The sequence below is a fragment of the Ptychodera flava genome, chromosome 16 (genome assembly GCF_041260155.1).
Source record: "Ptychodera flava strain L36383 chromosome 16, AS_Pfla_20210202, whole genome shotgun sequence".
Classification (NCBI taxonomy): Eukaryota; Metazoa; Hemichordata; class Enteropneusta; family Ptychoderidae; genus Ptychodera; species Ptychodera flava.
In genome coordinates, this window is record NC_091943.1 from 4,912,501 (window position 1) to 5,124,736 (window position 212,236).

At 37.2% G+C, this 212,236-nt stretch overlaps 13 protein-coding genes and 3 non-coding genes across 24 annotated transcripts in view; 5 read left to right on the top strand and 11 right to left on the bottom strand.

Moving 5' to 3' along the window:
• The window catches only part of LOC139152588 (L-proline trans-4-hydroxylase-like), a 10,280-nt gene extending 7,368 nt beyond the window's left edge, over positions 1–2,912 (top strand). For 3 of the 4 annotated variants that reach the window (XM_070725823.1, XM_070725821.1, XM_070725824.1), the window contains exon 7: positions 1–29. This exon is cut by the window's left edge and continues 428 nt beyond it. The gene's annotated coding sequence lies outside the window, so the exon portion shown is untranslated. Of the gene's footprint in view, positions 30–1,829 lie in introns of those variants that run through there. The other variant, XM_070725822.1, reaches the window with a different exon arrangement.
• Positions 2,913–4,294: 1,382 nt separating this feature from the next.
• Positions 4,295–8,714, bottom strand: LOC139152587 (uncharacterized). The gene is made up of 2 exons (XM_070725819.1): positions 8,512–8,714; positions 4,295–5,444 (listed from the first exon to the last, which is right to left on the bottom strand). Exons 1-2 carry the CDS (start codon positions 8,611–8,613, stop codon positions 4,593–4,595), a joined length of 954 nt encoding a protein of 317 aa, XP_070581920.1. The 5' UTR covers positions 8,614–8,714; the 3' UTR covers positions 4,295–4,592.
• An 18,286-nt stretch (positions 8,715–27,000) lies between these two features.
• LOC139114908 (uncharacterized) lies at positions 27,001–27,759 on the bottom strand. The gene has a single exon (XM_070676835.1). It carries the CDS (start codon positions 27,757–27,759, stop codon positions 27,001–27,003), a length of 759 nt encoding a protein of 252 aa, XP_070532936.1.
• Positions 27,760–30,428: 2,669 nt separating this feature from the next.
• Positions 30,429–32,351, bottom strand: LOC139114909 (uncharacterized). Its single transcript, XM_070676836.1, has one exon. It carries the CDS (start codon positions 32,349–32,351, stop codon positions 30,429–30,431), a length of 1,923 nt encoding a protein of 640 aa, XP_070532937.1.
• A 1,811-nt stretch (positions 32,352–34,162) lies between these two features.
• On the bottom strand, positions 34,163–84,224 carry LOC139152590 (centrosome-associated protein 350-like). 5 transcript variants are annotated; one of them, XM_070725830.1, is made up of 41 exons: positions 84,093–84,224; positions 79,201–79,309; positions 75,015–75,058; positions 72,615–72,779; positions 72,236–72,311; positions 68,723–69,244; positions 68,117–68,182; positions 67,402–67,674; positions 66,829–66,975; positions 66,170–66,289; positions 65,118–65,297; positions 64,368–64,490; positions 63,659–63,960; positions 62,882–62,988; positions 61,896–62,065; positions 61,288–61,443; positions 60,536–60,667; positions 59,244–59,428; positions 58,953–59,057; positions 58,305–58,524; positions 57,819–57,958; positions 56,769–56,968; positions 55,873–56,191; positions 54,960–55,160; positions 54,359–54,610; positions 53,630–53,793; positions 52,588–52,716; positions 51,465–51,790; positions 50,886–51,037; positions 50,622–50,654; positions 49,512–49,705; positions 48,854–48,941; positions 46,918–47,097; positions 46,294–46,390; positions 45,136–45,226; positions 44,406–44,659; positions 43,439–43,565; positions 42,533–42,777; positions 41,654–41,814; positions 40,830–41,163; positions 34,163–40,158 (listed from the first exon to the last, which is right to left on the bottom strand). In XM_070725830.1, the coding sequence occupies exons 2-41, from the start codon at positions 79,280–79,282 to the stop codon at positions 36,941–36,943; spliced, it is 10,080 nt and encodes a 3,359-aa protein (XP_070581931.1). In that variant the 5' UTR covers positions 79,283–79,309; positions 84,093–84,224; the 3' UTR covers positions 34,163–36,940. The 5 variants fall into 5 exon arrangements, with proteins under 5 accessions (XP_070581931.1, XP_070581927.1, XP_070581926.1 ...); XM_070725826.1 differs by having other exon boundaries at positions 57,819–57,955; positions 61,896–62,179; XM_070725825.1 differs by having other exon boundaries at positions 61,896–62,179.
• A 52-nt stretch (positions 84,225–84,276) lies between these two features.
• LOC139152591 (torsin-1A-like) lies at positions 84,277–95,209 on the top strand. Of its 2 annotated transcripts, none has more exons than XM_070725831.1 (5): positions 84,277–84,748; positions 86,137–86,402; positions 86,676–86,851; positions 87,178–87,302; positions 93,475–95,209. In XM_070725831.1, exons 1-5 carry the CDS (start codon positions 84,532–84,534, stop codon positions 93,741–93,743), a joined length of 1,053 nt encoding a protein of 350 aa, XP_070581932.1. In that variant the 5' UTR covers positions 84,277–84,531; the 3' UTR covers positions 93,744–95,209. The 2 variants fall into 2 exon arrangements, with proteins under 2 accessions (XP_070581932.1, XP_070581933.1); XM_070725832.1 differs by having other exon boundaries at positions 84,297–84,459.
• Positions 95,210–96,856: 1,647 nt separating this feature from the next.
• LOC139152592 (inosine triphosphate pyrophosphatase-like) lies at positions 96,857–103,664 on the bottom strand. Its single transcript, XM_070725833.1, has 8 exons — positions 103,498–103,664; positions 103,054–103,105; positions 101,807–101,871; positions 100,446–100,519; positions 99,602–99,633; positions 98,874–98,989; positions 97,729–97,805; positions 96,857–97,363 (listed from the first exon to the last, which is right to left on the bottom strand). Exons 1-8 carry the CDS (start codon positions 103,600–103,602, stop codon positions 97,270–97,272), a joined length of 615 nt encoding a protein of 204 aa, XP_070581934.1. The 5' UTR covers positions 103,603–103,664; the 3' UTR covers positions 96,857–97,269.
• A 9,435-nt stretch (positions 103,665–113,099) lies between these two features.
• On the bottom strand, positions 113,100–155,754 carry LOC139152599 (serine/threonine kinase-like domain-containing protein STKLD1). Its single transcript, XM_070725838.1, has 23 exons — positions 155,649–155,754; positions 155,507–155,537; positions 155,296–155,351; positions 154,090–154,134; positions 138,802–138,876; positions 138,434–138,538; positions 137,776–137,846; positions 137,418–137,530; positions 134,947–135,059; positions 134,411–134,491; positions 133,444–133,517; positions 132,705–132,802; positions 124,509–124,547; positions 124,160–124,240; positions 120,223–120,339; positions 119,715–119,776; positions 119,297–119,363; positions 118,640–118,768; positions 117,631–117,759; positions 116,920–116,993; positions 116,366–116,552; positions 115,755–115,834; positions 113,100–114,986 (listed from the first exon to the last, which is right to left on the bottom strand). Exons 1-23 carry the CDS (start codon positions 155,661–155,663, stop codon positions 114,876–114,878), a joined length of 1,953 nt encoding a protein of 650 aa, XP_070581939.1. The 5' UTR covers positions 155,664–155,754; the 3' UTR covers positions 113,100–114,875.
• A 1,517-nt stretch (positions 155,755–157,271) lies between these two features.
• Positions 157,272–164,861, bottom strand: LOC139152601 (prefoldin subunit 6-like). Its single transcript, XM_070725840.1, has 4 exons — positions 164,710–164,861; positions 161,773–161,843; positions 160,044–160,168; positions 157,272–159,686 (listed from the first exon to the last, which is right to left on the bottom strand). Exons 1-4 carry the CDS (start codon positions 164,792–164,794, stop codon positions 159,578–159,580), a joined length of 390 nt encoding a protein of 129 aa, XP_070581941.1. The 5' UTR covers positions 164,795–164,861; the 3' UTR covers positions 157,272–159,577.
• Positions 164,819–175,655, top strand: LOC139152600 (surfeit locus protein 1-like). The gene is made up of 8 exons (XM_070725839.1): positions 164,819–165,043; positions 166,475–166,716; positions 168,716–168,910; positions 169,882–169,954; positions 170,291–170,338; positions 170,789–170,903; positions 173,517–173,598; positions 174,098–175,655. Exons 1-8 carry the CDS (start codon positions 164,984–164,986, stop codon positions 174,177–174,179), a joined length of 897 nt encoding a protein of 298 aa, XP_070581940.1. The 5' UTR covers positions 164,819–164,983; the 3' UTR covers positions 174,180–175,655.
• A 1,927-nt stretch (positions 175,656–177,582) lies between these two features.
• Positions 177,583–186,672, bottom strand: LOC139152594 (large ribosomal subunit protein eL8-like). The gene is made up of 6 exons (XM_070725835.1): positions 186,543–186,672; positions 186,070–186,193; positions 181,622–181,771; positions 179,616–179,836; positions 178,401–178,601; positions 177,583–177,785 (listed from the first exon to the last, which is right to left on the bottom strand). The coding sequence occupies exons 1-6, from the start codon at positions 186,645–186,647 to the stop codon at positions 177,681–177,683; spliced, it is 906 nt and encodes a 301-aa protein (XP_070581936.1). The 5' UTR covers positions 186,648–186,672; the 3' UTR covers positions 177,583–177,680.
• LOC139115050 (small nucleolar RNA SNORD36) lies at positions 177,874–177,951 on the bottom strand. The gene has a single exon (XR_011548030.1). It is a non-coding gene; the product is annotated as a small nucleolar RNA SNORD36 (small nucleolar RNA).
• LOC139115049 (small nucleolar RNA SNORD36) lies at positions 178,684–178,763 on the bottom strand. The gene has a single exon (XR_011548029.1). It is a non-coding gene; the product is annotated as a small nucleolar RNA SNORD36 (small nucleolar RNA).
• On the bottom strand, positions 180,323–180,397 carry LOC139115052 (small nucleolar RNA SNORD24). The gene has a single exon (XR_011548032.1). It is a non-coding gene; the product is annotated as a small nucleolar RNA SNORD24 (small nucleolar RNA).
• LOC139152595 (mediator of RNA polymerase II transcription subunit 22-like) lies at positions 186,602–192,472 on the top strand. Its single transcript, XM_070725836.1, has 4 exons — positions 186,602–186,718; positions 189,744–189,878; positions 190,350–190,430; positions 190,973–192,472. The coding sequence occupies exons 2-4, from the start codon at positions 189,753–189,755 to the stop codon at positions 191,189–191,191; spliced, it is 426 nt and encodes a 141-aa protein (XP_070581937.1). The 5' UTR covers positions 186,602–186,718; positions 189,744–189,752; the 3' UTR covers positions 191,192–192,472.
• Positions 192,473–193,573: 1,101 nt separating this feature from the next.
• On the top strand, positions 193,574–202,510 carry LOC139152593 (uncharacterized). Its single transcript, XM_070725834.1, has 5 exons — positions 193,574–194,294; positions 195,513–195,625; positions 198,749–198,924; positions 200,125–200,245; positions 201,215–202,510. The coding sequence occupies exons 1-5, from the start codon at positions 193,820–193,822 to the stop codon at positions 201,623–201,625; spliced, it is 1,296 nt and encodes a 431-aa protein (XP_070581935.1). The 5' UTR covers positions 193,574–193,819; the 3' UTR covers positions 201,626–202,510.
• The last annotated feature ends 9,726 nt before the right edge of the window (positions 202,511–212,236 follow it).

A 212,236-nucleotide genomic window follows, 5' to 3' on the forward strand; every position in this document is an offset into this window, starting at 1 on the left:
GAGACAGGGATAAATCACTTATCAATGCATAGATTTCTTCATTGTTTCTCTTCCATAAATAGACCAGGTACAAATGTTGTGAGAATGTAATATCAAACACAATATGTACCAAACTTGATAACACAGAGAACGGACATCCGCAACCGGTACTTAAACCAACAATTGACCGTAAACAGATAAGCTTTTAAGGGTCAATGGCAGAAAGTCAACATTTGAAAGTCTTTAAGAATGGTTCAATCGAAGACACGTGAGCAAGGCTTGAAAAAGTGATACTTTTTAAAGGCAGTGACAGCCTTGACACTCACTAGTCAGTGAATTAACTCTTTATAATATAACACGATTGGAACTAAATTGGGATAATTGGATTAGCACAATTTCTCAAGAAGTTTAGAAATTTGCCTAATACCAGATTTAAATTTTTATTCAAAATTTATGATGCTGTTGAAATGTTATGAGTAAGAATCAGTGCATGATAGTATCTAATGCAATATTGTTCAAAACATATGAACATTATTCATATTTGAATGAAAATATGAGAGTTTGTCTGTAGTTTCTTCATTACTGAAATACTAGTAGTCAAATAAGATTTGAGATAAGATAGAGATCTACATCGTCTCCATATTTGGTGGTTTAGTAGTTCACTAGCCGGGTCAGTCGTCATTAGGCGCTTTAAAAAAATTCTTTGTTTGCTGTCCGCGTGCTGGTAGGTTTTCAGAGAAAATTAAGAAAACAAACACAATTTTAACACTATTACAAATAAAAATATTCTTTCTCCAAAGGAATCCAAATAAAAATTGAGCATATTTTAATACACTTGTGTATTTGTTTGTGTTTGTTTTTTTCCCTGGCTGGCTGGTACGTTTTCAAAAATCAAATGACGGCAAACAAAGAATTTTCTTTAAATGGCTTAATTTGGTTTGAAAAGGAAGTAAAGTTCATACAAAAGTTGTTCGCGTTCGAGATAATCGGTAAAATTTACGCAACCATATCACTAAACAGTAATTTCGTCACGACTTCGGACAGCATGCCTTGCGGCAAAGTGTAGCTCATTTCCAGGATTCTCTCGACTGCGCGACTGTACTGAAAAAGTTGATGACAGCGCAGAAATCGCGAACGAAACACAGCAAGCAAAGACGTCCACATCGATATACGAGGGTGCACCAAGCGCATAGTGTAGGGAACTGTGTGTATCAATGATAGAATTTGGGAAAATTCCCGCTTTAGCATTGTGTAGGCACGCGTATCGCAATGCAACACAATCGTTTGATCGGATTTTAATAAACCCCCGAAGTCGGACCGAATCGTGTCCAAGGGAAAAATGAGTTGGGGAAACTTGCGGGTGACAAATCAACAGGAGATGGAGAGCCGGCAGCTAGCTTAGCACATAACAACTTGACATATATCATGATATCGATGTTAGTACGGGTGCTGCATGCGACATAGACGACGCAACTGGTATGGTGACGATCGTAATGATGTCGGGGAAGAGCTTCCTAGGAAGACAAAAATAACATCAAAAGTGTCTGCCCAAAAAATGTCAAGTCTGCCCCCTTATTTCTGCCCCCTAATTTGGATGAAGGGGCAGAAAGTGCCCCTTTCAATGAACATGCAGAGAAAACATTGCATTTCAGTGACCGTTATTTGATTGTCTACACCCGGTGTAACATCTAGCTATGAGACACCTACCCTAAGATTTTTCAAGATTTGAATAATTTCTTACATTTGTGTTACCACTAACTGGTGTTATTTCATGCATTCCTTCTGTACTTGGTTTTACAATCTCAATTCACATGAAAATTGTGACATTAGCACTGCGTCTATGCTTTCAGATTGGACAAACAATAAAAGCAGAAAATCGTTTTCGTGCAGACGAATCGAAAGATGGAAACCAATGATATATCAGATGTTTGAACTTGAAAGTTCACGTTATTAGGATAACCGTATCTTTGAAAGCCGGTGACGTTAGGGTTGACGAGAAATTCGACCAATGTTGACGAACGTTTATACTAGGTTTCGGGTGTCACGCTGATGGCGCTGTTCCGAAATTTACCGCCATGATAAGAGCCCGGCGCGGCGGGAAGGCTTAATAGATGCCAGCTTGGACGAAATTAGTCGAGGGGAAGACCGGTGCAATAGGGTGATAGTCGGTGTCTTATATACGATAATCATGCAGAGAGGAGGGCCATGCAATTTCATGCATGAGTAAGGAGAGTTTGTACGACGGCGGAAGAGATGTAATGATCGAAATAACTTGACTGAAACCCCGGGACTGATAAGTTTATATATTCGAATTCAAAAACGCAAAGCAAATTTAGGTGTGAGTACTATAACGCTCGCAAGAATGTACATACAGGACACTTAAAATTTACAATCAACTGTAATTTAGATCAAATGCATCAGTGTTTCCTGCTTTCCTGTGAATTTATGGTACATCTTTTACACTTCAAGTGTTTAAATATTCCAAGAAAAATCTCCTGTTGTACCATCTATTTTGCATAAGAGGGCGTCCTTTACTGACATTCCTTCTTTTCCCTGTTTATTTTTCACAAAGTATCTGAATTTATGTCTTATTTTAGTTTCTTACTATTTAAGTGAATTGCAAACATTGTTTTGCATTTTCTGCTTTCTGTCGCTCGACTATCTTCATAGTTCCAGTGTTTGTTCAATCAAACATTCGAATGGAAGTCAAATATCAAGAATTAATTGTGCTGCGAACTCATTGACCAAATTTTCACTGTTGCAATTGATGTCCATTATAATTGTGATCTGCACTTTTTTAATTATCTGCCTAAGTTTTTAGGGCAGTACCGGCACATATGCTGGATTTCCTATTTGTTTCACAGTCTATAGATCTTGATCTTTGATCATGTTGTCTTGCAATAAATACAGCGCATTTTGCAAAGATTCAGTTATACACGTTGTTTGTCACTTTGACAGCCTCTTTCAATGGAATTACCTTACAATCGCAATGTTTTCTGAACTTATAGGCTGCATTGCACAGAATTACCTGATAAGGCAAACCAAGTGCAGTCCAAACAGAATACCCAAGTATACTCATTGAAAGACGAATCCGCCGTCGGATATAGACAGTACAGGATCGGAAAGGTCGCTCTGAAGGGACGTTGGTATTTTTTCCGAGTAATCTGGAAAGAGTCAGGATTTTTAGCTCACAATTGGTATACCAATGTGAGGTTATCGTATAAGCTGAATCAGTTCATTTGCATCTGATTTGCATGTCTGTATATGTCTGTATATTTGTGGGTATGTGCGGATGTATGTCCGTCACACACAAAGGCTCCCATACCGCCAAAGCTACCATCTCAGTATTTGGTGTACAGGTAGATGCAGGGGTTGAGATGTGAATTTGTTCAAATGAACACATCAGTGTCAAAAATGTGCAAATGAGGTAAGAAAAAGTGAAATCCTGCAAATGTGCAGGAGGCATGCCAGTGAGAAACAGGCCAACTCCACTGATCTTGACTCATTTCCTGTCATTGTTTATGAACTGTTACATATTAACAAACCAGCTGAAACCATAGACAGTAGATGGGGGAAGACCGTCTATACTAAACTAAGAGGGGTGTGTTTCTGCTATGCATGTTGCTAAAGTTGACCTCCAGTACCTAAAGTTAGACCTCAATTACTTTTGTCATTCTTGTTTTTCTGGTTTATATAGTTCTTGTTGTTTTTCTGGTTGTACTGTGCAGAAATCATTTTCATAACATCAACGTAGAATTTTCCTCCACTGAACAGATAGAAACAATATTCATTGTTGATCATTGGTAACCCATACTGGTATATACCAATTCTGATCAAATTTGAGCGACACCGTATAATTGCGGTATTTTTTCAAGAATCCAGTCTTTGACCAGCGCCAGTTTTGTTACTGTTGTCTACCTCTGCAGTCATCGAAAATACTAGACTCGAGAACTTGATGCGGTGGTGTTGCTGACTAACTATTCAATCTCTCTCTCTCTCTCTCTCTCTCTCTCTCTCTCTCTCTCTCTCTCTCTCTCTCTCTCTCTCTCTCTCTCTCTCTCTCTCTCTCTCTCTCTCTCTCTCCTATTCTGGTTTTAAAATGGATATCTTATTCTGTTGTGTTTCGTGTTATCTTTTGAAGTTATCTTTCTGAGGTTTAACGATTTATTAGCAATAAAGTAGAGAGGTAGATGGACACATGGGAGAGCGACGGTGCAAGGGAAAATGTTGTGTCAGAAGGAGAGAGAACGGGTTAGAGTTTTTGATTCATGCGTCATCAATTCAAGTTTTCGATAAAAAGGCAAAACTATCGGTAGACAATATTTCTTATTACATTTATTGCTAAAAAGAAGTAATTTTAAGTACAGATCGAAACAGTTGTGATGTGATGCTAATGCATAGATTCTCAACAAAATATTTTGTACAATTTGTGTTTATTTGCACTTATCACGTTGAGGTGCCAAGCTTAATATCTCAATGAACGACGTATTCGAAGTTTTATTGTTAAATTGAGTTGAGGAGTAGAAAGCTATTTTGGTGTGTATTCGGAGTCTGCGCAAGTACATTATACCGTGAACAGAAAGGTTTGAATCAATCTTATTTGCATAGATTATTTAGACTGATCCTGCGAAGTGCTCATACCCAAAATATGGATCAATGAGATCATTGACGCCATAGTCGTTGTAGATTTCTTCCAAGACGTTATCGGGGAGGGCACTGAAGAAGTGGATGAAGAAGAAATCAAAGTAGATTTCGCCGACCATTTCGAAGAGGTCGCATTCGGTCTCGGGTTCGGGGTAGCTCTCCCACGCTGCAGGGTCCAGACTGTTGACTTTGTCGAATGCGGAGGTCCAATCAACGGTACCATCGTCGTCACGTGGCAGATACCAGTAACATTCTGTTTCTTCCAAATCATCCCAGAAGATGGACCACACGAATTGGTAGAAGCTCCATTCGGTCGTGAAGAACTCGGTACACTTGTTTTCGTCCCACCATTCAATGAAAGCCAAGATGTATGGCTCTACGTCATCCTCGTGCAGAGTGGTCCAGTCGATGGACTCCCAGTTGACGTCGTTTTCCATGATGTCGGCCATAGCGTGCAGACCAACGGTACAAGGTGCCATTTCAAATGCTCCTATGACTGACAGGAGGAAATCACCGACCATGAACACTTCATAGTAGGACTTTTTGGTGGTGTCTTTCTTGCCGTGCAATGCCAGGCTCAGACCACGTTTCTTACCGCCATTCAGCACGCCGCTCAAGACGTCGGTGGCTGCTGTCAAAGTTTCGGCCTCCTTAACACCATCTCGCTTGTCTTTTGTACTTGTCTCGAGCTCCTCTGATTTCTTGGTCATAAGTTCTTTACGTTTCTGCGTCAGAATAGACTTACGTCTCTTCATGCTTTCGCTCTCAACTTCTTCAGCGTGTTTCTTTTGCGCTGCCTTGGCGCGTAGAGCAGCCACTAACTGAAATTGTAAAAAAATGAGAGAAAGAATGAATGTGATAATCATATACCTTACATCAAACACTTTACATCATATGTACCTTAATTAAAAGGTTGCATTTAATTGTTTGCACAGACAAGGTTACAACAATTTTGACAAGCGGCCGATCTAGCTCGCTGTGATATTTTAAAGCGGCGGTCCCAGGATAACAAATTTTCGGATTAGTATCAAACACAGGTGAATTTCAGTGGTACATTTGCTTTATCGCTGTGTATGCACAAATTTACTCCAACCGTTTATCAACTTTATACTTGAACGAAATCGGACACTTCATACCAAACATTCGGTTTGACTATCGGAAATCAAGCGCGGTCCTAGAAAGCGGTCTCGATAAAGCTTATTTATATAGCCGATTTTGCATTCGACTTAGTTATTCAGACCGAAAGTCTGTATCTGATTTAAAAGTAACTATAGCGGTTCAGTGCCGACAGGAACAATACGAAAAAGCAAAACGCAATAACTTTTCGATTCTCTGCCGCACTGTAGAAGTCCAAAATTGTTGATGATGGAGGGACAGTGTTTTGGTTAGGATGCTCATAATTCTCACGTGATCGCGGGACCGGATCGAAGTGAAATAATATACCAAAATTAGTAACGTGGCATAAAGCAACACTAAACTGTTACTTTCGTACAAAGATCTACTGTTTCACTGCATCGTGAAGTCATAGCATGGACGTAACAGCTACTGTTATAGTCGACTGCGCAGAAAGGAGTGAAGTGTAGTTTGAATCTCTTTACAGAACCAACACGGATTAAAGTCAAGTGAACAAAATCTTGAGATTCACTCTAAAGTTTACACAACCATTTGCTTGGCAATAATTTTCCATGTACAGGTGATAACTTTTCAAACAAATTACGAAAAGTAGGTGTAACGAGGTCAGACTTCAAAAGCAAGCGCTCTTATCGAGCGTTAATGCAGATACGATGACGACAACTTTGGTTTTTGTTTGCCGAGACTAAAAAAGCTAGATTTTCTGGAGCTCCGTGTTGCTTTGTTAGAGGCATTGTGAATAATGACCATTTTGCTCTTTTCCATAACCCACCCGCCCGTTAAGATAATGAAAATAGTAAGTGTGGCTGGTTTGTCAATTATAAGCAAATACTGATGAACACGGGGCATATTTGAATTTGTGAAGCAACTTTCTCAACATGCTGTTGATTTTTTAATGAAAAGTCCAGCCTGTGATCATCGGCATACATCGGTGCCAGCTGTGATTGGTGGCGCACTTTACCTGGTGAGCACTAACATTTCAACTGTCAAGACAGACGTTTTGTTTGACAAAAACTGGCAAAAAATGCCAAAAAATAGCGCGTATGCGAGAGTTGGTCATAATTTTTCAACAAACTGACTCAGGTTGTCTGTACAACCCTGCATAACAAAGCAATCTGACAAGTAGGTTCTAAGAAGACGATTTTGAGGATTTTTCGGAGCCAAATTGCGCGATACATTTTTTCAGATCTTCTCTCGATTTGTACAAAACTGATATATAGTATCCTAACGTAGCTTTATATCCAATTTCAGGGCAATCTGGTGAGCGGTTTCAGAGCAGAACGTTATTTTCCAACAAAAAACTGGAAACATTGCCCCAAAAATAAAAATAAGCAAAGTCCAGCATAATTTGGACAAACCTTACTGAGGTCAATCGAAGGAACCCCAATACCAAGTTTCGAAGCAATCGTACAAAAGGCTTCAGAAAAAAAGGCTTTTTTACCAAAAACAGGTAAAATTGCCTCAAAATTACAAATATGCAAATTTTACTACAATTTGCACAAACCTAACTAAGGTCACACCTAGCAACCTGCATGCCACATTGTAAATCAAGCGAACAAGATGTTTTAGAGTAGAAACTTGGAATTTGAAAAAGCTGACGGGCACCGACGACGACGAGAGACGACGGACGATGGCGGACAATCACTTATCTGATAAGCTCCGTGTTGCAGACAGCGGGGTTTAAAAAACGGCTCATTTGCATTTGAAATGACACAACTTTTTGAATCTTGCCACGACGAAGACGTTCAAGTTAAATGTAGATCCCGTGATAATTTGATGCCCCAAATATGCCTCTGTGTAACTGTTCCTTGCAATGGATCGTTACAAGGCCTAGGCGAGAATGAATAGCGTGATTTTTCTTGGCAAAGAATCTGTAAAAAAGTGTGTGCAAGATTCCCTAACATGGAAACAGTTGAGAAAGGTGTGTGGCCGACACACAAATATCACGTGAAAGAAAACCTGACGGGCAAACATGTACATATGAATAAGACTGGTTACGTCACTCGAGGGCAACTTGAAGAGGTGGACCAATTAGGTGGCGCTAATGCTTGCATGTAAAAACAGTAAAAAGTGGGAACGAAGTGACCACGCCCTTGTAAGTTACAACGCTAAGTGAACTGTCTGCACAGTTCCTGGGACAGGAAAAGTCTCAATGTCGAAAATCGGATTGCGAAATGAAAACTTTCAATGTAGAGAAATGACGAGCTTGTCTCTCGAACTTTGCTAAAACACGCAATTTAGGTGTTTGTCTTCAATATCTACTGCTTCACGCGACGTACAAGGAAATAATGACATCTTCACTGATTTCTAGCTCGAAACTCCATCAGCCCATGTTGATATTGAGAGAAAAGGAAAAAAGATATCGCTCATGGAACAAAAACTTTCAAGTTAACAACCAAACCGACCACTTTCTTACAGAGATTCAATAGTTGAACACCTTCACTTTTCGGAAATGTTGTCTACAAAGTTACAAAGAAAATGAGTCAGCGATTTTCACATTCATAGAGTCGCAGAGTGGCAGTGTTTGAGGCCCTCCACGTGAAATATCTATTCGTGTGCCGTGCGCAATTAGACTTCTTGCAGTTTACATCGTTCTCAAAAGTTTCACATGTCAATCCTGAACACACATAGGAGAAATAACCGGCAAAAACCGCAATGTAGCAACGTTCACTCTTATGTCAACAAGGTGAAGACACTTTGCAGAAGCACCGCAAAGCCTTGAAAATGCCACATAAAAAGTAAGAAAGTGAACTGTACCTTTCCGGCCAAGGCATCTTTTTCGATGGCCTTTGCCTCTGAAATGGCCAAAACAGCGCACAGGGCGACGAGGAGAAGACACACTAGACTTAGGCGAGACATGATTGCTTTCCGATCAGTGACCAAGGCAACAAATCAAAGCCAGCACTGTTGAAGGTGCTTATTTATACACTTTGTCGAGAAACTGTTGTGTAACAACCACCATTTAAAAGGGAGGAGGGTGTGAAAGGAAGGAGGAGGAGATACCATACGGAAAGTTGGGGGTGTTCCAGGGTTTATGTTTCTGGTGTCAATTTTAAATTTTGCAGAAATCCCACATAACTAGAGTATTCTGCTTTGCTAAATGGTATTTGAATTTCATCAAACCGTTGTTTGCGAAAACTTTTAACGTCTTGAATGCTTTCTCAGCTTCAGAAACACATCTCTGTGATCACGCTTCCCTTGGATCAAAGTGGTTCAGTTAATTAAATTGGTTTCAAAGTGTTTGTGAAAAGTAAAAAAACTTGAAGTACACTGTGAAAGAAGACCGCTGACACAAAGCGATGACGCAAGCAAAGTTTATGCGTGCATATCTCAGCGTATTTACATGCCAAATAGTAACCATGGCAACAAAACATTTGGTTCTCTGATTCAAAGGAATGCATAGAAAATAATCTTGAGATTTTAAAAAGCAGCTTTATCACCAACATGACAGGGATGTCACGTTTAGCTACCAGTCTTCACCTGGTCACCATGACTTACATGCATACGAAATGTCCCGTGCGAACTAGTCATGACTGACAGGATCAAAATACTGTTTCTCTTGTTTTGAACCGTTCAGTATAAATACTTGATTAGCCGGATGAGTTCGATCCTGCTTAGAATTACATAAATCAGATTTGAGTGTATCTATTTCCTTCTGAAAACAAAAGTTCTGCGTCATTACCGGTTGCAAAGTTTCAGTGACATATACATTCTTGTACGTAAATTGTACTTCTCTAGGAGGTATAAACGAAATTTCACTTAATTTTGGTTTATTGTAAGTTGATTCAGTTATCTGATATCGATCAGAACCGCGCAGCGAGTCTATAGCGTTGTCATTCACTTATGTTACCATACTCTGACTTAAATAATTGTTTCGACTGAACCATTCATATGAGCCTCTTGATTTGAAGGGTGTAGGACCACCAACAACTTGCAAATAACAATGTAACTAACAAATTCTCATACACAGTCCTTGGAGATTTGACGAAACATTGCAAACTTGTGTTGTTGTTTTAGATATGACTACATTGAAAAAATTATAAGAGACGTGACCACGATACTCTGTCTAAGACAATTTCCATGAAACTCCGGGATAAAACTCTACACCTTTTCCGAGCGTTTGAATAGAAAGTGGCTATTTCCTTTGTCTCTTTGGAGACAGTCTTTAAAACGTGGCTAGGACAACAACCACACAAAGACATGTTATTCAATCACTGCAAACTATGCATCTGTCAATAGCCCAAGCATTCAACGTCTGAATACATGCATGTACACGTGAATGACTCGACATAACCAAGACACCAGTATCGACCATGTCCAAGAAAACCAGCGACGAAAGGAGCTTTTTTAGGTAGAACGCGCCTCGGGGACAGATATTCGGACTCTCAAATTTCTACAATTCTTTTCTGATCGACGACCTGTAGGGACTCATTTTAAAGCTCTTGGAGAAAGAAAAACTTTCACCGTCTTAGTTTTTCGAAAATCCGAAAATGATTTTTCCCCATGGAGTTAACACACTGGGGGGGGGGGGGGGGCCATTTTGAATTTCAGATATCGCAAACCGTTGGGTAATTTGTTTCGCTAGTTCCAAACTTTACACGGTGACCCCCGATTTTTATTGATGATTTGGTAAGAGAATGGTTGAAAGTTTCATTTAGGAAACTCTGAGTAAAAGTTTAAGTCTTTCACTTTCGAGGCGCATACCACCTTAATTTACAAGATAATGAAAGGAGCTATCTGTTGAATCCACAAGTAAGCTCAACCATGGAGGTTACCTCCATGTCTCAATAAAGATAACATAAATCCCCTTAATAAAAGATGACATAAATCCCCTTGCAATGATAAAGATTCTAGCTTGAAAACCATAAGTATTTACAACTTTGTGTCGTAAAGACAGGGAGGAAACACATTATACCCTGGAGTTCCCGGACTTCAGAACAGATCCAAAGAGCAAAGTTCATTTTTAAAGAGAAAGCACATTTCTCCGGTAACTGCGTCGAGACAACAAGACAAATGTCACTGATAAAAGCAGCAAGAAAACTGACATATCAATGACTTTCGGGTCAATAGCAAATGAGAGTAAAGGGAGAAGAACTTCATTTTTCATTTTTTCTTTACAAGCAAAGTGGTAAAATTTCAAAGAAGTGTTGTCAGCTGAGAGATTGAGCATTCGAGCCCAATACAGCTGAAAGAGATGACTTGGCTTTACAGTAGAGGAGTATGGAACGACCGAGGAAATTATGGAATGTTAGCCTTACTACTCTTTTCATTGGTAAACTAGACACAAATGGTGAACACGATATCGCTAATGAACACAGCAATCTATGTAATAGCCATTGACTTCTTTCACAATTACTGGTTCTAATTTACAGTATTTAGAGCAACAGTTACACTCAGACACGATGATGACTGTAATAAACGGAAGATTGTAAACTAGCAGGCCACGTACCAGCCCCTCCCAATATTCCTCTTTTTTTTTCTCGCCTTAAGATCAATATTTGAACAATAACTGGTTCTCAGGTGTACCGTTTTACAACATAATTGGCGCAAACATCGATGAGTCGTCCAGTTCAGTTTGCTCTGGCCGGACCGTTACGCAACACACAGCAAATACACCTGCCCCAGGTTATTTTTACCGCAAATGACGAATTTAACCATAGACTGGAGAAAACCACAGTTGAGAAAACGGGTCCTGTTTCTCTAGAGTCTATGGTCGATGATTTCACATAGCGGTATAGTTAGCGTCAAATAAATTAATAGTTTGTGTCATATACTACAATTTTTCCAAACGGTCAGATTATTAGGGGATTGTACTTATATTTACATAAAAGTAAAGAGGGCTCATTCGCAATGTCAGCATCCTAAAATATGTACAGTGTGTTAACTAATCAAGAACGTTCATGTCACACTTGCGATAAAGTGTTACGTCACAACAACTGCCATAAGTGCCAAACAGCTCTGTCATCGAAGATGGTATGTGGAGTGACCGTGCTAGTACATCCCTTGCGTCCACACAGGGTCTATTGTGTTGGACATACAATCATCATAAATCACCCTGAGAAACATAAGATGACTAAAAGAATCGCGTCATGATAAAGGAAGGATTTAGTCAACAGTTCAGTAAATAGACACATACCAATAACATAGCATAAGTACACACAAAATATGCAGATCCTTATCATGATTTTGATGGAATCTGCATCACATTACTCGCCCTATTTATTATGCGTCATCATGTACTGATATTTTCTCAAAATTGCCGGGCGAAAAAGCTGAAAATCTCTCGTATTCAGGTAGTCGGTATTTGTTTTAGAAAGAAACTTGGCGAAGATGCGCTCTTCATAAGTGCCTTTTTCTTCCCGAAACGACAGCGCGCTTTCCGTACTCCTATCATACACATAATTGATAAATATGTTTGATCTTTCCTCTGAACACGGTTTGTGTACGGAGTATTCATAGCATATTACAAAAATCCAGGCGTCGCTATCCCTAAGTGAAGACGTGGAGATATCTCGACGAGGGAGATATAGGATAATGAATAAGTGCGGCATCCTGATAATTGTTTAATTCAGTTGGTCAAATTCAATAATTTTCACCATAATCAATTCGTATGAAATTATTTAAAATTTATTTCGGCTCTAAGGAATGTCAAGTTTAATAAAAGTTACATCAGCACGAACAAAGGGAATTGAACATGCTTGACATTACATATTTATAACGTCCATAATTTTACGCTATAGGCAGAAGACAGCTGATACTACAGTATGTATTGACAGCATGTACTATACTATACTCTATATACCACTAAACTATATGCTTAATCAGCTCGTCAACACTGATGCAGTATGTTGTCGTTGGGCCAGGAAGTCCCGGGCTCGGCTGAAAGCTCCTAAAAGAACCACATCTAAGATCAATCTGATTGAAAATGTGCGTTGTAAAATGTCTTACAGATCCAGAATACATAATTTGGTTGTACTATTGTTTGCAGTATTCGATGCTCGATGGACCATGATTGTGCAGACTAATTAATGTACTATCAAAAGTTAGAACCTGTGCAATACTATAATAGTATGGTCTTCATGGAGCTTCACAGAGTCTGTACGATGCGAAGCAATGGGACTGGGTTTCTCCTTCTGGTTTCCGAAAAGAAACTTTTAAAGGCGCCCTTCTCAATCCCAGGTTCTCGCATTAGCGAATGTGTCAACAGCCCATTAACAGTTTGTCATTCTTTTGTTTTCCATTGAATATTTTATCAAGTAAATAATATTTATATTAGATAAATCTGATAATTGAGGTGGGCTTTAAAGCTTCTACAGACGTTGAGTCAATAAAAGTACTTAAGTTCTTGGCTAGACTTGCTTTAAAGTCTGTGATTTGTGAATGTTTGAGTGGGGTTAATGCGATTTGAGTGGGGTTAATGCGATGATTTGTGGTCTGTTTCCTATGAAATTTGTGAGTTGGGTGAAAAGCGATGAGTGGAGTGTACGCGATGCGGGGGGCAGTGACCGGTGAATTTGGCAGAAACTAACTCACTACTGCGCAGACTCAATTTACCGTTGGATTATTACTTGACCGCACGAGACACATTATGTATGACAAGTTCGTTATCATGTGCATCAAACATTCCAACGGAGATAAAAAATATCATTAGTGATGATACTATCACATCAAGAATCAAGAATGATCAACAATATCAAAACCGCAATACCTGTCGCGCAGGGGCGCATTCAACCTGAAATGTATGAATGATAATTAAGATCACGTGGACACATGGCAACTATTCTTAAACTACAGGTGTAATGGGTGCAAACTACTACAGGTGCTGGGGGGGAGTCGTCCTTTTTGAGTTTTTATCGTGAATTTTGTTTGCATTCGTGTTCTTGCTTGAATTTTCATATCTACACTTTGAGTACACTAACGATTAAAAATACTGACGAGCCAAACACCTGATAATTAGACGTATTTCGGAAGTCAACCAAAAGTATTTTCCTAGGAGATTAGAGTAAAATGCAGAAAATTACGATCTTCTGTAATGGATCAAAAATGGGATTTATTCTTATGACGAGTTATTCGCAACCCTGTATTATGTTAAAAAATCTGAAGTGATCGCCATTTTAGTGATGTCTGCCAGTAGACCTCGTATTTCTTTCACCATGTTATCCGCCCTATTGTATTCAGTGCCTAATTGAAAATGCTTCGCAACAAGTGTATGTATGGTTGAAATCACGACTGCTTGGATCGTTCAGAGTAAAGTAACCTAAAAAAAAAAGGGGGGGGGGGGCTTTTTTCTGTGCATACCACAGTGGACAGCCTGCAGTCGAAACCACGTCGTGTAATATTTCCCTCGACCTCATTTAACAATGACTCGCAACTTTGATGATTTGTTTCATCACGGTGCCACCCGAGGAGGGTCCGTAGTTTCATCCATGATAGCAAATGTTTGCTACATCCGTGGTAGCACCGTCCCTCCGGAGGGACAGTGGTGGTAGTAAATTCTAAAAACGCACTTATAACCCTCTTCGACTGTTCTTGATGTTAATTTCTTGTCTGCTGTTCACATTAGAATGAACACGGCGAGGAAAAGATTTGCAAGACTCTGATTGAGACCACCTGTATAATGTACTCTAACAAAGCATTCCAGTTTTATCTCTGTGAAACCGATACTCCTTCAATGCATTTCATGTCAAGGTCCTAAACATCCTTTTCTCCAACGTTATCCCATAACAAAGCATTTCTCACCTATGGATCGAATCGTAGACTGGAATTACATTAGACAGTCTCTTTGTTCACGAGCAAGTCCCAGTAATTACCCTAATTCCGATTTATGACTCTCTCTCTCTCATGATGCAACATCAACGATGGTCTTAATGAGAAGAGGCCGTCAAAAAACAAAAGGGCATTAACCCCACCATGAGTGCGAGGGAGATTTATACATGGATACTGCAGACACATACATTTCAATGCAAAATGTTCGAATGCAATTATCAAAAGTTATGGCTGCGTTTCGTGACCATTTACATATTATTAACGTGTATTATTACGGTGATAAACGGTAAAGGTGGTTAAAAACAACGCTCATATAAGTCTTGACTGCAGCATAATGCCTGTACCATGGTACAGCTTATACCGAATTTGGACAACGGCCAACGCTGACAATAGCATGACTGCTAATGAAATGCGTGGGAGGGTGGCGAGAAGACATTTTAGTTATTGACCTTGCTTTGCAATCAACGCAGTATTCACGGTATGGTGAGTCATCCGAGACATCTTGACATTTGGTTACTCCAATCAATGGTGACTTCACTCCCTCCCACCCCTCCCCCTAAAAAAACAAACTCAACGTCGATTGTGTTTTTCAAGACATCAATAGACATCAATAGTACATCCGACGCTGAGTATCACTGAAGAAAAGGTAGACATAAAAGAAGTCTATTCAAGATAGTTTCGAGGATTCTGCGGTGGGCAAATACATACTGTTTTCGTTGCAAGCCTATGGTGGAATTCGACGTTTCTTATATCAAATCTGAAAACTATAAAAACAAAACAAAACAAATCAAGTTAACAAAAGTGAACATATTTTGGGTGAATTAAGATCGAGCTCGACAAATCTTAAATCTAAACAAGATAGATTCAGACTGATCATGTGTTGTTTGGTTCATCACGAAGATATTCACGTTCAATTTTTCCGGCGGGGATCCAAATCTTCGCTACCTTAAGGTAGTACTAGCCTTGGAAGTGAAACATTTAAACTTTTGCTCAACTTTCCTTAATGAAACTGTCAAACATTATCTTACCAGATAAGGAATAAAAATCAAGGGTCACGGTGCAAAGTTTGGTTCTAGAGAGACAAATTACCCACGATTTAATGATATTTGAAAATCAAAATGGCCGCCATTCCTACGTTAACTCTATGGAGAAAATAAACTTTTCTATTTTTATTTCTATAACTATCACGGTAAAAAATGTTCTTATACCAGAGCTTTAGAATGAGTCCCCACAAGTGGTGGACCAGAAAAGAACGGTGAAAATTTGAGAGTCTAAATATCCTCTCGAGGCACATTGTACCTTAAATAGCGTTAGTCCTGTGCCAGTGGGTCGAACTGAATTACTTTGAAATAATTGTGGGTAAAAAGTTAACTTCACGCCACAACAAGAGTTAGAGATAGTGATCTGATAAATACTTCTAACGCAAATGCATTTTTTTTATCATGGCAAAAAAGTTTTTGTTTGCGAGACCAGCTAATCTCCTTCATCTCATCATCTCTTTACGCATTTGTGGTATGAAATTTCTGTATAACCTTTACTTTGATTTCTGTAATCTTATGGTTTTTACCTATAGAAATCCACCATGTTGAAAATATGGTCGACCGCCTTAGACTTTTATGGCTCACTTATGTGATAAAATCGTATTTCAGGTACCGAGAATTCAGTTCACAACTTGAGAGGCGAGTTTTATATTGTTATCCGAATGGTTTTAATGTTACAAGTCTGTGTTCCCTTGTTTTATGTGATCGGTGAGTCATCTGAAGTGAAAAAAAGCGGATGGGACGTAATTTATATACTACTCCAACTCTCACGGCATCGTTGTGAAAAGAATCTCAATACCGTAAACAGTACAACACAACATATTAAGAATTTGGATTCCTCATAACATTCACAAATGTAAAATGTGACCTTCCTAAAAAGCAGGTTTGTAAAATGTGACTGCATATTCCTTCGGCCCTCTCCGCTAATAATGAATAAAGTCCCCCTGACGACATCTCTTCATCTATTTTGGATTTGTTAATTTTTTTGCTGAGTCACCAAAAATAATACGGGTGCATTGTGCAGCTAACCAAAGTAAACGTAATATGAAACGTTATTGTACATACACTTATTTTTAAATTGAACTTTATCGTAGTCTGCATCTCGAAAGTGAAAGTCTTGAACTGTTGCTTAAACGTTTCTAAATGAAACTTTCAATAATTATCTTGCCAGATCAAGAATGAAAATCAGGGGTGCCGTGCATATTTGGAATTAGAGAAATAAATTACCTAACATTTACATATTTGCAATTCAAAATAGCCTACATCGCGTGGTTCATATAGGCCTAATGCACAATTCGGGGCACATGAATATTCCACATTGATAAAGAATTATTAGCATAAAATGTCAATACCGAAACAATGCTTATTAATGTAATTAACGTAAATTAATAATAATCTGCTGCGTATCTTGCGCCTAACTCAATGGAGGAAAAATAAAATGTTCGATTTTCGAAAAACCTAAGACTGTAAAAAGTTTTCTTGCTCAAAGAGCTGTAAAATGAGCCCCTACAAGTGGTAGCTCAGAAAAGAATGGTAAAAAAGTGAGAGTTCGAATATCTGTCCCTCTATAGGCGCATTCCATCGCATCTCAGCAAAATTGAATGAGTGAAACCTAAAACAGATGAGCGAGTGTTCTAACAGAGACTCTGCAATAGTCTAGGGGTAGGGAAGGCTGCCGTTTCGACAAGGAAAACAAACAGATATTGAGAACTTGGGAATGCATTCATGGAATGCGTGAAACCGTCGTACGAACAAGCTGCAATACACCACTAAATGATAACAGCTACGTTGAAATCATGCTAACTAGTTAGACTGGGAGTCAACCACTTCACATGGTGTTGGCGTTTTCACTCCGCAGACTCTGATCCTCGAGGAGATTACACGTGGTGATCAGTGCATGCATTTCAATTGTCATGTGACTGTCAGGCTCCAGGGACAAGTAAAGTCTGTTTTGTGACGTCATCTTGCTCATTGCCTCGTTCTCGCTGATAGGCTTATGGAATTTCTAAAGGGATAACCTCCACTATGGCTGGAATACTTTGGGACAATAAATGACGTCAATACAGATAACACATCAAGGAACATAATACCAGTAATGTATCAAGTTTCCAAATGACTGATCCTATTTTAGATTTCTTGTAAGGTGTTTTATATTGTTACGCTATTTACAGTGACGGCACCAATTATTTTGACGATGAGATACAGCTGGATATTGATACACTACCGAATTAGGTTTGTCAGTTTGCTCACAAATTTACCCTTTTAGTGGTCAACTTTTACAACTTTGCGCCAACATCAGACAGACTAAAACAGCAGGTGATGCAGCAAGATGTCTGTAAACTAATTTACTATGTAGTATGTTTATATCTTTACAGCAGCTATCAGTTTCAATGGTGACACACACAGAGACTGGTTGCCAAGTTTTACAAGCAGTTCAAATTCACGAAGAGGTGGTAAAAGAACGACGTTACTGCAAATTTAGACTCGGAGGACAGTGTTCTTTGTAGTTGAATATCAATAAAATTCATGACTTCAAAAAAAATCTAAAACTAACAACACAAATCGATCTGAAAGAATCAGAACGTTCGAGTAGCGATAGCAATGTCTGGAAGTCAGGGCTTTGAGTCAGCAACTTTCTAGTCTAATAAAACTCAGACAACGACATGTTCTGGTATTGCCAGCCATGGTGGGGCTTTGTATACATACGCTGACAAGTAATTAGCAGCTATCAGTTTCACTGCCGTAATGATCTGTACATTTGTACAAACAGACGTTGAACCAGACAAAAAACACAACATGGATGGCTTCCAGACGACACCAGCTGAAGTGAGAGAGAAGATTGTTCAGTTGTATTTAAACGGTCTGTCATTTTCAGAAATTGGTAAACGTTGTGGTGGTGTTTCAAAGCAAACGGCCAACTACAAAGAACACTGTCCTCTGAGTCTAAATTTGCAGTAACGTCGTTCTTTTACCACCTCTCCGTGAATTTGATAGTCTCTGTGTGTGTCACCATTGAAACTGATAGCTGCTGTAAAGATATAAACATACTACATAGTAAATTAGTTTACAGACATCTTGCTGCGTCACCTGCTGTTTTAGTCTGTCTGATGTTGGCGCAAAGTTGTAAAAGTTGACCACTAAAAGGGTAAATTTGTGAGCAAACTGACAAACCTAATTCGGTAGTGTATCAATATCCAGCTGTATCTCATCGTCAAAATAATTGGTGCCGTCACTGTAAAATACCAGTATCACATTCAATCTATAAGAAACTTCCAAATCATGTGTGATTTTATATTTACCATGGGAACGGTTCTCCATGGTCACCATCTTCGTTTTATGCGTCATTCCATCCGTTACAAAAATTTGATCGAATGAACAATTTGCTAACTGTAGCGAAGCACACACAAATAGCATTAATACTCGAACCTGAAGTCAAGGAGTAAGGGTAAAATGGCTGTCAATGGAATGTTGTCCAATTCTTCCACATCTGTACACACCAGAGCTATTTCATTTTGCATATCAGAGACCGTCCACCGAGGACTGTGTACACATGCCTTATGTAAACTCGTGCAGGAGACCCTTAGACAGATCCCGCTTTAAATGCTATTAACATAGAGGGTTTCAACCAATCTCAAATTGCATAACCGTACATTAAAACATAGGGGATCGCACAAAAATCCGTCCCCATGAATAGGGATAGGGGTAGGGGTGTCTAAGCACAAGGTTTTATTGCTTTATCATCTGATGAGTTTGAGTGCCTAATTTGCCAAAGACAAAGACACCAAAGCTGCAAAGAAAGGTTGGTGGTATAAATCTTTATTGGCAATATATATCATAGTCAAACGTATAAAAATAAATTCAACCATAGTAAGAAGAACCTTGTCCTGAGACCAAGACATCTCTACCCACATCCCTACCCCTGGGACGGACTTTTGTGCAATTCCCTATGGTTAAAATGGATCGCAGAAGAAAGATAATGACTTGTGTACGGTATGTCCCTCAACACTTGTTAAACCATTGTCCACACACGACATTGGTCCCAACTATAGTAATTGCTTTGTGGTCTTGTGAAAGCGTTCGACTTGAATATTGACTCTTGACTTGTCCACTATTCCTCCTATCCATCTACTCGATGTCCGTATCGAATCCAATTCAGTCGCCTTCAGCCGCATCAACCTTGTGATCAAAGCTGGCATTGTAGAATGACTACACAATTTTTAGTAAAATGATAAGTATACTGGAGAACCTATGATCAAAGTTCAATAACTGCACTTGTCAGGAGTATGTCGCACAGCAATGAACTTCATTGGTCTTAGCATATTCCAAATATTAATGGACTTGACATAGAAAATAAAAATATTAGGACAAGTGGGGAAGACGTATTTACTTTTCCCAGCGGATCTGTGTGACGTCATTGTTGATATATTTTCTCTATGTTTAAAACTTTGACGCATTGATCCCAGGTGTGCTGTAGGAGCTACTCTTTGCATTTCTAGAATTGTCCCCATAGCAATACATGTAGTTACATAATAGTATTGAGGACTCTGGGGAGTCCATTATATGGCGTGGACAAGTCCAGCCTGAGGTGTTTCTTACATTCTAGGCAGGCATGTCGCGTATTCATCGTTTGTAGAGGCTGGAATAAAGCTTTGAAAACATAAGCCACGGCTAATTGGTCTTAGCAAGGTCCCTCTGTGTACTAGAGGGACCGTTGCCTGAGACTGGTCTCTGCCTCAACAGGACAGAGGTAATCCATTCATTCCACTGGATATTGGACGCCAACAAAAGTCCTTGCTTTTCAGATGTATTTTCCCTAATATGCTTTACATTTTTAATATGTACGTACACCAACGGAGGTAGCAAATAGAAGGATCTGTGCACAACGAGAGGTTGCACTTTAAGTTTGCTTGTTTAAGTTTGAACTGAGGTACTAAACAAAGTCATCCTATCATTTGCATTTTTAGACCACCACAGCTCTATAGAAATACGTTGCTGGATTCAAACATAGACAGTGGAGCGAAAGAGCAATCGGGTATTTGCATAGACCACTGCAGTGTGTTGACTTTGTATCGGCATGACAATCAACAGTACCCTGGATTCACGGCGTTGCTCTCAAGGGATGTGAAATCCAAGAAAATCATACTACATTTGTGAATAATGTCATTAAATGCGTCATCGTATTTAATCAGAGTTACGCTTCTTTTCCAGTCTACAATCCTGGGAAAATCACTGAACTGCATTCATGGAATGGATCACACTTCACACACACACACACACACCCCCACTACCCCCCTAACACACACACAGAAACAGACGAGCCCTGGACACATGCACATTGTGCACGTAACGTAACTGATATTGAGAAATGGAGAATGAGGTTGCATGAAGCAGGAAAAAAAACAAACAAAATCATTTTTTATATGTATTTAATATTTTATTGGGTTACTTGAGGTTTACAGAAAGGTTGTTTTTGCAATTGTTACAGGAATATATTTGACATATCTTCTGGTTTTCATGTAGTAATACAGGTTAAATACAGGTCTTGTACTTGTAAATAAAAGGAATATCAAGTTGACACACGCACAAGGGAAAAGAAGAAAGAAAAACACCAATGATCTTAAAAACTGTCTCCATTTCTTAAGATGAAAATTCAACTTATTCTTTTTGTTAGCAATATGAAATTCCAAATTTTGAATATTTTGCAGATACTTTTTGAAAGCGCCCAAACTGGTTTTGTTTTTGATATTTTGATCTATAAATGTAACATTTAGCTGCAAGGATTACAAAGTTTAAAAATAAAGATCATCTTCCATATCCAAGAATAATCTCCGACAGACCTCTTTTGGCAGGGATGCCTACAAACGCCCCCACACGGCAGAGTACTCGACTCTACTTCCTTCAGGGGACAGCATTTTCTCAAGCGATCTCCCCACCTGAATGTACACATCCCTAATAAACCTGTTTTTATCACATATCTTTCACATCTTAATCTAAAGTTTAACAAGCAAATTGCTGCATGTAGGAGAAATCAAACTCGGGTACTATTTTCCTTTGCCGACTATCTTCGTGACTAACCAAGTCAATGAAGGTACCCTTTACTTGGTGTTTAGGTATAGAGTACCGTAGTGTTCAAACAATGAAGGTACCGTGTACGTGGTTTATAATGAAGGTACATAGTACAGTAGTGTTTAACCGATGGACGTACCCTATACGTGTATTTTGGGTAGAGAGTACCGTAGTATTTCAAACAATGGAGGTACCATGTACGTGGTTTTTAGCATAAGGGTCGTACAAATGTCCGTCCACAGGGGTAGGGGCAAGGGTAGGGGTGCCTTGGTCTCAGCGTAGGCAGAGTAGGCGGCGCCAACGGCAGTAAAGTGGAGGTATCCAAGAGGTGACCGGAATGTTGCTCACGCTTATGATTTAGCGATGTGTCCGTCGAATTCGGCCGAAAATCACACGAAACGAGCGTTTTTTAAGCAAATTAAGTACCAGGTATGAATTTTGAGAATGATAGGGAACGATCGACGGTTACATGATAGATGAACTTGCTACTTTTCACAGTAAAATCGAACGTCGAAGATGACATGGTGGCATAATCCCTATAGGAAATAGCCATTTGGTTTCCTGACTTTGTTTTTCTCAGGCATATGTACACACGTCTATGCAAAGGTCCTCAGGCTCCGATGATGATGATGTTGTTGTTTTTATTATCGTTGTTGTTGTTGTTGATAGTATTTGCAGAAAGAACAAAGTATGCGCTGCGAAATTCAATACAGCCTAACTATACATGTGCGTTGCAGCCTAACTAAACTATGCGTTGCGAATTCAATACAGCCTAACTATACATGTGCGTTGCAAATTCAATACAGCCTAACTATACATGTGCGTTGTTGCCTAACTATACATGTGCGTTGCAAATTCAATACAGCCTAACAGTGCGGACGCAGATATGCGATTTTTCCGTTGTCACTAAGCATGCTTATGCCAAATTCCTCGTTGCCAAGGGGTCCTGGCGTGCGCTTCAGAACAACATCAGACTGACTGGGTGACGGTTCAGGTAGGTGGAGCTCTCCAAATTTTCGTTTAATTTCGCCAGTAAGTTTGAGATCGAATATTTTAGGTAATCTTATTTTAAGAATACTGGTGTCCGAACAAAATTGACCGTTCATGCAGTAATCCTCCTCTAAATAATGTAAATATGCCCAAAGTAAAATTGACATTGCTGACGATAGTGGATTGTATCGTTAGGAGAAAGTTCTCAGTATTATGTCCTGCTTTCTAATGTTAACATTTCCGTCTCACGGCCTTATCTTGAATAATTTTGGTAATTTCCGTAACAGTTTATGTATAGGAATATATTTTGTGAATATCGCTTCTGGAGGAGGTCATTTGACGGTACGATAGCGTATGAAATGTAGACACCTGAAAACCGGAAGTACATTAACTTTCCAGGCGATATAATTGATGATAACTTCATTCACAATATTCATATTTAGTATCATAGTCGTTTAATCCAGTTATTTGTTAGGGAAGCATTAAGTTGACAATCTGCTGTCGCTTACTTAATGTATTATCATGCAGAATAGCTATAAGCGTCGCGGTATTTCAAAAACAATACCATGCAAGTTACCCTCGAGCCACAGTCACTTGCTGTTCGATATACGGCGATGGCCGCTTTGGTATGCATTAGAAACATAGGAAGTAGGAAAATGGAATAGCCGCTATACGCACGTACAGCCGAGTTCGGAGACGGATTTTCCTGACAACAAGCTATAGTTTACTTAATAAACCAACGTCGATGGCTTCCAATACGTCTCTGAATCCATACCTGTTATAGTCTATCGTCAATAACGCCCTTCTTGCAGTTTTGGGTACGATTTCCGATTCTTCTCTCGATTTTTCTCTGACTGTCTACAATGTGACGTAGTATTAAACAAAAAAACAAAAACAAAGTCCCCTTCCTATGACCCGCGTCTTTAGCCATAGCAGTGACTTTTTTTTATCTTCACCAGTGTACACATTAGAGAAAATGATAGTCTAGAGGGCGATGCTGTATACTAATTAGGCTTCAGTTCATATCAAGCATAGGGAGTCCATTGAAGTTCACGTCGGATGTGCATTAAGTTTGTGAGATGAGATCCTATCAGAAACAAATGAGAACATTTAGGTCGGACGATTCCATAGAACAGCTTATATGGAAGGATGTTTTGTGAAAATCCTGTTTTATATAACAATATCTGCTACCGTGATATCTGTTAATATATCATGCATGTTTATCCATTGAAGTGATAATTTTCAAAGAGTGTCATTCTTTACAAAATTTACGCACTAAATTGTCCTAACAATTGACTGAGGACTTGATAAATAATCATTGACAAATACTTTTAAAACATATGTATAATTAATGATAAATTTGCTGGTTTTTAATATGCATGTATATTAATAAGTGCCACTGTGGTGTGAACTTATTCTTTCAGATCAACACTATGGACTGACGGCCAGTGAACGTTATGCGTGACAAGACTGATACATTTAAATTTCTTTTTGACATGTCATTACAACAATGATTTATTGCCATTAAAGACATTAATCATTATTACAATCTAGATTTGCTGCAATTTTATGAATTTTGGTTCAACGAAGTACAAAGATCCACAAAGATTTTAAGATTTATTAGTAATAAAGCTCTACAAGTTACATTTGCTAGAACCGAATTATTTAAGCAGTCTTTTTGAGTAATTACCTGTACAACAATTTGCCTTCAGCAATAAGAAGTTGTACAAGTGTTAGAGGTTTTAAGCAGGCTTGTTACAAATTTTATCGACAAAGCTTTTTCGACACTTTTACATGAAACCTGTCTGTGTTGTAATGTTGTTGTTATCCTGTACTTTGTCTTCTGTGTATAAGTTTTCTTTGTGTTTGACCCTTGTGAAAAGAGGCGTATACCTATCATGGCTATAGAGTTAAAATAAAGTTTATATTGTTGTTGTATTGTTATAAGATACTTATTGCATCAAATTGTAAAAGATTTATAAAAATACGTATTTTAGTTTCGGTAAATCGCATAACCTCATCATTGATTAAACCTGTACTTTTAGAACAATAATGAAGCTATGATTCTTATAATTTTTCCCTTTCTGGCTCAATATGCAAGTGTGCATTTCAGAAAAATCAGTGACAATCAGTAATAGTTCATTTTTGTGTATGGTAAATTTACATTGACCACTTCAGAGATACAAGGCTTCAGTGAATTGCCTCATTTTTTACGCTTAATTTTCCGCACTTTTATAGGGGAGATACTTTCTCCAGCGCAAAAGTTCAGGATGGGATTCTTTGAGAAACGCGTCAATGAGTATCGTCGCCAGAGGGCAACCTTCACGCATGCGCTTTAGCTGTTGTTTGCGGGATTTGCAAGGACTACCTGTACCAGTCAGTGCTATTTTAAGTTAACATTTCCGTCTCACGGCCTTATCGCCAAAGCTTTTTGTACACTTTTACATGAAGCCTGTCTGTGTTGTAATGTTGTTGTTATCCTGTACTCTTCTGTGTATAAGTTTTCTTTGTGTTTGACCCTTGTGAAAAGAGGCGTATAGGGCCTACCTATCATGGCTATAGAGTTAAAATAAAGTTTATAGGGCATATTGTTGTTGTATTGTTGTAAGATACTTATAGCATCAAATTGTAAAAGATTTATAAAAAATACGTATTTTAATTTAGGTAAATCGCATAACCACATCATTAATTAAACCCGTACTTTTAGAACAATAATTGTTAAAATAATTGAACTCAGGTGTAGCCTGGAAGCTGTGATACTTGTATTTTTTTTCCCTTTCTGGCTCAATATGCAAGTGTGCATTTCAGAAAAATCAGTGGCAATCAGTAATAGTTCATTTATGCTTTTTTAGTAAATTCATATTGGCCACTTTAGAGATACAAGGCTTCAGTAAATCGCCTCATTTTTTATGCTTAATTTTCTGCACTTTTACAGGGGAGATACTTACTGTAGCGCAAAAGTTTCAGGATGAGAAACGGTAAACGGTAGCCGACTGGTTTTGTGTGAGGCCTAGCAGCTAGGCGATGTTGCTGTGAGTGTGTGGGGGTTCGTATCCCGTTTGGGTTATAGTAAAAATTATATTTGAGACGCGCTACAATGAGTATCGTCGCTAGAGGGCAACCTTCACGCATGCGCTTTAGCTGTTATTTTAGGGATTTGCAAGGACTACCTGTAACCCGCCAGTGCTATTTTAAGTTAACATTTCCGTCTCACGGCCTTATCGCCAAAACTGAGGGCATAGCGTTTCAGTTGGATGTCTGTGTAAAAGGACAGTGACAAAATCAAACTTGGAGAAGAAACATGTAATGAGCATGACCGGAAAATTCAGGAGTGAATGAGTTGTATTTTCTGTCAAAACGCACGAGACAACATTTTGACTTCGCGATTTTCAGCGATATAAACTAATAAGACACTAAATAATGTACGATTTGGTAAATCTAACTATTTATCTTTCAATTCGCCTAGTTATAATTAACATAAGTTGAATTCTCGATGAACTACAGGCGATATTTCTTTACAATGTGTAGCGCTAGATTTAGTGATTTTTTTTGAAATTTTCGCGTTCCATACCACCCACGAAGGAAAATCGATTTTGCGCGTCTCGGGTATCTGCGTCCGCACTGTAACATTAATGTTAGGCTGTATTGAATTTGCAACGCACATGTATAGTTAGGCAACAACGCACATGTATAGTTAGGCTGTATTGAATTTGCAACGCATAGTTTAGTTAGGCTGCAACGCACATGTATAGTTAGGCTGTATTGAATTTCGCAGCGCATACTTTGTTCTTTTCTGCAAATACTATCAACAACAACAACAACAATAATAAAAACAACAACATCATCATCATCGGAGCCTGAGGACCCTTTGCAAATACGCGGCACGGCCATGGAGCTACCAATGGCTCGACGGAGGAAGAAAAGAAATCGTTACAAAACCAGTGCTAACATAAGACAAAGACACCAAAGTGTGGTTGATTAGGTTCTTGAGATGGATAGAGAGGGAAGACATAAACCTGGTTGAACTTGAACGTGAGCTTTATTGACTGGTTTCAGTGCAAGTACAACGAGGCGCTGCAAGACAACGCACGTCTGCACGCCATGAACACTAGAAAGTTCTAAAATCTAATACTCTTAGTCACGTGACCGGAGGTGAAAACTAACGTAATGATTGACAGATAGTTTGATACTTTTACTGTGCACAGAGTTCGTTCCCGACATTTACTCCGGCCCGCGAAGTATCAGTTTACTTAACTCAACAAATATGAAATTCAATGAACTATTGAAACATGAAAAGTTGCAAGCATAACTATTTCTTTGCACGAGAACTGTCCGTCAAAGTTCTGATAAAGTTAACACATGAAACTCAATACGACGTTAATTGTCATTGTTCATCCGTGGCAATTACTCTATTCCACTCCTTGATTCGTCTCATAGCCTCCTTTGTTGCTCGTCTGGATGAGCGTCGGATGTGATTAGTTGTAGCGCAATCATCTGTTGATGGGCTGGTTCCGTTGACATCGCCAGTGTTTATTTCAAGGGGATGTAATTTGGTGATAGGTCGGTTGCTAGGTCCATTTGCCGTTTTAATTTCAGCTGAGCGAACTAACCCGTCGTTGCCAGCGTTCAGTTTCTGTACAATGGCTAGTTTCCATTGCGCACGTTTCTTCTGACTGTCGTGTATGAGTACGACGTCTCCGACTTTAATTTCATTCGTAGTGGAGCCCCTCACGCAATTAAAGTCTCTTTCCTTCAGTGCAGTCAAGTATTCGTTGCTCCAACGAGCGTGAAATTGCTCTAAAAGTCTTGAAAGACGATGAGATCTCTTCTCCAAGACGGTTTGCGACATGTAGTTTGGATCGCGTAGTTCGTCGACGTTGATGTCGTCGTACGGTAAAGTGGTAATTGTTCGGCCGACGATGAGTTGCGACGGAGTTAGAGGTAGGGGTTCGTTGCAGTCGCCGTACACGTAAGTCAGTGGCCGATCGTTAATTACTGCTTCGATCTCTGTGAGTAGTGTTCTCAGCTCATCTTCGTATATGAAAGCTCGTCGCAGTACTTTCTTCAGGCATAATTTGTAATGCCAATCAACCGTTCCCAGAACCCCCCCGAACCAGGGGATCGCTTCGGTATGAAGTCCCATTGGACGAGGTGGTTCGCGAGAAATCCCCTTACAGATGGAGAGTTCATGATTTCGTGAATTTCCTTCGCTGCTGCATGATATGTTGATGCGTTGTCACTCAACATGCGATGTGGTAATGAGCGTCGGGCAGCGAAGCGACGAAATGCTCGTAGAAATGCACCAGTACTCATGTTTTCCACTAATTCTAAGTGTACACCACGTGTCGTAGCGCAGGTGAATAAACAAACATAGCGTTTGGTTTCCTTGCTGATTTCCGATTTAACGTAGAGTTCCCCTGTAAAATCGACACCTGTTACGGTAAATGCTGGGTGATCGGTAACTCTCATCTTGGGTAGTGGTGGCCTTATAGGTGCCTGATATGATTGTCCGATTACGAATTTGCAAGTGACACAATGACGTGTGACTGATTTCACAACAATGCGAATACTTGGTATCCAATAGTATTGGGTAGTGTTGTGACTGTTCCTTGTAAGCCGATGTGCTTGGAACGACGATGATGATACAACACGATGAGGCGCGTGAAGTGATGGTACTTCGGTATCAATGCTGGAAATTTTGCTGTTTCCGTCAGCGGCGAGTTGTGAAGACGACCTCCACAGCGGACAATGTGATCTTCGTCTAGAAAGAGTTTCAACTGTTTGACGAGTTGTCCGTGTTTTCTCTCGTTTGATTTGAGCAGTCTGAGTTCATCTGCGTAGCACTCTGATTGGACGCCGATGATCCAAAGTTTCTCTGCGGCTTTGATCTCTCTAGCGGTATTTCACCGGTTACCCGATTGTTAGGATTCCGCAGATTTCCGACAAAACGTAGAACTAATGCTGTTATCCTACGCAGTCGAGTTAGAGAACTGTAACAATTAACATCAATAATCTTGGTAATTCCCGTGTGCATTTTGTCTGCGTTCGCGTGGTTTGTAGGGTTTGCCTTTACTACCATAGCGGTTTCCTGTTCGTTCGCGTCTGTGTCTGTGATTAGCCTTGATACTGGCCAGTCACCGGTTTTCAACCAGTACGGTCCGTTCCACCATAGCTGTGATTCCTTTAGTTGCTTTGAGTTAATACCCCGGGTGAGGACGTCGGCTGGGTTGTCCCGCGTTGGGCAGTATTTGAAAGTAGCATTCGGTATTGTTGTGCGAATTTCGTTCACTCGGTTTCTGATGAAGCGTGGTAGTGTTTTGTCACTTCTAAGCCAGTGTAGCACGATTTGACTGTCTAGCCATAGAACAGATTTAGTTATGTTGATTCTGCTAGCCAGTGCAGTGTGTACAAACTTGGTCAGTCTTGCTCCGATTACAGCTGCCATCAATTCCAGTTTGGGCAGAGTAATTTCTTTGATCGGAGCAACCCTGTTTTCGCCATTACGAGTGATGATTTCGAATCATGGACCAGATATGTAGCGCAACCATATCCTTTCATACTGGCATCTGCGAAACAGTGGAGTTCGTAGTCGTTATTGTCCGAACTGCAATCTGGAAAATATCGTCTAGCCAACACAGTGTCAGTCACATGATCAAGGTCGTTTCTAATTTCTCGCCAATTAGTAACGATTTCTTGTGGGAGAGACTCATCCCAGTCTAGATTTGATTTCCAGATTTCTTGGATAAGCATCTTCGCTCTGATGTGGACAGGTGATACGTATCCTAGTGGGTCGTACAATGAAGCGACGCGTTTGACGACCTCGCGTTTTGTGTGTAGCTCTGAAGTATCACAGTCACTCTGATCTGTAAGCTTTGTATCCTTGTCCTTATAGCCAATTTCGTCAGTAACGTATTCCATTTCATGCCGACAAGGTTTGTGGTCATTTCTGGATGGAACGTTCCTTTGCGTTCAGCGATTGTCCGTAGTGTCGCATCGTTCGTTGATATCGCACGTAAGTTGAAACCGCCTTGTTCCATTATATCGTTCACTTCGATGAGATAACTAGTCGCATCACCGTTGATACTGCTCAAAACATTATCGACGTAAATATCTTCCTTGATTGCGTTTGCAGTGTCCGAATCGAATGTGTCCAAATGAGTTCTGATGACAGCATTCAGAATGAACGGTGAACAGGTAGCACCAAATAAGACTGACTTGAACTGATACGTAATGAGATCGCTTTCTGGGTCTGCGGGATCAGACAGCCATAAAAACTTTGTATACTGTCTGTCAGCGGCATCAAGTCCCATGTGCAGAAATGCCTTTCTATGTCGCTACTTATGGCCGTTCTGTTCAATCGAAAACGAAGCAAGATGCTGACGAGATCATTTAGCATATGTGGTCCCGCCTCCATACACTGATTCAAGCTCGGTGATTGGCGGTCAGCCTGACAACTACAATCGTAGACTACGCGTATGGGTGTTGTCAGGGAATCCTTCTTTACAGCGTGATGCGGAATGTAATGTCCGACAGTGACGTCGTCGATCGGTACCCGTTCTATGAAGCCTCGCTTCTCTTGTTCGTTGATGATCCGATTGTAAGTGTCCCGAATGTCCGGTTCTAAGCGGCGAATCATATTACGAGTGCGTTTGGCGGCAATCTCGTAATTGGTTGGGAGAGGAGCATGGTCCTGTTTCCATGGCAACTTCGCAGAGTATCGATCACCTTCTCTGGTGATACAACTGTCCCGATAAGTTTCGAATGTCAGTTCATTTTTGACGCTTTGTGGATCGTCCGTAATACCGAGTGTTTCTAATGTCCAGAAACGTTGCAACGATTGTTGTTCATCCGATGAATCCAAAAGTAGAAATGTAGAATCTGATTGCGACCATGCACGCGTCCGGGTACTGGACCTGAGAGCAGATAGCCTAACTTTGATGATACCGCTGTGGGTGGACCTCGTATTATCTTGTCGCCAACAAAATCCCAGTAGAAATCTGCCCCGATGAGTATGTCTACGACGAATGATGGGCAGTCCGAAAGCGGGTGAGCGAGTTTCAGTCCGCGTAAATGAGTTAACTCGCCGAGTTTCCTTGACAGCTGATTCTGTAGCGGTGCAGCGATCTTTGGTACGACCAAAGCTTTCATTGGAATGGTTTCTCCGTTTTCCGCGATGACGCTTAGTTTAGTAACTTTGAAAGTTCTCGACCGAGGTGATTTGTCGCCGAATACAGCTAAATTTATTGTCTCTTTAGAAGTTGTAACTGCGCCGATTTTGTCCGCGAGATCTTGGGTGACAAATGAGCGTGTTGCCCCTTCATCAAACAAAATTGTCGCTGTAGTCTGTTCGTGTGGTTTTGATGGATGCCGTACGTCTGCGATAGCTGTTTTCAACATCACTGAACCAAACTGATAGTCAGTGCCAGTTCCTGCAAATTGTACACGATCAGTTGATTTCGTTTCAACGGGTGTGTGGCATATCGACGTATGATGCTTCTTACCACACTTTCTACAGCGCGACTTGGATTTGCAAACTTTGACTACATGGTTGCCGAGGTAATTAAAGCATAGTCTCTTCTGTGTAACAATTTGCTTGCGTTTATCAATGTCTGTTATGACGTCACAGTTGTTGGGAAAATGACTTCCATTGCAGAGCGCACATTTCGGTTTTTCGCGGGTTTTTTTCCCTTGAGCATGAAAAGCTGCAGTTGATGCAATGTCACGAGATTTGTAGGTTTCTGAACCCATGAATAAATCAGACTGTGAGCCGTCTTCCAATGCTTCGACTTCCTTGAGTATAGCGTTTCGTAAGTCCGACAAATTCCACTCATCCTCGTGGTCGCGCGAAATTTGTGTACGTGTTTCGCCCGGTAGTTTCCGCATGATGATCGGAACAAGCAAGTCCCCGTATGAATCTTCGCTCTTACCAAGAGCCTTGAGACCGCGCACGTGCGTCTCCAATGTATCGTAGAAATTTCGCATGCTGGAAATTTCTCTACTCGGTGCCTGTAAGTCCCAAAGAGCTGACATGTGTGCGTAGATAATCTTATGATTTTGCCCATACCGTTTAATCAGAATATCAAGTGCGTTTTCGTAGTTTGCGTCTGTCATTGAGAGTCCTTCGATCGACTTCAACGCTTCTTCGCGTAGCTGTGCTTTGAGATACTGGAACTTTTGTACTCCAGTCAAGTTTGGATCGTTGCCGACTGCTGACTTGAACGAATCGTGAAATGTTATCCATTTGAGTACGTCACCTTCGAAAGTAGGTAGTTGTAGCTTTGGTAGCTGAGTTGTTTTTCCTCGCTGGGTCACTGGGGTAGCGGACGAAGACTCAGAAGTAGATAACCGTTTCAGAGTATTTTCCCTTTTCAAAATTTGCACGCGAGTATCGTGCAGGTAGTCGTCTGCCTCTATGATGAGATTTGTGAGTTCGTCTTGTCTTGCCGATGTAAGTATGTTTTCATCCAATCGCTGCAGGTAGTCAACCTTCATGTGTAGACTGTTGATAATTCCTTGTAAATCCAACAGTTTGTCTTTTTTCGTTTCCTCCGAGATGCTAGATTCGACGTCACGAATCGCAGAGTCTGCCATCCCAAGTAGTTTCACAGTTTGTCTTCTGTGAGCGTCCCTGAACGTTTGTGACGATGCTCGTGAGGTGGGCCCTGGGTCTCCTGATGCGGCTGCAGTTTTGCCCTCGTTCTGTAACTTGGGTGCTTCTTCCCGTCCAGTCGCCATGTCTATCCTATCCTAATCCAATTCAATCGTGGTCTCGGCACCAAAGTTTATGTGGTTGATTAGGTTCGTGAGATGGATAGAGAGGGAAGACATAAACCTGGTTGAACTTGAACGTGAGCTTTATTGACTGGTTTCAGTGCAAGTACAACGAGGCGCTGCAAGACAACGCACGTCTGCACGCCATGAACACTAGAAAGTTCTAAAGCCTAATAACTCTTAGTCACGTGACCGGAGGTGAATACTAACGTAATGATTGACAGATAGTTTGATACTTTTACTGTGCTCAGAGTTCGTTCCCGACACAAAGCTGAAAATTGGTGGTATAAATTTTATTGGCAACATACATCGTAGTCAAACGTATCAAAATAAAATAGGCCTAAACCATAGCAAAATGAACCTTGTTCTGAGACCAAGACACCCTTACCCCAACCCCTACCCGTGGGGACGGACTTTTGTGCAAACCCCTATGTTTTTAGGTATAGAGTAAGCCTTACCGTTGTATTTAAACAGTCCAGGTACCCTATACCTGTTTGTCAAGTAGAAAGTACCGTAGTGTTTAATCAACGGAGGTTCCCTATAGGCCTACATAGTTTTCTCGAGTCCAAAAAATTGACATCGGTGACACCCGATTTTTCTTGATGATTTTTGACAGAGCACGGTTGAAATATTCCTTGGGGAAAGTTTGAGCAAAAAGTTTACATGTCTTTCATTAAGGAGAATACTACCTTATACCTCTGGAGGCTTTTTATACAATTATTGACCTGCTGGGGGGCTATAAGTTGTGAAAAGGTCAATTACATGCTTGATTTACAGCCTGATCTTCAACTTAAAAGCGATTCTCTTGATTTGAATTTGAAGAGAAAAACAGGAAAATTCGGCCAATTTAGGCATCTTTGGCCGCTACGGCAGTCCTTTTTTTTTGTCTGGGTGCCCAAAACGCCCCCACACGGCCGAAAACATGACTATGCTTCCCTCAGGGTACAGTATACACATATTGACTGGCCATGAGGGCAACAGCATACGTCTGTACCGCGAGGGACTGTGAGTCTCCCGAAAAAACAGTCTGTTTTTTGGGGTGACTCACAGGCCCGAGGGGTTAAAGACGTATGCTGTTGCCCTCATGGCCAGTCAATATGTGTTTTATAACACACCTCATCCGTAGCCATGCATAAGAACGTACTATACACAAAACTTGTCGCATGTAAACTTATGATGTAATATGTGGAGTGGTTCGGCAAGAAAGTTTTAGTTATGAAAATACTATCCTTCAAACCAGTCTGTCCTGAAAATACTGTCCCTTGCCATATTTTTGTGGAAATAATTTTCCTCATCCTATTCTGCACCTTTAACACCACTCTCCATCCAAAACAGTGTAACTTATAAAATTTTCACTTTTACTTGTGCCTTCTATAACTAAGGAATAGTCATAACTGAATAAAAGATATTACTTAATGGTTATATTTGAAAGAATATGTGAGAAAATTAGATGATATTTTGGAGTTCAATTTAAAGAGTTGAAGCTCATTTGTCTTTGACCAGCATAGCTCTATGTCTATGAGTATACAAATGTCAGAAAAGAACAAATGAAATAGGAGTAAACTTTAGCTGACTGTAGAGTTAGAGATAGGCTGTTGTGTAGATTGTGGGGTGAACACGTTGGCCAGCCAGTAATTACTGCCAATAAAAGCCAAATGACTGCGGGCTGCTCTTCCATGATTCAATTGTGGCAGAGTTTGACATCATGATTGTAAAAATAAGTGAAAAGGCTACATGCGGATGTCAAACTCTCAATAAAACTGACCGAATCATAATTTTATGTTTTTACATAAATCATGGCTATGCATATTTATTGTCTGATTTACAAATTTACAAATTAAAACTTACACTGAAGACAAAACTAGCAGCACCAAATTATTACATGTTAGAAAAATGTGCAAGCTGGTTTGATAAAAAAAATCTTTGAAAATACATGTACTGTATTAAAATTCATCTCTCATTTACATCTTTTACACACAATCATCATTATCATTGCTCATTACATACAATATTTATATTCTCATATCTTCAATACCATGACCAAAAACCATATACAACAGCTTTTCCCCCTAGTTTTTGATAATTATCTTTTTTTGCAAATATTAGACTTTAATTAGTACCACCACTCCTGGAGTCGGATCAAGTTTTTCTTTGGATGTAAGTTCTGTCGTGTACAGCAAGTGCGTTGTGATAAATTTATCATCCAGGAATATTGTAATCAATGCTTACTTTGTACATACATGAATCTAAACTGGACTGACATACCATTAAATAATAAAAATGCTGGAATTATTCTATCATTTTACGCCGTGAATCAAAAACGCTTGAGAGAAGCATCCAGTATTACATTCACAATTATTCCATGTGAAAGTCGTTTCTACAGCAATGTGCAGCACCTCAGAACCTTGCATTTCATTGGCTGAATATCATTGTTATTTATTCTATCCTTTCCAAACAGCCAATCAGCTACATGACAGCCCTAATTTCAGACTCCTTAAGTTGTCATGAATAATTATTACCTGCCAATCAGCTACAACCTTCTGAACTGCTGCACATTTAATAACATTTCATCTCTGTGTGGGTTTTTTGCATATTAGGAGAAAATGCTTATTTTGACAAATATATATATACTCTGATCATGTTTCTTACATAAAGAAAACAGAGATTTGTGAATACAGTATTTATCTTCATGAGGAAATCAGAAGTTATACAGAGTTAATTCATGGTGATCAAGATAAAAGTAGTTTAATACAAGGACACACAGCCTATTTCATTGTTACAAAATCAAAACAAAATGTGTCGACAGCAAAATAAATGAAAAGTATGTCTTGAAAGTGGCTGTAAAAACTTAAAGCATATTGTCTGCTACAGTACTCAAAACTAATTGAAGTTCTGATTTGGTTGATAACACTGAAGTTGAGCTGATGATGGCATCATATTTTATCATTATTCAAAACTAACTCACTGTGTTTAAAAAGAAAACTGCACAATAGAGTAAAACTGACCTCAATGCGTTGTCTTTGCAAGATACGCATTCATTCTTTCCGTTCAAAATATAACAAATCAATCAGATTATAAAACATGAATCAACCATCTCTTGATAATAATAAATAGATCATATGTTCTCCATAATTTTTTTACTTAAAAAAGAAAATATGATTTAGAACAGATAAAAGTAAACAAGAACATTAAAAGATATACACACTTCTTCTGTAGAGCTTTACCAGTTTATAATCACATGCACCATCTCAAGCAACGATTCACAACAGTCCTTGTTTGGATTGAACCACAATCACCATGTTTTGAATGAAACCTTTGGGATTTGATGCAACGCGCACTTTGAACAGCCAGGGTTCAAACGAAAACCAAATACAGACATGAACATAGAGCCATGCATTACAAACTGATTAGCATTTTAGTGTTTACAGTCGAGATATCACTTCCTATATCACTTAAATGACAGAGAATCAAGTTGGTTAAAAACTATCTTGAAATTATATTAAATAAAAATCCAAAATAATTTTAAAACTTACAAGTGTAAAAAGTTGTTACTTTTTCCTTCTGAGAATGATTTCATCTTTCATGTGTGAATTATATACAAGGTTGTGCACAATCTAAATTCAATAATACTGCACATGAATCATGGAACGGTGCTAAAGTGAGAGTGGATGGGGAGTTTACATAAAAATAAAAATAATCCACTTTAAATTTACAGGGTAACCTGAATGAGTAATATTGACACTTCAACATAAAAGATGCATTAACAGAGGAACATGGAAACAAAGAGAAGGTGCATTCTTTTGTGAAACTAAAATGGTGCATATTTTAAATGGTGCATATTTCATGATAATCTCATTTCGTTCATCCATGTTAAGTTTAAAGAAAGATTCATCATCATGCTTTGGGATTCACTTTGTGATTAATATGTGACGTATATTTCAGCTTTGTTGTGCGGTACTGTGAGACACTACACTGGACGACCTGCTTGCCTGAAAACCAACCCCTCTGATATATTCTGAAATCTGGTGACAGTCAATTAATTACAACGCCAATCAATGTTCCATAACCAGAAAACTCAAAACTCTCACGACAAAAAAATACGTATCCCATCACTGAAATCATGTACAATTTGATAAAATTTCATCTACATTTCTACCATTTGGATGAATTTACCTGTAACTCATATGACATAGTGTTCATAAAAGTTATAATTGCGACTTGTGATATTTACAATGGTTACATGACCAGAGTTGTATTATACAAATCCATTTTACAATCCAAGCATCCCTGACCCCGACCCTTGACCTCACCATTGACCTGACCCGTTGACCTCATCTTAAATATCAAGGTATCTATCAATGCAAGGTAGTGATTCTCCTATCTAAACAGATACATTTTTCAAGCGCCACATTGCTTTTCTGACTGATGCCCAAGTCGAGTATATATCCTTCTGTTTTCAGCTACAGCGATACTTTGCAAACCAAATATACAAACAGTTAGTACAAGCAAGTCTGGAGGAGAGACTACAGACATTTGGTGCGGCTGACTTTCAATTATATTGCTGTGATTTCTACATCATCTCCTTCAAGTCTTGCTTTCCGTCTATCTGTGATAGTACTTAGAACCATGACTGTCTCTGTCAAAAGCGACTCAAAAATTGAATCTGAGAGTTGCATTTTTACAGCGAGTTCATCGTCATCATAGTTTACCCACTCCGGCTCTTCTTCCCGGAGTTCTTCAGTCAAAATCTCATCTACATGGTCTTTTTTCTTTTTGTTAATCCACTTGAGAGGAATCAAATCTGACTGTGGTTTCTTTTGCAGGCCAAGCAGGTAGAGGACTTGTTCCCGGACAACCGATTCAAGCTCTACAAAAGTCTCCGGTGGTCGTGGCTTGTGGTAATACTTTCTGGCTACGCGTTTTGGTTTCATCCAAGACGGCCTGTGATGGTTATAATCTTCACAGTATATATCCCTAAAGACTTCACCGGTTAGTTCAAACACCATTTCTTTGTATGCTTTCCTGCTGACGCTTTCAATATCAGCACCCTTTGTGTCTGATCCGAGGAAACTGTCCGGCGTACTCAAGTTTGTGATCGGTTCCCCGCATTCCTGTTTGTTGTGGAAAACTCTCAGGGCTTCCATGCACAGATCTACTGCTTCTTTTTGGTTATGTGGTACTGCATAGAATACTTCTTCAGTGAGTCTTTGCAATTCGACATGTCGTATGTCCGGTGGTGATCGTTCCCTAGCATCAAGCCTGTCTTGGGTGCTGCCTATCTGTATCTCATTATCAAATGACTGCCTCTGAGGCACTTTGACAATGGAGTTACTTCTTGGCATGGATCCAAAGTCATCGTCAAACCATTCTCCATCTCCAAGAACATCTGCAAAATCATCGTCCAGAGTTTTCCACAGAGAGTCACCAGATTCTCCTGGCACTGGTGAACGCGGACGAGCTACTGGTTCTGGGAAAGCAGCGTCATCGGCATTATTTTCAACCTTGATCCTCTCGGCAAACACCTCATCACTGAGCGGCTCATCATCATCTTCTTTCCTGTTCATATCAACCGGGCTTGGCGTGTACGGTGTATCTATTCTAGGCAGAGGGGACAGAGTCTGTGGTGGAGTTTCAACATTTGCATCTTTCTCAGGAGATGGCGTACCCGACACAAGTGATGGTGGTTCTATCTCTGTGATTGGTGTTATTGCACCATCATCTTCAAATGACATTTCAGCCAGTTTTTGGTCCCTATTTCTCTTGATTGCCTGCATCTGTCCCACTGCCTCAGTAAGCAGTGCTTTTGTTATATCGTCTGCAACTTTATTTGAAGGTTTATAGTCATCTTTCAGGGTAACCTGTTCACCATGCTTATCTTGTTCTATGAGAAGCATGTCAAGGAACTGAGTTTGTTCCTGTTTCGTCTCTCCCTCTTTCTCTCCTCCGACACTAGTTTTCTTGTCTGCCACACTAGCTACATGGTTCAGTGTATCCTTGACAACACTGACCGTCAGCTGATCAGTGATGGAGTCCACAACGTCTTCAAGAGTCTGTCTGTGAGGTTCATCTTCATGAGGTAGGGACGTGTCGTCTTGGCTGTGCTCTGTGTCATCCACTGATGTTTGCGGTGACTTGCAGAAAGCTTCCACGGCTGCTGCTGAAGTACTGATGATTCTCTCTAACTCACTGTCATCTATAGTGGAATCCGCATCGGATGTTTCCTTCTTTGCGTCCACACCAGACTTGATGGTGTGCTGTTTTGACACCGACGACTCACTCGACTCATACCGGTGAAGTTCTTCCTCTTCAAATATACCGTGTTCTTGGGAGAGCTTTTCCGGACTTCCAGCTTTCATTTCCGGACTACCAGCTTTCATTTCCTCCTCGATGCTCTCGATCTCAGATTCCGTTTCTTCGTATCTGTAGTCATCGGGCATGTGGCTTAGTTTATGAGGAGGAGCAAAAATACCATACCCTGGCTCACATGTGAAATATTCCTGTCCGTTTATTGATCCATCATTAGTACCTTTGGGCACATCGAGTTCAACTCCTCCCCAAAAGCCAGTAGCAAAAGATGTCTTCCCTTTGAATCTGAGAGTTCCAGGTTGTTTGTCGCCAACGAGTACTCTGTCCCCGATATTGAAATCGACCAGTTCATCTTGAGGAGTTGGTGAAGCAATCGGAGTCCTGTCTTGGTCAACAGGTGTCACACTCCCACTATCCTTGCCAGCATCTTCTACCTCCTCCTTCTCAGTATCAAAAAATTCCAACAAATCTTTCTCTTTTTCTTTTTTCTCCGACACATCCTTCTCTGGCACATATTCCTCTTGACTGATGGATGCTTTCAAGTCAATGACAAGTCCTTCTGATTTCTCACTGGACGTTGGCACACTCATGTCACTGAGGTGTTCGCTGATTTCATCTTCTGTTTCTGACTTTGGACTTGACGTGCTGGTGAAGTCTTCACTATAACTGTAGGATTTAGACTGTGTCCTTGACCTGACTGACGACACTGATTTTTCACTCTCTGACACGTCAAACTTTTCCGGAGACAGGGACATTTGCTCTTGATCCTGAGATTTATCAGGGCTGACTGACTTATCTAACTCTGCTGCCGGTGATGCAGGAGGCGATCTGCTGGGCTCTCTAATCTTGCCGCTTTCTGTAACCATTGGCACTTTTTGCTTCAGATCATCTGCAGGTTTTATAACGGATTCCTGACCTTGCTTGGTCAGTGAGATCCGCGGTGACACTGTCTCTGATGGTGTTGATTTGGCACTCACGGCAGACAATATGTCCTCAGCAATCTCTGATTCTCCAACCTGGCTCGGCAACTCTTCTTGTATTTCACTCTCAGACTTTGGAAGCTGGCTGATCTCGCTGACAGACTTCATGGTTTCAAGGCTTGGTTTGCTTCCAGGCTTGGGAGGCTCTGATGGTTTGCCGACGGGTTTCAATGGTTCATTCTCAGAAGAGACATCAGATCTCTCCTGAATATCTGGAAGCCTTGGAGTAAGGAAATCAGATATTCCTGATCTGGCACTTCGGGCTGACAGAGGAATATCTTCTGGTATCTCTGATGCATCAGTGACATCTGAAAGACGTGACGTCGGTCTGGAGTCTGGAGACTGTGATCTGGGTGGTGGTGGTCTAGGTGAAATTACTTCAGGACCTTTGTCACCGAGACGAATACTGATACTGTCTGATAAGCTGTCTTCCTTGTAACTCCTCTCTTTCCTCTGTGCAGCAAGTCTTCGTCTTGGACTCATTTCTAGTAACAAAACAATAAAAGAAATAAATTTCATTTCAATAAGCTGGCAATTTTGTGGTCAATAAGGAAACAGAATAACTCTGTCAATGGTATCAGACAGTATTGTGCTAAGTAACTCTGGACAAAAAAAAATTGAAATTACTGTAGTTTCCGCCTCAAAATGAAAGACTTAAACTTTTGCTCTTAACTTTTCTCAAAAGTACCACTCTCTTTCAAAATAAAGGGTAAAATCGAGATCACGATGCAAATTTTGGTACTAGAGAAACAAATTATCTGATAATTACCCACATTTGAAATTAAAAATGGCTGCCACCCCTCAAGGGGGAATAAAATTCTAGATTTTCACAAAACTAAGTTTTAAACTTTATGTACTCCATAAGCTTCAAATTCAGCCCGATCAAAGTGGTACGGTAAAACAACATTTTAAAGTTTTAGAGTATAAATATCTGTCCCTGAGGGGCATTCTACCATGATAATAAAACACCCAGATGCACTGAGCTAAGATATTCAAATTTCAGTATGGGTCCATTGTAATAGAAACAACAGAGGACACATGACGCAATCAAAGAGACAATAGAAATTGTGATGATGGCATTGGAACCCAACGGTGCTTGGGTCAAAAAGATATGTCGGAATTCTTTTTTGTTGAATAACATGATACAGGCACTGACCTTCAGGTGGTTGCGGTGTAGGTGCTGGTGTGGTGGCTGGTGTAGTAGTGGCACTCCATGATGTATAGCTGTCCGTGGCTTCTTTCACAGATTGTTCATCATCAGTACTTGATCTTTTACTAATATCAGCATCAACACCTTTCTTCTCCGGAGTGATAGACGTCCTGGAGTCCCTGGTAGTGTCAGGACTGGATTGTTTTGGAGATGTCTGTTCCCTGATTCTCTTGGACTCCGCTGCTTTTGGTTTTTTAATCTGAGGTTTAACAGTGATTTTATCCTGGTCTCTTTCCTTTATCAGCTCTGCCTTTGTCTTCTCAATGTATTTTTCATACGACTGGAAAATCAGAAAAGAAGTATTTGTGATTAGAGAAGGGGAACAATGTACAAGTATTAATAAAATCCCATTAAAGTAAACGCATTAAGGATATAGTATGCTGCATGGTTAGCTATGATAAGATACCATTTGATGCTTTTCAAACAATTCACTGTAATGAGTCAGATCTGAGTTCTAAAAAACAAACTTAGTATATTGCTTTGAGAGTGGTCTTCATCATTTCAGGTTCATCTAGATCCTCAAGAGTTCCAACACCTGGTGATAATTTCTCTTTAACCTGGTGCTAGCAGAATATTCCATGCAAGACTGCACTACAAAGGCAGAAAGAAGCGCCTATACTTTTCAGAGCAGACTCAGTTCATATCATGTTCAATGCCACATCTAATATCATGTTCAATGCCACATCTACAATGTGTGCAATATTATCATGCTATGGCATACATGTTCATAATGCATATATGCTAAAGGGAGGAATTTAGGTTAATCTTACCTCTAACTGCTTCTTTAGACTAGCTTCCTGTGCTCGTAGTTTTTCTCTGTGTCTCTTCTTCTGTTGTTTGCGTAATCTTTCAACTTCATTCTTGCGTTTGCGCAGAGCATCCTTGAGGGCTGCAATTCTACCTTCCACATCACTCAGGTCAGATGTTGTCTCTGTGAGATACACACAAAATATCATTCCTGAAAATGCTCCTTTCATAACTGGCCTTTCCCAGCTTTCTTTTATAATGTATGAATGAAAAACTTTTTGAATCAGAAGGAAAGGCTGTACATTTACATGCACATGACACAATTGTAAATGTCTGTATTCTGCATTTTATGAAATGTTCCCCAATAGTATAGTAATCATTCATTAATCAAACATAGGGACATTGTGACTACAGTTCCCATATAGAAACCATACTTTCCACACTGACTGGTATACAGTGACTACAGTTCCCATATGGCAACCATAGTTTCTGCATAATGATTGAGCTGAAGTTCCAATATGTCAACCATAGTGCACACATAGTAACCACACTTCAAGTATATGGTAACCTTTCTTTCCACATGGTGAATTCAGTTCCCTGTACAGTTACCATACTGTTGCACTATCATTGCTGGCAGTAGTACACCGGTGTCCACATTCGACATTAACAAGTAAAATTTTTCTGATACAGAAAGTTCACACCTGTAATATTTTTCATTGGAAAGCATCACTGCTGTAAGTGGCATAATTTTCACTCATTACATCGGCAAATATCACACAATATATCCTCAGAGACTCAACCAAACCAAAGTTTTAACCCTTTCACTACCATGGTTTAGCCCAAACCCATTGTTATTAATGGCCTGTTTACAGGGAATTGGGGGTGAACAGGTTTAGACTCACCAGACTGAGTCATAGAGAATGATTCTTCAGATCCACTCTCCTCGTCTCTTCTCGTTCTCGGTGACAGTGGATATCTGATGGACAAACTATTCAAGCTTCTTGGAGTCTTTGCCCGCGGAGATGGAGACAGTCCACGGCTTGTCACTGGTGCTGTGGTCTCAATGGACTCAAACTTTTCATTGGCATAATCCTCAGTGACTGTGGTGTCATCGCTGGAAAAGCCGTTACCGGTTGGAGCTTGAAAACTGTGAAGTATAAGCAAATGTCAAGGTTGTTGTACTCTAAAATTTTTTCAGCAGTTTTCACATTTACTTATAAGCTGCAATGTGCTAAGCCTGGGGGACAGATATTTGGACTTTAAAATTTCTACAATACTATTTTCATTTGGTATACCACTTGTGGGAGCTCGTTTTGAAAATTCGGGAGTAACTAAAGTTTTCAATGGCTTATTTCTGTGAAAATTGACAATCATAAATTTTCCCACACAGCTACATGTAACAAATGAATGGTAGTAAATACTGGATAATTTGTTTCTCTAGAACAAGATTTTGCTCAGCAACCTCTGCTCTGATTTTTATTCTTGGTTTTGAAAGGGTATGATTTAAAGTTTATGTACAGAAAATTTGAGGGACAGTTTAAGTCTTTGAATTCAGAGGAATGTACTACCGCAATTGACAAAAGCTTATCTGACACATTTTCCTTGTAAGATCTTGAAACAAGTTAAAACTCTTTATGCCACAAACCCTGGCTCTCACATTAGTTTTTGTTGATGTTGACTATTCACATAGTGTTAGTCATTTGTCTTCCAAAAGTTAACTCAAATGGTAAATATTAGATTACTAACGATTAATTTGTTCTGAGATGAAATTGATGTACATCCTGTCTCTTCAAGCAGTACACACTGACCTGTTTTTATCTGTCTGTGATTCTGATGGTATGTCTTCAGCAATGCTGCTCATCTGGCTGATTTCTTCTGTTATTGAACTGTCGTCTTTCTCTGACACTTTGCTGTCTTTTACTGCTGCTTTCTCGTCTGAAAAAAACATCAGAAATGATCAACATAAAGTATTTTCATTTCCAGTAGTGTGGTATTTCAGTGCAGTCTTTATCAGCCATGAAATAGATGTTTTGTACATAGGTGTTTAAAAGAATTAACACTAATTTGTGTACTTCAAGCCTTTCACAGGGAATTGCTAATGTTAGATATCTTAAAATTTTGGTAAATATAACCTGTGCAACTATAGTAGTTCAGTTCAGTAAGGTGTGACCTTGCATGACCCAACTTGACACAGTCTTACTACGTTTGCCAGAATGACACTGTCAAAATTTCTGGGAAGTGAATGATCTACGTAAAAACCTTCTGAAAATTAGATTCAATGTTGTACACCACTTTCAATATTTTGAAATAGAAAATTACAGTCAAAGCTGGCAAAATATTGTTGCAGAACATGAGAAGGGCAACTTGAGTCTAAAAGAGAGAAAATTACAGTAAATTAGTGGCCACATTCTGCAACTGTAATAATGCTATTACAATGTGTAGATTTGAAGCTGTCAAATTTGGGAAGCAATTCAAAGTCTTTTAAAACCCCTTGAGTGCTGTAATTTGTTCCTGCAAAAATTTTAGTGCAATATTTTACCAATTCTTATGAATTTTTCTGTAAAGTTGTTAATAATTTTGGACCAAATGGTTATCACATTTCATTGGCTACAGATTTTATCAACATTTTGGCAAAAATCTGAGAAAATTTTATAGGGGTTTATTTTGTAAAGGCAACAGAAATTGATATTGGCTCTCAAAGGATTAACAAGAAGAGTTTCATCTGACCATACAACAGATTTTCACAGTTCCTATTTTGAACACGCTGTTATTTACCTTTGTCTTTCTTGGTCTTCTCATCTTGTTCTTTCTTAGTTTTACTGTCACTTGGTTTACCTTCCTTGGCTGCCTTGGCTTTTTCTTCCAACAGTCTCAGAGCTTCTTTTTCCATGCTTTGTACTCGTAACTCCTCTTCATCTAACTTCTTTTTCCATTTCAGCAATTCTTCTTCGTCAATTTTCTTCCATTTCAACAGCTCCTCTGCCTTGGCTTTCCGTTTCAACAACTTCTGTTCTCTCCTGGTCAAAAACCTGTTCACAAATTGGTTTGAAAATTCATTGGGCACTTCAAAGAATCAATGCAAAATGAAAGCTCTGGACAAAAATTTTTAATTTTTTTTTCTACACTCAGTCACATTAACAGACACATCCCAGCTGGACAACAACAATCAAAACTCAGTCATTTCACTTGCCACTTCACTGTTGATGTGAGTTCAAAGTTCCATTGCTTTGGAGTCAATGATGGGCGGCAATTTGATGACTGACTTGGTTCTATATTGCTAAAAAATCTTCTGCGTAACTAATTGGAAAAATTAAATAGCTAGTTCATGCAAGTTCAGATGGCTAACATGTGGCTGTATCTTCGTAGCTTGAAACAGTCAATTTTATTGCTCCAGAATATGGTGGCACACCACAATATGCCATGATGTACAACATCATAAAGATTGGCAATAGTACGCAATGTTCCAATCTGTAGGGCAGACAGATTGATACCAAAGATGACTTACTTTTCATTGGACTGTTTTTTCATCTTCTTCAATTTCTGCATGACCTTGGCCTGCTTCTCTGAAGCTGACAACTGATTATCCGATACAGCACCTGGCACAGAACAAACATCAGTCAAACGCAAATTGTAATATCACTATTAAAATACATAAAGGCAGAGATCTTTGGTATGGTTTCTATTTAAACTTAAGAACAAAGTTATCAATATCTATAATTATCATTATATTTCAGTGGTATTCAGAGTGGGCCAGATGATATTACTTAGTTAGAAAGACAGGATTTCTGGAATGTTTGGGGCCATCAAAGAATTCTTTCATCTCTTGTTGTGGTACCCATTTATTTATACTTTGTACGATTGTTAAACAAAAAATGCTTGTGTCTGAGCAGCATGTCATGTTAACATGGCCATAGAGGGCGCTTTGTTAATTTGCCACTTTTTAGACTATATGGCACCAGCCCACTAATTCACTTCAGGGTTCGTTACCCACGAAGATAGTTCGGAAGAAAAATAGTGCAGACCTTGACGTTTTGATATCTGCATGGATGCTTGTTTAGTTTGAACTTTCACGTCAAGAATTTTTGTAAAGATATTTTTCTGCTTGAATCAAAATGCAGACTGTTGTGAATAATGGCTGAAGCATTTGGTGGTAATATGAGGAGCTCTAGGGCTAATAGAAATCATAACAATAAGCCTGAATTTTGTCAAAAACACCACTGAGGGCGCTATTTTCGTCGCTATCTCAAAATTTCCGTAGACTTGCCCACACGAAAAATTAATCAGTAGTCAAGCTGGCATTGACCTAACACCTGTTAAGAGGATTCGTGCCGCTGAATGTTTTAAAATAGGAAAATCGAGCTCAACGCTAATGTGGTGGCCTATGGGAAATTAATTAGTGGTCTTGTGCCATATAGTATACGGCACTTAAGTCGGGCAGACATGTTTATTTTTGATATTGATATAAGCAGCTCCGAGTCTGGTCAAACATGCTCCTGCTGGCATGTATATTTCTGACTTTATGACTTGGCCCATTAAATTCTCAATGTATAAAATCAAGGTACATATAGTACACCCTAATTATCTGGTTCAATGTGATCTTTGGAAAGGTAAATTGTTTACTTGACTGAGCTATTGTGGATGATTATCAATGTTTCATTTTTACCTTTCATCTTGGGTGACTCTTCTTTATCAGTTTTGACAGGACTCGGTGACGACACATCGGATAATCCATCTGGTACATCTGATACAGAGTCATCCAGCTGAAGGCAAAAGATGTCACAAATTTAACTGCAAAGAATATATTCTCCGTTTTCTAGTCTAGGTAGTAACAGGCAGGAAATGACATGAACTGCTGCTGAAGTATGCGTCATATTTTTTCATTTATGTATTATTATTATCATTCTCACTATTACTAAATGTTATTTACAGTCGATAACTTGCTTAGCCAATAAGGCTGACCTTCAGCAGTGTCAAAATGTGCATGGACATAGAAATATATCATGCACACCCTGAGATACATAAAATATGCACCGTAGATAATGAGTCGATGTCACTACATTTATAAATCTAGTGCTCAATGATACACTTTGAATTAATTAATACTTTTTCACTGAGCTGTAAGCTTTAAAAACAAAAGTTCATTATGCGTGGACACTGATGGACTGCTGGCTTAGATTCAGCTTTAAGTACTAAATTTGGAAGGTCATCCCAAGTGCAATCATGGACTTACACAAAAGCTAGATTTTAACATTTCTGGTGGATTTTTCAATAAAAGATGCTGTCTTACCCCAATACTGATATCATCATCACTTTTCAATCCATCGGCAGCTGTCTTGGTTCCTTTAACTCTTCCCCAGTATGCCTGTGCACTTTTCCTAATCCTGCTGATTTCTTGTTGTTGGTACAGGAGTAGTTTCCTTTCCTGACTGGCTGCCTTGTTAGCTGCTTTAAGTCTGTCAATCTCAGCCTTCAAATAGAAAATGTACACTGAGCATAAGAACACACAGAGGTAACATTTTGTACATAGAATTATATTCTGGGATTTAATTTCACTATTTTTACAGATAGATTAAATCTAAAGTCAAATGAATGTTAGTTAACGATGTATTCCATTGTTTCACGACCAAAAATCAGTGAATTCAAATCTAAGTGAAAATGCTTCATATATCACATTAATGAAATTAAATCCCCCTGAAAATGAATGATTTTACAGTATCAGATAAAGAAATAAACGTAAGTTTTAAAGTTCCCCTTTGAAAGAATCTCTCTTTCTTGTTCATTAGTGATTGGGGATTTTTCAATTTGAACAAGTCATCGTTGATGACACAGTCCCCACTTGTAAATGGGTGCTTTGATTACAGGTCCTCAGAGAGGATAGAATCCTCTACATTAGGTCTGTGATAAAAATACTTTTGAATAAATTCGCTTGATACATGTCTGAGTTGTAGTTCAGGACATGAAAAAATCGTAATAAAATGGCCACATGGTGGCCATAATGGATCGAATCACAAAACAAATCAATGTGCATATGTATGACATACGGTAGGTCAATGTCCTTGTACCAACTTTGATTAAAATTGGTTGAAATATGCCTGAGTTATGGCTTTGTACATGAAAAAATCATAACAAAACGGCCGCACAGCAGCCATATTCGATCGTATCACAAAACAAATTAACATGCATATGTATGACATTGGTCAATCTCCTTGTACCAACTTTGAATAAATTTGCTTGATACATGTCTGAGTTATGGTTCTGGACATGAAAAAACGTAATAAACTGGCCACACGGCGGCCATATTGGATCGTATCACAAAACAAGTCAATGTGCATGTGTATGACATAGGTTGATGTCCTTGTACCAACTTTGAATAAAATTGGTTGAGATATGCCTGAGTTATGGCTCTGTACATAAAAATCGTAACAAAATGGCCGCACGGCGGCCATATTGGATCGTATCACAAAAAAAATTGATGTGCATAGCTATGACATTGGTCAATGTCCTTGTACCAACTTTGAATAAAATCTGTAAAAACATGCCTGAGTTATGGCTCTGTACATAAAAAAATCGTAATAAAATGGCCGCCTGGCGGCCATATTGGATCGTATCACAAAACAAATTGATGTGCATATGTATGACATAGGTCAATGTCCTTGTACCAAGTTTGAATATAATCGGTTGAGATATGCCTGAGTTATGGCTCTGTACATGAAAAAATCGTAACAAAATGCCGCACGGCGGCCATATTGGATCGTATCACAAAAAGAATTGACGTGCATATTTATGACATTGGTCAATGTCCTTGTACCAACTTTGAATAAAACCAGTTGAAACATGCCTGAATTATGGCTCTGTACATGAAAAAATCGTAATAAAATGGCCGCCTGGCAGCCATATTGGATCGTATCACAAAACAAATCGACGTGCATCTGTATGACATATGAAGTAATCCTTGTACCAAGTTTGAATGAAATCGCTTCGGGCATCTCTGAGATATCTGCGTGAACGGACGGACGCACGCATGCACGGACGCACGCACGCACGGACACGACCAAACCTATAAGTTTAGTTTATTTTTAGTCCCCCCGGACGGTGTCCGTGGGGACTAAAAATGAGTTAATTTCACCAACTGTACAGAATTCACATGTAAACGGTTTCACATTCAAATCACAGAATTCAACTTATCAGCTGAGTCTCATTTCATTTCATAGATCAACTGTTACCTGTTCCTGTTTGAGTTTCATTAGTAATCCTCTCTGTTTCTTCCTGAGTGGGGGCATTGCTTCATCTGTTCCTTTATCTTTAAGTCTCCTACAAAAACACCAATCATTGTTGTTGCATCAGTGACAAAGCAAAGCACTGAGTTTTGACAAATATATCCTCCATACATCAAGTACACATAAATCTGTTTCATCAAGGTTAAAAAATGTGTTGGTGAAGTGTCAAGTCTCCTTGTTTGGTATTTTCAAAAATTCACATCTGTCCAAATCCCTACAGCTGACATAACAACTACCATACGGTATATATGTACCTTGCACTACTTATGCCCCTCATGATTACCATTGCGAAAGCCTGAATCACTATTAGTCTTTACCAAATTCAATAATATAGCCAGTGATAGGCTACGCTCATTTTATGCGTCTGTAGCCAGTTGAACGACGGGTAAGTAACTTAGCATCAATGTACACTCGAGGGATTTCTATACATAATTCAGATGCTAGAGTGGGTAATAATATTACACGATGTCTTGTTTTATGCCAATCATCGCATTCAAATTCACAGTGTTAGTAGTTCCTACAAAGCTTCTGTCTTGGTTTTACATGCTCTTTGAATTTTACCTCAAATACTATCAATCATAATGATCTCTATAATAAAACTTACTTCTTTTGATGTTCAATCCATGCCATCTCTGCTTTGGTTTTTTCTTTCAATGCCTTTTCTCGAAGCCTCAAGAGAGCAGCTTGGTGTTGAGCTCGGAGTTCCTCCTCTCTCATGTACTGTTTGACCATCTCAGCTGTGAATTTGTTGAATGATTCCTCAGCACTGAATGGTGAACTCAGATCTTCATTGGCCCACTGAAATTTTAGACGGTAAATTGTTAGAACTTCACAATCATGGCAAACCTGTATCTGGACCCTTCCCATTATATTCTCTTTGTAACGTTCTAACTACGCCTATGAAACTACTATATAAAGCTTATTCCACATTGTGGTGATGGAGAGTCGCCTCAGAAAGTACTGTATAAACTTTGGTAACACAGTGTTCAGACAATGTCATTTTGCCTGGATCAAAACTGGCTTTACAGCCAAGCACCTCAAGTTCCAACACAGAATTCGGTGGTGGCCCTGCTCCTTCACCAGACACAACAGACTGTACATTTTTGCACAACCTCATTTCCTATGAATATTCATGACCATGAAATGCACCTATTTGACCATTTGAACAGTATGGGATAAACACTGGAATCAAGGCAATAGAGCAACAAGGCATCTACTGGATGGACAATGCTGTATGGTTTGCACTGCATCTATGGGTGCAATGTGGGTACTTGTACATAATGTATTATGTGATGCAGTTATGTGGCATGACCAAACTCTGCCAGACTTTCTCATTTCACTCATCAACCCATCTACCACATAATGGGGCACAACCTATCAGAACTACTGAAGTTGTCTTCTTGCACCCCATGAAATACTGTAAATAAACGCAAACAGAAAATTCACCATCGAAAAAGTACAGATGAAATGCCTTTGGGTACAAACATGGAGATGACAACACCACATCATTATAAACTATATTCATCTCTACTTCACACAGATGACTGATGAATCAACAAGACAGAATTTTTTCTTTGTGTTTCCTTGGATACTACTGTGCCATGAAAAGGCTTTCATGATGTCAGCAATCACAATCTCAATATTTCCTGACTGAACTTGTTTGCTGAATCAGATGTAATAAACAATGGTGATGAAATAACAACTCTAGGCTTACCTTGCCAGAGTCATGAGTCAGTGGCATTTCATCCTGGGTATGCAGAGAAAACAATATTTTACTAGTTAATGACAATATCTAAACAATCAAGACAGTGTTGAACGGTTATGAGTTAAAATTGAATTCAGAGTCATTCATGTGAGTTTCATGTTTGTACATGTTTTTCACAAACTGAGAAACCAGTCAGGCAGTAGAATTCTCCTTCTCCAAACTCTTACAATGAGGACTGAAGTAATAGGCAATAACAAAGCAATGTCAACTTACGGATGAAGATGCATGATCTGACTGACTTCCATGTCTTCCCTTGGAAGTATGTAATCGATGACTTTCCGATGGAAGTAACATCCGGAATGATTTCTCATCAATCTCATCTTCTGTATGCGAATCAAACTGCATGGAATAGTCTTCTCCACTTCCTGTAGATTTATGCCATGGAGAAATCAATATTGATCAGAAGTGTCAAAAGGTTGTGACTAACAGAGTAAGAATTGGTACATTTTGTTTGTCAGGGAATGTGACCATCTCATAAGTTGTGGCAAATATGTGACAGCACAAATAAAATCACTCTCTGTTCATTCAGTTCATTACAATAGGATTACATGGAAAAACTAATTTATACTGTAATAGTAATATTTTAAATGACTTCTACAGTTTAGGTTTGAAAAGTAAAGAAGTATTTTCTTTACGTCAAATACCAACATTTGCAGTTTCCACTGCTACCATTTCAATTGAGTTCACCCCAAAATATCTGATTTCACCCAGTTACATCTATTAATCCATGATGAAAAACTAATGGATGCCGTCAAAGAGTTTCCCATCAATTTAAAATCACATGACAAATACCTTTGGTAATTTCTTCAGCAATGCTATCACTTTTAGAAGAGTCCTTGGCAACACTGATAGATGGATCAGTCTGGATTGATGAATCACCATTATTTTCTGAGTTTTCTCTGTCTACAGACACACCACTGATTGTCTTGATGGAACCATTACTAACACTCCTAGCTGTGTCCGCAGCCGTCTGCACTGATGATATTGTGCTAATGTCTTTATCACGTTGAGCCTGTGATGCATCCTCTGCTGTCTTCACACTTTCAGAAATGCTGATGTTTTTGTCTTTGGGTGGTGATCTATCTGAACGGTATTTGTCACTGTAACTTGGAGGTGAGCTGAAACACCAATATGTAGTACACAATCATTTACTGCAATGATATTTGCGACCTTTGATCTCTGGATATTAAAATTAGGGATACCGGTAATTTACAAAGCGGTAAAAATATATTCCAAATTAAAATTTCAAAACTGCTGAACAAATACTTATCAATATAGTTACAAGCTGAATCAACTGATGTTTTACTGCTTATTGTAAGATCTTGCAATCAACTGCCAACCATGTTAAATGACTTCATTTCTATATCATGGTGGAGTATCTGTATAGTTTAATGACATTTTTTTACTATTCTAGAGTCCTCCATACTGTAGGTGATGTGTTTGTCTTGTGTTGTGACACAATGCCTTGCAAAGACTACAGCTTTGCACAATCTTTTAGACTTGCACAGTGCAGGAAATGGTTTATTTTTAAGGTAGAATGCACCCCAGTGACAGATTAGGAAACGCTGTAATTTTCACAATACTTTTCTGGTCTACTGCCAGTATGGACTCATTTTAATGCCAGTGGAGTATGTGAGGTTTTTGCCTTCTTGTTTCCATGAAAGTGGAAAATTCAAGCTTTCCCAACAGACTTAATGCAGAGTAGAGTGGCCATTTTGAATTTCAAATATCATTAAATTTTAAGGAATTTGTATCTCTTATCCTTAATTTTCCAAGGTGAACCCTAATTTTCATTCTCAATTGAGAGAAAGAATGCTTTAAAGTTTCCTTGTTGAAAGCTTGAGAAAAAAATTAAAACCTATTTTGAGGCTCATACATTACATAATGAGAAGGCAAGGGAACACAGGATACTTACCTTTGTGAAGCATCCTTGGATTTGGATGAGTAATCAGTGAAGTCCGATGAATATTTGGATGTAGAGGGCGCTCTGCTATCTGTCCTGCTAGGACTACTACTTGTAGAATAGTCACTCAGTTGCTTGGCTCTGTCAATTAGAAAAATACTAGTAAACAAGAACTGATACATGAAATGAGATAAGTGTATAATGACAGGCCAACAGTGACTTTGTTCACTCTGCACAAAATCTACTTGAGGGAGTTAATGTTTTCTCCTGCAGTAATCTGAAAATTGAATCTTAGAACATACAGATAATGTGATTATGTCTTAAAGTTTGTAATAATACAACAAATCAACTGCCCTGATTTAAATGGTAGGTTTTGTTATGAAATATAGCACTGTAGGAACAACAATGCAATCTGGCAGCAAATCATTTTGATTTAATATTGTCCTTTTAGCACTTATCAGTATTGCTGTAGCTTGTGGTTTGGGCCCTTGGTTTATGGTTTGCACCTTACAAAATACAATTTTATCTTTCTTGAATGACTAGTCTTCAAAAGCATGTCTCCAAAATTGTGCTCAAAATATCACAGAAATATTTATTTTTTGCAGATTACTGTACAGTAAAGTAGAATGAGCCTCAGAGAAAGATATTCCGACTCTCAAACGTTTACAATGTTATTTTGGTCTACCACTTGTCGTGGTTCATTGTAAAGTTTATAGAGAAAATAAAGTTTTCATTGGCTTAGTTTTGTGAGAGCTGGTTATTTTATTTTCCCTAATAGAGATAATAAAGGGATGGCCGCAATTTTGAATTTAAAATATCAGGAAATATTAGGTAATCTCTTTCTCTAGTACCAAAATTTGCACAGTGACCCTCGATTTTCATTCTTCATTTTTTAAGAAAATGGTTGAAAGTTTGCTTGAGGAAAGTTTGAGCAAAATAAGTCTTTTGTTTTCCAGGCCTTAACTATCTTAATTATAGAAGTCTTCAAAATGGAGGCATAATCTATCACCCTTGTACTACGTAGTGTAAGTGAAACAGAAAATGTATTTCTTACTTTTTAGCTCTTATTTCTTTCCACTGTTCAATCTGTTGCTGACGTTGTCTTTCTAGAGCTGCAGTTACTGCGGCAGCTGCTGCGGCTGATGCTGTTTCTGCAGCTACTTTGGTTGGATCAAACTTCTGCATGGCTGCAACATGTTCCATAGAAGTGTGTCTTGCCTGTACAAACAGAATGTACAGTTAGACTAGGAGAAACACCAGGAGTGGCAGTAATAGCATGTTGTAGTTTTGGTCATAAACCAGTATGTATAGTAGTAGGATAGAGCATATAGGTGTAGGAATAGTAATTGTAGTACTAGTAGTTGCTATTGACATCGTTGTGGTTGAGGTGGTGGTAACAGATGTGTAGGAAATTGTTGTAGATCGATTAAACCAAAATCGTTATTTCACAAAAACCTGAAATTTCTTTTTTCAAAGGATATTGATTACAGATCACTGTCAGCCTTGGTAGGAAAATACCAACCTTGAATAAATAACCCAAATGTAAAGCTACACAACTCACATACAGTAAGTACAACAATACTATAAAATTGAGTTCTTTTTATATTCATTTTACCAACAGCAACTTTGTTGAAGTATGGTTGTGACACTTCATCATGAATTACATGTTTTTCAGTTTCGCAAAATTTTGGATTGTGGTTTGGACTGTGATCTGCTGGTGATCGGTTGCCATCATGAGAAGTAAAAGTCTATTATACAACACTGCTGCCCATACAGTACTGACCTCAGCGAGTTGTCTAGCAGCTTCTGCCGTTGCCATAGCTGCTTCAGCTTGTGACTGCATCAGTTTCTGTGCTGCATCATTCACGGAATCTGGTACATCTTTCCTCACACTAGCCATGGACTTCTCAGCTTGGGACGCAGCCTCTGCTGCTCTCTTACGAGCCTCTTCAAGTTGTCTGCTAGCCTCGTCAGCTTCTTGTTTGGCTTTCAATGACAGAAGTTGTAACTCTCTCTCATGGCTCTGTTGTCTGGCCTGTGTCAAAGTTCAAGGGTAAAAGGTTATAGAATGCCTAGGTTTTGTTTCAAAACCCTTTCAGTTGTGAAGAAATACCATGTTCTTATATTTCATCAAGAAGGCTAAAACAGAAGTGATAAATGTTCGTCTCTACCTTGCCACAAAATATAATGTTCATAAAAGGAAAAGCAGGCAGCCTACCTGTATGTGACAAATTTATGTAAAAGATGTATGTGACAAATTCTGCACCTAGATGTGTGATACGGTGACATACCCTTTCATAAAATTATAACAAATGAATAGATTTGTGCTGAGCTACACAACACTGCACTGAAGACATTTGATATGCAAAGTGTTTATCTCTTACCTTAAGGATCTGAGCCAGTGATACACTTTCTTGTTGAGCTAAAGACACCGCCCTGGCTCTCTCAACCTCTGTCAGCTGTCTCATCGATTCTTCCATTGATTCTAACAGGTTCAATTCTGCAGCCATTTTCAGTTCCAAAGCACTTGGTGCTAACCTAGGGGGCACATCAGAAACTGGCCTCCCTAGCCCATAGGGCACAGGCTGGAATGTCAAAGTAATACAGAGATGGTAAGGATCTGTTGTTACATCTATTATGCGAAGAAATCATATTTTTTAACGCAAAGTTTATTTAGAGTAACTGGAGAATAGTTTAAGTCTCTAGATCACATAGTACAGACTGATTACAAATGGTATGCATTCATTTGCCTTGCATCACACACTATATGAAGATCTGCTAACAGCATGACACTTTGCCAATTTTATAGCTATACATTGCAGTCTTTCTACACAACTCCTATTTGAAGATAAACCACATTAATAGCCTCACCCTATCTTTGAGACTTGGTATCACACTAATTTTTGCAAATTCAGATATCGTAAATAATTTAATAGATTAAACCCGGAATTAGAATGTGCAAACAAAAGAATGTGCACAAACGTGCATAGAAATACATGTATTTCTATATGTGTTTGTATACATGGGTTTGTTTGCACCACAATCACATGGTCTCTTGGGTGATCTGCGTCCTTTTATTCTGCAGTAGAAACATTGACAAAGACATGTTCAAAGTTTCCTTATTTAAAGAGCAGCCTTTGCCATGAAATGTAAGGTCTATTATTTTGTGGATACTATATAGATATACAAACCCTGTGAAATGTACAGTCTATTATTTTGTGGATACTGTACAGATATACAAACCCTGTGAAATTTACGGACTACTATTTTGAGAATACTGTACTGTGATATACTAACCCTGTGTACTCTTGTATCGTATTCTCCATCATCCTCATTGATGATTTCTTCCACAGGTTGGAATCCATTCACATAGTCTTTGGTTATGGGTGATTTTCTCAGAGTACTGCTAACTGGTGATTTCCGGTCAGATACCGGAGACCGTCGATCGGAAGATTCCCGGTTTGGTGGCGACCTCCTTTCACTGAGAGGCACCGGTGATTTCGTTCCGCTCACTGCCGGCGATTTGCTGCGTAATGATTTACTGTGACTGGATACCGTCCTTGGACTTGGTGTTCGTGTTCGTTTATTGGATGCTAACTGGTTTTCCTCTTCAGAACTGATAGAGTCAACGAAATATGACGGTGATTTTCAATTGTCAGATAGTTAATTTTGAAGGTTAGTTGATTAAAAGTTGCAGTGACTGTTGACAACATCATGTATCATCATATTTTGCTTTAAATAGACTATGTGGATGAAAAATCATGATTTACAGACAGGGCACATCAAAGCAATTTCCCAACATAATCTCACATACAAAATACTTGAATTTTCATGTGATTTTCACAATGACAGAGATTTTTACAAATGCCATACACATGAATCAGAGCTACTGAAAGTTTACTGAGGAAACAACACATATTTTACTGTGGAACATGAGAAGATGAATGAGCATTTAAAGGCGCCCTTCTCGATTCCAGGTTCTCGCATTAGCGAATGTGTCAATAGCCCATTAACAGTTTGTCATTCTTTTGTTTTCCATTGAATATTTCATCAAGTAAATAATATTTATATTAGATAAATCTGATAATTGAGTGGGGGCTTTAAGCATACAGCAAAGAAACTAATGGGTGGCTAGCTTTTAGAATCAGTTGATTGGGGAAGAGTTAGGTCAAAGACAAAACAACAACACACACCTTGAAAAGCTTTGTGAATATGACACCTCTTCCAGTGTATCTTCTCTTCGAGGACTTTTCTTCTCTGTTGACCTCCTGACACTTGTCTGACCTTTGTCCTTTGACCCTTTCTCACCGCTGAGACTTGCAGATTTCTTTGACTGATTGGATACACTGCCAGTAAAATCATCACTGTACGATGCAGCTTTGCTCAGAGACCGCTGGTAAGAACATGATAATTTTGAGTTAATATTATATTCTCAAATATTTATATTTATTATATTTGTCGATGTCAGACTTGACATTTTTGTTAAATTTGCTCTTCTTCTGAAAATACTTAACAATGATTTGTAACACAGTTTCAAATACAAACAAATTAAAACATTTGTTAAAGACCATTACTAAATATATATTTGTATATATTTCATAGCTTTATCATGACTCTGCAATTCCAAAATTAAGTCTCTGGTACACATGTAAAACACAGAATTTGACGATATGACTTTAGAGCACTGACTTCATAAAATTTCACAATATGTAGAACTTTCTTTTACATGTAAATGTCCTACTACAGTTGTAAGTTCACACATATTGAATGAGCAACACCTCTCCATCTATCTTACTTTTTCCTTTCACATGCAGCTTGTACATTGGTTGATGTCTCAAACACTGACAGTGACGACAGGGCATTTCAGACAATGACTAGCAGTCACTTGTAAAATAACATGTATTGTATCTGCTGTTCAATGCAAAGCTAAACAGGCACTTCAAAATTTACATTACCCTCCTATGAATAACATGTTGTTGCTGTTCTCGGTGAATTCTGGACGTAGCATACCTCAGAACATAATGCAATTTGTCAACCAGGTGCAGGTTTTGAGACAATCAGCAGAGTCCTCAATACTTACAACAGTTCTTTTGACTTAAATACAATTTACGTGAACATTCACTGATACGGTATTGGGCTGAAGAATATAAGGTGAAGAAGTTTCTACACAAGCTCACAGAGTTGAGAAACTTTGCATTTTACATGGTATGCAGATTAGTTGAGTTCACATGTCAGATACCAACCTGTGATGCTAGATGTGATCTTGGGACAGGACTAGTGACACCTTGATGACTTTGAGAGATACTGCCACCTGTGAAATCATCCTCATAGATGTATGCTTGACTCAGTGACTTGTCAGCTGGTGACGTACCAAGACTATCTGCTGAAATAAACAGGTACAGACACTTCAGTTGTTGGTGTAAATCTAAACCAGCCCTTTTCCTACTTTGATATATACAACTTGGCTATCTGAACACTTTGCTTATTTTTGGAAATCAATGAGTGATACTGGGTAAACCTTGTTACGAATTTCAAGACATGCACACTTCTTCAGTCAGATATCATTTACTGTGGCTGTTGAAACTCTTACAGCCAAGAATAAGTCACCAGAGATTACAAAATGAACTCCCCATGTACCACACTGGGTGGTTTGGTATGATGCTAGCTAGGTGTCAGGAACGCTATCAAAATGTCTGTTGCAAATTTCAGACAATTCAATCTTCGTTTACCTGCAAATCTCCTAGATGGATCTTTTGAGGCCTCTCCGTATCTCTTTGTGTAGATATCAATAACACTGTAACCATCAGCTTTAGGTTGGCCATAGGATGAACGTAAATAGTCTCTTCTATTCACAGAAGTTGGAAGCAGATCACGGTAGAGATCAGCATCAAGTAGTTTCTGATCTCTGTCAATGCCTTGGTGGTCCATTGGCGTGAAGAGTTCCTTGAACTGAAAACAAAGGAACAAACATTGTTGTCCCAGGATTATAATGGTTTCTGATTCTTGAAGTTGTACCTTGCAGATGGAGAACTTCACAAAGTCATGGAAATACACTTCCGTGCAGCAACCACAAGGTATACCTTCACCATAGAAATGGGGATGATGTCATCAAATCAGGTTTCAGTATGAATCAATGGATGCACTTTTGAACATACTTTCACATTCAGTTCATTACATACATTACTTTCACATGCAGTTAATACGCAGCATCATTTATGGTTTCCATAATTACAGAAATATATGTGGTGACAACAGGAGTTATGCTACACAAAATTACGTTTAACTTTTCATTGTAACTGAGTGCCTATAGTGTGTGAAGAACAGATATAATTCTAATCTGACAGTCACACAGACCGTGGTTAACAACGAATTCTCACCTGTGGTTTAAGATCAATGTCAAGGCTATGTTCTGTCAATGTTCTTTCACTGATGGAGTCATTATCTGAATGATACGGTGATTTGTCAAGTCCCATCGACAGTGACTGAAGTAAACAAGAACATGCATATTACCGCACTTCTAGCATGATACGAGCAAGAAATCACAGCCCAGTTTGATCAGACAAGTTGCCAATTTTCTAATATTAACAAAAGCGATCGTGCAAATGGTTACTTGTTTATATGAAATTAGCTGATTGGTAAATTCATTTCACGACAAGCACGTTCTTTACCTTGATAGGTCTATCTGCGTCTACGCCATGCATTCTGTCTCCCAGAGTAAAACCAGACGGTAGTTTCCACATTAATCCTTGTCTCACGTGATGGCCGCGGTAGGCTGCCTGGATCTTGGTGGCTGCTTCATCTTGCTTCTCCTGATCAGACGCAAGTCTAGCCTGAGATGATAAGTTTCCAACTCCTGTCAATGAAGCAAAGAATAAGACACTTGAACCCTGGTACATCCATGCTTACTGGAATGACTACTGCATGGAATGAGATGCATAAATAGCTTTACGAATCCACTATGTAAGTTACTGTTTAAGTTAGAATGCCTCGGGGACAGATGTTTGGACTCTCACATTTTTACAATTCTTTTCTGATCTATTACAATCATTTATCACATAGGGGCTCATGTTAAAGCTCTTGGAGTAAGAAAAATTTTGCCATCTTAGTTTTCCAAAATCAAAAATTTTATTTTTTTCCATATAGTTAGCACACAGATTGCTGTCCTTTTAAATCTTAACCATAGCTAAATGTTTGCTGATTTGTTTATCCAGTACCACACTTTGCACGGTGACCCGATTATTATTCTTGATTTGGTAGAGTATGGTTGAAAGTTTCATTCAGGAAAGTTAGAGTAAAACTTTAAGTCTTTCACTGTTGGTGCGCATACTACTTTGAGAACTATTACAATAGAAAATTCATATTAAAACACCACTGATTCAAAAGATATAACCTGTCAAGTTTATTGGGCGTAACTTGCCTTTCAAAGTACCATATGACAAATAAGTATGAGCATACTCATACAAAGTACTTAAAGGGACATAAGCAGTAACTTGTGGCAAGTTTTTCAGTATTCTGCGTCTGTATATCAACTAGCGTGTCTGACCCTAATCCGTTTGTCATGCTGAAATTTCGAGTATTCTTATTGTCAACACAGCCTGTATGTGTGTAGTGATCATTGTTTATTGTTTACAAATGAATTCTAGTCTGGACTTGAATACAATTTTCAACTATAACAATGTATATTATACTCATATAGTTTGTGTTGATATGCTAAATATTTGGCATTAAATTACAGTTTAGGGATTCAATACAGAAAGCGTAGGGAAACCACAAAACAAAAGTTCTGAAAAAATAGCCAAAAGATACAGCTTATGCAGCTTTAAGTGCTCATACATTTATTAACTCAAGAATGCTAACTATTAAGCCATAAGCAATTTCTTTTTCTGAGAAGCATGGCTAGCCTCTGAGACATTATCTTAGATCTAAAGAGATGTTAACATTACGATGGCACAAATCTAACCTGGCAAATCACTGATGAAGACAAGATGGTCTGATGGCTTCCCAGTAATCCTTTCATATCTTGGAATATCCAAGGGAGCATCAGCTTTAGAGTCAGCACCTCCACCTGATGCATACGCCCAGTGATCTGTTCCTGAAAGAGTATTTACAGGCCGGAAAAGTAAGTATCAACAATGGCAAGAGGTTTCATGATATGTAAAACATTCCATGGAGGTAAAAAGTGTGTGGTCAGCTTGACAACTCTGGGTTAGAGCTTTTAAATAGGTGAAAAGAGAATAATGCAAATATTCCACTCAGTAGTACTTCAGGTATTTTAGTACATGACAGTATGGTATCTCTAAAAGAGGTTTTGCTTTACGAGGGCTGAACTGAAACTTATTACATGCTTTCACAAGGATATGATTAAGATTAGAATTGATACATCTGTACATCGGTGGAGCTCATGGTTGTATCATATCAAACTTGATTTTTTTACAGTATTATTGCTAGGTATCAATAATTTCATTATAATTCACTTTCTAATTTAAAATGTATTAAATTTATTTATTTATTCATCTTATATTTATTTATTCATTAATTTATCTATTCATCTGTTCACTCTCATTTGGACATTTGTAACTAAATAAACATAACAACATTATGACACATTCCCTACAAAGCAAAACAGCACAAGTGGTAGCAATATTGGTGAAAACAACGAAATCTACACAGCTTGTACTTAACAATGCAAACTTTCTGTGCACAAATTCTTACCATCAAGCTTGGAATTACTGGCAGTAGCTTCAAGATCACCAGCTAATCTCCTTGCTTCAGCTTCTATCCTGCCTTGTAATGCTGACGCCATATCTTTGATGGCTGCCAAGCGTTCTGCTTTACTTCTTCCGCTAACGTTCCAGGAACCACTTAGACCTGTAAAAATTTCACCATTTACACTTGTCACTTGGACAAATACAATTGATATATCTACAAGAATAGTATGAATCTGTTAGATGTACGTTTTGACACCTTGAAGACAGCTAGATGTCAACATTATGATCAAAGTATCACATTTAGTGTACATTTCAGTGTGATATAAGGCTTATGGATACCATGATAGATTATTAAAACATCACTGCTTGGATTTTCAAAATGGCACCTTTGATAAACTTAGCGAGGATAAATGTTTGTATTAATATCAACAATAATAACACTTAGGTGAGTAAAGACAGTACAGAACAATAACATTTTTGATACCATTACTTTTTCAAAATGCATTTCTTTAAAGAACATCGCCGTTACTGTACCAGTGCACTGAAAATTTGAAGTCAGTATGGTAAAGCAATGAACTAACTTTTGTATCTCGCGTCGGTCAAACTACCAACCTTTATATCTCAAGTCGGTCAAGCTACTAGAGTATGGTTTTCTGAGTAGCTCTCTCTGATCCAGTTCACCTCTGTCCAATCCAATGGTCAAATTATCTGTGCTGGAAGTCTTAGGAGCAAGTTTTGATCTGCCTTGCAAGTCGCCAGGGTGAAGTAGTGGACTTCCAGTCCTGTCAATTTCCATGGTAACGCCTTGATCATCATGTTTATCAGTGGCTTTGGGGGTGCTTTGATCTGTGTGTGTCGGTTTGTGGTGTCCCGTCTCCCCTGTGATCACCCTTGGACTGGATGAAGAACCGTGACAGAGGAAAGGAACCATACCAAGAAAGAGACAGTGAAATACAGAGAATAATGAAATGATGTGGGAAAGTACATACCGGAACAGGGAAGCAGAAGTAATGTTGTCATGACAACTGAAGTTTTTGAACGAATGAAAAGCAATATTTCTTTCTTTGAAAACTTGTTCATGCAAGCAAATTTCAAAAACTCGAGAATGAGATCACAGATAAATCACACTTTATGAATGTTACTCAACATATGCACCAACAGATGATTGTCAATACAGATGTAAACATTACACGATTGCACACGCATGCACCTTGAACACCTGCATGTCAAACACTAAAGATATATTTGAATAGTCAGTGCAGGTAGAGAACACCAATGCTGAATGGGGGATTACAAATAGTGGATTTAGAAGGACAGACCATGTTTACATTTTGGTACAACTCTAAATTTATAAACATGCTAGTAAGTGTAGACAAATGTACTTCTGTAGAGCAATACACTGCAAATTTATACAGTACTACACTGCAGACTTACATAACAATATGCTACAAATTGTCATCACTCTTACTACAAAATTCTAAATCTCTGGAGTATACTAACAAAGTCTCAACTTTCATCAGACTCTGACACAGTGTCAGATGCTGCCGATGGATTCACTGTGGATTGTATACACAGTCAATGCAGTGGAGGTTATTTACCTTTGTGATCTTGGTGTTGATGGCAGGATGCTGTCATCACTGTAGGTTGAACTGCTGGATGCACTCCATACTCCTTTGTTTTCCTTGTCAGAACCACTCAGCTCAACCTAAAAATTTTAACACATAGTTGTGAAGGACATGAAAATCAAATATGGAGACACTATACATATTATGGATGTCACATGCACAGACAATTTAGAATTATGCACTGTGTGATAACCCCATTGTAGAGGTACACTACAGTGTAACGCTTTTACTCTTACAAAGCACTTAAATTCTACTCTGAACAGCCTGGCTCTTTACAGTGCAATACAGCATAACTTTCAAACTCTGGGAGTCTTTGTTAATGAATTGATCACTGCAACACATTGTTCACTCTCTAGTCAAGTAAGAAATGTACTTGTATGGTAGATAGACAAATTAATTCATAAAACATTGACACTAGCAAGTTATTTTAAATGTTTAAAATTTGAAGCATTGAAGGATCTTGCTGGATGGACAATTCTTGTAAAAATTAACGTTATATTGACTGTATTATACCAAAGGTTGACAAACCTAGAGGTCACCTTTTAAAGAACTATAAAACATTTGGTCAAGACCAGTGGGTTCACCATTTCAGTCTAGTTCATATTACTGAAAGTGTACAGAAATGCACAATACATGAATGAATGCCAAAGTACATTGAAAATCTAACAGTCAAATTTTCATTACATGTATCAGTCACACAATAACATGACGGTGAGACATTATAAAGTAATAATTGGAAGGAATACTCACTCGTCTTCTGTCGGAAGGAAATGGATGTCGCTTTGGCAAGTCTTGAGGATGCTGTGGTCCTTTGCTAAAAGTTTCATCCATTCTCTTTCTTTGAACAGCTTTCTTTTTCTCACTCTGTTTCACGCTCTGTTTTTGCTTCCTGTAAAGTTCATCCAGCTGGGTTTTTTTCTTGTCCTCTGCCAGTTGTTGCTGCCTCTTTGAGTCTTGTAGTTTCTTTTTACGATCTGCTTGCTGTTTGGCCATGTATTTCCTGACTTCATCGCTGTCGTAGGTCCTGACTTTCTGCGTTGGATATTGCGGTTCTACAAGCCAAAGTGATGAGTTATTAATAAAACGTCATGACTTGTGAAATAATTTGATAATGATATGTGGTAAGTAATATTTAACAATAAAATAATGACATTGTGGATAACATGATATAAATGTAAATGATGAAATACATCAGTACTAAACGTACACTGGTATGTTGGAGAGGATACAATAATATGTTTCTTATATTTTGTTGGTAGCAGAAATGCAAAACCTCAAGATATATTGTGAATTAAGAGTTTCTCAAAGACATACATGAAACCAGACAGATATCTTAGAAACTACATGTAGATACAAATATAATCAAGTTCAATACACAAAGTATTAATACTCCTGAGTAAAAGTTAGATCACAGAATAGGATTGTATGAGACAAACCATTTAATATGATCCACACATACCTGTTATCAGTTTGCTTTTTTTCTTTGTAGTAACACTTGTTTTTTTCTTACTTGATTTGGATTTGGAAGGCTTGGCTGATGTTTTGTCTGCTTTCTCATCCTCTTCAGCCGAGTTTTCACTTTCTATGAGATCAAAATTCAAGAAAAAGCATATAAACCATTTCGTGCAATGTAAAGCCAGAACAACATAGCTGTAACACACCATGACATCTTATGATATCTTTGGCTTTCAATGATAATTAGGCAGGACAAGGGAATTTTAGGCGTAGACCGGTAAATGAAAGATGTCAGCACAGCAGTGTGGTAGACTGCTGACATTCCTGGAACCGAACTAAGCATGAAAGAAATTTAGCACGCCTACTTGGTTTTAGTTTGCTCTAGTCAGCTACAGAATATACTCTTGCCTTCATAAATACTTCTAATTCATATTTCTGATACGTTTTGTAAAACAAAAGTTATGGAAACTCTCTCTATTTGGTGAAATATCTCTATTACTAAGTAATACAATTCACCTGAAGTCATAATTTGCATAATCCTGGTGAATTTACTAATCATCAGGGTTTCATAAAAAGTACTCAACTTGTATAGAATTGATTAATTTGCACAAGCTACTGGTACAGAAATACTATCTTTTTATTTCATTATTAGATCATGATCACACTGCTTTGAGAGAGATGAATACAGTGCATCCTTTGATGTCATGTGACAGTCACATGATTCCTTAATGAAATAAATTAGGCAGATATTTACCTGACTGCAGATTATCCAGAACGTACTTCGCATCTTCTGACAGCCCTGCGGTTTTAGTCACTTTGTCAGATTCAATGGTATGTTGCGATATTTCATCATCTGATGCCTCCTGTTTGTCTTCTGCTCTCTGTGGTATTTCATTCAACTTTCTGATGATTTCATTGTCTTCATCATCGATATCTGAATACATCAATATCACATCAATGAAGAACATGCATTGTGCAGTTTTCAAAATGTTTCTCATGCAGCTGTTCGCTTGTCAATGTTAAAACCTAAACAATTTCAGACATTTGTCTTGTCAGTCAATCCAGATTTGACAAGATAGCTTTATTGTTCTTGCATCATTTCAAACTCATCATTATTTCCTGGCTTTTCAATCTTTCTTGTGGATGTCCTATTTTTAATTTAAATGAATGCCTTGATGTTTGCTCAGTGAGATTTATCTATGTGTTCATTTTCTTTGCAGATTAAAAAGTCACAATGATTATTCAAGCCACTTACGGTAGAATGCCTCAGGGCCAGATATTCAGACTCGATAACTTTTACAGCACTTCTTTGGTCTACCACTTGAGGGGGCTCATAATAGAGCTCTTGCAGAAAGAAATACTTTCATCTTGTAATATTGAAAATCTAATTTTTTCCCATGGAGCTAACACAGGGATGGCACTATTTTGAATTTCAAATATCATTAAATGTCGGGTAATTTGTTCCTCTACTACCAAACTTTGCATGGTAATCCCTGCTCATTATTCTTAATTTGGTAAGGTTGAAAGTTTAATTGAGGAAAATGAGCAAAAGTTTAAGTCTTTCACCTCCAAGGCACAAACTACCTCAGTAATAGAACAATTCCTACAGCTGGATGTGGGTCTGGGCAATTCCTGTCAGAGATAAGGTTTATCTAAGTTCGATCTTATCAATCTAATACAACTGCCCTTATCAAACAACCTTGCCTTCAAGATATCATAGACATTATCATTTCTGAACAAACATCCCAATACCCACCCCATTGTAGTAATGTTATGTAAGATCTTTGGTATCACTACTTCACATACCCATCATAGCTTCCTGTTTTGCTGTAGCAGGTGATGGCTTGGTCTGTCTTTTAGGACCTGGTCCCAGAATTTGCATTGCCACTTTCTGTCCCTCTCTCCAAGACCTTGCTGTGATGATACCTAGTCACATACACAAGTCACAAAATCAGAGATAATGAAACATTATCAATTCTGTACACAACATCAAATAATGTAGAGATCGGTGACTTTCATCAACTTCTTCTATTGTTACATTCAGTTATGATTCATATCACCCTGTCAAAGCAAATGGCAAATTTCATTGACTTTTTCCGATTCGACTTTCTAGTAATATTACCAGTATACACATCTTCATTACATTTACAAATTTTCATCGCAACATGAACCAGAATTGATAACCTACCATATACTATATAAAATGTGAGACAAGCAAGCTATGAGGGTTATGTCATGCATAGTAACGATGGAAAGTGTCTCCTCTTTACGTTATTGGGAACAACATTTCAAGTCTGCAAAGTCTTCATGAAAAGATTTCGCATTCATATTGACATTAAGTCTTACTATACTGACATCTTTTCCTTAGGGCTGCCCTGGCAAGATAAGTTTGGCAACACTTTACACATGCTCATGCTCAAGTTTACTCCAATGTCAATATATATGTACATCTCAGCACAACTCACCTTGTCTGTCAGTCCTGTGTGGTTTCTTATCTTTGGCTGAACTCATCCGTTGGACTTTCCTTGTCAGTTTCTTCTTCTCTTCAGTCGACGGACCGGCCACCAATCTGCCGCCTTGCTGAGCAGTCTTGTGTGGCTTCAGTGCACGCTCTGCAATACACAGCAATAATTTGATTACATTGTAAACTATAAGCCATAGAAAGTTTTGCTCAATTTAAAGACAGACACAATGCAGTGCTGTTACGAAACTATCTCATCAACTAGGCTACTGTAATAACATATCAAAATTAGTGAATGAAATGTATTTTTTTTCACAGAAAAAAGAAAGTTTGGTGAATTTATGATGCTTCACAAAAACATGTGTTTGTACATTGAGTTCCAATGCGTTTGCTAGAGACTAACAAAATCAGATTTTGACATTTTACTTATTTGCTAGGCTACTCCAGTAGACATCTTAACTTGGTACTGCACTGCCACAAGAAATGAGACTGTACCACAAGCACATTGAGCAAAAACCTCAGTGAAATCACAACACAACAAGAAAGAATCACAACACATCAAAAAAATCCAACTCACCTTCTGTTTTCCTAGCATCCTGTGAAGTACTCCTTGTTCTTATTTTTCTTTTCATTTCTCCCTCTTTCCCTCCTCTGCCGCCAGGAGTTACGATCTTTGTCTTCACCGGATTGAATCCTTTGTATGACGGAGCTGGCGGTGCTGACGCGACTTTGCGAACTTTGGGTTGTTTACTTGTCAATACTGATGTAGCCGGTGACTGGTGCAAATCAGCTGATGGTATGTACGTGACTGGATCATCATCCAAGTGTCGAGTTCTGCTCGGTGTTTCATCTAGGATAATAGTACAAAAAGTGATTTCTGTTGATGTTTTGAAAGAAACTTCATTTGTTATATAAAGACTAGTTAAGTATTCTACATTTACGATATGGTGCCCCTGTATCCATTTGGGAGAACTGTCACATGCCACTAGACATGTAAATTATATTCTCAATACAGACATCAGGAGAGGCGATGATTTTCTCTATTAATACTCTATGGAAAACAAAGTGATAGCATCTTTTATGTACAAACCTGTTGGTACCAGAATTAAGCTTTAACAAAAATTTTTCTACAGAAAATGAAGTTACTGTACAAACTAGTAACAATTTCAAATGAACTTCAAAAGAATGAACGGACATGGGAGTGGGAAGAGATGAATTTTGCTAGACAAAATACAAATGAAGTATCAGTTTTGAAGTGATAGATCAGTAAACAATCAGAAAGCACAGCCTACCTTTATGGCCATTGGTAACCAGCTTACGCTGTCTGTCTATTTGTTGCCTTACCCTGTCCAATCCATCTGAAGGAAACAAGATAATACACAGGATGAGTCAAATGTTATGATACAACAAATATTAAATGAAGTCATCCAAGATGTCTGTGTTATGGTTCGATACATAAATATAAATCTGAAATTCTGAAAAAAAGACAATATGTATGCTACAGGCATTTTTTTTTACTTTCTATAAGAATGTATAACAATGACCTTGATTGAAAGCTGACTTTCACTCTTCAGTGAGAAGCAAATTTTCAAAACAATCTGTTTGCCCAGGTAGCATTTACCCCTTCAATAAGAGCATTTAAACTGACAAAAATTTCTGTTTGATCAAGTCTACATGCTGGCGTTGGAAGTCTTCTGACAAATTTTCACAATGAGTGACAAAACTTTGACGTTGACTGAGCTCTCTTTCATGTTAAGGTACAGTAATGGGGCAAAAGTAACAGATAATTCAAAAGAACAACTGCATAGCAAAAAAATTTGTATGAACGTAGAGAGAGATTTAAAATAAAAATAAAAGTGATAGTGATTAGTTCTATAAGGATTGAATGAAGATTTTACCTGCATCAAATCTTGTAGCTTTAACATCACTGAAAGATGGATGAATCGTAGTAGTCAAATTCTTATCAACGCCTGCATCATGTCCATACAATCTAGAGTATGCTGATGTATAGTCACTTTGAGATGTTTTCTTGGGGTAATTCTCACTTGCATACTGTGTTGGAAAGTCATTGAGTACACGTATTTCAGTGCCATCATCAATGGCTGATGTACTGCGGATATCATACTGTGGCGATGAGAAATAATCTGCATTCTGTTCATTCCTGTCTCTATCGTCTTTCACGTCTGGTGATTGGTATCTTGCTTTGTCAGCATCAATGGCGTCGTATCCGAGGTATCTCCCAGTTCCATACCAATCCAGACCATCTCTGTTCACGTACGTCTTGCTGCCAATGTCTCTCCCGGATCTGTACTCACTAATGCCATGGGTATCCTGGGTTGATATGGGACTCCGTGATCTGTAGCCACTTGTCAATCTGCTGTCCTTTGATGCAAAGTCATGGCCTGGGTCAACAGCTGAATCTAGTCAAGTATAAATCATAATTTAAATCAGAGTGCGCCTCAGGGACAAATATTCGGACTCTCAGTTTTTTTAAAATACTTTTCTAGTCTACCGCTTTTGGGGGGGGTTCATTTTAAAGCTCTTGGTGTAAGAAAAATTTTTACTATCTTAGTTTTTCGAAAATTGAAAATTTTAATTTTTTCCATAGAGTTAACACAGGGATGGCAGCAATTTTGAATTTCAAATATTGGTAAATGTTGGGTAATTTGTTTCTCTAGTTCCAAACGTTGAAAGGTGAGCCCTGATTTTTATTCTTGGTTTTAGTAAGAGAATGGTTGAAAGTTTCATTTAGGAAAGTTTGAGCAAAAGTGTACGTCTTTCACTTTCAAGGCGCATACTACCTTAATGCATGACGGTAGATATATCTGATGACAGATTAACATAATATCCCTCAGTTCTTTCCTATCATGACAAATACAAGATTTTGCCAAAGCATTTCATTGGTTCTGATCATGGAAGTTCATTTCATTTTCCACTTTTTCTGCAAGTTTTCATTCTTAAAATCTGTGCTGAACACACGAGTAAAATATTTTGTGGAACAAAATATTTGTACTGATACTGCAATGTTCTGGAAAAAAATGAAATTGTCCCGCACTTTCAATTCAGAAGAAAATGTCAAAATGGGGAGAAAAAACATACATGACACTTTTATTACAAAAATACCGTCAATGACGCTGTACCTTCTCTAATGTGTGGCCAGGTCAGGTAAATGGTTGTTGGCATGGAGTTGTTGGTAAATAGTTGATGATGTAGGGGCATGAGGTGGGATATGGACCCAAAGAACCCAAAAGATGATTAAATACATCAATCAAAAAAATTCTAAGCTACAGTATAAACTGCCTAAAGATAGTGCAATGTGGGAAAAAGTTAAATAATTCAGAAATAAGAATTCACAGTCCAAAATAGTAATGACGCACTTCCTTGCTGGCCTGAGTGCATGTGAAATACACAACCTGGCATCTGTAAATTAAATGTATACCAAGTGATCATTTTAAGTCACTTTTAACTGTTTTTAATGGATTTTCCAAAGAGTCCTGTGAAAATGATGAAAAATGCTTATCTGGTCTTGTGTTTGTATGACCTCATGGCTGATAATTGTCATAGTATTGAAAAAAAATTGAAAGTGAAGAAATTACTGTTTTTAATAGGCATATTTTCCTTGAAATACATGACCGTGTAAAGAATATATGCTAAAAGTGTTTAAGAGTAAATTTCTTTTTAAAAAATAATTTAATCTGTGACCAAAGGATTTTTATTCTTTGAGTTTACAAATTCAAACATTGCAATTTGTTCAATCATCTTGTGCAGTGCAAAATTTATAAAATGACTGAAAAACAAAAAAAAATTGGCAGAATTACAGTCTTTGTGATGTAAAATCATGGGTTGACATCACGATAACTGTTAATCTGTTTGAAGTACTAATATACTATAATTAAAAAAGAAAAGTTCATGCAGAAACGGTAAAATATATTGTCAGCAATGTAGTGTTAATTTTGACTTTACATCAAAATATGCCTTTGCTGGATACCAAATATATAGGGCGAAATATTAAAATCAGCCATGTTCAGCAAAATCCACACAACAGCGTTGATCCTTTTCTAATTTGATTTGATTTGCTCATGTTATCCTTGTATGACAGTCAGTACAATATGGAACTTGAACACAACACAGTGAATAAGTATGCTGTAAATGAAATGGTGTGGCTGCATCCACATGCAGCAATAGGAGTGCCTTTGTCTCTCACCCCTCATTTCCAACCTGTCCCATCCCTGAAAAAATAGTTTGGTCTTATATTTATAATGTTAATAATTTCTGTATTTGTTAAAATGTGCATGCGCATCTCAAAAACTTTTGATCATAAACATTTTCATTGTTTTTTATAGCTGACCAGTCAGTTAACCTGTTTATATTGAATATTTGCGCATTTCCCCGCAGTATTTGACATTTTCTGAATACCTTCTTATTCAGTTTGTCATTTTCTAAAAGTTTAAATGCTCCATTGTGTGGTCAAGCTTTCCACAAGCATCAAATGTGGTACTTCATATAGGAGGGTCTGCCCCTAGAGGGCGGGCATCATGAATAGTGTTTGTTGGTTAATTCCTCCACGTAAACTTCTGATTGTACTGTAAACATTGAACATGGCCGACGTCCGATTTTCCTGTCTAAAACTTTCACTCATTTTCGTTCATATGACTCTGAAACTCCAGGAAACGATTGGGAAGAAAGGGTTATCTTGAAATATTGAGGTACTCGCCGATATTTTGCAAAATTAAATGAGAAAAAATGCAAGGAAAATGCCGACAGGCTTACACAATGACAGTTTTCAGACTCGGAGGCATATGATCATCTCTGCAAATTATGCAACAGGCCAAGATCACGTGAGGCCATGAGGGGATATCCACGCAACTCAGTACCAAACACTAGCGCTCACAGAGTGAGCAAACACAAAGTGAGTACCCGTAACGTCAGCTCAGTAGTCTGTAATAGATTGTAGTCAACTAAGAAACCTTGGAGAAAGGCTTAACACTGTGGCTATGCCGCTAAGTCCCTTTTGATTTTTGTCATAGCTCAAAATCGTTCTCCCACACCTCAACCTGAGCCATGAACACCCCCACCAGTTTATGATATGACCCATCACAATGGCATGACGTCAACGGATCTTGACAGACGGAAGTCTTGACAGACGGAAGTTCTTGACAGCAGCATATTGGTTTTCAACTCTAATACCTTCTCTGTCTATAAATAGACACGAGAAGGTAATAAAAATTTCTAATATCTGATATCTCTTTCCTCCAATATCAGGAGATATCTGCACACTAACTTTATGTTGCCAAATCAGTGTTTTCCATCATAATGATACACTGCAGTGTCATGGCATTAGAGGGCAATGAGGCCATCTTTGTGATTTACTTTACAATCTCTTCAATAACCTTCCAACATATACCACTCACCTTTGATGGTAACTTTCTTTTTCCCTGCTGAGAGATCTCGGTCTCGTGGAACCTTGGATCTGCTATCTGATCCACTCTGTGAAGATCAAAGCAGTTGTCAAGTTATCATCACTGAGAATTAACAACCTTCAAAGCCAATATTACATTACATTAAATCTCTGAAAGGTGACTGCCAAAATGCTCATTTCACAGCTGTACATTTGTGAATGTATTACAAAATTATCATCCATTTAAATAGTGAATAGGTACTAAACCACACACGGATCTGAGATGAATTACAGTCCTCCAACAACATCTATGCGTCTAATATTAAATAAAGAGGAGCACTACATTGACAATGTTTTATTAATGGACAAGAATATGTTTAACCGATGCATACCTTGAAGGTTCCAATGCCGATATCAAAGCCTGGCACACGGTCCACATGGACAGTTTTATCATCACTGGGATACTTTTTAGATTGTGTGAAGTCTTGATTTACAGGTGAGTATGAATCCAATCTCTGTTTATCTACATCCTCCAGCCTTCTCTCTGCTCTTCTTAGCTGTTGTGAATATAATATGGTTATCATACCACCCTAATCTGTGAGTGTGAAACGCTATAAACACCCAAATATATCTTTCAACATCCATCCATGGTTTGAAGAAGACATATTTGTAAAGTTTTGAAAGGGAACTTTTGCAAAGCCGGCATTCTCACATTTGTTCATTATGGTCAGAAAGCGAGAGAGAATTATTACTTTCATTTTCAAGACAAAGAGTTTTACAACTACATTTTTTGTAGATCCCAGAGGAATACTGGTGTCCTCCTGATATTTTTCATTCACATACACGTTACTTGAGGTTGAAATATCTGGAAAAAATCCATATACATGTATGCTACACTTCACCAATTCTTATTTGGAAGCCCTACAAAAGTTTATTGGAAAGCACTAATTTCACAGGATGCACAGTTGCCAACAAAAAAACATAGGGCCAAAGTCCCTGAAGCTACTATAGACATGGATACAAAATTAAGTATTTCCTGACTGTATGAAATTATCTCACTTAGGTCATCCTAGGGACTTGTAAACCAAATATTAAAGTTGTCTGACCAGCGGTTTTGAAAGAACAAGCAACTCAACAGTTGACAGAGCTCTGCTGTGTTATGTAGAGAATAACCTTTTGTGATACATGTATTGATGAAGAAGGTGGATATCTTTGATTAACATTGTAAGTGAGTTCTGTTGAATAAGTTGAGACTGTACATACTCAGAGAAAGCACACTAAAGAGACAAATGTTTGAAACTTAAGAAGTTCAAGGTCATCAAAAGCATTATAAGGAATCATGTAACTTTCATTGCACTGTTTACACAGATTGCATAATTGCTATAAATAGCACATGAGGAATCTTACAGACCAGCTTTACCATAAAAACCCTATCACTTTGACCACTCTTTTAATTGACCACTCTATTTTTTTCCTCAAAAAGTAATTTTATTTTATCCTTACCAAGTCAACCATAAATGGAAATTAGAACTTTCTCTATCTCTATTGACTATTTTGAGCAACTTCTTTTAAATAACATACAGGGCACAATAAATGACGGTTCAGAATATGTCAAAGTTGGGAATCAGGAAAGTTGCCTTTACATGTTTTAATCCTCCAAGATGGTAAGCATTTCACTATGAACTGTCAAAAAAAGTTGAACTTTCTGATAATTCTACACTAAAATTATTTTGGCTTTGATGATTTCCTAATTAATTCAATTATTTAAAATCATATTAATTATTTTTTTCTGGGTGAATTGATAGGGTTTATACAGTACAAGAAATACATACAATGTAAGTCAAATTTTGACCAGAAATGACAAAAAAATCCTTAAAAATACACATTTGCATATTTCATCACAATTTGAACAAATCTAAGTTGGGTTACCCCGAGGGACCTGTACACCAAATAACAAAGCTGTCTGACCAGCGGTTATGAAGAAGAAGATTTTTTACCAAAAACACCTTTTTTGGCATTAATTTGCCTATTTTCAACAATATCAAAAAATAAAAAAAAAAAGTTTCTCAAAATCATATTTTTAATCTACACAACAAATATCAAATCAGTAAGTACTGCGGTTCTCAAGATATTTGAGTGGACAGACGCCTCACAAACGGACATACATACATACATACATACATACATACATACATACATACATACATACATACATACATACAGACTGACGACGGACGCCGGACGGATACCCATCCCAATAGCTTCTATAGACTATAGTCTATAGTAGCTAAAAATGACTGCAAAAAGCAGAGATAGAATAATTACAATGACGTAACACAAGGAGATTAGAAATATTATCTGGGCATTGTATTTCTGACATGCATATACACACTTTGTGACACAGAAAAGAGAAATACTGAACTGTCTTTCAGTGTGAAAAATGTGGCATACAAATCCTCTTTCTGTCAGATAGCTGCAGTTCACAAGTGACTTACTGAATGTGGCCGACAGTGAGACCGGTGTTGACTACACTTATGTTTCAAACATTTCCTGTGAGTTTCATTTGTTTATCATATATTCAATGCCAGTACAGTACTCTGAAAATGGACGATTGCTTTCACGATATTGACATTACAATTAATATTGTTGCTTGTTTTGAACTGAATTTGTGATATTTTTGGATGAAGCGCCTTGTGCAGAAAACAGGTGCATAAGAAGATTTCTTTTAGCTTTAAGAGGATTGCGATATTTAAAGACTTCATTACAACAGCCAGATAAGAGGATAATCTTACCACTGACTTAACTTCTCCCATCTGATCCCACATTGACGTAAGATCTGAAGAAAACAAACAAAGAAAGAGAGAATGGAATATTTGCAATACCTAGTACAAAGTGTAATACACAGAAACTGTAAGACACATTCCTGGCATATCTGAGAGTTAGAGACATTTCTCTGCACTGATAGCTGCCATTGTCCAGTTCCTTATCCTCTGTGGTTGCATAACTCCCATGATGGGACACACATTTATTTGTTAATTTGGATCACTGAGGTTGTGCACTGTAAACACATAAACCCAATCTAGAACACAATCGTTTTTCTGATGGGAACACTAAGACATTTAAAGCGACAGTCCTCAATTCCTGTCTCTGGCATTAATGTTTGTTGACACTGATTATTTACATGATGTCAGTCTTTTATTCTCCTTTGAAAGTTGTTGCAACTTAATCACTTTGCTCAGAGATTTTCTAAAGCTGATAAAAAAACCTGCCCAACTAGAAATAGCAGTAACTTTTGACAAAAATTTTTGTGCTGGACTTTCTTATTTTTGTCCCTAGAATATAATGAAATGAGAGGTATTAATCTAACCAATACACAATTGTTTTATTGATTAGGTTATTCTTAATACTTCATATTTCAACAATAATATTGTACATTTTATGTCACACAATATTCAATGTTCTTGTTGACAAATAAATATATGTATTAAAGGAATAAAATTATGCATGCAACAATGATATGACTCGTCAAGTACATGTACCTACTGGCTGAGTTACAAAATTCTACACTAGGTAATTTGATTTTATAAACAGAACATAAATAATGAAATATATATCAAGAGTTACCGCTACTGGAGCTATAACAACTTCTTTACAAATGGATGCATGGTTGTGAGCATCCTTCATCTTGTTTGTCAAGTCCAGTATCCATCTATCAATGCATTGCACATTGCAAGTTCTACGGACCAAAAACCCCTGGTTGTAAGACTGAGAAACAGACTGACACTACATGTAGATTATGTTTTGTCAGATTTTAGCTTTGCTTTGCTTTTTTTTTACACAGGCTACACTCTCACTAATATAACCACACTCATAAATGCTGCCCAAAGATTCATCAGTCGGAACAAGAAATGCATCAGTAAAGGCTGACTGTTTGCTGAACTTCTTGCAGTAATTTTTCAATGTACTGTGCACTATCATTCATGCAATTATACCCTGAGGGTATCAATCTGTGTGCCTTGCACTCTAACTACCGTGCAACTCTTTTTCTAGATAGATATGCCATTTCCGTTGTTCCTAAGAATATCACCAAACACTTGACACTATAAAATGGTCACCATGGTAAAGTATAAAGGTCACCATAACAATGTGACACTGTGACGTAAGACTGTTCCCTGATTGATACAGTTGTATATAAACATAGACATATTGTATTGGCACAGTTGTATAGATTACAGTACGTGCGTGTTTTAGTACATTATGTGGGGTACTGAAACATCAGAGAGATCCTAGACTACAAAGGTTTAGTACAGGCCGGCCGCAAGAAATTCTTTCCTATCATTACCCACTCTAACTTTCAAACAAATGATGATGGACTGGAGGACAAGGTACAGTAGCACACGTGTGGTTTCACATGCAAATTCATAAATACATGCTAAGAGTTAGGATTGTTTTGCACCCATCAGAACAGATTACTATGACTTTAAACCACTGAAAATGTTTCTATTAAAATTTTCATGAAACAGAAACTGAAGGTCAAAGGTCACCATTCTTCCTGCCTGGCCTTTTGAAAGCTGGTTTTCTATAAAGACTTCTGATATCACATAAATCACTGTCTAAGAAGTTTGGCATTTTTGAAAGTCAGTTATTCTTGCTAGCTTGACTAGAACACTACAGTATGGTATATCCAACATTTGATTCACTTGTCTCCGACGTTAACCCTTATCCTGCCAAGTTCATCTCTCACTATCGGGTCAAGTTGGATAAAACCAGTGAGGTATAATATATCTGATATAATATTGCATTTTAACCCTTTTCCTGCCAAGTCCATATTTTACCACCAGGTCAAGATGGTTACAATTAATGAAACACAACATATTCAATATGATGTATTTTAACATAATACTGTACATTTGAAGGCTGTTGAAAACATAATACTGTAAAGTTGATTTTTTTTTGGACAAAAGATGCTATAACATACCAAGCCAAGTGGGTGAAAATACGTCATGTTTTGGCTCAATACCGCTTTTTACTGACTTGGCTGATGGGGATGTGACACAGTTATTACTGTCTGGCAGGAAAAGGGTTAACAAAGACTTGAACGCTCAAAATCTCCTGAAAAACATGGATACTGCAAACATGATTTTAACAGCCCTGGCTCACTATGATATACATGCAGAGTAGGTGAAAATTCTTGTAGGTTTTGGTTTAATGCCACTTTTTATGGACTTGGCTAATGACAAGTGATTGGCCTGGCAGGAAAGAGGTTAACGCAACCAGAGACCCAACTAAATCTTTTTCTACAGTCTATGGTATAAGAGAACATAACAAAGTCAGCAAACTCTAAGTACAATAGTAGAGTTGATGACTCTGACTGAATATGAATTGTTTCATTTTTGGTTGAAAAATACCATCATGCCATTTGTTATCAGGTTTAAGACATATAAATTATCAGAGAAAAATCTGGAAGGAAAGTTTGCTCATGCTACATGATGTACAAATAATCATATTCGTCTATTCTTATGTAAAATATTCCATGTACCCGACTACTATTTCTAATACTATAGTAGTGATATATCTTTCTGAAGAAATTAATGTTATGTGACCAAAAAAATATAACCTCATTGATACGAGCTTATTTTTATTCCATAAATCTTTTTATTGGCATATTTAATTTTTTTTATGTATTTTAAAAAGTATACTGAAAATGGATACTCAAAGCAGGACTGTGGTCCGGATGAGAGTTTTTCATAAATGTGTAATTATACATGTATTAGTACCACTATGACAGGAAATAACTCCTTGTATGTGGTAGCCTGCAATATAACCTTCTGCAATTTCTAAGCAAAAAGGAAACCATGTCAATACATTCCGTACATAACTGTATCAGCACTTCCATATCAGACCACAGTCTGTCTGCACTACTAACAGTTACATTACAATGACCAATAAAAGCAAAACGATAGAGTTATGAGGACCTTACAGACATCTCATTCCGTACACAATGGTATCTAACATTTCAGTCAGTCAGCCTCTTTTCCACTATTCTATTATGGGCTCTCAATTGTCACACTGCATTTTATGGACACTGTCCCCATCACTTGTCTGCCGATACAAAAGGATTCCTATGTATAGCTGTCATAGTAGAAGTCAGTGTTTGACACCAGGCATCCAATCACAATATTATTTGTTCAGGAAAATCAGATGGTTGTGTGTGTCACACACTTTATAGTAAATGATAAATTACACCTTACAATGTATGTGCGCTGGTCCATGGTATACAATGAAAGAATGGATAAAATGACATTCCATTGTTTACACCAGAACCAGGCTTCACTAAGCTGTGACTCAGTCCTCAGCTTACACATGAATTTATTATTTGTGTGACAGGGTTGATCAGTAACTTTACATATTTTTCCACCTAAAATTTTGGCTTCTACATGTACATACTCAGTTGAAATTTAATAATTGTTGTAGGAAAAAAATACTGACATTCAAGAATAGAACTTGTCATTCCACTGATGCCGAATTTTATGATGAGAATGGTCTGTCAATCTCAGATAGAGGAACTTTACTTCTCGTGCATGTACGGGAATGTTGTGTATTCAATATTTGGGTCAATCTAAATAACATTATGAGATCAAAGTTCACATAGTGAAATAACTGTAAAATTTCAATGATTACAGATAGAGGTCAACTTTGTTATCATAAATCATGTTATTGTTTGAAATTTGAAATGATACAATTTTATTGACTGATCAACCCCCATGTACGGTTAGTATTACCTTTTCCAAAGGTATAAAGTATATTCTTTGGAAGTAGGAAACACAGACATATTATTGAATCTAAAAACTCAACCAAACAGACAAAGGTTTCATTTCACTTTTTCATTCTGTAATGAGCTACAATTCATACACGCACATCCATTAGTGTTTGCAGTGATTACAAGATGCAGACATGGTGATCTTAGCTAAGACTTACCTTCATATTTATCAAATGGTGAAGGCCCCCTCTGGATCAGCACTGGTTCAGTGACACGACGACCTCGAACTGAACTTGACATGGTTTATCACGCTGTACATGTATAATTCTAAATAAATACAAAAGAAGTAACAAGGGAATAGTGAGTGTATTTAACAATAGTACATATATTATCTAAAATCTAGATACAGTACTACACTGGCATATATTTTTTTCATAATCATTTCCCCTCTTTATAATTCCTATATTTCTACACATTATCATTCTCTACCCAAGATGCACCTAAGGCTTGTTGCATGTCTATTTGTGGATGACGTGACTTGCAAAATATTTCAAATTCAGGTTCAATTGAAGATAAATACAGTACTTCGTGTAATTTTGAAATTTCAAAACTAACCATTGTCCCCTTAAGTACAGACAAATACTTTGACATACAGGACTGTTAATCAAAAGAAAGTTGTGGGACCGAAACTTGATAGACTTTGGGTCTCACTTTCGACTAATGTAAATCCAACTGGTATCGTGTCAAATGTCAAGTCCTGACAGAACAAAGCCTAATGTGAAATATCCAATGAAAATGTATCGGAATGGGTAAATAATTTACAAATCCCATAGCTACTGACTAAAAGAGATCACTAAACCACCCTCAGTTTCCACTTGCCAACCAGTAAACATTAAATACCAGCTGAATAATTAACCAATTAGAGTTAGAACTCAGCGACAGAGACCACCAACCCATCATGAGCTAAGGTAATCCATAAACTGTAGTGCCTTCCCCTCTGCTGTCTGTGCCTTGGGTCTGTAGGATTTACTCATTCCTGATATTCATGTACATTTGGTTTCAAAAGTCTAAAATTCTAAGACTGGGCTCTCCATGAGGGGCTTTTAAAGGGGTGGGCCTCCCCTACAAATTTTGGGAAAGTTTATTTATACATTCTCAAACGAATTCATTTGCATGACAAAAGAATATGCACATTTTGTGTCATTTGTATGTAAATCCATCCATTTCCTCAAGTTGTAGAGGAAAACATTGCAACATCATGGAAAAATTCTTGTATAATGTGTTATGACAGATTCACTTACATGTAGTCTCGATACTAGACCGTATAGTCTTGTGCATAGACTATGAAAATAAACATGCACGTTTCCTTAGATGAAGACAAGATTGACAAATTTCAATTTTCTGTGGAAGCAGAGGGATTCACTGAAAGTATACAAAGTGGTTACAAGTATGTAAAACATGACCTGCAATGCTGAGCTTACTGTACAGTTATCCAAACAATGGTCTAGCCATACATTTATGTCTTGGAATTCTGTCCACACTACTCCGCAACAACAATACGTGCTTTGTTTTGGGAATCATTGTAAAAACCCTGACTGTGCGTGGCAAGGATCTCACCTTGGAGCCCATTAGTCTAGGAAAACAGTCTACTTAACCATACTCTAGACGCTGTTTATGAGGCATTTTGTTCTTTCTTTCCAATGTTTTATCAGACATTTACTTAAAATTTAAACACTTCATCATGCACATGTATGCAATGAAAAGCATTGCCAACAGAGCAAGGTATTTGAAAGTAACTGACTGAGTAGCAGTGAATTATCCCCACTGTGTTTTCTTGTGCCTAGTTAAGTATTTAATCACACACAGAACTACAGGCAAATGAAAACAAATGAAATCGTCACTGCCTTTTAGTATTCACAGATCAACAAGAAATACAGCGATATGCAAAGATTCACTTGCAGGTATATAAAAACAATGATACTGCATGCTGGATACACATATTTGTTATATTCGCAAGATGTATGTTTGGCCTTTTGACAAACACCATTTTGACATAATTTTGGTATAGAACAAGCACCTTCATTTCTGGACTTGAAACACAAAATACTGTTATTATTAATAATATTTCTATATAAGTTACAGACAGCTATTTGCCTTTAATATAGCATACGGTACACACAAAATGTTTTAGCAATGTAAGTTCAACGATATCAATATACCGGCATACAAGTACATATAAATTACTTGTATACACACATACATAATAACTGGGTTCCCAATAATACTGGGAACCCAGTACTACCATTTCTGTTGTCCCTAACGTGGTTGCAAGAGGTATCACACCTATCAGACTGGGGAACCAGGGTAACTGATCTGCCATACTTGACAAAAGCACTGATAAATTGCATGTGGTATGGTATGAACCCTCCTTACTATGCATAATTGAACAAATTATCAGATGACCTATACCATCTAACATTCCGCAAGCAACTTCCACTGATAGTACCTGCCCGTCCATAGCTCATTCAACTTTGCATACTTTAAATGTATACTCTGAAGTTATGTACAGTATAAACAATGATACAACTCTATCAATGTGTGTTTTCAGGGGTTAAGTCATCATAACAATTCTGTGTTTTGGTAAGGGCCGGTAGGAAATATTTTCAGGTTCCCCAGTCAGGCATTCCCCTTGATATATCACAATGCAATCCTACTAGACAATAACAGAAATGTCACCGGGGTTCATAAATCATTTACCTGTGTACCTCAATCATAGCAAAACAGTGATATTACATTTATAGTGGACTAAACAGGAAGTAGCAAAATTAAATTAATTGTGGTGCTGTAGTTGATTATTCTTTTCAGTAACAGTACGCTGGTGAATTTTACCAGGGTTCCCAGGGCAAGCAAATGGAGGTATTACCAAGGTTTCTAGATCAATTTACCTGAGTTGACCTTGGTGTACCAATTCCAGGCCAAACATGTACTGTAACATGTAGGAGAGTTGAAGTAATAGTGTACATGTAGTTTGTGACTTATTTGCCTCTATTACCTAAGTGTTCACTAAATCGACTGAACACAGTGAGGGCCTTGACGTCTCATGAAAGATTACTTCACAAAGACACCATGCACTCTTGAACTATACAGAATAATTTTGAAACTGATGAATATGAAGTCAAATTATTGCTTTGACTTGTAATACACAAACTAGTGACGGTGATGACCCAGTGCCGGTTAGCTACATGTATTGATATGTAGATAGCATATCCAAAATGCTGCAGCGAACAGAAAGTGAAAATAAATTTGCATGCCAATACTACCAGCTACTCTAAATGGTTTTAGTAAAAGCCTCTTTGTGATGAGAAGAGTCAATCAACACATCAAATTGTAGCATAGTTTACAAGGGTGTGTGTGAATAAATAAATAACAAATGTATATATATATATATATATATATATATATATATATATATATATATATATATATATATATATATCACACACACACACACATATATATATATATATATATATATATATATACACACACACATATATATATATATATATATATATATATATATATATATATATATATATATATATATATATATATATATATATATATATATATATATATATATCCCCAATGTATTCAGATGTCCTAATGGGAAATTACAATCCTCAATGCAAAAAATAGTGCATTATAAACAAAAACTACTTCACGCGCAAAGTAATATCTGTTACTTAAGTTTCATGCATCTTGCAATCTTCAGACAGATCTGTTTGAGATTGCAAGATGCATGAAACTTAAGTAACAGATATTTACGTCATACTATAATCGAAATAATTTTTGTTTTTTATTAGTATCCATAGATAGATAGTTAATTAAATAAGTACATCTTTTAAACACAATTACAACATGATGATACAAATGTAAATTACGTTTCTGATCTACCACTTTATGGAATGAAATGTTTTTAGTTTCTACTTATTTAAGATAAAAAATTTATTCAGACAACAAAATTATTTGAAATTTTACAAAACTAACATCATCTTGGCATCTGTAACTCTATGCAGTGACAGCAACTTGACTTTTTTATTTAAAAGTAGCAAACAATTACTATCACTGACCAACAATAAAGGAATAGTGATTGTAATTGTAGTCATTACATGTAACAGTGCAGTTTATTGACATGTCCGTTTCACAAGTTAACATAATATTTTTGTATGAAATTCCAACAAACCCCTTCTATAAGAATTTTACCTTTTAATTGCATTTTATGCCTTCTGCAGATAGCAACGTTGCCTGTCCGCTCCATAAACATTCATGACACCATGAATCAATATAACGACCACCTTCAGCATTATTATAAGGACATGTTAGGGCATGTATAGTCCCAGGTCTCAAATTGTGGCGCAATGTCACACCTTTAATTCAAGTAAATTCCTATACAACTGCACGACAAAAAATCAACACGGTTTTGGAACTCGCCTTAAAGCAAACTCACTTAAAGTACTGATGTTGCTCGTTTGCAAAATTAACGCGTTGAAATAAAATTATTCGTATGTAAACAAACCGCACGATCGCGTCTGCTTTTGCGCGCCAACTTTGAGATGTTCGCGCTTTTCGAAATAAAGCAATTCCTTGAACGATCACTATAATCATGAAAAAGTCAAAAACGTTGAATGTAATCGTTCCTCAGAGTGAGGGAAGCTTAGAAGGAATTCCACGAAATGACTAACTCTCCACTAACGTCACGGCATTCCCGGCGCGATTCACAATTCAATCACTGTACATGTATTTGTCGGCATTCAATTCTCCACACGCACAATCACATCGGCTTGTTTTTTAAACAGCTGAACGAAGTGGGGTTAACGGACAATAGTGATCGTGTGCAAGGCGACTTTATACTTCAACAAACTTGAAGTGTCAATGTAAAGCATTCTATACTTACCGATTCCCCAACTGACATGTCATGCGGCAGCACAGACTAATTTCAAACTGTCTGGGCGGCCATTTTCAAACGTTGTCACCCACAGTTGAAATAAAATATTCGAGATCATGAAAAACATGAGAAGTGAATCGTTAAAATAAGGGTTGAACTTACCTTAAATATAAATACAAAACGGACAACGCATCGAAGGTGCACAAGTATCCCTCTATTAATGTATGTTTTGCGTCTAAATCGGAGAAAAACAACAGTACTCTAGCACATCCGCCATATTGGGAAACTACGTTTCACTTGTGTTAATTCTTTCCTCAAATCAGGCCCCACCTGCGATGACTTGATTACTTGAGGAAAGAACACACCAACATCGGACCAGGAACCTATGGCAGACAACGTTCGCTTGTCTCGATCACTTTTATAACCTTATGCTACATGGTACGAAAAGAAGTCTTGACGTTTTATATCTAGCAGTCGTCGCTAAAATCAAGTAATGAATGAATGTTGACCAAGACCGGTACATTTTTACGTACGTGAATCTTAATTTTAGGAAACATTGGAAATTCAACTGAAAGAAGAACAAACTTGATGCATCATTGCAATGGGGGAGCGAAGGAGCTTCCACGACCGACTTCATATACTGAAAACTTGCTTTCTGGTAGTTTTAATGCTGTCAGATAGTGTTTGCGCGGCAGAGCCATTCACATTTGGGACAATAGCTGCAGCCGCAATGGCTGGTATCTATACAGCTGGTCAGAGACTGTGGTGTAGTTTTGGTGAATGTTGTAACACGAATTGGGCTCAAGCTAATGTAACAGGTGAGGGGAACCGTTGCAGTGACTTTGGGGAATATTAAATATCATGTTTTATTATATTATAGCTAGTCAATACAATGAATTTTATGACATCATACCCTCAGATTATTTCTATAATGTATCCGATTATTGTGGCACCAGATGTTACATCCACAAATTCACTGGTATTGCCAAAATTATAAAATAGCAATAATCATATCATCGAGGTAGGAAGAGCCTTCTCTTCTTCCTCCATGATGGTATATCCAGGCAATATACACCCCTAATCCCCACATTTGCACCAGATACTGAGATTAATCTGATGCTCAGTGAAGGACTGAAGACATCACCATTGAAATGTTTTGCACACACAGGTAACACCACTAGGGTTTGTTATGACAGCATCATAAGATTGATATGGCAAAGCCTTTGTGTTTAAGCAATAATGTACCCTTCCCGGTCCATAATGGATGAAAGTAAACATTGCACGACATTATGTACAAGTACAAAGTTTGCGTGAGTCTATTGTATGAACCAGGAGGGGGTACATTATTGCATAGACAGTAGAGGGGGAAAGACCTCTCCAGGAGGGGGTACATTATTGCATAGTCAGTAGAGGGGGAAAGACCTCTCCAGGAGGGGGTACATTATTGCATAGACAGTAGAGATGGAAGACCTCTTAGAGGTCTTCCCCTCTTAGAGGTCTTCCCCCCTCTACTGTCTCTGCAATAATGTACCCTCTCCTGGCCCATATAATAGACTCATGCAAACTTCGCACTTGTACATACGTGGCAGAAACATGGTCATTGTGTCATCATGAGAAGGAAGTAAGTTACATCGATGTAAGATAAATATTATCATGTAATGTCACGGTGTCAAAGTTGTACACATCTTCAATTTAGAGTTGCCAGTTAACAAGATGCAAAGCTGACAGAAATCATAGTTTTATGGATTTCTTGTTTTACACATAGTAACTTGCTAGCTGGACAGTCTGCCCAATCTATTGATAGTAAATATAGTGCATTCTTACACAGAGTTTGAGCACTGAGTACATGATCAATAGAACAGACAGACTGCCCAGCACATCTATACAGTGGTTACAGCAACTTTTTCAGTAAATGTCATCACCACCCAATGGTAGGATTTTCTGGGATGTTTCTCGTGAAATTCCTTAAAATTTACTCAAATTGGAAATGTGAACAGCATTCCTACTTCAGATCATTATCAAATCATCTCTCAAACCTTTGATGATTTACTTAGATAGCTTTCATTTCATGGCTTTATCACATCAGCAGACATGCATGCATCAGTATATAACTTACTGTGTTCATAATAGAAATTCAAAAGTATGATCTTGCATTGGATTTTTCTGTGGTTCTTTAAGAGTTTCCATGTTCTCGCCTTTTGAACAGCTCTAAAAACTGTCATGCAAGAAAGAGTCTATGGACAGCATCTGGTGGAAGAGGTTGTACTCAACACAATACAAGGTCATGTGAGAAATCCAAATCCAGCCAAGGCTTTGGTATTGTCGTTTCACGGCTGGACTGGGGGTGGCAAGAATTATGTTAGCAGGTTAATTGCAGAAAGCCTGTTCAAGGCTGGGATGGACAGTAACTATGTTCATCTGTTTGTTGCGACATTGCATTTTCCTCACAAATCACATCTTGAAGAGTACAAGGTAAGTAAACAGTGCCCTCACAGGTCAAAAGTGGCATTTGTGTAATTTGTTCAATATTAAATTCATGGAAGATATCAATACAATTACATTAATTAAATTTAGTTTTTAATGTGATCATGACATACTGTTTAGCCTTTCACAAGCTCAAAATCTTATCAGTACTCTATATGACTAGCACATTTTATTGACGTTTCTGTTCTTCTATTTACAAGTCCTTTGATGCAGTACAAATCACCACCATAGTGGGGTTTTTTTCGGTATTTCTTCTCACAGATGCAACTCAGAGAATGGATAACGACGAATGTCACTAAATGTGGCTGGCAATTGTTTATTTTTGATGAAATGGACAAAATGCAATCAGGAATGATTGATGTTATCAAGCCATTCTTAGACCACTACCCTGAAATTCGAGGAGTTGATTACAGAAAGAGTATCTACATCTTCCTAAGGTCAGTGACAATTTCCCACCTTCACTAATGCTATGTTTACTCTCGAATCCATTGAGATTCATACAAGTCAGTTGTCAATCTGTGACTGTAAGCCATATTTCTAATGCATGGTATTCACATATCCTACCGTACTATACATGACTCTGTATGCCGATATTGGATGACACATTACCAAGCTGTTTTGATCTGACTGCTGTGCAAGTATAATTTCTATTACACTTTGGGTTTACAAACAATCATGTACTCTCTTGGAAAATACAACCATGTGCTATGTATAAAAATCTTTCTATCGGTGTTATTTATGCTTTTGTGATTCCTGGTTTCAGCAACACTGGGGGCAATGACATCTCCATGAAAACATATGAACACTGGGAGGCAGGCAAGAAAAGGGAAGATATTACAGTCAAAGAGATGGACGAACTCCTGCAGGTCCATGCTTTTAATGAACAAGGTAAAATTTCTTATTGTGTTATATTCTCTGATAGAGTTGTAGACATCTAGGCACTGGTTGCCTTTATTTTGTCTGAACTTAAAAAAATTGGCTGGATCAACCAAGGCAAGACTTTCACCCCGTGTATAACATTTTTTGCTCACGTGTTGACACAAGTGGGCATATGTCGCAGCGATGTCTGTCTGTCTGTCTGTCTGTCTGTCTGTCTGTCTGTGTACTCAATTCCAATATCTCAAAAACGGCTCATCAGATCAGAATCAAATCTGGTACATAGATTCAGTTTGCAAATGGCAAGAACTGATTAGTTTTCAGTGGGTGTGGCTTGCTTACTTTTTGCTCATTTGCATAATTAATGATTTTAGAAAAAACTGATATATATTGACAACGACTGCACACAATTTCAAGAGATTCGCTACAAATGTTGATCACACCAAGATATATCTGCTTTGAAAGATAATATTAAAGGGGTGACCTGAAAGATAATTACTAATTTGCATGTTTAATGAAATTTCCTAATTAGGAGTATATATCTGGATTTACTTGATCAAAATTGACAAAACTTGGTATGCATATTGAAGATACTATGATTTAATGTTATTGAAAGTCATTAAGCATTTTACTTCATCCAAATCCTAATTTGCATATTTAATGACCTTTTGAAATTAAGGCTATATATTTGAAGTTACATGACCAAAATTGATGAAACTTGCTTTGTACATTAAAGATACTATGATAGAATATGATTAAATGTCATTAAGCATTTTTACATCAGCCAATTCCTAATTTGCATATTTTATGAACTTTCCTAATTTGGGGTATTTATCTGAATTGACGAGACCAAAGTTGATGAAACTGGCTATGTACATTAAAGATACTATAATAGAACATTATTGAAAGTCATTAAGCATTTGAAGTTTAGCCAATTCTATATTTGCATATTTAATGAACTTTCATAATCAGGGATATTTATCTGTATTGACAAGACCAAAGTTGACGAAATTTGCTATGTACATTAAAGATACTATGATACGACATTATTGAAAGTCATTAAGCATTTTTACTTCATGCAGCTCCTAATTTGCATATTAAATGCATTTTTGAAATTAGGGATATATATTTGAATTTACATGACCAAATTAATGAAACTTGCTACGTACATTAAAGATACTATTATGTAGGCTAACTTTATTGAAAGGCATTAAGAATTTTTGCTTCAGCCAATTCCTAATATGTGTATTTAATGAACTTTCCTAATTAGGGATACATACTTGGATTTATTTGATCAAAATTGGCATAACATGCTATGTACATTGATGATTATACCAGGTTATATCAATATTGGAAGTCATTTCGCATTTAAGTTTTCATGTCAGCTAATTTATAGTTTGCATATCTAATGAGCTTTCAAAGTTTGGAATATATAGTGTGAAGGACTTGACCAAAGGCAATTGCACTTGCTATATAAAGTGGTGATACACAACAATGACAGCAGTCAAAGAAATTAATATTTTTTTCAGCTAATTACATATTTCAATACTTAATGACCTATAGAGTTAATCTGTGGTGAATTATGTTCATTATGTTGATCATAATACTTTCAATGAAGTTGCAAACATGTGGCAAAGGTTCAAATTTACACATACATGTAACTGCAATATATAATGAAACACGTGAGCATTTACAGTTCATATCTGGTTCTTATATTTAGCTAACGTTCACAAATGTGAGCTAATGTTTTAGCAATGTCTGTCTGTGTGTCGTTGATATCTCAAAAGCAGCGTATGAGATTGACCTTAATTGGGCACACTGTTGCAGTTGTAAAGTTGCCAGAACTGATTAGGTTGTGGTTTGTGTGTCTTGCACAATAATGAATGAATCAAATCAGAAAATTCTGCTACCATGTAAGTCTATGAGAATGCCATCTTGCTGTGAAGCTAAATTGTGGAAAAAGAAAGAATAATGAGGGCGCTATACATCACAATTTACGCTTGAGTTGTTGTTGTGCCAGTCTGTGAGCATGATTATCAAGAACACCGCATCAGGTCACAATCAAATTTGGTGCCTGGATTTCATTTGGTTATAGCAAAAAATAATGTTTTTGGTTCATTTGGCAATGCTATTTATTATTTGTTTCATGACAATGACAGCACTCATTTGCATACTTCAGGAACTATCACAAGTATGGCATAGTCCCTCTAGCCACATGGTTGGGGGAAGTGATATGAAAAGGTATATATGAATCTGGATACACTCAACCAAAGTTGAAGAAAATTGCCCTATAAATTGAAGATACAATGCTATATCAGAAGTGAAAGTTATTAGTCCCCACGGACACCGTCCGGGGGGACTTATAGGTTTGGTCATGTCCGTGCGTGTGTGCGTGCGTGCGTGCGTGCGTGCGTCCGTCCGTCCGTCCGTGCGTCCGTCCGTTCACGCAGATATCTCAGAGATGCCTGAAGCGATTTCATTCAAACTTGGTACAAGGATTACTTCATATGTCATACAGATGCACGTCGATTTGTTTTGTGATACGATCCAATATGGCTGCCAGGCGGCCATTTTATTACAATTTTTAGCTCCCATAGCCATATGTATATATGGCAATGGAAGCTATTCTTATAGGCTAGGAAAATGTCTGTATGTATGTATGTCTGTATGTCTGTATGTCTGTCCGTCAACATCAAAAACTCCAAAACCGCTGTACATTTCATCTTGATATTTGGTGTGTACATGGATGATGGGCTGTAGATGAGATTTTGTTCAAATGAAGTTGTCATTGCCAAAAATATGCAAATTAAGTGAAAAAATGTAAAAACAGTCAAAATTGAAAAAACTCAATAACCACTGAGCAGATTACATGAAAAATTAGCATGTAAGTACTTTGGGCTGACATGAAATGATTGTGCGCATCTTGGGTCAGTATCTTGGACTTGCTATTTTCATGAATTTTTTTGTAATTTTCTCCCATTTTTGGTCAAAAAAATCTCCTGCTCTGAAACCACCAGTCTGATTGATTTGAAACTTGGTATGGAAGTGCATAGGAGTGACCTTTCCCAAATTTGGGCAAATCGTGGTGAAATTTGCATATTTTTAGTTTACACGTCCATAGACTCCCATGTATAAGGCAGATCTCCATAGACTCCCATGTATAAGGCCACAAAAAATAAAAATTTAGTTTCTCATCGTATTCATATTGCAAAAAGGATGCAGTGACACAATTTTTAGTCCCCACGGATGAAGTCCAGTGAGCTTATAGATTGGGTCATATCCGTCTGTTCGTCCATCCGTGAGTCCATCCGTTCACGCAGATATCTCGGATATTTTGACAAAATGTCATGTGACCTTGATGACCTTTGATCTCAAATATACATATTTGTCCATAACTCAGTAACCACAAGGGCTACCACCCTTCATATATGGTATGATGGGACAGCTTATGACGCCACATATTGTACCTAATTAATTATGCACATATCTAATTTTGAGCGAGCCAATAGAGCTAGAGGTCTGATTTTTGGTATATAGGGATAACTTAGCAAAACAATTTTTTTGACAAAATGTCACGTGACCTCGGTGACCTTTGACCTCAAATATACATATTTGTCCATAACTCAGTAACCACAAGTGCTACAGCCTTCATGTATGGTATGATGGGACAGCTTATGACGCCACATATTGTACCTCATTAATTATGTGCATATCTAATTTTGAGCGAGCCAATAGAGCTAGAGGTCTAATTTTTGGTATATAGGGATAACTTAGCAAAACAATTTTTTTGACAAAATGTCACGTGACCTCGGTGACCTTTGACATCAAATATTCATATTTGTCCATAACTCAGTACCCACAAGTGCTACAGCCTTCATGTATGGTATGATGGGACAGCTTATGACGCCACATATTGTACCTCATTACTTATGCGCATATCTAATTTTGAGGGAGCCAATAGAGCTAGAGGTCTGATTTTTGGTATATAGGGATAACTCAGCAATACAATTTTTTTGACAAAATGTCACGTGACCTCTGTGACCTTTGACCTCAAATATACATATTTGTCCATAACTCAGTAACCACAAGTGCTACAGCCTTCATGTATGGTATGATGGGACACCTTATGACGCCACATATTGTACCTCATTAATTATGCGCATATCTAATTTTGAGCGAGCCAATAGAGCTAGAGGTCTGATTTTTTGTATATAGGGATAACTATAGGAGAGAAATTTTTTGACTAAATGTCATGTGACCTCGATGACCTTTTACCTAAAATATATGTTTATGTCAATAAATAAGTAACCACAAGTGCTATGTCCTTTGTATTTAGTAGGATGGGAGACCTTATGACAACACACGCTTTACCTCATTAATTATGTACACATGTAATTCTGGGCAAGCGAATAGAGCTAGAGATCTGATTTTTTGGCATATAGGGATTAATTAGCAATATAATTTTTTTTTTCAAAACGTCATGTGACCTCGATGACCTTTGACCTTGATTATACATATATATGCATATCTCAGTAACCACAAGTTCTATACCCTCCAATTTTGATAGGATATTAGACCTTAAGATGTCACATCTTGTACCTCATTTATAATGCACATATGTATTTCTTGGCTGGCCAATACTGCTAGAGGTCTGATCTTTTTTCCCGATTTAGAACCATAACTTAGACATGCCTCATGTGTTTCAAATTGGGAACAACGACATAGACCTATGTTCCCATAGATCTCAACATATACACTCCAGTGATACTTCTTAATGACCACATTTTCCTGCCCCATCAAGACTAATACTCCTATTACAAGTGGGGACTATGTCATTGTAAATGACTTGTTGATTTAATGGTTGTATCACAGTATTCGATATATCTAATTCTGTATTTTTTTCATGTTATATTCTGAATAATTACATTAAACATATTTCACTGTCTCCAGTACATTTCATTTAAGTATTTTCACTTCATGCACTTTATCCCTTTCACACATGTTCAAATATCTGACCAGAGAACAAACACTAAATAGTCCAGGATGGGAGCTACAGTGTCATTGACGCTATTTTTCATGTACAGAGCCATAATTCAGGCATGTTTCAACTGATTTTATTCAAAGTTGGTACAAGGACATTGACCTATGTCATACATATGCACATCAATTTGTTTTGTGATTCGATCCAATATGGCTGCCAGGCGGCCATTTTATTACGATTTTTTCATGTACAGAGCCATAACTCAGGCATGTTTCTACAGATTTTATTCAAAGTTGGTACAAGGATATTGACCAATGTCATAGCTATGCACATCAATTTGTTTTGTGATACGATCCAATATGGCCGCCAGGCGGCCATTTTGTTACGATTGTTTCATGTACAGAGCCATAACTCAGGCATATCTCAACCAATTTCATTCAAAATTGGTACAAGGACATTGACCTATGTCATACATATGCACATTGATTTGTTTTGTGATACGATCCAATATGGCTGCCAGCAGGTGGCCATTTTATTACGATTTTTTCATGTACAGAGCCATAACTCAGGCATGTTTCTACAGATTTTATTCAAAGTTGGTACAAGGACATTGACCAATGTCATAGCTATACACATCAATTTGTTTTGTGATACGATCCAATATGGCTGCCATGCGGCCATTTTTTTACGATTTTTTCATGTACAGAGCCATAACTCAGGCATATCTCAACCAATTTTATTCAAACTTGGTACAAGGACATTGACCTATGTCATACATATGCACATTGATTTGTTTTGTGATTCGATCCAATATGACCACCATGTGGCCATTTTATTACGATTTTTTCATCTCCTGAACTACAACTCAGACATGTATCAAGCGAATTTATTCAAAAGTATTTTTATCACAGACCTAATGAAGAGGACTCTATCCTCTCTGAGGACCTGTAATCAAAGCACCCATTAACAAGTGGGGACTGTGTCATCAACGATGACTTGTTTAGTATTTAATGTCAGCACATTAGTATTTTGCATACGTAACAAACTTTAATTATCACAATCATCAGGATATAAAATTGCAAGAATTAGACGAAAGGAGATGAACATTGTGAATTACTTGGTCATTGGCTTTGAGTATCACATACAGCAAAAAGCGGTATCCTGGAGTTATTTGTTTTGTTTTTATGGTTCTTTCCCCATCAGGTGGTCTGTGGCACAGTGACTTGATAGAGAAACATCTTATATCCTTCTTTGTTCCATTCCTACCATTGGAAAGATCTCATGTCAAGAAATGCATTAAAGACGACATGCGGTCTAAAGGGTATAGGACTGATCCAGACATAATCGATAAAATAGCAAATGAACTTCAGTACTCTCCACAAGATTCACCAGTGTTTTCAAAATCCGGATGTAAAAGAGTGTCAGAGAAGGTCAACTTTGTAATGTTTGACTTTTTCAACACAGAACTTTAACTGTCATACCTTTCTTCAGCCTATGTATCTACATTCAAGTGAATGGACCAGTCTTGCCATGTAGAGCAAGTATTTAGTACCAGGCATGTAAAAGACTTGATACTTTGCATCAGTCTGACCCATCAGAGGCTGCTATCATCAATGGAGAAAATAGAATTCATATACTTTACAGCAACAAACCACACCCAGCAGCAGTAAATCACGAGATTTTGAGAAGTTCACAACTTATATGCACAAGAGATAACAAATGCATCTATGAAGTGAACTGATCAAAAACGTGACATACCATCGCTGGGGATGGTTTATTTCTATTATATCATAACACTACATTGAAATTCTGGTGATGATCATCAAAACAGGCTTTTTGCTTTTGCTGAGAGCTCGGGCATGTGCCAACCGTGCTATATTGCAAATATAGCACAGTTATTTTCACATCTTGACCAATCAGACTACTGTATTTGTGCCATCAATATACTGGTATGATATAATTGCTAGTATTTATTGTCCAAGCATCCTCTGCAAGTGTTTTTCTTCCTCTAAAGCTGTTCAAGTTTTTTAAAAGGGGCATCTTTGTGAATCATGAGCTCTCCTGAAGTTTTGAGACCAGCTGGACCACTCAGATCGACAATAGCAATACATTTTTAATTTCTCAGACCGTGCAAACAAAAATGCATATATGAATATGATATTCAAAAATTACGAGATATTGTAAACTACCTGCTATACGTGATGCTTGGTTAGACAAAACAGAAAATGATTCAATGATATTGATTTCTTATTAAATTAACTTGAGAGGTAATTCAAGTATAAACTTTACATTCATGCAATACTTTGACAGGATTTCTAGATAGGTTTTACTGCATCAATATCTTGTATGGTCATGGACCCTAGGGTCTACGGTACAGTATATAACCAATAATAAGTAGCATTTCCAGAGAAAATCTCTGATTGGACAAGTATACTTTTGTTGAGTGCACCATTCCATCTACAGGACATCAACAGTATTTTGCGATTGAGACAGTACACAAAATTTTGTTGTTGTTAAATGCAAAGTCTAGAAATCAACAAACATTCCCATTAATTTGCTTCAGTGATGCACGTTTCAATCAGGAACTAGCAAGACACAGCTTGGCAAAATTTTGAACACTGGATACCAGACAAGGTCTTTGAATCAGAAGATCAATTCCTTTCTGTGATTATTACGTGTACCCAGTTCAAGTTTAAAGTTTATTTTAGTACCTATATCTAGGCCAATGTTTGCAGTGAAATTATGGAATAATTTTGAAGTCTTCAGAGTGATATTTGGGCAGATGTATTCATTAATTTTTGTAAGAGTATAATTTATAAGGCATGTCTAAGCATGTCTTTTATTTGCAAAATGAAGAAAATTTATGCTTTTGGGGGCTATCACGGCAATAAGATTGCATGTTGTATAGATTTTGTAAAATAAAGCATATAAATCCAAAGTTGTGAGTTGTTGCATGTGTTTTTGTTGTGATTGCCATCATTTTGTCACAAGGCAAATTTAATAAAATGCTTTGTTGCAACATCAAATTTATACAAAACTTACCATACCACAGAGTTACAAAATAAACACAGAAATGAAACACAATGTGAAAATATCTACCCATTTTTCTCTTGATTTCTTTTTCAGGATACAGAAAAGAGCTATTTTTGATTTGCACTTTAAATGGAGTGTTTGATTTTCTTCATTTTGCATGAAAATACTGTAAGTTAATGGCAAACAAAGGCGTATGAACTGTACCTTACATACCTTTTCTTTCTGCTGTGCAATTTCTTTTAACTGCAACACTCACAAATTTATTCCAGGTGGCTTTTCCCAGATGATTCAAATATGAAAGGCAAATTTTTGCATGACAACCAACCTCTGCTGTCACATTTTTGACGTCGCTATGAGCGACGCTTAGTTTCTTATCTAATAGGTGTACATGTGTTATCCAGCATCCGTCACCTTTTAACATTGAAATCTCCTTCTTCAAAACAGCCTGTCCAATTCCTGTAATATATTGAGTACCGGTACCTAGGTATGACCTTAATTTTGCTATTTTTAGGCAAAAATCTTTTTAAAAACTGGTCCGACAGCTTTTAATATTTGGCATACAGGTCCCTAGGGATGACATTATTCAGCTTTGTTCAAATTGTGATGAAATATGCAAATTTGTAATTTAAAGGCAATTGTTATCATCTTTAATCAAAAAATATTTAAATATCTTTCGAAAGATTTTCTGGTCAGACAGCTTTGATGTTTGGGATGTTGGTCCAACCTATTTCAGATTTGTTCAAATCATGGAGAAAAAAGCAAATTTGTTTTATGGCAATTTTTGTCATTTTTGGTCAAAACTTTTTTCAGCAAAACCTCTTATCTGATAGTTTTGATATGTGGTATACAGGTTATTAGGGGTAATCAAAATGTGAAATATTCAAATGATGATGAAATGTACTGTATTTTGGGGATTTTTTGCCATTTTGGTCAATTTTTTCTCAAGAACAACTTGTCTGATAGCTTTGATATTTGGCAGACACGTTACTAGGAATGATCTTAATGTGATATGTTCAAATGAATCTTCAATTGTGTATTTTTGCGGCTATCTTTGCCATTTTCGGTCAGACTGTCCTGCAGTGAGCTGTCAAAGATTTCTACCACAGACAGCATGAAGCACTGTTTGCTTCATGCACCTGTTGTATGATCTACCATGTTGTTTTTTTGATGCTATGTAAGTTGAATTTCTGAGTAAAACACTAATGTTTTCAAAAAATTACGCCAGTACAAGCTACTCCATGAGCTTCAAATTGATCCCCCATAAGTGGTACACCAAAAATAGCATTCAAAAAGTCAGAGAGTCCAATTATCCCTCCCCAAGTTGCATTCCACACTAACTTCACAAAGTTTTAGTGCAGCCATCAACAGTGGAAAGCTATGGGCCAGTAGTCTTTTCTCAAATCTCTCTGTATTTCAGAATGTAACATTCTTCAATGAAAAAGCATGAGAAATATGTATCTAGTGTATCATTTAGGATACTCAATATTCAATTTTGGTAAAAATCGTTCGATTTGCACACTCTAACAACGTACATTATGAACACACTTGCATATGTAAATACATGTACTTTTATTTGAAAAAATCAAGCATAAATGAAAAATATGTCACAAAGGTTCAAGAAGTGTGGTAGTTAGGAAAGATCTTACTTAATCATTTAATGTCTTTTGATGTAATACTACAGAGCAAAGTTTTTTCACAAAATTTTCCCTTCTTCCACAGGACATTGCTGACCTTAAGGAAGAACATGTTCGGGGATATTTAGTGTGAGATGGGAAGATCAGGTTATTGAAATCTGTTTTCTTAGCCCTGGAGTGAAATTTGTGATATTCTCACCATAAATCTATTATTCAGAGTCCCTGAGTAAATCTCACTGTTTTAAAAATCCTAAAACCTAGGTTTACCAGTCACAAACTTTGCGCATATAATTGAGAATGATTGCAAATAAAGTGCTCAGCTTGCTGTGGATCACTGCTGCTTGGAGAAATACTCAGCCAGAACTTGTAAAGCTTTACCACGATGTGAAATTGCATTCTTCTGTTCCTTGGCCATCTCAGCATATCTTGTAAATACAGAACAAAAAAGCTGATATTATGAGTCACTGGTTCAATGGCCACAAATGCATTATATACGCCAAAGTTCCCAGGTACTCAACGATATTCAAAAGAATTTGTGTCAGTGTGGCTGTTTTAAATTGAAACCAAAGTGTCATTCTGGACCTATCCAGAATATTCCGTGTTTGTCAAGATTTAAATGATTGTACACAGACAAAGACACAAGAGTGCATGAAATGGTGTGCCCACCTTGAAAGCAATGAACATAATGATGAACTATGACATCACTTCAACAGAAAAAGACTCATTGTTGCAAACTTTCAAAGAATTGCCTCTGAATTTTAAGGTGAGCTGAATATGGTACAATACTTACGTTTGGTCAAATCCATCTGGTTGAAAACAAGGATCCCATCCAAAATCAGGAGGGCCTCTTGGTTCTACAATTTTACCCTGGAAGTGAAGACAGCTAAGATATCATCAATGCCAATAACACCATGCATCTGTTACATTGAAACTAGTGCAAATCAAAGACAAACGGCAAAGACTCACATCGTTGAGGCTGCTAAGCAAATCTCTGATCTTCACAAAGTGAAATATCGATTGATCATCTATCAACTGAGATACTGAACACAATATCTAATGTTGTAGAAATGAAGGACTTGTAGAGAGTATACTGCATCATCTGGGAATATTCCGGATGTGTGATAAATTATTTTCCTTAGATTATATACTTCAACAGTACATCAATATGATATATCCCAATAGTTGACATAAATGAGTATCATAGTGTTGAACTTCCGCAGTAGAATGGGAGGGGGGGTGCTGATGTACCGTAGGCTCGTTTATACCGCGAGTGATAGTAATCCAGTCTAACTATATCATGACACCTGCCAAGCTCATATAAGACTGATTTATGATGAATAATGGTGTATGGAACTCGCATGGTCCCTGGCATCCATCAGTTAGACAGATACACGCACTCTCCAATGACTGAAAAGTGTTGGTGGTATAGGGTGGCTGTACAAGCTCTAGGTACTCGGTGCAAATGGAATGTAACAAGAATGTCAGTGATATCAGTGATAAACAATAGCAGTAGTTCAATGACTTAACTGATTCGATTCTTGTAGTACCACTTCAAGACATAATTCACTACTTTAACCCTTGTCCTGTCAAGTTCATACTGGTATGTCACCATTGGGTCAAGTCAATCACCATGTGTGACATGTCCTATGTTGTATTTTAACAAAGACTTGAATGTTTGACAACCCATCAAAACACAGATGCTGTAAACATTACTTTTACTAACTAACGCTGCCGTAACATACCATGCAAAGTGTGGCCTAAGCACAGCTTTTTTACTGACTCACCAGATGTGAAAGTGATACATCTGGCAGAATAAGGGTTAACAAAGACACCAAGGTGAGACACTGGCTTTAGTGTAAAAGATCATTTGAAATGTATTTTAAACATTTACATTTGTAGCAACTCAAACTCCAGAAGAGATATGGTTCAACTTACTGTTGTTTTACCCCTGAATAACTGTACAGGATCACCTGGTTTGCCACTGGAATATGCAAATGTGCACAAGGCATATGCTGATTTGTCCTCCCACCCTGTCAGTAACTTGTGTAAACCTATCAAAAGAACACTGCTGTCAAGATGTGGATGCTACAGACTCAATATATAATCTCAGGAAGTATAAAACATGAAAAAAAGATTGTGAGGTCATTATGAAAACACTGCAAAGTATGCATGAGGACATTAGCATTGCATATTGCAGACAGGAATGTATGTTGTTAACATACTCTATGGTAATAATCTTATTAATATACATCTTATAGTCACTGAGTCATAGCTGGTGCATGAAATAAGTCTGATGAACGTAACATACAGAGCGTGAGACAAGGTCCCTGAAACCGGAAAAAGTGAACGAAAAGAAGTACCAGAAAAAGGCACTATGCTTTTGGGTGTCTGGACAACAACATTATGGAACGGATATTCCATGTTTTTTCTATTGCATGGAAAATTCTATTGTTCTTGCTGGTAGGTATGTAATCCTAGCACGCATTGAATGGTTTAAGAGATGAATGTTGACTGACGTATTTCAAGGCTGAATTTTGATCAGAAGGAAATATCCCATATGATATTAGTCAGCTTGGTATAAATATAATCCATTTGAACATCCAATACTTGAAGTAAGTGAATTAACTGAAGCTTTCAATTAGTCATAAGATCATTTATCCTACCTGCTGGCTGGAGTTTTGCCAGGAACCATTTTCTGTCAAAATAACAGGACAGGGTGAATAGACAAGTAATTGACACAATCAAAATGAATAAAAGCCATTCATTTATAACAAACAACAACTTGGACATCACAGAGTACAGGCAAGAGGACTTCACCACAGAATACCATTAGATTTATCTATCAAAATTGTACAGATGGAAGTAGTGTGTAGTTTCAAGTCATAATATCAATCATCACCATCCTGTGGTGAATGATGAGCTGTGTCCTTAATAACTTCATCAAGACGTCCATTAAAGACTTGATCATCTTATCTGTAAACAGCTACTCAGCAAGACATGGTTTGTCTGTTGATCAGTCAGTCAATTAATGTCAGTTATGTCCCGGTATTCCTCAATATGTCTAACCCTCTTTCATTCAACCAGCTAGCTTGCTACTGTGATATTTCTAGTTTCTAAATATGACACAATTGTTACACAAATGACGCGTGACAATATTCCAAAGGCTTTGACCTTATACGGTAGCTTCACTGAGTTGCCATTGATTTTGACATTTCAGGGCCATGCTTGACGGGTGTAGCATGCTAGCAGGGTAGGCTTACCCATTCCCAACACCTGGTACCACCACTTATGATTGTATTCATGGTTCAAGATGGTTCTTCATTACCTTGGACAAATTTTATTTTGATATTTTATATTTTATACTAAAGGACCTGGTAATTTGTTACCTTGTATGATTTGGATTATTGAATTGTTTTGACGTCATATTCTCTATTAGCCTCTCCCCCTCAGTCCCTTTCAAACAGAAAACTAGCTTGCTTTAATCATATCTCATGTTATCTTACTCACATATATGGTCCTGGAAGTCCACCCAGGGCATTGAAACACAGACATGTGTCTTCAGTGAGAACTGGACCCTGTATCTGTCATACAGCAAAACAATACAAGTGTCACATGGTGTGGCATTGTCAAGCTCTTCCTTGGTATAAATATTGTGTACAGAATACAAATTTTAACACACAGACATTTTCAGTAACAAACTAAAGTTACAAAATCCGGTAAATTCTCAATGGGATTCAAACTCACAACGTACAGCACCCAGTCACCTAGTGAAGCCATCACGGTCAAAACCACTCGGCCAAATCCCTACCCTTCAAAGAGAGTGGTTATAACCAAGCTATAGTTGTTACAATTAGGAAGTCTTGTCACAATGATTGATGTACTGCTGGATAATGTTTTATTGCTTTGTGATAGATTTGATTTTTACTTTATTTTTAAAAGTACCTTCTTGTGGCGAACATAATGGAATATCTACAACTTCAGGAAGACATTCCAACAAAGCAATGGTTGAGTGCATAAATGTCAAGGCGCGTCCTGCTGGTGGTAATCAAGGTAACTCAACAAGTAAAACTAGAAAATTTAAGAAATATAGCTAAAAGATGATATATTTAAAACCAGACAATCACATTTCTTCAAGGTTGTGGAGATTCAAAGTGAGAACAACTCTGGACAGAGTGATGGCACCAATACAGGTTGATTCAAGCTTCCTAAATTTCTCTACTGTGTGGGGTGATGGAAAAGACCCTCTCAAATTATCCACTGATTCAAGGTGTACCAAGTGTGGTTTACTTCACTTAGACAAGCACCCTCAACAGTTGAGCCAGACACACAACCTAATCAATTGACAACTGGCAAAAATTGTCGAGAGGCTGTTAGAGGGCTGGTGTTGTGAGAAGTAGAAAAGCAATTAAGACTTGAGACTAGTAATGACATCTTTACAAGGGTGTTGGTTAAAAAACAACGTAAACTTGCTGAGTAAAAATGTGAAAAAAAATTTTCAGCATTCTGCTGGTGCAAAATATAACATGACCAAACTTTATCTAAAGCAAGTGTCAAATGTTTTAATTTTGCATGTCCTGGCATCATGGGAAGATTGTGTAAAATCCTGGAACATGAAAATTTACTGTTTTTTTTCTCAATATCACACTCCTATGATCTAGTGATCAGTCCTAATTCACTCTGAATATCGCCCTCCTATGATCTAGTGATCAGTGCTAATTCACTCTGAATATCGCCCTCCTATGATCTAATGATCAGTCCCTATTCATTCTGAATGTCTCCCTCCTATGAGCCAATAGTTAGTCCTTATTCTTTCAGGATATCCGCTTCCTGAGGTCTAATGATCAGTCCCAAACAAGAGTTTCACTCACAAATTTTGCAGCTTCTTCACACTTAGCAATAGATATCTCATCAGGTTCTCCTTGGTATTCAGGTACTGTAATAAGAATAGATTATTTCAATTATTTTATAATTTGATGTTCTTCTCATTGCCTGTGACACAAAACACCATGAGCAGATATAATAAAAACAGTCCACATATTCACAAGACTGTATCTCAATCAAATAACATTGATGTTATGACTGACACTGTTAGCTCTGGTAATGTAACATTGTAATAAGTTTTCCAAAAGCCCACATGTACTTGACTGTGACAGAAGTCACTCCCTTTGGAAGTTATTTTTGTCAATATTGCATGACCATTGCGAAGTTACAATTATATAATTGGACATATTGACAGAACGCAGAAACACTTATCAGCAAACTGTACCGGTAATTCATATTCAAAAGAGCAGATAATGGGTTACATATTTTGACAAGTACGCTAACAGTAAGCACAGCAATTGCTTTGGGAAGACCAAGTAGTCATTCTCTCCCTACCCCTCCATCCCCCAACTTGGGGGAAAGTTGGAGTTTGTGAAATAAGTCTTGTGAAATTTGCCAAGTGGTCAATATCCCCTGGGACAATACAATTAAGAAAATCCCAACCAAAAACAAGCAAATCCCCCACTTTCCTCCAACTCTTACATGTTGGACACATAAAACAATGGTAGACAGACTCGGGGGACAATAAATGTGATATTAGCCATAGAGCTACTTGTTCTTGCAATTCCCGTTTTATCCCCAACATTTGTCCCATACTGCCCAAGGTGGCATCCCCTTTGCGATAATATTGACTGACTACATTTCTAAACAGAAAACAAATCAAATTCAAATGTGATCATCATGTTCTTTATTTATTTATTTATTTATTTATTTATTTATTTATAGGACGCTGTAAACTTTTCTGTAACATGGTCTAGGTCACTTGAAACATTCTTGCAAGAAGCTATCATGGCAACAGATATTATTGGGTTTTATTTACAGTTTGGCTCATTATTGTCTCAAGTTCAGCAAACTTTTGTTGACATACAAAACCAGAACAGTGAAAAATCAACCAAGAGTTACAGCCACTAACCCTTTAATTTACAGTCATATATTATGTGCTTTGCAACGAATATAAGGTGGTTTAACATACATTCAATGAAGTGTCCCAGAAGAACACTATTTAATTTGCTGACAAAACAGTCAGTGCTTCAAGTGTATCTACCAATGAAATTAAAGTTTGTCGTGTACTTACAGTCAATCTTCTTTGACACAACAGTAAATTCACCAGAAAGAATTTCTTTGACCTGCAGAATGATCAAAAGCAAAAAAGTGCTTTGAATTTATTCGCTAGCAGCTGTTTACAATAAGATTGAAGAGTTAGAAAGTCACTCAATGGGCTGATATAAATGCCATTTTTCCCTTGTTGTATGCAACAGTGATTGTCTTGCAGCTCCCCCCCCCTCTCTCTCTCTCTCTCTTTCTCTCTCTCTCTCTCTCTCTCTCTCTCTCTCTCTCTCTCTCTCTCTCTCTCTCTCTCTCTGACTGCTGACGGTTAGAGTTTGAGAGTGTATACCAATGGAGGTTTTTCTACCTCCCAGCGTCTGAGCCCGACCACTCCCACCGGCCGGCACTTGCAGCTACGTACAGTATACAGCTAGAATCCATGGTAAACAAACAAAAAAATAAACAAACTTACTTCTTTTAATTTATTGGCATTACCGGTGACAAAAACCAACGATGTTTTCTCAGCAGCTGACATCCTGGTCCTGGTACATCTGAGAAAGTGACTCCTAATACGCATCGACGAACATACACCCACGTGTGTATTGGTAACAACTTTGGTGGGCTTCTGAAGTAGTACTTCCGGGTTACCTGGCGGGCCGGGCCACATCTTTCAATGATTCATCGGTGGTGGCGCTTACCTCGTTCGTTCTACTTAGACTACATACCACCGCGTACCGCACCACACCGTGCGTGCAACACCTCAACTTTACCATTTCATGTGTAAATTTGCTGGCAAGTATTTTCCAAAGCTTAAAACATGTCAAGATAAAACCTCAGTTTCTTGTCAAAGTAATATCACTATCTGTTCTTGGAATGTGCATGGTCTTACCAATAAAAATGTTTTTGCGGACGAGTTTTTAGATTTTATCAAACAGTTTGATGTAGCTTGTTTACAAGAAACCTCGTTGACTTGTAGTAAGGAGTTTTTCCATATCAAGGGTTATAGTGTTTTTCGTTCTGAAAGAAGTTGTAATGTTAAAAAAAGAGGTAGAGCTGCTGGAGGGTCAGCAATCATGTTCAGATCATCACTGAAAAAAGGTATTTCAAAGTTAAAATCTAGTGTTTCTGATTTTTTATGGTGTAAACTTGATAAGCAGTTCTTTTCTTTGAACAATGATGTGTACATTTGCTGTGTGTATATTCCACCTGAAAATTCTTCTGTACATGTGAAATATGATTATTTTGATGCATTAGAGAGGGAAATAGCTCAATACTCTTTGAGAGGTGATATTGTTGTAATGGGTGATTTTAATAGTAGAGTTGGATTTCTAACAGACTTTATCCAGAACGATGATATAGTATATACTCCAGTTCCCAATTTTTATACATCTGATAATTTTAGAGTAAGAAATTCTAAAGATTCCTCGCTACCAAAAGGTAATAGATTTGGTAAACAATTGATTGATCTTTGTCTGAATAACAACCTGTTAATTGCTAATGGGAGAACTGTTGGAGACTTATCTGGAAAATATACCTATCATCATCCAATGGGATCTAGTGCTGTTGATTATTGTATCACTTCTAAGTCAAATTATAAGAATTTGCAATACTTTAAAGTGCATGATTTTAATGCCATGTCTGATCATTGTGCCATAAGTACTTCATTGAGTTGTAATTACAGTTCATGACTCTCCTCCAAATAAGCTTCCGCCAAAATATGTTTGGGAAAGTAATAGTGCTGATGCTTTCAATAGTGTGATGAGTAATCAAGATTTTACAAATACATTTGATAAGTTTTTGAAATATAATGAAGGTCTTGTTGATACGAACTCAGCAGCTATCACGTTAACTAAAATTTTTTTCTAAAGGAGCCCGAGAAAGTTTAAAAATTAAGTACAGCAATCCTGGAAAAAAGAAGAAAAGAAATCAGTGGTTTGACCAAGATTGTAATAATTTACGCAAAGAACTAAAGATCGCTATGAAAGCCTTTGATAAGAATCCCAATGATTATTTTTTAAGATGCAATTATTTCAGCTTGAGGAAAAAATATAGAAAACTTCTGAAATTTAATAAAAAGCAGTATAGCAGATGTTTAATAGACAGATTAGAATCAACAAATAATAACTCAACTGAGTGTTGGAATATTTTGAAGAATCTTCGTTCCAAATCAGGGGCATCTGTAGATGAGTCTATACATTGTAAGGACTGGGTAAAAATATTTTAAGTCACTTTACAATTCATCAACAACTGTCAATGAAAATGGTATTTCACATGAACTAAATGATCTTGAAAAAATAAAGAGATTGAATACGTATCTTAATATGCCAATAAAACACAATGAGTTATTGCTCGCTATAAAACAATTATAAAATCATAAAGCGCCAGGAGAAGACTCAGTTATAAATGAAATGATTAAAGTCAGTAATAGTCTTTGTATAAGTAGCATTCTTAAGTTATTTAATCACATTTTAGAAAGCGGCAATTTTCCAGCAGTTTGGAAATCCACTTTATTAGTTCCACTTCACAAGTCAGGGGATAAGTGTGATCCGAATAATTATAGAGCAATTGCTCTTTCAAGTTGTTTCTCAAAACTTTTTACATCAGTGATGAATAGGAGGCTTATTAAGTATCTTGAGGATAATAATCTTTTTTCTAACTTCCAGTTTGGTTTTCGAAAAAACAGACGTACATCAGACTGTGTTTTTCTGTTAAAGACTGCTATTGATAAGATGTTCTCCATGAAAAGATTGAAAAATTCATCAAACAATCTTTATGTGGCATTTGTAGACTGTAGAAAAGCATTTGATAGTGTTTGGAGAAAAGGCCTCTTTTTAAAAATGCAGAGGTTGGGTATATCTGGTAGCTTTTACAATGTTGTTAAGTCTATGTATGATGATACTCAGTACAAAATGAAACTGTCCAGTGGTATTTCAGATGGGTTTATTCCTCATGTGGCGTGAAACAAGGTTGCAATATGTCACCAACATTATTTAATATTTTCTTAAATGATCTTCCACACGAGTTTGGTGGTATTTCTGATTCTCCTATCGAAATTGGAGATCAGAAGTTAAATTGTATATTATATGCAGATGATTTGATACTTATGTCAAAATCAGCTGATGGTTTACAAAATTGTTTAGATAAGTTGCATGCTTACAGTAAAATATGGGGCCTTTCAATCAATATCAATAAGACAAAAACAATGATATTTAATAGAGGTAACCGTTTCATAAAGAACCGGCAATTTTTTATTGAGAAAAGTGTGATTGAAGCAGTGAATCAGTACACATATGTTGGTGTTGTTTTTACACCTAATGGAAAGTTCAAACAAAATATGATTAATCTTAAAAATAAGGCTATGAAAGCTTTATTCAGCATTAAAAAGTCTATATTGTGTGAAAAAATGCTGAATCCAAAGCTGTGTTTAAAACTTTTTGATTGTTTGATTGTCCCAATTCTTTCATATTGTTCTGAAATATGGGGGACAGAAATTACAAGTGTTGATAACTGCCTTGAAAGTCTTTGTATATCATATCTCAGGTTTATTTTAGGAGTAAGTAAACGCACCCCTTTTGAGGGTATTAGATCTGAGCTAGGTAGATTTCCTTGTAAAATTAAGCTCAATATGTCTGTGATAAGATATTGGTGTAGATTAAATAATTTACCAGGAGACCATATTTTGAAAAATGCACTTAGAGAAAATGTACAAATCAATTCTCCATGGGCAAAATTTGTTCATCACGTTTTGGGAAGTTACAATCACAGTCGTGTTTTCAGTGAATTTAGAGTAAATTCTTATTCTCAGTTATGTAAAAAGTTAAAACATGAGTATGAAAATCAATACTTAGAAACTTGGAAGAGAACCCTTTTCAATGATTCAAGGAAGAATGGAAGTGGTAACAAACTGCGCACTTATAGAATCTTCAAGACCAAGTTTGGTTTTGAAAAATATTTAAGAGATATTTCAGATTTCAGGTTACGTAGAAGTTTAACAAAATATAGACAGAGTGATCATAATTTGCGTGTTGAAATTGGTAGGAAATGTAAACCTCATTTACCTTTAAATGAAAGAATTTGCTTGAGATGTGATAGTAATGTAATAGATGATGAGTTTCACTTTTTATTCACATGCAAGTGTCATATTTCTGAGAGATTGATTTTGTGCCAGAAAAGCGGAACAGATTTTTCTATCACTATGAGTGTCGAAGAAAAAGTAGAAGAGATGAAAAAGATTATGGAACAGAATTTTCTAAACCTTGCTATATTTATAAGGAATTCTGGTGTTTGCTGACCCCTCCAGTAGCTACCTACAGTTAGCTGTTTACAGTCAGAGTTATAAATTGTACTTCAATTCAATTCAATTTACTTGGATTTTAATATCCATTTGATGGTGTTCAGTTTTGGACATGTTGTTCTTTCATCTGAAATGTACCATACCACACTCTCTGTCAGTGTGTGTTGAGTAATAAAAGATTGATTGATTGATTGATTGAACTTTCTTCATAGTTTTGAAAAATGCCGTGATTATTTGTTTTCACAGTGAATAAAACATACATTGTTCTTGGTGACCTAAATATTGACATCAGGGCAAATACCACTACCTTTGTTAACTTTACTGACCTTCTCAATATTTATAATTTTGTACAAATTATTGATGCTGTCACGGAGACAACGACAATCAGCTTCCAGAAACAATTATCAATCATGTCATCACAAATATTGCAGATCATCTTTTTCATTCCGGAAACTTACTTGCTAGTAGAAGAGACCGTTTCCCACATTTTGCCGCCATTAACAACTGCGAACATATTTTTAGCATCATTTGATTCCTGGCAGCCGGATAAGACAGCTCAGATCAAAATGAGGCTTTTTACGACCTTTTTCACAATTGTCACATCAAAACATGCCTCACTTTGGAGAACACAAGACAAAGGCAATACGTATTCGTAAAAAATGGGATGTCTAAAGATTACTTATTAAAGTAGCATGAAAGACAAGTTAAATTCTAAAATGAAAACTTTCCCCAATAATGCCCAAATCAGTAATAAATATTAGAGCTAAAATAAAAAAATGGGCCCCAATAACATTACGGGGCAGGATCAAATTCATCCATTATAACTCCAGCTTAGTGTTGGAAAAATAACCAAATGATCATTGAAACCCGTCAAAAACCAATCACAATGAACACGATTGGAACTAATTATAATTTGGGATAATTGGATATTTTTCAAATTTCTCAAAAATGTTAGGTGCCCTATTGCTGAATGTTGCGATATTACAAATTACTCATAAAAAAAAGTGTGTAACTTAAAAAGAAAAGCAGATTAGCTTACATTGGTAGATCATTTCGACATTAATTCACCATCCAATTATCCCAAATTAGTTCCAAATGTGTTAATGATACTGAAAAGATTGACATTGAAAACACCGCAATAAAGGGCGTGTCGTAAGCTTTTATCTCGGTGTCTCAATTGACCAATCACTGACCTAGAAATCTCACTTGAGAAAAGCGACCAGTCCTACAGAGGGGTGATTTTTCATATCCGTCAATACGTGCCAATATTACTGTACCGCACTTCAATCATATCACATGACCTACGTCATTGAGATTTGGGGAAACGCGCAACTGCTCTACGCCCTCTTCTCCCTCTACAAAGACAATTGCTCGAATTATTGCTTGTTCTTCTTATGATCCACCATCCGCTCTTCTCTTCAGCCAGCTTGGAATATATTTGCAAACGTCATGTAACACCTTTTTTCATCTTTGACCTAAATGTAACCACTTTGCTAACTATCTTATTCACTTCAGAGTAATAATGACCTGACCAATGAGTACGAAACTCACTCAAGTTTCAGCGAAAATCTACCCTTTCGGAAAACAATGCTTACAATGGTACACTGGGTCCGACAACAAAGCTTGAAGGTAAATATAGAGAGAGTGTTTTGACATTGGTTTTATCAATTGCGCCCGAAAGCTGGGCCATTGTCAAAATTGACAGACAGTTGGCATATTGAAGAAACATTGCTAAGGCATCGACCATTATATCCTGACAGGAGGTGATCTAAAGAAAAATAAATCTACAGGGATAAAATTGCGAAAGAAATCCTATAGCCTTTAATACTGTTTTTCCCTAAAAAGTATTCACAGGACTTTCAGCTGTAAATAATCCGATTCTGCAAGAAATTGCAAAACTAGAAAAATATCGCCAAGATCAGAGAGAGTGACACATCCCCTAGAAGACAGTGACATGTTGATTATCAATTAATGTTGTGGTTGAATGCATCTGTATGAGAAACGAACACACAATAGAAAAATACTGATTAACGACTTTTCATTCGACGAGTTGAAGAGTTTTTTCAGAAACTGTCTATGTGCAGAATGAATACTTGTGATAATATTTTTTAAAGTTTAACTCGATAAATTTACGATAATTCTGATACCATTTGTAATATCATTTTGATTGCAGTACCAATTTCATTTTATAATCCATTGGCGAGAGATTGTGATGGCGGCGTTGGTAAGTGCTTTTAGTTCGCTTCTATTTTTTTTTCTGCTACACAAGCTATTTTCCTAAAATACAAAGGACAAAACAACATGCAAACATCCCTTGCTCTCATACACTTGTGTTTCTTTGCAGTAAATTTTACATCTAGTGAACTGATTGCCTTTGTGTCTGCTGTACTTGCATTCCTTTTGATGTTAAAGTATATTGTGTTCTTTCCATGACATGATGGAGTATATAGCCTACTTTTTTCAAGTATTGTCGACTTTCTTTTCAATAATTGCCCTCCAAAGCTTACTGCCATAAATTCCCTCTGTTATCAAAATCAGTTTGAACAAGAACCATGCAAGATATTGACAGTGAGTTCATTGGAGGACATTTCTTTCACGTCGGAGAATCTTATCATGGAGACGGTACAAGACGACTGTTCGCCGAGGATTTTAATAGGAAATTGCTCCAACTTGTTTGTGTGGACAGAATAAGTAGTCTAAACTTTACAAGTCATCGGAGGTACTAGAACACGGGTTCGTCATACTTGTCTAATAAGATGAACATGTCGATAGAATTAAGATTGATGGTTTTATTTACAAAAATCAGAAAGCGGTCCCAGTTATAAATCGTAACACGGTTCATCATTCAACTGGTTCATGTAGAGATTTGCAGCTGCCAAACCACTTTGCACTTCGTGCTTTGGTTGCTATTACTCTTTTTATTTGTCAATAAATTTGAAGAACGCCTTACCAATCTATTGTTGCTGTTGCGTCAATAATGCCGTTCCACATTACAGGAGCATCCCAAGAATCAGGTAGCTGCAATAATGCTACCACAGTCCCTGTGATGCAACAATTATTGCAGCTCAAGTACAGGCTCCTATAGCTGATAGGTGAGAGTTTGGATGTAAGGTGACGATTCCATCTCTTCGTTCCGCTGTGTTTCATCATAGATCCCCGAGAAAACGTGTTCCGTTTTCTCGTTGTTCTGAGGCAAATTTACTGTCAGTCTGTGTAAAGTGTAAAAATCACATTTTTCTTCTCAGATCACAGGCGCTTGGCACATTGCTTGGATAATAATCGTATATAATATGTAGAATGTCTATATACGACTTGATTATTCAATAAAAGAATCACCGTACGCGATTTTAGTGTAGGCCTATAGGCCTACATATTGACTGGCATTGCACCCATGGCTGCCTGGCTTGGGCCCAGCGAACGCACTGCATAATCATCAATGCGTAGAATGTCTACATGACTTAATTATTTAATAAAGAATAACGGTACGTGATATTACTGTATATGTCGGCTAGCTTAACCGAGCGGCTGTAGAGCTCTGCAGGGCTTGGGCCGGGCTTTGGCCCGTTGTCCACTGCTGCACAGACATTGTTTTCCTTGCTATCTTATCTTTTCCAGTCCATAGAAAGTCATACATTATTTTGTGCACTTTATGAATGGTGTTTTTCTCAACAGCAATGGAATTTAGAATATATGTAAATTGTGAAATTCCGAACGTTTTTATCAGTTGGACTTTGCCAAATAATGAGAGCTTTCTGCTCTTCCATGAGTTGCGAATAGTTTTCAAAGTATCCACTTCTTTGCTTACATTTTTCTGTTTAACATCTTTATTGTATGAGAAATAAATTCCTACTATCTTGATAGGCTCCGCGGGCCAATTGACCCCAAACATCTTGTCTTTCCTGTCCCTCCAGTTTCCCAGCCATACCCCTTGCGTTTTATCCATGTTGATTTTCAGGCCTGAGCATTTATGAAATTTGTTTAACAAATTGAATAGCAGCCCGGCAGACCCAGTATCAGACACGAAGCACGTCATGTCATCTGCAAAAGCAGCATCCTTAATTTCTTCCCCCAGTATGGTGATGCCAGTGATGTCTTTGTTTGACCGTATTGAAACCAGGAGAGTTTCCAGAACGAGAATAAAAAGCATAGGAGACAATGGATCTCCCTGCCTTACCCCCTTCCTAATTTGAAATAGCCTGTGCTGAATCCCCCATTCATTACACAGCTTTCACTGTTAGTTTACAACGCGCTTATCCAATGTTGGAAGTTTTGGCCAAAGTTAAACTTCTGCAAAACTTTGAATAAATAGGACCAGCTCACAGTATCAAATGCCTTTTCAAAGTCTATGGCAAAAAGTAATGCTCCTATGTTGGTTTCTCTGGTATACTGATAAATTTCGTCTATGAGCCTTACATAATCATTGATGTTACGGCCCTTTACGAATGCTGCTTGAGTTGGACCAATTAACTCCGGTAAAACTTTCTCAAGACGCTTTGCTAAGCATTTTGAGGCTATTTTAATGTCAACGTTCATTAAAGAAAATGGGCGCCAGTTTTTAAGCATCAAACGGTCCCGTCCAGTTTTTTTCTATTAATGTGATCATGCTCTGTCTCTGTGAGACAGAGAATTCCCGACATCATATCCGATCCTGACAACACTGTCAAAAGTAATTCTGTTTGAAGTGAGGAAATAGCTAGACACTAATAACTTTACTTAACCGCAGACTTACATCCATATTAAAACTTTTTAAACGAACACAGTGGGAAATTTTTAGCCTTCGATCAACTATCCTAGCAACACTGATTACAGGTAGACACTGTTAAAAAAAACCTTTAAACAAACCCAATGCTGCCTACAACGTAAAACGCGGTACAGTTTGATAAAATGTCAGTTTCCTGCTAGATACCGATGTGGTTTTCAGCTTCAATCCAATTAATCCGTTTACACAAGCTTCTAGGGGAAAAATGAGAAAATTGGTACTCAAGATTTATATTGGTTAATTTCATCATTACCAGTAGCATCGTTTTTTAAAAGGAAAAAGAGAACTTAATAGGTCGATTGCCCAACTACACACCCATAATAATCCACTCTAATGCAACGGTTCCTGACATTCCATGTAGGGGTACCTCCCAATATGAAAATACTGCAAAAATTGACCCCTTTGTTAGAGATTCCTGATCAAAATCAGATCCATAGTTAGGGCCTTAAACTACAAGCCTTATGAAAACAAAACGGCTAAAAAAGATTGATGATCCTAAGGTGACACAGGGCTATCAACGTTTCCTAAGAGTCGAATGTAGCATCATGGATAAACATTTTTTTCGTGAAGTGACTGATTCAGGTGGTACATACCTATACACCTTTTTATTGGAGTATCTCCCCGGACAATACGCCGGTGCCGGTGTTTGTGGATCGGGTGGTGTTGATACGGTAGACTGATTTTGCTGAACAATGTTTCAACTTGTTCTCTATACTGCATAGCTGATAATTGCACCTGACAGAGTAATATGATAGTCTTTCCCCATAAAAATGTAATTGAAAATCGTTGACCACATCAATTTTACTGTTGTTCTTATCAGTTTTCGGTACACCAAAATGCAATTAGTTGTAAATTCCTTGAATCATCTATTTTACTGTGACTAATCCAATAGCTCTCATATGTGGTTTGAGATTCCTGGCTATGATCTCCATCAGATCTGTTCAAATGATAATGAAATTCGTATGTTACACACTGATACAAGTATTAACTCCACTGTTTTTGCAAAAAAAACCCTGGAAACTTAATAATCCAACATTCACCTTTAATGTATTTAGAACAGATACTAAATATTTACAGTTCATACTTGTTGCGTAAATAAGAAGTATTTAGCTTATAAAATCAAACACATTTTTTTTGTGGCTCTTGATTATGTTCCACAAAGAACACCTGGATTAGGTTGGAAGAGACAGAACCAAACCTTGCTACATGAAAAAGCTTTGATCATTACAATTTGAATGAAGTAAAAATTCAGCATAGTTTGGAAAAAATGACAAACGAAATGTATGTGAAAAATATAACAAAATATATAAAAGTTAAAGCACAACACACCACCCTGGTATTTGAGAAAATTTGCATGTCATCTTGCAATGATGCATCAGAACATATATGGACATGTTGAATATTCAAACTTCATCAATTCATTCCACAACTGAAATCATCATCAGTTGATTTTGTTACAATATCCCCTGTAAAGTTTTAGTCTTTGGATAAAACCCTTCACTGGTGAATGAAATCTCCGTATTCAAATGATGACTAAAAATGGCTTGTTTTGATTTCATAATCACTCTCTTTGATGAAGAATTATGCTGTACTTTTGGAAAAATTACACCTCATTGCATTTGGCAATAGTTTCAGGGTTATCCTACCACTACATATGAGAGTTCTACTTATTTCTGAAATCAATTTTACTGAAATGAGAGCACATTGTTTCACTGTTAACATGTGAAGTTCAAAACTTTTCAACTTGGTCAGGTCTTTCTCTCTACAGCTGAGCAGCGACCAATTTCGAAAAGGACAAAGTTGACATTATCAGAGAGACGACTTCTTCCCCAGGAAATCATTTGTGAACACATGTAACAGTGTTTTTCAAGTGTTTACTGTAATGCTTATTTATTGATCTCTTTTTATTAATTTTGGCAATGGTTCAACTTGAAAGTCAAGGTCAGTACAGTGTAAGGTGTGTTAAAACTTTGCATGTGCACAGCAGCTCATTTCATGTCAGATACTCCTGGTACATTGATCCATGCTACAAGGTGAAGGAGCAATGATGAGTGAAGTGCAGTACAACGCCATGTTCAAGGTCATACTTCACAGTCATCTCTTTGTCGGTAGCACCCTGGCTAATGTTTATACTTGATCTGACTACAGAGGACAATGCAGTGCATGAATGTAGTTTATGGCTGACTGAACTAATTCTTACAATAGCTTGGTACTGACATTGAATGGATGTCAATGTCCACTTGTTGTAACTACAAATAGAGTATGAACGCTGCTTACAACTAACTGAACTCTCACAATAGCTTGTTACTGAAATGGGACGGATTTCACCATTAATCTTATATGGGGTGGTTTGTAAAAGTTTGTGGTCAAACAGGTACATGTATTGACCAGTTTTACACAGTATATCAATACAACATAAATCTAATTTCCATAAAGATCAAGGCATTTGTAAAATTTAACTATGACAGTCCACCCTGATTCATTTGATACAAAAGTTGTTTGGCAAAAAAAGTTGGTTCAAATGTTTTTAACTAATACCTGTGCTTCATTTTGAAGAATTTGCTCTTTCAACTACTCTATGTAAAATGATGCTAATGCCATTATATTTGGCTGAACAATTAAAACATGTAAATATTTGAAGACTGAGCAACAATAACAAAATCTGGGAAAAAGCTCATCAAAATGAAATAAAAATTAATATATCAAATTTATTTTCCCAATTTTGGGCAGAAAAATCACTGCTGTTTCCTGATTAATTGGAATGTCTGATTGGTTGAATTTGAACTTCAAAGAATTTTTATTTGGTTGAAGCTTTGGCACGGTTTCTGGCAGATGTGGGTCTGTTCCTTGGTGCTTTGGCTCCAGCTGACATTTTAGATAACGCACTCAATACTGGTCCCATAATGTCCTGCAAACGAGAACCAAATAAAACCAATTACTTTCCTGCTTGTTTCCCATAATCTTTGGCAATTTGGCTTCAGGTTCTATGAAGCCAAACTTCACTGCATTTAGTAAACCAGAGAAATTTGAGTTTTAACACTGGAATGTGACAAATACAGAATACTATGCAATGTATTTTCTGTGACTTCCATTTTCTTTACAGAAATACCAATGCTGTATTTAGAACTTGGAAGAATTGTAATGACATTGAAACCCAATAATAGAATTGTTTGGCGAAATACAGCCTAACCATGTGTTCATTTTTTAACATGGTTTCTTTGTAATATTTTTTATCATGTTATTTTAATGCCAATGGTCAATATTGGACTCTGCAATTATGCAAAGATTTCACAAACTGATGACTTGCTCAGAGAGGTTTGAATTTCAATTGACCAGTGAATTTTAAGTAATGAAGGTCAAGCATTGATCACAAACATATTCTAAATCAAGTGAGCACAGTACAGCGTACCACAGTGCAGTGCAGGATGAACTCCTTGCAGACTATCCTGCATAGATTCAATCAGAATGCTGACACACTTTTCGGAGTGTGTTCACTGAAAATTTGAAACCGTCATGAAGAGTTGGATGATGAAGACAGCCTGCTAAAACCATCCTTTCTTCTCAATTTCACCTGATATGCCTATAATTTCAGGGTCAAACATTGACAGTTGGCAAAAAAATAAAGGTGTAAAAACATTTCAAAAAATACAGTGTTGCTTTATTGATGTAAACTTACTTCATTGCTGGCATACATAACTTGTGCTTCCTTTAAAACTTCTTCCATTCGTAATGATTTCAAATCATGAACTATATCATCTGCAAAACAACCATCACCATATTCATTGGTCATTTTCTTTACACTTAGTGATATACCTAAGCTGAATTTCTTTAGTATACTCGTGACCATGCCAGATGCACCTTACAAAACCATAAACACTAGCATTATTCAGTCATGTGACTCACAAGTGATCATTAAACCACGTTACTGATGTCCTGCTGTACAATCATTTCTGCTGATGAAGAGTATCTGAATGGACTGGACAGCTACAGCTTTTGCTGGTTTTTCTACTTGTTGAGAGCAACTATTTAATTTTTTTCCTTTACGACATTTGAATAATGTTTGTCAGCTTTGCAAGCCAATTAAATCAATAATACAAAAGTGCCACAACAGTATGAACTGAAGTAAAGTTTTACAAAGAGCAAATACTTAAAAATCAAAGTTTAATTCTGATTTTCAGATTTTTTGCCAGTTCTGTGCTTAATATGGTTGGCATTGCATAAGATTTATTGTACAATTAGGCCTCTCCATACTGAAGTTCAGGACATCACATCTGCACATCTACATACCATGCTCCGCCATCTCCATCAGTAGCACACAGACATTTTCCACCACCTCAGGGTTATCATGGTGTTGCTTGTACGCTTTCTTCACTGCTTGTAGACCGCCCTCTTTCACCATTGAGTGTGCGCTGAGTTCATCTGTTTCTATTATGCTTGCCAAAGCCATGCAAGCATTCTTCACCACCTTAGGGTGCTGTGGAATATACAAGTATATGGTATTAATCTAGAAACTTTGTTGTTCTTCTGGATGTTGGGAAAATTAATAAATAAACACATAAACAAATAATAATATAAATAGACAATAGAATTATGAAAAATCTTTCTATCTACAAGAGTGTAAAAATAGAGCATTTTTTCACACCAGAGTTTGTAATTGTTTAATTTCTTGTCTTCATTTGCCAATAGACTGTTTTTGAATTATACAGTAACATAACACATTTTGACTTGTTTGGTATTTTCACCATCAAAACTTGATGCAAATCTTTCATTTGCTATGGCCAAATTTGACCTCTACTGAGCTCCGAGGGGGGCAGGGGGTTGAAGGTTATATTAATACATACCTCCCTGTGAATCTCAACGGCTCTGACCATCAAAGGTACAGCTTTGTTATCTTGCATCAGTGTGATATTATCATCTGTTGAATCAAATACAATGAAAAGGTCTAATGTCAGGTTTACCTTGGTAAAAATTTGAACTCTGTTGAGACTACTTTGGTTTTATTTGAAGAGTGTTTCAGGATGATGATGTACTGAAAGCTGTTCCGTCATTGACTGTATGTATTAAGTTTGCCCTGACACTGCTTTCTAGTTGTGTAAGACATGTCTATGACAGATGTTACATCATCAAAACATCTGACAATTTTGCCAGTAACATCAGTAGAGCAAGTACCTAGGACAATGTTCAATGTATTGCATCCCACAATTTTTTTTTGCAAAACAGTATGACCTGAACATATATTTTATTGAATTTCACATTGCATTATCAAAACAATGTAACTCTAGGACAGTGATCTCTAACTCTTGAAATGATCAGTCAATAGCTACTTTCACCATAGCAACAACTGACCTTCCATGGAGTGATCACAGAGCATAGCTACAACTGACTTTCCATGGAGAGTGACCACAGAGCATAGCAACGACTGACTTTCCATGGAGAGTGACCAATTCAAAGAGCATAGTTACAACTGACCTTCCATGGAAATTTGACCTTTAGAGCATAGCTACAACTGACCTTCCATGGAAATTTGACCTTAGAGCATAGCTACAACTGACCTTCCATGGAGAGTGACCACAGAGCTGCACAGGCTCCCTCTATCACATCAGCTGTCTTGGCGTGTTTTTCTAGAGCTCCACATATATCAATGGCACCTTTTTCCTCTGTAACTATCAAGGCGTTGTTTTCTGCAAAGAAAAAAAACAACTCGACTTTGTCATCTTGCCTGGTTCTCTAAGTCAGTACTTTATGGGTGCATCCCAGTGTTTTGAACAGAATTGTTGGATTCAGAGTACAGTGAAATGGGGATTATGGGGTTAGTGTTGCTCTCACAACTGTATTTTAGAAGATGTTGGTTTCTATGGAGAAGTGTCTATATTAACCCTTTGAGTGCTGTAATTTTTCCCACCAATATTTTGGTGCAACATTTACCAATTTTTATGAATTTTTCTATCATTTTTATTCACAATTTTGGACCAAATAGACATCACATTTCATAGGCTGCGATTTTTTTATCAAAATTATGCAAAAATTTGTAAACAACTAGACAACAAAAACTGACTTGAGCTCTCAAAGGGTTAATAAACTGTACCAGTATTTCTCATTAAAATGATGTGATTGTGAAGACTGCCTTACAATGCAACATGAAAATTAATAACACAGAAAGTTGGCAACATGCTGTGTTTTCTCATGATGCATAACTTCATACTTAACTCTTTCACTACCAGACCATGGTACAAAAACCATAGTTGGATATACAGAAAACATGTGTAACAGTTGGATTATGGCTGATAACATAATAGGCATTCAATGGAAATATGCATGTGATGCACAAGGGACTTGAAAAAGAAAATGAAAAAATATGAGAGTGAAAATATATCTTACTAGCACTGAGAGCTTAGTCTCTGTATTTTTCATAGCAACCGTGGTTTCACTTTGTTATATTTCACATGCCATGAGTACAGATCATCAAGTTTTACAAAGATGCTACAAAGAAAACAAGGATTGTCTGTAAAGGTGGTGTATGAGCACATTCTTGAAATACAGGTCAGTAATATTTACACTCACCATTGACAGCAAGACTCCAGAGGGCGCTACAACAATTGGCAGCTATCTCTGCATCATTTGGAAAAGCCCTCAATGCTGCGAGGACATCTTGAACGCCGCCTTTCTGACCAATGATTTCAGCTGCAGCCTCTGAAATCAAAATTATGGCAAAGATGATATTAGCATACTGTTTACACACTGTACTCAACAGATATTTTGATATGTGATATCCAATTATGAGTATCGGAATCAGTTTTCTCTAGCGCTCTTCCTTACAGCTTTATTCACATGTCAACAAGCCATGGATGCCAAACTTTACAAAAACAAAAGGCAGTACAGTATTAGACACTGAGGGCACTGTTTATGTGCTGGTGAATTGAGCATATTCAAACACTGGACTTGCAAGAAATCAAAGGGGAAGAAAAATGCTGCGTTTGATGACAGAGTCTCAGCAAGTATTCCAAGTTCTGTTTTCAGTGAGCTTTATCTGTAGCTACTTGGATATTTTAAGTTGAATAACATTCCCCTTTGGGTTCACAAGATAAACAACTTGACTAGCACGCACATTGTCTGCACCTTGAGATGTGGTATACACTGTAATTTTTTTTGTCTTTACACAGTTGAACCGGTGGGCAACTGAAATGAAGAGTTGATAATGGTTTTGGTAGACAGTCTTACCTTCTGCAGACAAAGCCATTAGTAATGCCGATGCACTGGCTTGTAAATGTTTGGATCCTGCATGCGACTGAAGGAAACAACAATGTAAGTCATCAGTATCAAAAAATTTCACTAAAATATAAAAAACGTCAATTACATTGAAGTTCAATGAAAGGCTATATAACATGACATTTTCACATACCTAGCTGAAATCTAAAACATTAATCATATTACTAAATGAGACAGAGATTCCTAGAAACACAACTCTGGAAAACTGTTTGTGGTTGGCTGGTTAATAAACAGCTAAAGATTTACTATTTTATTGCCTGATGTCTTATCTTTTAAAATGAGCGTTGGTGCTTCCTCATACAAGTAATGCAGAGAGATGAAAATATAACAGAGTTATGTACAAAATAATAGCGTGAACTATTGTACTTACAATCATTGCGAGTGGAATTATTTCGATGATCTCTTGTGAATAGAGAATGTCATCTGTATCAGCTGTGAAAAAATTATCATGGAAAATCAATTCAGTTGATGAAGATAAAACAACATGAGCTGTTATCGTTACTATTTCAGTGTCTTTGCTACAAGAATCAGCCTTGGAAACTCAATGGCCACTGACTGAATGCACCACTGTCATGTTTTGGAACAGCAATGTAGCTGTCAGTGGTTTGCATTGAATTGTTGCCAATATTAGAATTCGACAAACAACCTAAATTGAGGAGTTGCCAACACTGTTGGGTGTAATTATCAGTCTATCACAAAGAATAAACTCTGCAGAGGTTGAAACATTGTTTCGAAGGAGGTTAGATGCAGTCAGAACAACACAACTTGATCCACACAAATGAGGCTTGCATCAGATGGTTCTGATCAGCTAGCTGGATATATGACGTTGTTTAGATTACTCACTAAATACAATAGTATCGTATATAATGACAACTTACATGCAACAACTAAGTTAGCTAATACATTACAGCCTGCAGTCTGAATCTCAGCTTCTCCAACATGGCTTTTCATTGAATCAACTATGAGTCTTTTCCCGGCATCATCAATGACTGCATCTGTAACATACACAGTCAAGTAATTCAATTGGTTAAAAGAACTTGAAACACAGATGTACCGACCAATCACCATGTCAAGGACTGACAATTTAAAAATGAATACGGGGAAATATTGAGATATCAACTGTAACTTATTGTAGCACCAATATTACCAATGTCATTATCCCTGAATACTTTTGTTTGAAAAAAGTTATCGTTATATGCAAATGAAGTAAGACCTTTACCAATCAGATGCCATTATTAACACTTAAGACAAGGAATCAGATTGTGTAACAAATTTCCAAAACAGATCACTAAGCTTTTGATTATTTTTTCAGATAATTTTCCAGAGCTTCGGAAAGAAATTTTTAACACTGTGTTTACAGCAATGCTGATCTTTAAAGTTACTATTTACATGTTACACAAAGAGTAATCAACATTATAGGAAAATAGAGAAGTGTGACAATTAATGTGTGTCCTTTGAATGACACTCACACATTTCAAAAGTGAGGTCACAGGTCAATACCTTAGATCATTCATAGAATCTACCAGAAATCTTTCAAGAAATTTGGCCAGAATTGCCAAAATATGTTAGAGTAAACTGTTGAATCACATAACATGCATTCGTAAAACTCTGTAAAGTCCATAACATAGCACCAAAAATTTCAGGTATAGGATGATATAAATCTTAAAGAGCGATAAAACCAAGCATACAAGAGAGCTGTGTCACCATTATGGGTGCCAGAACAGCCATTCTAACAAAATAATTGCAAAAAGACTTTTGTCATTGAGAAAATTATATCGAGAGATTAACAGTACAGATTATGGCAACTTCTTTACAGAAGACAATAGTGATATATAAACATGTGTAAATGTACTCTGAGACTTTGAAAACTGAATTCCTCATGATGCATTGATGGGCAAAAGGAGCTGTCTTCTGACAATGATTTTGTCTGTAGTCAGATACAATTGTTATTGAGAGTCTAGCTTGTCACTTTATCTAAACTGAAATGTTGATTCACAGAGCAGCACCCTCATCTTTCCTCAAGATGTAACTTTCAATTAAACTGAATTTGAAAATGTAATTTGCGAGGATTTGGAAACATAAGGCTAGAAATTCTTTCGTAATTACACATGTTGACTAGACAATAGCCCAGTGCTATCAACATGATTGGCACAAAACAATTTTTACAAATAGCTTCTGACACCAAACAAGATATTGCCACAACAGAGCACAATTTTCTATTTGACTGATATAACATACTACTCCTTGTATAGTTCAAAGATAATAATCAAAACTAAAAGTGTTGCAAAATTCTAGTGTTGAATTGGCCTAAATATTGCCTTATATTGTGTTGGTGTACTACAAGAGCTCTGAAGACTAAGAGGTTTGCCCAACACCTTGAACATGAAAGCCCTTAACAGAAAGGGCAAACATGCTTCTATGGTGAGCATTTGACATCATGGTGGCAATGTTATTCTGAATGAATGCATGGGCCAACTGACATCAAATACTTGGAGAAAGTATGTAACAATCCTGGGGAAGTATGTGACAATTTCAGCAGTGTGTGTGACAGTATCAGCAAAGTATGTGAAAATTTCAGTAAAAGAAGTGTGACAACTTCAGTAAAGTGGCGTGACAATTTCTGTAAAGTATGTGACAATTTCAGCATAGAATTGAAAAAAGCTATGAGCTGCTTTCTGAAGTGGAACAGAGATGTGGCTTACTTATGCATCTAACGTTTTTACATGATTGATATGTACCTGAGTTGATCAAGCAATTTTGGCATTACAAAAGCTATTTACAGCTATTTAGTGGAGTAGGAAGAAAGTGAAACCTGACCCAAGGAACAGAAAATATTCACTCAAATAATTTGCATTGACAACCATGTATTTGATGTAAATGCAACATTGTTATACTGAGGAGTGAATTTTCATGTCCTGGATGCCACATTTCATTATAGCCAAAGTACTGCCAGGATTTTGATATATGCTATACCTTACAAAGAACCCTTGAATGTGGGAAGGAGATATACGGTCAAGAAAATTGACATGTATTGTCTTTTTTTAACTTACTCTGCTCATCTGTAGTTTGGGGCAAATAATGGGACACACAATATTTCAAAGAAAAATGGAAAAAACAAGAAACAAGAACATAATATTAGAACAGTACACTGCAATGACAGCACAACAGCAGCTTAGGCAGTCTAGAGTTATGCAAAGCTAATGACAGCTAATATAGCATCTTTCTCATTGTATTGTCATTTTGGGGGGTAAATTTTCACAAAAGGTTTGATTGAAAAAGTCACATGACAGCTTGAGCTATATATACATGATAAAGTTAGTTTAGGCCAATAAAGAACTGTATGAAACATCATCACTTTCAGCCATTTTTCACACAAAAATGATCCAATTTAGAGCATTTACAGTGCACACACGTTTGTCGCAAAATTCCATTATCAGACAGAATTTTTATGGAAAATTTTGTAAGTGAAAACTATGAACTTTAGTTATTTTGTGTTTCTAAAAGTATTATATTGACCTTAAATGTACATTATTGTACTACATTGCAATGTTTTTAGATTCATGGCATTCCATTTTTGATGCTTCTGAAATTCTTGGTACAGAGAATGACAATACTTTAAGAGCTAAAGCAGCAGATTTCCTTTTTAATGTTATTGTTGTTATTCATGTACCAGCTATGGTTAGCATGCCAATGTAGCTATGAAATGACTTGGATGAAGTCGGTCTCTGTGACAAAGATTAATTGAGATATCTATCAATTGCTCTGATGTGAAAATGCATTCTATTTCATAAAGCTAAGCAATAAGTAAGCCTTCTTTAGTTAAGCAAGTCATCTGCTGAATATTAGATGCAAATCTAGAACTGAATGACCTTACACAATAATTTTGTCTTCTCATGCAACCTTACCTGACATCTATAAACATCCATGTGCAAGTCAAGCATTTTATAGCACAGACTGAGGCTTAATGTATCTACAATATCACTATCTAACAACTTTCTGCGCAAACCTAATATATCGAGGTCATGTGACATTCTATACTCATCAGCAGATCTATAATGGTCACATGACAATGCTTGACCTATGAGCAAACCTTAACTTCACATGCTGATTAAAAAATTACCTGTGCAGCGCTTTCAACTTTTAGCATGCCACCATCATCATGTGACGTTCGAGTTACTAGCTTGTGATTCTAGTTATGTTGCGATTCTCAAGCAAGCAACTCGTACATCTGTAATTGTCATGGGACATTTCTGGACCAATCACTAGGTCTACCGGTAGTTTTGACATGGGTACGTATGGTTATGCCATGATACTAAAGCAAAACAATGTGTGATACTATGCCGGCAATGTGATGGTTCTATTCCGCTCAGAATGCTCCCTTCATGCATGCTATGCTATGGCCTGACAGACTAAAAATGTTCATTGATGATGTTTCTGGAAATCCATCCAATCTAAGTTTAAATGCACCAAATTTATGACAACAACCAAATATTTTTGACAAACAAATAATTATGACAACATCTTTTACAGCATGGAAATGGAGAAACATAATTTCAATAATACTTATATTTTCTTGGGTTTTGGAAAAAACTGAAAGTAAAGGAATAGCTTAATAACAAATAGGTAGATACATGAATATTAATAATTGATCATAAATATTTGCTTGAGATATTTTGAAACAACAGGTTCATTATGTATGCATCATTTTTACTGACCTTTATTGGGAAAATTTATTGTTAGAAGGTTCTTTTCACTAGCCCACATAGTGATTTACTTACACCTAGCCTGAAATAATCCAAAGGTTTGAAAGCTTACCTTGGTCTTTTGTGACTTCAGCTAAGTAAACTAAGGCATCTTTCACACAACTTTCACTCTTCTGGTTTTCTCTCAGAAATGCTGAAAAGATAAAATTAAAACATTTAACTTTGACATTCAGCCCAAGCAATGAGACATAAGAAATAGAGTTTATTTCAGTTAGTCAACTTCATTGGTACAATGATAGCTACTAGAAATGAAAGTGTGATAGGTATTTACAAATATGCCCAAGCTATCATGTTCACAGGCACATGAACAGTTTTGATAACTGTATAATAATTGCTAGAAGTAATATAAGGTACTGGAAGTATGAGGGCAAGTCAAGGAGTGGAAATGAGTGTAGACTTACTGAGAACTGCTGGAACACCTTTACCCTTTGGTACTGGCTCTGTAAAGATGGCAAGAAATAAATAAGTTATGCTATTTTGAAAAGATATTTACAGTGTGTCAGTCACAGTCCTTCTTGCATGTGTATTTTGTCTGATCATTGTTTTAAACCATATATCAACATTGTGGCGGAGTTCAACATGGTTTTGATATCATTGTTAAAAAAATACCGTCAAGGACACTATGTGCTCACATTTGGTTGGCATTGGTCCATTCAAGAAATATTTAACTCTTTAAGTGCCCCAATGGACCTGCAGAAATGCCACAGGTCTATGGATATTGGGTACAGAGTACCATCACAGACTACTATGCTTCACAATGACTACCCAATGACCTAATACTCTTCTATTTACCTTGGGCAACCTGTATACCGTCAGAATGGGCAAAAGAAAATCTTTCAGATTTTACCGACAAATATGTAAATTAGTTTGGAATGTGAAAATTTGCATATAATTTACATAACAGTAGGGTTATTTTCACAGCCTTCCAAGAAAAGTTTATGCATTTTCTTCTTGCTAATATATCTTGCTTATCTGCTTTGAGTGTTTTATTGATGTACAAGCTCATCATAAAGATTGAGAAAAATATATAACTATATAAATATTCAAATAGCAATTTGCATTCTTCAATTTGAATATTACATAATGCTTTTTTTATTTTGGGGGAGAACTCAAATTACAATCAAGACTTTCATACTTTTCTCAATTTTACACAAAAGCCTCTTATTTGTATCTTATTCAGGATGCTACATTATGAATGAACTATGGCCCTTCTGCCAACTTTAGGATAGTTTTGAAGTGATTTTGAATGCAGAATACTGGCGTCCCATTGTATCATGGGAAGTGGGGGGATTTACTGTTCATACCAAATTGCACAAAGCCAGCAATTATAGAGACTATTGTTTACCATCAAAACAAATTGTTAATGGTTTACTCCAGAATAAAAAATGATTCGTACTACAGACAATGACTCAATGTGCCCATCACGTGATGACCATACAAACTCACTCACATACATGTACAAATGTATAAGGACATACATATTTATCTATGTACGTTTATTTATGTGATTTTCTTTGCACTATGGTCCATTCAAATTCATGGCTTCATTCATTAGCTGGGGAGATATAAAAAGTATGTGCACTGAAATAATTATTGTATACTATTTGAAATTGAAGCAATAACTTTTAAAAACTACAAACAGATATATTGAATAGTCATATTATGACAGATAATTACATGGAAATGGCAAGAGCTGCCCCTTTAAGGTACAGACAAATTGTAAATTATGCTTGCAAAGTAGAATATAATAGGTCACAAGGACAAATTGAAGTTATGTCACTTCTTTCTTGACATCAACAGTTTATTATCACACTCATAAATTCTTGTTCACAGTATGTCAGTTAGTTTATATAGCATTCATAGAACATTATTTGAAAGTGAGATAGAGTAAATCAAAACAATATTACCAAGCCATAAGCTACATCATAGTCATAAGTTCCACAGTGACAAACACGATATGACAAACACAAAGAGCACAGCTCAGATAGACAACAAACAACTACCAGTACATACAACGAAGAAGAAGAAAAAAGTCAAAAAAAAATATATTGACCTCCGGTAAAGACAACTGAGAAATAATGTCAGGTTTTTTGAAAATGGTAAACACATTCTGCCTCACATATTTGTCAGCCACCATGTATCAATATGTAAGTCAAAATAGGAAGTGGTCATAAACTAGAGACAAATGTCACAAACGAAAAAAATGAAATGATGAAAATTGAGCAATCATCTTGAGAGCTGTTTGTCCTTCTACACCACATACATGTATTGCATATCATTTCTGTTTGTTAACCAATACCATTCAATTATTCAGAAATTTGGAAATTACACTACTAAGCAAGCATTGCATGTATGACTTTATGAAATAATCTAGTATTATAAACAAAACCTATGTAGCTGAAGAAACATACCTGAATATGTCAATATGTAAAATACATGTACATGTAAATGCTTATAATACAAATTGGTAATTGAAAGGTTTGCCACTGAGCACCCTGTTTTGAGAAATGTTTGACAAATAAATTACTGTTCTACATACATTTACATAAATATTCATATATGTTAGATATGTAAGAACTATATTCCCTTTTTACGATAAAAAGATTCTTGAAATTGTGAGTGAAGTTAGCAAATCACTTCAATGTTTTAGAACAATGAACAAGAGTAAATATACAAATACATTTCAATATAAATTTATCTATACAATAAATATACAAATGAATTCACTTTATAAATATTTGCTGTTCTGTTCATCGATAAATTACAAATAATTTACTTCAGCATATATCCATACAATGTATATAATTTATTCGATGGTATGATGTTTTACTGTGAATACCAGTAGTTCCGACGTTTTAAAAGTACTGTTATTCAATCAATCATGTCACTCTATATTTTAGCATGTCCTGAGTTACAACACAATGCTATTGTTTTTGTTTTGTTGCTAGACCTAAACTGGGATTATGTAAAAATAATCATAAAAATGACTTTGGCTGTATATTGTACTAAAGGTGAAATGTTTTGGAAAAAAATCCACTTCATCATAACCTTGTAAGGTTTACAAACAAGTATCTCATTTCATCATATACATAAATGCTCTGCAAAAATGTGACAAGAAGAAAATTATACATTGATTTTGGCTTCAAAGCTTTGAATTGTGCAAATGTTCATTTGAGTGATCTCAAGTTCTGTTGAAAGAATTAGGTTTTTTGTAGTAATGGTCTGCAGTGGATGTCAACAAAACAACAGTGAATGTACATTTGCTCTGTCAAATTTAGAATCTGTACACTTTGAAAAACGTAGTGTGTATATAATGCTGATTGCACGCCACTTAGATAAAATACCTGGCATTACCGTTGTGTAAGAATCTGAGAAAATATTTTTACATACAGTATTCTTGTCTGCATCAAATTTTGCAAAACAAACTCTAAAAACTCAGGCATAGCTATTTGCACCATGCACACTGTCAAATGTAGTACAGGCGAGTACAATAATAGGAATGAAAGAACAACACTATCTTATGCCAATGATTCAAGATATTGTACATCAACTAACATCTTTATCATCGCCATGCTGAAAGGCATGAAAAACTCAATACAATGTTTCAAATCTGAAATCCAGCTGAAACTCATCACTGCAAGTTATGCATAGCAATAAAACACACTAAAATATTTCATGAAACTAGACTTGTAGTGGTCACATGGTGTCATACTGAAAATTGTAAAATGCAGTATGTTTTGTATCACCTAATTCACTCATTGTAGATTTGCATTGTGTATAAAACACTTGTACTATTTTTTTTTTGTTTTTTATGACAAGATACTGGTCTTTTCTCAAAAGAACCGGAAACCAACTTTACAGCACTCTGTGATGTATCATTGCATGTTTAAAGATTTTTCATTTACTTCATATAATGCAAAGAGATCTAAATTTCATATTTTTTTGGATTTCTTGATGTGTGGCAAGATACTTCCATCCAAAGGCAAAACATGATTTGTTCATATTTATGCATTTTTGATTGCCAACCCTATGTGAAGAATGCCGCATATAAACAGTATACTTATCATATATATATATATATATATATATATATATATATATATATATATATATATATATATATATATATATATATATATATATATATATATATATATATATATATATATATATATATATATATATATATATATATATATATATATATATATATGATCATGATGGTAATACTGAAAGATGGCTAAAGTTTACAAGGCAAGATTGTTGATAAGAGGAGTGAATCGAGAGGTTCTACTGGATTCAATTTCTTTGCATAAAACATGTGACTTGGGGCGACATTTTGAATCAACCATTTTTTCAACCAGTTGTGCAGACAACCAAATATGAGAGAACTAAAGCAACAAAGACGAGAAAGCACAAGGGCATAGGTGATGATTTTAGTTGCTTCTTGAGTGAGTAAGTGACAAATGAAACTAAACAGGTAATTTGTCTGAGCTAGATGAAAACTATTTTATACAAACTACTAGTATTTCATTGAGTGGCATAAGTGGTATCAAAGTGTCATGGTAGATTAGATACTAGCAACCAGTTGTGAACAGTGCTCAAGTACAACGCCAATAATCCATGACAGTTGTGTTGTGCAATACAGTCTCAGTGCAATCCACGATTATAAGTAGTGCAAACAGTACGTGATCGATGTCATACTCCAACACGGCGCTCAGAACATACACAACAATCTTTCTCTGTATCCTGGAAGTCTTCTCAGTTGATTGTTGTTGTTGTTGTTGTTGTCTTCAACATGAGCATTGCGAGCAGCCAGATGTTCAACCACCAACGCCTCTATCACTTCCTTGTAGAATTCTTCCCTGGTATATACGTGTTGATGAGTGGTATTCTGCTTATAGATGATATAGGCATTCAACATCATTCTATGCAGGATGTTGAATACCATCTTCTTCCAGTATTTCATTGATTTTCTTTCATCGTTGTATGCAAACAACATCATGTCGGAAATATCAACACCACACATGTACTTGTTGTAAGTTGTAAAAACCACTGCTTTTGGTGGATTGTTTTGCTCTGAGTCATTTCATGCAGGCATAGCAACAGGGTGGATAACATCAGGACTGGTTTGGGTTTGGATTGTTTCTCCCGATATGCGGCACATAGCAAGTCACCTTGTCTTGCATATATAGTTTCACCAACCTGAGGATGCGCACACCTTATCATAGCTGGAAAGAATCTTCTGTTATGACGCAAAGTTCCAGTAAGATAAATTTCTTCAACCAACAGGTTTCATGCAAGGGGAATGCCAGTATAAAAATTTTCAGCGATGACATGGTGCGCTTTCCTCAACAACCGGGCTTCTCTCAACAACTGCATAACTATGTCATGGCCCAAGCCATTTTCTCCACCGTGGTCTCTTCTGGCCCCACCATATGCATAGATCCTAAGATTACAGCCGGTTGAAGATTCACACAGAACCCAAAGTTTCATGCCAAACCTGTGATGGTGTTTGTTTGGCATAAACTGGATTAGATCACAGCGATTACGACTGCCAACCATGCTTTCATCAACTGTAACGTTTTGTCCTGGTTTATAATGTTGAGTGAACATCCTATTGCAGTGGTCAATTAGATGTTGAAATTTATTACGTGGGTCGTGTCCGACTTGGTATACCCCTGGTATACGTCTGTTATCGACAATATGGAAAAATTTCAGCAGTAATTGGAACCGGTTTCTGGAAAAGATTCTGCAGAACCATGGCGTTGACTGTGATTTATATTTCAGTTCCCAATAGTCGGCAATGCGATTTTTTTGTATAAGTCCCATGTCCAAAATTACTGCCAGAAAAGCGAGCATCTCCCTTATCGGGGTACCACCTGCACATATCCAACGCCACACTCTAGATGCATGTCCAAATACTCTCTGATTGGCACGGATAAAGCTGTCAGCATAACGATTTGTTTCGAGTACAAACGATTGAACAAGTTCAATCATACAAAAGAGCTGAAAGTAGGCAAGAGGATGAGCATCTCTAGGTGGTGGACGCACAGGGCCTGTATTCTCTTGAAAAATATGAGGTGTGTCTCGATCAGGTTCAGGAGGAAGTACTCGAAACCATATACCGGAAACCATATATGGGATACGGAAACCCTTGATCACGATCTCGATCAGGGACGTTTTGGTCAATATTATGATCAAGATTCTCACCATTTCGAAGAATTTCATTATCGTCTGAGCTTTGTGAAGCTTCTACACCACTACCTTCGCTGTCTGACATTATTTCTTCCAAAAGTTTATGCAAAACTCGGCAGACGATAAAATGTAAACATTACGGTCCGCCATCTTGATTCTGAGTGACGTCAATTCACCTTTGACATCATGTAAAAAGTTTTTCAGTACACGCTCAGTGCCTCAAAAAGAGTACTGAACAAAAGGTATACGCAGCAAACGTTCCTACAATAAGATTTTTGTATTTTCACAAAGGCATTGTTGCATTTTTCATAGAAAGATAACTCTCTAAACGTAAGTTACCAAACTGGGCCGATCAATCGGCCCGTGGCAATTTACATAACAATACCCGGGCCGATAGATCAGCCCGGGGGCACTGAAAGTGTTAAACCAGGAAAAACAAAAATGACAAAAGCAAATAAGGTCTCCAACTTAGGTACTGGAGGTCATCTTTAGGAACATGCATATCAACCTCTATGGCAATGAGACAAGCAGATCCTAAATACATAGCAAATGTCAACAACAAAAAATAGACAGAGAAGGCTTGATAAAAAGAAAAGGTGGGAGTGGGCAAAAAATGTACAAGGGATCTGGTAAAAAAGTAATGCTACCTCATCAATCTTCTAGACCCACCCTCTCCTGAATATCAAATGTTCCACCCCTTGGTATTACATAAGGCCAGATGACAGGAAATGTAAATATATAGCAAATGTCAACAACAAAGAATTGACAGAGAATGGACAAGCAGATCCTAAATACATAAGCAAATGTCAACAACAAAAAATAGACATAGGAGGCTTGATAAAAAGAAAAGGTGGGAGTGGGCAAAAAATGTACAGGGGATCTGGTAAAAAAGTAATGCTACCTCATCAATCTTCTGCACCCTACCCCCTCCTGAATATCAAATGTTACACCCTTGGTATTACATAATTACATTCTCATTAGTTCTTGTGTGTCTTACATAGAAAAGTTGCAAAATTGGTCCACAATGAAAAAATTCACCTCAGCTTTGTTTTCTGGATCAAATTTTCCTACAAATTGATACCAAATATGACAAAATTATGTTCACAGCCTTCGAAACTGTCTCACAACATATCCTGGGTTGGTGTAGATCATTTAAGGTCACAAACTGAGAAAATTACTTAAAATATACAAATTTAGGGGTTTTCCAACACTTTGAGTCGAAAATTTATCTAATAACATTCCTCGGGACTTTATACCAAATTACAAATCTATCAGACATAAATCCTCCCCTTATATACATCACGATTGACAAAGATCCATAATGGGGCCCACACTACTGCAGTACCACCATAAATAGTCAGATGTGCAATTTTGAGAACAAGTTTTCTTGACCAAAAATGACAATATTGTATTAAAAATACAAATTTGTATATTTCAGGACAATTTCCACTTATCTAACTATTGTCATCTCGGTACGTCTGTGTACCAAATATAAAAGCTGTCTGTTCAGGGGCTTTAAAAAGAAAATACTGTTTAGGATTTTTTGACCAAAAATGACAAAACTGCTCCAAAATAGTAATTTTCCCAATTTTGTCATAATTTCAACAAATTGGAAGAGTAACACCCTCGCAAACATCCAACTCAAATTTGAGAGCGATTGGGCTGTCGATTTCAGAGAAGAAGAATTTTTACTGGATGAGAAAAATCACCAAAAAATTCAGCAAAAATACAAAATTAAAGATATCTTCACAATATTCGTAAAACTGTATAAGGTTCACCTAAAGTACTTGCGCACAAATTTTCAAAGCAATCAAAACAGCGGTTCTTGAGTTATTAATTCTTGACCATTTTCACATTTTGTAAGCTCATTTGCATAATTTTGGCAATGCAGACTTCATTTGAACAAAATCCAATTTAAAGCCCAGGATCCAACAACACACTAAATACCAAGCTGAAACGTGCAGCGGTTTGCGTATTTTTGATGTTGATGTTCATACTGTATGTACATACATACATACATACATACATACATACATACATATATACACACATACATACAGACGCCATCGACTTCAGCTTATACGATAACCTCACATTGGTATACCAAATGTGAGCTAAAAAATCAGTGTATTGTTGCTCTTCTGTGTGACAAATCCATGGCATAAGACAAAAAAAAATGTACCAGCAGTGATATGACTGTGCATTGAGAGAATGACTAGCATGTATTGTGTTCACTGTAAGATGATGTTTTGTCAAACTTTGTCAACCCAGGAGTGAATATTTCACATCAGAATGCATCTAAATCATGTTCATGTTAATGTTTCTGAACATAAAATTGTTTTGGTTAATGTATTTCAGTCTGGCCACACATTACAAACAATAACATACACCATACTTACTTGATACTTCATTGGCTTTCTCTTTCTTTCTCCTTGCAGCAAGCGCTGAGTGACTCAGGGCCAATGCATCCTTGATGTACGGTATCTCAAGCATTTGTCTACGATAAGAAAACAAAACATCAATGATGGTACAAAGAAAGTACACATGGTGAATAAGAAAGATACCAAAAGTGTAAACCACCTCTCATGAACAAAACGACATTAAAACAATTTATCAATGAGATTCATTGACTTCACATTTGTCTGATTCTGATAACATAACATAGCATGAAGCAGGCTCAACAAAATCATTGTTACTAAAAATCCCAGGAATTCCCTAGTTTTTCCTGACAAATTTCTGAGAGCATGTGTGATGTAACATACAAGTACACGTATGCAAGTGATGCGCAGTAAACATATCGTTGAGGGATCAAAAATTGCACAAATATTTTCATGGATACTATTGGAAAGTTAACAATAACATGAGCACTTTTTCCAAACTATCAGTAGCTAAACAATCATCCAGGAATTTCTTTTCTTTCATTGAATTTTTTCAGGATTTTTCAGCAGTACGTTGAATTCCAGGAGTTTCTTAGTAAGAGCAAAGAGATAAATTCAGCTGTAAATTATCATATCACATAAGCACATAATAATAGTTCAATTTGTTTTCTTCTTACACACAACTACAACAATCACAATTGTCAGAATATGGTACAATTTTATTAGATGGCCAGTATGAAGGAAAACGGCAGATACTCACAAAACTGATGGTCTTTGTTTGAAGTTTTTCCGAAGCATGGTACGGATCATTTGGCAGAGATCTGCAGAATATGACTGAATACAAGGCAAAGACATACAATAATGATAACGTATACACAGATTACTATGAAGTTATTTGAAATGGACTGAACTTACTCAATGAGATGTAAAATCAAAATACATGACAAAAACAAATCACATTATATTACAATGCCCTGCCCGTCGCATTTTGATTGGTCGAGCTGAACCACGTGACTGACCACAAATACACAGTAATGGTTTGTTTACATGCCCGTGAATATGAATAATAAGATTAACAACTCAAAGTATCGTAACTTACAGCTCAAATGTAAATCATAATCAATCACAAAATAAAATGGAGCACTTGTAGGTCAAGTTGAGATACTTTTTTCTGAAAGCATATCCGGATTTGCCGATTTTTTACTGCGCACGTGACAGTGCGTCACGTATTGCTCAGTTTCTGGGGCCCAGTTGTCGTTCGCTCCTGAAATTTTCGCAAATTTTGACGGTTTTCTTGGGTTCGCTGATAATATAATGGAAATAACAGACTCCGCTCTGACCATTAACGTTTATTTGTGGGCGCGGGCTCGAGGAAAGCCAAATTAACAGGCTCGGCAAGCCTCGCCCGTTAATTTTGGGCTTTCCTCTCGCCCTTGCCCACAAATAAACGTTAATGGTCAGCGCGTCGCCCATTATTTCTATAATATCAATAGACAACAACCCTTCATAAGACAAATTCTTCTCAGCATATTTGTCTTTTTTAATGTCTTTTTTTGATGGGTTGTTAGATTTGTAGAGGCTACCTCATTATTCATTACACTGCTAAATGGGCAGTTTGAAATTCTTACTGTACATTTCCAAGTGTTGTCTCTATCCTATAGCTGTAAGTCAACACTGTCACAAATTCCAAAATACAATCAAGTGAAATTTCTGTCGTAGTGAGTTACCTTGGAAACATCCTCTAATACTTCTTCTAAAACTTGTGGTGATTGTTTGATTTGGAAAAGGACAGCTTGAATTTCTTGAGTCTGTGACAAAATGGAAAGATGAGTAAGTCACAATGACCTTCCTGACAAAATGACGTAAGATAATACGGTCAATAATATTATCCTCCCACCTGTCACATAGATCTACATACACAGATTGACACACGCACAGAAATACTCGCACAATATTCTGTTTTGTATTATTCTATCTTTTGTACTGTCTTCTTTTTAGACTGTTACTTTATTTTGTGCAAATATTCTTCAAATATTGAGCCTTCCTTATGAACTCATCCAGTCTTTCATTTCTTTACAGTCTTTCTATTGAAGGGATTAGTACATTTTTGGATTTTTATTGGTAGAGGTGATTTTCAGCCAATATAATTTTTCAAAATCAGTAAAGTGTCTTTTATGTAAAAAGCAATACTTCGTTATCTTTTATATTGACTTGACATCTTGTAAAATATTCAGATAACTTGACAGTCTTAGAGTAAACTCACCGTCATGAAGGCACATGATGCCATCTCTAGTGTGATACAACCCAGAGACCATAGGTCACTTCTTTCATCATAGGCTTTCTCCATCACTTCAGGTGCCATCCAGCTCATTGACCCTTTCAATGGTAAGATGTACAACATGTCAGAAATGATTTCACATTTCATCACAGACAGTAGAACTTTTCCTGTTGTGTGTGATTTAATCTATTGTTTTATTCATATGTCGATCATTATATAAAAAAACTGGGATGTCAGAAAGTAATTCAACATGGTTTATGTCAGAAAAGGTTTCACAATGTTTACTTTGGTGTTGCAGCATATCCTATATGTCCACTGTTTTACTGAAATGGTGAAGGTGTCAGTCATTTCACTGTTAACTCTTTTTGTTGCCTTTATAAAATATACCCCAGTCAAGTTTTTTCAGATTTTTGCAAAAATTTTAGTAAAAAGATGTAGCCAATGAAATGTGATGTGTTCATTTGGTCCAAAATCATCAAAAAGATTACAGAAAAATTCATAAAAATTGGCAAATGTTGCACTAAAATTTTTGTGGGAAAAATTACAGCACTCAAAGGGTTAACCTGTAAATAGGGTCGTTCACAGTTTACGTCACTGTTCTCTCATTAATATGCAAAAATAAATATTTGTCCGCATTTTTAGATTACCCTTTTGAAAATTACGCATGCAAGAACGACGAAAATACATCTCAGTGGGCGACTGCTAGTGTAACGGTGAATACTAAACATAGGGCCAAAGTCCCTGAAGCTACTATAGACATGGATACAAAATTAAGTATTTCCTTACTGTATGAAATTATCTCACTAAGGTCATCCTACGGACAAGTAAACTAAATATTAAAGCTGTCTGACCAGCGGTTTTGAAAGAACAAGCAACTCAACAGTTGACAGAGCTCTGTTGAGTTATGTAGAGAATAACCTTTTGTGACACATGTATTGATGAAGAAGGTGGATATCTTTGATTAACAGTGTGAGTTCTGTTTAATAAGTTGAGACTGTACATACTCAGAGAAAGCACACTGAAGAGACAAAGGTTTGAAACTTAAGAAGTTCAAGGTCATCAAAGCATTATAAGGAATCATGTTACACTTTCATTGCACTGTTTACACAGATTGCATAATTGCTATAAATAGCACATGAGGAATCTTTATACAGCCCAGCTTTACCATAAAACCCTATCACTTTGACCACTCTTTTAATTGACCACTCTATTTTTTTCCTCAAAAAGTAATTTTATTTTATCCTTACCAAGTCAACCATAAATGGAAATTAGAACTTTCTCTATCTCTATCTCTATCTCTATCTCTATTGACTATTTTGAGCAATTTCTTTTAGATAACATACAGGCACAATAAATGACGGTTCAGAATATGTCAAAGTTGGGATTCAGGAAAGTTGCCTTTACATGTTTTAATCCTCCAAGATGGTAAGCATTTCACTATGAACTGTCAAAAAAAGTTGAACTTTCTGATAATTCTACACTAAAATTATTTTGGCTTTGATGATTTCCTAATTAATTCAATTATTTAAAATCATATTAATTATTTTTTTCTGGGTGAATTGATAGGGTTTATACAGTACAAGAATTACATACAATGTAAGTCAAATTTTGACCAAAAATGACAAAAAAATTCCTTAAAAATACAGATTTGCATATTTCATCACAATTTGAACAAGTCTAAGTTGGGTTACCCCTAGGGGCCTGTATACCAAATAACAAAGCTGTCTGACCAGCGGTTATGAAGAAGAAGATTTTTTACCAAAAACACCTTTTTTGGCATTAATTTGCCTATTTTCAACAATATCAAAAAATTAAAAAAAATAGTTTCTCAAAATCATATTTTTCATCTACACAACAAATATCAAATCAGTAAGTACTGCGGTTCTCAAGATATTTGAGTGGACGGACGCCTCACAAACGGACATACATACATACATACATACATACATACATACAGACTGACGACGGACGCCGGACGGATACCCATCCCAATAGCTTCTATAGACTATAGTCTATAGTAGCTAAAAAACATATTCACGACTCAGAGTACAAGCTGCAAAAACAGCCACGCATGCAACATTGATAAAATTTGTCCGCATTTCAAGCTGCGTGTCCGATGTCGCGCGCGTACAGCTATATTTAGTAACAAACCTGTAACCGTGAACAGCGCTATTTGCAGTACACTCACAATGAAGATCATGCACACAAATGTCAAAGTCTGTATTTGTTTGTAGCATTTTTGCTCTACAGATTGTCAGGTTTTTTACAAGCCATACTTTCATTACTCTTCTTTCTGATATACCAAGAAACCTGCGTCAACTTTTGTTGAATTTTCTGAATGTTATACCGTCATGAAATTGTCAAAAATAGAACAATTCTGGCACAGAATTATTTTCCCTGAATTGAAAAAGGTTCTTGACATTAAAGCACTAGCACTTTCTGAAAACTTGACTCACCAACTGTGGTCCTGGTCTTTGTTCTAGCATCACCCATGATTGTTGCAACACCAAAATCACCGATACATATGCTGAGATCTTCTGTCATGAAGATGTTACTGGGTTTCAAATCTCTGAAGCAAGGTAAGGTTATTGCACGTGTGAGTTCTTATCCTCTTTTGGCAGAATAGGGTGTTGTATCATCTGAAGAGACATACGGTATGTATACAACTTGTGCCAGTACTCCCGGTTACTACCAAAGTTTGGAACAGGTCTGTTGTTTTCTGTGGCAAAGTTGTACCTCTACATTCAGAAATAGGGGATGCAGAGGTTAGCAATATCAAGAAAAATACACTGTTCAATATCTGTGAAAACTGACCTGTGTATGACTTGTTTCTTATGTACAAATGCCAAAGCTTCTATCATTTGTCCAAACCATTTTTTGAGTACCTGTGAAGTAGAAAAATATACACAATTTAATTTTTGATATGTCGTTCAGTTTTCAGATTTACTGTATACAACAGAGACAGAAAGAGAGTTGCAAAGTCTTCATTCACACAAGCATGAAAGATTATGTGTACAACAATAAACATATAATGCCTCCCCCTACAAGCAGACAACACACTACGATGAAGTATCTTGACATGCACAAGGGTACTGAGTGTTAGTATGAGTGACTACCAGTTTTAGTAGAGTGTAAAGTTGCTATACCTATTGCTTGACTGATAGGACACTGTATTTAGTTTATACATGGATTTTATATTTTCAATGAAAATATAATAATGGAAGTCTGTTGTATAATAATGTAAGTCTGTTGTGTATTCCAACATTATTACATGTGTTCTATTTCTTTGATAGATGCCTATCACATCAAGAGAGTATGTGGTGCTGAAATTTCACTTTAATTGCATCAGCTTGAAAATTTAATGCAATGCCATGTCATAAGTATACACACTATCTTGTATTGACATTCAGTTGGAATAGGAAAAAGTGACAACGGAACTAGCCAATCAGAATTCATGGAACAGCAAACTCACCAATTCCTCAATATTTTCTTTGCTTCCTCGTTTTTGTCGCAGAACTTTATCCAAGTCACCAAACTTGTAGTAATCCATTACAATACACACATACATGGCCGACTCCTACAAAAAGATTAAAATTGTCCCAAAATTGTTTCATATTAAGGTACAAGAATTATAAAAACTCATAACAATAATGACATGTTGAATGTCTGCCACCACAGTTCAAAGTTTTGCAAACTTTGTCCTTTTGTTTTTTCACAACCACCTGTTGTTGTTTTGGGGCACTTCCTGTCAGGCTTGTCCCACAAACAGAACATCTGTTTCCCAGACACTTAATAGCTACATGGAATACAGTGCACAGATGAAATGAAAAACAAACTTACTTCTTTATCCCATGTCACAAAGAACTCTTTGTAACCACATATGTAGGGATGTTGTAGTTCTTGCAGTGCCATAGCCTGTGAGAAAATAAAGAAGGTAATTCTTATCCTCGATAAGATAGATATTTGTTTTTCTTTGCAAAGAAGCCACTTTACTAGGATGAGTTGGCTAGTATCTTTGGAATAAAATTCTATCCCTGCTTATATGAGCATTTATTTTCACCTTAACAATTGTATTTAATACTGTTACAAAAAGTCCAATATACAATACAGCACATTTTTCAAAGCATGAACTTGAATCACTATAGATTTCATAGACAACCGTTTCTCCCGTGTTATACAAGAGCCTAGTTGAATTTGTCAAGTGAAACATAGTTGATAGTCATGCATATCTAATGAACTGTGGAAGTGACTTTGATGCCATACTTTGGTAGCCATGAACACATCTAAGACATGTGAAGGTTACTTGTAGCCATGCTTCTCATCTATGAGATTGAGTTGTCTTTGATGGGTATCAAGACAGTTTACCCCTGGACATTTTCTGTGCAGACATTTCCCAGCCTCCAGTTGGGTTAAGGGTTTATGGTACAGGTGTGTGTTTGGTGCGTACATATAAAGAGGATAACTGCAGTGTTCTCCCCAGGCCATTTTAGCGTAGCGGTCCCGCTACGCTTTCGCCTCTCCCCGCTACGCTTTGATTCTCCCCGCTACGCTTTAAAATATTCCCGCCATCCTTTAGTTCACACGCTAGCGCTCTGCGTAGCTACCAGCTGTTGCATGCATTGTCTACACATTAGCGCTCACTGCAACTTTCAACCTGGTGAAAGAGTGGAAGGTGTGAAGTATGGTATGCGTCCGATAACTTGTCCGTAAGTGTTAAGAGGAACGTTAAAACAATAGAAGAATCGTCTGGGTTGTTCATAAGTTTTCATTCTACAACGACTATTACGACCAACAAAGACCTTTAGTCGGTATACGTATACATCGAGGACAAGTATTCACAGAGTTAGGCGGTGTAGCACTAGCGGGGCCTTTGATCACATTCCCATGCTTTGATCAACGAAATGTACCGCAAAAGAAACAAAAGAAGCGGTTGACTAGTGAGGTTGATTATGATTTTACAACGATAATCTTTTTTTTGTCCGAGTACGATCACGATCGCGATCAAGTTCACATTGCATAAATTCCAATATGGCGGCGGCCATGTTGGCCGACGTGTTTATTAACGTGTTGACATTGATCCTGGCGTCGCGTGTGGTTCCACTCTGACACGTTCTCTGAAAGATTTTACACCTGATTTTTGAGTGATTCTAGTCGTACTTAGTTCATGTCTTGTGATCATCTTGGTGGTATTTTTAAAATCAAGAATCGAACGACGATGTTCAGTGGCAGTGGTAGTTACGCGGGGGGGGGGGGGGGGGGGGGGGGGGGGGGGCGGCTGGTTGAAATTGATCCCCTTGATGAAACATTATTCGCGGTGTTTGTCGTTAAAAAATGATATAAGACTCAATTACATTTGAATTGTGTAAAGCTTAAACTTATGAATTTTCCTCTTTGTTGGCAATTTTTGACAATTTTATTAGCAATATATGTATTAATGAAACTCCAATCAGACGAACCATTTCTTGCTTTCAATCTGAACTTGCTGTTACTGTTTGAATCTTCTATTTTAATTGCAATTGTACTATACTGTGATGATTTATTTAAGTGTAATAAAGAGTTTCCATGATGTTCAAATTGCATACTTGTGTGTTACCATTGCCTTTTGTTGTGAGTGTACATGAATGCATGGGTGCATGTGCAAGCTTATATCCATATGCAAATATAAATTAATGATATGCAAATGATTATGCAAATTAGCCGCTACGCTTTTGCTTGATCCTGGGGAGAACACTGAACTGTCTTACAACCCTTTGGAACTACTGTACAAGATTACAGACATTGCTGTATTTTGTTTTCATTTACACGGTTTTTCTTGATGTGCTACATCTATTGTTTTATGTGTGTACCAATCTAATTCACACCTTGCAAACTTTGTTTTCCATGCAGTTTTGTTTTTTGCCAAGATTTGGGAATGCAGGTAAATGGTATGGGGACCCTGATACCATTCCTGTTATTCCTGTATTGCACTGATAACAAAGAGAGCCCCAGTGACATGACTGGAGGAACCTGGGTAAAATTTACTGGGGTAGCATCCTTAACACAAATACTGTCGATTGAATTTTAAATCAGTTGATACAAATTGCTTACTCTTCATTCTCATATGCCTTTAAACCTTGGCTCGAAAAGGCCCGGGATCAGGATTAACTATGGTGTTACATTGTAAAAATGTAATGATTACAAGGCGTCATCAATTCGTAGTTTGCACGTGTGTCACAATAATGCTTTACGTAGGTTGTTGGATTTACCACGAAATGCTAGTATTTCATCTGCATTTGTAGTAAACCAAATTGACAATTTTCCTATCTTGAGGAGGAAAGCTGTGTACAGTTTTGTTCGTAGACTTCTATATAGTGAAAACGAACTGCTTAAGAGTCTATTACATTCTGACGCCGCTTATTTTGGCCTGCAAGACAAATGGCAAAAGCTTCTCTATAGCAGATTTTAAAGTGATCGTGGATTGATTGATTGATGGTTTCTTTTAATTTACTCTTCATTTCCTCTCAGTATTCAATTGTATAACTTTCTTTGTGCTATGGACAGTTATTTTTTAACTTGTCTGAAATAAAGTTGAAATAAATAAAAAGATTATGAGGTGTTTCTGTCTTTTGTTCCCCTTTAAAATTGCAATCGTTATAAAAATATGTTGCTAGATTTTTGGATAAGTCCACACTGGGCTTTTAAGACAGACGACCATTACACAGGTTGATTTACAATACATCAAAAGCCTGAGTATGAATAATAACTTTAGCGAGATCATATCAATGGACTAAATTGAATACATAAACACAATCAGTATGTGATAAATTAAAAATAGCGCCAATGGCACTTGATCACAACTGGCACATTGTGAAACTACTCATAATTAATGAGGTACAATATGTGGCATCATAAGGTGTCCCATCATACCATATATGAAGGGTGTAGCACTTGTGGTTACTGAGTTATGGACAAATATGTATATTTCAGGTCAAATGTCACTGAGGTCATGTGACATTATTGTCAAAAAAATTGAATTGCTAAGTCATCCCTATATACCAAAAATCAGACGTAGCTCTATTGGCTCGCTCAAAATTAGATATGCACATAATTAATGAGGTACAATATGTGGCGTCATAAGGTGTCCCATCATACCATATATGAAGGGTGTAGCACTTGTGGTTACTGAGTTATGGACAAATATGTATATTTGAGGTCAAAGGTCACCGAGGTCACGGGAGATTTTGTCAAAATATTTGATATATCTGTGTGAACAGAGGGACATGACCCAATCTATAAGACCCTGGACTTCATCCATGGGGACTAAAAACTGTGTCACTGAATCCTTTTTGCAATATGAATATGATGAGAAACTAAATTTTTATTTTACTTGGCCTTACACATGGGATTCTATAGACAGCTGACTTATACATGGTAGTCTATGGTGGTGTAAACTCAAAAGTCCTCTAACATGGCCAAATCGACGTGCATCTGTATGGGGTAGGGTACTATCCTTGTGCAAAGTTTGAGAGAAATTGACCAGGGCATGTCTGAGATATCTGCGTGAACAGACGGACGGATGCACACACGGACGCAGGCACGCACACACGGACATGACCAAACCTATAAGTCCTTCCGGACGGTGTCCATGGGGACTAATTAGACAGACCACGAAGTCAGTGAGCAACATACAGCTGAAAGACTATTTTTCATATTGCGATTTTAAGCCCATTTTTATCAGAAAAGGGACAAGTATATGTATATGGAGAAAAAAGCAGAAGACATATTTGTAAATTGTTTGTTAAGTGACAATCATATATGCATCTCTTGAAATTTTGTGGTTATAAGGTATAACAGTAGTGTAAGAATAATGAGGTTAGAATAAGTTAGTAAAGCTAAGTTGACAGTAATTAAGATTACAAAATTATACACTAAGCTGAGGAAATCTGAATGAAATAAATGTTGAAAAGTAGCAAAGTCATGGTCATCTTTTGTCTAATACCTTGTGTAAGTTTATGAACTTTACATAAATCTTGCTATAGATTTGTTGCTAATGGGCAATAACTGTGTTTCAGATCATTTGAGAGCAATCCATCCATGACAGGTTTAAATTGTAATATACTTCTATTTAAAGGAGAGAAACTTCTCAAATAATTTTTTTCCATGTAATTTCCTGTGAGAACACATGGACATGCGTAGGACTCTATGCTGGTGCTACCTTGATAACTAACCTACAACTTGTAACGTCATTGTCTAACCTGTTCACCCCAATTTCCTGTAGACAGGTCCACACTCACCATTGATAACAATGGGTTTGGGCCATACCATGGTAGTGAAAGACTGTAACATGTGAGGTCGTGGATACTTCATCTCAGGAATGTCAAAGTCTGTATATTGACTCAAGGATGTTTACATAACAAATGCCTAGGGTCATCTCAAAAGTGAGAATCTAAACTATGAAATATGTTTTTTTTTATTGCTTTTGATACCCAAAAGAGCATAGAAATCTCTTATACTTTGAATCAGCCATCCTGCATATTTCTAACATTCATCAAAACCTCATTTCTGTTCCACAACTCATAAAACAGTCCACAATGCAGGATTGGTGTACATTCCAAAACTACATATATGAAAGACCCCTAAAATCAATTAGTTAAAAAGGGGGGTTAGAAATTTCCCAAAACTATATAACCTAATCTCCGTTAGGCTCCATTTTTCTGAATTGGAACCTTGGAACCAGTTTATGTATCGGTACCAAATATCAACGCAGTCTGTTCAGCAGTTTTTGACTTTTTGTCGTTTACGGAAATGGACGACATCAAACACCGGTTGAAACCACCTCTATATCACAACTTCCAGTTGTGATAAAAATAGCGTCAATGACACTGTAGCTCCCATCCTGGACTATTTAGTGTTTGTTCTCTGGTCAGATATTTGAACATGTGTGAAAGGGATAAAGTGCATGAAGTGAAAATACTTAAATGTAATGTACTGGAGACAGTGAAATATGTTTAATGTATTTATTCAGAATATAAAATGGAAAAAATACAGAATTAGAAATATCGAATACTGTGATACAACCATTAACTAAACAAGTCATTGACAATGACAGTCCCTACTTGTAATAGGAGTATTAGTCTTGATGGGGCAGGGAAATGTGGTCATTAAGAAGTATCACTGGAGTGTATATGTTGAGATCTATGGGCAAATAGGTCTATGTCGTTGTTCCCAATTTGAAACACATGAGGCATGTCTTAAGTTATGGTTCTAAATCGGGAAAAAAGATCAGACCTCTAGCAGTATTGGCCAGCCAAGAAATACATATGCGCATAATAAATGAGGTACAAGATGTGACATCTTAAGGTCTAATATCCTATCAAAATTGGAGGGTATAGAACTTGTGGTTACTGAGATATGCATATATATGTATAATCAAGGTCAAAGGTCATTGAGATTACATGACATTTTGAAAAAAAAATTATATTGCTAATTAATCCCTATATGCCAAAAAATCAGACCTCTAGCTCTATTTGCTTGCCCAGAATTAGATGTGTGCAAAATTAATGAGGTAAAGCATGTGTTGTCATAAGGTCTCCCATCCTACTAAATACAAAGGACATAGCACTTGTAGTTACTTATTTATTGACATAAACATATATTTTAGGTAAAGGTCATCAAGGTCACATGACATTTGGTCAAAAAATTTCTCTCCTATAGTTATCCCTATATACCAAAAATCAGACATCCAGCTCTATTGGCTTGCTCAGAATGAGATATGTGCATAATTAATGAGCTACAATATGTGGCATCATAAGGTATCCAATCATACCAGATATGAAGGGTGTAGCACTTGTGGTTACTGAGTTATGGACAAATATGTATATTGAGGTCAAAGGTCACCGAAGTCACATTACATTTTGTCAAAAAAAATTTCTCCTATAGTTATCCCTATATATCAAAAATCAGACCTCTGGCTCTATTGGCTTGCTCAAAATTAGATATGCACATAATTAATGAGGTACAATATGTGCATCATAAGGTGTCCCATCATACTATACATGAAGGGTGTAGCACTTGTGGTTACTGAGTTATGGACAAATATGTATATTTGAGGTCAAAGGTCACCGAAGTCATGTCACATTTTGTCAAAAAAATTGTATTGCTAGGTTATCCCTATATACCAAATATAGTTATCAAAACAAACCACCAATTGTATGAAACATGGGCCTAAATACAGACAGACTGACATTCACAGACTGGCACAGAGTGATGACATTGACCCCAAGTGTGCCTTGGCCCATGGAGAGTGATAAAGATATAACAAATAGCTGAATGTAATGATAAAATAGTTAAGTATAGGCCTACAGACACTGAGGGTGAATATGTTACAGCAATTTGATTAGTTTCTTTTCGTTTTCTACTTCTGTGATAATTTTTAAGACAATCAAACTGCAAGGCAGTTTTAATATTTAATTGACATAATTAAATTTAATATTTAATATTTAATTATTTTATATAATTTAATTGACATACATGTTATCTTTTACAAGCACACAGCAAACTGTTCTTGATTTTTCATTTACAATATTTGACATAGACTGAAATACATAACATGCAACCAATATTTACATTTTGCCCATGCACCAGATACTTCAAGATTTCAACATGCAATCATTAACTCAGAAACCCTATAGGGAAAAGTAAACATTGTTTTCTTCCAGAACAGCTGGTATATCCACATCTGGAACAACTTACAAACTTAACCAATTACACAAGGATGATGACACAAGAGATAAAGTTAAACTGTGGTGAACTTGACTATTCCTTTCAAATCCTTACCTAACTTGATTGACATCTTAAACTAAAATACACTGCATGTTTAATGGCACACAAAAATACATCAGGGGTGTACCATTTGATAAAAGGGGGTTGTCTGGAAGATTGATGAGGAACATCTTTTTTATCCGATACACTGTACATTCTTTTTTTCCCACTATCCCACCTTTTCTTTTTGACAAACCTTCTGTGGCTGATTTTTTTATTGACATTTGTTTGGATTTTTTTCGAAATCTGCCAGGACCTCAGGACCCCCCCCCCCCTCCATCACTCTTTAACATTGAAAAAAACTTTGAATATATTTGTTGGAAACCAAACCTGCTGAAATCACCTCAGCTATGTTTTCTCATTATTTTTTACCGCATTTCAACACCAAATACAGTTTACCATTTCAAATGCTTACTGAATCACAACAAACATTATCTTAAACATAGGTGCCAATGTCCCTGAAGCTACTATAGACATGGATACAAATTAAGTATTTCCTGACTGTATGAAATCATCTCACTAAGGTCATCCTGGGGACCTGTTAACCAAATATTAAGCTGTCTGACCAGCGGTTTTTGAAAAAACAAGCGACCCAATAGTCGACAGAGCTCTGATGTGTTATGTAGAGAGCAACTTTTTGTGACATATGTATTGATGAAGATGGTTGAGATCTTTGATAGCTCATTTCAGGATGGCCTGACCTAAAATGGCAACATTAGCTGCAAAAATACAAAATTGATGATTTCATCATAATTATGTATAAAAATGTATACCAAATATCAAAGCCATCACATGAGTAACTTTTGAGAAACAAATATTTTGACCAAAAATGGCAAAAATTGATCCAAAAATACAAAAATTGAAGATTTCATCAAATTTCACTATATCACACTAGGAGAACCCCCAGGAACCTGTATACCAAATATCAAAGGCATCAGACAAGTAGTTTTTGAGAAACACATTTTTTGACCAAAAATGTCAAAAATTGCACCAAAAATACAAAATTGCAGATTTCATCATATATTCTATATATCATACTTAGTTTATCTGTAGGAACCTGTATACCAAATATCAAAGCTGTCAGACGAGCGGTTTTGATGAAATAAATTTTTGACCAAAAATGACAAAAAAATTCCTTAAAAATACAGATTTGCATATTTCATCACAATTTGAACAAATCCAAATTGGGTTATCCCTAGGGACCTGTATACCAAATATCAAAGCTGTCAGACGAGCGGTTTTGATGAAATAAATTTTTGACCAAAAATGACAAAAAAATTCCTTAAAAATACAGATTTGCATATTTCATCACAATTTGAACAAATCCAATTTGGGTTATCCCTAGGGACCTGTATACCAAATATCAAAGCTGTCTGACCAGCGGTTCATGAAGAAGAAGATTTTTTACCAAAAACGCCTTTTTGGCACTAATTTGTATATTTTCAACAATATCAAAAAATCAAAAAAAGCACAATATTTCAGGTCAGCCCAAAGTACTTACATGCTAATTTTTCATGTAATCTGCTCAGTGGTTATTGAGATTTTCAATTTTGACTGTTTTTACATTTTTTCACTTAATTTGCATATTTTTGGCAATGACAACTTCATTTGAACAAAATCTCATCTACAGCCCATCATCCATGTACACACCAAATATCAAGATGAAATGTGCAGCGGTTTTGGAGTTTTTGATGTTGACGGACAGACATACAGACATACAGACATACAGACATACAGACGTACAGACATACAGACATACAGACATACATACATACAGACATTTCCCTAGCCTATAAGAATAGCTTCCATTGCCATATATACATATGGCTATGGGAGCTAAAAAGCTCTAAGCCACAATCTGTTGGCATGTACTCACAATATTCAAGACAATTATCAAATAATATTAATTCCAAAATCCCTCAGTACTCGCTAGTGAAAAAAACATGTAAATAATTCAAATGATATTGCTACACGCTGTTCCCAAGTAACACTGAAATGTCTTGCGGATATCTTTGCAAATCTGTACCACACTTTGTTTTTAAAGTGTGAACAAAAATTTACTGCCAAACAGAAATCTATCAACAGTTGTCGATTAATGCAACTTGACTTCTGACTTCACATGGATATGTTCAAGTCAACAAATATTTGCTTTGATGCAGTAATAGGTCAACATGGAGCATTTCACAAAACAGGCGTTTTAGTCACAGAAAGATGATGATGTATATAGTATTTTGTTAGATATCAGTCTCAATATTTTGTCACATACTTACATACTGTAATTGTCACATTATCTCAGATGGCAAAGGATGTAACAAATACACCTCCTACTACACTTTACACAGATTAACAAATGAGATCCTACTTACAATGATTTACAATATATTGAAGACTCACCATCTTCAGAACAAAATGAAACAAGTTTACATCCATATGTGATTTACAGGTTTTAAACACAGCCGAGATCGTCAAAATAGCCACTATGACATATTATAATACAGTGGCTTCCATACAAAACAGACTGTATTTTTTAATTCATACTTATATCAATATAATCAAGATTAAACTTTCAGTCTCAAGTGAAATACACAGGTCTTGTGTAGGACTGTTTTTTTTTTTCATCCTTTTCCTTCGTGGGCAAGAAAGCATGAAACGTTCTGTCAGCTGAAATTACGAAAAATGTCAAATCTCAGTAACAGTGGTTGGCCTGAGTTACTTGCCTTTGGTCTTATAGTGATATGCAAGTAGGCTTGTGTCATGTTTTGTGTGGAATGATACATGATTCATAACTGAATGTGATTTTAACAAACTGGAAACATGAAGGTCTGAACCCCTTCAATGGTTCTACTCCGGAATAAAAAGGACGCGATGCGTACGGCGTTCTACATACTCAGTACGCCCAAATAATCACGTGATGCCGGTACAAAAAAACCCACATGTGTACTGAACGCGTATGGAAATACACGTACGTCTGTGCGCGTTTGCGCACATGGCTTTGTTTGTATCGTGGTCGATTCGAATTCCGGGTTTGGCCTATTTGAAAGATAATATTTCACACACACACACCAGTCTTTACATGTAAAATCGATAGATCCATACACAGGTCCTTCAGGTCATTAGACTCTTGCTTTCTACAACTGACATTGGACAAATATTCATTGAAATCACTCTTAAAACTCTCTCCATAAAGAGTCATTTTTGACCACCCATGTCATTACTCTGATCGCCATCTCATTCATTTTTATCCTCTGTCATTCCCTCATTGTTCTGTGTCAAAAGCCACATTAAAGTAAAAGCATAATAATTTTTTATGCTACCGTAGTATTATTATGTACTTCCTCACCTCTGTGAAAAAATCCACTTAAAATCAAGGCGACCAGAAGATCACTTATGTGCTATTGGAATAGGAAAGTAAAATCAACCTGTTTAATGTGTCTCTTGACAACAGTCCGTTACAATACATTATAAGAGGCATACTATGCTACACTGAACTTTGTAAGCTTGACATCACAGCAAAGACAAAGCTGGGGCAGAAAAGGCATTTTGGCTTTTTTTCACATTTATGGAAAGTGAACATGAATGCATACCAAGATGTATGTAAATTAGAAATAATTTCACTGCACTGTAAACTAATGTCTAAAACTTTTGACATCGTATAATTCACTGCCTCATCAAGAGATTTAATTTATTTTAGGTGGAGAAACAAGAGTGTATTAACTGCTTCTTTAGCTGTTTGTCAACATCTTATTTTTCTTTCAGCATATATGTAGATGTTGAACAATATATTATAACTAATTTTGTTAATAAAGGTGATAAAAGGGAGTAACTTTATTATGACTTTCATTGGGAACAGTCAAGACAGACATTAGCACTGTTTATTTAGTTTACGGAAATCTAGGGCAAGTTTGAAAGTTGTACAGTTTGAAAGATTGATCCAATTTTCAACATGACTGCTAAAAAATGAGACCCTTTTGAAATTTTACTATCAGACTTTGGTAAATATCCATTGTTTTCGCTATGGTAATTATATGCAGGGAAATGGTGATGAATGAGTTAAAACTGACAACTGGGGGCACACAGTCCGTGTAGCTGACAATGAGATGCCTCGTCTAACTTTCAGCTGGTTGCTCACTTTCTACTATTTTTATAGTGTTTTATACAAAGTCACAGACTCATTCTACCTGCAACTTAAAACTGATAGTGATTTTGTAGCTCATTCTTTACTATTTTTCATAGTATTTGATAGCCTGTATCAGACAGTTCACGTTTGTGTCAGCTACATAGATGATCTGCTCTCAGTGTATAGCAAGGGTAGCTAGCATAGACTTGAAGACCTGTCATCTGAAGATGCTCTATAAGTGTAGAGAGGACCCTCAAATGACAGATCTCTGAGTCTAATGGCAGTGTTGCTAAGCTGAGAACTTCTAGGGTTCACAATGTTGCACCACAGGAGGTGATAATTGTTTTCCTACAACAGTGTCACTCTGGGGGTTTGAACAAAACATCTAATTCCAGGTAGTGTGATGGCGACTAATGTACGCATTAATTGTGGATCAATGCTGAAGGCCTGTAAAGTGGCTGCAGGGTTGATTTCAAAACCGTAATCGACAATGCTCAAGATACAAATGTTTTCCAGGAACAAGGATATTCAAGCAGTTGCATTTCACTTTATTTGCCTGTTATGCCAACTTCTGATTTTACAAAAAAACATGAAGTAATTTTTCATGTGACTGCAAATCAAAGATAAAATTGTTGCAACTTTATGTGGTTCTGGCTTTGACCATAGACAGTAGAGGTGGAAGAGGATTCCCCCCATCCTCTACTGTCTATGCTTTGACATCACTCATTGATTCAAATTAAATGAGAAGTTTTTGAGTGTTTACAGGCTTTACAGTAGCTTGTATGTGCTTTTTCCCCCCCACTTTTACAAAACTTGATTGCATTACCATATGCTCTATAGCAAACAAGACGACATGTTAGTGCATGTTAAATTAGTAACTGAAGACACCGTACTTGTTATTTAACACCTTTCGAATTGATAACCTTATGAAATATTTTAAGAATTGTTTGCTGATAACATTATGTTTACAGTTATGTTTAACAAAAAGTATCAAATTTTTATGTTTTGTTAATTTCTCCTGTTATATAGACGAAGTCCAAGTTATTCAGCCTGTTCCGGCGTCAGATTGTCTAACAAGGAAATCTACTTATTAGATTACAATTTCAATGGAAAACAAAAGGCGATAACGCTCCATAATCTTCTTGTACACTAAAGCGAACTTGATCCCGGGGATCAAGTCCCTGGCCTTTAAACCCCAGCTGAAAAGGCCTAGGATCGGGATTAACTGAGGTGTTAAGAAAATTATAAGGCGTTTCTGTCTTTTGTCTTCCTTTGAGATTGCAATCATTATATAAATACATGTATGTTACTTGATTTTTAGATTAAGTCCGAAGGGGGGGGGGGGGGGGGGGGGGGGGGGGGGGGGGGGGGGGGGGGGGGGGGGGGGGGGGGGGGGGGGGGGGGGGGGGTTAACCAAAAGATTCTTGTGACCTGAAACTGACCATGACTGACGAAAACAAATGTCTTTCACTAAGATCAAAAACTATAGTAGTAAGGAAATATTTTACAATAAAAAGAATTTCCCCTCTAGATGTGATTTAATCTGCTACTCTAAGTGCATGGTGGTTCTAAATCTCTCCATTGGTCTGTGTCTGTTACTCCAACTATTATCAGTGCCTACATTGCTACATGCTGGCATTTATTTTGCTTCAGGACACAACAGGAAATAATGGAAACAGTCCATTACTTTAATCCCCAGCCAAACATCAGAAACATTCACACAATTGCAATACAGGTGAATCTAAATGCAGAGCCACACAGCATGAATGGAGACTGATATCGTGATATTTGATAGTCTGCACTGCTTACACAGGATTCAGAGCAAACACAGAAAGGGTGTTACTTGATAGCAACGCATTGATCACTATTGTTTGACTAAACTTTATTAAATGATTGGTTATTTAAGTTAAAGTGATGTGTCTTTTTTCTGTGAGAAGGATTTGTCCCTTCTAGCATAAAGCAATCACATTTTTAGACCATCAAAAACTTCAACAATCATGTGAAATATGCTGGACTAGGAATACAGCCTTGCAACCACCTGTCATCTGCATAGCCTAGCTGTGTTATCTGAAGTCAGATTGGCTCCATTCAAAAACTAATTTATACAACTTATTATCTCTGAGGAAAGATTTACTCTTGATTACATAGAGTTTTTCTTGATATATGCAAAGTTCCACTGGAATGGCACTTCCCTCTGCAGTATATAGGTTTACATGAAAGAGTTAATGAATGTGCAAAATGCTTGGTAAAATCAGTAAAACCGTGTAACATGCGGAATATATTGAAACTTAGATTATCCTTTAATTACATACATGTATAAGTCTAGAGAACAAAATTAGTTCTTTCAGCCTGACGACTATACAAATACGAGAAATCCCTGTGTAATGAAGTTCAAAAACAGTAACGAATACATTTACATTAAATTGTGTGTCCTACACACACTATATCAGACATAAATCACACTTTGACGTCAAATTTCAAGTTTTGCTGACACCTATGTTGTACAACGGCAATTAATTCTTTACAATGCAGTTGGAAGAAAGCAGTTAGATTCTGTATTATATTGGTAGACATTTTAATTAAGCTGACAGAGTTAAGCTTAATCACCAAAAAGACCAGCACAATACCGACTGCTTAGTATTAGGGTAAACCACCAACAAATGGATGTTAGAATACTGTGGATTATCCCATGAATGCAAGTTTTTTGTGTGGACTGAAGATTTCAGTAGTGAGGCTACGATAACTATTTAGTTAGGTATACAAAAACAACAAAGTAAGATCTTACAATACTGTAAATGAGCAACTTCCTTATTAAAAGTAAAATGGTATTTTTTTAAAAGACAGGTCACAGCATTTATGTAAAACATTCCATTTTCCTTTGAACAAAAGTGGTACTAAACATAAAATGTCTACAAGACTAGAATAATCATTTTAACGACCTGGTCAAAATATTATAGATATACTTTACACGGAACTATTCAATCCTTTCTAGGTATTCTGTGAGAAAGAACTAGTATCAAGTAAACTTAAAGTTTAATTGAGTGCTAGCTTTAAAATTTAAGGTATTATTGGTGTGTCTAGTTTCATTCCATTGACCTTTTAAATCAACATTGCAGATTGAATTAATTCACAAAAAATGTTACCACAAATCTTTAACTGATTGGAACTTTACATTTTCACTTTCTTTCATGTACACCCCTTTAAAGGCACTGTTCGTGATCCCTGGGATCGCCTTTGTTTTAGTCTGTAAGAGGATTATGGAGGTGTGATAGCCTTTTGTTTTCCATTGAAATTGTAATCTGGTGGGTAAATTTTCTGATGAGACAATCTGGTGCCAGCACATGCCTTTAAAGGCCTGTGTCAGGCATCAGATTGTCTTGCCAGGAAATTTACTCATTAGATTACAATTTCAATGGAAAACAAAAGGCTATCACACCTCCATAATCCTCTTACATACTAGCACAAACTTGATCCCTGGGATCGAGTCCCCTACCTTTATTAAGGCTTTATTACATTTGCTCAGCTTATACCTGACCAGGACTGTCCATCATTTTATTGAAAAATACATACTCTGCCCATATTCGTGGGATACCCTTTTGACCTGAAAACTAGAACCACCTGATTAAAACCGTGATAAGATAAGCCACTTGACATATTGAAAATGAGCCTTCTTGTTTACACACATCCTAACAGTTGGAATATTGCATAATCTGCTAATCAATTTAAACACCTTTACATTTTTAATATAACTTGGGTGGGATATTACCTTGACTGGTTCACTTACATGGAGGCAGTGTTTTGTTTTGACCTGTACAAAGCTTGACACTTTTTCAAACCAAAAGCTTTCAATTTGATGCTAAACATTTCAGACAAAGCTTTGTGTAAGGTGAATATTACGGTCTCATCATTTCTTAGTTGCAATGCGAAATTGAATTTGTCGTATGCTAAATAAGTTGGTGGTAGGAAAAATTATTTATCATTTAGGGTATGATAATGTATTCTAATACTACAAATTTGATGTCATTATTTGTATGGAGGTTATTGTATGGAAAACACCACTTTGAAAAAATTGCTTCAGTGAGATCTGATCAGTTTAATTCATTTCTAATTACATGGATCATGAAAGGTGGAAAATAGAGACCCATGCTACCTGTTTATTTCTGTCCTTACTTTCATTGATTGCAACTATTGTTTTCCTTTTAGTGACTCACCTCCTTGAATGCTTTGTTGGCTTCACCTTCATCATTGCATTCAACCTGTAAACAGAAACCAATCAAGTAACAAACTCATGACCAAATCTACATGAAATTACACAATGAGAGACGAACCATATTGTTACTTATGTAGGGTGTGGTTTAAATAGGTCCAGCCAAGCAATGATAGTTAAAAAGGTGTGATGTCGAATGGGTCATTGAGTGTTAAAAAAGCCTGGTCTTTTAAAGCTAAACTTGTCTGGCTGTCTAACTTAATTACTTTACGTTATGGTAATGCAACTGCAGACAAAGCAGTTTACGCAAGCTGTTTGTTTGTGATTTTTTGCAGATGGGCAGGGAAATGGATGAACAGGTGATACGCAAACTTTGGAGCGTCAGTTATGAACTTCAATAAAACTATTAAAATATGAAAGTAGTCAACATTCTCTGTGGAATAAAAAAAACTAGACATTTGGGAAGTGGATAGACAGGTGATTTTTCCTGATGAGCAGGTGGGAACTTTCTTACTCTTGCTCTGTATGAAACTTGAAGAAGGCTCTATCAGTAGACTGAGACTATTATTTGGCTTGTTCTGCAGAGTTTGCGTGTGGGAAGGAAAAGACATGTGACAAGCGAGAACAGGGATTTTTTTAGTGTGGAGGAGACGGCATATGGAAGCAGGAAGACTTCCTGGTGGGGTAATGTGGGGGGGGGACACTATAAAGAGAAGGGGAATCTTTTTCAAAATCGTATCGTAGATGCAGGGTAGTCAGAAACAGCTCTATTAGTTTCCCCTCTAAATTTTCATAATTTTCAAATATGATAGAGAGGTACACCTTAATTTGAAAACACCTTGGCTGCCCCTTTAAACATACCGTAAGTTTTGCTATCTGCAGTTGAAACCAGACACTTGTGAAGTCGTTTTGGAATATTTTGGGAAACCCAAAGTTGTTTCACGTGACGGATTGTTCATTGCAAGCTGTTTCAATATCAGAATAAAGTTATACTAGCTGGTATCTCTATTTGATCCTATCATGGAGGTTAAATCCTGGTAAGTTTATAAGTACGCTTAGTTCGTACCCATTTTCGCACCTGCGATTATAATAGGCGAGGTAATTACATAACAATCTGTTTTGAACGCAGCATGCCGCAGACACCTCACTCGCCGTTCGACTGCTATTTACACTATGTACGTAAGCTTCATTTTGTCGTAATTTTACTGACCTTTTTAAGCACATACTGTTTTTTGTCGTTTCTATCTTCTACTAGAAATACGGCCCCTGTGAAAAGACACGGAAATCTATTCAGGATACTCTCTATAGTAATACTGACGCTAATTTGTCGGCTCGTAAAGGCAAATAACTCGGTACAGTGCACACACAGATGTGTGTACGCAGGAACTGCACGGCGGCGACACAGCACGACATGTCCTCACCTTGGGCGCCTTTTCCCAGTCGCTGCTTGATCTGAAACAGAAATGAAAGAATTGACAGTTATTTTTAACATCAGACAAACTCTATGGTACCAATTCATAGCGAAACTATCAATGGCGTGAGGTAAAAAAATAGGAGAAATACCTTATAATTCTCCATTGCTGTCCGCTAGCTAGCAACGCTTGACAACATTGGTATACGCATGCGCACTTAGTACTTTTGCAAGTCTTGAATCCACCGCGAGTTTTTGAATGACAACACCAGTGCGGTCCCGGGAGTGCGGTATACCGTACACCATGGCATATCAAACACAAGACTTGTACGTATTATATGTAAGTTACTAAAGGCTTTGAAAACTTTTCACATAACTAAGCATTAGTTAATTACTGAATGCGAAACATTAAAAATATTGTAATGGTTGTAATAGTTAAATGTATTTCCTGATTTCAAAGAATACTCACCCGGGGGATAAGGTGTCATTATAGCAAAAGCGTTAAAAAAATAAATTTATGATAATGAGTATATTGTTGATAAAAATGTGATATTTCTGTAATTAATTCTAAAAGTACCCCACTTAAATCGAATCCTGAATGCTGATCAGTATTTTTGTAAAATTCATGCAGTTGTTGTACGGACCATAGACCCTCGGGAAAAACTTATTAATAATAAATTTATGATTATGAATATTTTGACAAAAATATAATATTTCTGTAATCATTGTATACTTGCAAAAGTATCTAACTGCACTGGAATCCTGAATGATGATCAGTATGTATGCAAATTCACGCAGTTGTAGCACAAACCCTGTTATTAATTTATGCAACATGTAAAGCCCTTGAGGAATACCATAAAGTAGACAAAATTCAACATAATGTGCAGTAGAGACGTGTGCATGCAGTATAAATAGATGATGTGAAAAAATATGCGTTTTTATTTTAGGAATAGTCATAATTAAATTTGGACCAAACAAGGAAAAAAAAATTGAGAAATTCCTACTGAAAAATAGCGAAAAGCATTCCCATACTTTCTTGTGATATGAAATCGTGACAATTGAGAAGTGAACCATTCAAAGAGGGAACAGCTTGCTTTGGCATTCATTTGAATCTGTGGAAACGTTTACAGCACTTTTAAACTCTTAAGAAACATATCAGTATTTCATGCCATAGTACAGTACATTTCTTAGATAATTGGATTGGACCAAGGTCACCACTGAGAGACTATGATGGGACAGTTTCCTCTGAAGGGAGTCTGTGCTGTTGTCTATGGTGTGATCATTCCAAACAGTGACTGGATAATATGCCTGATCCTTTGTGTCATTTTGCATAATATAACATCACTTTTAAATACTGCTAAAGGTTGGGCCAGTAAATTTCCAAATGTTTTCAAAATCACCTTGAATTCACAATCAAAAAGGTGATAGCTCACTACATACATGGTTTCTTTTATTGTGGGACCGCTCTGCATAGAACACTTTTTAACTGATTAATTTTGACAATGCCTTTAACTGATTAAATTTTTATGATAATTTTCAATTAATTTTTGACTACCAAAAGTTCAACTACAGTAACCTTGGTGGACTAGGTGATTATTATGAAAATACATTATTGAAATTGACTTAAATTCACTAGCTAATGAGACATTCATCTACGGACAAATTTCACATGGTTATTGAAACGACCTCAGGTCAGTTGCATAGCACAATACTTTAAGAAATGTTACTCTGAAGAGATGGGAATGAATGAATAACAATACATACCAGCAAATCTATCTAGTGTATCTCTGTACCTTTATTTCAATTCCATGTTAATGACAGCAATGTTGTTTACTTGAAAAACAAAACAATAATCTTGATGAAAATAAGTTTAAACAGTATAAAAAACAAAATCTACATTTTCTAAATACAAAGGCTGAAACTCGACTTTACAAATTGTACAGAAGCTTTGTGGGTAAAGATAAGGACGTGTGTTTTGAATTTTTTATGGCATTTTATTATGTTTTACAACTTTATCTATGATCTAGCTGTTACATGTTGTATATGTACTCATATCTATGATGGTTAAAGTCGAACAGTGTGTAACAATGATTTGTGAATTGTCTCAAACAAGGTCACATAATAACGACAGACACATTTCTGTACTGCAAATACAACAAGCACCTCTTGTTCACTGAATAACACTGGAGCAATTGAAGGGGTAAGCTATGAAATGTAGGAATAGCAATGGTGTGAGGATGGTTACCTCCGTGATGTTTCAAACTGACCAGCTTGAGCTAAGGTAAAACTCTCTTACAGGCTCAGCTCAGCTGTTGAGGACGCAAGATGAAAGGCTCCCATGTAAGCTTGTGAGCCCTGTGAGAGAGTCTAGGCTACAGTTAGTGACACGGTGTTGGTGTGTAATTGTGTTTGCTAACTATCCCACAAGACCATTAGCCAACTCGAATTGCTTATACGAAGGGCAGTCATCCTGAACATTAACCATCAGGTCATTTCCAACTCACTAGCTTGGGCTAAGGTTTATACTTAGTCTGGGTATGTGTCCAGTTAGTTAATGTCAAGTTAATGTAGTCCACTCAAATTCCCTCATATCATACATGGACAGTTATCTCCCCGAAAATATACCATCTGATCATATTTAACTCTTCTCTTGGAATTATGGTTAGGGAGAGGGGTGGGAAAAAGGTTAGTGCCTGTTGGAAAAAAATAAAGGACATAGCTGTCCTTGAATGTGAAAATGTACAACAGAAACAACACACCAATTCAAAATGTTATTTCAGCTTATACATTGCAAAATGGTCATAAGACAATATTTTTACATATCAAGCTGCACTGGGTATAGAGAAATAACCTGCATAAAACTAAGTTCAATACAATATGCATTTATTTAAGATAATGTTCAGATGAATTTCATACTCATTGAATTATTTATATCCAGGTAATTGCCTAATTTTAATACTATGGACATTGAAATTATGAATATTGCAAGACCATGTTGAATTTGAGTAACAGAGATATCAAGCCTGGTTTCAAAATTGGCTCACACAATTATTATTACGTGTATTTGACATGTCACAGGTTCTATTGTGTTATGATATTTTTGCTCAATACATGGATCAAACTCATACCAGAACATGTGATAGCTTTAACCAGCTCATTTGACTTTATAAAAGCAACCAATGATGAATGCTTCACTTGTGGCTGAAAAGCTGGTGTTTTTAATTGAGATTCAAGTTTGAAATGTTGATCATCACAGGTGTCACAGTATTTGCATTTCTGTCCCTCTTCTGACGTCAGAGTGATAAACATTTCTTCTGAGTACCACAGACACAATGAAAGACCATCACAGTTTCAGTTGAAAAAACAGAGTTTTTTGCAAAACGTATGACAATGAAACCTTTTTGATCAGATTATCATAAATAAATAAAAAACTCCAGTACAGGTGATAGATATGACATCGATAAAACAAAAATGAAAAAAGTCCTTATAGATGGAGCAAAAGATCACAACAGTCAATATTCATATGATGTTTATTATTGCCCATGAGCACATGGAAGTACCTGGTTACGCTGTGGTTTGTTTATCAGAAAAAGTTTTGAAGTGTATATGACTATCAACATGAGACACGTTGCACTACTTGTTAAAATAATGATCCATAACATACTTGTGAACCAGATTTTGACTGAAATACAATATGCATTCAGTTCCCAGAATTGGAGAGACAAAGTCATTACCACATTTTTTTTTGGTTCTATATTTGAAGAAATGACCATAAAACACCACGTAATGGACAATCAGGTGACATGTCCCTACTGTCACATGACAACCTTACTGGTAGATTCCAGATATTGTTATATAACCCATTTTATGCAAATCATTTCTCATCAAAAATAATATTAACAAAAAAAAATGCTGTTGACTTTATCCTTCAAAAGGATTTCCAAAGTAAGAAATCGATTTCTTCAAAATTGTACATGTAATTACTGACGCTTTTCTTTTTAAGAGGTGTTGAACAAGTTCTGTTCCTGAAATTATTAAACTACAATTTCTTAAATTAAGTTGGCTCTGAAAGACACAGTGTTTACTTTTTGGCTTGTGCTTGCTGAAATTTCTGCTGTATTTTTCCTAAAGTCTCTCTGTGTGTATCTTGTTTGGTTTCTAAGTCTTTGATGATGTCATCAGTCCTTTTCCTGTGAAGCAAGAATGTCATATGTGTAAGATTTTGAAATGTAAAACTACCGACAAATTCTCATCTTCCTCTCATCCTTAAAAGGATTTACAAGATCATGTAAGTTGATATGTATTTCATGACTTTAACTATTTTTGAATAAATAATTTCTTACTGTATTTGCACATTGATGACATCTCATCTCAGTATGTGAAATAAAATTGGTCAATGGGAATAACTCCTAGTGCAACTTTGGACAAAGCTTGAAACATACCATGTGTGCTTCAATACACAAACACTTTATTCTTAAATCCTCAAATATAAGTCTAATTCCATTTACAAGCAATCATTCTCTATTTCATATTCTACTTATACTTACAATTCACCAGTAATGTATTCCATTCTTTTGGCTACATTCTGTTTAGCTTCTTCTAAATCTTGTTTAATTAACACTGGCCCAAGCATTTTATAGACATCGGCACTACCATCTAATCGATTTAATTCCTACATTCAAGGAAGAAATAACTGTGTCAAAGTCATACTTGATATTTGGTTTCAACATCAAAACTTTAGTCCCTAGTATAAGAGAGCACATGACAGAAAGGGTTTCCTCAATGCACTCTAATGAATTCCTCTGGTAAGATCAATTGAGAATTTCCAAAATTGATAGAAATAGTAATGTACTGGACCTACATTTTTTACATCAATACCATGCTTTAATATACAAACTTCAAAAGTAAATACAACAGCATAATTACTTGATTTCACATGCAGTGTTCTCCCCAGGCCATTTTAGCGTAGCGGTCCCGCTACGCTTTCGCATCTCCCCGCTACGCTTTGATTCTCCCCGCTACGCTTTAAAATATTCCCGCCATCCTTTAGTTCACACGTTAGCGCTCTGCGTAGCTACCAGCTGTTGCATGCATTGTCTACACATTAGCGCTCACTGCAACTTTCAACCTGGTGAAAGAGTGGAAGGTGTGAAGTATGGTATGCGTCCGATAAGTTGTCCGTAAGTGTTGAGAGGAACGTTAAAACAATAGAAGAATCGGCTGGGTTGTTCACAAGTTTTCATTCTACAACGACTATTACGACCAACAAAGACCTTTAGTCGGTATACATCGAGGACAAGTATTCACAGAGTTAGGCGGTGTAGCACTAGCGGGGCCTTTGATCACATTCCCATGCTTTGATCAACGAAATGGACCGCAAAAGAAACAAAAGAAGCAGTTGACTAGTGAGGTTGATTATGATTTTACAACGATGATCTTTTTTTTTGTCCGAGTACGATCACGATCAAGTTCACACTGCATAAATTCCAATATGGCAGCGGCCATGTTGGCCGACGTGTTACGTGTTGACATTGATCCTGGTGTCGCGTGTGGTTCCACTCTGACACGTTCTCTGAAAGATTTTACACCTGATTTTTGAGTGATTCTAGTCGTACTTAGTTCATGTCTTGTGATCATCTTGGTGGTATTTTTAAAATCAAGAATCGAACGACGATGTTCAGTGGCAGTGATATAGCGGGGGGGGGGGGGGGGGGCGGCTGGTTGAAATTGATCCCCGTGATGAAACATTATTCGCGGTGTTTGTCGTTCAAAAATGATATAAAACTCAATTACATTTGAATTGTGTAAAGCTTAAACTTATGAATTTTCCTCTTTGTTGGCAATTTTTATTAGCAATATATGTATTAATGAAACTCCAATCAGACGAACCATTTCTTGCTTTCAATCTGAACTTGTTGTTACTGTTTGAATCTTCTATTTTAGTTGCAATTGTACTATATACTGTGATGATTTATAAGTGTAATAAAGAGTTTCCATGATGTTCAAATTGCATACTTGTGTGTTACCATTGCATTTTGTTGTGAGTGTACATGAATGCTTGGGTGCATGTGCAAGCTTATATCCATATGCAAATATAAATTAATGATATGCAAATGATTATGCAAATTAGCCGCTACGCTTTTGCTTGATCCTGGGGAGAACACTGACATGTGTAGGTTACATCCATGGTAGTATTTAATTACTCAGACTGGGTCAACAACATATCTGTATTTATATCTATCTATATTTGTTTGTATCTAAAAAATGTTGACATACCTCTTCCACCATTTTATTTTCATTTTTTTGGGATTCTAACTTCTGTCTGTTTCCAAGTGACTTTTGATAATCTGAAAATGAATACAGCAAAACATACGATCGCTTGTTGTGAATACTGTAAAATAGTGTGCTACGTAAGGTTAAAACACAGTCGCTTGGTGGGTATTCAGCTCTGGGACTATTCGCCCCATAGACGAGTGTACAGAAGCGAGAAACACCTCAAGTCTGGAAACAGAATGGCTATAAAAACCACGCCATGTCACATTCCGTGTCCGATTTCACTGTGAAAATTAGCAAGTTCATCTATCATGTAACCGTTGATCATTCCCTATCATTCTAAAAATTCATACCTTGTACTTAATTTGCTTCACAAACGCTCGTTTCGAGTGATTTTCGACCGAATTCAGACGGACACATTGCTAAAACATAACGTGAGCAACATTCCGGTCACCTCACAGTGGAGTTAGGCACCTCTACTTTACTGATGTTAGCGCCGCGTACCCATGATGGGTGACAGGAAGGTTGTTCAAGCCTTATGTTTTGGCGAGGTGTCTTCTGAACTCGGCCGAAAATCACACGAAATTCATACCTGATACTTCATCTGCTCACAAAATGCTCATTTCGTGTGATTTTTGGCTGAGTTCGAGAGACACCATCGCCAAAACATAAGCGTGAGCACATTCCAGTCACCCCTCATGGGTAGGCGGCGCCAACGTCAGTAAAGTGGAGGTCCCAAGAGGTGACCGGAATGTTGCTCACGCTTATGTTTTTGACGATGTGTCCGTCGAATTCGGCCGAAAATCACACGAAACGAGCGTTTTTGAAGCAAATTAAGTACCAGGTATGAATGTTGAGAATGATAGGGAATGATCGACGTGTACATGATAGATGAACTTGCTAATTTTCACGGTGAAATCGACTCGAATGTGACATGCGTGGCTATCTATTAAATAGCCATTCTGTTTCCAGACTTGGGTGTTTTCTCGCTTCTGTACACTCCTCTATGGGATAGGAAATAGCCCTGTTCACGGTTACAGGTTTGTTACTAAATATAGCTGTACGCGCGCGACATCGGGCACGCAGTTTGAAATGCGGACAAATTTTATCAATGTTGCATGCGTGGCTGTTTTTGCAGCTTGTACTGAGTCGTGAATATGTTTTTTAGTATTCATTGTTACACTAGCAGTCGCCCACTGAGATGTATTTTCGTCGTTCTTGCGTGCGTAATTTCAAAAGCGTAATCTAAAAATGCGGACAAATATTTATTTTTGTATATTAATGAGAGAACAGTGACGTAAACTGTGAACGGCCCTATAGTCCCAGAGCTGAATACCCACCAAGCGACTGTGGTAAAATAAACGTATTAGTTAAAAGGGGTACGTTATTTTGAAGGGATACAATGATACCGTGAAAGCTCTTCCTTCTACCTGCCTGATAACACCATGGAGGTAGCAGAGATACCCAATGATAACTCTGAATAGTACGGTCTCTACTACCTCCATGGGTAAACTGACATATTTGCTCCCGCTGCCGTGCCGATTTTATCCCTTGCCGATTTCGTCCCCGCACATGCGCAGACTATCCAACATGGTTTCTATTCATAAAACGGCCCCAGACATGTAGCCCCGAATCTGAAGCCACTTTCTTCTATCATATGTCAGCCCTTTCGACTTTTTGTTGAGAAGCATTCTTATCATAGCCTGTCAAATCGTATACTTGTACCGAAATTCCTGCAGATGAAACAGTATTGGTCGACAATGGGGCGCAAACTGGCAAGATCGCGTACGCATCCCCCCAAATTTTTGGCGTGAACTTGGATTTTGAGTCGAGGGTTGAAATCGGCAACTGCAGAACCGAAATCGGCAGCTATAGCCTAGCAGTTCTATGTTCCAAGTAAATTACATCGATTGATGCACTTCCCCAAACTTATAATACATTTTTAACTAATTTAAACACATAAATTGACCACCGGATAGATTGTACGAAAGAAATTTTTGGCGTGAACTTGGATTTTGAGTCGATGGTCGAAATCGGCAACTGCAGAACCGAAATCGGCAGCTATAAGCTTAGCAGTTCTATGTTCATAGTAAATTCCCGGAGTAAATTACACCGATTGATGCACTTTTCCAAACTTATAATATATTTTCAACTTATTTAGACACATAAAATTGACCACCGGATTGATTGTACGAAAGAATTTTAGCGTGAACTTGGATTTTCAGTCGAGTGTCGAAATCGGCAACTGCAGAACCGAAATCGGCAGCTATAGAGCAGTTCTATGTTTCAAGTAGGCCTAAATAACATCGATTGATGCACTTCCCCAAACTTATAATACATTTTTAACTAATTTAGACACATGAAATTGACAACCGGATTGATTGTACAAAAGAATTTTAGCGTGAACTTGGATTTTGAGTCGAGGGTCGAAATCGGCAACTGCAGAACCGAAATCGGCAGCTATAGCAGTTCTATGTTCCAAGTAAATTCCCGGAGTAAATTACACCGATTGATCCAAACTTATTTACATTTTCAACTTATTTAGACACATAAAATTGACCACCTGATAGATTATACGGAAGAAATTTTAGCGTGAACTTGGATTTTGAGTCGAGAGTCAAAATCGGCAACTGCAGAACCGAAATCGGCAGAAATTTTAGCGTGAACTTCAATTTTGCGTCGAGGGTCGAAATCGGCAACAGAACCGAAATCGGCAGCTATAGCTGCCGATCTTATCCCAGTGAAGCCCTGTTGGATAGTCTGCGCATGCGCGGGGGACGAAATCGGCAAGGGATAAAATCGGCACGGCACCGCGATGTCATGTCATCTCATGAGCAGCGTCCGTGCAGTGCAGCGCGGAACTCGAAGCAACGACAAACTCATAATTATCGTTCATACAATCATTTTCGTCATGTAGTATCAGACTATCTAAAACCTTACCTTTTTGCACATTTTTCAGTTTATCGAGCTCTTCTTGAAGTTGTTTTTGCAAGCTTTCTAACTCACGTTGGTGACCAGGCGCCATGATAGCAACTTAATTACCCACAATGCAGTAAATACTTCCATGTCATAGGTTACAGACCGAGGAAAACATTGGATGCGACGACGATACATGCCACACGCCGGTTACAAATTTAATATTCCGACCGTGCGACAGATCACGTAATAACACCATAGCATCAACAAGGGGACAAGGTACCGAACGCTTAGTATCATGACATTTCGTTGGAAAGCCTTTGCCTGGTTAAACCGTTTTAAGAACGCGAGTACAGGGGTAAGTTGTGTAACTCGTATCGTATTTGGGGTTCGGATGATATCGATGGCTCAGCTAGCTGTATGCAGTATATACCGTAACTACCCGGTATATTCTCAATACTCCGAGTGCCCGTGGTGTTGGTATATGCACAGGGAACTGCGAGCATCTTGATCATTAAATTTAGAAAATTGAGATACAACAATATCACTGCTTTACTTTTATATTTTATATTTTTTTTACCATTTCGTGATTTTACAAGTTGTTACTTTGATTGAATATTTTTATTGCTGTTATTTTTCACTTTTTCATGTAAAGTGCATAGAGATATTTAAATATGTAATGCACTGTATGAGAAATAAAGATTATGATTATGATTATGATTAAGATATATTCAACTCAAAATGTATTTGTACTAATCGTAGACACCCGTCCAGTCATTTCACCAATGAAGTTTTTTCAAGTTGCATCTATGCTTCACCATAGTAATATATTCATGGAGGTGGAAGCGAGACCTCTGTGGTATATTTCAAAGGAACAGAGAGTACAATAAACCTTACCATAATTTTGGTGTGACAACCCAAAAAGTATCATAGCAAAAAATATTGAGATCTTCTAGACAAGTGAATTCAATGCCTGTCCTGGTCCAAAATATTAGCTTTTGCTGATGATGAAAAGCGCAAATTGCAAGTGACGTCATTTTTCTCTCTCATTAATATGCATAAATAAATATTTGTCCTCATTTTCCGCATAAAGTGACAAAAATAAAACCTGCTAGTATTACAATAGCTACTAAAATTCATACTAATTTGTAAAAATTTATGGCTCAGACTACAAGCTGCAACAAGAGCCATGCATGCAACAACAAAATTTGTCCAAATTTTTGACAACATTGTCCAGTGTCACCCACGTGCTGCTATATTTAGTAACAAAGCTGAAATCGAGATCAACACTATTGTACTGAGGAGATATTACTGCACTGATCAAAAATCACATTAGGAGCAAAGGGATACAAGGCAGCCTTCTGAGTGTGTGATGGAACACTTGATTTGTGCAGTGATTCCTCAGCACCAAGGGTATGGCCATCATCCGTTTGAGCTATTTTTTTTTTAATAATAAGCTAGGATAGTGAAGGGATAGCATGGGCCAATAGATTTGAGGTTATATAGAAGTGAAAAAATTTTTTTTCAGATGAAATGTGACTATCATGTGGAGAAGAACCCTAATAGTGTACATTTCCCTGTGGTCTATGCGACCTCAATCAGAGTGTTCATTGGTGATTCATATGAAATACAACATTGAGAGGTACAAGTGATGTTACTCTTTTCTACCGGCTTATGTAATATTTTACATGATATTAACTTCAATATTCACATCTTAACAACACCCTCATGTAGCAAAACAGGGAAATCAAGAGTTTCTGTAACATATCTCACTTTATCGTTTGTGCAGTTTGGTAACAAACTCCAAATAAGGACACTGAGGAGTAAAAGAAGTTTCAGCGAATCAGCATCAAGAGTAGAAACTGCGAGAGAAGGGAGCAGCCAATCAGGTTATGGCAATGCGTTATTGATTATTCCAATTACAACGTTCTGTCTGGGTACATGGCAAGTACAACGAAGAAAATGGAAATTGGGGCTGATACGTGATTTGAATATCAGAACAACTTCTGAACCTATAGAGCTACCAACAGAGTAAGTATTTTAATGACAATACAACAACAAGAAGTCGGATGAACATTAGAAAAATGATCGAGATCAATTTGGTCACATCAAAGTGGTTGCAATTGAAGAATGAACATTTTATTTTTTAACAAGATTTCATGCTGTATGTTGAGACACTTGATGCATTTATGACATGTAACAAGTCTGATTGCCTGTGTTTTCTTCCAAAGTTGTTTGTTCGGGTTTGAAGTTATGGACAGTTAAAGTTACAAACTATATATGCCTTGCATATCATCAGACAAAGCTTAAACAAGTTGCATCTGTATCATGTATTAGATAATTGCCAAATTATCCTCATCAATCTTGTGAATAATTTAATACAGCAAATTGATCAAGGAAATTCAACCATTGGTATTTTTATTGATTTTACGAAGGCATTTGATACTATTGATCACAATGTACTTCTATCGAAACTCCAGCATTATGGTGTGAGGGGAAACCCACTCCTCTGGTTTACAGATTATTTGAACAATAGATCCCAATATGTGTGTACAAACGAATTTATGTCTGAAAAACTACCAGTGAATTGTGGTGTTCCTCAGGGATCTGTACTTGGACCGACTTTATTTTTAGTCTATATTAATGATTTACCGAATTCTTCTAAGTACTTTGACTTTCGACTATTTGCAGATGATTCAAACCTTTTTCATACTTTTCCAGCTGACATAAGGAATGTAGATCTATCTACAGTTGATCACCATCTTAAGAATGTTATACGCTGGTGTGATGCTAATAAGTTGACAATAAATACTTCTAAAACAAGTTATGTAATTTTTCACAGTAAACGCAAATTGTTATCAACCACAGGGATTTTGTCTGTCAGAAACATTGTAATTAACGAGGCCCCGGAGGCATCCTTTGTCGGAGTGATAATTGATAAACATCTAAGTGGAAAGACACATTGCCAAAATAAATAAATGCATAAGAAGAAAAGCAGGGATTTTATTCAAATTAAGAAATTATGTTCCAAGAAATGTACTTGTTTTATTATACAATGCTTTCATTTTACCTAATATAATGTACGGTCTTGAAGTCTTGGGTAATACATATTCATCACACTTGAATGCTATTTGTATCTCTCAAAAATGTGTGTATGTGCGATAACGTTTTCTGGATTCCAAGAGCCTTCCTCACCCTTATTTCAAAACTTGGAAATTTTAGACGTTTATAAACTTCACAAACTTCTTGTTAGGATATTTATTTTTGACTTGTTGCATCATAATGTTCCTTTTCCTATACAAGATTATTATGAAATGGCAGATCATTGTTATGACACTAGATTCAAACTTGGTGCGAATCTCATCTTTACCTAAAATGCATACCTCTTTTGGTCAATTTGCAATTTCGTACATGGTGCAAAGTTATGGAATAATTTACCCAATACTGTTAAATAAGTACATCACGATATCAGTTCATAAAATCATTAAAACAGTGGTTGTTACGGAACTAGTTGAAAAGTTTAATACTATTCACTTCACTGAGCGCCACATGGTGGAATATGTAATGTAAATTTTAAGAGAATGGGACCAGACTCGATTAGCATATAGCTATTTTTCTGGATCCATATTTGCTTTTTGCCTATTTTCAGTTTTTGTAATAATGAACTTTTGTAATAATGCATCTGTGCCTTGTTTGTTGTGCAGCTAAGAGTTTTATCACAAAATATTCATCTTGATTTACATTAATTAGGGCACTGAATGACCAGAATGGGAAACAATGTCAAAGATTTATTCATGGATTTTATGATGGAGGTACTCAGCCCACCAAAACTATGCATCAGCAGCATTTCTTCTAGATCTGTTTATTTATTGCAAGAAATCTGTTTATCCATAGACAGTGGAGTCTTTTGATCCACTGTCAATGGTTCATTGAAATCAGCTTTTCTTGAAGGACATTGAACCAGAAGTGAACAAGTAAGATGGGGACAACATTTCTCTCTTATGCAATAATGTTTTGACTTTTTTCCCAGTCCTGATGAACTAAAGAAGCTAGAATACAGAAGAGTCAAAATTCGAGGAGAGTTTGATCATTCCAAGGAAATTTACGTGGCGCGCCGGTCACTGTATATGCACGGTAACAACGAAGGAGCTGGAGGTGGCCTTATTTCTTCAGCTGGTCCGTCAGGCACTTGGGTTGTTACTCCATTTCGCTGTACAGATCTAGGGTGAGAATTCTTTCTTATTGCAAAGGAAGAATTATTGTAAGCTGTCTTGTTTTGAAATCTATGTTGTCTTTTGACAGGTAATTTATGATATAAAATAAAAAATTATGAATCGAAATATTCTTTAAGATACAGTACTCTGAAATAATGAAGTATAAATCCTCGTCACTAATTGAAAGAAAAATTTCAAATTCATGTTATCATACAATGAGGCTGATGACTGTCTTGAACAATATCCAAAGTGTTCTTTCCTATCAAATGACGTCACGCGCGTATTTCGAATTTCCAGCTGACGGGCAACGTGCGCGTTCCGCGTGCAGAATGCAATACTACAGTGCAGTCGATAATGCCATGACGAGTCATGTACAGCAGTCATCATGCCTGATACATGTTACGTGTATAGCTGTAATAATCGATCGAATGGGAAGTTGGAAAGATATTATTTAGGGTACCGAAGGAAGTTGTACACAAGGGTGAAAAATCAAGAAAGTTGAGTAGACTACGGCGTGAAAAAAGGCTTGTCAATCTGTCAGCATCTGGTGCCACATGTTGTTTTGCCCGTCACTTGGTAACAACAATGCCGTGGGTCGCTTGTCCAGGTCACATGATTGATCATAAAGAATTGTCCTCTCTGAGCCTAATGGAATCTTGTTGAATACCTTTCCACATCCTAGACTTTTACAGAAACATGACAAATTTGAGTTTGAAGATATCTTTATATTTCAAAACAGAAACTTATATACAGACTCTGGATCATTATTGGTGAATTGCACATCGAGTAAATGGTATTTGTGTAAGTTAAAGTAAATTTAAAGATATATTTATTCATGGGTTGTAGCAGATTGGTAGGCCTGCTGCGCAAAATAAGCATTCCAATGCTACATGTTTACACCATAACCTTTCTCCCTGGATGTATCAGAACTCGATAGATGGATAAAACATAGTTTGTTTTGTTCTCCTTTGGCACTCTGCAGAATCACTATTTTGGTGAATAGGGGATGGGTTTCCAGAGACAAAGTCAAACCAGAGACACGACCACAAGGACAGGTCAGTCATGCCAAACTTTTTCTTCTGTAAAATTACAGCCTCTCTGCTCCCTTGAGTGGAGCTACTGTGGTGAAATCGGATTCAGAATTGTGAGCTAGTCACTTCTGTAATTTCTGAAGAAAGAATCTGAAACAAAATAGCAATGCTGATGATATAGTCTCCTATAAGCTCAGTTGGCTATGTCATCACAAACTTAATGCCAAGATGTCCTCATCACATCCATTATAAGTGCCGTGTCTTAAAAATATGTAAATTTACAGTTTAAATTATGCTTTATTAAAATACAAAGGACAACACTTGATACCTTCCTTTTACAATAATGTTTCTGTTCCACAGATCAAAGGTGAAGTTGAAATTGTGGCAATCATAAGAAGTACGGAAAAGGTATTTGCAAATTTTGTTCTGCACATATACAGTATATAAGTGTTTTCAAGTTTTTATTTGGTAGACGTGTTTGTTGTGAAAATATGAGAATGCCAGTTCAGTATGATACCACAGATATTAATGAATATTGATGTCACTTGCTATAACTCACTGATGAGATGGCTATATAGTGTCTTCAAATAGCCACTTTACATTGGCATCAGCAAGGCATGTCATTTTTAGGTAAAAATTTATCCTTACATTGTATTAACAAGTAAGATTTCATGAATTTACAACTTTCCGTTTTGTTAGTCTACAAAATCTTAGACAAGTGATATTTCTACCTCATACTATCATAGACACATGTTAGAGGGCACTAATCAGCATCTTGAATTTCCCCGACATACTGACAGACCTTTTCCTATTCATCAACTTAAGATAAATGTCTTCTCTCTGTTCATTTCCTTTCAGAGAGCACCATTTGCACCAGAAAATGACATAGCAGGAAATAGATGGTCATATCGGGATGTCCCTGCCATGGCAAGATATGCCAGTACAGAACCAATATTTGTTGATGCTGATCTAGGTGAGAAGTCTTGACAATGTCCACTTTTTAATAGCACATGAGGTCTTTAAAGGCCCGATAGCTGTATCTTTTAGCATTATTTTTGTGATTTTACTTCCAAACTAAAACAAGTTCGTGGGAATATACTCATTGAGGGATGTTTATACAAGTATAATAAACTGTCCACTGGGACTGCATGTGCAATTTTGGGCAAGATAAATAATAAACGTTTGCCCAAACATAAAATGATGCCTTAATGCAAATAAAGCAAAACACAGTACGCAGTGCATATACACATAGGAATCTTCACAGAAACAACAGAGTAGTCAGTATAATGCATATTGCTTACTTAATGTTTTCCACTGGGACATCATATGCTTTGTTTTCTTTGTAATATTACCAGTTTTTAAAAATGGCGAGAAATCAAAATAACAGTTGAAAATTAAATTTACTTGTCCAATTTTTCAGTAGTAGACGACTATATCCTTTGAATCTGTAGAATTTAAAGGAATTCAGAGAAAATAGAAAGGCTTTTCCAGGTCAACAAATTTAGAGAGTAACAGCTACAGGGGCTTTAAGTGACATTGTCTTTTTTTGCAACATTGTGTAGACATGTTATTTTTATACCAACGGTCAATTCTTGACCTTATTTGTTTGGATCTTGCAAATCGATAAAAATCTGATGGCTTTATCAGAAGAGTTTGCTCTTTGATGGGTTGGTCAAGTTCAACTTCCAAAGATTGAACATCTGCCACTGGTACTTGTAATCTTTAAGGAGTATGGATGTGTCTTGTACCGAGTAACTCTCCAGCTTGCTTCAGAGTGGTGCGTTCAAAATGAGAACATTCAACATTCAAAAAACAGTCAAGAAACCTTCCATTCTGAAGTTGCACTCTGAAACTACCTTTTTATGAATTACAAAAGGACAACACCACTTTAAAAACTGTTATCACTGAAACTTATTTTGAACAGACACTTTTGTTTAGGTAATTGGACAGTTGACACATGTTTATGCATGAGACAGCTCACTCAGTGTAAGATGGAGGAAGTGCAATTTCAACAGATAGTACTACTGAGATGGCTTGTTGTACTGTCGCATTCTTGATCAAATCAATTGGTCAAAATTGTGAAGCCACCAATTGCTTGTCATTGAACTGTCATCATGCCACCTATTTTCAGTCCAGTAAACTAGTGAATACTAGATTTCTGCAAATCTCTTAAAGTAATCGTTGATGACCACAGTCCCCACTTGTCAATGGGTACTTTGATTACATGTCCTAAGAGGATAGAGTCCTCTTCATTAATTGAGACATGCCCAAGTTTTGGCTAAGGACACGAAAAAATTGTAACAAAATGGCTGCCATGCAGCCATATTGGATCATATCAAGAAACAATTGACATACATATGTATGACATAGGTTAATGTCCTTGTACCAACTTTGAATAAAATCGGTTAAGATATGCCTTAGAGTATTATGGCCCTCGACAGGAAAAATCGTAATAAAATGGCCGCAAGGCAGCCATATTGGATCGTATCACATAACAAATTGACATGCATATGTATGACATTAGTCAATCTCCTTGTACCAACTTTGAATAAAATCCGTTGAAACATGTCTGAGTTATTGCTCTGTACATGAAATATCGTAATAAAATGGCTGCCTAGCGGCCATATTGGATCGTATCACATAACAAATTGACGTACATATGTAAGACATAGGTCAATGTCCTTGTACCAACTTTGAATAAAATCGGTTGAGATATGCCTGAGTTATGCCTCTGCATATGAAAAAATCGTAATAAAATGGCCACACAGCAGCCATATTGGATTGTATCACAAAACAAATTGACATGCATATCTATGACATTGGTCAATGTCCTTGTACCAACTTTGAATAAAATCGGTTAAAACATGTCTGAGTTATGGCACTGTATATGAAAATATTGTAATAAAATGGCCGCCTGGCGGCCATATTGGATTGTATCACAAAACAAATTGATGTGCATATCTATGACATTGGTCAATGTCCTTGTACCAACTTTGAATAAAATCGGTTGAAACATGTCTGAGTTATGGCTCTGTACATGAAAAAATCGTAATAAAATGGCCGCCTGGCGGCCATATTGGATCGTATCACAAAACAAAATGACGTGCATATCTATGACATTGGTCAATGTCCTTGTACCAACTTTGAATAAAATCGGTTGAAACATGTCTGAGTTATGGCTCTGTACATGAAAAAATCGTAATAAAATGGCCGCCTGGCGGCCATATTGGATCGTATCACAAAACAAATCGACGTGCATCTGTATGACATATGAAGTAATCCTTGTACCAAGTTTGAATGAAATCGCTTCTTGCATCTCTGAGATATCTGCGTGAACGGACGGAGACGCACACACGCACGCACGGACGCACACACGCACGGACATGACCAAACCTATAAGTCCCCCGGACGGTGTCCGTGGGGACTAAAAATGACTGCAAAATCAGCAGATTATTGATATTGGTCCAGGAACCATCATTTTGCCAACTAAAAAATTCAAACCTTGGCTCTGTTGGTTTTTAACACCAATTTCCGCCCATGCTATAATTTCCTGGTGGGTAACCAGAGCTTTTCACCTGAATTTCAGCAAGCACAGTTCCAGGAGGACCATTTGGAGGACAAACAAGAATTAACTTGAGAAATGAACACTGGCAATATATCATTACATGGTATGTATGTCTTTGAATCAATCAGTGGTTTGATTAGTCGGCTAAAACATTCTCTTCACAGGCCACAATAGCTGTATTACTGCCACCATCATCCAACTGACTTCTTTTGATTGGTGTTGAAATGAGAATTACAATCACAAAAAGAAGTCTTGGATTATTTTCATTCATGTGCTGTTGCAAAACAGCCACATTTCAAGAGAGAAATTTCTCTAAAGGCAGGAATTTTTAAAGTTCTTGTTTTGCAATACAATGACCATGTACCAATAAACAGGAAAGTACTTTCTGTTACAATAAAAAAGATTTCATGAATAGACCCATTCGGAACAAGTTCTCAAAGCAATTACCAAAGTGTGATAACATTTTGATCATCGTTCATTCTCAGCTGGCTTTAACTGTATGGGGAATTGTGTAAGTGAGGACCAGTACTTTTATTATTACATGCTGGACAGTGGTCACATGTTAACTGTTAATTCTGACTTAGATTCTCTATCTCTTTCAGGTACAGTCTGTGTGCTGCAACCGCAATAATGTGGTATTATGCCGTGTACAAAAAGAAGAAACCCATCAGAGCAGTTTTGTAAAATTCTCTTCCCCAATTAGTCTGGAATATATCCCGATATGCCATGTGGCATTTGGTTTCTGAACCCAACCATGAAAAGACTAGTATGGCTGGACTGGTATCCATGAGACAGACTTCAGTGAAAAATACCATGATACTTTAGATTCAATGCAAATTGAGTTATGAATCTATAAACCTTCTCTTGAAATGATATCTGATTGGTAGATCATCTCATGGTGACATCTTCATCAACAGTTGTATGGTAGACAGTTCTGAACTATTTGTGGAATGTTGGTCTGGTTTGCAATATTTTGAAATGAAGTTATCCGCTCAATCGTAGATCCATGAGGAACTATGGTTCTATACATTCTTTTGTATCAAGTTGCTGATCTCATAGTACCACCTAGGTTTTCACGAAGACCACCTTGTATTTTATAGCAATGGTACTTTCCATAGCAATGGCACTTCAAAAACTGACCGTAGAACAAAATGCCAATTCAGTTTTACTTAAATAAATGGTTCCAGTATAGCTGCCATGGCATTGTCATTTTTGACAGCAGTGGCCTGGCATTGATACACACAAAATCAAACCATTTGTGGCACTTTGAGAAATGTTGACACCACTGCCAAAATACATATTCTTTGGCATTATTCTTTGATTTGGTCTACAAACACAGAAACCCTGTCACCACACATTGTGGCTTGTTTTACAAAAAATTGTTAAGTTGAATATCAGCAAATTCTGGCAGTGATGTTAACACTTTCTCAGAGAACTACATACACCACTGATAGAGCTGAAATATATACAGTGATAGGGAACCTTTGTATCCCGGCCACTGCAGTTGTTTCCTGTTGAAATCAGCAATCAGATGCACAAGTTTCAGATTGCCATGAAGTTGAAATCAAGTAAGCATGATGTGACACTGGCTTTTGTAAAATCAGTAATCTTTCTACATTTCGGAATTTTGTTGAAGGCCCCCTTTATGCCCATGACCTCTACTGAAACATCATAAATTCATAGTAACAACAAAATTCAGACTTTTGATGGGAATTTGAGAGATGAACAATCAACTGCAATGAAACTTTGGTAAGACAGTTCCATTAAATGCAACAGGTGTTTAATGAAACTTTATAGGGAACTGCAAACTGAACTCTTCCGGAGAAAAGGATTGACCATTTCAACCCATATTAGTACATTTTACCCAAACTTTGTAACAAGAAACAATGGTAATACTGGTATACCAAAATTTGGTGGTGATATCTTCAAGATAAAGTTTGTCCTCAATTAGCCAAGTTGATTTTCTTCAAATTGCATGCAAGGAAACAAGCCTCTTGAAATAAAAGATTGCCAGAGGAAATGAATGCAAATCATGTCATGAAAGCTTTGAGGACACAGACGAGACCTGCGTAATATCATGAATTGTGTGGTTTGAAATATTCAAATTGGTCTGTTGTGTACGGTTTAATTTTTGACAGCAAATAAACAGTATTAATTATACCACCTGGTTCAGGGAGTCTTTTCTCTGAAAAGTGGGTTTCAGCTCTCGGGTATCATTCATTTGCAAATATTCAAGGTCAGCATAAGCTTGTGAGTTCAAGTTCTGTCCTCCAGCTTATAGTATCACACAAGGACTGGGCTAGACTCTCCACAGTCGCTTTGCCTTGTTTTGTGCATGCCCACGATGGGCCTGCATTTGAAGGCTACGCTGTGCAGCTGTGAGCACGCACTGCCAGACACAGCAACTGTTGGCTTTTGCAAGTATATGAATATTCATAAGGGTAGTGACATCTTAAGAAACACCTAACTGGGCGGAGAGAATATACACTAGTAGCTGGTAGACCTATATACGCAGTATGTAAATTTTTAATTTTATTTGGCTATGGTACTTGTCATTTTTTTTTGATGTTTGTGTCTATAAAGTACCCGATCAGGCAGAAATCCAACCGGTCGCTTGCAAGAACGTCTTGACCCTGGGATTCACATCACATCTCTGAAGGGCGCGCGCGTGTTCAACAGGGAAGAACGCGAATCACAGAGTCTCTGCCAGACTAGGACTGGGCCAATAAGCTTGTGCAGCTGCACAGAGGATTGAAAATATAATTTCATTTGAAAGTGGCAGTTAACAGTCTACAGTAGATAGGTTTTTGTTGAAAATACTTTTGTTCTGCAGTCTTCCTCTTCTCAGTAACAGGAAAAATTGCACTCACAACAATGATGGATTGCAATGGCAGCGACTACAAAGCCAGAATTCGGTTTTATACGGTACTGCGGTGACGTAAATGTATGACAGTGAGCTGCTTGTGGCCACCTGCTACATTAACTGTAAGCAAATAACTTAGCTACTATCCTTGAACTATGCTATCAACACAAATATCAGAAAATTCACACAGAACTTGGTGGCCACAAAGAACACAAGATTGGGCCAACTTGCAAAGGTTATATATTACATTGGTTTCGTCCAAGATTCTGAACATTTGGGGTCTACCCATTAGTAAAGAAAATGCAAAGTGCCATTATGTTCAGAGGATTTGCCAACATTTGTAAGCACAAAGTTCAGGAATATACCATGATAAGCTGACATTGAAAGCCCAATACCGTTTTGCATCCAAATGTGATTGTGATGGTACTTCATGGGGAACAACTCTTTACGAAATTACTACCATGTACCAACATTGCTCACTATTATGGGTGCTTATGACTCTCATGGGCTTGCAATATTTATCAGCTGCTCTTCAGCAAATGCTAGGGGCATCGCAAATGATGGAACCACACTTCAACCAAATGATTTGTGTGAAATACACCCAACTGAAATTAAGCGGTTTAACAACAAACACCTGATTGTAATTTGAAAAGAACATGGTTGGGTTAAAAGTGGAGATGTAATAAACTATCACATCCCCCTAATTTCACACAAAAATTCCTACTTGGTTATAGAGACATGATCCGTTCCTTGCGGGAGAGGCAACACGTATACATGACAGATCTTCCACTAAAAGTATTCGGTCACCTGTTTTTATTAGCCAATCACAGATTTTACACGGGTGGCCACTTTTTAAAAAGGCGCCTCCACACGACCAGCCATGGCATACTCAGCAGCGTAGACCACTACCATGTTCTTTGACGTATCAAATATGGAAAACAGACAGCTACAGGTGTCACAGGGTAGTACGCTAAGCACAGCCCCTTCACCATATATGGAATGTGCAAATTTACGGTGACCGTGTACCTTAACCTGCAAGTTTTCTATGATGTTAATCCTGCTCTTACTTTCAAGTTGTATTTTGAGTGTGCGCTTCAAACCATGGGTTCCCTGAATATACATCAAACTATCATGCTGATTTAGCTAGTTCTTACATGTAATATAGAGCAAACAATGAGGTCTTCTTATGAGCCAAGGAAGGAAAAATGATACGAGAAGCTAATATCTTGTAAACAGAATTCTGTTCATATTTTTTTTATTTGCGTGGTAAATTACAACACAGCGGTATGTTTATGTTTATGTGTTCATGAAGTGTCCAGTTCTTATCCCATCTTGCTGGCTAGTTCTTTCTCCTTTGCTCTTTCAAGTTTGGCAATTCTTGCCTGAGATTTTGCACCCATAATGCCACCACCCCAGTGACGACGTATCTGTAAAGTGAAAAGACAAGACATCATGACAATTTCGAGTTGACAGGATAGAATCACAACATCGTATTTGAGTGTGATGCCCCAATGGATAGCTCAGTGTTAAAAAGCTCGGATTGTTGATCAACAGCTTTGTCTTTCAGTTGAAGAAATTCAACCATCATTGCAGAAGGGCAAAATTCAAAGAACATTTTGTTCAATTATTCACTTGTCTGCCTGTATATCTGGCCTCAGACTCCCTGACAATTTCAACATGTGACTTTATATCCTTGAAATGTGTAACTGCCTCCTGCTAAACCTTAAACCTTGAGGTAAACAAATTTTTGAATATATGGCAGTTTCTACACAAGTGGTATGCTAGAAGCAGTAATGCAGTCTAAAGTTTGCAGTAAATGTATAATATCATACCATACAAACTTATTTGCATACATTTGACAATTGGATCAGTGAACTGTCAAATATTCTATTTTGGGCAAATGGTTTCATGGTTCCACATCTTAGACAACTGGATTTGCTCACATCAGAGTTTCTATCACAAACGAAATGGATTTCAGGGAGGCAAAAAATACATGAAAGAAGTATATGAAAGAGTAAGATGGTCATTTTTTGTAGATTTACCTCCTCGTATCTTTCATTGTAGTTGGTCTTCACTGCTTCAATGAGTTTATTGAGAGCTGGTTTGTCCTCAGGATTGACAGTAGTGAATGCAAGACACGTGCTTGTCTTTCTGTGTACCACTGTTCCCAGCCTTGCTTTGCCTTTGACAATACAGTATGGGACACCCATTTTACGGCACAATGCTGGCAACCAGAGAACAATCTGAAGGAAAATGAGTACATTTGGTTAAAAGTCTGACCTTTGACCACAATCAGAAAATTTTTGAGCTTTGATGCCTGTGAAGTAAGCTCAGTGTTAAAAAGCTCGAGTTTTGTTGATCAACATGGCTTTTTTCAGGTGAAGAAATTCAAACCATCATTGCAAACTTAACAGGCACATGCAACATCATTTGTCGTCATGACGCGATAAACTAGCTCACATATCACATCAATAACACGAGGAATCTTTACAATACCAGCAAACTGTAGTCTACAGTGCACCACAACTGTGATAATCAACTTTACACTGTATGTTGCAATCTTATTACATTACCTTGTAGTGTACCTTTCAAATTACATTAATAAAACATTCAATAGTAAAACGTTGATATGCTAGTCAGACATATCTATTGCTATTCAGGGGTTTCTCTGGTAAGTTCAATGTTCCATCAGATGATCACCAAGTTCATTTTGAAGCTGATCACCAGTGTGCCCTCTAAGGGGAGGTGAAAAATTTTTTTTGAGTCAAACTGAAGAAAACTTGACTTGGAGTGCGTCACCGCATGCATGAAAATGGTTGTAAATAAAAGTCAGTAGTTGTAAGTGTAGCGCCCTCTATGGTAGTGTCTTTCTCGATTCCTGGTATTCTCGTGTGAGTCAGTGAGAAGACAATGAAAACAACAATGGCTGCCTCCTTCCCCATCGATCGATCAGCAAGACAAGTGTACAATCGGCACGTAGTATCACTGCAGAGACTTATAGAAATGTCATATTCAACTACTTTTTCGCCCCAAAAATTACAAGGAAAACATGTTATCTGTGAAAATTATGAATCTGCTTAGCATTTGTACTAATTGACAGGCTTTTTACAGCTGCGTCAGATTACTTGTAATTTCAGTGCGTCAGGCGGATTTGCTCTGCGTCATGAGGCATCAAATTGGCTTAGCGGGCACACTGCTGATCACAGAACCATTCCTTAACTGCATTATACAAATAAATGATAGCTTCAATACTTTACCTCAAGAGGATCAACATCATGGGCAATAATAACCAGCTGTGCTTTTTTACTTTCTACAAGAGCAGTTACGGTGTTAATTCCAGATCTTGCCACTGGTGGTCTCTTGGTTGGTACATCATCTTTACCCTTTGCCCTTTCCTCAGCTCTGCCTTTCAGTCGAGCATTCTTTTCTTGTTTCGACTCTGGCCGATATTTATTTAATAGTTTAAAAAGCTGCGTTGCTGTAAGATCAAAATTGTGACTTTTTAAAACTTTAAACACAACCTTGACTAATTACACTGTACTTCAACACTATGATGATCAGTGAAATTGTAAATCAGTATTTTTGTTTGATGTGGACTATTGGATATATGAAGGTGAGGGGTTTCATTAACTTAAAGCTCTTAAAAACAACTTGACAAAAGTTGACGTATCTGTAAAGCATGCAATTGGAAGACACCAAATTTGAAATTAGTGGTCACTTTCACAATTTTGTATATTTCTGCACAAGTCTTCAGAGGATTTGACTGTTAAATTTTAACTGCAGATGGATGAGATATTTTGAATTGTTTCAAGGCCAAAAAGAGGGGGTTTGGCTTGGGATTCCCCTATCAAGCAAGTCAATACAGAAGATTCCACTTATTTCTATGGTAGCAATCAAACCCACGATAGGCACACAGTGGAACAAGTGAAGTGACCAGCTCCAGAGTTAAACACTGAAGATTATGTGCCTCAGAGATATGGTGGTAGGTTGATATCAACGCTTCCCTCATATAGCAAATATTAAGTACTCATCATTGGCACAATGTTGGGAGTTCAGGGCTCGAAATAATACCTATGTGCCTGTCCCGGACAAGTGAAATTTGGCCTGGGACAAGTAGTTTTGAGAAGTACTTGTCAAAGTGGACAGGTAGGTTTTTCAGCCTGCAACCAGTATTTCAACCAATTGACTACAGCAAATATTTATAAGTTAAAATTTATATACCTTTTACAATTTTGAAAATCATTATTTGGATATTTACCTGTCAGAAAAAAGAAAAGACAGTTCGATAATATCTAATCACTGTTTACAGGAGGCAGCCATGTTGATTTATCTAAGGTCACGTCTCAAATTAGATTGGGAGATTCTCAAAGCTATCTCGACACCCAGGGCGCTGTTAAGCTAGTTTACATATGATACAGGTAGAGTTTCTTGAATTGAATTGAAATTAGTATAGTTTCTTAAAATAAATTATGCCATTTTGGACAGGTACTTTTCTCACCAGGACAGGTACTTTTTATTTTGACTTGTCCAGTGGACAGGTGGTTGAAAAAAGTATTTCGAGCCCTGGAGTTCCTTAAAACTGGATAATTTGTGGAAAGTTTCACCCACATCTGATGATGTGATACATGAATATCAAACAAATTACTGATTTACACTAATCCTTCATTTCCAAATGTATTATAGCACTTTGCCTGCCAGCAGATTCTCAAGGAGATCAGACCAATATTACAAATGCTACAAAAACTGTCTATAAATAACCTTGTTGTGTCTCTATCACAGCTTCCTAAATTTCTTACTACTGTATTTGCAATTGTCTCAGTGACAGCTAACATATGTATGTGATAGGGACAAACATTATTTATCATTGAGATGTGACCTGCTGGCAAGTACATTTAGAAATAAATTAAACTGCCACAAGGCAACATGAATCTCATCATCATAGTCATGCCAACAATGTTGGCAGTGTGAGTGGCTGTACTTTGCATTTGAAAGGTTAAACAGGATTATAAGCTGTCATTTTTCAACGGTGATTTGTATGCCTGTTAAAGAGCCCTACCTGAAAACCCCAAGAAAAGTTTTCTTTGTTGTGACACAATCAATCTTATCTAGTCTGAAAACATTTTACAATGAAAGTAAGCATATTGGAAAGTCAAAAGATTAGACTCACGCCAGAAAAATTCTTTGGCACACCAATAATGCATGTAGAACTTATGTCTCCAAAGCAAACCTTTGCAGTTGAAAATGATAAAATTGTGAAGTTTACCTGTTTGCCTATCCAGGGTCTGACTGAACTGGTTGATTGCTGGAGGCACTTTCAGTCTCTTGTACAGAACTGCTTTCTGACGTTGTAGACGAACATACTTGGGCCACTTCACATACCGTGTCAGATCTCTCTTGGGTTGGATGTCCTGACCTGTGGGTAAGAAATTGTAGGTATAATGAGGACTAATGCTAGCTTTTGCCAACTAAGTAAGAAATACGTGTGAGACAATTTGAAAATTTTCAATATCCATCATGTCCAAAAATGTGTTTATTTGTCTTGCACTAATTTTTCCTGCACTATTGAGATATTTTCTGTGATGGTACGGCACATCTACACTGGCCACTGCAGAGGATAAAATGCTGTCACTTATCCTAGCCTACAATAGCATCACGATCCATTTCATTCTTGTTGCCAGTTGGAAACAGGGCCAGGGTTTTTGATAAGGTTTGGGGACATCACATTAATGCATAATTACAAAAACCCTGTATCGTTTTAATGTCTCCTTATGTGATTACATCAACATACCTAAGAGAACCATAAAACCCAAGTGGCCTTACTGTGAAACCGCTGTAAAATCTATCAAGGTAATACCCTTAACAAAAGTAATGCACACTTAAACTCATTGAGTTTTGTAATATGCGCGAAGAGTAAACTCAGTCCCTATAGGTGGATATCATGGAACACTAATTCCAAATTGGATACATGAATGAAGTCTGACTCAAGTAAACAGGTGAAAACCTGGCTACAAAATTGTAGCGCTACAGTGAGGCGGTCGGTGAGTTTGGATTTTGCAACTTTGCTCACCAGTAGCACTACAATGCCAATGGCCCTGTAGAGTTCCAAATAAGCACATCGCACTGGGTGAGGTGTGTTGATTTGAAATGCTTTACTGCATTTGGTCATTCCAATTTATCACTACTTAAGACTAAACACTATACTACACTAACCTTGTTGTTTTTGAAGTTTGGAATTTGTTCAAACACATCATTGGCGTTCCGAAAACATTTCTGGGAGCCGCGATTACCAAATTCCGGTAATGGCGGCTAACAGAAACACGTATGCCCCACGCTCATTGTTTATGGAATGCCATCGACGTCTTTGAACAATTTCCAAATGCCATAAACGACAAGGTTAGTGTAGTATAGTGTTTTGTCTTAAGTAGCAGTGTTCGCGCTACCGCTCGCCAGACGGCAAAATGGCGAATTGATTCACTCATTGGCGACTCAGACGGTCAGAACAATCGCCAGACTGGCGACTCAAAATTTGTACGTTCGGTCACTTTGTTCTACGATGTTCTGTTGTATTGCGGTGTTTTGTTTTACTTCTTGGGAAGTCTTCCGCCATAGTACTATCGTACTCATCTAAGTATAAGCCCTGCCACTGTTTTCAGAGTATAATGGGTCGTACAAGTTGGTAAAATTACTTTTCAGATGATGGGACATCGAAGTTCCCGTGATAGTATCGTGAGCAAAATGGCACGTATACCCAATACATGTACTTGTGCCCCTCCGAAATGTCCCCCGTTACCTAAATAGAATAGTCCCACTCTAGTTACGTCCGCCATTGTTCACGTTCACGCTGTCCTGTTTTCCCGGGAGGTTGTCATAGTCCAAGTCTAAACATGCAATTTCAGTTGTTTTCAGCGATCATCCTTTCATCTGTGAAGAGCTTTTACCGGTGACCATTACAATTTTCACTGCTATGCTGTTGTTTTAACAAGACACGGACCGTTTGATCTTGGAAAGTAGAGTTGCTTTACGTGCAGCCAATGCACATGCCAGTTCAGGGTTCACACCATGCTCTTGAACGTGAATGGCAGCACACATGATGTCTTTGTTTCACGTTTATATTTTATCTCAAGGTATGATTCAAGCTGAAATGTCACCAAAATGTCACTTCTATATCGAGGGATTGTGCAAACCAGTTTGATTTAAACAGCTTTGTAAAACACTGTTTACTTAGCTTGGAAATTGTTACTGAGTTTTGCTGTCTTTGGCCATGCACGGACGTGTATCAATATCAGTGTGATCATGGCATGCCATGCCACGTTCATGAAGATCTTGAGGATGTTACTCTTTTCTGTATTTTTTTGTACTTCACAATTTCTTTGGTTGACGTTTGAAAGTTCACAAGTGGTGTTCAATAGTCATGCATGAGTTTTTGATACGAAGCATTCTTTTTATTGAAGCAGCACTGAGGATACATATGATGATGAGAAAGTGGCAGACCTGAAATATTTGGTTATCACTACTCTTGAGTATTTAATGATATCACCTTTGACCCTTCGAGATGAATGTGTGTGACCCTTGACCTCACCTCTCATAAGAAAAATCTGGCTACTTGTGTTCACACTGTATTAGCCAAAAAGGCTAATCAGCTTGAGTAGCCAGAGCAAACCCTGCAGTAGTGATAAATTGGTACGACCAGATGCAGTAAATGTGTAGCATTTCAAATCAACACGCCTCACCCAGTGCGATGTGCTTATTTGGAACTCTACAGGGCCATCGGCATTGAAGCGCAACTGGTGAGCGAAGTCACAAAAACCAAAACTCACCAACCGCCTCACCGTAGCACTACTATTTTGCAGCTAGTGAAAACCTGCATCTGTGTTGGTATCTTCGTATCCATAACCTGAATTGACTGAACTGCCTATTTGGTAAAAATTACAGATTTTAGGTGGGATACTGAATAACATAAATTCTTATCAGAGTGGCCACAGGCATTTCTTCTGAGAATAGTTGGAAACCAATAGAGATGACTTTGCAGCACACATGCGCAATTGCTGAAACTTGATCCAGCTTTTATCAGGTTTGTGCAACAGAGGGATAAATCTGATTTGTGTATGATACCAAGGACTGCTGTTGTGAAAGTGCATGACATATGCCTGGCCAAGATTTCCAAATTTTCAAAACTGATGGGTTCTAAGATGTCAGTCATTGTCACCTTACAATGACTTTGTGAAAAATCACAAAACTACTTATGTAAACTTTTTTCTGGGCACAAGCATCGCTCAAAATTAGGCAAGAACACTGCTTGACGATGCACAGTTAGATAAGAAAGTGTGTACATTGGCTGTAACAATATATCCATGCATAGGGATATGCAATATTATTTGTCACTCTATAAACAGTGTTGAATCTAGGATCTTAGGATTGGGGGACATTTGGGCCCACTGCCTTAATATTTTGGGGGACATTTCAAAATTTGGGGGACAATTTATTGGCAGCAAATTTGCATATTAATCTGCATATTAAATTAGCATTTATTTAAAATAAGTATATGAAGTCTTTGTACATCTATTCAAGAATATAATTGTTTTGAATAAAGTATCACAAATTCACTCACATTCATAGAAAAGATGCAGCACATTCTGTTAGTCTCAAGAGATAATTCTTTCAATATTATGCAAAAATACAATTGACAATTTCCCCACAGTGAGAAAAGTAAGTTCATTTGTCATTTCACAGCTCTCATTGATAGAGCAGGACTTTTTTTAATGACTAAGTAGTCTCGATCTCTGCAGCAGTAAGTTCCCATAGACATAAAAGGGTAACCTAGGGAGTCTAGAGTGATGACGCTTTGTCCTAAGCAAGTTTGGAAAATGGCCGACACCATGTGCTGCATCGAGGCAAAACAAACACAGCACACGTCCCGACTCTGACAATGCAAGCCGTGCAAGTATTAGTAAATGCATTCTTACTGAAGAACTTGACATATGACCCGTCTGGTATAAGATCTGAATAGATATTCACTGTTGTTCTCGCCAGATCGAATTTCTTGGCAAGCCATGCATGCGTGACCGTGACATAACGACTTGACAAACAACATGACATCAAGCTACGTCTAGTATCTCGATCCATGTGGACACATGAAATGTTTCAGAAAATTTGGAATTTGGTTTGATTTCCGCTTGATCAAGAACATGTTTTTTCTTTTTGAATGGAATAGGTGTGTTGGCTACATTTTCCAAAAACCTTTCTGTGTGAGAGTTAGTTTGAAATTACTCCCGTACGTGAATTTTTTTCTCGTCACGGCTGTCAGTCAGTACATTCACAAAAAAGTTTTATTGACAATGTAATTGTAACAAACGCGAATGTCATTTCAAAACGGACGTGTGCTGCTAAAGTATTTATAAATGAAATCATTGGTAACATTCTAGCAAAATATAGCAAATCATCACGCAAAGTGGTTACGTTTAACAATGAAAGAAAACACACGTTGACCTATTTACAGACCCCCCTCTTTGTGAGTGCGCCCAAAGTGACGCACTGGGTAGATTTCAGAGCGGGATTTTTTGCTGAAAGGCGTCAATCCCGCGATGGCGCGCTCTAGATTCAACACTGTATAAACAATCGATCTCAACTGCATGAAGTATCAGGAAAACAACTGATGATTAGTGAATGTGACAGTTGTCAGTGCACACCACAGAAAAAGTGTCGTGTACCTACCAATACCAAAGTTCTTTGGCCGTTTCTCAAAAAGTGGGTTTACCACTTTTTTCGGTGCTGCTGTTTTGGCAGCATAAGGGGCCGGGGCTACCTTCTTCCCCTTCGTCGTCTTCTTGACTTTAGGCTGCAAAGTGCAAGGCAAAAGCTGTTAAAGCTCCCGGTTTCATACTCTCACTTCGAGTGGTATAAATCATCAATACAGCAGATACGGAAGACTGTTTGCATCGCTATTAGGTCCAATACTGGTTTATATAGACTGAAGCCACAAAATTACATGTGTAACTTGCTCTCAATAACATTACCAAAATACAGAAAGTTTAACATTTTATCGAAGCGAAAACGCCCTAATAATTATTTAAAGAGCAAAACTATATTCTTGTTTGTTTAAATATGCGATGTGAGAAATGTTAAGCTGACGGATGAGACTGATTTTATTAGATATCTTTTTGCTTCCTGGGGATCGGAGTACCCACCATCTTGGCAGCCACGAAAAAGAGGCTGTTCTCATATACGACAGGCGAGATATTGCGAGATCTGATACGGAATTGTGGGATAGCAAATGGCTGCGCACAGGGCATGAACAAAGTTGGAAACCAGCTTTCAACTTGCTACGTACACAGCTAAAAAACGCTCTGTACGCGTGCAGCATGTAAGTAACTAATGGTTCATTAGCCATAGATGTGCATCCGTGATTTAGCCAACGGAGAAAGAAACCGCAACATATAAAATACTGTGATCAAAGTTCGCTTCCGTGTGCTACAGCGGCGTGAGCGACAATTCTAGCCCTGCGTAAGGTGCTGTCTGCACGTCTGTTCCCGGCGTTATACGGCCTCGCCGTTAACCGCCGGGAACACATAGCATCGTACGCAGGGCTACCCTGTAGCTGCAAAATTGTAGCACTACGGTGAGGCGGTCGGTGATTTTTGGTGATTTTGGTTTTTGTGACTTGGCTCACCAGTAGCGCTACAATGCCGATGGCCTGGGGAGTATAAAATAAGCGCATCCCACTGGAATTAGCTGCAAAATTGTAGCGCTGCGGTGAGGCGGTCGGTGATTTTTGGTTTTTGCGACTTCGCTCACCAGTAGCGCTACAAGGCCGATGGCCCTGGGGAGTATCATATAAGCGCAAACCACTCGACCAGGCGTGTTGATGTTGAATGCAACATATTTACTGCATTTGGTCGTACCGATTTATCACTACTGAAGACTAAACTGTATACTGCACCAACTATGTCATTTATGGGGTTTTAAATTTGTTAAAACACGACGATCGCGTTCCGAAACATTTCTGGGAGCCGTCATTACCAACTTCCGGTAATGGCGGCTCCCACAAACACCGACGCCCCACGCTCAATATTTTCAGAACGCGATCGTCGTGTTTGAACAAATTTCAAACCCCATAAACGACAAAGTTAGTGCAGTATACTGTTTAGTCTTCAGTAGTGATAAATCGGTACGACCAAATGCAGTAAATATGTTGCATTCCACATCAACACGCCTGATCGAGTGGGGTGCGCTTATATGATACTCCCCAGGGCCATCGGCCTTGTAGCGCTACTGGTGAGCGAAGTCGCAAAAACCAAAATCACCGACCGCCTCACCATAGCGCTACAATTTTGCAGCTACACTGGACTAGGCGTGTTGATGTGAAATGCTACATATTTACTGCATTTGGTCGTACCGATTTATCACTACTGAAGACTAAACACTATACTACACTAACCTTGTCGTTTATGGGGTTTGGAATTTGTTCAAACACGTCGATCGCTTTCCGAAAACATTTCTGGGAGCCGCCATTACCAACTTCCGGTAATGGCGGCTCCCAGAAACATGGATGCCCCACGCTCAATGTTTATGGAACGTGATCGACGTGTTTGAACAAATTCCAAACCCCATAAACGACAAGGTTAAGTGTAGTATAGTGTTTAGTCTTCAGTAGTGATAAATCGGTACGACCAAATGCAGTAAATATGTAGCATTTCACATCAACACGCCTAGTCCAGTGGGATGCGCTTATTTTATACTCCCCAGGGCCATCGGCATTGTAGCGCTACTGGTGAGCGAAGTCGCAAAACACCAAAAATCACCGACCACCTCACCGTAGCCCTACAATTTTGCAGCTAGGCTACCCTGTATTCATAATTAATATCCACTCATCCTACATAGCTACTGTACTGGAGTGTCATAATGACTTACGGCGTGTGCGTTCGCGCAAGGGTGTCTCTGGTAATTCCTAGCTCTGCATGGCAGGGCCGGTCCTACTAATTACTGCCCGTGACTACCCGTAGCTGCCCGAGGACTGCCTAAGAACTGCCCGAGCACTGCCCGAGGAAAAAGTGGGCCAAATTTCGCCCATTTTAACACTAGGCCAATAGGTTCAGTATATTTCATGCCCAGCCAACCGAAAATATAATTGATTTGGCGTTAACCTGATGTTTTCTCTGGCGGTTTTGGAACACGGAAGACGACAGCTTGACAGTGAGATCATACCATTCAGTCCGAGAGGTGGTACAATAAACTCGCCAAGCGCGAACAGCTTGACAGCCTACCACCCTTTGCACTGAATGGTATGATCTCACAATCAAGATGGGGACGTCTTTCTAGTCGAAAGCCTGGCGTTTTTCGGGTTCTAAACCGCTACAGAAAACACTAAATTAATGATATTTTTTGGTTAGCCAGGCATAATATAAGTTCAAGCTATTGGCTTAGTGTTAAAATTGGCGAAATTTGGCCTACTTGCTCCTCGAGAGTTCTCGAGCAGTCTACAGGCAGCTACGGGCAGTAATTAGTAGGACCCGGCAGGGCTTTGCTGCGGATCCGTAGCCCTACCACTCCCTTTGCTGGTTGTGTTGGGGGAGAGTCACATTGCGAGTGTAGTGATACGTACCGGCCGCCACGTACTATTTATTCTATGCATAGTACGCGGCGGCCGGTAAGTATCACTACACTCGCAACTGTAGGGGGAGTGGCAAAGGGAGTGGTAGGGCTACGGATCGGCAACAAGGCAAGGCTGTGTGTTACCGGCGTTATACGGCCTCCCACCGGCCGTAAAATGCCGGTAACACACAGCCCTGCTACGCAGAGCTATGGTAATTCCAAAGCAAACAATAACTCTGAATGCACAACAGTACAATTGTGAAAAGGTGTGCTTTCACAGCCAATGTCACAGCATAGGGCCTAGGGGCAGTTCACATGTCCGTCCCCCCAGGGGTGGAGCAGGGGTGTCTTTGTCTCAGCACAGGTTTCTTGTTGCTATGGTATATTTATTTTAATACGTTGGAGTATGATACTGCCAATGAAGATTTATACTACCAACCTAAAGTGTCGAGTATCTTGAACTGGTTTTCTGAAGATTTCTTGTTGAAGACTGAAGGATGACTCTGCATGTACAGTGTCATGTATTTGTCCTGTGATAATCTTACACCGTTTTATCATGAGAGTAATTACCTAATGCACCAACAAGCAACAAGAACCCTGTGCTGGGACCAAGACACCTACCCCCAACCCCATCCCTCAGGAAGGACATGTGAACTGCCCCTATGGTCACAGTAAACCATATGCTGGACATACAAAGATGTCCCTTTTCTGAGTTTTGCATGTTTGCATATCACATTGTGATTATGTACATGAAGTTTTTTACAGTGTTTAAATTCTGAATATTATTGATGTTTCAGTTATCAAGTATGGCTGCCTCTCAGCGTGCCATACCACAAAGTAAAGACACACTGTTGAAGTCCTACAACAAGAGACTGAAAGATGACGTGAAATCAATGCTGGACAACTTCACATCAATAGTCAAATTAGCAAAGGTTTGGTTAGAAATATCTTTGTCTTAAGTCACTTCTTCACACCTCACATGACTTTATTTACTCTCTGCTTTTCTTATTTTCATTACAGATGCCAGATTTGTCATTGCAAATTCTACCAGTATTGGGTGAATCATAAGCATTTGATACATTATTCAACAAAGAATACATCATAGATGTACATGTATTTCATACAGCAACAGAAATATGTCAAATATCAGCACTTACTATTGAAGTGACAGGAAGAAGATCCTTTGTCAAAATGTAGAGTTCAACTCGCAGCCAGAGATTAGTAACAACAGAAGCTCTGGCAAACTTTGCTTCAATAAGTGGTGGTGTTGTGATCGGCACAAATATATCCAACAATAGCACAAATATATCTAACAATAGCAGATAATTACATGTTGTCCCATGAGTTATTTAATTTAATGTTAGGATAACTCATTTGGATTTCTGATGTGTGTTTCTTGCCAGATTGAAGAAGAGACTCAGGTGTCAAGGTTCACACAGGCAGAACAGGACAATAATGAGATTCATGTCAGAGCAGCCAACATTGTAAGTACCGGTATACTGAAAAAAAAAGATTTCGTTCAACCATCACGGACTTTTTGATCTGATGCTTTAATTTTTCCTTGACATTAGTTTTCCTGAATTGTATTCAGTTTTGTTTAGTAAGGAACAATTTCTCACAGATTTCAATGAAATAAAAATTATATCACGTATTTTAATATGATTCAAAGATGTTTTCAGAACAATACAGCATCACTACAGTAAGAAATGTTTCTTTAGTAACAAATTTTCTAAGGCTCAGGAAATATTGAGAGGAAATGAAATATGTTTACTTTTAGCCAAGATTATTGATAGATTATTCCAGTTGGCATAGTGCAGCTTTAGAAACTATACACCATGGCTGCATTTTGTTGCATGCAAATGCAGCTGTAGAACATAATGCCCTTTGAGCAAAATACGATTTCAGAATCAGTAAAGATATTCTGATTCAGCTTTGGACAGTTTAACTGGATAGGACATCAATCCCTAATTATTTGTAATATATATCTGTACATTTATCACACTGGACTATAATGTTCGTCTTTCAGGTGCGGGCTGGGGAGTCACTGATGAAACTGACCGCAGATATCAAACAATTTTTGATTCTTAATGACTTTCCATCTGTCAATGAAGCCATTGCACACAGGACTCAATATTTAAAATCTGCACAGGCAGAGTATGACCGCAAGTTAATGCAGTTGAGAGACGAAGTAGCCATTGATTTGTATGACGTTGAAGAGGAGTACTACACATCAAGATACAAATAGCTGAGCTCTCAACAGTGTGAATTTGACTGAAAGATATTGTCTGCAAAAGGATAGCATAGCCTCATCCTACTTCAGTGGTAAAAATTGAAAACAAATCTTCCCCATCATTCCCTGTGACTATTTCACAATGATGATTACCCATGGTAACCAGCGGTCTTGATTTTGGGGCCAGGTTACACATCAATGCATACATACATAAATTATTCTGTAAGGAAGATTGAATAGATGAAGGTAGACTTTGATGAAAGTAGACTGCACCTTTTCTATGGTAATGGCTATCAGTTGACAAAGACTGGAAAATCAGTGTCAAGTAAGGAAATTGGCTTTCCTGAAGAACACTGAACTCATCTTCCATATGCTGTTAATCCAGCTTCATCTGAGGGTGCCATTCTTGATGAATATATATGTGAACAAATGTAAACATACCCCTGTTTAATTACACCATGAACATTTGCCCAGGGTCCTTAACTCTCATCAGAAAGGCAACCGATACGTTCCGTTATAGAAACAATAAAGAAAAAATTTGTACCAGGTCCTTGCTGAGTGAACTGGCTGATATTTCATTGCTTTCTGTTTCAACATTTTAAACAAAGGCAAGTTGTTGAACTTGATGACCTCAAAAGGATTTGTATAACTGTGTTCAAAAAAACTGTTTGATTGTTTTTGCAGTACTTCAGTTTTATGAGCCTGTATGGGTTGTTGTAGAACAAAAATGTAAATTTTATTCTGTCAGCATTGTGCCCTTCAAGAAACACTATTTCTGGAAAATTTGCACCAGTATGAGGCAGTATGAGGAATTATGGAAATTTTATTTTGTCAGCCAAATATGTTCAAATGTAAACCAAAAACGTTGCTTGTATCACTGGCACTTTGTTGGCATTGTTGCATGTCATATTTGCTCAGAGGGCAGTGTTACCCTATTACCATGTCATTCTGTATCAGGTGGATGAGGAAGTCATGTTAAATCATCTGTTGTCACGCCTTTTCACTGTCATCAATTAAATTGTTTTATCAATTCACACAAAACAAATGAGTTCTAGAAAGGTGGGACAACAGCAAAACCAAATCAAAACTTTGACAAGTTAGAAAAGGTTAGTACATAGGAAACCAGATACCGTTTACAACAAAAATCCAAATCTTATATTCACAGAAATGTACAAGAGCCACCAATGGTACATTCTTTTCAATTATATTGCCTTTGTAAGCAATATGTATGTGTTTTATTTCATGTATGTTTTTGACCTCCATTAAGAATAAATAAAAACAAGATTTTTCTTTTAACCTCTTGCCTACATACTATACTTCTCCAAAACAGTAATTTAAAACACAGCTGAATTCATAGTGTTCAATGACGTCTTGGTATCTTTAATTACTTACATCAGAAGTAATCTTGCAAATATACACCACAATATTTTCGCAGAGTTACGATCACAAAGTAAAGGAGATGTTTCTCTTTATACTTCACAAAGAGTACACAGATCATGGGGAGTTTCTACTGTTTTTTGCCAACCAGTAGTTGTGTTAAAACAAGTATGTTACGTATATTCTGAAACTCCCCATTGAAAATGTGCGGAAGATTAAAGTAATTGGAGTTATTTCATAAAATAAGTGCAATTTTAATAATATAAATGATTTCCAAAGAAGAGTACCAAGTTTACATTTGAATAACCAATATTTTTCATTTTCTACATCAAAATATACAGTGATTTTGTTTTTAAGGTAAGTAAATCAACTTGTTTCCTCTTAAAACAGTGAGCACTTTAGTTTGGAAGAAGCTTTTGTAATTTCTGAAACTACATTTGTGTTAATTTGTCTGTTTCTGAGAAATTGGCCTATCCAAGTTCATCTGGTGAACTCAAACTTTCTCCCTGGATAAGGGGACAGTATGAAACAACGATATCCCAGTGGCTATTCCCTCTTCACTGAGCAAGCATTGTCTGTTTGCTATCTGAAAAAGACTGCTTTTTCTTGCTCATAACAAAAGTGGACAGATGTGCTTTGGAAAACATACTAGCTGGGAAAAGTACGTCAGACCTTCCTGACATCTGAAAGATACTTGTAATAGTCCTGGCAAAATTAGTACATGAGACATAACAGCATAGTTTGTTTTTGTATTGTGTATTGATATTGTGTATAATGTAAGATATTCTAAATAGTGACCTCATTTATGCATGGTATTTCTACACATGAGTAAAAATTAGTCACATCCCGTATCTTGGTGTTGTTTTACGTACCAAGTTGGCGATTCAGTTAGCAGTACGATTCAACTTGCTGCCCATCGCGGAAACTCCAGAGCATGTATAGAGCCGGGCTGAAGAGCAGGGTGTGCTACTACTCACCGCTGAGGGCGCGTTACCAGCAAGCTAGCAGCTGCTTTGTGGCAGTTGCAAGGCCTGCACCTAACTGATGGTGATCAGTTGAAATTTACGTAAGTGTTTTAGACTCTATTTGTAATATTAGCGGAAATCTATATCTGCTAAAAGGTCATCGGCTTATGTCTGAAAAAAGTTTAGTACCTCTGTGACAATATGCACTGAACGCTAGAAAAGAATCGCCTCTGGAAGTGGCGTTGGTCTTGTTTCAAACTTCTGAATCTGAGTTCTTTCCTCGCCAAGTGACCTTTCAACCATGGCAGAATGTGAAAGTGGTGATGCCAACAACGGTGATGAAAATAACAGTAGGGATGAACAAGTGCTGAAAAATAGCATTCGTACGTCAAGCGATAATGGGGATGGCTATCATGGAGATCCAAGTTCCGACACGGAATCGGAACCAGACAAGTGTAGCAACGGGCGGGATGTTCAATGTCCGGATTACCGCAGAGGGACTTGCTTGCGACTGAGATGTGACCACCAACATCCACACGTATCGTATCCACCGGCGCCAAAGTGGGAATGGTGCCACTTACAAATGTTGAACTTTGAAAATCATTCGGTGCATTTCAGCAGGCGAATTTTGTCTGAAGAAGACATCATCTGTCGGTGGTTGTTGGATGAAACAATTCAAAATGATTGTTTGCCAGCAGTTACTGCCACATCAGTTACAATAAGGCAGTTAGACAATGTAACACCAGTACAATATTGTGCAGGACTGACCAAAGCCAGTGAGTATCTTTGTCGTCTCAGGATCTGTGAAAATTGAATTCGTATTACTCGTACACATTTTGTTAACAAGCCAAATAGTTGGTGTTTCATGACACCTATAAAGAAAAGACAAGCCATTGTAGTAATGGTTTCCCAAATCAACAAGGGGACACCGTAAATTTCTGGTCGCCCAATCGGTTTTGATGGTTACCAGAGATTGTCTTATGAAATTCTGATTAAATAAATAATGGATTTGTATTTTTAGAGATTTTCTCATTGTTTTCATAGATATGTGGCTAAATTGGTACAGGTGTACCCAGTACATTTCAGCTTCAAAGCACAAAATCTATGACAGTTTTTCTCTAAAGAGGGCAGAAGAGGGAAGGGATGTCAAAAGACTAAATTTTGACCAAATGCTGACATCAAACATTTGCATTTTCTACAAAATGACTGATCAACCCTCAGGGATCTCAGACTGAATGAAACACAAGTAGACAAACAATAACTTACAATACTACAAACTAACAATATACAGGAAAGAGATTACAAAATAAATAATAAACAAAAAACAAACTAATAGGTTAGGAAGAAACAGATCGTTGAACGCAAACTGAAAAGCAGACTGACCGAAACTAAAATACTACAAATATGTCTATCATAACAATTATGAAACTATCAGTGATCTAATCACCTTTCCATGAAGGAGAGTCTTCCTCTCTCAGCTCACAAGAATGTAGAGACGACTACTAAAATGAGATAAATGTTTGAATAGAGTTCGATTCTCCATATGTTTAGGTACTATTTATTATTTTAGTAAAATTTTGATTTCAAGAAACTAAACACCTATCTTTCACATCAGAAACGAGCTACAAATGACACCTGTCAATAATACTAGTATGAAAACATACAAAAAACGAACATGTTAATAACTTCAGCATAGTCACTGATAACAACATTCTTTTTATCAGTACACATACTGGATTGCAGCATTTAAGATGATTATTTTTATGAATAGTCTTTTGCCAAGCTGTCTTTTTTAATAGCTGTCCAGTCAAGCTGGTTAAAACATGGTTCCATTGCCTGTAACCATGGTTCCAGTAACCATGGTTCTAGTAACCATGGTAAAAATCAGAAAGATAACTTGAATTCCCATATTGTATTTGACGAACTTGAAAGATTGAAGATCTCTAAAAACATACAGAGACACTTATGATAATGAGAGTTATGATTATTTGCAGTCAAGCAAAAATTACAAGCTGATTCCTTTGTTGAAGTTGTTCAACAGTTTGGACAGAAATATGATCTTGAGAATGCAGAAAGTGAGTGTCTTCTGGAGGCTGCCATGAATGATGTGAGTAGGAGAAGGGAATTTTACTTCCGAAAATGGTCTGTTTTATGGTAGAGGGAAAGTGGCCTGTCATTGATCTACTATGGAATTGTAGTCAGCTTGTCATAGTTCTGTAGACTTAAGCATTCTTGAACTGGGCTGTGAAGAGTAAAAATAAAATCGCTGAAAAGGTTGTTTTCACTCGTTAAATAATGCTTGGAAAGGCAAAAGCAAAAAATTTCCAGCAGGAAAATGGTTTAAGAGCGTATTTACTGGAAAAAAGTGCATTTTCCGAAGCTAAGTCACATTTTGCCGCGAAAAATCAAACCCGGATGTGTGACGTCAATAGGGGGGACAGCCTATCTGCATGATCTGTGGTTGCGTGTAATACGATGGCGACTAGAGTTGATTACCACGACCAAAACAGTGTCTATTCGTCCTCTGAGGACGAACAAATGTTAGCTAGATTTTGGACTGTACGCGGTAGCTGTAAGTCTCTAGCAAATTGTGTCAGTCGTACTGACAATACGCTCGCTCGTAGTCGTACTGTCCGTATTACGCTGATTCCGGGTGATGTGATTCCGGTGAAACTCCGCTGTATAACGTTCACTCCACTCATCGCGTTCACCCCCGGCACTCATCGCGTCCACTCACGCCGCGCGTTTCACATGAAAGCAGAATACAAATCATTTCGTTCACTCCACTCAAACATTCACAAATCACAGACTTGAACCAAGTCTAGATGGTACTGTTTATGGTAGTCCTTCACTGGCTTCAGAGAGAACGCTCGCTCGCACTGCCCGTATTATCGTACTGTCGTCTCATGTCAGTCCTGACAAGACGGTACGGCTACGCTGATAAAGGTTGAAACAGCTAGGCTGTCAGGGCCAAATAAATTGGTGTTGTGAAAATTCCGGCCGAAACCTACTACGTGCCGAAACATCGAAAACCGGTGGAAAATGTGTATGATCTTTTGCTAGTGTTCTACCGTGGTGTTTTCAGAATCCAATCATGTAAACAGCCGAAAAACTTTAAATCATTGACATAGCTTTGACATGAGATTCAAACCCTCAAATTTATGCCCGTGTAAAACTTGGAAAATTGTTCTCCATAATCCTGTCTCAGTATTTCACTGTACATTTATATTTCCAGCAATCTGTAAATGTTGATTGACTGACTGTACTGTGTCCAAGGTCACGCCCTGCCACGCACAGTCAAACATTCAACAGGTGCAGCCAACGGAGCTATTCATCGAAAAAGCTATTCCAGGAGCATTTTTTGAGGGCAGGGGAAATTTTAATTTTGCTAGGGCAGGGGACGTGTTTTAGGTGGTAGGGGAGCAAATTTTAGGGGTTTTTGTAGGGCAGGGCGGATATCGGTTGATTGTCCTGGGGACAGGGCTTGGCGAAAAACTTTTTGAGGGGAATTGTTTCCAGGGCAGGGGAAATTGGCAAGTTTTTTTTCGCCACAGGGTGAGGGAGCTTCAAAAATTCACAGTGGGGAGGGGAAACAGGCAAAAATAAGTGGGGAGTGGGTAAAAATGAAGTTTGAGTGTGGGAGGGTAAGTCGAAAAATTTTCTGTGGGAGGGCAAATTATGAACAGCTAATTAATTACCCTCTTGACTTAAAATTAGTCAGTTCACATTATTTGTCATGCACAATATATCTTATCACAGTAAGGACCTTTTTAAAAGTGCATTGTTCGTTGGCTGCACCTGATTTCTACCGCTCACGTTTTTAAATATGAATTTCTGATATTTTTCGCAGATGAATTTCTTCGATAATTTGAGCTTAGGTGTGTTGTAGTTGTAACTTGTACACTGAATTCGTCGTCGAGTGTAAATGGCATGATCCCGGGCGTATGAGATCGTTTGCTGTGCAGTAATATACGATGTTGCACAACACATGGTTTGGCCACATAGAAATGCTTGGAAAGCACAGTCGCTCGAGAGCTATTCAGCTCTGGGACTATTCGCCCCATAGACGAGTGTACAGAAGCGAGTTCTCGCTTCTGTGTACACTCGTCTATGGGCGAATAGTCCCAGAGCTGAATAGCTCTCGAGCGACTGTGTTGGAAAGCAAGCACAGTAGTCGTCGTTGTCTTTGGTTACCGAGAACTCGTGAGGTAGGACTACACCACCAAAATAACCTAGCTAATCACTAGTTTTCTTAATAATCTTATAAATTAGGGCTTGCCTTCTGGAAAATCCGTGATCGTATTCCGTGCGATTGGCAAAACAATCGGCAAGTGTTTGTACTAAAGTACGCTCGAGGCTACAGGGGTAAAATTAATCCGCTTTGCTTCCACAAACTTGGTCCATTTTCTGGCCAGATTTTCATCCTTCGGCCATTGAAACAATTTTGATTCTGAATGAGAACGATGCATAGAGAGAGACACAACGCTTAGCAGTTCTCTGTCCCTAGCCCTGCATTACAACTTTTCAAATGGATTTGGAGAATGCGTGCAAAATCACTGGCGTGAATAGCTAGCGTCAGCGATCGATGTCCTCGGATGACGTCATATCCGACATTTGCCGAAGATTACCGAAGATTTGTATCTTCGTATCCAAGGGCGTCGCTAGGGCCTTTATTCGGAATTGGGAGGGCAGTTTTGAAAAATTCCAATGCTGATGTTTTTTTGACCATTTAAGTCGTCAAAATGAACAAGCAATAAAATTTTCAGTTTTACTCTTCACCAGCCCTTTAAGCATTCTTGAACTTGGCTGGACCTCTTTGTGATTTGATAAGTGTCTACTATTTTTAAGCAATGTGTCATATACTTTAATGAAGTCTTTATGCCAAAATTGAAATTTTGTTTTTGAACAAATTGCTTTCTCTTCAATAGAAAAGTACCAATGTGGCACAGTCATTCATGAAGCAATTAATTTTGCAAATAACCATGAACCAATGGTGAAAATATCAATATCGAAAAACTACCTGATATTGTATGGGTCTCGCTCAATAACACAGGACACTGTTGTGGTTAAATTTATTTAGTGTTGAAAAGATGAAAACTGGTGACCAGCATGTTGATGCATCAGAAGACACAGTGTTTAGCAGGTTATTCAGTTATCAAGGATACCACAGAAAGTCAAAGACATTTGTATAACTCTGTGTAGTATAAGTTTGTGCCATTACTCTTCACAGGGATTACCGGATGCACATCCAGTTGTCAATCCCTATACCAGGCCTACATTGCTGAGATGGGTATCACTTTTTGATTCATTCAAATCATGCGACTTGCAGAAAGCATCATTGGCCCATCTCCTTGCTAAGTTGGCAGAAGTTGCAGCCTATGATATCCAGTGCCATATATTAGTAGGGTATGTACTTAAGGTAGAAAGCCCCTTGGGGATAGATATTCACTCTCAAATTTTTACAATGCTTTTTTGGCAATGGTATCCCACTTGTTTGGGTTCACTTTGAAGTTCTTGTAGTATATAAAGTTTTTACCCTCTTATTTTTACGAAAATGAAAATTATATTTTTCCCGATAAAGTAAACACGGATGTACCCATTTTCAAATCTGTCTCATTGAATCCAAATTTCGAGGGTGCCCCCAATTTTTACTTTTGATTTTAAAAGTAAACGGTCGAAATTTTCCTTCAGGAAAATTTCAGCAAAAGTTTAAGTCTTTCAATTTTGAGGGAATTTTAGAATTCAGCTAATTGTGTTTTAGTGTCTGTATATATGCATGTTTGAATTTATACAATGTTTGTTTTGAATCTTGCATTTAGACTTGCATTAAAACCTCTGTAATTTAGCAGTAATATTTCTAGACCATCCTGCATTATCAGAAGTTATAAAGATGATCGTAAACAGAAACTGCAGTCAATGTCGTTTGAATGGCAAAACAAATGAAATTCACTGATCACATGTGGTATTATTTTGATAAAGCATGATTTTCTAACGGCAACTCTAACAAACTGCCATACAACATGTGCCTCATGTATGGTTTCAAAAAAATTTACACTAGTACCAAGCTACTCATTTGATTTTGACCTAGACAACAATTTATAGGGTTATTCACAAAATACGGCCCTGTATGGACGAGAGCTCAGTGAGTGACAAGTCACTCACTGAGCCCGAGCCCATACAGGGCCGTATTTTGTGTATAACCCTATTATTATACACCTCCCTCCATTAATCGTCCGTATAAACTAATTCTATGGTAAATTTTGAGGGATGTGGCACGCGCGATATGAGTGGAACGCGCGCGATTGTTGAAATAAATTGCAAAACAGGCGCCTCGCGCGTCTCCCGTATTTGGGACTCCGCGTACTATACAAAATACGGAAAGTTATTGGACGGTCAAACTCCCATAGGTTACGGCAGTAGGTATATAATAATACTTGGTATGAACATTCAGTCAGTTCAGGTTGTCACAAGCAAGGTTGAGGTTCTTCATACGTCGGTTGCATAAACTGTGAAATGCTTAGATCCAGAGTAGCATATTTCAAGTGTACTGATGTTGATTTGAATTTAAATGTTATGTGTTCATACTCGTTGGTCTTGCTGTTGCAGACTTAATGAAGAGACTGAAAAAGAAATTACAGTTTGTGGCCGCCCAGTGTCTGTGTGCAGTGATGTGGAGGTTCAAACACCTGATGGTGATGGCATAATGCAAATAATCATATTTGAAGAGGTAATGTGTTCCGGTTTACCTGTATGACTGGTTGTACATATAGACATTTGCCAATTCCGGCCAGGTGAAATTCCAAATGAACTATATTTGGTAGATTTAGCTCAATAGATGTGTCGATCTATAGGCAATTGTAGGACCTGTGAGTGATATTTAACTGGTCCACAGTTGAAGTCGTTTCACATTCATTAGAAAAATGGATCATCTACAATGGCATTCTGGTTGTCCCAGCTTATCACTTAGAACAGAAACAACAAACAACTATATAGAAAGTGCAAAGTCAGCTGTGATTTGCCATAGCGAATTTGATGAAACTCAAGCATCTTCACATGCACAAGTCTTGGCTTTTTGTTCTGTGATAGAAGTGTGCATGCATATGGATGTCTGGCTACCTCAGCAGTTTAATTGTGATAACTTTTAACAAAATCAATCAAGGCATATATACCTTGATCTTTTGAATACATTACAATCAATTGACCACAACTGATTATTTCAGAAAGAGAAGTGACATGTGTATTACTGTCAATCATCATTCATTAGCATACAGTCATGTCATCAACTTTAATGTCTTAATATATTCATTGAAAAAAATTGAAACCAAAAGTTCAAAAAATTGCTTTCATTTGTCTTCCAGTCTTCTTAACCCTTTGAGCGCTAACGTCAATTTTTCTCACCTTTTTAAAATGAAACTCAAACAATGTCTTTCACATTTTCTCAGAAATTATTATAAAAAACTGAAGCCAATGTGATATTATGTCAATTCAGTCCAAATCTATTACAAAAATTACAGAAAAATATAAAAAAAAAATGTACAAAATGTTGTACTAAAATTTTGGAGGGAAAAAATATGGCACTCAAGGGTTAATCAAATATTAGACCACATTGATTTGAGTTCAGTATATAATACAAGTCTGATTTTAATTTGGAGTATTCATTGCTAGCTATTTGTTTATCAATATTTTTTCTCCACAGAATAAAACACATGACAGGCCACCAGACGTCACCAGCATCCTTCCAAAGATGGCATGTCAGGCTCTGGCCTTCGCTGATGTCACTTCATTCGGTAACAGGATTTACAGAACCGTATACCAGGTTTTCCTCCATGTTGCAAAATCCACAGAACATGGACAGCTCCAACTGTGTTCCTTCCTTACAAAATGTCATCTTTCAGTTGACAGACTACAGAAGATGGTGCAATGCCCCATGGGAAGTTCTCATTTACCATGTCACATAATTCATAGCAAAGTTGACTTACCAACATTTCAAGACCCCCAGTTTATTTTATTTCTTTACAAGGCAATCAAATCTGTGTTGTTAGCATTCAAAGGACTTGAACTCGATGAATTAAGAATGAAATGTAGAGATAGAAGAAAAGTAAAGTGAGGAATGCAAATATCTGTGAAACTCTTACACACTTTGTAAAGGTTTGAGATACAGAACTTACATTCCCAGAAATCTATTACTTCGCTATAGAAAACTTATGTTAATATAGTTTAGAACTTTGCCATACGATTTGATTGGTTGAAAAGTGATTTGTCAAAATTTTCATGGCATTAAAATGTCCAGATCAATCACATTTTTCATACACAAGATAAGAAATTTTGTATTTATAAGGTAATTTTATTTAAAATCAAAATACAGTGAACAGATTTTCTTCATTCAGCACACCCAATGGGTAGTTTTGCCAGTCTCCACTCTTGTTGTAATCTTTTTGCCCCAGCTTGCCATTCCATACAATAACTGGAAACGTAGCTCCCTAGGATGATGTTTAATTGTGAAGTTTCCCTAGGATGATGTTTAATTGTGAAGTTTCCCTAGGATGATGTTTAATTGTGAAGTTTCCCTAGGATGATGTTAATTGTGAAGTTTCCCTAGGATGATGTTTAATTGTGAAGTTTCCCTAGGATGATGTTTAATTGTGAAGTTTCCCTAGGATGATGTTTAATTGTGAAGTTTTCCTAGGATGATGTTTGATTGTGAAGTTTCCAGGTTGGGCCCAATATTCCACTGCCTTGCTGTTCAATATTCAAAGGAAATTTACACCACAAATGCTTCTTCCATGACCATTAGAAACTTTACGGTGCAAAACTTTTCAATGTTAATATGCAATACTTTTGCTGTTTTCAAAAGCTTTTTGTTATTACAGTATGTAATGAATTCCCCTGCGTACTTGAATTTCAAAACCGGGTGAAATCTGTATTTCATGAACTTTTCTGTTTTTAAAAGTTATCAGTTTTCTATTTGTATAATAAAATTAGCGAAATTATTATCCTTCTGTCTTTTGTAGCATTTATTTATTATCAGCAAATTATCAATGAGGATAGATGGCTGGGGTTATTCCCACTTTCCTGATGAAATCCATTATAAATGTATTTTCTGATGAAATTCATCATTAATTTAATAGATCTACAACAAGAATCAGATGATCAGTGAATATCAAGATTCTGAGAAGAGACAAGTAGCCCTAATCTAACCTACAGTGTTTTTCCTGTGTAAATTCTCTTGACAAGCTGTCAAATTTTGATCACATGGTCTAACTACTGATATACAAATCAGATCAGTGTGAAATTTTCACATTGTTCAGTACACTAACATTAAAAGATGGAGCAAATACAATACACTCCATCAAGATTAAAGGGACAAAGTCGGCCATTTTTCATGAATTTTGTTTGATACGAGATTTAGACAAAGAAACCATCGCGAAAATGAATTAATGGTCATGACCATTAATTCATTTTTGCAATGGTTTGTCTATCGTCTCTAAAACCGGGGTCAAATATATGCATGGTCACCCATTCATTCAGTATCTTTCAACATGTCAAACAATATAAGTAGCATCTCGTATCAAACAAAATCCATAAAAAATGGCCAACTTTGTCCCTTTATTTTTTATAATAATAATAATTATTTATTTGGCAGTTTTATTTGGCAAATGTTATACAGAGAGCAGCCTTGAATCCACAAACAGTTATATAACACAACCAATTTTTCTCTTGGGCAAGACACTTTTCCGCAAAAATGGTATTTTAATTGAAATAAAGGGTAGATGCAACAGGAAAGAAATATTGCTGGTGAATTCGTGTTGATATACAGAGAAAATATTATCTTCAAAGATATCTTCAAAATTTTGCATAAATTGCACACTCTTCCACTCTCCAGCTGAGGTTATTATTTTTGAAGACACTGAAAGGCGGTAAGATATGAATAACATTAACATATGTAACCATGGTATCTGTACACTGAAGAGAATTTTACAGTTTGAGATGTGAGTGTGCTAGTCAGAGTGAATCATGGGATATTTCACTATTTTGCATTCTTTCCACAGTCTGATCGATCAACCATATTAGGAGTTGTTCATTTGCATAAAAAATCTACATAATTTAGTATTCAGAACGCACTCCAGCCAATCACGCCACCGGATCTACAGGTCAATGGGCTAATTTCTTGCCCTTTGTTATGAAAATCATGACCTTTTCTTTTCAAATATATCTGTGGGGATACCCAGCCATATATGAAAACATTAGATCACGGTCCAAACTTACTTCCTCGGAGAAGAAAAAATGTCACCTATGCTTTTTTGAAATATTAAATTTCGATTTTCGCGCATGCATTTATCTTGACGATATATGTATAGCAAGTCGCGAATGACACAAAGATATACGATTATGACTCGACTTGTAGAGTTTACTTGACATCGACAGTACTATCGTTTTACAAAAACATGTCGCGGGTAATATCGGGTAATGTCTAACATATGGATGTGAAATTTGGGGGAATCAAGTTAATGATAAGAGTAATTTCTTATATGATGTTAGCTTTTCTTTTTACAGATATTTACAGGAGTTTCAAAACATGCTCCCAAGGCAGGTATTTTAGGTGAACTTGGTAGATATCCTATCAAAATTAAATTGCCATAGTCAAACGCATGTTACATGTAAAATATTGGCATAGGTTAGTTTTCAGTGATGACATTCTGTTACGTTCAGCATATCTTTCTGCAAGATGTCATTCAAAGTGGTTTGAGTTCATTCAAAACATACTAGATACTTATTGCGACAGTAATATTGGTCAGCTGTTTGTAACTTTCCCGTTTCTAATTTGTTTCATGCCGTACTCATGGTGGCTGTGGCTGTAAAGTCTCCACTTTCAAGCGTGACTTCAGCGTCTCCGACTCTAAGTTTGGTTCAACAACAAATTTTACTCCGGTGTTGTTGTATACTATACTGATCACATGAGATAATTTTTACTGTTCGATTCATATTATTTTTATTAAAATGTAATAAAGGGAAAGCGGCTCCACACATCGCCTATACTATTTGTGTCGTTCTCTGTGTTTAGGGAGCGTTCAGTTATTATGGCCGGGGTGGGCCGGCAAATTCTTCCTGCGCATCAGTCAAAATAAGTGAACCCCCCTACCCATTGTACCAAAAAATTGATGACCCCCCCTTTCAAGATGACAAAATTTCATGACCCCCCCCCCCCCCATTGCTTGAGTAAATTAGCTGCACACACAAACACCTCAGGGGTATGGAGCGATAGAATCCCCCCAAAAAAGAGCTTAGATTTTTTCAAATGACCTTCCTTACAAACTCAAAAGGTGTTAATGCTCAGATTTCCCATTCTGACTTGTTATAATTTTGAAATTACCCCTCAAAGGGGTTGGACAGAAATTACTGGTGGATCGCAATATTTTTGCGCAAGCGTGTGTGTACATATTTTGATATTTGGATTTAATTAAAAATCAGCTGTTGATAATGTTGATTCACTATACATGGTATACATATATTTTCTCATACATGTATGAGGAATCTATGTAATACTTTTTCAATGCAAAACTATATCTATGCATTTATAGATATTTGATAATTTACATAAATGTACTTAAATGAAATAGGGTTGTTACAACTGGCATGTGGACAAAAAGTTTGACCTTAGAATTTCACCAAAAATGTTCATCCACTATACATGGGAGTCAATGATAAAATTGTGAATATTTTTTTTTTCAATGAAAAACTTGGTATACTTGTGCATATACAGACGTTCAATAATTAACATAATTGTACTTGATTAGAATACATGTATGATGGTTAAAGGTGCATATTATGTGTACAAGAAATCTGATTATGGAATTTCACTGAAAATGTTCATCCACTATACATGAGAGTCTATGAGGAAAGTATGAATAATTTTTTCCAATACAAAAATAGGTAAACCCATGTATTTATGTACTCTCGATTATTGATATCAATGTACTTGATTAGATTAGGGTGGTAACAAATGGATGTGTTCGCCAGAAATTGGATTTTGGAATTATACCAAAATGTAGATTCACTGTACATGGGAGTCTAAGAGGAAAATATGAATAATTTTTTTCCAATACAAAACTATCAAAATCTGTGTATTTATAGACATTTGATAATTCATTTTAAAGTACTTAGTTAGCCTAGGATGGTTAAAGGTTGATATGTGTGCAAGAAATTAGATTTTGGAATTTCACCGAAATGCTGATTCACTATACACTGGAGTCTATGAGAAAACTAAGAATATTTTTTTACAATGCTAAACTAAATTAATTTGTGCTTTTATAGGTGTTTGATAATTGATGCAAATGTACTTGATTCAAATAGGGTATTTAAAAGTTCAGATGTGGACAACAATTATGATATTGGAATTTCACCTAAAAGTATTATTTAACTTTTCATGGTACTAGTAGTCTCAGTACAGGTAACTGTTAAATAATTTCCCTGACAAAACTTGCTATATCTCTAATATGTACGTAATAGGAATTGTTCATTGCCCTCAGTGCAGTGAGCTTGATTTACAATAAGACAAGCCTCAGAGTTGTCAAGTCAAGATGTTCATGTGACAGATAATTATACTTTTGTTCAGATTTACAGGTGAATAACTTCAGAGAATGAAATCATGCAACGAATCATTTTTATCTCCCAGAATATTTCTGAACACTGAAACTGCTTTTTGACAGGACGGATACTTATGAAAATTAAGTGACCCCCCCTCTGAGCTGTTTGAAAAATACATGACCCCCCTTTGCAGTTTTCAAATTTGAGGTGACCCCCCCCCTGGATTTTGCCGCCCACCCCGGCCATAATAACTGAACGCTCCCTTATGTTTGTTTGTGTATGTGTGGCTCTTGATACATAGCCGTAACCTGCTGTCAAACGACAGCGTGATCCTTTGACGCTATGTGTATGTTTCGGAACCAGTGTGCGGTCTCTTCCTCAGTCACTTTTGGTACTTGCTGTCCTTGGATTTTTGTTTCACTGTTCGCGTTTTAATGATTTTACACAAAAATAGCTATCAAACTTGATGAAATACTGAATAAATTTAGCTCCTAAAATGCATAGAAAAACATCCCCTCTCGAGGTCTCCCCCCTGCCGATGACCTTCGGTTATCGGCCGCAGCGAACTTCGGTCACTGCCTTAACTAGCCTCCTGATAAATGTTTTCAGCCTGTTGATTAAAAAACTTCATGAAAGCCCCGGGTCTTACCAAAGAGGTATCTCAAAATTGCACGAAAAACACACCAGGGATTATATGGTCTTGGCAGAGACGGAACACGTTCGCTTCCGCGGCTAAGAATATTTTTCCTCTTCTCTTCTTTTCCCTCTCCGCTCAGGCCCCCTACGGACCGGCGCCACTCAGCCAACAAGACAGAATATAACTTCAAGTGTTAAAGCCGGCGCACTGCCCGTGGGCTTACAAAATAATATTGCATTTGTAGCTGCTCAATCTCTGTGAGAATGCCTTTAAACTTCACATCGCCTACACCTCACCTTTCCCTTAGGGTTTGGTCTGGACATCGTGAAAACAAAAGTAATAAGGGTGGACCATTTGATATCCTGGGGGGGCTTGGAAGATTGGTGGAGAGCCATTATTTTTTTCCCACCTGCTTCACCATGAATCATTTTTTTCTACAGGGCATATGCTGGCAACTTTTTTTTTTCACTTCCTTCTTCGAGATATATATTTTTTTTTACCAAATTTCGGTGCAATGTTTGTTTGCTTGGTTTTTCACACCCAGTAACAAGATGCTGTTCTATCGCACACAGACTATATTCAAGAAACTAAATAAAGATATGTAAATACATGTACATTTTTGATTCACTTTACAAAAATATCAGTTTATAGATCTTATTTATACCATGGGTAACACACTGAAAATACAAATCAAACAACCTGATTACTGAGTTCTACATTAAGCATTAACAAACTTTCAGTGAAAACGTTTCTGAGAACATCACTGGTGTCATCAGAAGAGATGATGTATCCTACATATATTTGTAAAATCATGTACATTTATGGCATTTACTTGTGCTTGAAAAAAATGTCATTGTTTGACAAGTGTCCTGGTTTGAGTGATATTAGCAAGTTGAACAGTCCACTTGACTGACTGAGTCCACTTGACCCAGTTCATGGCAGGCTGTCTCTCTTCTTGTGGTATTTTGACAAAATCCATACATTCAGATTTACACATTTCTGGAAAACACTGGTGAGCAATTTCAATTTCAGCATACTTCCTCTAATCAGAAGGTCATGTATACTGTACAATTGTTCATATTCAGTGATTTAGAATATAAAGGAGATGACTGAGAGAAAAGCCGTCTGAAATAGTGTGAAAATCTTCCTCAATGAGACCACTTCAGACGAGTTCTTGTTTTCAGTTGCTGAAAGCTACAGTGATAGTAGCTGTAACTTTTGACAATTTTTCAGTGTTTTTGTTTGTGTATTTATTTCAGTTCCTCGTTTAATAAATTCTAAGTTATTGTTCCTCAAGCTTGAAATGGTCTATGCTTTATAAAACTCCAGAGCTACTGCTTGATTTTTATTGATGCTGCAGTGTGCATCGAACAATTGCCAAGATTTTTTTTCCGAGTCGCAATGGTCCATAATTGTTTTTCCATCAGCCACTTAAAGCCAGATTTTTTTTTTCGAGCAACTCCACCTGGCATCTTTTTTCCCCCAAATCTTCCAAGCCCCCCCCCCAGGATATCAAATGGTCCACCCCTAAGCTTAGAAAAAAACGTGTCTTCTCTACTACAGAGACGTCAGCTGTACCACATGTGATGCGATGCTGGCAGCGACGTTGCTGCGCGCAGTTCCGTATTAGCCCTACCACTCCATTTGCTGGTTGTGTTGGGGGAGTGACTCCACTCCTACCAATCCCCCAACACAACCAGCAAAGGGAGTGGTAGGGCTACGGAACCGCAGCAAGCAGCGACGCTGACAAAATTAATTTTGGCCCCGGTTACTCCAGGTTATGGACTAGACCTATTGAGCCTGCCTTCAGACCATTTTCATAATAAAATATAATATTTAAATGTTATCTCGGATACATGACGCAAAGCAGTTTTACGTCGAGGTCTAAAACATACGCACTATGGATCGCGTAAAGGGGGAACTTGGGGACCTGGATTAAAAGCGATTGCCCATAGGGGATCTCAGGCTCCGATGATGATGATGATGATGATGATGATGATGATGATGGTGATGATGATGATGATGATTAAATACTTAAAAAATAAAGAAAAATAAAATATTTTTGGACTCAGTAAATTTGTTGCTGTTATTATTATTGTTGTTGTTGTTGTTGTTGTTGTTGTTGTTGTTGATAGTATTTGCAGAAAAGAACAAAGTATGCGCTGCAAAATTCGAATTTTGCAGCGCATACTTTGTTCTTTTATGCAAATACTATCAACAACAACAACAACAACAACAGCATTTCGGCTTAGACTTATTTACAGTGATTCATATCCTGTATCATTTCATACAATTTTAGACAATTTTGGGACCAATCCTGACGGGTGTTGCATGCTAGCAGGGTATACGTACCCTTCCGGACTCCTGGGACCACACTAAATATCAGTGGTTCAGGCCAAAGTAATTAAATTCTTTGTTTCGGGTCCACTCTAAATGGGAAAAGGTACGCGTCTAAGCGGCTGAAAAACACACACAAGAAAATTAACACGATGTAATGCAAATATAAGATTGTAACAAAATTTTAGTTCAGAGAAGCTAAGCGGTCATGTCCTAAAATTTCCTATTCACATACATCGTGTGTGTTTTTCATGAAAACCTTAAAACCTAAGCGGGCGGGGACGCAAAACAAAGAATTTAATTACTTTGGCCTCAGAAATGTCCCATGGACTGGTAATACCTTGAATGGAAATGATTATTGGACCAGTTTAATGTCATATTTTATAATCATTAAAAGTCAAAGTGCACTTTAAATTGTCTGTTAACTCTGTGCCAATATCATTTGTGAACACAAATTACTTATTGAATAAATAAATAGATTATTGATTAAATAAATATGAATAAATAAAATATATCTGGGTTTTACGGTTCCAAGACAAGAAATTGACCTTTTTAAGCTAACAATTCTCTAGTGATAAATAAGCTCAGAACCCCCGTAAATTATATATTTTCAGAATGCCTCGGTACAGGGCAACATTTTTGTTACCATACTGTCACCATTACTTACATAAATATCACGTGACAGGTAATTTGCGTAACCTTTCAAAAATCTGTTTTCCCTATGTTTTGTTTCAATGCTTTGACATATGTGGCTGAAATTTGTGTGAGTTCAAGCTCAGGCTGTCATAAGGATCTTCCAAAGTGTGTCTCCGATTTTTTTAAAACCTTCTTTAACAATTTTTATACCAGAAAAACTTCCAGAGTGGTGAATTTAATCCTAGTTAATTCCTTAAAAATTGTGCAAAAAAACTAAGCAAGATATAAAAAATCCTAGACATACTTTTAAAGAGCGTTGTGACAGCTTGCATTCAAGCAAGCTTGAGTCAGATATTTTGAAGTATTAAGACAAAACTATGGAAGACCGGTCACGACATGCGACGTGCGAGTTTTTAAAACTGCGATCTGCGGTTAGGGGTGAACCATTTGATTTCGGGGGGGGGATGGAGGAAATGGGTGGGGCAACAAATTTTTTTTTCCCATGACTGTGACAGCAAATTTTTTTTTCTATTGTCAGTCCTGCATCAAATTATTTATTTTTTCTGTATGCAGTGGCAAAGCAAATTTTTTTTTCTCGCTTGCCAATTTTTAATACAATATGCTATACATACACGTTATTGGTTCACAACCGGATGTTTTAATAACTTGTTGTGTTCATGGTTCTGCTATTAAAATTTTATGTACAACAAATAACTAGTAAAAAACCAGACTGACAAACTTGACCAGCTGTACTCAAGCTGTGTAGCAGACGTGGAAAAACTCAACAAGAAATCTGCGTCATACCAAGAAAGTATGGTTTTCTACCACTCTCTACAAGCCAAGGTCAAAGGCAGTTGTGCAAATGGTAAATGAGAAAAATGGCCACCATATCAGCTGTGCATGAGAAATACAAAGAACTGTACGGAGCTAGCCAGCAGGCAGCAGCGAATAACAGGAGAGCTGCTAAAAAAAAAGAAAGAAGAAGAAAAGAGCTGCGATATCAGCATCACTCAATACCAATCCACATGTCAAGGCAAAGTGCCGAAGAGAGATGGCAAAGGACATCCACTCAACTGACATTGTCACTTTATTCAAGAGACAAGAAAGGGGAGACAAAGGTAGTCGTATCAGCAGATTATTTTGAGTGATGACTTTGTTTATGTTGGAGTAATATAAAAATGCATATAAAATCACCAATATTAACGCTTTTGTCCCTTTCCAAAGTGAGAAACCTTTTAATCAACACAAAACTACTGCAGACAATTTTTAATAAAAATAACAATTTTCCTTTCTTTCAATTTTCCTTTCTAACAGGTGCTCAGCAGGTACCTGCATGTAGCGAACCAAAAAGATATGGGATCTGCCTACTGTCATCCATGAAGCCACTGCCATAGTCTCCAGTAGAGTAATAGTAGCCTGGTTAAACCAGACGGCTGATCTGTTCCATCCACTGAACAGATCAGCCATCTGGTTAAATCAGGCTGATAGTGACTAGTATAGAAGTGTAGTGATCATACAGTTGTGAAAGTCAGTACTATCGCTGTGTTTTATATAAAATCAGTACTGTCAACTTCTCAGGAAAGAAGTCATGTTTTACAAAGTTGTGTTTGTATTTCATTATTTGTTATTGTATTTTCATTGCAAGGAAAGACATATATTTTGAGAATAATATATTGCTTTTAAAAGTAGTTCGTTGAATCGTGTCGTTTGTTTTAAATTTTCAGTAGATACAGATCACAGCAAGTCCAATGGTTCCCCTTTCATAACTTTTAATACTGACTGTGTCGATGCTTTATTGCAACATATTTAAAACACTGTCATCACAATAAAACTTTGAACATTGTGTAGTATTGAAGTTTATTTATATGCCAGATTGTTTACATCAGGATTCACTCTAAAATATTGAAAATATTTGTGCCGCCGTAGGCGGCCGCCCTCCAGCGTTTTTTTTTTAAATCAGTCCCAAACTTTGGTGATTTTAGCACATGGCGACAAATTTTTTTTTCTCTCCTGTCTGTTGGAACAATTTTTTTTCTTCTAAAGCCATTGTTGGATCAATTTTTTTTTTCTGTCCTTCACCTGCCGACAATTTTTTTTTCCCCAGATCCTCCATCCCCCCCAGAAAATCAATGGTTCTCCCCTTAGGGTTAGGGTTAGGGGTTAGGGTTAGGGTTAGGGGTTAGGTTTTCTCTCGTAAAAAGCCTTACTTCGCTTTCAACCCTGGAGGTTAGGCCAAGGGAGGGAAAAATTGTAACGGCATAACTTAGGGTTAGTTAGCGTTAGGGGTTAGGGTTAGGGTTAGGGTTAGGTCGCAGATCACAGTTTAAAGACGCAGGTCGTATGTCGCAGGTCGTGACCGGTCTTCCATACATGTCTGAGTCCTAACGTGGCCGCTATCTCTCCCACGGTGTATTCATTGTAGAAGTATGCAGAAATAAGCTCGTCTCTACCTCTGTAATCCATCGTTAGGAGGAGAACGAAATGACATGTATGCAAACGCCATATTAGTTTTGCAACTCGCAT

Coding starts and splice junctions, on each gene's coding strand:
- LOC139152587 (XM_070725819.1), bottom strand. CDS start 8,613: ATGTCTCGCCTAAGTCTAGTGTGTCTTCTCCTCGTCGCCCTGTGCGCT. Junction 5,445..8,511: donor AAGATGCCTTGGCCGGAAAG/GTACAGTTCACT, acceptor TTACAATTTCAG/TTAGTGGCTGCTCTACGCGC.
- LOC139114908 (XM_070676835.1), bottom strand. CDS start 27,759: ATGGGACTTCATACCGAAGCGATCCCCTGGTTCGGGGGGGTTCTGGGA.
- LOC139114909 (XM_070676836.1), bottom strand. CDS start 32,351: ATGGCGACTGGACGGGAAGAAGCACCCAAGTTACAGAACGAGGGCAAA.
- LOC139152590 (XM_070725825.1), bottom strand. CDS start 79,282: ATGTCAAGTTCAGTTCGAGGTCGTCGTGTCACTGAACCAGTGCTGATC. Junction 69,245..72,235: donor AAAGAAAGTTACCATCAAAG/GTGAGTGGTATA, acceptor ATACTTGACTAG/ATTCAGCTGTTGACCCAGGC. Junction 67,675..68,116: donor GGTTACCAATGGCCATAAAG/GTAGGCTGTGCT, acceptor CTATTATCCTAG/ATGAAACACCGAGCAGAACT.
- LOC139152591 (XM_070725831.1), top strand. CDS start 84,532: ATGGGGGAGCGAAGGAGCTTCCACGACCGACTTCATATACTGAAAACT. Junction 86,852..87,177: donor AGTATCTACATCTTCCTAAG/GTCAGTGACAAT, acceptor TCCTGGTTTCAG/CAACACTGGGGGCAATGACA. Junction 87,303..93,474: donor CCATGCTTTTAATGAACAAG/GTAAAATTTCTT, acceptor TTTCCCCATCAG/GTGGTCTGTGGCACAGTGAC.
- LOC139152592 (XM_070725833.1), bottom strand. CDS start 103,602: ATGCGTATTAGGAGTCACTTTCTCAGATGTACCAGGACCAGGATGTCA. Junction 98,990..99,601: donor GGCAAAACTCCAGCCAGCAG/GTAGGATAAATG, acceptor TTCTTTTGATAG/GTTTACACAAGTTACTGACA. Junction 97,364..97,728: donor CCAGATGGATTTGACCAAAC/GTAAGTATTGTA, acceptor TGTATTTACAAG/ATATGCTGAGATGGCCAAGG.
- LOC139152599 (XM_070725838.1), bottom strand. Junction 137,847..138,433: donor AAGAAAATATTGAGGAATTG/GTGAGTTTGCTG, acceptor TCTACTTCACAG/GTACTCAAAAAATGGTTTGG. Junction 137,531..137,775: donor AAGAAACAAGTCATACACAG/GTCAGTTTTCAC, acceptor ACCTTGCTTCAG/AGATTTGAAACCCAGTAACA.
- LOC139152601 (XM_070725840.1), bottom strand. CDS start 164,794: ATGGCGCCTGGTCACCAACGTGAGTTAGAAAGCTTGCAAAAACAACTT. Junction 161,844..164,709: donor ACTGAAAAATGTGCAAAAAG/GTAAGGTTTTAG, acceptor ATTCATTTTCAG/ATTATCAAAAGTCACTTGGA. Junction 160,169..161,772: donor AAAATAAAATGGTGGAAGAG/GTATGTCAACAT, acceptor CCTTGAATGTAG/GAATTAAATCGATTAGATGG.
- LOC139152600 (XM_070725839.1), top strand. CDS start 164,984: ATGACATTTCGTTGGAAAGCCTTTGCCTGGTTAAACCGTTTTAAGAAC. Junction 168,911..169,881: donor TTTCGCTGTACAGATCTAGG/GTGAGAATTCTT, acceptor GGCACTCTGCAG/AATCACTATTTTGGTGAATA. Junction 169,955..170,290: donor AGACACGACCACAAGGACAG/GTCAGTCATGCC, acceptor TCTGTTCCACAG/ATCAAAGGTGAAGTTGAAAT.
- LOC139152594 (XM_070725835.1), bottom strand. CDS start 186,647: ATGCCCTGTGCGCAGCCATTTGCTATCCCACAATTCCGTATCAGATCT. Junction 181,772..186,069: donor GCCAAAGAACTTTGGTATTG/GTAGGTACACGA, acceptor TCTTACCCACAG/GTCAGGACATCCAACCCAAG. Junction 177,786..178,400: donor ACAATGAAAGATACGAGGAG/GTAAATCTACAA, acceptor TTCACTTTACAG/ATACGTCGTCACTGGGGTGG.
- LOC139152595 (XM_070725836.1), top strand. CDS start 189,753: ATGGCTGCCTCTCAGCGTGCCATACCACAAAGTAAAGACACACTGTTG. Junction 189,879..190,349: donor CAATAGTCAAATTAGCAAAG/GTTTGGTTAGAA, acceptor GTTTCTTGCCAG/ATTGAAGAAGAGACTCAGGT. Junction 190,431..190,972: donor ATGTCAGAGCAGCCAACATT/GTAAGTACCGGT, acceptor TTCGTCTTTCAG/GTGCGGGCTGGGGAGTCACT.
- LOC139152593 (XM_070725834.1), top strand. CDS start 193,820: ATGGCAGAATGTGAAAGTGGTGATGCCAACAACGGTGATGAAAATAAC. Junction 198,925..200,124: donor CAGTGCCATATATTAGTAGG/GTATGTACTTAA, acceptor TTGCTGTTGCAG/ACTTAATGAAGAGACTGAAA. Junction 200,246..201,214: donor AAATAATCATATTTGAAGAG/GTAATGTGTTCC, acceptor TTTTCTCCACAG/AATAAAACACATGACAGGCC.